General features: G+C 47.3%; 1 protein-coding gene across 2 annotated transcripts; it reads left to right on the top strand.

Moving 5' to 3' along the window:
* Window positions 1-50,259: 50,259 nt before the first annotated feature.
* Window positions 50,260-234,850, top strand: CIB2 (calcium and integrin binding family member 2). 2 transcript variants are annotated; one of them, XM_063926554.1, is made up of 6 exons: window positions 50,260-50,646; window positions 116,661-116,695; window positions 201,199-201,310; window positions 216,514-216,661; window positions 226,903-227,098; window positions 231,583-234,850. In XM_063926554.1, exons 1-6 carry the CDS (start codon window positions 50,596-50,598, stop codon window positions 231,602-231,604), a joined length of 564 nt encoding a protein of 187 aa, XP_063782624.1. In that variant the 5' UTR covers window positions 50,260-50,595; the 3' UTR covers window positions 231,605-234,850. The 2 variants fall into 2 exon arrangements, with proteins under 2 accessions (XP_063782624.1, XP_063782625.1); XM_063926555.1 differs by lacking the exons at window positions 50,260-50,646; window positions 116,661-116,695; window positions 201,199-201,310 and adding an exon at window positions 203,821-203,932.
* The last annotated feature ends 45,144 nt before the right edge of the window (window positions 234,851-279,994 follow it).

Raw genomic sequence — 279,994 nt, 5'->3', positions numbered from 1 at the left:
GTATTCTGTGGTTGAGGTCATGGAAGGTGGACCTAGACTCCAAAAAGACCTTGGAGGTACTCCTCGTTAAGGGGGACATTTTGTTTGGGGAAGACCTAAATAAAATTGTGTCTGAATTGGCAGCTGCTAAGACTGCCTTTCTCCCAAATACTAATTCTTCTGCACAGAAGGCTAAAGGTACCGCTTTTCATTCCTTTCGGCCTCAAGGAAAAGCAAAAGGTCAGGCATACCCAAGACAATCTCGTGCTCCCAAAACCACTAAGCCCAAGGCGACTACAGGGGGGGACTCCAGGGTGGGAGGCCGACATCTGCAGTTCACCCAGGTCTGGTTAAAGACCACTTCAGACACATGGGTGTGTGTCTCTCACGGGTACGCAGTCTCCTTCAAGAGACGTCCCCCTCACCAGTTTTGCACCACAGTTATCCCTTTAGATCTGTTATAGGTGCAAGCTCTGCAAAAGGTTGTGGGTTCCCTCCTTAATACAGGAGTGGTAGTGCCGGTTTCTCTTGCCCAGAGAGGCAGAGGTTACTACTCGACCCTGTGACTAGTTCTGAAAACCCAATGGGTCTTTCCGGCCTATACTCAACCTCAAATCACTGAACAAGTATGTAAGAGTGTCCAAGTTCCATATGGAAAAACTGCGCTCAATTGTACTGGCCAGTGCCGTAACTAGACATTTTAGCGCTGTGTGCAAGAAACGGCATCGGCGCCCCCACTTAATGTAAACTGGCGGCAGTGCGCGCAGTAGACGCGCGCAAAAAAATATAGGGGCGTGGCTTCACGGGAAGGGGAGTGGCCACAAAATAATACCAATTCATATAATGGTGCACAGTAGTCTCCATTATTCAAATTACGCCGCACAGTAGCGCCACTACACCAGGTAGAGCCCCTTTTTCACATTACGGCGGACAGATTCCCCTTTTTACACATTATGGCAGACAAAGTCCCCTTTTTCTCATACGTCCTAGAGGATGCTGGGGACGACATCAAGACCATGGGTATAGACGGGATCCGCAGGAGACATGGGCACTCTAAAGACTTTTCATTGGGTGTGAACTGGCTCCTCCCTCTATGCCCCTCCTCCAGACCTCAGTTTTAAAAATGTGCCCAGGTCGACTGGATGCACTCTGAGGAGCTCTACTGAGTTTCTCTGAAAAGACTTATGTTAGGTTTTTTATTTTCAGGGAGATCTGCTGGCATCAGACTCACTGCTTCGTGGGACTGAGGGGGCAGAAGCAGTAACCAACTTCCTCAGAGTTTCATGGCTCTGCTTCTGGCTGACAGGACACCATTAGCTCCTGAAGGGAACTGAACACTAGCCGTGTCTAGATGCTCACTCCCACAGCACGCCGTCACCCCCCTCACAGAGCCAGAAGTCAGAAGACAGGTGAGTATGAGAAGAATGATCTTCAATCAAGTAAGTGACGGCTGAGGTGCGGCGCGGCTGGTGGGAGCGCAGCGCACCAATGCTACCCACACACACAGGCACTGCAGGGTGCAGGGCGCGGGAGGGGCGCCCTGGGCAGCAAGAAAAATACCTCAAACTGGCTAAAAGGGGGCATAAGATGCCCAGGCACAGCCCTACCCCCGCCAGTATAAATATTATGAAAAGTTTCTGAGGTAAAAAGGGCGGAGCTTCTTCCTCAGGCAGCCAGCACACTACTCAGCACCATTTTCTCTCTCTTATCAGGCTGCAGAGAACACGCTGGCCCTCTCCTCCACTTCTGACAAGTACAGGGTGCTATAAAGGGGGGGGCACAAAGCGATTGTGGTGCATTTGATAGTGTATATTACTATTTAATATTTAAAAGCGCTTTTGGGCTGTGGACATACTGTGTTCACAGGCAATACTGGCGCTGGGTTTGTTAACTGGCTGTTCCTATCCTGTGTCCCTCTGACAGATTTTACTGTGGGTCTGTCCCCAAAATAAGTCCCAGTGTGTCTGTGTCTGTGAGTGTGGTGTACACGTGTGAGGCATGTCTGAGGCAGGGAGTTCCTCCCCGGAGGAAGCCATTTTAGGGACACAGAGTTGTAATGTGGTGGCGCTACCGGCACACCAAGAGCCTGCATGGGTGAAAGAGCTACGTGACAGTATGCATCTGATTAACCGTAGATTGGATAAGTCTGAATCTAAGGCTGGATGCTGGAGAAAATCTGTGGAAGATGTGATTTTTCGGGATGCTGTTATTCCTTATGCGGGCGGCGCCTCTGGGTCACATAAGAGACCATTTGCAAATGTTGTAAACACTGATACCAACACGGATTGATTCTTGTGTTGACAATAGTGAATCCAGAGAAATAGATCATAAATTGGCAAAAAGTATACAATATATGATTGTGGCTATAAGGGACGTGTTGGAGGTTACAGAAAGCACTCCTGTACCTCAGGAGAAAGCTTATTTATGTAAGGAAAAGAAATCCAAAGTCACGTTCCCTCCTTCACAGGAACTAAATGCTCTGTTTGAAGGGATGTGAGTGAATCCTGATAAAAAATTTCGTATTCCCAAAAGGATTCACATAGCTTGTCCTTTCCCGGTTGAAGACAGGAAAAAATGGGAGTCACCCCCTGTGTTAGACAGTGCACTTTCCAGGTTGACAAAGAAGGTAATTCTCCCTGCTCCTGGCACGGCTTCTCTTAAAGAGCTGGCAGACCGCAAAATAGAAACGACATTGAAATTTATTTATGTTACCAATGGTACACTGCTCAGGCCCACTATTGCCTGCTCATGGGTGAGTCGCGCTATTGAAAAATGGTCAGAAAGCGTGTAATCAGAAATTGACACAATTGATAAAGTTGACTTAAGTTAGGGAATATCAAGGATGCTGCCGCCTACATTCTGGAAGCAATGAAGGATATTGGACTCTTGAGTTCACGAGCCGCTACCATGGCAGTATCGGCTAGGCGGGCGTTATGGATTTGCCAGTGGAACGCGGATGCAGATTCCAAAAGAAACATGGAGGCTTTCCCATATAAAGGTGAGGCCTTATTTGGCGATGGCCTGGATGCGTTAGTCTCGGCGGCTACCGCAGGTAAGTCAACATTTTTGCCCTCTGCGCCTGCACCGGCAAAAAAGACTTATCACCCGCAAATGCAGTCTTTTCGGCCCAATAAATACCAAAAGACGAGAGGTTCCCCCTTCTTTGCAGGAAGGGGAAAGAAGCCTACACCGGCTCCAGGTTCCCAAGAGCAAAAGTCTACCCCTAATTCTGCCAAATCCCCAGCATGACGCTGGAACTCCCTTGCGGGAGGCCACTCGGGTGGGGGCACGTCTCAAACTATTCAGCCAGGATTGGATTCTGTCTGGCCTGGACCCCTGGGTGTTGCAAATAGTATCCCAGGGATACAAACTAGAGTTTCAAGCCGTTCCCCCATGCCGATTTTTCAAATCGACCGTGTCAGCTGCTCCACCAGAGAGAGAAGCAGTAACAGCGGCAATCTAAAAAATTATGTCAAGACCAGGTCATAGTCCTGGTACCGTTGTCACAACAATGGCAGGGTTTTTATTCAAGCCTGTTGTTCCGAAGCCGGACGGCTCATTCAGACTGATCCTAAATCTAAATAATCTGAATTTCTTCCTGAAAAGGTTCAAGTTCAAGATGGAATCACTTCGGGCGGTGATTGCCAGTCTGGAGGAGGGGGAGTACTTGGTGTCGGTGGACATAAAGGATGCTTACCTGCATGTTCCCATTTATCCTCCTCACCTGGCTTATCTGAGATTCGCGATTCAGGATTGCCATTACCAATTCCAGACGTTACCTTTTGGTCTCTCCACGGTGCCGAGGGTATTCACCAAGGTGATGGCGGAGATGATGGTCTTCCTTCGTCAGAAAGGAGTCAATATAATCCCTTATCTGGACGACCTCCTGATAAAGGCGAGATCCAGGGAGCAGTTATTACAAAACATATCCCTCTCCCTGTCAATACTCCAACAACACGAGTGGATCATAAATTACCCAAAGTCATAGTTGGAACCGACGACAAGGTTGTCTTTCCTCGGGATGATTCTGGACACAGAAGTTCAGAGAGTATTTCTTCCGCTCGAAAAGGCTCTGGAAATCCAGAAAATGGTAAAACAGATATTGAAACCATCAAGTGTCTCGATCCATCAGTGCATTCGGTTGTTGGGGAAGATGGTGGCGGCCTACGAGGCCATACAGTTTGGCAGGTTCCATGCCAGAGTATTCCAGTGGGACCTGTTGGACACCTACACATGCACAGAAAGATAATCCTGTCGTCAAAAACCAGGATTTCGCTCCTGTGGTGGTTGCACAGCTCTCACCTGCTAGAGGGACGCAGGTTCGGCATTCAGGACTGGGTCCTAGTAACCACGGATGCAAGTCTCCGAGGCTGGGGAGCAATCTCTCAGGGAGAAAACTTCCAGGGACGTTGGTCACATCAGGAAGCCTGCCTTCACATAAACGTGCTGGAGCTAAGAGCCATTTACAACGGCCTTCAACAAGTGGTACATCTTCTTCAAGACCGTCCCGTGCAGATCCAGGCGGACAATGTAACAGCAGTCGCATACATAAACAGGCAGGGCGGAACGAAAAGCAGAGCGGTAATGGCAGAGGCGACAAAAATCCTCCGCTGGGCAGAAAAACATCTACAAGCTCTGTCGGCAATATTCATTCCGGGAGTAGACAACTGGGAAGCAGACTTCCTCAGCAGACACGATCTCCATCCAGGAGAGTGGGGCCTCCACCAAGAAGTCTTCGCAGAGGTGACAAGTCTTTGGGGAGTTCCTCAAATAGACATGATGGCGTCTCGTCTCAACAAGAAGCTTCAGAGATACTGTTCCAGGTTGAGAGACCCTCAAGCAGTAGCAGTGGATGCACTGGTGACCCAGTGGGTGTTTCCGTCAGTGTATGTTTTCCCTCCACTTCCGCTGATCCCAAAAGTACTCAGGATCATAAGAAAGACAAGGGTTCAAGCAATCTTCATTGCCCCAGACTGGCCAAGAAGGGCTTGGTACCCAGATCTTCAGCAGTTACTCATAGGAGATCCTCGGCCTCTTCCTCCTCAGGAGGACCTGCTGCAGCAGGGGCCGTGTGTTTACCAAGACTTACTGTGGCTACGTTTGACGGCATGGCTGTTGAGCGCCGTATCCTAGCCAGGAAGGGTATTCCTAAGGAGGTCATCCCCACCCTTATTCAGGCCAGAAAGGGAGTAACGTCAAAACATTACCACCGTATTTCGAGAAAATATGTGTCTTGGTGTGAATCCAAGAAAGCTCCTACGGAAGAGTTTCACTTAGTTTTCTCCATTTTTTGCAGGATGGTGTGGAGACGGGCCTACGATTGGGATCAATCAAGGTCCAAATTTTGGCTTTGTCAGTGTTCTTTCAAAAACAATTGGCCTCTCTTCCAGAGGTTCAGACCTTTGTGAAAGGGGTTCTGCACATCCAGCCTCCATTCGTGCCTCCAGTGGCACCATGGGACCTTAACCTGGTATTGCAGTTCCTTCAATCAGATTGGTTTGAGCCTTTACAAAAGATAGAGTTGAAGTTTCTCACTTGGAAAGTGGTGATGCTTTTGGCATTGGTATCCGCAAGGCGGGTGTCTGAATTGGGGGCCTTGTATCACAAGAGCCCTTACCTGATTTTCCATGAAGATAGGGCAGAGTTGAGGACTCGCCAACATTTTCTCCCAAGGGTGGTTTCTGCTTTTCACATAAACCAACCTATTGTGGTGCCAGTAGTTACTGACACATTCACTGATTCAAAGTCTCTAGATGTGGTTAGAGCTTTGAAAATCTATGTTGCTAGAACAGCTCATATACGGAAAACAGAGGCTGTCTTTGTCCTGTATAACAAGATTGGCTGTCCTACTTCCAAGCAGACTATTGCACGTTGGATTAGAAATACGATTCAGCAAGCTCATACTACGGCTGGATTGCTGTTACCAACGTCGGTAAAGGCCCACTCCACTAGGAAGGTGGGCTCATCCTGGATGACTGCCCGGGGGGTCTCGGCATTACAGCGTTGCAGAGCAGCTACTTTGTCAGGGTCAAACACATTTGCTAAGTTCTACAAGTTTGACACCTTAGCCGATGAGGACCTAAAGTTTGGTCAATCGGTGCTGCAGGGTCATCTGCACTCTCCCGCCCGTACTGGAGCTTTGGTATAGACCCCATCATCTTGATGTCGTCAGAGCTGGATTAAGGCCTCGGGGGGCCTGGGGTACTTAAGACAGGGGGGCCCTAAGATTTAAAATTAAAATCATATATATATATATTATATACACACACACCTTTATATATACACATATATATATATATGTATATATATATATATATATATGCACACACAATATAAATATATATATCTGTCCATATATATATATATATATATATATATACACACACACACACACATATATATATATTAAAACCCATAACATACTGTAAATCAGCCTTACGTTCTGAGAGCTGGCTGAGAATGGGTGCTGGGCTGGCTGCTGCCTCCACGCGCGGCTGTCCTTTCTCCTCCTTCCCTGTAGCCTGCGCGCCCAGCGGCAGCCAATGTCTGAGCCGCAGGCTGCTGCTCCTCATGTTATTGGACAGCTGAGCCGTCGCTCAGCTGTCCCATCACACAGGCAGTGAAGTCAGTGGAGCCGCCGCCGGGAGCTAGAGCCGCCAGGGACAGCAATCGCTGAGCTGCCCTGCCGCTGCGTGTGGCGTCGGCTCCCGGGAGCGCAGCGCAATACCGCAGATCGGATCTCTGTTCCGATCTGCGACGGCAACGGGGGGCCCGGGGTACTTATCCCCGGGACCCCCCTCTTAATCCGGCTCTGGATGTCGTCCCCAGCATCCTCTAGGACGTATGAGAAAATAGGATTTTGATAACCTACCGGTAAATCCTTTTCTCCTAGTCCGTAGAGGATGCTGGGCGCCCGTCCCAGTGCGTACTTTACCTGCAGTTTAGTTATTAGAGTTACACAAGTTGTGTTATCTTGGTTTCAGCATGTTGCTGCAATTAGTTCATGCCTGTTGGCGTGTGTTATGTTGAATGCCATGTGTGCGGCATGGTTGAGGGTGTGAGTTGGTAGATATTTCACCACTAGTTAAGTAATTCCTTTCCTCGAAATGTCAGTCTCCCTGGGCACAGTTCCTACAACTGAGGTCTGGAGGAGGGGCATAGAGGGAGGAGCCAGTTCACACCCAATGAATAGTCTTTAGAGTGCCCATGTCTCCTGCGGATCCCGTCTATACCCCATGGTCTTGATGTCGTCCCCAGCATCCTCTACGGACTAGGAGAAAAGGATTTACCGGTAGGTTATGAAAATCCCCTTTTTACACATTACGGCAGACAGCGTCCCCTTTTTACACATTACGGCAGACGGCGTCCCCTTTTTTACACATTACGGCAACAGCGTGCCCTTTTTACACATTACGGCAGACAGCATGCCCTTTTTACACATTACGGCAGACAGTGTGCCCTTTTTACACATTACGGCAGACAGCGTGCCCTTTTTACACATTACGGCAGCAGAGTCCCCCTTTTTTACACATTACAGTAGCAGAGTCCCCCTTTTTTAACACTACGGCAGCAGAGTCCCCCTTTCTTACACATTAGGCAGGCAGAATCCCCCTTTTTACACATTACGGCAGACAGCGTGCCCTTTTTACACATTACGGCAGACAGCGTGCCCTTTTTACACATTACGGCAGACAGCGTGCCCTTTTTACACATTACGGCAGACAGCGTGCCCTTTTTACACATTACGGCAGACAGCGTGCCCTTTTTACACATTACGGCAGACAGCGTGCCCTTTTTACACATTACGGCAGACAGCGTGCCCTTTTTACACATTACGGCAGACAGCGTGCCCTTTTTACACATTACGGCAGACAGCGTGCCCTTTTTACACATTACGGCAGACAGCGTGCCCTTTTTACACATTACGGCAGACAGCGTGCCCTTTTTTACACTTTACGGCAGCAGTGTCCCCCTTTTTTACACTTTACGGCAGCAGTGTCCCCCTTTTTTACACATTACTGTAGTAGTGTCCCCCTTTTTTACACACTACGGCAGCAGAGTCCCCCTTTTTTACACATTAGGCAAGATCCCCCTTTTTTACACATTAGGCAGGCAGAATCCCCCTTTTTTACACATTAGGCAGGCAGAATCCCCCTTTTTTACACATTACAGTAGCAGAGTCCACGCATTCCCCCCTGTTTTGCACGAGGGAGAGGGAGGGAGAGTGAGTAAGAGTGTGTGTGTGTGCTCTGGAGTGTGTGTGTGTGTGTGTGTGTATGTGTGTGTTCTGTCAGTCACCTGGAGGTGGTTGCAGCATCGAGGCACAGAACCTCTCCTGGGGTCCGGGACACATGCTGCTACGAGTGGGTCTGGGAGCAACCTCCGACAGCGCTTCACACCCCCCACCAGCAGCAGACAGCCAGCAGGAGTCCCATTCTCCTGCACTCACAACGGGACTCCTGGCGGCAGCGGGACACGGGGCAGCTGTTAGCTGATAGATGCGGCTACAGCCGCGTTCCCGCTCACCTCACTTGCAGAGGCGGGAGGCAAGCGGCGGCGCCGGCCCGGGACTGTCACTACTGGCAGTAGTACTGGCCGTACGGGTAGGTGTGCTGCCAGAGGGTGCGCCTTGCCCACATTTGCGCTGTGGGCAAGGCCCCCTCGGCACACACCTAGTTACGGCACTGGTACTGGCTATGGAACACAGAGACTATATGGTATCCCTCGATATACAGGCTGCGTATCTGCATATACCTATTGCCATGTCACATCAGCAGTATTTGCGGTTTGCTATTGGCAACCTCCACTAACAGTTCCAGGCTCTACCATTTGGACTGGCTAAGGCTCCTCAGATCTTCACCAAGGTCATGGCCATAATGACAGCCCATCTCCATCACCAGGGAGTCAGGATCCTGTCGTATCTGGATGACTTTATGATTCTGGCAAACTCCCACGATACCCTTCTCAGTCATCTGCAACTGACGGTAAGCTTCCTGCAAGCCCATGGGTGGCTCATCAATTGGAAGAAATCCTCGCTCCCAACTCAGAGCATGGTGCACCTGGGGGCACTCCTAGACACACAGTCAATGACCCCAGAAAAAATCCTGAGACTTCAAGACCGGATAAGATGCTTCCTTTGTCGCCTCAGAGTGTCCATACACTCGGCGATGCAAGTACTTAGCCTGATTGTGTCGGCATTCGACATTGTAGAGTACGCTCAATTTTACGCTCGCGCTCTGCAGAGGTTAATTCTTTCTAAGTGGGACAGCCTACCTCATTGGATCAGATCTCAAATGATCACTTTGACTCCAGAGGTTCGTTTGTTGCTGACCTGGTGGCTACAGGACCAGCAACTGAGCACGGGCTGTCCCTTCTGGATCCCCGACTGGGTCCTGCTGACAATGGACGCCAGTCTGAGGGGATAGGGTGCGGTGTTGGAGCAACACTCTTTTCAGAGTCGCTGGACCAAGGAGAAGTCACTCCTCCCAATAAACATTCTGGAGGTGCGGGTAGTGTTCAATGCGCTCTCTCTCTCCCTGCCTCTGGTACAGAACAGGCCTGTTCAAGTACGGTCAGACAACGCCACCACGGTTGCATACATATACCATCAAGGCGGCACTCGAAGCTGCATGGCAATGATGGAAGTGTCAAAAATCCTTCATTGGGTGGAACGCCATCTGCCAGCAATATCGTCAGTGTTCATTCCGGGCGTCCTGAACTGAGAAGAGGACTTCCTCAGTCGCCAGGACGTGCACGCCAGAGAGTGGAGTCTTCATCCAGATGTCTTTCAACTCCTAGTGGACAAGTGGGCCTACCAGACGTAAACCTGATGGCATCTCCACACAAGCACAAGGTTTCGGCCTTCGGATCAGGGACCAGGGATCCTCAAGCAGCGTTCGTGGATGCACTGGCAATTCCATGGATCTTTCGTCTGCCTTACGTGTTCCCTCGAGAGTCATTCCTGCCCAGAGTCCTGCTGAAATTCAAACAAGAAAGAGGATTTCTACTTCTAGTCACTCCAGCGTGGCCCAGGCGGCATTGGTTCTCAGACCTGCAGGGTCTACCGACAGAGCGTCCTCTTCTACTTCCTCAGTGCCCAGACCTCCTCATATAGGGCCCTTGTCTTTATCTGGACCTGGCCAGGCTGGCTTTGACGGCGTGGCTCTTGAAGCATCACTCCTGAGAGCCAAAGGATTCTCTGAGGTGGTTATCCAAACTATGTTAAAATACCGTAAAACGGCTTCAGCTCGGATTTATTACAGGGTCTGGAATTCTTACTTCACCTGGTGTGCTGATAAGAATTATGATGCATACAGATTCAGAACTTCCAGAATTCTGGCTTTTCTGCAAAGATGCCTGGACTTAGGCCTTCATCTGGCCTCTCTCAAGTTTCACATATATGCCTTGTCTCTATGGTTTCAGAGAAAAATTGCTCCCATACAGAGGTGTCACTAGGGTTGGTGTCACCCGGTGTGGTAACTCATGGTGTCACCCTCCCCTCCCCCCCTATGGACCTCCTTCCGCTTCACACCCCACGGAATACTTAGTAGATATGTGCGCCTGGCCATTTTTCTTATTTTTTTTTTTTTTTCTTTTCATGTTTTGGTATTGGATTGGTTTTGCCAAAACTGCCCTTGTGTGTTTTGCTTTTGGTTCTAATTTTTTTTTTTTTAATCATAAAAACAGCTAAAATCAAAGAATTTGGACCTGTTTTTGTTCCTACAGTATTATTAACCTCAATAACATTAATTTCCACTCATTTCCAGACTATTTTGAACACCTCGCAGCTCACAATATTGTTTTTAACCAGTTTAGGCCAAAAGGTTGCACCGAGGTAGCTGGATGACTAAGCTAAGTGACAGAAGTGGGCGGCAAAAACACCTGGCACATCTAGGAGTGGCACTGCAGTGGCAGACAGGATGGCAGTTTTAGAAACTATGCCCAAAAATGCTCCAAAGAGCACTTAATGCAAAGAAATTAGGTGCAAGATGGAATTGCCCTGTTGTATATATTAAACAGGACATGCACAGTTTAACAAACCAATCATTTCAGTGACAGGGACCGTCACTTGTGGCTCAAATGATTGGTTTGTTTGGGCCCCCACAAAACAATTTTTTTAGAAGGACTTCCTCCTTTAAGTAAGTACTCTGAGGATGTTAATGATGAGGTGTTAATTGCATTATAATATTGTACAATAAATGTAATGTCTTCGCCGCAAATTATGTAACATGGAGGTGGTGCCTAGATGGCTAACGTTCCTACCTCTACTAAATTTGGCCTCACAAATGGAGCAGATGCTTTCATAAACATTGCCAGGATTGGAGTAAAAATAATCCCACACCCAAGAGGTGGCTTTTTTGGTCTCATGCCCTGGCATCCAATGTCTTTCTTTTTATCATGGTCAATAACTGCAGCCACTGGTGGTTGACTTACACAAACAATATCATCATCAACATCCTCACTATCCGATAGTACACACATATCACCCTCATCCTGTCCCACTTCCACACACGAATCCTCAATTTGTATTATGTCCTCTTCCATATACCCCTTATACACATTATGCACCACAATAGTAGGACCCCTTATACTATCTAGTACTGGTGCCCCTTATAAATTATGCCACACTGAATGAGCCAAAATTCACTTTACGCCACACAGAATGATCCAAAATTCACATTACCCCACACCGTATGATCCAAAATTCACATTACCCCACACCGTATGATCCAAAATTCACATTACCCCACACAGTATGATCCAAAATTCACATTACTCCACACAGTATGATCCAAAATTCACATTACCCCACACAGTATGATCCAAAATTCACATTACTCCACACAGTATGATCCAAAATCCACATTACCCCACACAGTATGATCCAAAATCCACATTACCCCAGACAGTATGATCCAAAATTTAGGGACAGGGAGAGTGACAGCACGGACATAGGGACAGGGAAAGTGACAGAAGGAACAGAGTAGTGACAGAAGGAACAGAGTGACAGGGAGAGTAACAGCAGTAACAGTGACAGAGTGACAGCAGGGAGAGTGACAGCAGGGAGAGTGACAGCAGGGAGAGTGACAGAGAAAGTGATAGCAGGGAGAGTGACAGAGACAGTGACAGCAGGGAGAGGGAGAGTGACAGCAGTGACAGAGGGACAGCACCTAATGAGCAGCGGACGAGGCTGCAGTCGGCGGTGGTGCAGAGGCTGAAGTCAGCGGCGGCGAGAAGGCCCTGGGCAGCGCCGGTGACCAGGAGAAGGCCCTGGGCAGCGGTGTGGAGGATGGCGTCGGCGGCAGGCATCAGCGGAGGACGTGGGCTGCAGCAGCGGAGGATGTGGGCAGCAGCGGCGAAGGGCAGAAAGCCCGGGGGAACAGCAGTGATGTGGAGATGGCCTTCGGTCCCTATGACCGTGGCGCCACCATTTGAAATCTCCCACAGATCGGTTCCAATGCTTGACAGCGCAGAATTTGAAAGGCGGCAGCGGGGGTCGGTGCTCGAAGTGCCGGTATGCCATACCGTTATATACTGGTTCACTTCGAGCACTGAGGGGGTTAAAAATATATTAAAATATGAATAGGAGCACTGAATAGATATGAAAGTGCTAAAACCTGTGATAAAAAAACGGTGGTTAGTAAAGCAATGTTTAACAGCCCTTTTAGATGCAGGTGTTTTGAGTTCGTCATTGATCCGTTTTTGTGTGTTTAAGGGTTCCGTATATTGCTGGGGGTCAGGACCGCATGTAGGTAGTATGCAGAGGTTAGCAAAGGGATCCTAACTTTCTGTCCCTATTACCTACATGCGGTCCTGACCCCCAGCAATAAACGGAACCCTTAAACACACAAAAACGGATCAATGACGGACTCAAAACACCTGCATCTAAAAGGGCTGTTAAACATTGCTTTACTAACCACCGTTTTTTTTTCACAGGTTTTAGCACTTTCATATCTATTCAGCGCTCCTATTGAAAATGTTATTATTGCTTTTATTTATTGGAGCCGCTTATATACAAAAATATATATTTAAATGACTTGATCAAATTTACCACACTGGCAGGTGAAACGACTGGCAGCCGCCAGGGTGTGACAGCAGCAGGAGACAATCGCCACTGCAGAACAGATCCTCCCCGTTAAAACAGCGGCAGCGCTACAGATTGCAGTGTCCTCCACTTCTCCCTCCCAGCATTGCAAGCGGCACTGAAGTTCATGGTGACGTCACAGCGCCCGGGATCCGGAGAGTTTATTGTGAAACAGCCCGGCTGTTCTACAGAGTCCGGACCCTCTTGCAGCGGTGTTCTGCTGCTTGTACAGGCGGGTGGGACTGACATGGGGTCGGCGGGTGTGCGGCACTTTGTGGAAAGGAGGAGGGGGTGTGCTCGCAGCCACGGTGCGCGGACCTTGTATGCGGCTCGTTTTGGTGTCACCCCATTGAAGGGTGACACCCGGGTGCGGGACGCACCCCCCGCACCTCCGTCGTGACGCCACTGCTCCCATACCTGACGTTCATACATTCACTCAGGGTGTCTTACGGATTCAGCCTCCCTATGTCCCTCCTGTGGCTCCATGTGATCTGTTGGTTGTCCTGAATGCCCTGCAAGACGCCCCATTTAAACCTCTTGAGACAGTGGGGGTCATTCCGAGTTGTTCGCTCGCTAGCAGATTTTAGCTGCATTGCACACGCTAGGCCGCCGCCCTTTGGGAGTGTATCTTAGCTTAGCAGAATAGCGAACGAAAGATTAGCAGAATTGCGAATAGAAATTTCTTAGCAGTTTCTGAGTAGCTCCAGACCTACTCACAGATTGCGATCAGCTCAGGCCGTTTCGTTCCTGGTTTGACGTCACAAACACGCCCTGCGTTCGGCCAGCCACTCCCCCGTTTCTCCAGACACTCCCGCGTTTTTCCCTGACACGCCTGCGTTTTTCCGCACACTCCCAGAAAACGGCCAGTTTCCGCCCAGAAACACCCTGTTCCTGTCAATCACACTCCGATCACTACAACGATGAAAATTCTTAGTTCGGACGTGAGTAAATCTACTAAGTTTTGTGTTAAAATACTTAGCGCATGCGCACTGCGTACCATGCGCATTTTAGCCTTAATCGCTCCGTTGCGAAAATCGGCAACGAGCGAACAACTCGGAATTACCCCCTGTGGACCTTGAATGGCTCACGGCCAAAGTCTTGTTTTTACTGGCTATTGCCTCTGCTAGGAGGATGTCGGACTTAGGCTCACTGTCCTGTCATCCACCCTTTCTAATATTTCATTGTGACTGGGCAGTTCTTAGGACTTATTTACCTAAGGTGGTGTCATCTTTTCACCTTAACCAAGAGATTGTGGTTCCGGCCTTTTTCTCTTCTGATTTGTCCTCCATAGAGCGGTCTTTGGATGTGTTACGGGATCACCATATATGTGGAGAGGACTGCCTCAATCAGGAGGTCAGACTCCCTTTTTGTCTTGTTTGGTTCACAAACGTGGCTGGCCTGCGATTAAGCAAACTTTGGCCAGATGGATTAGACTGATGATTGCACAAGCTTATGCGCAGGCTAGTCTTGACAGGCAGAGGTGGTCGCTGGGCAGGCCATCGGCTTTTGGCCGCCATTTTGGGGGGCAGGCTGCAGCGGCTGCGTGACGTCACACGCAGCCGCTGCAACCCAGGAAGCAACAAGTAGCTCCCTGCCAGAGCACAGGAGCTGCACTGGTAGAGAGCTACTCGTCAGGTACAAAAGCATTGCCACCGTGCGATGCTCTTGTACCTGTGCAGGGGGGGGGCAAAACCAGACATGCGGGGCGACCCCTCGCATGTCTGTGAAACTGATCATAGATGTGCTAAATTTAGCACATCTACGATCAGGTCTGAATTAGGCCCCTTGAGCCTAATTCAGACCTGATCGCTAGGCTGCATTTTCGTACAGCCTGTGATCAGGTCTAAACTGCGCATGCGCTTGTGTACGCCCGTCGCACGGGTACAAAGCGGGTCGCCGCTCAGCGATGGGTTTGTGTGAACAATCCATTCGTACGGGCGTTCGCAAAGAGATTGACAGGAAGAAGCCATTTGTGGGTGTCAACTGACCGTTTTCTGGGACTGTTTGGAAAAAATAAGATTTTACTCACCGGTAAATCTATTTCTCGTAGTCCGTAGTGGATGCTGGGAACTCCGTAAGGACCATGGGGAATAGCGGCTCCGCAGGAGACTGGGCACAACTAAAAGAAAGCTTTTAGACTACCTGGTGTGCACTGGCTCCTCCCTCTATGCCCCTACTCCAGACCTCAGTTAGGATACTGTGCCCGGAAGAGCTGACACAATAAGGAAGGATTTTGAATCCCGGGTAAGACTCATACCAGCCACACCAATCACACCGTATAACTCGTGATACTATACCCAGTTAACAGTATGAAATATAACTGAGCCTCTCAACAGATGGCTCAACAATAACCCTTAGTTAGGCAATAACTGCATACAAGTATTGCAGACAATCCGCACTTGGGATGGGCGCCCAGCATCCACTACGGACTACGAGAAATAGATTTACCGGTGAGTAAAATCTTATTTTCTCTGACGTCCTAGTGGATGCTGGGAACTCCGTAAGGACCATGGGGATTATACCAAAGCTCCCAAACGGGCGGGAGAGTGCGGATGACTCTGCAGCACCGAATGAGAGAACTCAAGGTCCTCCTCAGCCAGGGTATCAAATTTGTAGAATTTTGCAAACGTGTTTGCCCCTGACCAAGTTGCAGCTCGGCAAAGTTGTAAAGCCGAGACCCCTCGGGCAGCCGCCCAAGATGAGCCCACTTTCCTCGTGGAATGGGCTTTTACTGATTTAGGATGCGGCAATCCAGCCGCAGAATGCTCCAGCTGAATTGTGCTACAAATTCAGCGAGCAATAGTCTGCTTAGAAGCAGGAGCACCTATTTTGTTGGGTGCCTACAGGATAAAAAGCGAGTCAGTTTTCCTGACTCCAGCCGTCCTGGAAATATAAATTTTTAAGGCCCTGACTACGTCCAGTAACTTGGAATCTTCCAAGTCCCTAGTAGCCGCAGGCACTACAATAGGTTGGTTTAAGTGAAAAGCTGATACCACCTTAGGGAGAAACTGGGGACGAGTCCTCAATTCTGCCCTATCCATATGGAAAATCAGATAAGGGCTTTTACATGACAAAGCCGCCAATTCTGACACACGCCTGGCCGAAGCCAAGCCCAATAACATGACCACTTTCCACGTGAGATTTTTCAAATCCACAGTTTTAAGTGGCTCAAACCAATGTGATTTTAGGAAACTCAACACCACGTTGAGATCCCAAGGTGCCACAGGAGGCACAAAAGGGGGCTGAATATGTAGCACTCCCTTTACAAATGTCTGAACTTCAGGCAGTGAAGCCAGTTCTTTCTGGAAGAAAATCGACAGAGCCGAAATCTGGACCTTAATGGAACCCAAGTTTAGGCCCATAGTCACTCCTGACTGTAGGAAGTGCAGAAAACGACCCAGCTGAAATTCCTCTGTTGGGGCCTTCCTGGCCTCACACCACGCAACATATTTTCGCCAAATACGGTGATAATGGTTTGCGGTTACCTCTTTCCTGGATTTTATCAGCGTAGGAATGACTTCCTCCGGAATGCCTTTTTCCTTTAGGATCCGGACTTAAACCGCCATGCCGTCAAACGCAGCCGCGGTAAGTCTTGGAACAGACAGGGCCCCTGCTGTAGCAGATCCTGTCTGAGCGGTAGAGGCCATGGGTCCTCTGATATCATTTCTTGAAGTTCTGGGTACCAAGCTCTTCTTGGCCCATCCGGAACCACGAGTATCGTTCTTACTCCTCGTTTTCTTATTATTCTCAGTACCTTTGGTATGAGAAGCAGAGGAGGGAATACATAAACCGACTGGTACACCCACGGTGTCACTAGAGCGTCCACAGCTATTGCCTGAGAGTCCCTTGACCTGGCGCAATATCTAGTTTTTTGTTTAGGCGGGACGCCATCATGTCCACCTGTGGCCTTTCCCAACGGTTTACCAACAGTTGGAAAACTTCTGGATGAAGTCCCCACTCTCCCGGGTGTAGGTCGTGTCTGCTGAGGAAGTCTGCTTCCCAGTTGTCCACTCCCGGAATGAACACTGCTGACAGTGCTAAGACGTGATTCTCCGCCCATCGGAGAATCCTTGTGGCTTCTGCCATCGCCATCCTGCTTCTTGTGCCGCCTTGTCGGTTTACAAGGGCGACTGCCGTGATGTTGTCTGATTGGATCAGTACCGGCTGGTTTTGAAGCAGAGGCCTTGCCAGACTTAGGGCATTGTAAATGGCCCTCAGTTCCAGAATATTTATGTGTAGGGACGACTCCTGACTTGACCAAAGTCCTTGGAAATTTCTTCCCTGTGTGACTGCCCCCCAGCCTCGAAGGCTGGCATCCGTGGTTACCAGGACCCAGTCCTGTATGCCGAATCTGCGGCCCTCTAGTAGATGAGCACTCTGCAGCCACCACAGTAGAGATACCCTGGTCCTTGGAGACAGGGTTATCAGCCGATGCATCTGAAGATGCGATCCCGACCACTTGTCCAAGAGGTCCCACTGAAAAGTTCTTGCATGGAACCTGCCGAATGGAATTTTGCTTCGTAAGAAGCTACCATTTTTCCCAGGACTCGTGTGCAGTGATGCACCGATACCTGTTTTGGTTTCAGGAGGTCTCTGACTAGAGATGACAGCTCCTTGGCTTTCTCCTGCGGGAGAAACACTTTTTTCTGTTCTGTGTCCAGAACCATCCCCAGGAACAGTAGGCGTGTGGTAGGAACCAGCTGTGACTTTGGAATGTATAGAATCCATCCGTGCTGTTGTAGCGCTTCCCGAGATAGTGCTACTCCGACCAACAACTGCTCCTTGGACCTCGCCTTTATAAGGAGATCGTCCAAGTACGGGATAATTAAAACTCCCTTTTTTGAAGGAGTATCATCATTTCTGCCATTACCTTGGTAAAGAAGACCCTCGGTGCCGTGGACAGTCCAAACGGCAGTGTTTGGAATTGGTAATGGCAATCCTGTACCACAAATCTGAGGTACTCCTGGTGAGGATGGTAAATGAGGACATGTAGGTAAGCATCCTTGATGTCCAAGGATACCATGTAATCCCCCTCCTCCAGGCTTGCAATAACCGCCCTGAGCGATTCCATCTTGAACTTGAATTTTTTTTTTTTTTATGTATGTGTTCAAGGATTTCAAATTTAAAATGGGTCTCACCGAACCGTCCGGTTTCGGTACCACAAACAGTGTGGAATAGTAACCCCGTCCTTGTTGAAGTAGGGGCACCTTGACTATCACCTGCTGGGAATACAGCTTGTGAATTGCCTCTAGCACAGCCTCCCTGCCTGAGGGAGTTGTCGGCAAGGCAGATTTGAGGAAATGGCGGGGGGGAGACGCCTCGAATTCCAGCTTGTACCCCTGAGATACTACTTGAAGGATCCAGGGATCCACCTGTGAGCGAGCCCACTGATCGCTGAAATTTTTGAGGCGGCCCCCCACCGTACCTGGCTACGCCTGTGGAGCCCCCGCGTCATGCGGTGGACTCAGAGGAAGCGGGGGAAGAATTTTGATTCTGGGAACTGGCTGACTGGTGCAGCTTTTTCCCTCTTCCCTCGTCTCTGTGCAGAAAGGAAGCGCCTTTGACCCGCTTGCTTTTCTGAAGCCGAAAGGACTGTACCTGATAAAACAGTGCTTTCTTAGGCTGTGAGGAAACCTGAGGTAAAAAAATTTCTTCCCAGCTGTTGCTGTGGATACGAGGTCCCAGAGACCATCCCCAAACAATTCCTCACGCTTATAAGGCTCTATGTGCCTTTTAAAGTCAGCATCACCTGTCCAGTGTCGGGTGTCACGATCCGGGTATCTGGACGCCATTACTTACCCTTCAGATGCCTCCTAAGGCTGGCTCAGCGTTCCAGGACCGGATCCCGCTGTTCCTGAGTTTCCACATGCAGAATGTCAGAGTGGTGATTTCATCAGCCGCGGCCTCCGCTGTGCCCGCGTGGTTAAATGTGCGCTTGTCAGTCTGGCGTCTCCTGTCTCCTGTGGCCGGCGTCGCCATTACTGTTTCAATTCTCACATGGATTACAAACCAAACTTCCCTCCAAGTGTCTGCATGGGCGCAGCCATCTTGGATTTTGTCATCTGATTATTTCCACCAATCTGCTGTCTGTATTGTTGATTTGCATAATTGCCTAGCCAACCCCTTCCTTGCTGCAGGTATAAGTATGCTGTGCCTGAGCAAGGAAGGCGTCAGTGCTTTGGTTGTCTAACCTAGTTCCAGTTTGTCTCTCTCCTGTGGTTGTCTTCCAGGTTCCAGCTCCTGTCTCCAGACTTCTGCTATAGAGACCCGCACCAGCATTCCATCTGCGGTGTAGCCTGACTCTCCGATTCATTCTGGACTCACCTGTTTCCAGCTACAACAATCACCTGCTTCCAGCCCAGCTTCCAGCAGTGTACAGCTTCTCTTAAAGGGCCGGTGTCCTTTCTGCAGTTTACCACTCTCCACCGGTATTATTATTTCACCGCTCTCAAACAATCACCTGCTTCCAGCCCAGCTTCCAGCAGTGTATAGCTTCTCTTAAAGGGCCGGTGTCCTTTTCTGCAGTTTACCACTCTCCACCGGTATTATTATTTCACCGCTCTCAAACAATCACCTGCTTCCAGCCCAGCTTCCAGCAGTGTATAGCTTCTCTTAAAGGGCCGGTGTCCTTTTCTGCAGTTTACCACTCTCCACCGGTATTATTATTTCACCGCTCTCAAACTCCAAACTTCATTATTATTTCATCGCTCTCAAGTTCGTTTATTATTTAACTGGTTCCAGCCAGTGTCCACTCCGTACCAACAACAGTCTGGTTCCAGCCAGTATCCACAGCAGCCGTTTTACCTTCAGCAGCCCAGCCGTTCCTGGAACATCAGCTGGTACGATCCTGGGTTCTCTCCATTGCTACAGTCAGGCCTGGTAAGGACTTTCCAACTAGAAGATTATAAGAACTGTCTCACACTACCAGTGCCTGTGGCCCTTGCCACCCTGTAGTACCCAGGAATTGTATTTATCCTCTGTTGACTTTTATGTTTCCTTTTACTGCTGCTGTGTTACGGAGTTTGTCATAATAAACATCATTGACTTTTATCCTGGTTGTCGTGGTCACGCCTTCGGGCAGTTATTCTACATGTTACTTACATGTCTAAGGGTCTGATACAACCTCCCAGGTTCCGTTACATCTCAGCCCCTACAACTGAGGCTGCCTCCCGTCAGCTCAGGCCCTCAGTTGTGACAGTAAGCACTGACCTAATGAATCCAGCCGGAGACCAGGATCAAGCGGCCAGGCCGATGCAAGAACTGGCAGCCCGACTTGAACATCAGGAGGCTGCACAGGGCCACATCATCCGCTGTCTCCAGGATCTCTCTACACGGCTGGATGGGATTCAAACGACCCTCCGTGGACCTGACACGTCCGGTGCGTCCACTACAGTAACACCAGCTGTAACCCCACCCACCTTACCCATTTCCAGTCCACATCTTCATCTTCCAACGCCAGCAAAATTTGATGGATCTCCAAGGTTCTGCAGGGGATTTCTCAATCAATGTGAAATCCACTTTGAGCTTCTACCTGGCAATTTCTTCAGTGACCGTACCAAAATTGCCTATATCATCTCCCTTCTCAGTGGCTCAGCCCTTGACTGGGCATCACCTTTATGGGAGAAGTCTGATCCCCTGCTATCCTCCTATACTGACTTTGTAGCTACATTCAGGCGCATCTTCGACGAGCCAGGCCGGATAACATCTGCTTCATCTGAGATTCTCCGTTTACGCCAGGGAACACGTACTGTGGGACAGTATCTTATACAGTTTAAAATCCTGGCATCCGAACTGGCATGGAACGACGAGGCCCTGTATGCTGCATTCTGGCATGGCTTATCAGAACGCATCAAGGATGAGTTAGCTACCAGAGACTTGCCCTCTAAGTTGGATGAGCTAATTTCTCTTTGCACGAAGGTTGATCTACGTTTCAGAGAGAGAGCAACCGAGCGAGGAAGATCATCTACTCCTAAATCTTCTGCTCCTCCTCCTCGTCAACCATCTCCATCCAAGGATGAGCCTATGCAAATTAGTCGTTCCCGTCTATCTCCCGCTGAGCGCCGAAGACGTCTCTCTGAGTCTCTCTGTCTCTACTGTGCAGCTCCGTCGCACACTATCAATGCCTGTCCCAAACGTCCGGGAAACTCCAGATCCTAGCTCGCCAAGGAGAGGGCCGGCTAGGAGTAATGATCTCCTCTCCATCTCCTCATGACTGTAACCTCCCAGTGTCGCTCCAAATTGCTCAACGTTACAGGAACGTCATTGCCCTCCTTGATTCCGGAGCAGCTGGGAATTTCATAACCGAAGCTTATGTTAAACGGTGGTCCCTACCCACCGAGAGACTGTCCTCGTCCATCTCTTTGACTGCCGTGGATGGCAGCAAGATTTTTGACGCAGTCATTTCCTTAAGGACTCTTCCAGTTCGTCTGAGAGTGGGAGTTCTTCATTCTGAGTATATTTCTTTTTTAGTGATTCCAAGAGCCACACATCCAGTGGTTTTAGGCCTTCCATGGCTCCGTCTCCACAACCCATCAATTGACTGGACGACTACGCAAATACTGGCATGGGGTCCCTCCTGTGCTGAGACTTGTTTAGCCAAAGTTCTTCCTGTTTGTTCTTCCTTCCCCAGGTCATCTGATGTTCCGCCTCCTCCATATCAAGACTTCACGGACGTGTTCAGTAAAGCCTCTGCTGATATCCTTCCTCCTCATAGAGAATGGGACTGCCCAATCGACCTCATTCCAGGGAAGGTTCCACCGCGAGGCCGAACTTATCTGTTGTCTCTGCCTGAGACACACTCCATGGAAGAGTACATCAAAGAGAACCTGGCGAAGGGTTTCATCCGACCATCTTCTTCTCCAGCCGGCGCAGGCTTCTTCTTCGTTAAGAAGAAAGACGGTGGTCTGCGTCCGTGCATCGACTACAGAGGTCTGAACGACATTACCGTCAAGAACCGATACCCTTTACCCCTGATTACCGAGCTCTTTGATAGAGTTAGTGGTGCAACTATTTTCACAAAGCTGGACTTGAGGGGTGCCTACAATCTCATCCGAATCCGTGAGGGTGACGAGTGGAAGACCGCCTTTAACACCCGTGACGGACATTATGAGTACCTCGTCATGCCCTTCGGATTGAGCAACGCTCCAGCAGTCTTCCAGCACTTCGTGAATGAGATTTTCAGGGACATCTTGTACCGCCATGTCGTGGTTTATCTAGACGACATCCTCATCTTTGCTAATAATCTCGAAGATCATCGTTTCTGGGTAAAAGAGGTTCTTTCCCGTCTCCGTGTCAATCACCTCTATTGTAAATTGGAGAAGTGTGTGTTTGAAGTTAAAACCATTCCGTTTCTAGGTTACATTGTGTCCGGTTCCGGACTAGAGATGGATCCTGAGAAACTCCAAGCAATCCAGAATTGGCCTATACCCTTAAGCCTCAAAGGGGTCCAGAGGTTCTTAGGGTTCGCCAATTATTATAGAAAATTTATACGAGACTTTTCCACCATCGTGGCGCCTATCACTGCATTAACCAAGAAAGGTGCTAATCCGTCCAAGTGGTCCGAGGAAGCTACACAGGCCTTTCACCTTCTGAAGCAACGGTTCATCTCTGCACCAGTTCTGAAACAGCCCGACACCGACTCTCCTTTTATCTTAGAGGTAGATGCCTCCTCCGTTGGAGTAGGAGCAGTGTTATCCCAGAGGGCCAAAGATGGACATCTACATCCTTGCAGTTTCTTCTCCCGGAAGTTCTCCCCAGCTGAGCGCAACTATGCCATTGGCGATCAGGAGTTGCTAGCCATCAAGCTCGCTCTGGAGGAGTGGAGATACCTGTTGGAGGGAGCTTCCCACTCAATCACCATACTTACCGACCACAAAAATCTTTTATATCTCAAAGGCGCACAATGTCTGAATCCTCGTCAGGCCAGATGGGCACTTTTCTTCTCTAGGTTTGACTTTAAACTCCAGTTCTGTCCGGGTTCTCAGAATCGTAAGGCCGATGCCCTTTCCCGCTCATGGGAGCAAGAAAATGAGTCCGAGTCTGCAGACAAGCATCCTATTATTAATCCGTTGGCATTCTCCACGGTAGGGATGGACTCTACGCCTCCACCAGGGAAAAGTTTTGTTAAGCCAGTTCTAAGGAAGAAGCTCATGCATTGGGCCCATGCTTCCCGTTTTGCTGGACATACAGGCATTCAGAAAACCCTTGAATTTATTTCTAGGTCCTACTGGTGGCCAACTCTGAAGAAGGACGTTATGGAATTTATTGCCTCCTGCCCAAAGTGTGCCCAACACAAAGTCTCCCGCCAGTCGCCTGCGGGGCAACTGGTTCCATTATCTGTTCCCCGTCGACCTTGGACCCATTTGTCGATGGACTTTGTTTCCGATCTACCTATCTGCAACAAGTTTAATACCATCTGGGTGGTAGTTGACCGGTTCACCAAGATGGCACATTTCATCCCTCTCACCGGTCTTCCGTCAGCTTCCAAGTTGGCTCAAGTGTTTATACAAGAGATCTTCCGACTTCACGGTCTTCCTGAAGAGATCATCTCGGATCGTGGAGTACAATTTGTAGCCAAATTTTGGCGAAGTTTGTGTCAAGCCCTCCAAGTCAAGTTAAAGTTTTCCACGGCTTACCATCCTCAGACCAATGGTCAAACTGAGAGGGTGAATCAGGACTTGGAGGCCTTCCTCCGTATATATGTGTCTTCCTCTCAAGATGACTGGGTTCAACTCCTTCCTTGGGCCGAGTTCAGCCACAACAATCAATACCATTCCTCATCTTCTTCTACACCATTCTTCATTAATTATGGATTCCACCCTAAAGTCCCAGAATTCCAACCGCTTCCCGCAACTTCTGTTCCAGCAGTGGATGTCACCTTGCGTCAGTTTTCAAATAACTGGAGGAACGTCCGCGCAGCCCTGCTTAAAGCCTCATTCAGGTATAAGAAGTTTGCCGATAGGAAGCGTAGAGCGGTTCCTGCTCTCAAGGTGGGTGATCGTGTGTGGCTGTCCACGAAGAATTTGAGGTTGAGAGTTCCCAGCATGAAATTTGCACCTCGCTACATCGGACCCTTCAAGATTGAACAAGTCATCAATCCTGTTGCCTACAGGTTACAGTTACCATCCTTCTTGAAAATACCCAGGACATTTCATGTTTCTTTGTTGAAACCGCTGATCCTGAATCGGTTTCATTCCGCACTTCCTCCAGCTCCCAAAGTTCAGACTCAACGGGGAGTCGAGTACGAGGTGGCCAAGATTTTGGACTCACGTTTCCGTTACGGTCAGTTACAATACCTCATTGACTGGAAGGGCTATGGTCCTGAAGAACGCTCTTGGACCAATGCCTCAGACGTCCATGCTCCTGCCTTGGTCCGAAATTTCCACGCAAAGTTTCCTTTAAAGCCTAAGAAGTGTCCTGGGGCCACTCCTAAAGGGGGGGGTGCTGTCACGATCCGGGTATCTGGACGCCATTACTTACCCTTCAGATGCCTCCTAAGGCTGGCTCAGCGTTCCAGGACCGGATCCCGCTGTTCCTGAGCTTCCACATGCAGAATGTCAGAGTGGTGATTTCATCAGCCGCGGCCTCCGCTGTGCCCGCGTGGTTAAATGTGCGCTTGTCAGTCTGGCGTCTCCTGTCTCCTGTGGCCGGCGTCGCCATTACTGTTTCAATTCTCACATGGATTACAAACCAAACTTCCCTCCAAGTGTCTGCATGGGCGCAGCCATCTTGGATTTTGTCATCTGATTATTTCCACCAATCTGCTGTCTGTATTGTTGATTTGCATAATTGCCTAGCCAACCCCTTCCTTGCTGCAGGTATAAGTATGCTGTGCCTGAGCAAGGAAGGCGTCAGTGCTTTGGTTGTCTAACCTAGTTCCAGTTTGTCTCTCTCCTGTGGTTGTCTTCCAGGTTCCAGCTCCTGTCTCCAGACTTCTGCTATAGAGACCCGCACCAGCATTCCATCTGCGGTGTAGCCTGACTCTCCGATCCATTCTGGACTCACCTGTTTCCAGCTACAACAATCACCTGCTTCCAGCCCAGCTTCCAGCAGTGTACAGCTTCTCTTAAAGGGCCGGTGTCCTTTCTGCAGTTTACCACTCTCCACCGGTATTATTATTTCACCGCTCTCAAACAATCACCTGCTTCCAGCCCAGCTTCCAGCAGTGTATAGCTTCTCTTAAAGGGCCGGTGTCCTTTTCTGCAGTTTACCACTCTCCACCGGTATTATTATTTCACCGCTCTCAAACAATCACCTGCTTCCAGCCCAGCTTCCAGCAGTGTATAGCTTCTCTTAAAGGGCCGGTGTCCTTTTCTGCAGTTTACCACTCTCCACCGGTATTATTATTTCACCGCTCTCAAACTCCAAACTTCATTATTATTTCATCGCTCTCAAGTTCGTTTATTATTTAACTGGTTCCAGCCAGTGTCCACTCCGTACCAACAACAGTCTGATTCCAGCCAGTATCCACAGCAGCCGTTTTACCTTCAGCAGCCCAGCCGTTCCTGGAACATCAGCTGGTACGATCCTGGGTTCTCTCCATTGCTACAGTCAGGCCTGGTAAGGACTTTCCAACTAGAAGATTATAAGAACTGTCTCACACTACCAGTGCCTGTGGCCCTTGCCACCCTGTAGTACCCAGGAATTGTATTTATCCTCTGTTGACTTTTATGTTTCCTTTTACTGCTGCTGTGTTACGGAGTTTGTCATAATAAACATCATTGACTTTTATCCTGGTTGTCGTGGTCACGCCTTCGGGCAGTTATTCTACATGTTACTTACATGTCTAGGGGTCTGATACAACCTCCCAGGTTCCGTTACATCTCAGCCCCTACAACTGAGGCTGCCTCCCGTCAGCTCAGTTGTGACATCGGGTCTCTAATACCCTCCTGACAGAATGGACATTGCATTAATTCTGGATGCCAGCCGGCAAAATATCCCTCTGTGCATCCCTCATATATAAGACGACGTCTTATGTTCGCAAAATAGTATCCCTGTTTGACAGGGTTACAGACCACGCTGCAGCAGCACTATCTGCAGGTCTCAGTCTAGTACCTGAGTGTGTAAATACAGACTTCAGGATAGCCTCCTGCTTTTTATCAGCAGGTACCTTCAAAGTGGCCGTATCCTAAGACGGCAGTGCCACCTTTTTTGACAAACGTGTGAGCGCCTTATCCACCCTAGGGGATATCTCCCAGCGTAACTTATCCTCTGGCGGGAAAGGGTACGCCATCAGTAACTTTTTAGAAATTACCAGTTTCTTATCGGGGGAACCCACGCTTTTTCACACTTCATTCACTCATTTGATGGGGGAACAAAACACTGCCTGCTTTTTCTCCCCAAACATAAAACCCTTTTTTAGTGGTACTTGGGTTAATGTCAGAAATGTGTAACACATTTTTTATTGCCGGGATCATGTAACGGATGTTCCTAGTGGATTGTGTATATATCTCAACCTCGTCGACACTGGAGTCAGACTCCGTGTCGACATCTGTGTCTGCCATCTGAGGGAGCGGGCGTTTTTGAGCCCCTGATGGCCTTTGAGACGCCTGGGCAGGCGCGGGCTGAGAAGCCGGCTGTCCCATAGCTGTTACGTCATCCAGCCTTTTATGTAAGGAGTTGACACTGTCGGTTTATACCTTCCACCTATCCATCCACTCTGGTGTCGGCCCCACAGGGGGCGACATCACATTTATCGGCATCTGCTCTGCCATCACCTAAGCCTACTCATCAAACGTGTCGACACAGCCGTACCGACACACCGCACACACGCAGGGAATGCTCTGACTGAGGACAGGACCCCACACAGCCCTTTGGGGAGACAGAGAGAGAGTATGCCAGCACACACCAGAGCGCTATATAATTTAGGGATTAACACTATATTGAGTGAATTTTTCCCAATAGCTGCTTGTATATACAATATTGCGCCTAAATTTAGTGCCCCCCCTCTCTTTTTAACCCTTTGAGTCTGCAAACTACAGGGGAGAGTCTGGGGAGCTGTCTTCCAGCTGCACTGTGAAGAGAAAATGGCACCAGTGTGCTGAGGGAGATAGCTCCGCCCCTTTTTCGCGGACTTTTCTCCCGCTTTTTTATGGATTCTGGCAGGGGTATTTATCACATATATAGCCTCTGGGGCTATATATTGTGATATATTTGCCAGCCAAGGTGTTTTTATTGCTGCTCAGGGCAGCCCCCACCTCCCCAGCGCCCTGCACCCTCAGTGACCGGAGTGTGAAGTGTGCATGAGGAGCAATGGCGCACAGCTGCAGTGCTGTGCACTACCTTGGTGAAGACTGATGTCTTCTGCCGCCGATTTTCCGGACCTCTTCTTGCTTCTGGCTCTGTAAGGGGGACGGCGGCGCGGCTCCGGGAACGAACACCAAGGCCAGTTCCATGCGGTCGATCCCTCTGGAGCTAATGGTGTCCAGTAGCCTAAGAAGCCCAAGCTAGCTGCAAGCAGGTAGGTTCGCTTCTTCTCCCCTTAGTCCCTCGATGCAGTGAGCCTGTTGCCAGCAGGTCTCACTGTAAAATAAAAAACCTAAAATAAACTTTCTTTCTAGGAGCTCAGGAGAGCCCCTAGTGTGCATCCAGCTCGGCCGGGCACAGAAATCCAACTAAGGCTTGGAGGAGGGTCATAGTGGGAGGAGCCAGTGCACACCAGGTAGTCTAAAAGCTTTCTTTTAGTTGTGCCCAGTCTCCTGCGGAGCCGCTATTCCCCATGGTCCTTACGGAGTTCCCAGCATCCACTAGGACGTCAGAGAAACGCAGGTGTGTCCAAGCCTTTGCAGAGCGGGTGTCTGACGTAAATTCCGGTCCTGAACAGGCTGAAGCGATCACAGCGGCTGAGTAAGTCCTGGGCTACTCAGAGACTGCATAAAATCTGTTTGTATAGCTCTGCTACACATGCGTTTGCACACTTGCAAAGCGAAAATACACTCCCCTATGGTTGGCGACTATGTGAACACAGGACTGCAAAAAAAAACCGTAGCGAGTGATCAGGCCTGAATTAGGCCCATTGTTAGGCTGAGAGGCCGAGAACAGATGCAAATAAGTTTGTGAATGTGTAAATAGCTTTCTAATTGAAACACTGGAAGCTAATAAACCCTTTTTCTCTAACGTCCTAGTGGATGCTGGGGACTCCGAAAGGACCATGGGGAATAGCGGCTCCGCAGGAGACTGGGCACAAAAGTAAAAAGCTTTAGGACTACCTGGTGTGCACTGGCTCCTCCCCCTATGACCCTCCTCCAAGCCTCAGTTAGATTTAAACGCCCGTTACCTCAGGTCGATACAGACACTGACACGGACACTGACTCCAGTGTCGACGGTGAGGAAACAAACGTATTTTCCAGTAGGGCCACACGTTACATGATCACGGCAATGAAGGAGGTTTTGAACATTTCTGATACTACAAGTACCACAAAAAAGGGTATTATGTGGGGTGTGAAAAAACTACCCGTAGTTTTTCCTGAATCAGATGAATTAAATGAGGTGTGTGATGAAGCGTGGGTTTCCCCCGATAAAAAACTGCTAATTTCTAAAAAATTATTGGCATTATACCCTTTCCCGCCAGAGGTTAGGGCGCGTTGGGAAACACCCCCTAGAGTGGATAAGGCGCTCACACGCTTATCAAAACAAGTGGCGTTACCGTCTTCTGATACGGCCGCCCTCAAGGAACCAGCTGATAGGAAGCTGGAAAATATCCTAAAAAGTATATACACACATACTGGTATTATACTGCGACCAGCAATCGCCTCAGCCTGGATGTGCAGTGCTGGGGTGGCTTGGTCGGATTCCCTGACTGAAATTATTGATACCCTGGACAGGGACAATATATTATTGACTATAGAGCATTTAAAGGATGCATTTCTATATATGCGTGATGCACAGAGGGATATTTGCACTCTGGCATCAAGAGTAAGTGCGATGTCCATTTCTGCCAGAAGAGGGTTATGGACGCGACAGTGGTCAGGTGATGCGGATTCCAAACGGCATATGGAAGTATTGCCGTATAAAGGGGAGGAGTTATTTGGGGTCGGTCTATCGGACCTGGTGGCCACGGCAACGGCTGGGAAATCCACCTTTTTACCCCAAGTCACCTCGCAGCAGAAAAAGATACCGTCTTTTCAGGCTCAGTCCTTTCGTCCCCATAAGGGCAAGCGGGCAAAAGGCCACTCATATCTGCCCCGGGGCAGAGGAAGGGGAAAAAGACTGCAGCAGACAGCCTCTTCCCACGAACAGAAGCCCTCCCCCGCTTCTGCCAAGTCCTCAGCATGACGCTGGGGCCTTACAAGCGGACTCAGGCACGGTGGGGGCCCGTCTCAAGAATTTCAGCGCGCAGTGGGCTCACTCGCAAGTGGACCCCTGGATCCTGCAGGTAGTATCTCAGGGGTACAAATTGGAATTCGAGACGTCTCCCCCTCGCCGGTTCCTGAAGTCTGCTTTACCAACGTCTCCCCCCGACAGGGAGGCGGTATTGGAAGCCATTCACAAGCTGTATTCCCAGCAAGTGATAATCAAGGTACCCCTCCTACAACAGGGAAAGGGGTATTATTCCACGCTGTTTGTGGTACCGAAGCCGGACGGCTCGGTGAGACCCATTTTAAATCTGAAATCCTTGAACACTTACATAAAAAGGTTCAAGTTCAAGATGGAGTCACTCAGAGCAGTGATAGCGAACCTGGAAGAAGGGGACTATATGGTGTCTCTGGACATCAAGGATGCTTACCTCCATGTCCCAATTTGCCCTTCTCACCAAGGGTACCTCAGGTTTGTGGTACAGAACTGTCACTATCAGTTTCAGACGCTGCCGTTTGGATTGTCCACGGCACCCCGGGTCTTTACCAAGGTAATGGCCGAAATGATGATTCTTCTTCGAAGAAAAGGCGTCTTAATTATCCCTTACTTGGACGATCTCCTGATAAGGGCAAGGTCCAGAGAACAGTTAGAGGTCGGAGTAGCACTATCTCAAGTAGTACTACGACAGCACGGATGGATTCTAAATATTCCAAAATCGCAGCTGATTCCGACGACACGTCTGCTGTTCCTAGGAATGATTCTGGACACAGTACAGAAAAAGGTGTTTCTCCCGGAAGAGAAAGCCAGGGAGTTATCCGACCTAGTCAGGAACCTCCTAAGACCAGGCCAAGTGTCAGTACATCAATGCACAAGGGTCCTGGGAAAGATGGTGGCTTCTTACGAAGCGATTCCATTCGGCAGATTCCACGCAAGAACTTTTCAGTGGGATCTGCTGGACAAATGGTCCGGATCGCATCTTCAAATGCATCAGCGGATAACCCTGTCTCCAAGGACAAGGGTGTCTCTCCTGTGGTGGTTACAGAGTGCTCATCTCCTAGAGGGCCGCAGATTCGGCATTCAGGATTGGGTCCTGGTGACCACGGATGCCAGCCTGAGGGGCTGGGGAGCAGTCACACAGGGAAGAAATTTCCAGGACTTGTGGTCAAGCATGGAAACGTCACTTCACATAAATATCCTGGAACTCAGGGCCATTTACAATGCCCTAAGTCAGGCAAGACCTCTGCTTCAGGGTCAGCCGGTGTTGATCCAGTCGGACAACATCACGGCAGTCGCCCACGTAAACAGACAGGGCGGCACGAGAAGCAGGAGGGCAATGACGGAAGTGGCAAGGATTCTTCGCTGGGCGGAAAATCATGTGATAGCACTGTCAGCAGTGTTCATTCCGGGAGTGGACAACTGGGAAGCAGACTTCCTCAGCAGACACGATCTTCACCCGGGGGAGTGGGGACTTCACCCAGAAGTCTCCCACATGATTGTGAACCGTTGGGAAAAACCAAAGGTGGACATGATGGCGTCCCGCCTCAACAAAAAACTGGACAGATATTGCGCCAGGTCAAGGGACCCTCAGGCAATAGCTGTGGACGCTCTGGTAACACCGTGGGTGTACCAGTCAGTGTATGTGTTCCCTCCTCTTCCTCTCATACCAAAAGTACTGAGAATCATAAGAAGGAGAGGAGTAAAGACTATACTCGTGGCTCCGGATTGGCCAAGAAGGACTTGGTACCCGGAAATTCAAGAGATGCTCACGGAAGACCCGTGGCCTCTACCTCTAAGAAAGGACCTGCTCCAGCAGGGACCATGTCTGTTCCAAGACTTACCGCGGCTGCGTTTGACGGCATGGCGGTTGAACGCCGGATCCTGAAGGAAAAAGGCATTCCGGATGAAGTCATCCCTACCCTGATCAAAGCCAGGAAGGATGTGACCGTACAACATTATCACCGTATTTGGCGAAAATATGTTGCGTGGTGCGAGGCCAGGAAGGCCCCTACAGAGGAATTTCAACTGGGTCGATTCCTGCATTTCCTGCAAACAGGACTGTCTATGGGCCTAAAATTAGGGTCCATTAAGGTTCAAATTTCGGCCCTGTCAATATTCTTCCAAAAAGAACTAGCTTCTGTTCCTGAAGTTCAGACGTTTGTCAAGGGAGTACTGCATATACAGCCTCCTTTTGTGCCTCCAGTGGCACCTTGGGATCTCAATGTAGTTTTGGGGTTCCTAAAATCACATTGGTTTGAACCACTCACCACTGTGGACTTAAAATATCTCACATGGAAAGTGGTAATGCTGTTAGCCCTGGCTTCAGCCAGGCGTGTTTCAGAATTGGCGGCTTTATCTTATAAAAGCCCTTACCTAATTTTTCATACGGACAGGGCAGAATTGAGGACTCGTCCTCAATTTCTCCCTAAGGTGGTTTCAGCATTTCACTTAAACCAGCCTATTGTGGTGCCTGCGGCTACTAGGGACTTGGAGGATTCCAAGTTACTGGACGTAGTCAGGGCCCTGAAAATATATGTTTCCAGGACGGCTGGAGTCAGAAAATCTGACTCGCTGTTTATCCTGTATGCACCCAACAAGCTGGGTGCTCCTGCTTCTAAGCAGACTATTGCTCGTTGGATTTGTAGTACAATTCAGCTTGCACATTCTGTGGCAGGCCTGCCACAGCCAAAATCTGTAAAAGCCCATTCCACAAGGAAGGTGGGCTCATCTTGGGCGGCTGCCCGAGGGGTCTCGGCTTTACAACTTTGCCGAGCAGCTACTTGGTCAGGGGCAAACACGTTTGCTAAATTCTACAAATTTGATACCCTGGCTGAGGAGGACCTGGAGTTCTCTCATTCGGTGCTGCAGAGTCATCCGCACTCTCCCGCCCGTTTGGGAGCTTTGGTATAATCCCCATGGTCCTTTCGGAGTCCCCAGCATCCACTAGGACGTTAGAGAAAATAAGAATTTACTTACCGATAATTCTATTTCTCATAGTCCGTAGTGGATGCTGGGCGCCCATCCCAAGTGCGGATTGTCTGCATTACTTGTACATAGTTATTGTTACAAAAATCGGGTTATTGTTGTTGTGAGCCATCTTTTCAGAGGCTCCTTCTGTTATCATGCTGTTAACTGGGTTCAGATCACAAGTTGTACGGTGTGATTGGTGTGGCTGGTAAGAGTCTTACCCGGGATTCAAAATCCTTCCTTATTGTGTACGCTCGTCCGGGCACAGTATCCTAACTGAGGCTTGGAGGAGGGTCATAGGGGGAGGAGCCAGTGCACACCAGGTAGTCCTAAAGCTTTTTACCTTTGTGCCCAGTCTCCTGCGGAGCCGCTATTCCCCATGGTCCTTTCGGAGTCCCCAGCATCCACTACGGACTATGAGAAATAGAATTATCGGTAAGTAAATTCTTATTTTAATAGTGTAAATAACATAGCAAATACAATATACAGAAACTGCATAAAGAATGTTTCACATAGAGGTGTGTTTGTCACCTTATTATTATTATTATTATTTTTATTATTAATAATAATAAAATTATTATTAATAATAGTTACGTATATAGCGACAGCATTTTCTGTTGCACCTTACAATTTGGCTTCTAGCATCAGAATGATGGGGTATCTCCATCACTACCCTGCGCTGTTGGTATTGGTAGATTTTTGCAATGGCTAGTTGTTGCCTTGCTTAGCCTCTCCTTCTTCAGACTTGCTTAAATGTGGACATAGAGCAGATGGCTAAAATGAAATAATCTGCTGCTAATAATATTTTAAGTCGGCAATGAAATTCTTGCCGATGTGCCACTAGACACATTGCAATGTCTAGTTGCACACTGTAGAGAAGGGATCAGTACGTAATCCTGCTGGACGGGATCCCGGCGGTCGAAATACCGACGCCGGAATCCCGACCACACAATCCCGACAGGGGTGGCGAGCGGAACGCAGCCCCTAACTCTCTCTGCACATTTTATATCTTGCCACCCTGCAGTGCACATGGGCCCTCATTCCGAGTTGATCACTCGCTGACGTTTTTCGCAGCGCAGCGATCAGGTGAAAAAAACGGCATTTATGCGCATGGTACACAGCGCGCATGCGCTAAGTACTTTCACACAAAACTTTGTCGTTTTACACAAGCTCGAGCAATACTTTTCAGTCGCTCGAGTGTTCGTTGTTTGATTGACAGGAAGTGGGTGTTTCTGGGCGGCAACTCAGCGTTTTCAGGGAGTGTGCTAAAAAACGCAGGCGTGCCAGGTAAAAACGCAGGAGTGGCTGGAGAAACAGGGGAGTGGCTGGCCGAACGCAGGGCGTGTTTGTGATGTCAAACCAGGAACTAAACAGACTGCAGTCATCGCAAGCTAGGAGTAAGTCTTGAGCCACTGTGAAACTGCATGAAATTTTTTAGTAGCAGAACTACTAACCTTTCGTTCGCACTTCTGCTAAGCTAAGATACACTCCCAGAGGGCGGCGGCTTAGCGTTTGCACTGCTGCTAAAAGCAGCTAGCGAGCGATCAACTCGGAATGAGGGCCATGGTTTTGTTCAACTGCTAACAAATTTGCTACTACAATCAGGTCTGAATTACCCCCTGTGTGTATACTAAAGTCTCATTGTGGAAAAAAATAACATGTATGATATATAGTTAGATGTTGAAATTTATATTGTTCTGTAAGGTCTACGGCACTCTCATATAATATGACATGCTTGGACTGGGGAATCTGACATTACTGGCATGCTTAAAAGTATTAGTGTGCTGGTCTGGGTTTAAGTGCATGGGGTCTGCAGTGACCTCCACGAATGACACAATAGTGAAATTATCTGTGCATTATAAGTGTCCTTTGCGACATAATTTTAGGAGGTGGAATGCTTGCATAATTAGGGGATTATGTGATTTTTTCATCATTTAGCCTCTCCACCTCTACACGGAGCTGTGAATCCCGGTATTATCTCCGCATCCTACCCACTTCACTAGGAAGCAGGCAGGATGTTGGAGATCCATCTGCTCTTCTGGTGGTGTGGGGGGAAAATTGTGAGTCTCCCTCAGCTTCCCGGAGAGTAGGCAAGTATAATTGGGGGGCATTATTCTTAGTCCCTGTTTTGTACTGCACCCCATCCATTATAAACATATGTTATACAGAATTTCCTGAAGTCCAGTCAGTAAGTAAATACGAAAATAAGAAAACTTGACAGATGCCAAAGTCAACTGTGACATGTCCTGGGCCTTAGTTTATTACAAACACATACTGTCTATATACAGAGAGAGAGAAGGAGAGAAAGAGAGAGATGACAGGTGAAGTGAATAACATTGATTATCTCATTACAATGGCACCTGACAACAGATGGCAGCAAGTGAACAGTCAGTCAGTTATTGAAGTTGATTTGTTGAAAGCAGGAAAAATGGGCAAGCATAAGGATCTGAGTGACTTTGACAAGGGCCAAATTGTGATGGCTAGATGACTGGGTCACACCATTCCCAAAAATGGCAAGTTTTGTGTGGTGTTCCAATGGTATAATGGTTAGTACTTACCAAAAGTGGTCCAAGGAAGGACAACAGGTAAACTGGTTACAGGGTCATGGGCACCCAATACTCATTTATGTGGATGTGTAGAAACAAGTACATTTACAAAGGAAAAGGTCCATATAGAACTCTCAAAAATTAATGTGGATAAATCAATGCGGCCAGATGGGATAATCCAAGGATACTAAAAGATCTTAAAGGGGTGCTGATAGCACCATTAACAGAATTATTCAATCAGTCACTAGCTGCAGGAGTAATTCCAGTTTACTGAAATAGAGTGGACACAGTCCCACTGCACAAAAGTGGAAGCAAGGAAGAGGCAAGCAACTACCGACCAATGAGCATTACAGCAGTAGTAGGGAAATTGATAGAAACACTCTAAAAAGAGTTATAGAATATCTCAAATTCAACAACTTACAGGATCCCAACAGCATGGATTTACTGGGAGATCGAGATCATGTCAAACAAATCTATGTGACTTTTTTGACTGGGTGACTAAAATAATAGATCAAGGGGGACATAGATGTACTGTAGCTTACCTAGAGGCTTTTGACATTGTCCCACATTGCAGACTATTAAAAAACTTGGAAGCTTGGGATGGGATTCTACGATGGTTGCATGGATAAGTTCTTGGTTGTAGGATAGAAAACAGAGATTTATAGTAAATGGAGTGCATTAACAGGAGGCAAAGGTTACCAGTGTAGTACCCCAGGGATTTTAGCTTTGTCCAGTGCATTTTAATATCTTTATTAGTATGCCTTTTTGCAGATGACACAAAGGTATGCACCAGAGTAGTCACACCAAGAGGGGTAAAACAAATGATTGATGATCTAGGTAACTACAGTATAATGCCAAAAAATTCTAAATCACGCACTTGGGTTTCAAAAATCCAAAGTCTAAATATATTAATGGCACTATAGTGGAAACTGCTAAGGAGACTAAGGAGAAAGGGGATCTAGGTGTCACTATTTCAGAGGACTTAAAGACAGGTAAGCAATGTAACAAAACAATGAGGAAGGTAAAGGGGGGTACTCACGGGAGAGATGTGTGCTGAGCGATCTTAACACAGACCGCTCAGCACACATCTCTCTCCCCTCTCAGCACAGCGCGATGTGCTGAGCGAGGGGGAAAGCCGACGGGGGGCCGCTCACTTCACACAACGGTGAAGTGAGTGACCGGCTAGATTGAGCCTGCATGCAGGCTCAATCTAGCACCGGCGATGCGCGGGGCCGCGCATCGCTATCGCTGGGGGGCATAAACACGGCAGATCCGTGCTTAAAATCTAAGCAATCTAGCAAGATTGCTTAGATTTTAAGCACGGATCTCTCCGTGTGTACCACCCTTTAGTCAGATGCTTGGTTGCATAGGGAGAGGAATTAACAGCAGAAAGAAGTAATAATTCCACTGTGTATGTCATTAGTATGGCCTCATCTAGAATACTGTGTTTAATTCTAGAGGCCATTTCTCCAGAAGGATATTAATACATTAGAGCAGTGATTTTCAACCTTTTTTTACTCGCGGCACACCGAACAATATTTTAAAATTGCCAAGGCACACCATACTGTAAGTTCCCTACAGGAAAAAAACAACAACACACATTAGCCCTCACAGTAAAAAAAAATCCACACATACATTGGCCTGCACAGAAAAAACAATCCCATTGCTCTCCACATAAATCATGTTGCTCAATACATAAATCCTATTGCTCCCTACATAAATCTATTACATTGCTCCCCACATAAATCCTATTGCTCCCCACATGAATTATTCACATTGTTCCCCATAAATCCTTATTCTCCCCACATAAATCCTACTGCTCCCCACACGAATTATTCACATTGTTCCCCCCATAATTCCTTATTCTCCCCACATAAATCCTATTGTTCCCCACAAGAAAACTAAAATAACAAATATTAGCCCCTACCGGTCTGCTGTCCTCCTTCCTGTCCCTCAGTGGTGGGGGTTGTTCATAGCGGAGTGCTGTGAATACTGAGCAGCAGGCAGTCAGGCAGGTGTGGATGTGGGTGGGCAAGGAAAGCTGTGTATGTAGGCAGAAACTGGAAGATGTGTATCCAGGCAGGTGGGCTGCCTGGGTGGTGAGATGCGGTGACCGTGACCTATGATATCACACCGCCTCGTCTTGAAGGCATAGGTCATGGCCGGAGCATGACTAATCCTCTAAGAAGAGCCCGGGCCAACAGTTCATTCTGAAGGTGCAGGAAGCTGCTCTGGCTCCACGGCACACCTTGCAACTGATCGCGGCACACTAGTGTGCCACGGCACACTGGTTGAAAAAGCCTGCATTAGAGACTGTGCAAAAAAGGTAAACTAAAATTATGTATGCCATACATTACAAAACTTACCTGGAAAGATTAAAAGATTTTACTATGTATAGTTTGAAGTACAGAAGGAAAAGGGCGGACATGATGGAAGTTTTTTTCAATATATCAAGGGTATTAACAAGAAACAGGAGGGAAACAGCCTTCAGGATGGAAGAGAAGTATTAGAACACGAGGACATGCACTGAAACGGGAGGGATATAGGTTCAGAGGAAATGTCAGGATAAATTACTTCACAGAAAGAGTAGTGGACTAGTGAAATATCCGATAGAGACTAATACAGTAGAGCAATTTAAACATGCTTGGTATAGACATAAAGATACCCTCACAAAGAAGTAAGGATTAAATAGGGTTTGAGGTAACAATATGGTTAAAAAAGGCGCAGACTAGATGGGCCAAGCGGTTCTTATTTGCCGTCAAATTCTATGTTTCTATGGGGAGCGAAGGCTAGCCTGTCTTATACGATCCCACAGAAGAACTACTGTAGAGCACAAATTGCTGAAAAAGTGAATGCAGGCTATGATAGAAAGGTGTCAGAACACGCAGTGCATCACAGCTTGCTGAGTAAGGGTCAGCGTAGCGGCAGACCGGTCAGAGTGCCCATGCTTACCGCTGTCCACCGCCGAAAGGGCCCACAATGCACATATGAGCATCAGAAGTGGACTGTGGAGCAATGGAAGAAGGTGGCCTGGTCTGAGGAATCACAATTTGCTTTTACATAATGTGGATGTCCATGTGCATGTATGTCATTTACCTGGGGAAGAGATGGCACGAGGATACACTATAGCAAACCAGCAGATATTTTATACCACAGTAGAGCCCCTTATGCATGTTATACCACAGTAGAGCCTCTTATACATGTTATACCACAGTAGAGCACCTTATGAATTTTAAACCACAGTAGAGCTGCTTGTACATGTTATGCCACAGTAGAGCCCCTTTTACACATTATGCCATGGAAGAGCTCCTCCTCCTCATTCCTCCTCTTCATCGGAAAATGCTTGCAATAATTGCCTTTGTGGATCCTTATTAAAGCTAGTACCTTTATTTCACTTTGTTTAATTTTTATTCCCATTTCCATTCCTACTGTCCCTGTTTTGGATTTGTTATATGTTTAATCTAGGCACCTTCAGCACCTTCTTAGGTGTTTCAATAGCACATATTGTACATACTGTATATTCCGTACCAAAATTGCTGTTGAGCCTGTGCATCTAAATATGTCACCATAAAACGAGGCAGCCTCTGTTATTAGGTTATTTTTGAATGTTAAACATTCCTCTTTTATAAGTATTAACTAATATACCCTGGTGAATAATAGCAGCTGATAAAAATTACATATAACATGCATAAAAGGGAAAAATTGTGTAGTTTGGCAATATTTCATAATAAGTAAACTTACAGGGACTCAACTTTGTAATCACTAAGCATTAAAAACTGTGATGGTGAAAGGAAACTAAGGACAGCTGTCAATTTTGGCACCTCTACTAAACTCAAAGGCAGCAAAACAAAGTTACGAATGCTTACATATCCTAAGTTGATAACATACATGATTGGGTACAATAATAAATGTCACCAACACAGCCAATTTTAAGGTCTCTCAAAATGTTGACAAAATTAGTAATTGTTTATTTTAATATAAATGTGGTAATCTCATGTCTGCCCCTCTACCATATATTGGCCCTCATTCCGAGTTGATCGGTCGCAAGGCGAATTTAGCAGAGTTACACACGCTAAGCCGCCGCCTACTGGGAGTGAATCTTAGCTTCTTAAAATTGCGACCGATGTATTCGCAATATTGCGATTACTAACTACTTAGCAGTTTCAGAGTAGCTCCAGACTTACTCTGCCTGTGCGATCAGTTCAGTGCTTGTCGTTCCTGGTTGACGTCACAAACACACCCAGCGTTCGCCCAGGCACTCCCACCGTTTCTCCGGCCACTCCTGCGTTTTTTCCGGAAACGGTAGCGTTTTCAGCCACACGCCCCTGAAACGCCGTGTTTCCGCCCAGTAACACCCATTTCCTGTCAATCACATTACGATCGCCGGAGCGAAGAAAAAGCCGTGAGTAAAAATACTTCCTTCATAGTAAAGTTACTTGGCGCAGTCGCAGTGCGAACTTTGCGCATGCGTACTAAGCGGATTTTCACTGCGATGCGATGAAAAAGAACGAGCGAACAACTCGGAATGAGGGCCATTATTTCCAACTTCAACAACACTTGAACATAACAGCTATAGAATTTAAGTGCATTAGAGTCAACCCTGGAAAGCTATCTTTTCTTTCACATCTAATTATTGTACTTTAGGTGTATAATTTATTTATGTGTCCTGACCCTTGTAATCACTCCTAGGTTCATGTAATATAAGTGAATGCCATACATATAATATAGCAGAGTTGAATTACAATACACCAACAATCACCTGTACTGGTAGAAACTTTAGACACACAATATGTATATCTTCCATATAAAAGACAGCACGTAATTCAGATACACAACTTCCACACACTGTGTAGACACAATAATACACACATACATATTCTGCATACAGGACAAGTATAAAAAGTGTTCCCCAGCTAACTGTATAGAAACAATGCTGTAACAAATGAGACATTTGCTTCCATTTAGAATAAAAACTGTTTTGCAAATAAAAATAACACTAGTAGGCTAGCTAATAAGTGAAAACACCACCTTTTCTGCACACTTTTCTGTTTAAACAGTTTTGGTAAGTTTCCTCCTATATAGCAGAGGCGACCAAAGCCAGGAATCCGTCACTTGGCTTAGTCACATCACATGCGACCAGCTGTCCCCTAGCGTTTGCAACCCCTGGTGGTCTCCAGCCATGGCCGGTCCGCAGCCTCTTCAGTGCGCTGGATCCGTCAGTCTCAGACTGCCGACATCACTGCCGGAATCGTGCCCCAGAATGTTATATGGCCAGCATTCTGAAACGCATGTTCCAGAAGCACACTGCAGGGGGGTCTGGGACTCCAGGTCGACAACAAAAAGGTCGACACACCTTAGGTCGACGTCAATTAGTCGACACACCTTAGGTCGACATGGACAAAAGGTCGACAGGAACAAGGTCGGCATGGAAAAAGGTCGACATGAGTTTTTTTATGGTTTTTATATGTTTTTTTGTGTCGTTTTTTCGTAGAGTGACCGCTCGCCATGCTTCGGGCATGGTGCCTTCGCTCCGCTTCGCTCGGCACAGATTACCGTTCCAATCGTAGTCCACGTGGATCGTTAAGTATGAAAAGGTTCCAAAAAAGAAAAAAATTGTGAAAAACTCATGTCGACCTTTTTCCATGTCGACCTTGTTCCTGTCGACCTTTTGTCCATGTCGACCTTTTGTCAATGTCGACCTAAGGTGTGTCGACCAATTGGCGTCGACCTAAGGTGTGTCGACCTTTTTGGTGTCGACCTGGAGTCCGGATACCCTGCAGGGAAGGGAACGTTCCATCCCCCCCACCCATTTTGTGTGTGTGTGTGCGTGTGTCGTGTGTGGACCACTCACCATTGAAACTATGGAGCCGATATTTGCCCAAAGACTCTGTCACAATACCAGAGTGAGCCTTTGCTATCTTTTGCGTATTCATGCCATAGTTCTGGAAATCTTTTTTCAGAAATATGACGTTGGTGTCATATTACCTCCGTAATACCAGTCTGACCTTGTTCTGGGTGCAGGGTCTGCAGTGTGGGCCACACTTAACTCAGGAGGTCTGTGTGCACTTCACACCCAACAGGCATTATAGATACACCACTGATATACATCAACATCCAGTCACTATAAAGATTAATTTGTATGATCTGTTCTGTGTGAACACTGAACCACACTTACAGACTATCTGGCTGCCCCTGCCCCATGCAGGAGGGGGCAGCCAGTTTGGTAAAATAGGGGATGTGCCTCATCATGAGTGGGTGGTACAGGGGCATGGACATGTGGTTACACCAGCGTGTCCCTGCCCCTATGTATTCAATGCCCAGATTACCGACTTGTATAGCAGGGGGCGGGGCTACAATGAGACAATTATCGCTAATCACATCATCAGTCTCCCCGAACCGCCCACTTTCAATGATGGCTGAGGGGGGCTGCAAGGGGAGGGGAGATCAGGCCAGCTCCAGGAGACTTGCCTACCTTTGTGGGGGACCAGGAGTGCCACACGATTTTCGGGAGCCTCCTGACCAATCCGGGAGAGTAGGCAAGTATGCACTGAACACTTTTTTAAAACTATGCAAAGTAACTTTACAGCAAGCTTTCTGTATCTAATTAACCTATCTATATATTTTTGGATTGTGGGTAAAATCGGATTGCCCGGAGGAAGCCCACATAAGCATGGAGAGAATATGCAAACTCCACACAGGAATCGAACCCACAACCTCAGTGCTGTGAGGCAGTAATGTTAACCATTATACCATATTTCTTATCATACCCATTATTATTTTTTACGAGTTATTTATATAATGCCTACATAGTATGCAGTGCTTTACAGACCATAGTTAAACATTAACAGATCAGTCCCTGAGTGATATCTAATGATGGTGTGGGCGTGACACACCCACACACAACTATGGTTCTTTTAATCAGAAGCCAATTAACTTCTAGCAGTATGTCTTTGGAGTGTGGTAGGAAACCTGAACAACGTATGCACCCTCATTATCACAATTCACTTTTTTTTAATGTGGATGTAATAAAAAAATGTTTGCATAAATTCGCATAGCAAAAATTTCTATTTTTGCTGGAAATTATCATTGTGTACTTGCCAGGATATGGACTCTGGGGGTGATTTAGACCTGATCGCTGCTGTGCGTTTTCGCACAGCGGCGTTCAGCAATAGACTGCGCATGCGTATGCACCGCAGTGCGCACGCGTGTCTCCAAACAACTATAGAAATCGCCAAGAGCGACAGGCTGGTGCGAACATTCAGTCGCACAGCCATTTGCAAGGTGATTGACAGGAAGAGGCCGTTTGTGTTTGGTAACTGACCGTTTTCTGGGAGTGTAAGGGAAAACGCAGGCGTTCCCAAATTTTTTCATGGAGGGTGTGTGACGTCAGCTCCAGACCCGATCAGCCTGTTCTCATCGCACTGTAAGAGTAAGTCCTGGACTGCGCACAGACTGCACACAGTGGTAAAATCATTCAATGGTGAATGTAGTGCGAACGGATTTGCAGCTGTCCGCTGACTGAGGTTTTTTTTGTAGCTCAGCGTACACATTCGATCGCACACTCGCACAGCGAATATACAGTCCCCTTAGGCGGCGACTATCAGATTGCATGACAACAAAATTAGCAGCCCAGCGATCAGGTCTGAATCACCCCCTCTGAAAAGAGCCTGTCCCAGCAAAGAGCTGGAAGCAGAGGGATAACTTACACTATCACTCAGCTTCTTGGTTTATGTCCACTGTGGATATTGCCGATGCACGCCTACTGAATGGAGCATGTGTCGTCGGTACAGTGTGCGCTACAGTAGCCCCTAGAAGTTAGCAGCATATGAGAGCTTAATAAATCCAACAGCATAATAGCCTCCATAGAAACCTACAGTATGTGGACTGCTTTGCTGTTAGAAATGGAGGGACGCTGCAGATATCTGAGATACTGTATCTGCTGCCCTTAATTGCATTTTGAGGGGATCCCCGAAATCTAGTGCTTTAGTGGGATTTCCAGCAATTTCAACTTAATAAATATACCCCTATGTATTAATCAGGGCTGGCTCCAGGCCTACTAGTACCCTGAGCGAGAACATGTAAAAAGTAAAAACGCCCCCCCCCCAACCCCTATGCGCGCGCCAAAGGCGCGCACGCTCCAGGAAAAGTGGGCGTGGCCTCATAACTTCATATTATTAGACTATAACTAAATATATTTTCACACCCCCTCTGCGCACACAATTAGCAGCCTTACACATAACAGCCACAGTAGTGTTCCTTACACACAATGTCTCCAGTATAGTGTCAGATACACAATGTCTCCAGTATAGTGCCAGATACACATAATGTGCAGTGCCAGATAGACATGATATGCTCCCCAGCAGTGCCAGCTACACATGACATGCCCCGCAGCCGTGCCAGCTACACATGACATGCCCCCCAGCAGTGCCAGCTACACACAATATGCCCCCCAGCAGTGCCAGCTACACATGATAGTGTTCACTTTTTAGGGCAGGGTGCTGATCACAGGGAGGGCACATTTTTAAGTTAGGAGGGCAAAATGATGTACATACTGTAATGCTTGGTGCTCATCTGCCTACATGGTAAAGCATGGACAGTGCATGCCGAAGGCGCGCAGCAAAAATTTAGGGGCGTTGCTTCGTGAGGAAGGTGCGTGGCCACATAATAGTGGCAATTCGCATTACACCACACAGTAGTCCATTTAATACACATTGCACCAGGTAGAACCTCCTAGACACTTTGTGCCAGGCAGAGCACGTTAGACACTTTGCGCCAGGCAGAGCACGTTAGACACTTTGCGCCAGGCAGAGCACGTTAGACACTTTGCTCGAGGCAGAGCACGTTAGGCACTTTGCGCCAGGCAGAGCACTGAGACACATTGCCTAGCCACAGACGCCTAGCGGGAACTCTACATGATATGCTCCCCAGCCGTGCCAGCTACACGACATGCCCCCCAGCAGTGCCAGCAACACATGACATGCACCCCAGCAGTGCCAGATACATAAATGGCCACACAGTGCCAGATATGTCCCCACAGTTCCAGATACATAAATGCCCCTACAGTGCCAGATACAGAAATGCCGCCACAGTGCCAGATATGCCCCCACAGTGCCAGATACAGAAATGCCCCCACAGTGCCAGATATGCCCCCACAGTGCCAGATACGCCCCCACAGTGCCAGATACATAAATGCCCCCACAGTGCCAGATATGTCCCCACAGTTACAGATACATAAATGCCCCTACAGTGCCAGATACAGAAATGCCCCCACAGTGCCACATATGTCCCCACAGTTCCAGATACATAAATGCCCCTACAGTGCCAGATACAGAAATGCCCCCACAGTGCCAGATAAATGCCCCCACAGTGCCAGATATGTCCCCACAGTGCCAGATACATAAATGCCCCTACAGTGCCAGATACAGAAATGCCCCCACAGTGCCAGATATGCCCCCACAGTGCCAGATATGCCCCACAGTGCCAGATATGCCCCCACAGTGCCAAATACATAAATGCCCCCACAGTGCCAGATATGTCCCCACAGTTCCAGATACATAAATGCCCCTACAGTGCCAGATACAGAAATGCCCCCACAGTGCCAGATATGTCCCCACAGTTCCAGATACATAAATGCCCCTACAGTGCCAGATACAGAAATGCCCCCACAGTGCCAGATATGCCCCCACAGTGCCAGATATGTCCCCATAGTGCCAGATACATAAATGCCCCTACAGTGCCAGATACAGAAATGCCCCCACAGTGCCAGATATGCCCCCACAGTGCCAGATACAGAAATACCCCACAGTGCCAGATAAATGCCCCCACAGTTCCAGATACATAAATGCCCCTACAGTGCCAGATACAGAAATTCCCCCGCAGTGCCAGATATGCCCCCATAGTGCCAGATAAATGCCCCCACAGTGGCAGATAAATGCCCCCATAGTGCCAGATACATAAATGCCCCTACAGTGCCAGATACAGAAATGCCGCCACAGTGCCAGATATGCCCCCACAGTGCCAGATACAGAAATGCCCCCACAGTGCCAGATATGCCCCCACAGTGCCAGATACGCCCCCACAGTGCCAGATACATAAATGCCCCCACAGTGCCAGATATGTCCCCACAGTTCCAGATACATAAATGCCCCTACAGTGCCAGATACAGAAATGCCCCCACAGTGCCACATATGTCCCCACAGTTCCAGATACATAAATGCCCCTACAGTGCCAGATACAGAAATGCCCCCACGGTGCCAGATAAATGCCCCCACAGTGCCAGATATGTCCCCACAGTGCCAGATACATAAATGCCCCTACAGTGCCAGATACAGAAATGCCCCCACAGTGCCAGATATGCCCCCACAGTGCCAGATATGCCCCACAGTGCCAGATATGCCCCCACAGTGCCAAATACATAAATGCCCCCACAGTGCCAGATATGTCCCCACAGTTCCAGATACATAAATGCCCCTACAGTGCCAGATACAGAAATGCCCCCACAGTGCCAGATATGTCCCCACAGTTCCAGATACATAAATGCCCCTACAGTGCCAGATACAGAAATGCCCCCACAGTGCCAGATATGCCCCCACAGTGCCAGATAAATGTCCCCACAGTGCCAGATATGTCCCCATAGTGCCAGATACATAAATGCCCCTACAGTGCCAGATACAGAAATGCCCCCACAGTGCCAGATACAGAAATACCCCACAGTGCCAGATAAATGCCCCCACAGTTCCAGATACATAAATGCCCCTACAGTGCCAGATACAGAAATTCCCCCGCAGTGCCAGATATGCCCCCATAGTGCCAGATAAATGCCCCCACAGTGGCGGATAAATGCCCCCATAGTGCCAGATACATAAATGCCCCTACAGTGCCAGATACAGAAATGCCCCCACAGTGCCAGATATGCCACCAGAGTGCCAGAGCCCCCACAGTGCCAGATACATAAATGCCCCCACAGTGCCAGATATGTCCCCACAGTTCCAGATACATAAATGCCCCTACAGGGCCAGATACAGAAATGCCCCCACAGTGCCAGATATGTCCCCACAGTTCCAGATACATAAATGCCCCTACAGTGCTAGATACAGAAATGCCCCCACAGTGCCAGATATGCCCCCACAGTGCCAGATAAATGCCCCCACAGTGCAGGATATGTCCCCACAGTGCCAGATACATAAATGCCCCTACAGTGCCAGATACAGAAATGCCCCCACAGTGCCAGATATGCTCCCACAGTGCCAGATACATAAATGCCCCCACAGTGCCAGATATGTCCCCACAGTGCCAGATACGTAAATGCCCCTACAGTGCCAGATACATAAATGCCCCCACAGTGCCAGATACAGAAATGCCCCCACAGTGCCAGATAAATGCTCCACAGTGCCAGATAAATGCCCCCACAGTGCCAGATACAGAAATGCCTCCACAGTGCCAGATATTCCCCCACAGTGCCAGATACACCCCCACAGTGCCAGATACATAAATGCCCCCACAGTGCCAGATATGTCCCCACAGTTCCAGATACATAAATGCCCCTACAGTGCCAGATACAGAAATGCCCCCACAGTGCCAGATATGCCCCCACAGTGCCAGATAAATAAATGCCCCCACAGTGCAAGATACATAAATGCCCGACAGTGCCAGATACATAAATGCCCCCACAATGCCAGATAAATGCCCCCACAGTGCCAGATATGTCCCCACAGTTCCAGATACATAAATGCCTCTACAGTGCCAGATACAGAAATGCCCCCACAGTGCCAGATATGCCCCAACAGTGCCAGATAAATGCCCCCACAGTGCCAGATATGTCCCCACTGTGCCAGATACATAAATGCCCCTACAGTGCTAGATACAGAAATGCCCCCACAGTGCCAGATATGCCCCCACAGTGCCAGATAAATGCCCCCACAGTGGCAGATAAATGCCCCCACAGTGCCAGATACATAAATGCCCCTACAGTGCCAGATACAGAAATGCCCCCACAGTGCCAGATATGCCCCCACAGTGCCAGATATGCCACCAGAGTGCCAGATACGCCCCGACAGTGCCAGATACATAAATGCCCCCACAGTGCCAGATATGTCCCCACAGTTCCAGATACATAAATGCCCCTACAGTGCCAGATACAGAAATGCCCCCACAGTGCCAGATATGCCCCCACAGTGCCAGATAAATGCCCCCACAGTGCCAGATATGTCCCCACAGTGCCAGATACATAAATGCCCCTACAGTGCCAGATACAGAAATGCCCCCACAGTGCCAGATATGCCCCCACAGTGTCAGATACATAAATGCCCCCACAGTGCCAGATATGTCCCCACAGTTCCAGATACATAAATGCCCCTACAGTGCCAGATACAGAAATGCCCCCACAGTGCCAGATATGCCCCAACAGTTCCAGATACATAAATGCCCCTACAGTGCCAGATACAGAAATGCCCCCACAGTGCCAGATATGCCCCCACAGTGCCAGATACATAAATGCCCCTACAGTGCCAGATACAGAAATGCCCACACAGTGCCAGATATGCCCCCACAGTGCCAGATATGCCACACAGTGCCAGATACGCCCCCACAGTGCCAGATACATAAATGCCCCCACAGTGCCAGATACAGAAATGCCCCCACAGTGCCAGATATGCCCCCACAGTGCCAGATAAATGCCCCCACAGTGCCAGATATGTCCCCACAGTGCCAGATACATAAATGCCCCTACAGTGCCAGATACAGAAATGCCCCCACAGTGCCAGATATGCCCCCACAGTGCCAGATATGCCCCACAGTGCCAGATACGCCCCCACAGTGCCAGATACATAAATGCCCCCACAGTGCCAGATATGCCCCCACAGTGCCAGATAAGTGCCCCCACAGTGCCAGATATGTCCCCACAGTTCCAGATACATAAATGCCCCTACAGTGCCAGATACAGAAATGCCCTCACAGTGCCAGATATGTCCCCACAGTTCCAGATACATAAATGCCCCTACAGTGCCAGATACAGAAATGCCCCCAAAGTGCCAGATATGCCCCCAAAGTGCCAGATAAATGCCCCCACAGTGCCAGATATGTCCCCATAGTGCCAGATACATAAATGCCCCTACAGTGCCAGATACAGAAATGCCCCCACAGTGCCAGATATGCCCCCACAGTGCCCGATACAGAAATGCCCCCACAGTGCCAGATAAATGCCCCACAGTTCCAGATACATAAATGCCCCTACAGTGCCAGATACAGAAATGCCCCCCACAGTGCCAGATATGCCCCCACAGTGCCAGATAAATGCCCCCACAGTGGCAGATAAATGCCCCCACAGTGCCAGATACATAAATGTCCCTACAGTGCCAGATACAGAAATGCCCCCACAGTGCCAGATATGCCACCAGAGTGCCAGATACGCCCCCACAGTGCCAGATACATAAATGCCCCCACAGTCCCAGATATGTCCCCACAGTTCCAGATACATAAATGCCCCTACAGTGCCAGATACAGAAATGCCCCCACAGTGCCAGATATGTCCCCACAGTTCCAGATACATAAATGCCCCGACAGTGCCAGATACAGAAATGCCCCCACAGTGCCAGATAAGTGCCCCCACAGTGCCAGATACATAAATGCCCCTACAGTGCCAGATACAGAAATGCCCCCACAGTGCCAGATATGCCCCCACAGTGACAGATACATAAATGCCCCCACAGTGCCAGATATGTCCCCACAGTTCCAGATACAAAAATCTTCCTACAGTGCCAGATACAGAAATGCCCCCACAGTGTCAGATATGCCCCCACAGTGCCAGATAAATGCCCCCACAGTGTCAGATAAATGCCCCCACAGTGCCAGATACATAAATGCCCCTACAGTGCCAGATACAGAAATGCCCCCACAGTGCCAGATATGCCACCACAGTGCCAGATACGCCCCCACAGTGCCAGATACATAAATGCCCCCACAGTGCCAGATATGTCCCCACAGTTCCAGATACATAAATGCCCCTACAGTGCCAGATACAGAAATGCCCCCACAGTGCCAGATATGCCCCCACAGTGCCAGATAAATAAATGCCCCCACAGTGCAAGGTACATAAATGCCCCGACAGTGCCAGATACATAAATGCCCCCACAGTGCCAGATAAATGCCCCCACAGTGCCAGATAAATGCCCCCACAGTGCAGATATGACCCCACACAGTGCCATGCCCCCACAGTGCAGATATGATCCCACACAGTGCCATCCATAAATGACCCCCCCCCCCCCCCCCCCAAAAAAAAACACCTGCGGCGCTGGGAGGGGGAGGAGTGCTGCTGTCTGCAAGTGCAGAAGGGCGGGTCCGGGTGCGGGCGGGCAGGCGGGCGGACGGATGGGCGGCCTCCAAAGCGCTTGTGTGCGCTATGCGCGCTGCGCCGGCATCTGACGTTAGACACCGGCGCCGCTCAGCGTGCATAGCGCACACAAGAGTTCAAGGCCGGGTAATGCTGCACAGGGCCGGCTCCAGGTTCGAATATGGCAGCACTCATTAAGGGTGGCGCCCTGCGCGGTCGCTCTATTCGAACATGCCTGGAGCCGGCCCTGGTATTAATGCTTATCAACTATTCCATGGTAGTTAGCCTGTTAGGGTTTTTTTATTTAATTGTTCCTGGATTGTTTGATTTCAGGTTTATGTAAAAATAATAAATGTAATACAATAAAGAAATAATACATGGAAATGATTAGTTTAGCATGTTTGTCTTCCTGTTTTCCATTATATACTGTATAATAGCTCTCCATGTGTAAGTTTGACCATGTGCTGTGGTAGTGTAATAATACTGCAATCCAGTAAAATATTAGTGATTTACTAAGCAACAGCTTGTGCAGTGTTCCCCCAGTGATTCCATTAGATCTGCCACAGTGCTAGTTATTGTTAGAAGCTGGAAGATAACGGACTCCAGAAATATGTTGCTTAATGAATAATAGGGATCCAAGTTTGTGGATCAGCTACCACTTTACTGAGTATAACATGTACATCAATTACTGCAAACTGTAAACAATAAATGTCAGTCTTATTTTCTAATTCTCTTCAAATTAAATTCTAGCTATTGAGTAAGAACACGTAAAAATATTGCCAATTACATGTTGGTAATTGCTATAACAAACTTTCTATGTTACTTCAGAACGAAATAATTTTATGAAAGAGGAACCCTTTCCAGTCTGTATTATTTAATATATAGATAGATAGATAGATAGATAGATAGATAGATAGGTAGGATACGATATGAGAATGTCCCATCATATTTATATTTGTCAGCTGTCCTCATTGGGCAGCAGCTCTGTAAGCATACGATGGTGTGCGCCCCCTAGTGGCTCTTGGTACATATCTGAGATGTAACAATTTAGAGGGAGTGTCTTGTCCCTATTGATGATGCAGGAATAATAAGCCCATTAAACATGCACTGACTGCTGGAGACGGCAAGCTGCTCGCAGGAAATCCAGTGTTAGCCACAATCATTGCTTTTCGAGCATTTGCAGTGAATTTCAGACCTAGGACGATCTGTATTGCACCTAATGGATGCTTCTTGAAGTCCTTCTTTTAATCCCATCCCTGCACTGACCAAGCAAGGATCCTGATGCAGCCTCTTTCCCCTACTGCCCTAGCTGCCTCCGTGTAAATGCCAATGCATACACTAGATATCCATCCTGCTCCTCCCTGTGTGATGCATTTCAGGAGACCAAGGAACCCTCAGTTATCATGGGCAATAAGCAAACTATATTTACTGATGAACAGCTAGATGCTTATCAGGTAAGGATGAATGATTATGTACTGTATGATATCCCTTCTTTTAGTGTATAGCTGTAAATACAAAGTAACAATTGTAAATTCTATATTTATTTATTTATTTAGTGTGTGTGTGTGTGTGTGTGTGTTTTATTTTGATATACAGGATGTAAATAGCATATTTTAATGTTATATATGGTATGTACAGTATGTCTTAACACATTTAAATGTAATTTACTGATTATATTATATATGTACAAGTTATATACTGTATGTGCATGTAATTGTGCAGTATATTCAAGGCTATTCCTCTAACAATAACACGTAGGCAGTTGCCTCAGGCAGTAAAGTTTAGGGGGCAGCATTATGAAGTAAACTGAATTTGAAAATAAATTGTACAAATGTATAAATTGGTGGTATTTACATTTTTGGTAGAGATAATAATGATTACAATCAAATGATGTATTACATACAGTGCCCAATACAGAAATAAATGCTGATGGTCAGCATATGGAATAAGGAGAGTGCTGTGTTGCTTGGTAACAGAATGGCAAGGCACATCTCTTAATGTCTGTATTAGATATGTACAGTATAATTATACATTTTATTTATGTTCTGTTAAACGTAATATTTTATGTGTACGTGTATGGGGAAGTGTTTGGATAAACATTCATTTTATAATGTACACAGTGAACTATGCAGAAACTCCATTAAGTTGTTGTGATGCTGATGTAGCTTGGGCAGGAAATGAGACCTAGCTGTTCTGTGACTCACACGTAGGGACATTAGCTGATCTTAGTTCTTAGTATCCTCTGCTAAGTGGGTGGCAGCCTAGGAGCAGGAGAAACAGGGATATTGTGGGCCCTTTAGTTGTAGGTACCATAGGCCAAAGTGAGAGGAGAAGGACGATTGGTGCTTTATGTCAGCCAGATTTATGGATCATGCATGGAGAGATGAGTGCTTGTGGGCTTGGGCTACAGGATGTAAGACAAAGGTGGAGTGTGTTGATTGAGGGTATTTTACAGTTTTAAAGTGATTCACTTTCAAATTATTTGTCAGAAACCAGACATCTTTTAGATAACTTCCACTGTTATCCACCACACCTTTCCATGGTCACAAGCATGTATAACCCATAAAACCGCTTTATAATCCCTGTGTTTTCACATTGCCTTTGGGGTTATTTGGCACAAATGAGCGCTTACTCAGGATTTAGGCCCAAATGTATCAAGCCTTAAACAGTGACAGAGTAGAGAGTGATAAAGAGAGATAAAGTACCAGCCAATCAGCTCCTAACTCATTTTTCAAACACAGCCTGTAACACAGCAGTTAGGAAGCTGGTACTTTATCACTCTTTATCACTCTCTACTTTATCACTTTTTAAGGCTTAAGGCCCATATACACGGGAGAGATGTGTGCTGAGCGAACCGCTCAGCAGACATCTCTCCCGCCGCTCAGCACAGCGCGATGTGTGCTGGCTGAGCGATGCGGGGGAGGACTGGGGGCCGCTCATTTCGCCCAGCGGGTGAAATGAGCGACGTGCTAGATTGGCCTGCATGCAGGCTCAATCTAGCACCGGCGATAGCAATGTGTGCATCGCTATCGCTGTGGGGGCTACACACGGAGTGATCATGCTTAAAATCTAAGCAATCTAGTCAGATTGCTTAGATTTTAAGCATGGATCTCTCCGTGAGTACCCCCTTTAATACATTTGGGCTTTCATTACCAGGGAACACTAAGTGAGCAACATGAAAGTGCTAGAAGGTTCAGTGGAATGCTAAATTGCTGAAAATTAGGTTACTGGAAGTTGGGGTGGTGGTGGGGGGGTGTTAATCTCTACAACAGCTGGCAGGTAGTTGGTTGTGCCTGTGTACCAGGTGGCTGGCAGTAAGGGGATTTCTGTGCACTAGGTGGCTTTCAGTTTGTGGGAAAATTAATTGTGCAATATATGACTGCCAAATGGTATAATTCCAATGCAAAAGTTGTCTGGCAGTTAGGATTATTTCTGTGTAATATTTGGTTTGCGGGAAGGTTGGGGTATTTTGCAGTTGGGTTGTGGTGGGGTATTTCTATGTAATATGTGGTTTGCAGTAAGGTGGGGTATTTCTGTGTAATATGTGGTTTACAGTAGGGTGCAGTGGGGTATTTCTGTGTAATATGTGATTTGCAGTAGGGTGGGGGAGGGGTATTTTTGTCTAATATGTGGTTTGCAGTAGGGTGCAGTGGGGTATTTCTGTGTAATATGTGGTTTGCAGTGGGGTTGGGGTATTTCTGTGTAATATGTGGTTTGCAGTGGGGTGGGGTATTTCTGTGTAATATGTGGTTTGCGATGGGGTGGGGGAGGGTTCTTTCTGTGTAATATGTGGTTTGCAGTGGGGTGCGTTATTTCTGTGTAATATGTGGTTTGCAGTAGGGTGGGTGTGGGGTATTTCTGTGTAATATGTGGTTTGCAGTGGGTGGGGTATTTCTGTGTAATATGTGGTTTGCAGTAGGGGGGGGTATTTCTGTGTAATCAGGGGCGGAACTGTGGGAGGCAGTGGAGTCGGCTGCCGCCGGGCTCCTGGCCACAAGGGGGCGCATCTCCTCCACTGTCTCCCGCAGCCTGAGGACTGCGCTGCTATTGCAGATGGAGGAGCTGTGTCAGTGACACGGAAGCTGCCTCCTGTAGAGAGAGATGGCACTGGCTGCAGCTAGGGGGAGCTCCAGAGCACAGCTCCTCCCGGGCCCTTAGTAAGCCAGCCGAGGGAAGCTCAGAACTCTCTGCTCCTCCATGCTCTGGATGATAGCCAAAGGTAGGCACTGTGTGGGGGGTGGGGGAGAGGTGTATTTGGGGGGAAGTACTGTGTTTTGTGTGTGCTTGTTTTTAAGTGAGGTGTGTGTGTTTTTAAGGAAAGTTGTACATTCAAGTAAAAGAGGCATGTGTGTGTGTGATGTGTGTGAGAGTGGCATGTGTGTGAGAGGCATGTATGTGTATGTAAGTGGGAGGCATGTGTATGTAAGTGAGAGGCATGTGTGTGTGTGTGTGTGTGTGTGTGTGTGTGTGAGAGAGGCATGTGTATGTAAGTGGGAGGCATGTGTATGTAAGTGAGAGGCATGTGTGTGTGTGTGAGAGGCATGTGTATGTAAGGGGCCCTACACACTCGGCGATGCGCCGCCGAGGTGCCCGACGGCCGACGAGCGACCCAGCGGCGGGGGGGCAGTGACGGGGGGAGTGAAGTTTCTTCACTCCCCCCGTCACCCGGCTCCGTAGACTTGCAGGCAAATATGGACGATCTCGTCCATATTGGCCGGCATGCACAGCCGACATGGCCCCAGCGATGAACGAGCGCGGGGTCGCGCATCGTTCATCGCTGGGGACTCCACACTGCACGATATGAACGTTATCTCGTTCATTAATGAACAAGATCGTTCATATCGTGCAGTGAAATCGCTATGTGTGTAGGGCCTATAAGTGAGAGGCATGTGTATGTAAGTGAGAGGCATGTGTATATGAGAGGCACGTGTATGTGAGAGGCATGTGTATGTGAGAGGTGTGTGTAAGTGAGAGGCACGTGTGTGAGAGGTGTGTGTAAGTGAGAGGTGTATGTAAGTGAGAGGCGTGTGTGTTTAAGTGAGACGTGTGTTTAAGTGAATGAGGCGTTTGTCTTTTTTTTAATATATATCTAGTGTTCACGCTAGGTGTCTGCCCCTTTTTTAGACAGCTGAATCCCGCCCTGCCCGTTTTTGTGCGCCCTGCCGCCCCGCCGTTTGCTGCCTGCCGGACCCCGCCACGTCGCCGGATCCAGCCGTGCGCCGCCGGACCCGGTACGTACATGAGAGTCCCCCTGGGCTAAATTAACCTTGTAAGTATTTTGCAGCTGTAAACATTAATCTCAGTGCTTTCTACCTGGTGCAGTGTGCCTCAGTGCTCTCTACCTGGTGCAGTGTGCCTCAGTGCTCTACCTGGTGCAGTGTGCCTCAGTGCTCCCTACCTGGTGCAGTGTGCCATTAGTGCTCCCTACCTGGTGCAGTGTGCCTGAGTGCTCCCTACCTGGTGCAGTGTGCCTGAGTGCTCCCTACCTGGTGCAGTGTGCCTGAGTGCTCCCTACCTGGTGCAGTGTGCCTCAGTGCTCCCTACCTGGTGCAGTGTGCCTCAGTGCTCTCTACCTGGTGCAGTGTGCCTCAGTGCTCTCTACCTGGTGCAGTGTGCCTCAGTGCTCCCTACCTGGTGCAGTGTGCCTGAGTGCTCCCTACCTGGTGCAGTGTGCCTGAGTGCTCCCTACCTGGTGCAGTGTGCCTGAGTGCTCCCTACCTGGTGCAGTGTGCCTCAGTGCTCTCTACCTGGTGCAGTGTGCCTCAGTGCTCTCTACCTGGTGCAGTGTGCCTCAGTGCTCCCTACCTGGTGCAGTGTGCCTCAGTGCTCCCTACCTGGTGCAGTGTGCCTCAGTGCTCTCTACCTGGTGCAGTGTGCCTCAGTGCTCTCTACCTGGTGCAGTGTGCCTCAGTGCTCTCTACCTGGTGCAGTGTGCCTCAGTGCTCTCTACCTGGTGCAGTGTGCCTCAGTGCTCTCTACCTGGTGCAGTGTGCCTCAGTGCTCTCTACCTGGTGCAGTGTGCCTCAGTGCTCTCTACCTGGTGCAGTGTTCCTCAGTGCTCTCTACCTGGTGCAATGTGCTTCAGTGCTCCCTACCTGACGCAATGTGTATAATGTGCTCTATCTGGCGCAATATGTATAATGTGCTCTATCTGGCGCAATGTGTATAATGTGCTCTATCTGGCGCAATGTGTATAATGTGCTCTATCTGGCGCAATATGTATAACGTGCTCTAGCCTCTACCTGGCGCAGTGTGTATAGGAGGTTCTAACTGGTGCAATGTGTATTAGGGGCACTACCGTGTGGTGTAATGTGAATTTACACTATTATGTGGCCACGCCCCTTCCCCACGAAACAACGCCCCTAGATTTTTGCTGCGCACCTTCGGTGCGCACTGTCCATGTTTTGCCCATAGGAATGGGAGCACCAAGCATTATAGTATGTACCTAAGTTTGCCCATTTAACTTAAAAATTTACCCTCACGAATGAAAAATGTGCCCTCCCCGTGATCAGCACCCTGCCCTAAAAAAAAAATACTACAGTGAACACTAATTATATTGGCACACCGATGCGCCAAAGCATCTCCATGGAGACCTGGTGGGTGAGGGAGCACTGTAGGTGTACTATAATGGTATGCTGGTGTCTGTTTTATTGTAATGACTGACTTGGAGTGCGTCCACTTTCTATGTGTATCTATATTACTATTGGGAAAGGTACCTGAGCACCCTTCTACTGTTCACCCTGGGTGCGGGACAGCTACATATGGTATGTGTGTGTATGTGTAGGGGGGCACCAAAATGTATCATGCCTCCGGGCGACTGGGACGAACTTACGCCACTGTGTGTAATATGTGGTTTGCAGTAGGGTGGGGTATTTCTGTGTAATATGTGGTTTGCAGTGGGCTGGGGTATTCCTGTGCAATATGTAGTTTGTAGTGGTCTGGGTTATTTCTGTGTACTATGTGGTTTGCGGTGGGGTATTTCTGTGTAATATGTGGTTTGTAGTAGGGTGGGGGTTTTTTGTGCAATATGTGGTTTGCAGTAGGGTGGGGTATTTCAGTGTAACATGTGGTTTGCAATGCGGTATTTCTATATAATATGTGGTTTGCAGTGGGGTTGGGGTATTTCTGTGTAATATGTGGTATGCAGTGGGGTGGGGGTGGGGTATTTCTGTGTAATATGTGGTTTGCAGTGAGGTGGGGTATTTCTGTGTACTATGTGGCTTGCAGTGGGGTATTTCTGTGTAATATGTGGTTTGCAGTAGGGTGGGGTATTCCAGTGTGTTATGTGGTTTGGGGTGGGGTATTTTTATATAATATGTGGTTTGCAGTGGGGTGGGGTATTTCTGTGTAATATGTGGTTTGCAGTGGGGTGGGGTGGGGTATTTCTGTGTAATATGTGGTTTGCAGTGTGGTGGGGTATTTCTGTGAAATATGTGGTTTGCAGTAGGGTGGAGTATTTCTGTGTAATATGTGGTTTGCAGTAGGGTGGGGTGGGGTATTTCTGTGTAATATGTGGTTTGCAGTGGGGTGTGGTATTTCAGTGTAATATGTGGTTTGCAGTGGGGTATTTCTATATAATATGTGGTTTTCAGTAGGGTGGGGTGCAGTATTTCTGTGTAATATGTAGTTTGCAGTGGGGTGGGGGTGGGGTATTTCTGTTTAATATGTGGTTTGCAGTAGGGTGGGGTATTTCTGTGTAATATGTGATTTGCAGTGGGGTGGGGGAGGGGTATTTCTGTGTAATATGTGGTTTGCAGTGGGGTGGGGGTGGGTTATTTCTGTGTAATATGTGGTTTGCAGTAGGGTGGATGTGGGGTATTTCTGTGTAATATGTGGTTTGCAGTGGGTGGGGTATTTCTGTGTAATATGTGGTTTGCAGTAGAGTAGGGGTGGGGTATTTTTGTGCAATATGTGGTTTGCAGTAGGGTGGGGTATTTCAGTGTAACATATGGTTTGCAGTGGGGTATTTCTATATAATATGGGGTTTGCAGTGGGGTGGGGGTGGGGTATTTCTGTGTAATATGTGGTTTGCAGTGAGGTGGGGTATTTCGGTGTACTATGTGGCTTGCAGTGGGGTATTTCTGTGAAATATGTGGTTTGCAGTGGGGTGGGGTATTTCTGTTTAATATGTGGTTTGCAGTAGGGTGGAGTATTTCTGTGTAATATGTGGTTTGCAGTAGGGTGGGGTGGGGTATTTCTGTGTAATATGTGGTTTGCAGTGGGGTGTGGTATTTCAGTGTAATATGTAGTTTACAGTGGGGTATTTCTATATAATATGTGGTTTGCAGTAGGGTTGGGGTACAGTATTTCTGTGTAATATGTAGTTTGCAGTGGGGTGGGGGTGGGGTATTTCTGTTTAATATGTGGTTTGCAGTGGGGTGGAGTATTTCTGTGTAATATGTGATTTGCAGTGGGGTGGGGGAGGGGTATTTCTGTGTAATATGTGGTTTGCAGTGGGGTGGGGGTGGGTTATTTCTGTGTAATATGTGGTTTGCAGTGGGGTGGGGGTGGGTTATTTCTGTGTAATATGTGGTTTGCAGTAGGGTGGATGTGGGGTATTTCTGTGTAATATGTGGTTTGCAGTAGGGTGGGGTATTTCAGTGTAACATGTGGTTTGCAGTGGGGTATTTCTATATAATATGTGGTTTGCAGTGGGGTGGGGTATTTCTGTGTAATATGTGTTTTGCAGTGGGGTGGGGGTGGGGTATTTCTGTGTAATATGTGGTTTGCAGTAGGGTGGGGTATTCCAGTGTATTATGTGGTTTGCGGTGGGGTATTTTTATATAATATGTGGTTTGCAGTGGGGTGGGGTATTTCTTTGTAATATGTGGTTTGCAGTGTGGTGGGGTATTTCTGTGAAATATGTGGTTTGCAGTGGGGTGGGGTATTTCTGTTTAATATGTAGTTTGCAGTAGGGTGGAGTAATTCTGTGTAATATGTGGTTTGCAGTAGGGTGGGGTGTGGTATTTCTGTGTAATATGTGATTTGCAGTGGGGTGTGCACAGTATTTCAGTGTAATATGTGGTTTGCAGTGGGGTATTTCTATATAATATGTGGTTTGCAGTAGGGTAGGGTGCAGTATTTCTGTGTAATATGTGTTTTGCAGTGGGGTGGGGGTATTTCTGTGAAATATGTAGTTTGCAGTGGGGTGGGGGTGGGGTATTTCTGTGTAATATGTGTTTTGCAGTGGGGTGGGGTATTTCTGTGAAATATGTGGTTTGTAGTGGGGTGGGGTATTTCTGTTTAATAATAAGAATTTACTTACCGATAATTCTATTTCTCGGAGTCCGTAGTGGATGCTGGGGTTCCTGAAAGGACCATGGGGAATAGCGGCTCTGCAGGAGACAGGGCACAAAAAGTAAAGCTTTAGGATCAGGTGGTGTGCACTGGCTCCTCCCCCTATGACCCTCCTCCAAGCCTCAGTTAGGATACTGTGCCCGGACGAGCGTACACAATAAGGAAGGATTTATGAATCCCGGGTAAGACTCATACCAGCCACACCAATCACACTGTACAACCTGTGATCTGAACCCAGTTAACAGTATGATAACAGCGGAGCCTCTGAAAGATGGCTCACAACAATAATAACCCGATTTTTGTAACTATGTACAAGTATTGCAGATAATCCGCACTTGGGATGGGCGCCCAGCATCCACTACGGACTCCGAGAAATAGAATTATCGGTAAGTAAATTCTTATTTTCTCTATCGTCCTAGTGGATGCTGGGGTTCCTGAAAGGACCATGGGGATTATACCAAAGCTCCCAAACGGGCGGGAGAGTGCGGATGACTCTGCAGCACCGAATGAGAGAACTCCAGGTCCTCCTTAGCCAGGTTATCAAATTTGTAGGATTTTACAAACGTGTTTGCCCCTGACTAAATAGCCGCTCGGCAAAGTTGTAAAGCCGAGACCCCTCGGGCAGCCGCCCAAGATGAGCCCACCTTCCTTGTGGAATGGGCATTTACATATTTTGGCTGTGGCAGGCCTGCCACAGAATGTGCAAGCTGAATTGTATTACACATCCAACTAGCAAAAGTCTGCTTAGAAGCAAGAGCACCCAGTTTGTTGGGTGCATACAGGATAACAGCAAGTCAGTTTTCCTGACTCCAGCCGTCCTGGAACCTATATTTTCAGGGCCCTGACCACATCTAGCAACTTGGAGTCCTCCAAGTCCCTAGTAGGCGCAAGACACCACAATAAGCTGGTTCAGGTGAAACACTGACACCACCTTAGGGAGAGAACTGGGGACGAGTCCGCAGCTCTGCCCTGTCCGAATGGACAAACAGATATGGGCTTTTTTGAGAAAAAACCCACCAATTTGACACTCGCCTGGTCCAGGCCAGGTCCAAGAGCATGTTCACTTTTCATGTGAGATGCTTCAAATCCACAGATTTGACTGGTTTTAAACCAATGTGATTTGAGGAATCCCAGAACTACGTTGAGATCCCACAGTGCCACTGGAGGCACAAAAGGGGGTTGTATATGCAATACTCCCTTGACAAACTTCTGGACTTCAGGAACTGAAGCCAATTCTTTTTGGAAGAAAAATCGACAGGGCCGAAATTTGAACCTTAATGGACCCCAATTTGAGGCCCATAGACACTCCTGTTTGCAGGAAATGCAGGAATCGACCGAGTTGAAATTTCTTCGTGGGGCCTTCCTGGCCTCACACCACGCAACATATTTTCGCCACATGTGGTGATAATGTTGTGCGGTCACCTCCTTTCTGGCTTTGACCAGGGTAGGAATGACCTCTTCCTGAATGCCTTTTCCCTTAGGATCCGGCGTTCCACCGCCATGCCGTCAAACGCAGCTGCGGTAAGTCTTGGAACAGACATGGTACTTGCTGAAACAAGTCCCTTCTTAGCGGCAGAGGCCATAAGTCCTCTGTGAGCATCTCTTGAAGTTCCGGGTACCAAGTCCTTCTTGGCCAATCCGGAGCCATGAGTATAGTTCTTACTCCTCTACGTCTTATAATTCTCAGTACCTTAGGTATGAAAAGCAGAGGATGGAACACATACACCGACTGGTACACCCACGGTGTTACCAGAACGTCCACAGCTATTGCCTGAGGGTCTCTTAACCTGGCGCAATACCTGTCCCGTTTTTTGTTCAGACGGGACGCCATCATGTCCACCTTTGGTAATTCCCAACGGTTTACAATCATGTGGAAAACTTCCCCATGAAGTTCCCACTCTGCCGGGTGGAGGTCGTGCCTACTGAGGAAGTCTGCTTCCCAGTTTCCATTCCCGGAATGAAACACTGCTGACAGTGCTATCACATGATTTTCCGCCCAGCGAAAAGTCCTTGCAGTTTTTGCCACTGCCCTCCTGCTTCTTGTGCCGCCCTGTCTATTTACGTGGGCGACTGCCGTGATGTTTTATCCCACTGGATCAATACCGGCTGACCTTGAAGCAGAGGTCTTGCTAAGCTTAGAGCATTATAAATTTACCCTTAGCTATATTTATGTGGAGAAAAATCTCCAGACTTGATCACACTCCCTGGAAATTTTTTCCTTGTGTGACTGCTCCCCAGCCTCTCGGGCTGGCCTCCGTGGTCACCAACATCCAAAACTGAATGCCGAATCTGCGGCCCTCTAGAAGATGAGCACTCTGTAACCACCACAGGAGAGACACCCTTGTCCTTGGATATAGGGTTATCCGCTGATGCATCTGAAGATGCGATCCGGACCATTTGTCCAGCAGATCCCACTGAAAAGTTCTTGCATGAAATCTGCCGACTGGAATTGCTTCGAAGGAAGTCACCATTTTTTTACCATGGCCCTTGTGCAATGATGCACTGATTTTAGGAGGTTCCTGACTAGCTCGGATAACTCCCTGGCTTTCTCTTCCGGGAGAAACACCTTTTTCTGGACTGTGTCCAGAATCATCCCTAAGCACAGGAGACTTGTTGTCGGGATCATGCTACTCCGACCTCCAACTGTTCCCTGGACTTTGCCCTTATCAGGAGATCGTCCAAGTAAGGGATAATTAAGACGCCTTTTCTTCGAAGAAGAACAATCATTTCGGCCATTACCTTGGTAAAGACCCGGGGTGCCGTGGACAATCCAAACGGCAGCGTCTGAAACTGATAGTGACAGTTCTGTACCACGAACCTGAGGTACCCTTAGTGATAAGGGCAAATTTGGGACATGGAGGTAAGCATCCCTGATGTCTCGGGACACCATATAGTCCCCTTCTTCCCGGTTCGTTATCACTGCTCTGAGTGACTCCATCTTGATTTGAACCTTTGTAAGTGTTCAAATTTTTTTAGATTTAGAATAGGTCTCACCTAGCCTTCTGGCTTCAGTACCACAATATAGTGTGGAATAATACCCCTTTTCTTGTTGTAGGAGGGGTAATTTAATTATCACCTGCTGGGAATACAGCTCGTGAATTTTTTCCCATACTGCCTCCTTGTCGGAGGGAGACCTTGGTAAAGCAGACTTCAGGAGCCTGCGCAGGGGAAACGTCTCGACATTCCAATCTGTACCCCTGGGATACTACTTGTAGGATCCAGGGGTCCTGTACGGTCTCAGCGTCATGCTGAGAGCTTGTCAGAAGCGGTGGAACGCTTCTGTTCCTGGGAATGGGCTGCCTGCTGCAGTCTTCTTCCCTTTCCTCTATCCCTGGGCAGATATGACTCTTATAGGGACGAAAGGACTGAAGCTGAAAAGACGGTGTCTTTTTCTGCAGAGATGTGACTTAGGGTAAAAAACGGTGGATTTTCCAGCAGTTGCCGTGGCCACCAGGTCCGATGGACCGACCCCAAATAACTCCTCTTCCTTTATACGGCAATACACCTTTGTGCCGTTTGGAATCTGCATCACCTGACCACTGTCGTGTCCATAAACATCTTCTGGCAGATATGGACATCGCACTTACTCTTGATGCCAGAGTGCAAATATCCCTCTGTACATCTCGCATATATAGAAATGCATCCTTTAAATGCTCTATAGTCAATAAAATACTGTCCCTGTCAAGGGTATCAATATTTTCAGTCAGGGAATCCGACCAAGCCACCCCAGCGCTGCACATCCAGGCTGAGGCGATCGCTGGTCGCAGTATAACACCAGTATGTGTGTATATACTTTTTAGGATATTTTTCAGCCTCCTGTCAGCTGGCTCCTTGAGGACGGCCCTATCTATAGACGGTACCGCCACTTGTTCTGATAAGCGTGTGAGCGCCTTATCCACCCTAAGGGGTGTTTCCCAACGCGCCCTAACTTCTGGCGGGAAAGGGTATACCACCCATATTTTCTATCGGGGGGAACCCACGCATCATCACACACTTCATTTAATTTATCTGATTCAGGAAAAACTACGGTAGTTTTTTCACATCCCACATAATACCCTCTTTTGTGGTACTTGTAGTATCAGAAATATGTAACACCTCCTTCATTGCCCTTAACGTGTGGCCCTAATAAGGAATACGTTTGTTTATTCACCGTCGACACTGGATTCAGTGTCCCTGTCTGTGTCTGTGTCGACCGACTAAAGTAAACGGGCGTTTTAAAACCCCTGACGGTGTTTTTGAGACGTCTGGACCGGTACTATTGTTTGTCGGCCGTCTCATGTCGTCAACCGACCTTGCCGCGTGTTGACATTATCACGTAATTCCCTAAATAAGCCATCCATTCCGGTGTCGACTCCCTAGAGAGTGACATCACCATTACAGGCAATTGCTCCGCCTCCTCACCAACATCGTCCTCATACATGTCGACACACACGTACCGACACACAGCACACACACAGGGAATGCTCTGATAGAGGACAGGACCTACTAGCCCTTTGGAGAGACAGAGGGAGAGTTTGCCAGCACACACCAAAAACGCTATAATTATATAGGGACAACCTTATATAAGTGTTTTCCCTTATAGCATCTTTTTTATATATTTCTAACGCCAAATTAGTGCCCCCCCTCTCTGTTTTAACCCTGTTTCTGTAGTGCAGTGCAGGGGAGAGCCTGGGAGCCTTCCCTCCAGCCTTTCTGTGAGGGAAAATGGCGCTGTGTGCTGAGGAGATAGGCCCCGCCCCTTTTTCGGCGGCCTCGTCTCCCGCTCTTAACGGATTCTGGCAGGGGTTAAATATCTCCATATAGCCCCCGGAGGCTATATGTGAGGTATTTTTAGCCAAAAATAGGTTTTCATTGCCTCCCAGGGCGCCCCCCTTCCAGCGCCCTGCACCCTCAGTGACTGCCGTGTGAAGTGTGCTGAGAGGAAATGGCGCACAGCTGCAGTGCTGTGCGCTACCTTAAGAAGACTGAGGAGTCTTCATGCCGCCGATTCTGGACCTTCTTCTTGTTTCAGCATCTGCAAGGGGGCCGGCGGCGAGGCTCCGGTGACCATCCAGGCTGTACCTGTGATCGTCCCTCTGGAGCTAATGTCCAGTAGCCAAAGAAGCCAATCCATCCTGCACGCAGGTGAGTTCACTTCTTCTCCCCTAAGTCCCTCGTTGCAGTGATCCTGTTGCCAGCAGGACTCACTGTAAAATAAAAAACCTAAGCTAAACTTTTCTAAGCAGCTCTTTAGGAGAGCCACCTAGATTGCACCCTTCTCGGCCGGGCACAAAAATCTAACTGAGGCTTGGAGGAGGGTCATAGGGGGAGGAGCCAGTGCACACCACCTGATCCTAAAGCTTTACTTTTTGTGCCCTGTCTCCTGCGGAGCCGCTATTCCCCATGGTCCTTTCAGGAACCCCAGCATCCACTAGGACGATAGAGAAATGTGGTTTGCAGTAGGGTGGGGTATTTCAGTGTAATATGTGGTTTGCAGTGGGGTATTTCTATATAATATGTGGTTTGCAGTAGGGTGGGGTGCAGTATTTCTGTGTAATAAGGGGTTTGCAGTGGGGTGGGGTGGGGTGGGGTATTTCTGTGTAATATGTTGTTTGCAGTGGGGTGGGGGTGGGGTATTTCTGTGCAATATGTGGTTTGCGATGGGGTGGGGTATTTCTCTGACGTCCTAGTGGATGCTGGGTACTCCGTAAGGACCATGGGGTATAGACGGGCTCCGCAGGAGACTGGGCACTCTTAAAAGAAAGATTAGGTACTATATCTGGTGTGCACTGGCTCCTCCCTCTATGCCCCTCCTCCAGACCTCAGTTAGAATCTGTGCCCGGCCAGAGCTGGATGCACCCTAGGGGCTCTCCTGAGCTTCCTAGAAAAGAAAGTATTTGTTAGGTTTTATAATTTCAGTGAGATCTGCTGGCAACAGACTCACTGCTACGAGGGACTGAGGGGAGAGAAGCGACCCTACCTGCTTGCAGCTAGCTTGGGCTTCTAAGGCTACTGGACACCATTAGCTCCAGAGGGATCGAACACAGGCCCAGTCCTCGGTCGTCCGGTCCCGGAGCCGCGCCGCCGTCCCCCTTGCAGAGCCAGAAGAACGAAGAGAAGTTGGAAATCGGCGGCTGAAGACTCCGGTCTTCATTAAGGTAGCGCACAGCACTGCAGCTGTGCGCCATTGCTCCCTTAGCACACCACACACTCCGGTCACTGATGGGTGCAGGGCAGCAATTAGATTACCTTACTTGGCGTAAAGCACATAATACAGTCTGATAAACTGTATATGTGCATTAACCCCCGCCATTAAAGTACATAAAAGGACAGAAGCCCGCCGCTGAGGGGGCCGGGCCTTCTTCCTCAGCACACCGGCGCCATTTTCTCTTCACAGCTCAGCTGGAAGGAAGCTCCCCAGGCTCTCCCCTGCAGTATCCTGGTACACAAAGGGTAAAAAAGAGAGGGGGGGCACATAAATTTAGGCGCAAAACTGTGTATATAAGCTGCTATAGGGGAAAAATCACTCAGTATAGTGTACATCCCTGTATTATATAGCGCTGTGGTGTGTGCTGGCATACTCTCTCTCTGTCTCTCCAAAGGGCCTGGTGGGGGAACTGTCTTCAAATAGAGCATCCCCTGTGTGTGTGGTGTGTCGGTACGCGTGTGTCGACATGTCTGTGGTAGAATGCTCCTCTAAGGAGGTGATAGAGCGGATATGTGTGTGGGAGGGTGTCTCCGTCGACAACGCCGACACCTGTTTGGATATGTGTAAGTGCTGAGGTAAAATGATTGCACAAAAGGTTAGGGAACAGAAAGGAAATCTACCCTGGTCTGTCCCTATGTCACAGAGTCCTTCAGAGTCTCTCTATGTTCACTATCCAAAATAACAAAGTATCGACACGGAGTTTAACTCAACTGTCGACTACGATAATGCAAAGTTACAGCCAAGAGGGCTAAAAGATATTTAATATATGATTATTAGAATAAAAGATGATTTGCATATCACTGATGACTCATCTGTCCCTGACACGAGAGTACACATGTTAAGGGGAAGAATGCTGAGGTAAATTTCCCTCCTCTCATGAGGAAAAAGAGCGGGAATCTCCAGACAAGAGACGGCAGCTTCCCACAAGAGAATTCTCAGGCTGTATCCTTTCCCTACTAGGGCCAGGATGTGTTGGGAATCTTTCCCTTGGGTGTCCTGTTTGCACTAGCTATTCTCAGGGATCCTGCAGATAGTGTGCACATTCTAGTATACTACCCAGACCGGCGATTGTGTCGGCATGGGTTTATAGCGCTGTGGCAGCGTGGACAGGTACCTTATCAGCAGAGATTGAGACCCTAGTATGCATATAAATATTTTAAGATGCTGTCTTAAGTGATAGATATATAATTATAAAGCATGCCCAAAGGGACATGAGTATACTGGGTCCTAGAGACAAAAGCTATGTCGATTTCTGCTTGACGTGTCCTGTAGAATATACATTGGACAGATGATGCCGACTTAAGAGGCATATGGAAGGCTGAGGATTGTGTAGAGAAAGGTTCTCGGGCCTGGTCTCCACAGCTATAGCTGGTAATTCTGATATTTTGCCTTATATTCCTGCACAGCCTAGGAAAGCACGACATTATTAAATGCAGCTTTTCGAATAAAGAAACAAGAAAGTCTGAGGTGCGTCCTTTCTTGTCAGAGCCGGGGGCAGAGGAAAGAAGCTGTACAACACAGCTAGTCCCCAGGAACAGAAGTCCTCCCCGGCCTCTACAAAAATCCACCGCATGTCGCTAGGGCTTCACAGGCGGAGCTAGGCCCGGTGGGGACACGCCTTCATAAGTTCAGCCACAAGTGGGTTCACTCCCTGTTAGATCCCTGGGCAATAGAAATTGTATCGCAGGGATACAGGCTGGACTGTGAGATGCCCCCTCACCGAGGACCCGGCGGGCTTCCCCCCAAGAGAGGGAGCCAGTGTTAACTGCAATTCGTAAATTGTATCTTCAACAGGTGGTGGTCAAGGGTCCCCTCCTTCAACAAGAGGGTGTTATTATTCGACCATGTTATAATCCCGAAACCAGACGGTTCGGTTAGACCCATATTGTATTAAAATCCCTGAACATATACCTGAAAAGGTTCAGGTTCAAGATGGAATCGCTAAGAGCGGTCATTGCAAGCCTGAAATGAATCGGGACATAAGGGATGCATACCTTCGTGTCCCCATTTATCCACCTCATCAGGCGTACCTCAGAATTGCGGTACGGGATTGTCATTACCAATTTCACCAAGGTAATGGCGGATATGATGGTGCTCCTGCGTAAGCAAGGTGTCACTATTATCACATACTTGGATGATCTCCTCATAAAAGCGAGATCAAGAGAGCCATTGCTGGACTTCGTATCACCTTCTCTGGAAGTGAAACGTCAACACGACTGGATTCTATATATTCCGAAGTCGCAGTTGGTTCCTACAGCTCATCTGCCTCGCCTAGGCATGATCCTAGACACAGACCAGAAGAGGGTTTATCTCCCGATAGAGAGAGCTCAGGAGCTCATGACACTGGTCAGGAATCCATTGAAAACCAAAACAGGTGTCAGTGCATCACTGCACTCGAGTCCTAGGAAGGATGATGGCATCATACGAGGCCATCCCCTTTGGCTGGTTCCATGCAAGGACAATGGAACTTACTGGACAAGTGGTCCAGATCACATCTTCAGATGCATCGGTTAATCACCCTATCCCCCAGGGCCAGGGTGTCTCTCCTGTGGTGGCTGCGGAGTGCTCACCTTCTCGAGGGCCGCAGATTCGGCATTCAGGACTTGGTCCTGGTGACCACGGATGCAAGCCTCCGAGGGTGGGGGGGCAGTTACACAGGGAAGAAAATTCCAAGGTTTGTGGTCAAGCCAACAGACTTGCCTTCACATCAATATCCTGGAACTAAGGGCCATATACAACGCCCTAAGTCAAGCGGAGTTCCTGCTTCGCGACCAACCGGTTCTGATCGAGTCAGACCGCAGGGGCTCATGTAAACCGCCAGGGCGGCACAAGGAGCAGGGTGGCGAGGGTAGAAGCCACCAGAATTCTTCGCTGGGCGGAGAATCAAGTAAGCGCACTGTCAGCAGTGTTCATTCCGGGAGTGGACACGACCTCCACCCGGGAAAGTGGTGACTTCATCAGGAAGTCTTCACGCAGTTTTGCAAATTGATGGAAACTGCCTCAGGTGGACTACATGGCGTCCCACCTCAATAAAAAGATAAAAAAGGTTTTACGCTGGGTCAAGGGACTCTCAGGCGATAGCTGTGGTCGCACTAGTAACACCGTGGGTGTTCCAGTCGGTCTATATATTCCCTCCTCTTCCTCTCAGACCCAAGGGCTGAGAATTGTAATAAACGGAGGAGTGTGAACAATATTCTTTGCTTCGGATTGGCCAAGAAGGACTCGGTACCCGGAACTGCAAGAAATGCTCTCAGAGGACCCATGGCCTCTGCCTCTCAGTCAGGACATGTTGCAACAGGGACCCTGTCTGATCCAAGACTTACCGCGGCTGCGTTGGACGGCATGGCGGTTGAACGCCGGATCCTAGCGGAAAAGGGCATTCCGGATGCAGTTATTCCTACGCTGATAAAGGCTAGGAAAGACGTGACAGCAAGACTTTTTCACTGTATATGGCGAAAATAGGTTGCTTGGTGTGTGGCCGGGAAGGCCCTACAGAGGAATTCCAGGGGGGTCGATTCCTGCACTTCCTACAGTCAGGAGTGACTATGGGCCTAAAATTAGGATCCATAAAGGCCAAGATTTCGGCCCTATCCCTTTTTCTCTCAAAAAGAACTGGCTTCACTGCCTGAAGTTCGGATGTTGTTACAGGGGTGCTGCATATTCAGCCCCTTTTGTGCCTCCAGTGGCACCTTGGGATCTTAACGTGTGTTGGATTCCTAAAATCCCACTGGTTTGAGCCACTTAAGACCGTGGAGCTAAAATATCTCACGTGGAAAGTGGTCATGCTTTTGGCCTTAGCTTGGACTAGGCGTGTGTCAGAATTGGCGGCTTTGTCATGTAAAAGCCCATATCTGATCTTCCATATGGAAAGGGCAGAATGGAAGACTCGTCCCCAATTTCTCCCTAAGGTGGTATCATCGTTTCATTTGAACCAACCTATTGTGGTGCCTGCGGCTACTAGGGACTTGGAGGATTCCAAGTTGCTGGACGTAGTCCGGGCCCTGAAACTTTGTTTCCAGGACGGCTAGAGTCAGAAAAACTGACTCGCTCTTTATCCTGCATGCACCCAACAAGCTGGGTGCTCCTGCTTCAAAGCAGACTATTGCTCACTGGATCTGTAGCACGATTCAGCTTGCACATTCTGCGGCTGGACTGCCGCATCCTAAATTAGTAAAAGCCCATTCCACGAGGAAGGTGGGCTCTTCTTGGGCGGCTGCCCGAGGGGTCTCGGCTTTACAACTTTGCCGAGCTGCTACTTGGTCGGGTTCAAACACTTTTGCAAAATTCTACAAGTTTGATAACCTGGCTGAGGAGGACCTTGAGTTTGCTCATTCGGTGCTGCAGAGTCATCCGCACTCTCCCGCCCGTTTGGGAGCTTTGGTATAATCCCCATGGTCCTTACGGAGTACCCAGCATCCACTAGGACGTCAGAGAAAATAAGAATTTACTCACCGGTAATTCTATTTCTCGTAGTAAGTAGTGGATGCTGGGAGCCCGTCCCAAGTGCGGACTCTCTGCAATACATGTATATAGTTATTGCTTAACTAAAGGGTTATTGTATGAGCCATCTGTTGAGAGAGGCTCAGTTATTGTTCATACTGTTAACTGGGTATAGTTATCACGAGTTGTACGGTGTGATTGGTGTGGCTGGTATGAGTCTTACCCTGGATTCCAAATCCTTTCCTAGTAATGTCAGCTCTTCCGGGCACAGTTTCCCTAACTGAGGTCTGGAGGAGGGGCATAGAGGGAGGAGCCAGTGCACACCAGATATAGTACCTAATCTTTCTTTTAAGAGTGCCCAGTCTCCTGCGGAGCCCGTCTATACCCCATGGTCCTTACGGAGTACCCAGCATCCACTACGGACTACAAGAAATAGAATTACCGGTGAGTAAATTCTTATTTTCTGTGTAATATGTGTTTTGCAGTGGGGTGGGGTATTTCTGTGAAATATGTGGTTTTCAGTGGGGTGGGGTATTTCTGTGTACTATGTGGTTTGTGGTGGGGTATTTCTGTGTAATATGTGGCTTGCAGTAGGGTGGGGGTGGGGTATTTCTGTGTACTATGTGGTTTGCGGTGGGATAATTCTATGTAATATGTTGTTTCCAAGGCGGTGGGGGTGGGGTATTTCTGTGTACTGTAATTACACATACCACCCAACATGACCCTCTCTAGGAGGGACACAATATTCTGCATCTGGGCTTTTTTCTTAATGTATGATTGCCATCACCTGTGTTAAACAGGTTCATGGATAAGAAAGGTGTTTCAGCACAGGTAATGGCAATCATACATTAACAGGGAAGTCCAGGAGCAGAGCATTCTGTCCCTCCTGGAAAGGGTCATGTTGGGAAGTATGAATACACCCCATAGTTTGGCATGCCATGGGCCAGGGATGACGATCTGGATCATATAGTCCACCAAGAACCTCTGCAATCGACCTGGACTCATTTATATATGTGGCACTTATCCTCGTGCCTAATCCCTATTTCATTACAAATTGTAAACTTGCGGGCAGGGCCCTCTTACCTTTTTGTTATTACTCAGTCTTGTAATATCACTGTTTTGTTCCCAATTGTAAAGCACAACAGAATATGCTGATAAGTGCTGTATGTATTTCAAAGATGTGGTTAGTGAGCATAAATGTTACTTATGCACCGAGCTTTATTTAGTAAGTATTGCTTAGAATCTCTATTTCTCTGACGTCCTAGTGGATGCTGGGGACTCCGAAAGGACCATGGGGAATAGCGGCTCCGCAGGAGACTGGGCACAAAAGTAAAAGCTTTAAGACTACCTGGTGTGCACTGGCTCCTCCCCCTATGACCCTCCTCCAAGCCTCAGTTAGATTTTTGTGCCCGAACGAGAAGGGTGCAGTCTAGGTGGCTCTCCTGAGCTGCTTAGAAAAAAGTTTAGTTTTAGGTTTTTTATTTTCAGTGAGACCTGCTGGCAACAGGCTCACTGCATCGAGGGACTAAGGGGAGAAGAAGCGAACTCACCTGCGTGCAGAGTGGATTGGGCTTCTTAGGCTACTGGACATTAGCTCCAGAGGGACGATCACAGGCCCAGCCATGGATGGGTCCTAGAGCCGCGACGCCGTCCCCCTTACAGAGCCAGAAGAGCAGAAGAGGTCTGGAAAAATCGGCGGCAGAAGACGTCCTGTCTTCAATAAGGTAGCGCACAGCACCGCAGCTGTGCGCCATTGCTCTCAGCACACTTCACACTCCGGTCACTGAGGGTGCAGGGCGCTGGGTGGGGGCGCCCTGAGACGCAATATAAACACCTTAGGGGGCAAAAAATGCATCACATATAGCTCCTGGGCTATATGGATGCATTTAACTCATGCCTGTTTTTCCATAAAAAAGCGGGAGAACGGCCGCCGAGAAGGGGGCGGAGCCTATCTCCTCAGCACACTGGCGCCATTTTTCCTCACAGCTCCGTTGGAGGGAAGCTCCCTGACTCTCCCCTGCAGTCCTGCACTACAGAAACAGGGTAAAACAAGAGAGGGGGGGCACTAAATTGGCAGATGAATCTATACAGCAGCTATATAAGGGAAAAACACTTATATAAGGTTATCCCTGTATATATATAGCGCTCTGGTGTGTGCTGGCAAACTCTCCCTCTGTCTCCCCAAAGGGCTAGTGGGGTCCTGTCCTCTATCAGAGCATTCCCTGTGTGTGTGCTGTGTGTCGGTACGTTGTGTCGACATGTATGAGAAGGAAAATGGTATGGAGGCGGAGCAATTGCCTGTATTAGTGATGTCACCCCCTAGGGAGTCGACACCTGACTGGATGGTCTTATGGAAGGAATTACGTGATAGTGTCAGCACTTTACAAAAGACTGTTGACGACATGAGACAGCCGGCAAATCAGTTAATACCTGTACAGGCGTCTCAAACACCGTCAGGGGCTCTAAAGCGCCCGTTACCTCAGGTGGTCGACACAGACCCAGACACGGACACTGACTCCAGTGTCGACGGTGAGGAAACAAACGTATTTTCCAGTAGGGCCACACGTTACATGATCACGGCAATAAAGGAGGTTTTGAACATTTCTGATACTACAAGTACCACATAAAAGGGTATTATGTGGGGTGTGAAAAAACTACCCGTAGTTTTTCCTGAATCAGATGAATTAAATGAGGTGTGTGATGAAGCGTGGGTTTCCCCCGATAAAAAACTGCTAATTTCTAAAAAATTATTGGCATTATACCCTTTCCCGCCAGAGGTTAGGGCGCGTTGGGAAACACCCCCTAGGGTGGATAAGGCGCTCACACGCTTATCAAAACAAATGGCGTTACCGTCTCCTGATACGGCCGCCCTCAAGGAACCAGCTGATAGGAAGCTGGAAAATATCCTAAAAAGTATATACACACATACTGGTATTATACTGCGACCAGCAATCGCCTCAGCCTGGATGTGCAGTGCTGGGGTGGCTTGGTCGGATTCCCTGACTGAAAATATTGATACCCTGGACAGGGACAATATATTATTGACTATAGAGCATTTAAAGGATGCATTTCTATATATGAGAGATGCACAGAGGGATATTTGCACTCTGGCATCAAGAGTAAGTGCGCTGTCCATTTCTGCCAGAAGAGGGTTATGGACGCGACAGTGGTCAGGTGATGCGGATTCCAAACGGCATATGGAAGTATTGCCGTATAAAGGGGAGGAGTTATTTGGGGTCGGTCTATCGGACCTGGTGGCCACGGCAACGGCTGGGAAATCCACCTTTTTACCCCAGGTCACCTCTCAGCAAAAAAAAGACACCGTCTTTTCAGGCTCAGTCCTTTCGTCCCCATAAGGGCAAGCGGGCAAAAGGCCACTCGTATCTGCCCCGGGGCAGAGGAAGGGGAAAAAGACTGCAGCAGACAGCCTCTTCCCAGGAACAGAAGCCCTCCCCCGCTTCTGCCAAGTCCTCAGCATGACGCTGGGGCCTTACAAGCGGACTCAGGCACGGTGGGGGCCCGTCTCAAGAATTTCAGCGCGCAGTGGGCTCACTCGCAAGTGGACCCCTGGATCCTGCAGGTAGTATCTCAGGGGTACAAATTGGAATTCAAGACGTCTCCCCCTCGCCGGTTCCTGAAGTCTGCTTTACCAACGTCTCCCCCCGACAGGGAGGCGGTATTGGAAGCCATTCACAAGCTGTATTCCCAGCAGGTGATAATCAAGGTACCCCTCCTACAACAGGGAAAGGGGTATTATTCCACGCTGTTTGTGGTACCGAAGCCGGACGGCTCGGTGAGACCTATTTTAAATCTGAAATCCTTGAACACTTACATACAAAGGTTCAAATTCAAGATGGAATCACTCAGAGCAGTGATAGCGAACCTGGAAGAAGGGGACTATATGGTGTCTCTGGACATCAAGGATGCTTACCTCCATGTCCCAATTTGCCCTTCTCACCAAGGGTACCTCAGGTTTGTGGTACAGAACTGTCACTATCAGTTTCAGACGCTGCCGTTTGGATTGTCCACGGCACCCCGGGTCTTTACCAAGGTAATGGCCGAAATGATGATTCTTCTTCGAAGAAAAGGCGTCTTAATTATCCCTTACTTGGACGATCTCCTGATAAGGGCAAGGTCCAGAGAACAGTTAGAGGTCGGAGTAGCACTATCTCAAGTAGTACTACGACAGCACGGATGGATTCTAAATATTCCAAAATCGCAGCTGATTCCGACGACACGTCTGCTGTTCCTAGGGATGATTCTGAAGATTCCACGCAAGAACTTTTCAGTGGGATCTGCTGGACAAATGGTCCGGATCGCATCTTCAAATGCATCAGCGGATAACCCTGTCTCCAAGGACAAGGGTGTCTCTCCTGTGGTGGTTGCAGAGTGCTCATCTTCTAGAGGGCCGCAGATTCGGCATTCAGGACTGGGTCCTGGTGACCACGGATCCCAGCCTGAGAGGCTGGGGAGCAGTCACACAGGGAAGAAATTTCCAGGGCTTGTGGTCAAGCATGGAGACGTCACTTCACATAAATATCCTGGAACTAAGGGCCATTTACAATGCCCTAAGTCAGGCAAGGCCTCTGCTTCAGGGTCAGCCGGTGCTGATCCAGTCGGACAACATCACGGCAGTCGCCCACGTAAACAGACAGGGCGGCACAAGAAGCAGGAGGGCAATGACGGAAGTTGCAAGGATTCTTCGCTGGGCGGAAAATCATGTGATAGCACTGTCAGCAGTGTTCATTCCGGGAGTGGACAACTGGGAAGCAAACTTCCTCAGCAGACACGATCTCCACCCGGGGGAGTGGGGACTTCACCCAGAAGTCTTCCACATGATTGTGAACCGTTGGGAAAAACCAAAGGTGGACATGATGGCGTCCCGCCTCAACAAAAAACTGGACAGATATTGCGCCAGGTCAAGGGACCCTCAGGCAATAGCTGTGGACGCTCTGGTAACACCGTGGGTGTACCAGTCAGTGTATGTGTTCCCTCCTCTGCCTCTCATACCCAAGGTACTGAGAATCATAAGAAGAAGAGGAGTAAGGACTATACTCGTGGCTCCGGATTGGCCAAGAAGGACTTGGTACCCGGAACTTCAAGAGATGCTCACGGAAGACCCGTGGCCTCTACCTCTAAGAAAGGACCTGCTCCAGCAGGGACCATGTCTGTTCCAAGACTTACCGCGGCTGCGTTTGACGGCGTGGCGGTTGAACGCCGGATCCTGAAGGAAAAAGGCATTCCGGATGAAGTCATCCCTACCCTGATCAAAGCCAGGAAGGATGTAACTGTGCAACATTATCACCGTATTTGGCGTAAATATGTTGCGTGGTGTGAGGCCAGGAAGGCCCCTACAGAGGAATTTCAACTGGGTCGTTTCCTGCATTTCCTGCAAACAGGACTATCTATGGGCCTAAAATTAGGGTCCATTAAGGTTCAAATTTCGGCCCTGTCAATATTCTTCCAAAAAGAACTAGCTTCAGTTCCTGAAGTCCAGACGTTTGTCAAGGGAGTACTGCATATACAGCCTCCTTTTGTGCCTCCAGTGGCACCTTGGGATCTCAATGTAGTTTTGGGGTTCCTAAAATCACATTGGTTTGAACCACTCACCACTGTGGACTTAAAATATCTCACATGGAAAGTGGTAATGCTGTTAGCCCTGGCCTCAGCCAGGCGTGTCTCAGAATTGGCGGCTTTATCCTATAAAAGCCCTTACCTAATTTTTCATACGGACAGGGCAGAATTGAGGACTCGTCCTCAATTTCTCCCTAAGGTGGTTTCAGCATTTCACTTAAACCAGCCTATTGTGGTGCCTGCGGCTACTAGGGACTTGGAGGATTCCAAGTTGCTGGACGTAGTCAGGGCCCTGAAAATATATGTTTCCAGGACGGCTGGAGTCAGAAAATCTGACTCGCTGTTTATCCTGTATGCACCCAACAAGCTGGGTGCTCCTGCTTCTAAGCAGACTATTGCTCGTTGGATTTGTAGTACAATTCAGCTTGCACATTCTGTGGCAGGCCTGCCACAGCCAAAATCTGTAAAAGCCCATTCCACACGGAAAGTGGGCTCATCTTGGGCGGCTGCCCGAGGGGTCTCGGCTTTACAACTTTGCCGAGCAGCTACTTGGTCAGGGGCAAACACGTTTGCTAAATTCTACAAATTTGATACCCTGGCTGAGGAGGACCTGGAGTTCTCTCATTCGGCGCTGCAGAGTCATCCGCACTCTCCCGCCCGTTTGGGAGCTTTGGTATAATCCCCATGGTCCTTTCGGAGTCCCCAGCATCCACTAGGACGTCAGAGAAAATAAGAATTTACTTACCGATAATTCTATTTCTCATAGTCCGTAGTGGATGCTGGGCGCCCATCCCAAGTGCGGATTGTCTGCAATACTTGTACATAGTTATTGTTACAAAAAATCGGGTTATTATTGTTGTGAGCCATCTTTTCAGAGGCTCCTCTGTTATCATGCTGTTAACTGGGTTCAGATCACAAGTTGTACGGTGTGATTGGTGTGGCTGGTATGAGTCTTACCCGGGATTCAAAATCCTTCCTTATTGTGTACGCTCGTCCGGGCACAGTATCCTAACTGAGGCTTGGAGGAGGGTCATAGGGGGAGGAGCCAGTGCACACCAGGTAGTCTTAAAGCTTTTACTTTTGTGCCCAGTCTCCTGCGGAGCCGCTATTCCCCATGGTCCTTTCGGAGTCCCCAGCATCCACTACGGACTATGAGAAATAGAATTATCGGTAAGTAAATTCTTATTATTAAGTAAAGTTGTGCAGTGGCTATCAGCAATTTATCTATTGCTGACAGTAAAGCTGTGGATTCTGTATACACCAGTTATTTTCTACATAATATAACTGATCCAAATAGTTTGTGCACATGAGCTAAGATGATGGTCACTAATTATCTAGCGTTCTCACACAGGAGTATCTTTCGTAAATGACCTGAAGGGCGCACTTAATGGAAACAGTTTCTCAACTCATCCTTGTGTTTTCTTTGCAAATGTATCCATAGTTTTGTTTCTGTTTGTAATAAGTGTATTGGTATCTATTGATTTATTGATAGTGGAGTGTGTGAAAAGATAACTGAAAACAAAGTGATATCCATGAACAGAAGTACGTTATAATGAAAACTTAACTTGACTTTCATACTGTACATCAAGGGGGTAATTCCAAGTTGATCGCAGCAGGAATTTTGTTAGCAGTTGGGCAAAACCATGTGCACTGCAGGGGAGGCAGATATAACGTGCAGAGAAAGTTAGATTTGGGTGTGGTGTGTTCAATCTGCAATCTAAATTACAGTGTAAAAATAAAGCAGCCAGTATTTACCCTGCACAGAAACAAAATAACCCACCCAAATCTAACTCTCTCTGCAAATGTTATATCTGCCCCCCCCCCCCCCCCCCCCGCAGTGCACATGGTTTTGCCCAACTGCTAAAAAATTTCCTGCTGCGATCAACTTGGAATTACCCCCATTAAATTATTACAAATACTTGTAATAGGTACCACAAACTGTTTCTAGCAGTATTGGGAGATACGCACTCAATGTGATTCTAGCAGGGTGTAACCAAGTGTTGTGTGTGTGGGGTAAACAGCCACAATGCTATATACTGCGTGCCATCTTATCCTTAGCACATGACTGAATTATTAATTCCAAAGACTCTAGAGAACAAACCTGGAACTCTAGACAATGATAAGGTATCCTCCAGAACATTCTAACAGGCATTCCCCCTCCCCCACCAGTCATTAACCCTATGTCTGCTGGTAAAGTATGTTATGTCACTTCACACACAGCACTAGTAGCATCTGTCTCAGTAATGACTCCTTTGAAACATGCCTGACACTTTAATTTTGTGTTTATTATATTATGCATATACTCTCTGTCTAAAACTGTTAGAACACATTGGTTACATAAACTATAGGTTGAGTCTCTCATATCCAAAATTCAGAAATACAGAATATTTTGAAATAAAGCATTTTTTGAGTGCATCTGAGATAGTGACGCCTTGGCTTGCTGATGGTTCATTGTACACAAACTGTGATTAATGTACATTGTAAAAAAATTATCTTGAGGCTGTGTGTACAAGGTGTATATGAAACAAATGAATTTCATTTATGTACACAAACTTTGTTTAATACAAATAAATTATTCAAAAATATTGTCTAAAATTCACGCTTCGTGTATAAGGTGTACATATGTGTCCTCATACTTACTGCTCGATGCGCCAGTCAGCAGGAGATGCCTGGCGTGAGTGAGCTGACAGGTCCAGTGCAAGTCTGTTAACGTTGGGTGTCTTTTTTTGCAGAAAATTATTATTATCCTTTATTATTAATCTTTATTTATATGGCGCCAAAAGGGATCCACAGCGCCCAATTACAGAGTACATAAACAAATAATCAAAACAGGAAAACATTGACTTACAGTTGAAGACAATATAGGACAAGTAGCTGCATCAGCAGATGACACTGAGATAAGTATCAGGGTGGCAGAAACCCACTGGATTTGGTGCAGTTGAAGACCATTAAGGCCAGTACTCACCGGCAGATCTGGGGAGAGATGTGTGCTGAGCGAACCGCTCAGCACACATCTCTCCCCCCGCTCAGCGCAGTGCGATGTGTGCTGAGCATGCGGCGCGATGTGTTCTGAGCATGCGGGGGGAGACGGGGGTGGGGCGCTGATTTCACCCAGCGGGTGAAGTGAGCGACCTGCTAGGTTGAGCCTGCATGCAGGCCAATCTAGCACCAACGATAGCGATGTGCGGGGCTGCGTATTGCTATCGCTGTGAGGGGTACACACGGAGTGATCGCTGCTTAAAATCTAAGCAATCTAGTCAGATTGCTTAGATTTTAAGCAGCGATCTCTCCGTGAGTACCCCCCTTTAAAGTAAGAAAAAGATAAGCACATGAGGGAAGACGGCCCTGCTCGTGAGAGCTTACATTCTAAAGGGAAGGTACTTTAAAACAGATTCCCTTGGCAAAGGGACAACAACAAAAAACAGAAGATCCCTTTGTGGGGCACTCTTTTTAGTTATTAATTAGTTAAAACATAACTTTTATTTCTTTCCTGTAGAAAAATAAGAGAGAAGGGACTAATTTGTTGTATTTATCATTTGTCACATAATCACTTTCTTCACAAATTGCATAAATCTATTTTTTAAGGACACAGGAGTCCTTTGTGATGAAAAGATTACAGCAGCATATCAGTGTAAGCAGACAGCATAAATAATATTAAATGTAATTAGAAACATAACATGTTACTTTTTCACCCACATTCATGATAAAACAACTGCATATTTTGTTACCGGGTTCAGTATTTAGGAGCAGATGAAAAAAATTATGAATTGTCAAAGCTGATCAGCAGAGCAATGTGCTGCTTTTCAGCAAATAATTAATTCTCAAACTAATGTATATACTTCTGTTCTCACAACATAACAAATGACATTCAAGGCCCCTCAACTAATAGTAGTTACTTTGTAGAATAGTTTCATAACCACAGTCATGTATAATGATACATTGTGGCTGTTATGTGATAATACATTATAACAGTTGTACTGACAGTACTCCCAGCACGAGCTGCAGATTTAATCCAGGGAGGACCACATTAAAGACTTTTTTGACGTCTAAGCAAACAGCTGAATGTCATAAATATTATAAATCACATCAGCATATATCGTGTGATTCAGCAGCCTGTATTATATTTAACATGCCTGTTAGTACATAATGTTTGCGTGAAAAAAATCACGTTAATAAAAACGTTTTTCATAACCTTCAGATCTAGATGAGAGAGAAAGTACATTGCTGTTACAGACTAACCCCTTCTGCTATCCAGTGTCTTCTAAAGGAGAGGGGCAGGTAGACAGGGGTGACACAGATGGGGTAGACAGAGAGCATGGAACAGAGGGTTTGGATGAGATTTGGCTGGGTTTGGTGAAGAAGTGGGTCTTGAGAGGCAGAGAATTCCAGAGAAGTGATGCAGCAAGTGAAAAATATTGGAGGTAGGAGTTGGAGGAAATAATCAGTAGGCAGGAGAGGCGGTGTGCATTAGCAGAGCGAAGAGGACGGTTGGTAGTGTAAAGGGAGATAAGGTCAGAGCTGTAAATGGGAGATGAGTGTGAGAAGTTTGATAGACTTCTTGGAAAGCAGCCACTAACCCCTATTGCACACTGTAACTGAAGCCGCTGCGGCCGCTGTAATAAATCCTTTACCTACGTACTCTGTCCCCAGTTAGCGTACACAGTCCCGTACTGTGCACGCACTTTGCGTACACACGCCGGAATAGCCGTGCAGCTTACACTCAGTGCATACACACAGACCGACACGCTGAGAGCACGAGGCAGCTCTAGGTGTGGCAATTACACTATACAAACGCTCAACAGAAACTGAATGCGACACCAGTATTTGATTGTAAGTTGTGGTCCAAAGCAGCAACAAGTAATAATATATTTGAAAAAGGGGATTACAATAAGTTACAATATAAATGGTACAACGCCTTACAATTCAATCACAGAGAGAGAGTCACACCCAATGATACGTACGCTTTGTCGCTTGCGCCACCCGGATCCGGTCCCCAGTCGTCTGGCGAGACGACCTATGAGTCTTTAAAAAGCAGAGAGAGAGTGACCGGCCCAGGTGCAAGGTTTATATACCCTTGCCCAAAATACAATACAATGGGGTTGTATGCTCTCCACTGATTGGTTGGAGGGATGGTCGTTTACAGTACAGGAGAGGTCATTGGTCAGTTTGAAGAGATGGGCGATGCCTTGATCCAGGGGTGTGTACAGCTGGTCAGCTCTGGATTCCCACCGCATACCAAGTACATAATAAACACAAATATACCTTTAATCTGCCTTTGCGAATAACTATTGCAATGACATGCGATCTTCTCCAAACCAACACCGGATTATTACTCATAATTATCCGAACACGTAGATACCATGCATGATGCTCTGATCAGTTACTGTCCCCTCGCATACTGTAAAGGTGTATAATTCCCTTGTTGTGCCTTGTAAATAAGTAAAAGTTGCATGAGGGGAAAGGGGAGACTGTGTAATGTGTGTACTAAGTTTGGAAAATATGTAATGTGTGACAGATATTTCCATGTTCATTAGCTTACTTTGTTATGTTATCTCCAGGCAACATGATCCTACACATGAAATGACCAACCATTCTCAAGATACACACATATATATATATATATATATATATATATATATATATATGTGTTTCCCTGCTATCATATCTATCTTTCAAAGGTTTTCTAGACTGCAGGCTGCCTGTAGTTAATAATTTGAAAACGCAGGCTTGTGTGTATCTATTGGGATATTTGTCTCCCATTGTTCTGGCCCCTACCAAACGATGACTTGTTCGGTTTGTGTTTGTCCTTCTTCACAGACCAGGGGGTCTGTTCAAACATTGGAGTGAACAAGACATTGTGTTGGAAGGATGTGCATGTTTGGTTAGATTAGTGTGTGTGAACAGTGACTCGACACAGGCTGGGCACTGTGGCATGTGTCTGTGGATAATTTCCATTGCAAGTAAGAATCTTTCTGTAATTGCTCATACCACGCCCGTACGCGCACTCCCGTGGGAGGCGATTGTACGCAATTTGCGAGTATGCGCACGCACGGCAGACTGAGTACATGCATCGATGCCATCTGTGTGGTGTTTGCATGTGGTGTGTGTATTGCAATATTTTCTGACTTCGACAAGTGGGTCAGGACTTTCTAGGCAGTGTGAGAAGCTTGAATTGGATTCTGAAAGGGAAGGGGAGCCAATGAAGGGCTTGTTGGAGAGGACAGGTGGTTGTAGTGCATTTGGGGCAGCATTAGTGCAGCATTGAGGATAGATTGGAGTAGAGAGAGGCATTTGTCAGGGTTGCCAGTCAGGAGGAGATTACAGTAGTCTAGTCTTCAGATGACCAGTGAGTGGCTAAAGGTCTTAGTAGCATCCTGGGTCAGTATTGGTCTGATCCTGGAAATATTTTTGATATGAAAATGGCAGGTTTGTGAGAGGTGCTGAATTTGTGATTTGAAGCAGAGGGAGGCATCGTGGATAATGCCAAGACAGTGCACTTGAGGCTAGAGGAGATAGTTGTGCCATCAATAGATAATACAATTGTGGGAGGTGAGGATGTGCAAGAGGGTGGGAAGATGATCAGCTCAGTCTTAGACATGCTGAGTTTAAGAAAGCACTGGGACTCCCTTAAGCTTAGTTCAATTTCTTGTACAAACACTAAGATCTCACTACAATTATTCCTGGCAAGCCTCTTCCCTTCAGTATTTGGGAATCAGAATTCCCTTGCAATCCCAGGACATAATAACGTTTAACTATCTTCCTCTTCTTGCACAGTTTACGTAACTCACTAGGAACTAGATGAACTACGACATTTCTTGGGTAGGACGGTTATCCTCTGTTAAGATGATGCTCTTCCCTAAGATTCTCTATTTATTTAGAGCTATCCCATACTTAGTACCAATTACCTTACTTAATAAATTTTACTCAATAATCTCACTATTTTATGGAAAGGTAAAAAACCTTGGATAGCTAGAGCTCGCCTACAAAGGTCTAAAAGGATTGGGGGCCTAGCCTTTCCTAATCTCAAACTATACCAATATGCCTGTATACTGGACAAACTAAAAGATTGGTTTTCACCCGATCCTGTGAAACTTTGGGTCGATATTGAACGATATGTATGTTGAGGTTTCCCCTTGGCTGATCTGCAATTGACTAAAACCTTACATAGACCATCTTCTGCTATATCTTTAAAAAGTGTTTCTAGCACATTAGTAGTCTGGGACAAGTTGATTATCTCTCTCAGTGAATTTTCTCTTCCCTCTTCTAGTCTTTCTCTATTGGCGTTGTCTTATACCCCTTTTCCACTAGCTCAAAAAACACGGGTAAATGCACGGGGGCGCGCATTTACCCGTGTTTTTTGCAAGTGGAAAAGGGTAAACCCGGATCAAGTGATCCGGGAATCCTACCCTGGTAGCTAGCCGGGTTGAACACGTGTTGAACCCGGCTAGCTGTCTAGTGTGAACGGGAGCCGTGTCGAGGTGACACGGCTCCCGTTCACAGTGCATAGGGAAGGCGGCGCTGGGAGATCATGTGATCTCCCTGCGCCGCCCCTGCCGTGTCACTAGAAGTGTCACCAACCCGGCATTTGCCGGGTTGTGACTGCTAATGGGAAAGGGACCGAGCACGGGTCGCAGCAGGGGGCAGCTCCGGTGTCAGGCTCCCGGCTGCGACCCGTGCTCGTTAGTTGAAAAGGGGTATAAATTAATCCCGGATATCTCTCTTAAAAATTGGTGTGTGTTAATAATCTTTACAATTAAAGATCTTTCTGATAATTTGACTCTCAAATCTTTTCAACAACTACAAGTGCAATATTCTATCCCAACTTCTGATTTCTATAAGTATCTACTTATTAGACATTGGATCCTGAAAAATTCACCTGATTCACACTCTCTTCCCAGCCCCCCACCATATATCTTATCTAAATTGACTTCTCCGGGTCACAAAAAAAGGCATCTCTTTATGGTACTCTACACTCCTTTCACCTCATGATGAACCCAAACTTCAAATTCAAGCTATATGGGAATCAGAGCTGAATATTAACTTAACAAACGATGATTGGGAAAAGATTTTTCTAAATATTTTTAAATGTCTAGATGCATCAACCATTCAGAAATGATCTTTAAACCAATGCATAATTTATATTACACGCTGGCTAAACTACATAAAATTTGGTCTGAATCCTCCAATTTACGAGGGTGGATTTTGGAGGCACGCATGTGTCCCCTACCTGCTTACTTAATTAATTAACTATTTGCACCTATTTTTTCTCCCCCCTTTTTTTTTTGTTATTGTTGTTTCTGCAGCGGGGTACACTGGGATTCCACAGGGAATCCCATCGTGGTGTAGAGTTGGATCTTGATCCAAGGCACCAACAGGCTAAAGCTTTGACTGTTCCCAAGATACACTGCACCGCCTCCTCTAAATCCCCGCCTCCAGGCACTGGAGCTCAGTTTGTAAGTTGGTGCCTGCAGGGCTGGCAGCTAACAGGGAGGGCTGTATTACGCAGCCCTGAAAAAGAGCTTCAAGGGCTGCAGCACAGGCATTAGATGCTATATGCCATTCTGACATATCGTGCTGCGGCTCCATCACCTTCCCCAGCGACACTGTATACTCCCGCGCCCTGGTTGCCAGGTACTTACAGCGGAGGCGCTCCGGTCTCCTCATCAGGCACACATCACCGCTGCTGCTCTCCTGGATCGCGTGGCCACACTTACAGGGAGGAGGAACCCGCCGACATTACGATCTGGACGCGGTCCCAGGAGACGGACCGCGCCACTGGCGTGGACACTGTGGCCATGCAGGGACCCCACTATATCCACTAGGGCAAGGTGCACAGGTCAGATTTACTAAAATGCGTTTATTACAGGCTCCATAGTACCCGGTGGTGAAGCCCAGCAGAGGGGATATGGTGCTGACCTGTAGCCCCTCCCCCAGCCCCAGGCACCATCTACAGCAGATGTTCCCGCCCGGGAGATGCATCTCTCTCCCTCACTCCCTGTCAGCGTTTGGGCACCATTACACAGAGCTGCGCTGATTTCTCCTCTGTAAAGCCACCTGTCTCATCAGCGCTGTGCATTTACAGGACACTTAAGTATTCTACATGTCATTCAGACAGTGTTAGTTAAGAACAAGTGCATAACTACAGAAATATTTAGTACAAGTATTCTGTGATATACATCCAGTGTTTACTGTGCATTGTTATATCTGTATACATACATAGTTTTATGTATTATTATTACTAGTCCAGTGCAGTCTTATTGTTGTGTGTAATAATTTCTGCATTGTACATGTGACTGTGTGTGCCTATAGCTGGCGTGTGGTTTCCATTCCGTGTATCACGTCTTGCTATCACTATATTCTGTACACTGAAGGGGCTAAGCGTGTCAGGGCCATATATATAGTGTTCCTTCTAGGCTGTTTCAGCAGGGTGCTGCACCCTGTCCATTTTTCAAATGTGAAAAAGCACCCTGCCCTTTCTCAGTGCACCCTGCAGGATCAGAAATCACCCCCTTGTATACATAGTGCAACAGTCAGAGTGCATGTTACAATGCAGTGGTCTACTCCTTGCCCATCTCTGAAATTGGAACACAATTTCTGTCCTCTGCGAATGGGATAGCAGAGGACGAAATGACATCACTGCTGTGGCTGCCTGTATAACACAGCATTCTGATAAAGAAGGAAAGATCAGGGTAAGCAGTGGGCATGTACTGCTTACACTATTTCCCTAGTAGAAGAACAGACAAATTTCTCATACGTCCTAGAGGATGCTGGGGTCCACTTATTGACCATAGGGTATAGACGGTTCCGCAGGAGCCATGGGCACTCTTAAGACTTTTCAATGGGTGTGAACTGGCTCCTCCCTCTATGCCCCTCCTCCAGACTTCAGTTTTAGAAATGTGCCCAGGAGACTAGATGCATTCTGAGGAGCTCTACTGAGTTTTTCTGAAAAAGATTTATGTTAGGTTTTTTATTTTCAGGGAGAACTGCTGGCAACAGACTCCCTGCTTCGTGGGACTGAGGGGGCAGAAGCAGAACCAACTTCCTGAAGAGTTTCATGGTTCTGCTTCTGGCTGACAGGACACCATTAGCTCCTGAAGGGAATTGAACGCTAGCTGTGCCTAGATGCTCACTCCCACAGCACGCCGGTCCCCCCCCCCCCCCCATCCCTCAAAGAGCCAGAAGTCTGAAGACAGGTGAGTATGAGAAGATAGATCTTTTAGCAACTAAAGTGAAGGCTGAGGTACGGCGCGGCTGGCGGGAGAGCAGCGCGCCATTAATGCCCACACACACAGAGCACTGCAGGGTGCAGGGCGCGGGGGGAGGGGGGGGCGCCCTGGGCAGCAAAATATTACCTTAAACTGGCGCAAAGGAGGCGTAAGTTGCCGCTGGCACAGCCCTACCCCCGCCAGTATAAATATTAACAGACCTTGCTGAGTGAAAAATGCGCCATTTGCGGGGGCAGAGCTTCTTCCTCAGGCAGCCAGCACACTGCTCAGCGCCATTTCCTCTCTCTCCTCAGCTGCAGAGACAACGCTGGTCCTTTCCTCCACTTCTGGCAACAAGTACAGGGTGCAAATAAGGGGGGCACAAAGCGTTTGGTGGTGCATTACTAGTGTGAATTACTGTGTAAAAGCGCTGTTGTCTGTGGGCATTCTGTGTTCACAGACATTACATACTAGTCTTCTGCCACCTGATACTTATTCCAGTGTCATCTGCTGATGTAGCTATGTTTATTTACCCTGTACTTGTCCTATATTGTCGTCAACTGTAAGTTGCTGTTTTCCTGTTTGATTATTTGTTTATGTACTCTGTAATTGGGCGCTGCGGAACCCTTGTGGCGCCATATAAATAATGGATAATAATAATAATAATACTGGCGCTGGGGTTGTGAACTGGCTGCTACTATACTGTGTCCCTCTGACAGATTTTGCTGTGGGTCTGTCCCCTTATAAGTCCCAGTGTGTCTGTGAGTGTGTTCTGTACACGTGTAAGGCATGTGTGAGGCAGGGAGTTCCTCCCCGGAGGAAGGCATTTTAGGGACACAGAGTTGTAATGTGGTGGTGCTGCCGGCACACCAAGAGCCTGCATGGGTGAAAGAAATACGTGATAGTTAAGTCTGAATCTCAGGCTGAATGCTGGAGAATATCTGTGGAAGATGTGATTTTTCAGGACTCAGTTCTTCCTTCTGCAGGTGGCCCCTCTGGGTCACATAAGAGACCATTTGTGAATACTGATACCGACACAGACTCTGATTCTTGTGTCGACGATAGTGACTCTAGAGAAATAGATCATAAATTGGCAAAAAACATACAATATATGATTGTGGCTATAAGGAATGTGTTGGAAGTTACAGAAGCCTCGCCTGTACCTCAGGAGAAGGCTTATTTATGTAAGGAAAAGAAATCCAAAGTCACGTTCCCTCCTTCCCACGAGCTTAATGCTCTCTTTGCAGGGATGTGGGTGAATCCTAAAAACAAATTTCACATTCCTAAGCGGATTCAGGTAGCTTACCCTTTCCCAGCAGAGGCCAGAAAAAAATGGGAATCGGCCCCTGTGTTAGACAGTGCACTATCCAGGTTGACAAAGAAGGTTATTATCCCTGCACCTGGCACGGCTTCACTAAAAGAGTCAGCTGACCGTAAGATGGAAACTACATTGAAATCCATTTATGTTGCCAATGGTACACTGCTCAGACCCACTATTGCCTGCGCGTGGGTCAGTCGCGCTATTGAAAAATGGTCAGACAGCATGTCATCAGAAATTTACACGGTTGATAAAGATGAGATACTCCTTAAGTTAGGCTATATCAAAGACGCTGCCGCCTACATGCTAGAAGCGATGAAAGATATTGGACTCTTGAGTTCACAAGCCGCCACCATGGCGGTATCAGCTAGGCGGGCATTGTGGATTCGCCAGTGGAACGCGGATGCGGATTCCAAAAGAAACATGGAGGCTCTCCCATATAAAGGTGAGACCTTATTTGGCGATGGTCTGGATGTGTTAGTCTCAGCGGCTACCGCAGGTAAGTCAACGTTTTTGCCCTCTGCATCGGCAAAAAAGACCTATCACACACACATGCAGTCCTTTCAGCCCAATAAAAACAAAAGAGCGAGAGGTTCCCCCTTCTTTGCAGGAAGAGGAAGGGGAAAGAAGCCCACAGCGGCTACAGGAGCAGAAGTCTACCCCTACTTCTGACAAATCTTCAGCATGATGCTGGAACTCCCTTGCGGGAGGCCACTCGGGTGGGGGCATGTGTCAAACTGTTCAGCCAAGGTTGGATTCTGTCTGGCCTGGATCCCTGGGTATTGCAAATAGTATCCCAGGGATACAAGCTGGAGTTTCAAGACGTTGCCCCATGCCGATTTTTCAAATCAACCTTTCCAGCTTCTCTTCCAGAAAGAGAAGCAGTAACAGCGGCAATCCAAAAATTATGTCGGGACCAGGTCGTAGTCCTGGTGCCTTTGCCGCAACAAGGGGAGGGGTTTTATTCAAGCCTCTTTGTAGTTCCGAAGCCGGACGGCTCGGTCAGACCGATCCTGAACCTAAAAAATTTGAATCTCTACTTGAAACGGTTCAAGTTCAAGATGGAATCACTCCGGGCAGTGATTTCCAGTCTGGAGGAGGGGGATTACATGGTGTCGGTAGATATCAAGGATGCTTACCTGCATGCTCCCATGTATCCTCCTCACCAGGCCTATCTGAGATTTGCGGTTCAGGATTGCCATTACCAGTTCCAGACGTTACCTTTCGGTCTCTCGGTCTCTCCACGGAGTCAATATAATTCCTTATCTGGACGATCTCCTGATAAAGGCGAGATCCAGGGAGCAGCTGTTACAAAACATCACGCTCTCCCTGTCGATACTCCAACAACACGGTTGGATCATAAATTATCCAAAATCACAATTGGAACCGACAACAAGATTGTCTTTTCTCGGGATGATTCTGGACACGGAAGTTCAGAGAGTATTTCTTCCGGTGGAAAAGGCTCTGGAAATCCAGAAAATGGTAAAACAGTTATTTAAACCATCCAGTGTGTCGATACATCGGTGCATTCAGTTGATGGGGAAGATGGTGGCAGCCTACAAGGCCATACAGTTTGGCAGGTTCCAGTGGGACCTGTTGGACAAGTGGTTGGGATCCCACCTTCACATGCACCGAAAAATAGTCCTGTCGTCAAAAGCCAGGATTTCACTTTTGTGGTGGCTACACAGTCCGCACCTACTAGAGGGACGCAGATTCGGGATTCAGGAATGGGTCCTGGTAACCACGGATACAAGTCTCCGAGGCTGGGGAGCTGTCACTCAGGGGGAAAGCTTCCAAGGAAAATGGTCAAGTCAGGAAGCCTGCCTTCACATAAATGTGCTGGAATTGAGAGCCATTTACAACGGCCTCCGACAAGCGGTACATCTTCTTCAAGATCATCCCGTGCAGATCCAGTCGGACAATGTAACAGCAGTCGTGTACATAAACAGGCAGGGCGGAACGAAAAGCAGAGCTGCAATGGCAGAGGTGACAAAGATCCTCCTCTGGGCAGAAAGGCATGCAAAAGCTCTGTCAGCAATTTTCATTCTGGGAGTGGACAACTGGGAAGCAGACTTCCTCAGCAGACACGATCTCCATCCAGGAGAGGGGGCCTCCACCAAGAAGTCTTTGCAGAGGTGACAAGTCTTTGGGGAGTTCCTCAAGTAGACATGATGGCATCTCGTCTCAACAAGAAGCTTCAGAAATATTGTACCAGGTCGAGAGACCCTCAAGCAATAGCAGTGGATGCGTTAGTGACCCAGTGGGTATTCCAGTCAGTGTATGGCTTCCCTCCACTTCCGCTGATCCCAAAAGTTCTAAGGATCCTAAGAAGAACAATCTTCATTGCACCTGACTGGCCAAGGAGGGCTTGGTACCCAGATCTTCAGGAGTTGCTCATAGAAGATCCTCTGCCTCTTCCTCTTCATGAGGACCTGCTGCAGCAGGGGCCGTACCTGTATCAGGACTTACCGCGGCTACGTTTGATGGCATGGCTGTTGAGCTCCGGATCCTAGCCAGTAAGGGTATTCCGAAAGAAGTCATTACCACACTTATTCAGGCCAGGAAAGGAGTAACGTCGAAACATTACCACCGTATTTGGAGAAAGTATGTGTCTTGGTGTGAATCCAAGAAGGCTCCTACGGAAGAGTTTCACTTGGGACGTATTCTCCATTTTCTGCAGGCTGGTGTGAAGGCGGGCCTCCGATTGGGATCAATTAATGTCCAGATTTCGGCCTTGTCAGTGTTCTTCCAAAAACAATTGGCCTCTCTTCCAGAGGTTCAGACCTTCGTGAAAGGCGTTCTGCACATCCAGCCTCCTTTTGTGCCTCCAGTTGCACCATGGGACCTTAATGTGGTGTTGCAGTTCCTTAAATCGGATTGGTTTGAGCCTCTACGAGAGATAGAGTTGAAGCTTCTCACTTGGAAAGTGGTGATGCTTTTGGCATTGGCATTCGCACGGTGGGTGTTTGAATTGGGGGCCTTGTCTCACAAGAGCCCTTACCTGATTTTCCATGAAGATAGGGCAGAGTTGCAAGCTTGCCAACATTTTCTTCCAAAGGTGGTTTCTTCTTTCCACATAAACCAACCTATTGTGGTGCCAGTGGTTACTGACACGTTCACTGAGTCAAAGTCTATAGATGTGGTTAGAGCTTTGAAGATTTATGTCGCTAGAACAGCTCGAATTCGGAAAACAGAGTCTTTGTTTGTCCTGTATGCTCCGAACAAGATTGAGTGTCCTGCTTCCAAGCAGACTATTGCACGTTGGATCAGAAGTACGATTCAGCAAGCTCATACTACGGCTGGATTGCCGTTGCCAAAGTCGGTGAAGGCCCATTCCACTAGGAAGGTGGGCTCATCCTGGGCGGCTGACCGGGCGGTCTCGGCATTACAACTTTGCCGAGCAGCTACTTGGTCGGGGTCAAACACGTTTGCAAAATTCTACAAGTTTGATACCATGGCCGATGAAGACCTCAAGTTTGGTCAATCGGTGCTGCAGGGTCATCCGCACTCTCCCGCCCGTACTGGAGCTTTGGTATAAACCCCATGGTCAATAATTGGACCCCAGCATCCTCTAGAACGTATGAGAAAACAGGATTTTAATACCTACCAGGAAATCCTTTTCTCCTAGTTCGTAGCGGATGCTGGGCGCCCGTCCCAGTGCGTACTTTACCTGCAGTTTAGTTATACACAAGTTGTGTTATGTTAGTTTCAGCTTGTTGCTGCAATTGATTCGTGCCTGTTGACGTGTTGTTATGTTGATTGCCATGTGTGCGGCATGGTTGAGGTGTGAGCTGGTATGTATCTCATCACTAGTATTAAAGTAAATCCTTTCCTCGAAATGTCCGTCTCCCTGGGCACAGTTCCTATAACTGAAGTCTGGAGGAGGGGCATAGAGGGAGGAGCCAGTTCACACCCATTGAAAAGTCTTAAGAGTGCCCATGGCTCCTGCGGAACCGTCTATACCCCATGGTCAATAAGTGGACCCCAGCATCCTCTACGGAGTAGGAGAAAAGGATTTACCGGTAGGTATTAAAATCCTGTTTTTGTACCTATATATTTTAACCCTCTGCTTAACTTTTCTGTTTTATAACACATAAGGATTAGAACTACGTCAGTACTGGAAGAAACCTTCATTATCTACTTATTATTTATATGCTACAGCAGTTCTTTCAAGAAGACTGGACATATACAGTATTTTTCTTAGTACAGATGTTGGGTGTTACATGGGTCTCCTATATGTATGTATCGGTATATGATACACTAAGGGGAAAATATATGTATAACAACTATAGACATATGCGCTATGCTTTGTGCGCAAAGTGTCACACCAAAAATGTGCCCTTCACAATTAAAACGTGCCCTACTCAGTGATCAGCACCCTGCCCTAAAAAATCTTAAAGTGAACACTATATATATATCTATATATATATATAGTGTTTCACAGGATATACTATTTTGTATTTTTCTCTGTTTATTTCAGTCACCATATACAACTTAATCCTCTGTTTGTGTTCTGCATTTGCAGTCACACTCCACAGGGGGATTTTGTCAGGTAATGTGCCTGGCTATATTGTACTGTTACGCCCAAATAATGTCTGCTACACAGGGCGGGATATCTGTGGCTGATCCTGCATCAGGCAGTGCTTACGCCGCGGGTTTGTCTGAGGAAAATATTCCAGCTGAGGGTCCAGGTAAAGGGGGTTCTGTACCCCTCAGTCAGTCTACAGCATCGGTGGCACACCTAGACCCACCTTGGGATGCTTTTTCTAATTTACTGACTACACTGGTAACGAGACTTATGCCTCCTGTGGGACCTCCTGTGCCATTACAGTCACATATTGTCCCTATAGTTAATCCACCATGGGCGGATACTCTGTCTACTCAGTTACAGCAATTAAATCAGTCTTTGGTTAAACAAAAGCCTAACCATCGCCCTCCTAGGACCAAGGTGTCATCTAAGTGGGCCATTTCTTCCTCACAATCCACTCATGTTTCAGATACTTCATCCGATGAAGATGGGGTAAATACTGACCCATCAGACACTGATGCAGATGCTTCTGATGATGAGGAATCTACAACGCAGGTTGATGTTCCTGACCTATTGGAGGCTATCAAATATTCTTCAGATTGAGGATGAAACTGATCCTCCAGATACGTCTAAGAAACCTGATAAGTTTAAACGTCAGAAGGTTACTAAATTAGTTTTGCCACATTCTGACCATTTGGTTGACATACGTCAGGAATCCTGGGAGTCTCCAGGGAAGAAATTCTCCCTGTCTAAAAAGATGCTAGCTCGTTATCACCTCTCTGCAGAGTTAAGTAAGAATTGGGAAACACCATCGCCGGTGGACTCACATGTACAGGTAGCTCTTCTTGTGGTTTCTTCTACTCTGCCTGTCACTACCATCACCTCTCTGAAAGAACCGACGGATAAGCACGTGGAGGGTTGCTTGAAGTCTATTTACACTCTTGCGGGTGCTGTACATAGACCCATTATAGCTGCTTCTTTGGCTGCAAAAGGTATTGAAGCCTGGGTTCAAGCTGTTGAGGCAGAGCTACCTCTGAATTTTCTGATAATGCCAGTGTCTTTCATATAGTACCACAGCCTCTCATTACATTCAGGAGGCGGCCTCTGATGCCGGTGTTCTGGCGGCCAAAGCGTCTGCTACGTCCATTCTGGCTTGCCGGATTCTGTGGTTGCAGTCCTAGTCGGTAGACCTGGACTCTAAAAAGACCTTGGAGGTGATCCCTTTTAAGGGAGACATCCTATTCAGGGAAGATTTGAATAAGATTGTTGCTGATTTAGCGTCTGCTAAAACTGCATGTTTACCAAGTACTAATCCTTCGGCTCCGAAGGCTAAAAGTATCTCCTTTCGTTCCTTTCGACCTCCAAGGAAAGCAAAGGGTCAGGTGTACCCGAAACAGGCTCGCACTTCCAAAACCTCTAAGCCCAAGCCTAAACGTTCTTGGGCTGCCCGTCAGCCTGCTTCCAAACCAGACAAGCCTGCTGCATGACGGGGCGGGACTCCCCCTTGGGGATGCCAGGGTGGGAGGCCGACTTCTGCGGTTCACCCAGGTATGGTTACAGACCACTTCGGACGCCTGGATGAGGGAAGTCGTCACTCGTGGATACGCCATCTCTTTCAAGACACATCCCCCTCGCATGTTTTGCAAAAACTCTACATTTGGTGGTGCAATCACTCCTGGACACGGGAGTGATAGTGCCGCTACCTCTGTCTTAGAGGGGCAGGGGGTACTATTCAATGCTGTTCCTAGTCCTGAAGCCGAATGGATCCTCCCGGCCCATTCTCAACCTCATCTTTGAACAAATTTGTGAAGATATCCAAATTCCGTATGGAAACTCTTCGCTCTATTGATCTGGCTTTGGAGCCCAAGGATTATATGGTATCCCTGGACATACAGGATACTTACCCACACATACCTGTTACCGTATCGCATCAGCAGTATCTGCGGTTTGCTATTGGCAACCTACATTATCAATTCCAAGCCTTGCCCTTTGCACTGAGTACAGCTCCTCGGATCTTCACCAAGGTCATGGCAGTCATGACGGCCATTCTCCGTCAGCAAGGTGTCATGATCCTGCCATATCTGGACAACTTCAACAAATATTTTATACTCTGAGTTGCACAAAAAGGTATAAGGCCGCCCCCTTCACTCCAAAGACAACACCAATCTCTTCACTAACAATTTGAAAAACAATAGAGGACTGAAGATGTTGGCGCTCAAAACCATAAATGTTTCTATAATTAAACCCTTTTATATTGGTAAATCTTCTAATCATATAAAGTGCCAATGCATACACTTTTACGTGCAAAAAAACAATCTTTATTACAATAAAGTGTCCATGCAAAACACTTCTTTAGCACTCAAAAGGTTAAAAAACATATACATTACAAATACATCCAGAAAAGTTATCCATAAAGTGCAGGTGCAATTCATATGTATATTGTGTCTCACCATTCAATAGTGGTGCGGTGGGCTAAGATTAAATTGAAAGCAAAGATTGGGTCCCGGGCTGGTAAGCACGGCACCACCGCAGATCGTATACCCAATAGGTGAGTCCTCCCTGCAAGATCGAATCCTGGATCACAGCAAACAAACAGTCTCCGTACGACGCGTTTCGGTCTATACGACCTTCCTCAAGAACGGTTCTGTACACATTAATGTCACTGGGGACCCGACGGTTCCGGACAATCCACTTATGTGTTATATATGTTTATATATATATATATATATATATATATATAGGATATGTGTGATAAATTGTGTATTACATTATATCTATTCATCATATGATTTAAAACGAATGCTGCAGTAAAAGTATTCCTTCTCATGTGCTGGTCGCTCTGTTGATAAAGCTCTAGGTCGGCCGTGACGAGTTGGTCGCAGATCCTCTCAAGGAGTCCGAATGTTTATTCTGTTCCCGCCGCGGATAGAATACTGTGAAAGTCAATTCCTGGTCGGCACGGGGCCTTGTCACAAAGGATAGTACACAGGAAGCTAAGTGATATTTTATTTCTATGCTTTGGAGTTATTTGCATTACGTGCACATGGGGGAGTGTTTATATTCGGAAAGGCTTCCGATAGATTTACCCTAATGAGAGAGAGGAGGTTTCTTATGTTGGTTCTTCTCTATAACATTGCGGCAGGCTGCCGTGCGTATATAGGATGTGTTGCTGGGGGAATGCTGAGGCTGTCTCCGAGAGATACTTGAGTTTCTTCCTGGGACGGTGTACCGCTGTTTGGGGATGCCTCAGTTCAGTCAATCTTGGTGGATACTACTGGTAAATCTAACTTCGTCAGTTAAGGTGGGTACACACTAGTAGATATATCTGCAGATCAATTGATCTGCAGATATATCTATGTACGGATCGGGCAGTGTGCTGTGCATACACACTGCCCGATACGTCGGGGGACTGACGTCATGAACTGGGCGGGCGGGCGCCCGCCCAGTTCACCTGTCAATCACCGCCGGCCGCCGCAGCATGTGTACGGGCGGTCGGACGACCGCCCCGTACACACACAGCGACGCGCCAATATATCTTTAGATATATTGGCCGTCGGCTGTGCTGCGCAGCCGACGCGATACGTCTGTGAACGACAGAGTTCACAGACGTATCGCCCATACACACTGGCCGACGGTCCCGCTATGTATCGGCCGTTCAAGAGAACGGCCGATATATCGACCAGTGTGTATGGGCCTTTAGAATCCTTCACAACGGTTGGTGACGCATTCTTTTGTGGGATGCAGTCATTTTAACCGGTTCAATACCATTCTTTTTTCCTTTTCTGTGCAGATAGGGGAAGGTGAAGAGGTAAGAGTTCTGCAGCCTTGTTAGGTTCGCAGAAGCGGATGTCGGTTTTCTGTTCTACCACATCCACCACATGTCGCTGGGTCTATCTGGCTGGAGCCCACTCCGGTGGGAACTCGTCTACTACTTTTTAGTCAGTCCGGGATTAGACTAGGACCTGTGAGTTAATTATAGAATCAAAAGGGGGACATTCTGTAGTTTACAGATGATTCCCCTCACTGATTTTTCAAATAGATCTTGCAGTTTCCCCTCTGGAAGGGGAGGTAGTACGCGACGCCATACCAGAGTTGCGTCAGGTTCAGGGCATTGTCCTGCTGTCCCTGTTTAAAAAAGAAAACAAACAAAAAAAAACCTAAGGGGTTTAGATGCGTTGTTCTCCGCATTCAGGTTACCTGGGTAGATATCCAGGATTGTCTTTGCCATTTCACTTGAGTGATGGCAGTAGGATGGTATTCTTTCAATAGTAAGAACCATTGTTACTCTGTACTGTGGCACTCTCCGGATTAAGGCGAGGTCAAGACGCAAGTGGTGCAAATCGTTGTTTTCTCTCTGACTGTTCTTCAACACAGGCGAAGGCTGTTATTCCCTACGACGCAGACGTCGGAGGTGGGTATCAGAGTAGATACGGAACGGTTGAAGTTCTGTGTGTTCCTGTGGAAAGAGGTCTGAGGATCCGGAGTCGGATCAGATTTGCAGTGACAATCCATCAATATGTTCCGTTGATGAAGAAGATGGGTGCGGCCTAAGAGGCCTTTTTCGGTGAGCGGGTCAAATGCCAGAGTGGTTTTCACGGGGCCAGTTGGACATGTGGTCCGGGTCTCACCTGCACATGCACCGAAATATATTCCTAAGGGCCAGAATATCGCTCCTGTGTGGTCTGCTCCGTTCTCACCTCCTAGAGGGATGAAGGTTCGTAACCCAGGATGAGATCCTGGTGTCCATGCATCCAGATCTCTGAGACTGGGGAGTAGTCCTTGCAAGGGAAGTATTTCCAGAGGGAAAGGTCAAGCTGGGAAGCTTGTCTGCAATAAGCTTTCTTGAATTAAGAGCTATTTTTAATGTACATATGCTTCGTGATCTGCCCGTGTTAATTCTGTCGGACGACTTGACAGCAGTGGTGTAAGTAAGCCGCTAGGGCGAAACAAGGAGCAAAGCAGCAATGGCAGAAGCCGAAACAGGTTTTCCGCTGGGCGAAAAGACTGGTAAATGCTGTATTAGCAGTCTTCGTTCCGGATGTGAACGACGGAGAAATAGATTCCTCTGCAGACGCGTGCTACATCCGGGAGAAATTAAGTCGTCGTCGAAGTTTTCACTGAAGTGACAAGTCTTTGAGGAGTACCTCAAGTGGGCATGTTGGCGTCTCGCCTCAATGAGAGATCGCAGGGATGTTGTTCTGGGTCAGGGGACACTCAAGCTATAGCAGTGGACGTCCTCGGGACACCTTGGGTGTTTTCAGTCGGCCTGCGTGTCTCCTCTGTTTTCACTCTTTGGTAGGTGTTAAACGTAAGAAGAACAAAGGTTCAGGCGATCCTCATTGTTCCGGTCTAACCAAGGAGGGCTTGGTATCCAGTTTTTCAAGATTTACTCATAGAAGATCCATGACCTCTTCCGCTACGTGAGGAACTGTTACACCAAGATCAGGGCGTGTATCAGGACTTACCGCGGCTGCGTTTGGCGGCGTGGCGGTTGAGCGCCATATCCTAGCCAGAAAGGGTATTCCCAGTGTAATCATTTCCACACTTCTTCAGGCTAGAACAGAAATAACGGCAAAGCCTTACCACCGTGTTTGGAGAAAATATGTGTCTTGGTGTGAATCCAAGAAGGCTACTACGGAAGCTTCAGCTGGGTCGTTTTCTCCATTCTTTGCTAGCAGGTGTGGGTGCAGGCCTAAAGTTAGGCTCCATTCAAGTGCAGTTTTGGCCTTATAAATTTTCTTTCAAGAAAGAATTGGGGACCTTTCCGAAAGTTCAGACCTTCGTGGAAGGAGTACTGCACATCCAACCTCCATTGTGCCCCCATTGGCACCGTGGGACCTTGATGTGGTGTTGAGTTTTCTTGTGTCACAATGATTGGAACCTTTCTGAAAGGTTGTGTTAAATTTTCTCTCTTGGAGAGTGGTCATGCTTTTGGCTTTGGCGTCCGCAAGGCGGGTGTCGGAAGTGGCGGCTGGGTCTCACTAGAGCCCCTGTTTAATCTTCCAGGTGGATAGAGCGAAATTGAGAACTCGGATAATAGTTCTGCCAACAGTGGTTTAGGTGTTTCGCAGAAAAACCAGCCTATTTGATGCCTGTGTTACTTAAGCAGATTCAAGGTCTCTCGATGTAGTCAGAGCTTTCAATAATTATGTCGCCAATTGGGCTCAGATTGCGGAAACAGAGTCTCTGTTTGTCCGGTATGCTCCCAGCGTGATTGGGGCGCCTGCGTCTCTGCAGTCGGTTACACGCTAGATCTGGGATCCGATTCGGCGTGATCGTTCTACGGCTGGATTGCCGTTACCGAATTCGGTGGTGATCCATTCTTCTTGGAAAGGGGGCTTTTCTTGGGCAGATGCCCGAGGAGTCTCGGCGATTCAACTTTGCTGAGCGGATATTTGGTCGGGTTCAAACACTTTCTCTTACGTCCTAGAGGATGCTGGGGACTCCGTAAGGACCATGGGGAATAGACGGGCTCCACAGGAGACATGGGCACTAAAAAGAACTTTAGGTATGGGTGTGCACCAGCTCCTCCCTCTATGCCCCTCCTCCAGACCTCAGTTTAATACTGTGCCCAGAGGAGACTGGGTGCACTACAGGGAGCTCTCCTGAGCTTCCTGAAAAGAAAGTATTTTGTTAGGTTTTTTATTTTCAGGGAGACCTGCTGGCAACAGGCTCCCTGCATCGTGGGACTGAGGAGAGAGAAGCAGACCTACTTAAATGCTAGGCTCTGTTTCTTAGGCTACTGGACACCATTAGCTCCAGAGGGAGTCAGAACGCAGGTCTTCCCTAGCGGTTCGTCCCAGAGCCGCGCCGCCGTCCTCCTCGCAGAGCCGGAAGATAGAAGCCGGGTGAGTATAGGAAGGCAGAAGACTTCACAGGCGGCAGAAGACTTCAGAGCTTCGGAGAGGTAACGGGCAGTGGTAACGCTGCGCGCCATTGCTCCCACAACACACACAGCGCACACTGTGGGGTGCAGGGCGCGGGGTGGGGGCGGCGCCCTGGGCTGCAATGTAGACCTCAGCACTGGCTTTTAGGAAAATAATTAATCAGTTTGATATTATTTCAGAGCCCCCGCCAGTTTAAAGAAAGAGCGGGACCGAAGCCCGCCACTGAGGGGGCGGGGCTTCTCCCTCAGCACTCACCAGCGCCATTTTCTCCACAAGCACACGCTGAGAAGCTGGCTCCCCGGACTCTCCCCTGCTGATCACCGGTGATAGAGGGTTTTAAAGAAGGGGGGGGGGGCACATAATTGGGCGCAGTGAATAGCGCTGTATCTGGGTAATATTTTTCTTTTTCCCAAGTTTATTGGCGCTGGGTGTGTGCTGGCATACTCTCTCTCTGTCTCTCCAAAGGGCCTTGTGGGGGAACTGTCTCCAGATAGAGCTTTCCCTGAGTGTGTGGTGTGTCAGTACGTGCGTGTCGGCATGTCTGAAGCGGAAGGCTCTCCTAGGGAGGAGGTGGAGCGCATGAGTGTGGTGTCGCCGTCGGCAACGCCGACACATGACTGGATGGATATGTGGAATATTTTAAATGCAAATGTGAATTTATTGCACAAACGTTTGGACAAAGCAGAGTCCAGGGACAACACAGAGGGTCATACCCTGCCTTTCCCTATGTCACAGGGGCCTTCTGGGTCTCAAAAGCGGCCGCTTTCTCAGATAGTTGACACAGATACCGACACAGAGAATGACTCTAGTGTCGATTATGATGATGCGAGGTTGCAGCCAAAATTGGCAAAGAGTATTCATTATATGATTGTTGCTATTAAGGATGTGCTGCATATTATAGATGGCCCCGCGGTGCCTAATCCTAAGATCCACATGTTTAAAGAAAAGAAGCCTGAGGTTACTTTTCCACCTTCTTTTGAATTAAATGAGTTATTTGAAAGTGCTTCGGAAACTCCAGATAAGAAGCTGCAGATTCCCAAAAGGATTCTTATGGCATATCCTTTCCCTATCAAGGACAGGATACGGTGGGAATCCTCCCCAAGGGTGGACAAGGCGTTGACGCGCCTTTCCAAAAAGGTGGCGCTGCCGTCTCAGGATACAGCGGCCCTCAGGGATCCTGCTGACCGCAAGCAGGAAACTACCTTGAAGTCAATTTACACACATACCGGTACATTACTCAGACCGGCAATAGCGTCGGCTTGGGTTTGTAGCGCTGTACTAGCGTGGACCGATACCTTATCTGCTGATATGGATACGATGGATAAGGAAACTATTTTATTGACCCCGGGCCATATTAAGGATGCGGTCCTTTATATGAGAGAGGCTCAAAGGGATATAGGCATACTGGGGTCCAGAGCAAACGCTATGGCGATTTCTGCCAGGCGAGAACTGTGGACCCGACAGTGGTCGGGTGATGCCGACTCAAAACGGCATATGGAGGTTTTGCCGTACAAGGGTGAGGAATTGTTTGGGGAAGGTCTCGCGGACCTAGTTTCCACAGCTACTGCAGGTAAATCATCTTTTTTACCTTATGTTTCCTCACAGCCTAAGAAAGCGCCACATTATGAGATGCAGTCCTTTCGGCCGCATAAATCCAAGAGAGCTCGGGGATCTTCCTTTCTTGCCAGAGGTAAGGGCAAGGGGAAAAAGCTGCCAACTACAGCCAGTTCCCAGGAACAAAAGTCCTCCCCGGCCTCTACTAAATCCACCGCATGACGCTGGGGCTCCACGGGTGGAGTCCGCTCCGGTGGGGACACGTCTTCGTCTTTTCAGCCAGGTCTGGATTCATTCTCAGGTGGACCCCTGGGCAATAGACATTGTTTCCCGGGCGTACCAGCTGGAATTCGAAGAGGTGCCCCCTCGCCGGTTTTTCAAATCGGCACTGCCGACTTCTTCCCCAGAGAGGGAGGTAGTTTTGGCAGCAATTCAAAAATTGTGTCTCCAACAAGTGGTGGTCAAGGTTCCCCTGCTGCAGCAGGGGATGGGCTATTACACAACCCTGTTTGTGGTCCCGAAACCGGACGGTTCGGTCAGACCCATTCTAAATTTAAAATCCTTAAACCTATACTTAAAGAGGTTCAAGTTCAAGATGGAGTCGCTCAGGGCGGTCATTGCAAGTCTGGAAGAGGGAGATTATATGGTGTCTCTAGACATAAAGGATGCATACCTTCATGTTCCCATTTATCAACCTCATCAGGCGTTCCTGAGATTTGTGGTGGAGGATTGTCACTACCAATTTCAGACGTTGCCGTTTGGGCTGTCCACGGCCCCGAGAATTTTTACCAAATTAATGGCGGAGATGATGGTGCTCCTGCGCAAGCAGGGGGTCACAATTATCCCATACTTGGACGATCTCCTGATAAAAGCGAGATTGAGAGAACAATTGCTGGTCAAAGTATCACTCTCCCTGAGGGTGTTACAGCAACACGGTTGGATTCTAAACCTGCCAAAGTCACAGTTAGTTCCAACAACCAGATTGCCTTTCTTAGGCATGATTTTGGACACGGAACAAAAGAGGGTCTTTCTCCCGACGGAAATGGCCCAGGAACTGCAGTACTTGGTCAGGGACCTGTTGAAGCCAGACAGGGTGTCGGTACATCACTGCACGCGAGTGCTGGGAAAAATGGTGGCGTCTTACGAGGCCATTCCATTCGGCTGATTCCATGCCAGAACCTTTCAGTGGGACCTTCTGGACAAGTGGTCCGGGTCACATCTACAGATTCATCAGATGATCCGCCTGTCCCCCAGGGCCAGGGTATCTCTCCTGTGGTGGCTGCAGAGTGCTCACCTTCTTGAGGGTCGCAGGTTCGGAATCCAGGACTGAGTTCTGGTGACCACGGACGCGAGTCTCCGAGGATGGGGAGCAGTCACACAGGGAAGAAACTTCCAGGGTCTGTGGTCAAGCCAGGAAGCTTGTCTACTCATCAACATTCTGGAATTAAGGGCCATATACAACGGCCTTCGTCAGGCGCAGACCTTACTTCAAGGTCTGCCGGTTCTGATTCAGTCAGACAACATCACAGCAGTAGCTCATGTAAACCACCAGGGCGGCACAAGGAGCAGAGTGGCAATGGCAGAAACCTCAAAGATTCTTCGATGGGCGGAGAGTCATGTAAGCGCTCTGACAGCAGTCTTCATTCCGGGAGTAGACAACTGGGAAGCAGACTTCCTCAGCAGACACGATCTGCATCCAGGAGAGTGGGGACTTCATCAGGAAGTCTTCGCAGAGATTGCAAGTCAGTGGGGTCGGCCTCAAATAGACATGATGGCTTCACGCCTCAACAAGAAACTACCGAGATTTGCGCCAGGTTAAGGGGCCCTCAGGCGATTGCAGTGGACGCACTGGTGACACCGTGGGTGTTTCAGTCGGTCTATGCGTTCCCTCCTCTTCCTCTCATCTCAAAGATACTGAGAATCATAAGACGAAGAGGGGTTCAGGCGATTCTCATCGTTCCAGATTGGCCTCGAAGGGCCTGGTATCCGGATCTACAGGAAATGCTCTCAGAAGATCCGTGGCCTCTTCCTCTCAGGGAAGACCTGTTACAACAAGGGCCCTGTCTGTTCCAGGACTTACCGCGACTGCGTTTGACGGCATGGCGGTTGAACGCAGGATCCTAGCGGAGAAGGGAATTCCGGAGGAGGTCATTCCTACTCTGATAAAGGCTAGGAAGGAGGTGACATCGAAACATTATCACCGTATCTGGAGGAAGTATGTGTCTTGGTGCGAAGCCAAGACTGCTCCTCCGGAAGAGTTCCATCTGGGCCGTTTTCTCCACTTCCTGCAAACTGGAGTGAATTTGGGCCTAAAGTTAGGCTCCATTAAGGTTCAGATTTCGGCCCTATCCATTTTCTTTCAAACGGAATTGGCTTCTCTTCCGGAAGTCCAGACTTTCGTGAAAGGGGTGCTGCATATCCAGCCTCCTTTTGTGCCTCCAGTGGCACCATGGGACCTTAACGTGGTGTTACTGTTCCTTAAGTCTCACTGGTTTGAACCGCTTCAAACAGTTGAATTGAAGTATCTTACTTGGAAAGTGGTCATGTTATTGGCCTTGGCTTCGGCACGGCGAGTGTCAGAGTTGGCGGCTTTGTCTCACAAAAGCCCTTATCTGATTTTCCATGTGGATAGAGCTGAGTTGCGGACTCGCCCCCAATTTTTGCCTAAGGTGGTTTCTTCTTTTCATATGAACCAACCTATTGTGGTGCCTGTGGCTACAAGGGACGTGGAAGATTCAGAGTCCCTAGATGTGGTCAGGGCATTGAAAATTTATGTGGCCAGAACGGCTCGGGTTAGGAAAACAGAGGCTCTGTTTATCCTGTATGCAGCCAACAAGGTTGGTGCTCCTGCGTCTAAACAGACTATTGCTCGCTGGATCTGTAACACGATTCAGCAGGCTCATTCTACGGCTGGATTGCCGTTACCGAATTCGGTTAAGGCCCATTCCACTAGGAAGGTGGGCTCTTCTTGGGCGGCTGCCCGGGGCGTCTCGGCATTACAACTTTGCCGAGCCGCGACTTGGTCGGGTTCAAACACTTTTGCAAAATTCTACAAGTTTGATACCCTGGCCGATGAGGACCTAATGTTTGCTCATTCGGTGCTGCAGAGTCGTCCGCACTCTCCCGCCCGTTTTGGAGCTTTGGCATAATCCCCATGGTCCTTACGGAGTCCCCAGCATCCTCTAGGACGTTAGAGAAAATAAGATTTTAAACCTACTGGTAAATCTTTTTCTCGTAGTCCGTAGAGGATACTTGGCGCCCGTCCCTGTGCGGACAACATCCTGCAGGACTTGTATATAGTTGTTGCATACATAAGGGTTGTGTTTCAGTTGGATCAGTTTTGGACTGATACTGGTTTTGTTTCATACTGTTGACTGGTTCGTATATCCCATGTTATACGGTGTGTATGGTGTGGCTGGTATGAATCTTGCCCTTGGATTTACAAAATCCTTTCCTTGTACTGTCCGTCTCCTCTGGGCACAGTTTCTCTAACTGAGGTCTGGAGGAGGGGCATAGAGGGAGGAGCCAGTGCACACCCATACCTAAAGTTCTTTTTAGTGCCCATGTCTCCTGTGGAGCCCGTCTATTCCCCATGGTCCTTACGGAGTCCCCAGCATCCTCTACGGACTACGAGAAAAAGATTTACCGGTAGGTTTAAAATCTTATTTTTGCTAAATTCTACAAGTTTGATACCCTGGCTGATGGGGTCCTCATGTTGCTCAATCGGTGCTGCAGAGTCGTCCGCACTCTCCCGCCCGGTCTGGAGCTTTGGTATAAACCCCATGGTCCTTACGGAGTCCCCAGCATCCTCTAGGACGTAGGAGAAAATAGGATTTTAATACCTACCGGTAAATCCTTTTCTCTTAGTCCGTAGAGGATGCTGGGCGCCCGTCCCAGTGCGTACTGAGTCTGCAGTAATTGTTTATGGTTACACTCTTGTGGTGTTTCTTTTCTGTCAGGCTGTTGCTGGTGTTATGCATGCCATGGCAGGCGGTGTCTTCTTATTGGTTGGATTGACACACAGGTTGTGTTACATAATCTCTCAGCATGTGGCTGTGTAATTTTTCATGCCCTTGACTGGTGTTCTGTTGAATACCACTTTCTGCGGTATGTTTGAGGTGTGAGCTGGTATGACACTCACCGTGTTTAAACAATAAATTCTTTCCTCGAAATGTCCGTCTCCCTGGGCACAGTTTCTAACTGAGGTCTGGAGGAGGGGCATAGAGGGAGGAGCCAGTTCACACCCATTCAAAGTCTTATAGTGTGCCCATGTCTCCTGCGGATCCCGTCTATATCCCATGGTCCTTACGGAGTCCCCAGCATCCTCTACGGACTAAGAGAAAAGGATTTACCGGTAGGTATTAAAATCCTATTTTTTTTGCACGTAAAAGTGTATGCATTGGCACTTTATATGATTAGAAGATTTCCCAATATAAAGGATTTAATTATAGAAACATTTATGGTTTTGAGCGCCAACATCTTCAGTCCTCTATTGTTTTTCATATCTGGACAACTTGCTGATTCTGCCGAACTCCCCAGAGGTTCTTACCCGTCATCTGGAACTGACAGTCCAATTCCTACAAGCACACGGGTGGCTCATCAATTGGAAGAAATCCTCACTGGTCCCTACTCAGAGCATGGTGCATCTGGGGTCATTAATGGACACACACAACCAATGTTTGTTCTTGTCTCTAGAGAAGGTCCTGAAGCTACAGGACAGGATAAGATGCTTCGTCTCTCGCCCATGAATGTCGATACACTCGGCGATGCAAGTACTATGCATGGTGTCGGCATTCGACATGGTAGAGTACGCTCAATTTCACTCTTGCCGTCTGCAGAAGCTAGTCCTTGCCAGGTGGGACGGCCTGCCTCACCGGATCAAACCTCACATGATCTCCTTGACTCCGGAGGTTCGTCTGTCACTGAGCTGGTGGCTACAGGACCAACAATTGAGCAGGGGTCGTCCCTTCTGGATCTCCAACTGGGTCCTCCTAATGACGATTGCCAGTCTGCGGGGTTGGGGCGCGGTGTTGGAGCAACACTCTCTTCAGGGTCGGTGGACCAGGGAGGAATCTCTCCTCCCGATAAATATTCTGGAATTGCGGGCAGTGTTCAATGCTCTGAAACTAGCCCTGCCTCTGGTACAGAACAGGCCTGTTCAAGTACAGTCGGACAACGCCATCACGGTGGGAGTACATAAATCATCAAGGCGGCACGCGAAGCCGCATGGCAATGTTGGAAGTGTCAAAGATTCTTCAATGGGCGGAAGCCATCTACCAGCCATATCGGCAGTGTTCATTCCCGGGGTCCTCACCTGAGTAGCAGACTTCCTCAGTCGTCAGGACGTACACGCTGGAGAGTGTAGCCTTCATCCAGAAGTATTTCAACTCCTAGTGGACAAGTGGGGCCTACCAGATGTAGACCTGATGGTGTCTCAACACAATCACAAGGTTCCGGTCTTCGGAGCAAGGACAAGGGATCCTCAAGCAGCGTTCTTGGATGCACTGGCAATTCCATGGAACTTTTGGCTGCCGTACGTGTTCCCTCCGGTGTCACTCCTGCCCAGAGTAATAAGGAAATTCAAGCAAGAAGGAGGAATATTACTTCTACTCGCTCCATCTGTGCCCCAGATGGCATTGGTTCTCAGACCTGCAGGGTCTCTCAATAGAGCGTCCTCTTCTACTTCCGCAATGCCCAGACCTCCTCGTTCAGGGCCCTTGTGTCTACCAGGATCTGGCCCGACTGGCTTTGACGGCGTGGCTCTTGAAGCTTCACTCCTGAGGGTCAAAGGATTTTCTGAGGCGGTCATTCAAACTATGTTGAAAGCCCGTAAACCAGCTTTGACTCGGATTTATTATAGGGTCTGGAATTCTTACTTCACCTGGTGTGCGGCTAATAATTGTGGTGCATACAAGTTCAGTACTGCCAAACTTTTGGTTTTTCTGCAACAGGGCCTGGACTTAGGCCTTCGTCTGTCCTCCCTTAAGGTTCATATATCTGCCTTGTTGTCGGTGTGGTTTCAAAGAAAGATTTCGTCTCTTCCTGACGTTCACACTTTCACTCTGTGTTTTACGGATTCAACCTCCCTATGTCCCACCTGTGGCTCCATGGGATTTGTCTTTTGTTCTGAATGCCCTGCAAGAGTCTCCATTTGAGCCTCTTGAGTCTGTGGACCTTAAATGGCTTACGCTTAAGGTCTTATTTTTGCTGGCTATTGCCTCTGCTAGATGGGTTTCAGATTTGGGTGCCTTGTCTTGTCGGTCACCCTTTCTGATTTTTCACCGTGACCGTGCGGTTCTTAGAACTCGCCCTGGTTATCTACCTAAGGTGGTGTCATCTTTTCACCTTAACCAAGAGACTGTGGTTCCGGCCTTTATCTCTCCTGATTTGTTCTCCAAAGAGCGGTCTTTGGATGTGGTACGGGTTCTCTGTATCTATGTGAAGAGATTTGCCTCCCTTAGGAGATCTGATTCTCTCTTGTTCGTTTTGGTTTTCACAAACGTGGCTGGCCTGCGAATAGATGGATTAGAATAGTGCTTGCACAAGCTTATGCGCAGGCTGAACTTCCAGCTCCTGCTGCTATTAAGGCCCATTCTACTCGGTCTGTTGGACTTTCTTGGGCGGCACGCCGTGGCACGTCCCTTGAACAATTGTGCAAGGCGGCTCCTTGGTCCTCAGTGAACACGTTCATCAGGTTCTATGCCTTTGATACCTCCGACCTCCCAGGATGCTTCCTTTGGACGCCAGGTTCTTGTGCCCACTACAGTGCATCCCCTCCCATGAGGAACTGCTTTAGGACATCCCCGATGTTATTCCCTCTGGAATCCCAGTGTACCCCGCTGCAGAAAAGGAGATTTATGGTAAGACTTACCATGGTTAAATCTCTTTCTGTGAGGTACACTGGATTCCACAGGGCGTCCACCCTGACGCTCTTAGCTTCTTTGGGTTTGTATGGCATTAGCCACTGGTACCTTCTCCTGTCGTGAGAATGTGGTTCTATGTGGCTTACATCTACTGTCTCTTTTACCTGCTACTGCATTGGACTGGTTAACGAAACTGAGCTCCAGTGCCTGGAAGCGGGGATATAGAGGAGGCGGTGCAGTGCATCTTGGGAACAGTCAAAGCTTTAGCCTGTTGGTGCCTCGGATCAAGATCCAACTCTACACCCCAATGTTATTCCCTGTGGAATCTAGTGTACCTCGCATAAAGAGATTTAACCATGGTAAGTCTTACCATAAATTTCCTTTTCTTCTTGTTTGTTTATATGATATGATTTTATTCTATTTTATTACAGACTGATTAATATTGTAATGCCGTTTACTTTACCAGTGCTAGTTTATCTTCACATTTGTATGTATAATGCTCTGAGGTATCTGTACTGTGAATCTAAATTTATTTTTTCAATAAAAAATAAAATTTTCAGAAGAAAGCACTGGGACATCCAAGAAGAGATAGCAGAGAGACAGTTTGAAATACCAGTGAGGAATGCAGGAGAGAGGTCCGGGGAGGAAGATTTAAGCATCATCAGCATAGAGATTATATTGGAAGTCAAAAGAACTGAGTTCACCTAAAGAGGACCTATAGAGAGAGAAAAGGAGAGGACCGAGAACAGAACCTTGGGGGAAGCCCACAGTTAGTGGAAGTGTGTGTGTGTGTGTGTGTGGGGGCGGGGGGGGGGGGTTTGGTGGAGTCTTGAGAGGAGAAAGAGAAGGAACGGTCAGAGAGGTAGGAGGACAGCCAAGAGAGAGCAGTATGACACAGACCAATGGAGTGAAGTATTTGCAGAAGGAGAGGGTGGTCCACACTGTCAAAATGTGTCTTATTCTCATCGTTTTGCGAATAATACGCATTTTAAATAGAAAAAAATTGCACAAAAACACGCTCAGCGCTACCAAGTCACGTACTAGAAGGGCTGTTTAACGTGCAAACATGTAGGTGGACACGTGTATATGAAACATAAAGACATTCTGTATTTAGACTTGGATCTCATTCCGATATGTCATTATGGTATGCAATTTTTCCAAAATATGGAAAAACACAATATTCAAAATACTTCTTGTCCCAAGCATTTTGGATATGGGAGACTCAACCTGTAGTAGTATGCAGTGGTTTATACAGTACTGCTACTACATATGTTGTTTAATGAATGATCAATATACATTGAACAGCACTGGTATACTGTTGTTTTTTTTTTAAATGTAGTTATCCATATTAATTACTAAACAATAATAGTGTTCTCCCCAGAAAATTTTTATTGTTTTGCTAGGCAGCTTAATGAGGCAGCTGGGAGCTGGGTTGCGCGCGAACCAGGAAGGGCAGTGGGGACCAAACCCTATCCCAGCAGGTAAGAAACAGTCCATCGAGCCCCCTACCGTCTCCCATCCAGCTTCTCACTTATTGTTTGGCTGGCACTGGATAGTAGAGGGGCAGGCTGTGAGGTATGCAGTGCTTGCCTCCAGTTGCAAGGTGGGCTGGGGTTAAGGGGGAGGGCTTGCCGGCATTCCTCCTACCGACAGGGACGGCTCAGACAGGGCGGGCCAGGTTAAGGTGGAGGGGGCTGCTGGTATCCTTCTACTGGCAGTGGCAGCCCGAGCAGTGAGCTGCACTGTGACATAGCCAATAAGCTGCACTGTGCTGACGTTTCTGACAGTGCTGCGCAACTTTCAGCTGCATCACATTGCCGGGCAGCAGGGAAATTTTCCCAGGCAGACTATGGGGAGAACATAAACTAATTGGGGTGTATTCAATTAGAGTCGGAAACTGGCTTCTTGTCGGAAAGACGGCAGTTTCCGACTGGAATAGGTCGGAAGGGGTTCCGACCTATTCAGTCCGGGCTTAGTTTTTCCGACAAGTTGGGAAATCCGACTTCAGCCGCTGTGCCGCGCATAATGTTGGAAGCGGCGCCAAACCCGACAGGTTTTAGCCCTGTTTCCGACAATGTCAATCCGACTTTTTAAAAAGTCAGATTGACACTGTCGGGAATGGGCCAAACCTGTCGGGTTTGGCCCGGCATTGAATAGAGTGCTGTTGGGTCCTTTCCATTGGAAAGGAACCAACAGCAATTGAATAAGGCCCTATATGTGAATTAGCTGCACACAGTTTAATACTAATATCACAAGTAGTTTATGAAAAAAAATGCAAGGTAGGTTAAGTCTGGAACCCAGACCCTTTATTCCATTAGGATAGCGTACCATGCCTAAAATATTGCTCTCAGTGAAGAGCTTGCAGAAAGCAGGGTTGCATTAATAAATGGGCTAAGGAATATTTTCTTGCACCCATCATGAAAGTTCCAACTACTAACTTAATGAAGCATGGCTTTATATCAAACATACCACTAAGGATGGGTACACATAATGCCGATATCGGCATAATTTACGGTATCAGAGCGACAAATTATGCATATCGTCTGATGTGTTGTTACAACTGGACAATCTTCTTCCCAAAGAGTCTGTGATTTCCGAAAATCTTCTGGTAGTGACCCTTGTACACCCCGGATTAAGAACTCCGCAGCAGGTCTTCTAGCCTATAATAGCCGCTTTTCCCGTAAGGCGTGATGTGCCTAATGGTACTTGGATGTAACCAGTACTTTCGCAACTGGTGGTAGTATGAGCTTAATCCTGAGTGACCCATTTCAATGCCGGCAGAATGAAAGACCCAAGGAAGAGAGGCGTAACACAGAAACTGATGACAAGAGAAAGGGGAAAGACCAGAAGAACCAAAGGGAGAGAGTAAAGACTAGATAGAAGTTAGGTCTAGGATGCAATAAGGGTATGGGAGAACACAACAGGGATCAGCAGGCAGAATTACTGGGAATGGGAGCACAGGGAAAAGGGAACACAGAAAAGCACAGCACAATAACAAATAAATGAGAGATTGAAATAACTAAGGTTGCAGACAATAACGTGACAGATTATGCCACTGGCATGGGGCTGGACACAGGTTTTCTGCGGAAGATGTTCAAAGGGTAACCAGACAGTGGAATCCACAGGCTAATGCTAGAACCAACTAGGGCTCCCGCTGCCGCAAGGCACTATGACCAGCACAGAATGACAGGCAGCCAAGAAATATAAGTGCACACTAACCAATCAAAAACCGTCATGAAGCCAGACCCCCCTAAATAACAATCCTGTGCATCTGAGTGCTGCACGTCTGCACTCTCTCCAGCCCAGCATCCCCAACAGCAGGAAGCCGCAGAGCGGAAGCTCTTCAGTGTCCCAGTTGCCCAGCAACGACTGGGATGCCGGGGAGAGCGAGGCGGCGGCTTGAGATAGAAGCGAGCCGTTGGCTCGCAAACATTTTATGCTGAATTGCGTGGCCCCACAGGTCGCATGTGACATCTTTCGGCCGGCCATGGTGTATGGCCACCCGGACGATTTCGCATGCGGCACTATGCATATTAATGAAGCTTGGAACGACATATCGGTTCCGTTGTTTATTAAATCGTCTGATGTGTATAACCAATTGGGTATAGTGCGGGGTGAAGAGAAATCATCTCGACCATCAACCGAGAGATATTCTGATGTGTACCCACTGGTAACTGCTTCTAAAACTTAGTTTTAACTAAACATATTCCTTCCACAAGTATCCAAACTTAGATATGTTGTCTTTGTCTACGCTTTCACTCAGATACAAGTGCGGAATCGGTCATCAAAGAGCTTTCCATTTTCTGGGATATCAACCCAGCATCTCTGACCGTACAATTGTGTGGTTATTTGCCATGCCACCTGTTCATCAAAGCGTACTCTTCCACGTAACCTAGCTACTCTCCTTACCCCCTGCCTTATGCATTGGCCATCTATGCCCCGCTTACTTCCTTCCATCAGGCTGCCTTCCGGTTGCTCGCACCTCATGTCACCTGTCTGTCTCCCCCCCGCCCCATAGATTGTAAGTTTCTTGGAGCAGGGCCCTCTTCCCTCCTGTTCTCAAAACCCCCTTCTCTCACACTTCAATTACAGCTCCTTCCTACGTAGTGAATGTTTATACCTGCATCTCTTCTCGCTCGTTACTATTTATCTCTTCCAGTGGTTGCCTGCCCCTAGTAGTATGCCGACTACTCCTTTGCTTCCTTACATCTTAGCTGTAGTGTGTACTGAGAACTGTGGTTGTATTCTTGTAATGTCTGCTGTATGTACGGCGCTGTAAAACACTTGTGGCGCCTTATAAATAAAATGTAATAATAATAATAATAATGGACAGTGTCGGCTGCCTACACCTGGCAATTGTACTAGCTGCCATTTGGGCCAGTACTATTTTTTTTTTTAAATTCAATAATTTTTTATTGAAATTTTGTATTTAACAAAACCAACCAAACAAACAGTTGAGAAAAAAAAAAACCCAACATGGATACTTTGAATGCAGGTATCAGAGGCATATTATAGAGTGCGCAGCATTATATATAGAACAGGAAGTTACAGAATATATACGGATAATCATAAACAACGTATCTCCCAGTATCATAATACATAGAGGCCCACAGGCGCCATGTGGGCCCACGCATCATAAAGAAAGAGAGTAGTACCTGTATCGATAGAACTGTCAGAGTAAATACACACCGCAGTAAAATATAAGCCACTAAAATACAAGACAGCTGTCAAAGCATCCAAATATAATAAAACAAAACCCTCAAACACAAACCACCCCAATAACCCCCCATCCTGTATAACCTAACCCAAACCTAGGCATACCTGGATCCCCAATTCCCACTTCCCCTAAACTAAAACCTAACTACCCATCTTCCCTTCCCAATCCAGATAGGATAATATCAAACCAGCCAGTCCGTCCGCCCCCCCTCCTCCCATATATAAAAAAAACATCAATAAAAGGTGAGGTGCAGGGGCAATATACTAATGGCCAAATGCCATAAAAATACAGAGCTTCTCATTATAAAGATATATCAATGTCACAAAATATGTGTCTAACTAGCCAACCCCCCCACCCCACCCCCACCGATGGATATTAAGGTACAAGGACAGCAGACAGAGGGCAATATACCACCCCCCAAGTCCCCCCCCCCCCCCCCCCTGTAGAACCAAATCCCCAAACTATGGCCTACCTGGAGCCCCAAACATCCCATCCCAACTACACTATGAAAACTTGGGGGCAATCAATCCCATGAACCCCTCGGGCATGGCGTATAGAGCTCAGGATCGAAAGGGACAATTAACAGAATATTAAATACACAAGATACGGATATTATATCTGACTAAACAGAACTTATAAACAGAGAAAAAACAAAAATAAAAATACATATCAGCATTTAAGGAGGGTCATCCCATCCAAAGGCCCAGAAAACAGCCAAATGTAGCATAGTTCCCCCAGTCCCGGCAGGGCACAGAGAAGCAGAATTTGAAAAACCAAGATACTGTATCGTACAAGGTCCCAGAATACCGTCCAGTAGAGGAGAGTACGGAGACATGCAGCTGGTTCGACCACTTGAAAATAGAGAACGTGATGAACTGGGACCAAAATCACAAAGAAGGATGGCAATGTCATTAGGAGGAGTCCTCCAGCAAGGCTCCGAGGAAAACCGCCAGTTTTTTTAGTAGGAGTACTACTGTCCGCAAAAGTGGGAAAGACGTTATATAAAGCACCGTTGCCGGCAAATATAGGAGAAGAAATGTTACCGACCCCTCCAGCAGTAATGACAAATGGACTTAAATACACCCTTTCCCAAAAATTAAAGGAGGACAGTCCCGCAACATATGCCTTAGATCTCGCCACGGTGTCCGCAGGAGAAGTAGCCTGTAGTGGTGGCAAGTCACAGCCGGAGTGAGACAATGCAGCATGCAGGTTCGCCAATTGAACCACAAGCCTCTCTCCAGAATCAGCAATTGCTTTTAGTAGTTGATCCATAATAAACCAAAAAGATGCAAATCCAAATTGAAAATTGAGAAAACTCAGAATGTCACAGGAGATATACACCAGGCACAGTGCTTAGAGGCTATACCGTGTGACGCTGGAAAGCAGAGACCCCTCTCCATAGAACACCTTCCAAGAAGGAGAATATATCCACTCCTCCACTCCGGATATTCCACAGGTGTAAATGGCGTCCGGATAAGTCGTTCACGGATGAGCCGTAGCCCAGAGAGCCCGCCGGAGCCAGCAGCAGAAACCCCGAATGCTTTACCAATCAAGAACGGCAGCAAGGGACATCGTGAACACAGCGCTGTGGCCAGGAGCTATTACAGCCGAAATCCAAGATGGCGCCCGCCACCCGGAGACGCCACAGAAGCGGATAAACAACCTCTTACAAACCAGCAGCCACCAGTCGCAGGCAGGCCGAAGGACCACCAGAACCTGGAGAGGTAAGTAAGGAAGCAGTCACCGCAGCCGAGGACCGGGCAGGAAACACAGGATATGTAAAAACAGATAGATGGGCCTGGGAGCTAAGGAGTAAGCCTCCTACACTATGCCCGTCCAGGCCACGCCCCTAGGGCCAGTACTATTTAATGTCTTTGTTGGTGACATTGCTATCGGTATTGAAGGGAAAGTATGCCTTTTTGGAGATGACACAAACATATGCAACAGGTGCGGTAAAACAAATGATTGATGATCTAGGTAGACTTGAGTAGGTTGAGTAGGAGAAAGATCCTCTGACGTCACCAGGGCCGAACAGGGTACCCGAAATGTACACTTGCGGGCTCACTTTATTCACCACACTTTGGGCATGGTTACTAAAGGGAGTAGTTGGTGGCATGCATAGTGAAAGAACTATCCTGCCAGCCTTGCTCCTCCCCCTGACATCAGAGGTCCTTTAGCCCACTTGGTTCTAGCATCTACCATGCCCGCTACCGACACTGTCCCTGCATGTGATAAAGGACAGAGAGAGGCAGTGGGTGACAGGTAGAGGATGACAGCAGTGGGTGACAAGAAGAGGGTGATACCAGAGAGCTGGTGACAGGAAGAGAGTAATGCCAGGGAGAGGGTGACAGGAAGAAGGTGATGCCAGGGAAAGGATGACAGCAGTAGGTGAATGGGAGAGGGTGATGCCAGGGAGCTGGTGACAGGGAGAGGGTGACAGCAGTCGGTGCCAACTGCCGGAAACAGGGAGAGGGTGATGCCAAGGAGGGGGTGACAGCAGTGGGGGACAACGGAATTTGCTGCGCTATATAAGAAACTGTTAATAAATAAATATATACTATGGAGAACACATTACTGTCCCACTCTGTTGGCAGTATAGCATAGAATATAAGCAGTACAGCCCGGTCCCCAGTGAGCTCAGCCCATGTCAAACTAAAGTACCAGCCACTGTCCCACGCAAATCCTGGCCAGCCCCCACTGCAGCCGATAACAGAGAGAGGAAACAACAAACCTGCTCCCTGTGGTGGGGCTGCTCTTCCTTCAGCACTTCCTAGCTCCACAGGTACAGGGCCGTGGCTGGGAGCAGGGCCGGTGCATGGTGGCACTGCGCCCTAGGCTAAATTTTAGCCTACCACCCATCCTCCCTCAAAAACCCGCACAAGTGACTTTTGGGAAAAGCTGGTGAGTAAACTCTAGGACAGCACCAGAGTCTACTCATACCCCTTTCGGACTGCCACCTAAGAACACGGGTTATTGGCACATGAGCGAGCATAACCCGTGTTCAGATGCGGTCTGAAAGGTGCAAGGGATGAAATACTGAGTCGAGCGACCCGGTATTTTAACCCTGGTCACGAGTAGGGTTGAACTCGTGTTCAACCCGGCTCACTGTGCGGTGTGAACTGGAGCTGGGTTGATGCGACCTGTTTCCTGTTCACTTTGTGTGAACGGGCGGTGCTTGGAGATCATGTTTATTATTTATTTATTTATTACCAGTTATTTATACAGTGTACACAATGGGGGTCATTCCGAGTTGATTGCTGCTAGCAACGTTTTGCAGCGCTGCGATCAGGTTAAATCTCGTCAAAACTGCGTATGCAATGCAATGTGCAGGCACGTCGTACGGGTACAAGGAGGATCGTGATGGATTTAACGAAGAATCGATTCGCACAGCCGATCGCAAGGTGATTAACAGAAAGAGGGCGTTTGTGGGTGTCAACTGACCATTTTTTGAGAGTGTTTAGAAAAACGAAGGCGTGTCCAAGCATTTGCAGGGCGGGTGTCTGACGTCAATTCCGGGACCAAAAAGACTGAAGTGATCGCAGCGGCTGAGTAAGTCCAGAGCTACTCAGAAACTGCAAAAAACCTTTTTGTGCCATCAGCTGCAAAAGTGTTTGCACACTTGCAAAGTGAAAATATACTCACCCATAGGCGGTGACTATCTGATCGCAGCGCTGCAAAAAGTTGCTAGCGAGCGATCAACTCAGAATGACCCCCATATTCTGCAGCGCTTTACAGAGAATATTTGCCCATTCACATCAGTCCCTGCCCCAGTGGAGCTTACAATCTATATTCCCTATCACATGTACACACATTCACGCTAGTGTTCATTTTGTTGGGAGCCAATTAACCTACCAGTATATTTTTTGATTGTAGGAGGAAACCGGAGTACCCGGAGGAAACCCACGCAAGTACAGAGAGAATATACAAACTCCACACAGTTAGGGCCTGGTGGGAATTGAACCCATGACCTCAGTGCTGTGAGGCGGTAATGCTAGCCATTACACCATCCGTACTGCCCATGTGATCATCGGCGATGCTTTTGTACTTGAAGAGTAGCTCCCCACCAGTGCAGCTCTTGCGCGCTGGCAGGGAGGTTCTCATCGCTGTGAGGGTCGAAGCAGCTGCGTGTTACGTCACTCAGCTGCCACGGCCCGCCCCCCTTCCCCCTCCCAACGGTCCGGGCACACCTGCATTGCCTGGACCGTGCCCCCTAAACGGCGTCCAAACGCCGCCAGCCCACCCCCTCCCGCCCAGCCACCGCCTCTGCCTGTCAGTCTGGCAGAGGCAATCACAAGGCTAAGACAGCCGTCGGCTGTCTGGCATCTGCCGGCGCACTGCGGCGCCACTGCATGCGCAGTTCAGACCTGATCGCTGCTGTGCAAAAACTGCACAGCACCTATCAGGTCTGAAGAACCTACTCCCCTGAAGATAATACTAATACAAAACCCTATATAATATTAATATAAACCCCAACCCCCGTATATATATATATATATATATATATATAAAATTGTATATATATATATATATATATATATATATAAAAAACACCCATCCCCCCACAGAGCCTCACCTTTTGATTGTGGGAGATTGCAGTCTCTAGATATTCCCTCCATGGTTCATCCCACGATGCTGGCTGGGGAAAAATTATATCTTCCCAAGTAGCGCAGGAAAGGGGCGTGGCCTCCAGTGTGAGGGGCGGGGCCTCACGAGGGGAGGAAGAATGGATGTATTGTTGCAGTAGAGATTGGTGGCTGGTCCAGGGGGAGGTAGTAGCTATGCAAAGAGGGTAGGGGGAGCAGTCATTGGGCACTGCTGCTGCTCGCTGTGCTGCAGCAGACATGTCAGACTGTGACATGTCTGCATTCTCGGCGAGACAGCAGCTGAAAGGGGTGAGGGCAGTGGCCGCAGCTTATAGCATCCATTGCCGCTGCACATGTTCAGTAAGATAAGGGAGGAGGTAGGTGGAGCGTGCATATGTAAATAATAATTAAGATATAGAAATGGATGAAATTAACATATAAAAATCCATCCTTTATAATGGGATCCGACATTTTAGGTATTTCTTTAGGTGTTCTTCTGTTTAGAGACTTTGGGGTCTATTCATGAAGCAGTGAAAACAGTGGAGAAGTTGCCCATGGCAACCAGTCAGTGTTGAGGTAACATTTATAAAGTGCACTCTATAAAACACTGGCCCTCATTCCGAGTTGGTCGGTCGCAAGGCGAATTTAGCAGAGTTGCTCACGCTAAGCCGCCGCCTACTGGGAGTGAATCTTAGCTTCTTAAAATTGCGAACGATGTATTCGCAATATTGCGATTACTAACTACTTAGCAGTTTCAGAGTAGCTTCAGACTTACTCTGCCTGTGCGATCAGTTCAGTGCTTGTCGTTCCTGGTTGACGTCACAAACACACCCAGCGTTCGCCCAGGCACTCCCACCGTTTCTCCGGCCACTCCTGCGTTTTTTCCGGAAACGGTAGCGTTTTCAGCCACACGCCCCTGAAACGCCGTGTTTCCGCCCAGTAACACCCATTTCCTGTCAATCACATTACGATCGCCGGAGCGAAGAAAAAGCCGTGAGTAAAAATACTTTCTTCATAGTAAAGTTACTTGGCGCAGTCGCAGTGCGAACTTTGCGCATGCGTACTAAGCGGATTTTCACTGCGATGCGATGAAAAAGAACGAGCGAACAACTCGGAATGAGGGCCACTATACGTAGCAGCTGATTGGTTGCCATGGGCAACTTCTCCAGTGGCTCACTTCTCCACACTTTTCACTGCTTAATGAATAGACCTCATAGTATTAAGTTAATCTGAAATAATTATTCTGGTTGGTATGTTTTCTAACCATTTCCCTAATTTGTCATATTAACTGGTTTATACTTTTTCTTTTCTCTAGGATTGCACTTTCTTCACCCGAAAAGAAATCCTCCGGTAAGTGAGCATGTCAGTCTCAGGACTATCACAGGCTGGAATCATCTGCAGTCAGTAGTAACATGTGGCCTGATGCAGAGCTGGATGCACATTGGGTGGTAAATTTACTAAGATGGTGATGTTGCCCATAGCAACCAATTAGATTCTACTTAACATTTCTCTTGCTGCTTCTAGAAGATAATAGATATAGGGATAGATGCATCATCGCTTGGAAAGTGATAAAATGGAGAGAGGAAAAGTGCCAGCCAATCAGGTCCTACCTGCCATGTCACAGGCTATGTTTGAAAAATGGGAGCTGGTTGGCTGGTACTTTTTCCACTCTCCATTTTCTCACTTTCCAAGTGATGATGCATCTGGCCCATAGGGTGTCCTGGCTTATGCACAGCAGCTGATATACAGCGCCGCTGTCAATCCTAGACACACGCCAGCACATATAGTACATACATCTACACATGTATATTTGTATGTGCTTAGAGAACCATACCCCTTTCCCTGCATAAAGCAGTCGCCGCTGAACATTTCTAATACTGCAGGACAAAGCTCCAAATTAGGGTGATTTGCTCAGCACCATGGGTGCCGTAAGCCGCCCGAGGGTAAGTTAGCGATCCAGTGCTATGTCCTAGGACTCAGGTTGGATCACTACTGTAGCAGGAGGCGCCTGTTTGTAATAGACGCCTCCTGCTGCATCTCTGTACAGCGCTATCACTGCTGCTTCCAAGGTAGCAGCAGTGATAGCAACTCCAACCACATCTGAATCAGGCACAAAGTGTGCACCTGAATTTTCTCTTTTTTTTCTGTGTACTGCTAATACCTCTTCTTATACAACCAAAACTATTCTGCTAAAATATATGTATGTGACTAAGGGGTACATTTACTAAGCAGTGATAAGAGCGGAGAAGTGAGCCAGTGAAGAAGTTGCCCATGCCAACCAATCAGCACTGAAGTAACATCTATAATTTGCATACTATAAAATGATACAGAGCTGCTGATTGGTTGATGGGGAAATTTCTCCACTGGCTCACTTCTCCGCTCTTATCATTGCTTAGTAAATGTACCCCAAATTGTGCTAATTGCAACTAAAAATACCAAGTAGCTAATTATACACATAATTCTTGTTTAGAAGCAAAGTTTCACTTTTTATTTTCTTTTGTACTTTTGTATTTTAAGAAAATGATTTCTCACAAATAAAATATACAATTTAAATACAGTGGCCACATAATACTATAAAATATACTTAAAAGTATATAAATTCACATTTGTATAGCATCCAGTGTTATGAAAATATTTACTTTCCAATGCAGTTTGACAGTATGTCATACCCTCCAACTGTACCTTTTTGCCAGGTAAGTACCTTTTTCTGTGGTCTGTACCGATTTTTGACTCTCCAATTTTCCATTGAAAGTATAGGAAAAGGGGCGTTTCCTAATTTCACCCGATTTTATATGTAAAATGTTGGAGGGTATGGTATGTCAGTTCATATAGCAATGAAAGTTCATAGTTTAGATACTTAAAACAGGTATCTATGTCTATATGGCCACAGGTAAAATACAGATGATTAGGGAGGCTTACCAATCCACCATTTGGAAAGAATGAAGCACATGCAGGGTGGTCTAATTGTAAAATGAATCTCTCCCGCCAAAACAGGTCACTTCCCAACTGATAATCTCCGATGCCGGAGGCGCCTGTTTTCAGGTGTGTGCCTGTGCTCCCGTGACGTGCTTGTCAGCTGTAGTGCTGAGTGAGGATGTGTTTAGTAAGTGAGGCTGTTTCCTCAGAGTGCGAGCTGTTGCTGGTGTTATCTGACAGCAGCACTTCAGGTATAATCCGCGTCTCGTGCAAGACAGGAGAGATAAAGAAAATCCTTATAACTAACTATAGGATTCTACACAGTAGCGGCTCTTGCCACGGGCAAGCAGGCTTTTTGCCCGGGGTGCCGCTGTCCCGAGTGAGGCGCTGCCGCCATGGCCGCATCCTGATTCCCGCTCCCCACTCCCCGGATGCAGCAGGTGCCACTGACTGACGCTAGAGGAAACTTTCGCCCTGGTCACCACAAGATCTAGAACCGGCCCTGATTCTACAGCAAGATCATATTCTCCAAAAAGCATTAGACCCACAACTCAGAGTCATTTTTAAGAAAAATACGAACTTTAAATCACAATTCGCACCTAGTATGTTAAGAAAAGAAAGTGGAAAAGAGAAAGGAACATGGATTACCACCACCTTCATCCAAGGATGCTATAATTGTGGAAAATCCAGATGCATCACCTGTGGTTTTATGAATCGGAAAATCACTGAAATTATGTCACACAGTACCCAAGAGATTTTTCGAATTGGAGAGTTTATCACTTATGACACCACTTATTGTATATATGTTCTGCAATGCCCTTGTTGACTACAATACATTGGCATGACCACGCAGTCTTTAAAAACCAGGTTTTGGGAATGCAGGTTGAACATCTTGAAAAAATTTCCACTACATAGTGTCTCTAGATACTTTGCTGATGTCCATAATGGTAAAACTGAAGGTCTATTGGTAGTTGGGGCATAACATGTCCCTTCCACTAGAAGAGATAGTTCAAAAGAAGCGTTATGGATCTTTAAATTAAAAACTCTGCACCCCTGCAGGCTTAATGACAACATTTACTTTGTATCATTCGCCTGCGTGGGCGTGCACATTTTTAGCGAGAACAGGTCCCTGTTCGGCGAAAGGTGCACGCCAGATCACTCGGGAGGATCAATTACCCAGCCACATGGTTATCAGCACTTAGATTTAAGGACTGGGGGGTCATTCCAAGTTGAACACTCGCTAGCTAATTTTTGCAGCCGTGTTAACGCATAGTCGCCGCCCACTGGGGAGTGTATATTTGCTGTGCAAGGGTGGGATCGCATGTGCAGCCGAGTGGTACAAAAATAGTTAGTGCAGTTTCTGAGTAGCTCAGAATGTACTCAGCCGCTGCGATCACTTCAGCCTGTCCGGTCCCGGAATTGACATCAGACACCCGCCCTGCAAACGCTTGGACACGCCTGCATTTTTCCAAACACTCCCTGAAAACGGTCAGTTGCCACCCACAAATGCCCTCTTCCTGTCAATTTCCTTACGATCGGCTGTGTGAATGAATTCTTCGTTAAATCCATCGCACTGCAACGATCCGCTTTGTACCCATACAACGTGCCTGCGTGTTGCGGAACATGCGCAGTAGTGACCTGATCGCTGCACTACGAAAAACGGCAGCGTGCGATCGGGTCGGAATGACCCCCTGTGTGTCATGTGGAGAGGCACGAATTGCCAGAAAATTCATGTTGGTATTGCATATACATTTATATTGACTAGTGATATAACGTAAATGCTAAGAGATAGATCCACTGACTAGTAGCACCTAGTTGACGTCAGATAAGTGTCTTGTGAGGTCAGCAATGAATATGTTATGAATAAAATAAAATCATGCAGACTAGTGGTTAAATTGGCCACTAAATAATCTCGAGATCGGGTCCAACAATTATGTGAGGATACTATTTTTCCTTTAAGTTGAGGATTTGGGGGTAAACATCAACATTTCCATTCCATATATTTCTCTCTTTATACATATAGAATTGTTGAAAATGCAATATATTATGTATATTTTTATGTGTACGTGAATTAACAATTAAGCTTGTATTTAGCAGGTTACGAGTTAATATTATTAATTATGCAGATTGATATAAAGAAACATCAGATAACATTGAATTTGTCACGATCTGGGTAACTAAACACACTCACTTATCATCCAAGTGCCTCCTGAGACTGGCCCTGCGCTCCAAGCCTGGATTCCATCTGCGCTGTCTGCATGCAGCACGCTGCACGGCATCTCCACGGTCTCTCCTCAGCGATCCCGGCGATGCTGACATGACAGCTATCCAGCATGTTCCTCCTCTCCTAGTGGATGGCGTCTCCTGCTCTCCGCGGCCTCTGCACCGCCACCACTGCTACAAGCTTTCACATGCTGTTTACAAACAGACTTTTCCCTTCAGAGCCCTCAGCCAAACATGGGTGCAGCCATGTTTGGGTTAATCACATGACTCTCCACAGCCAATTCGCTGTACACAGAATCCTCTCTGATTCCTCAGCCAATCCCTGCTTCCCAGCAGGTATAAGTATCCTGAACCAAGGCTTCCTGTTGTCAGTGCTATGGATGTCTAACCCAGTGTTGGATGTCGCTACATTCTGTGGTTGTTCCTGCTTGCTGTCTCCAGGTATTCCAGCTCCTGTGACTTTGCTCCACTTAAAGACACCTGCACCAGTTTCCATTCTGTGGTGCTGCCTGACTCGAGCGGTGTTTCCACATTGCCTCCTGTTACCAGCAGTGTTCCTTCACCGTCTCCAGTTCTCAGCGGTGTTCCCACATCGTTTCCAGCTACCAGCGGTGTTTCCACATTGCCTCCTGTTACCAGCAGTGTTCCTTCACCGTCTCAAGTTCTCTGCGGTGTTCCTACATCGTTTCCAGTCACCAGCGGTGTTCCTACATCATTTCCAGTCACCAGCGAGGTTCTTACATCGTCTTCAGATAACCATTGGTGCCCCAACATCGAACTCTGCACTCATCAGTGTCTAAGCATCGAACTCCATCACCATCGGTGAGTTCGACTGTATTCTCACCATCTGTGCCAGTTCACCCAGCATCCTTGGTAGTCCTCCAGCTCTCAGCCTACCTCGGTGCTCTTCCATCGACTCCAGCTTCCAGTGTGTCCTCCTCTGGTCAGTACCAGTTCATCTCGTCATTACAGTGGTAAGCTGTTAACATCTATGGACAATACCATCTCAGTGTCTTCCAAGACTTTGCCATATTGATATTGTACTACATCAAACAGCATACTTGTTACTACCGTATCTGAGGAACTGTGCTGCTATTGTGAATTCTACTGCTGAACATTGGTTCTTTCACCTAACTGCTGTTGTGATTATTGAACTGTGCATAATAAAGAACTTGACTTTTACACCTCTGTCATCTTGGTTAGGCCTTCGGTCGTCTGTGCTAAGGGTACCCTGTATGTCCAGGATTCCCATACGGCCACCCAGGTTCACATACACATCAGCCCCTACGCCTGAGGCTTCCCCAGGTCGACCTCAACCCTCAGGCGTGACAGAATTATTGTGAATTTAATCCTGATAAAGGACACATATCGAACAGTGGTGTAGTAAAATAAATATTTGTAAAATAAGAATATACAGAGAGATCTACCATATCGGGTTAGAAGTATGAAATAACCTTTCTCTGACGTCCTAGTGGATGCTGGGAACTCCGTAAGGACCATGGGGAATAGCGGGCTCCGAAGGAGGCTGGGCACTCTAGAAAGATCTTAGACTACCTGGTGTGCACTGGCTCCTCCCACTATGACCCTCCTCCAAGCCTCTGTTAGATTTCGTGCCCGGCCGAGGTTGGATGCCCACTAGGGGCTCTCCTGAGCTCTTAGAAAGTTATAGTCTTAGAATTTGTTATTTTCAGTGAGACCTGCTGGCAACAGGCTCACTGCAGCGAGGGACTAAGGGGAGAAGAAGCGAACTCGCCTGCTTGCAGCCGGATTGGGCTTCTTAGGCTACTGGACACCATTAGCTCCAGAGGGATCGACCGCAGGCCCAGCCTTGATGTTCGGTCCCGGAGCCGCGCCGCCGTCCCCCTTACAGAGCCAGAAGCAAGAAGATGGTCCGGAAAATCGGCGGCATGAAGACATCCTGTCTTCACCAAGGTAGCGCACAGCACTGCAGCTGTGCGCCATTGCTCCTCATACACACTTCACACTCCGGTCACTGAGGGTGCAGGGCGCTGGGGGGGGGGCGCCCTGAGGCAGCAATAAAAACACCTTGGCTGGCTAAAATACCTCAATATATAGCCCCTGGGGCTATATATGAGGTAAATACCCCTGCCAGAATCCCATAAAAAGCGGGAGAATACGCTGTGAAAAAGGGGCGGAGCCTATCTCCTCAGCACACTGGCGCCATTTTTCCCTCACAGCTCGGCTGGAAGGAAGCTCCCTGGCTCTTCCCTGCAATTCTACAGTACAGTAAGAGGGAAAAGAGAGGGGGGGCATTAAAATTGGCACTGTATACAGTATTATATTGAAAAGCAGCTATTAGGGACATAACTCAGTTAGTCCCTGTATATATATATAGCGCTCTGGTGTGTGCTGGCATACTCTTACTCTGTCCCCCCAAAGGGCTTTTGTGGGTCCTGTCCTCTGTTGGAGCATTCCCTGTGTGTGTGGAGTGTGTCGGTACGGCTGTGTCGACATGTTTGAGGAGGATAATGATGTGGAGGGGGAGCAGATGCCTTTAGCAGGGATGTCACCCCCTGGGGGTCAGACACCTGAGTGGATGGTATTATGGCAGGAAATGAGTGCACGTATAGACTCCTTACATAAAAAATTTGACGACATGCCGACTGTGGGACAGCCGAGTCTTCAGCTCGTGCCTGTCCAGGTGTCTCAAAAGTCATCAGGGGCTCTGAAACGCCCGCTATCTCAGGTGGCACAAGTAGATGTCGACACGGATACTGACACCAGTGTCGACGACGATGAGTCAAATTTAATGCCCGTTAAGGCCATTCACTGCATGATTGAGGCAATGAAAGAGGTGTTAAATATTTCTGATTTACATCCAGGTACCACAAAAAAGGGTATTATGTTTGGGGAGAAAAAAACTACCTGTAGTTTTTCCCCCGTCAGATGAATTAAATGAAGTGTGTGAAGAAGCGTGGGCTTCCCCTGATAAGAAATTGGTAATTCCTAAGAAGCTACTAATGGCGTTCCCTTTCCCGCCAGAGGATAGGTTACGTTGGGAAACACCCCCGAAGGTGGATAAAGCGCTCACACGTTTGTCTAAAAAGGTGGCACTACCGTCCCAGGATACGGCCGCCCTTAAGGAACCTGTTGATAGAAAGCAGGAGGCGATCCTGAAGTCTGTATATACACACTCAGGCATTATACTCAGACCAGCTATTGCGTCAGCATGGATGTGCAGTGCTGCCGCTGCGTGGTCAGATAAACTGTCAGAAGATATTGACACGTTAGACAGAGACACGATCCTGCTAACAATTGACCATATCAAAGACTCAGTCTTATACATGAGAGATGCACAGAGGGAAATCTGCCGGCTGGCATCTAAAGTAAGTGCATTATCCATCTCTGCTAGGAGATGCTTATGGACTCGCCAGTGGACTGGAGATGCAGATTCCAAAAGGCACATGGAAGTTTTGCCTTATAAGGGGGAGGAATTATTTGGGGATCGTCTCTCCGACCTAGTTTCCACAGCAACGTCTGGGAAGTCAGCATTTTTACCCCATGTCCCCTCACAGCCTAAGAAGGCGCCATTTTATCAGGTTCAGTCCTTTCGGTCCCAGAAAAACAAGCGGGGAAAAGGAGGGTCTTTTCTGTCAAGAGGCAGAGGCAGGGGAAAAAGGCTGCAGCAAACAGCAGGTTCCCAGGAACAAAAGTCCTCCCCCGCTTCCTCTTCCAAGTCCGCCGCATGACGGTGGGGCTTCACAGGCGGAGCCAGGTACGGTGAGGGCCCGCCTCAGGAATTTCAGCGATCAGTGGGCTCGCTCACAGGTGGATCCCTGGATCCTTCAAATAGTATCTCAGGGATACAGGCTGGAATTCGAGGCGACTCCACCCCGCCGTTTCCTAAAATCCGCCTTGCCGATTGCTCCCTCAGACAGGGAGGCGGTGCTAGCAGCGATTCACAAGCTGTATTCCCAGCAGGTGATAATCAAGGTACCCCTACTTAAACAAGGCCGGGGTTACTATTCCACACTATTTGTGGTGCCGAAACCGGACGGTTCGGTGAGACCCATTTTAAATTTGAAATCCTTGAACACATACATAAAAAAATTCAAGTTCAAGATGGAATCGCTCAGGGCGGTTATTGCAAGCCTGGACGAGGGGGATTACATGGTATCCCTGGACATAAAGGATGCTTACCTGCATGTCCCCATTTACAATTCTCACCAGGAGTACCTCAGATTTGTGGTACAGGATTGCCATTACCAATTCCAGACGCTGCCGTTTGGACTCTCCACGGCACCGAGGGTATTTACCAAGGTTATGACGGAAATGATGATACTCCTTCGAAAAAGGGAGTTTTAATTATCCCATACTTGGACGATCTCCTAATAAAGGCACGATCCAAGGAACAGTTGTTAGTGGGAGTAGCACTATCTCAGGAAGTGCTGAGCCAGCACGGTTGGATTCTGAATATCCCAAAGTCACAGCTGGTCCCCACGACACGTCTAATGTTCCTGGGAATGATTCTGGACACGGCCCAGAAAAAAGTGTTTCTCCCGGAGGAGAAAGCCAGGGAGTTGTCTTCTCTAGTCAGAGACCTCCTAAAACCAAAACAGGTATCGGTGCATCACTGCACGCGGGTCCTGGGAAAGATGGTAGCTTCTTACGAAGCAATTCCATTCGGCAGGTTCCATGCCAGAATTTTTCAGTGGGACCTGTTGGACAAGTGGTCCGGATCGCATCTTCAGATGCATCGTTTAATAACCCTGTCTCCACGAACCAGGGTGTCTCTTCTGTGGTGGCTGCACAGTGCTCATCTTCTGGAGGGCCGCAGATTCGGCATACAGGACTGGGTCCTGGTGACCACGGATGCCAGCCTACGAGGCTGGGGGGCAGTCACAAAGGGAAGAAATTTCCAAGGACTATGGTCAAGTCAGGAGACTGCCCTTCACATAAATATTCTGGAACTAAGGGCCATTTACAATGCCCTAAGTCAAGCAAAATCCCTGCTCCTACACCAGCCGGTGCTGATCCAGTCAGACAACATCACGGCAGTCGCCCATGTGAATCGACAGGGCGGCACAAGAAGCAGGACGGCGATGGCAGAAGCCACAAAAATTCTCCGATGGGCGGAGAATCATGTACTAGCACTGTCAGCAGTGTTCATCCCGGGAGTGGACAACTGGGAAGCAGACTTTCTCAGCAGGCACGACCTCCACCCGGGAGAGTGGGGACTTCATCCAGAAGTCTTCCAAATGATTGTAAATCAATGGGGTCGTCCACAGGTGGACATGATGGCGTCCCGCCTAAACAAAAAACTAGAGAAGTATTGCGCCAGGTCAAGAGACCCTCAGGCGATAGCTGTGGACGCTCTAGTGACACCGTGGGTGTACCGGTCAGTTTATGTGTTCCCTCCTCTACCTCTCATACCAAAGGTATTGAGAATAATAAGAAAGCGAGGAGTAAACACAATTCTCGTGGTTCCGGATTGGCCGAGAAGAGCGTGGTACCCGGAACTTCAAGAGATGATCTCAGAGGACCCGTGGTCTCTGCCGCTCAGACAGGACCTGCTGCAGCAGGGCCCCTGTCTGTTCCAAGACTTACCGCGGCTGCGTTTGACGGCATGGCGGTTGAACGCTGGATCCTGAAGGAAAAGGGCATTCCGGAGGAAGTCATTCCTACGCTTATTAAAGCCAGGAAAGAGGTCACAGCAACTCATTATCACCGCATATGGCGGAGGTATGTTGCATGGTGTGAGGCCGAAAAGGCCCCAACGGAGGAATTTCAACTAGGTCGATTTCTGCATTTCCTGCAAGCAGGAGTGAATATGGGCCTAAAACTGGGCTCCATTAAGGTACAGATCTCGGCTCTGTCAATTTTCTTTCAAAAAGAACTAGCTTCAGTACCTGAAGTTCAGACATTTGTGAAAGGAGTGCTGCATATTCAGCCCCCATTTGTGCCTCCTGTGGCACCTTGGGATCTCAACGTGATGTTGAGTTTCTTAAAATCACATTGGTTTGAGCCACTAAAAACCGTGGATCTGAAATATCTCACGTGAAAAGTGGTCATGTTATTGGCCTTGGCTTCAGCCAGGCGAGTGTCAGAGTTGGCGGCTTTATCATGTAAAAGCCCTTATCTGATTTTCCATATGGATAGGGCAGAATTGAGGACTCGTCCCCAGTTTCTCCCTAAGGTGGTGTCAGCGTTTCACCTGAACCAGCCTATTGTGGTGCCTGCGGCTACTAAGGATTTGGAGGACTCCAAGTTGCTAGATGTTGTCAGGGCCCTGAAAATATATGTTTCCAGGACGGCTGGAGTCAGAAAATCTGACTCGCTGTTTATCCTGTATGCACCCAACAAGCTGGGTGCTCCTGCTTCTAAGCAGACTATTGCTCGTTGGATTTGTAGTACAATTCAGCTTGCACATACTGTGGCAGGCCTGCCACAGCCAAAATCTGTCAATGCCCATTCCACAAGGAAGGTGGGCTCATCTTGGTCGGCTGCCCGAGGGGTCTCGGCTTTACAACTTTGCCGAGCTGCTACTTGGTCAGGGGCAAACACGTTTGCAAAATTCTATAAATTTGATACCCTGGCTGAGGAGGACCTGGAGTTCTCTCATTCGGTGCTGCAGAGTCATCCGCACTCTCCCGCCCGTTTGGGAGCTTTGGTATAATCCCCATGGTCCTTACGGAGTTCCCAGCATCCACTAGGACGTCAGAGAAAATAAGAATTTACTCACCGGTAATTCTATTTCTCGTAGTCCGTAGTGGATGCTGGGCGCCCATCCCAAGTGCGGTTTATCTGCAATACTTGTACATAGTTATTGTTTTTTTGTGTAAACTGTTTTTATTAATTAAAGCAGCAGGCAAAACATTACATCAATACTTTTCCAAAAAGGGGGGACAAAATCATCACATATCATAAGTGTCAGTACAATACGCTTAAAGCGTCCCAAGTATGAAAATAAATTGTCTGCTTAGCTTACAACATCATAACTTATAAAGGGGGAACATTTTAACAAAACAGCATAAGAAAAAAGGAAAGAGGAGAAAGAGAGAGAAGAGAAGAAAGAAAAAGGAAAGGAAGGGGAAAATTAAAACAGGTAGAGTCAGGTGTGAGTGTCTGCGCAGAAAGGACTGGTTGTATGGGGGACAAAGGGGGGATCTTTACCAATTAAAGCTCTGAGGCATATTAGAAAGGCATCGTAATCGGGATATGAATATGAGGGGGGTTATGTCGCCATGTAGGACCGATACACAGGTGTGTCCTTAAAGTCGTACCAGGGAAACCAGATAGCTGTGAAGTTAACCGTTTTTCCGGATGAGAAGGAGACAAGGTCTTCCATATCTAAAAAGTGATCGATCTTTGTGAACCATAATTTAATCGAGGGTGGTGAGGTGGATCTCCAAAGAATTGGAACAACCGCTTTTGCTGCGTTGCTAAGATGTCTCAACAGGGAATGTTTGTAGGAGTGCGCCTCTGCGGAGGTATGATTGAGGAGCCAAAAACCCGGGTCTTTCGGGATCTCATCTCCCACTATCAGTTCGGAACACTTAAATACCTCTGCCCAAAATGGAGTTATAAGAGGGCAATCCCACCAAATATGTATAAAACTCCCTGGGGCAGTTTTGCATCTCCAGCACAGATTCGTAAGGGAGGGAAACATTTTATTGAGAACAAGAGGAGTCCTATACCACCTATATATAAGTTTATAGAGGGTCTCTAATGTCGATAAGCATAAAGAGCTCGCTTGGGTGTTACTAAATACGGAATCCCATTTGATCTGCGTAGGTAGCCCTGATAGTTCCTTCTCCCAGGAGGCCATGAAGGTAGGTGGCTGCGGGAAAAAGTCTTCCATGATAAGCGCATAAATTTGTGAGATAGTATGTGTGGGGGAACTAGGAGAAACGCATAGTTTTTCAAACCCAGTGAGATCCCTAGTTATGTCAGAGAGGTTCTTAGAAGATGATATAAAATGATGAACCTGCAGGAACCTCCAAAACTCAGCACTATGTAAGTTCCAAGAAGATTGAACATCTGAAAAGGAGCGCACCCTACTCGAGCTCACCAGCTGACCGACCCTAAAAATCCCGGCTTCCGCCCATGGAGCAAAGGCTGTCCCGTGGAGACCGGGAGCAAATTCGGAGTTATGGAGAAAGGAGGTTAGGGGGGACCATTTGAAGGATATATGGCTCTGATATCTCAGCGTGGCCCATAATTTAAGCGTGGGGGAGACCGTGGGGTGAGTAACCTTCGGTAGGGTAGGAAGCCAAGGTGCAATTTCGATATAATGTGGAAGACCGCCCTCCTCTAGTAGAACCCATTGTTTGCATTCTTTAGCACGCGTCCATTCCAGAATCCTATTCAAATGTACTGCGTGGTAGTAGTTAATAATATGTGGAAGTTGTTGCCCCCCTTGATGTTTTCTCCTAAATAAAATATCGTGTTTAAACCTGGGTGTCTTACATCCCCAAACAAATGCGCGAATAAGATTCTGGACGTCTCGGAGCCAAAGTAGGGGGATGTGTATTGGAAGGGTCTGGAAAAAGAATAATATCCTAGGGAGGGCGTTCATTTTGATAACGTTGATCCTGCCGAACCATGACAGTCTTAGTTTCCTCCATTTCTGGAAGTCTAGACGAAGCCTTGCCAACAAGGGGTTAAAATTTAGGGAGAATAATTTGGATAAATCGTTGGACAGTAATACCCCCAAATATTTTAATTTGTGATCGTGCCAAGTAAAGGGGAAGGCATGTTTCAGACCCTCTACTATATCAGGAGGAGTAGTTAAATTCATGGCAATAGATTTGGAATAATTTATTTTGAAATTAGAGAGGGCTCCAAACTTTTCAAATTCTACCATCAGGTTTGGTAAAGAAGTGACCGGTTTTGAGATTATAGCGAGTAGATCGTCGGCATATAAAGCCAATTTGTATTCAGTCCCTTTTACCAGCAAACCCGAGATATTCGGGTTAGCCCTAATGCTTCGAGCTAATGTTTCCATGCAAAGGACAAAGAGCAATGGAGATAGTGGGCAGCCCTGTCGCGTGCCATTGGAAATAGGAAAGGAATCAGAAAGGGAGCCATTAATCCTAATTTTGGCGGACGGGGAAGTATAAAGAGATAGGATTCTGTGAAGACAGGTGTTACCGAGCCCTAGATGCTTCAGTATGCCAGACAAAAAGTCCCAGTCCACTCTGTCAAATGCTTTTTCGGCATCAGTCGACAGTATGATTGATGGGGATGAAAGCTGGCCGGCATAGTGAATCATGTTGAGCACTTTAGAGGTGTTATCTCTAGCTTCTCGGCCTAAAACAAATCCAGCTTGATCTCCATGTATCAGACCAGGTAATAATAGTTTAAGGCGGTTTGCAATCAGTTTGGCGAAAAGTTTTATATCTATATTTAATAGTGAAATTGGCCGATAACTGGAACAAAGACTGGGGTCTTTACCCTCTTTGGGTAAAACTGCGATATGGGCTTCGAGAGATTGTGGGGAGAAAGGTGATTGTTCTGATATAGTATTAAAGGCTCTCGTGAGTAGAGGGACCAATTTCTCCTTGAAAGCTTTATAATAAGCAATGGTATATCCATCAGGGCCGGGACTCTTGCCGTTGGGAGAGGATTCTATAACTTTCCTAACCTCCTCAGTAGAAAAAGGGGCATCTAGATCTACTTCTTTTGTGGATAACGTGGGGAAGTCTAAGGTCCGTAAATAGTCAGTTATGGCTGTTTGATGGGACAGCTTGTCAGTCCTTCCGGTCGGACCAGAAAGGTTATACAGAGTGGAATAATATGCCCTAAAGGCCCTAGCGATGTGAGGTGTCTCATGTTGGGGCTGACCGTGGCTATTTTTAATTGTGTGAATAAAAGTAAGAGCACGTTGCTCTCTAAGGGCTTTAGCTAGTAATTTCCCAGGTTTGTTACCCCATTGATAGTATCTGCTACGGCACTTCCGATAAGAAAATTTGACTCTGTCAGAGAGTAGCTTATTCAGATCTGCCCTAGCAGCTTCAAGATCAGCGTAATATTGTGGGGTTTGGAATTTCTTGTGTAAAAGCTCGAGAGACCGAAGTTTCTCCCTCTGCTTTTTACGGAAAGATCCTATCTGGACACAAACCCCCCTAATGACACATTTGTGTGCTTCCCAGACTGAGACTTTAGAAATGTCATCTAGGTCATTGGTACAGATATAAGAATCTAAGGCGCTGTCGATTTGAGACCGACAGTCCGCGTCCTGTAAAAAAGTGTCGTTAAAACGCCAGGACCATTGGCGATGTGCACTGGGAGGCAAGCGTAAAGTGAGGTTAACTGGGGCATGATCTGACCACACAATTTGTCCTATAGAAGCATCAGAAAGGAGGTGTAGGTGCCGGTGGCTCAGAAACAGGTAATCGATTCTAGAATATGTCTGATGTGGGTGTGAGAAAAAGGAATAATCTATTTCGGCAGGATGTGTCAGTCTCCATGTGTCAATCAGCTGGTGGTCGAGCAGGGCGCGCCTCACTCCTCTATGCTCCCTCTCCGGCCTGCAGGAAATCTTTTTAGAATTGTCCTGGCGGGGATCTAAGGTCCAATTTAAGTCACCTCCCATCACCACCACCCCCTCCAAGAGAGGTTCCGCACTATCCAGAACTGAGGACAAAAAGGAGGGCTGCCTAGCGTTGGGCGCATATATGTTCAAAAAAGAAAAGCGTTGACCGTGTATGTCGCATTTCACCAGCAACCCTCTACCCTCAGCTATTCTACGGGAGGTAACATTAAGGACAGGCAAGTGGCGAGCCAATAATACAGCCACGCCCAATGTCTTACCGGCAGAATTATTAGACAGGAAAACATGAGGATAATAGTGACATTTTAGAGACGGCACATGTCCCATCTTAAAATGCGTTTCCTGAATAAAAGCGACGTCAACTCTCTCATCCCTAAGCCATTTAAGGAGTTTAGACCTTTTCTCAGGAACATTCAGCCCTTTTACATTAAGGGTAGTTACATGTAGATCGTTCACCCCCATTGTCACGGCAGACCTAAGGGCTTCACGATAGTCTTCCCTACGACAGACACTGGGGGAGGGAAAGGAAGAACAGCAAGGGAAGGAAATAGAAAGAGAGGGAAAGCAGAGAAAAGGAGAAAAGATGATGCAGCGTGGGAAACCATGCCGCAAAGTACTTTAGTTTTAAACAAAGATGACAGTACTAGAAAAAGGATTGCTGCAAAAAGGACAGGAGCGGAATCCTGCCGACTCCCAGTCCAAAGAAACGGGATGCAGCATAGAGGGGGTCCTACGGGGGGCCCAGGACAGCGACCGTCCACAAGATAGAAGATAAACAAATATATGGTATTTACCGAGGTGTGCACAAAGGCACAGGTGAAACAAAACTAAAAAAATAAAAATAAAATAAAATATGAAAGCGTATATAAAGATATACATGTAATCCTTAAACTATCAAACCAGGTTTCATAGAGGCTGAACAATTGTGTATATGAGTGTCGTCACCGAAATAATGAATGCAGTTAAAACAAAAAACAAAATAACATATCGACGACACCCCATCACTCATCTTTGAAACCATTACAACTGTACAATGTTACATAAACCGATCTCACGTGTGAGCAACATATAGCACTATTTAAGAGAGAGAACCTAGTGTATGACATGAGTAGCAGGAATATTCACGTCCGCATGGGACGAGACGTCTCCTTCAGGGAGGCTCAGAAGAACGTGAACTAGGAGTAGTTCCCCGCGTCCGAGGGGAACGCACTTGTTGCCATGCGTCGTCTGGAGGGAGCACAACAGGTAAGTCCGGTAGGTGGTGAAAAGCATCCCAATCTGGTAACGGTACCGGAGGTATTCCCAAGGTCGTGAAGAAGGCCTGTAAGTCCGAATGTCTAGAGAGACTCGCGATCTTGCCACCATGAGAAACCTGGAGGGAGAAAGGGAAGCCCCATCTATATTTCAGTTTGAGTTTCCTGAGAGAGTCTGTCAGAGGCTTCAAGGCTCGACGCTGTTGTAAGGTCGACCAGGCGAGATCAGGAAATATCTGAATCTTGTCCCCTTGAAAGACAATATTGTCCAGCTGACGGGCCGACCTCATTATTTCCTCTTTTTGGACATAATAGTGGAGCCTGCAAATCACGTCACGTGGCCTGTCAGAGGGCAAGCCGCGAGGACGGAGGGCTCGATGAGCTCTATCAAATATAATGTCCTTGTTCGGATCCAGGTCAATAAGTTCTCCAAATATTGTAGTTAAGGCAGCTGTCAGGTCAGCCTGTTGAATGCTCTCAGGTAGGCCCCTGACTCTGATATTATTTCGCCGGCCGCGATTATCCATATCCTCAATACGTGATTTTAGAAAAGAGATATCGTCCCTTTGATGAGATAGAACCTCCCGAAATTTAGTCAGAGACTCCAAACTAGACGATTCATGGCGTTCCAAGACATCGACACGGGTCGCAATTTGGGACATATCTTGTCGGAGCGCTGTCACTTCCTGAGTGATGGTGGAAAGCAAGCGAGTCTCCAAGGCCGAGAAATCTTGTTTCGTGGGGAGTGATTTTACATGAGATAAGATCTCGCTTATCTCCGCAGACAGAGAGGGGCCCTGTGGAGGCAGCGGAGTCCCCGGGGATGTCATGTCGTCTACCAGGCTGCGCAGATTCGGGGAGGCCGGGACAGCTGGAGAAATCGCGGGTAATGAGGTTGGAGTTGTTAAGAACTGACGTAGGTCTGACGAATGTCGGTTCGTAGGGGATGAGATCGCGACCGGCTTGGTCTTGGCCTTTTTTTTCTTTATCCCTCTCACCATGAGATCGGTCTTCAAATAAAGCAATGTAGTATTACACTTTCACATATCCTCGGCAGTATAAAACATGTGGACCGTCGCCGTGCAAAAGCCCCCACGTGGCTTTAGGGCAACATCAGGCAGGCAGGCGCATAGCTAGGGAGCCATACGTCAGCTCACAGTGGCAGGACGTCCGACTTGGTCCAATTGAGGTGCAATTACGGGACACTATTCGTCAGAGAATATGCGGCCGTGACACCGCTCCACAGTATTCTGGAGAAATGGCGACAGCGGGTGACGGGCCGTGTGGAGTCCGCTGAGCAGGTAACCCACTGATGCAAACAACTGAATGGGTGGATGGATGGATGAGGGGCACTTCTGCGGATGGCAAATGGCAAAAAAAAAAAAAAGGAACAAAAGGCTGTAGTGCCCAGCTTTATATTCCAGCTTTATATTCCCCCCTCCCCCTCCCCCTCCCCTCGCTGGGGCACCACGGACCACAGGTACGGGGGCCGCACCTACGTCCAGAGGCCCAGCGGGAGAGAGACAGACAGTACCTGCCTGGATATAAAGATGGCCGCCGGGCGCCCGTCGGCTCCGTCCCGCGCGGCGAGTCTCAAGGTCCCTGCTGTGCAGAAGCGTGCAGCGGACAGCCGGCAGCAGGGAGTCTCTCCTGGCCGCGGTCAGCGGCCAGCGGCCAGCGGCGGTATGCAGGAAAGAGCTCCGGAGGAGGTCTGTGGCCCGAACTGTGGGTCCCGGAGCCGCGTCCGGCTTGAGGAGAAAATTGAGGCCCCGGCTTCCGTGAGCCCCGTAGGCCGCAACCCGCAGGAGCAGTGAAAACTGCTCCCCGATTCCGCGGCACTTCGGGGGGGCACAGCAGGGGGAGCAGGAGGTACAGAGGAGGTACTGGGGCATTTAGAAGAGCTCAGGATAAGTATATATATATAATATACAGCTGTGGGTCCCAGGAGCTCTTTCAGAACACAGCTGCCTCCTTCAGCAGCCAGGCCACGCCCCCGTACATAGTTATTGTTAACTAAATCGGGTTATTGTTGAGCCATCTGTTGAGAGGCTCTATTGTTTCATACTGTTAACTGTGTTTCATATCACGAGTTGTACGGTGTGATTGGTGTGGCTGGTATGAGTCTTACCCGGGATTCAAAATCCTTCCTTATTGTGTACGCTCGTCCGGGCACAGTACCTAACTGAGGCTTGGAGGAGGGTCATAGTGGGAGGAGCCAGTGCACACCAGGTAGTCTAAGATCTTTCTAGAGTGCCCAGCCTCCTTCGGAGCCCGCTATTCCCCATGGTCCTTACGGAGTTCCCAGCATCCACTACGGACTACGAGAAATAGAATTACCGGTGAGTAAATTCTTATTTTTGTATCATGGATAAGTATTGATACAGCCTGTGAGATTGGAAATACATGACTGGCTGTGTAGGCCAGTTGTTAAGACTCTTGCCTAGCGAGGTTTAAGTGTAGGGTTAGAATCTTACCTTTTCCTGCTAAGAAAATAATTCCTGATTTTCCTATATTAATTTTTTAGATTTAGGAAGAATATATTTTAGTCTATCTCTCCTTGACAGATGGAATGTATTTAGTATGATTATATTATAGATTTGTTTAATTTCAAATAATCTGAGAACTAGTTACATAAAATAACTTTCAGTGTTTAATTACTTGCCACACTGAAGAATCTTGGTTGAAAACAAGTACGATAACCACTTTAAACACGAAAGAGCAAAGTTGTGCAAGTTTGTTTATTTTTTGTTACAAATTTTTGCTATGCTATTTTCTTTATTTGGTAAATGTTGCTGAAGAATACAGTATGTCGAATAGCATTCCACTATTTTCCTGCTGTGTAGTTGAATTATTTTTTTTTGTTTTGTATTTATGAATCAAGTATCAGCAGGGACAAGGCCACAGTAACCGCATCCAACATTTGTCTGAACCTTACTGCAATGTAGTGGTTCTCAAACTGTGTACCGTGGCACCCTGGGGAACCTCGGGACACTTGCAGGGGTGCCTTGGTTTGGTGGTCCAGGACTAATTCAAACTATTTATGGTCGATGTAATAGGCAAAACCAGTGCTGGTGGCTTCCAGTCATAATTATGGGGACAAACAAAAGCAAATCCTGTCCCTTACCACACAATTGAACCTAAGAATGATATATAAACACTATTTACTTCATTTTATATTTCTTTCTAAATTTCTCAATAATACCCCTTTCACACTGGCAATGCGGGATCCCACTCGGGAATTGAAAACGGGTCCTTCCCAGGAGGGATCCAGCATTGGACCCTAACAGGCGGCTTCCCGACCCAGTCATTATGCCGGGCGGGTTGCCATTGTGGTGGGGGGCGCCCCCTCTTCCATATGTAGTGAACAGGTCCCGGGTCGCATCGACTCGGGAGCCCGTTCACGCCGCCACTGACCCAGTATTCAACCCAGGAATAACACTGCTTTATTCCCGGTTTGAATTACTGAGTCAGGCGACTCGGGATATCGACCGTGGCCCTTTCACACCGCACACCAACCCGTGTCGACCCAGCATATTTGTGCGGTGTGGAAGGGGTAATAGAAACTCTTGAGCTAGGGGTGCTGTGGAAAAAATTCTGATACTCTAGGGCGTCGTGAAGTTTGGGAACCACTGCTGTAATATAAATTGAAAACTTATTAGATATTTACATATCTTATACTAGTTAACATTTGTTGAAGAAATTAATGTTTCTAAAGTCTTTATAACCTCTTAGCAGTCTAGACAAGGGGGTGGGGGGTGGGAAATGTATCAAGCGGCCATTTTGTCAAATTGTATTCGGCATTTTTTTTTTTTTTTTTTAAACAATGAGTTTTTATTGAAATTGACTAATAACCACGGTACTGGGAAGCAAAAAATCAATTATCGGAGATCAACAATAATGGTTAATGAGTGAGCAGTGGAATACTCAGACAGTAGAATGCGAAAATATAATAATCAGTGTTGCTTCAAATTATCCGCGGATAACAACATACAATATGTCCAAGCATTACCTACTGGGTAGTCAATTTCTATATTATTTTATTATCAATTCAGAAACAAAAAACAGAAATAGGAACACATAAGATAGGAAAAAGAAAGTAAGAAGAAAGAGAAAAAATTCAAGGGTGGGAAGGGGGAAATAAGAAATGAGCATATGATTAAATGGGAGAATGGACTTGGATATGGATAGGGATATCAGCAGAGCCCGGGTATGGGTAAGGGTAAGGAGCATGTGAGGTCCAATGGGGACCAGATATTTTGAAGCTGAGCCACTGGATTATTCTGTAAACTAGTGATATATTCCATGTCGGCAATAGTTAATCTTAGCCACAAGTGCTGACAGGGAAGGTGCTTTTTGGTCTTTCCAATGTTTAGCTTCCGGATTTAGCCGTTATACAGGAGTGCCTAATGAGCTTATTATGGGTTCTGGGTAGGACGGGGATAGGGGTGTGAAGAAAAGCTCTTGCGGGAGAAAGATCAATATATTGCCTAAAAGATTGAGCAATCAATGCACAAACTACGTTCCAGAAAGGGCGAACCAAGGCACAGGTCCACCATATGTGGAAAAATGTACCATCCTCTCCACAAAGTCTCCAACATTGATTCGAGGTTGTGGGGAAGATAGAGGGAAGTCTGGAGGGAACTAGGTACCACCGGGTATAGACTTTATAACAGGTTTCTCTAATCGCCACGCTAAGAGAAGCCTTTGCAATGCGCATTCTAATTTCCCCTATTGATCTTCCTCTAGGGGTTGAAATTGGTCTGTTTCCCAGGCTAATTCATGAAGTTCACGAGGAGGGGGGGAAGGGATCAGGAGCTAAAATGGAGTTGTAGATTGTTGAGATGTTCCCCTTCCTAGTAATTGAGAGTAGACACATGCGTTCAAAGGAAGTAGGCGGCCTCAAAGAAGATTTAAGTTGGGCATTGAGAAAACTAAGAATTTGAATATAGTGGTAATGACATGAGGATGGAACACCAAAGTGCTCTTGATATTCCCCAAAAGATTTCGGGATAAATTGACCTTTGATATGGATAAATCTTGTAATACCTTGAGAGTGCCATGGATCTGCCATGTGGTGGTTGTAACCTGGGGGAAAGGCTAGGTGGTCCCAAATCGGTGACAGAGGGGACGGATATGTTGAGAGATTATGGGTGGTGCAGAATTTATCCCACAGCCCGAGGGTGAATTTAATTGTGGGAATTAAATAAACAGAGGCTGGTCTGCATGACTTGGGGAGCCAGAGAAGGGAATAAAGTGGGCTACCCTGAAATAAAGAATTTTCAATGTCCACCCATTTCCTAATCCCCTGAGGTGACTGCCAGGATACAATGTGGTTAAATTGGCATGCTCGTAGATTAGGGTAACCCAATCCGCTTGATGTTACACTCTTAGTCAGAATTGTACGTCTTATACAAGGTTTACGATTAGCACAGACAAATTTGTGACACAGTTTCTGTAAGGAAGCTAAAGTTGCTCAGGACACTAAAATTGGGATAGTTTGGAACAAGTACAAAATGCGAGGGCGGACGTTCATTTTGAGGGCGTTAATCCTTCCTATCCAGGAAATATATAACCGATCCCATTTATCTAAATCTTGTATGAGTGTTTTAATAATAGGAATATAATTGGCCTGATAGAGAGTAGAATAGGATTTGGTAATATTTATGCCGAGATACTTGATAGCCGAAGGTCTCCATAGTAAAGAAAAGGCAGAGGTAAGTGTTGAATAAATGTGGGATGAAACCCTAAATGCCAGTGCCTCTGATTTGGTATGGTTGACTTCATAACCTGATAGAGAACCATATAAAAGAAGTTATTTTTGTAAATTAGGGAGAGATAGCAGAGGGTTAGAAATAGTCAAGAGTACATCATCTGCAAACAAAGATATTTTATACGAGTCGCGACCCACAGTAACACCCCCGATATCTACAGTGGATCGCATACAAGCTGGAAGAGGTTCAATACATAGAGCGAATATTATGGAAAAAAAAGGGATTAACAAGTAATACCTATGGCGCTATCAATGGGTTGCTTTAATTATAGCAGCTAAATATAAGGGGTTAGTTAGGCCCCACAACTAAATCGACAACAAACAAATTATTAGCGCTTGGAAACTGGATTAGAGATTTTATAATCACAAATGTAATAAATTGATTAAAAATAATAATATTGTTGCAACAATCAATTAAAACACAGTGTGTAGTATTAGATTTTGGGCATAGATTAGCACTGCAAGACCTTAAAAAGTTCCATATATTGGGATATGTGTTAGGGTCTCCTGCCCTGTGCTGCCACGTCGTCATGGCAACCGGGAGACAAGTGCTAGTGGAGTAACCTGAGCGCAGCTGATACTCCGGTTCGGGTCTTTTGCTGTGCAGTGGTTATAGGCTCTGTGCACGGCAGGGGATCCGGTGCTGGTTTTTGTGCTCACAGTCTGTGAGGTCTGAGTGGGGCGTGGACAGCACCTGCTTTATAAGGCCTCTTTTCAGGGTAAGCAGATGCTGCTGAATCTTTGTTGGTTAGTCAGTTCATGAAAGTTAGCCAGTACTGTGTAGCTTTGTATTTGTTTGTTGCTTACTGCAAATAGGCCTGGGGATTTGGTATTACACTCTGCCAATCCAGACCTAGCAGTAAGACTGGAGTCAGTCGTTTAGCTTGCTGGGGTTCTGTTACTACTCTGTGAACTTAGCAAGTTTGCGGCTGTATTCTAAGCCTTGCCTGTCTAATCCTGTCTCACTGTGCTAGGTGTCAGGGGTCAGTTTAGTGGCAGTAAGCTAAAACCTGTGCACTGCAAGTGAGAATTAGGATTGTGGAGATTCTCCTTGTGTCTATCATTCCATCTCTGACCAAGGAGTTTACTGCCACACCCGTTGGTAACCCTTTAGGGTTTTGCTGTTGCCCTTAGCAACAGCATTTCGGGTTCTCTACGTATTAAAACACAACATCTTGCTTTTCCATCTGAGCAGTTCTAATACAAGGGAGATACCCAGTTCCTTAGCCTCTGGGCTTCTCTGTTCACTTTGTGTGTATTTTGTTACCCTATCACCTTCTGTGTACGTTATGTCATATCCCCCAGTTTGTCTGTGAGTCCATCTGTTTTGCATAACAGTTCAAACACCAGTACATTCCTGCAGACACTGGAGTGCTTAACAGTTCTGACACCAGTACTTTCCTGCAGGCACTGGTGTGCATAACATATTCAGCAGCCTAATACTCCTGTTGAAATTTTGTGGGAATATGGAGCATACCCCTCAAAATACGTTGCAACAGGTGGTCGATCAGGTGCAGGTCCTGACTCGACAATTTAATGATTTGTCCATTAAAATGCACACCTCCCAGGCTGCTGGCGGAGCTCCCGCAGCAGCAGCACCTGCAGGGGTTAAGGAGCCGAAAGTAAATCTCCCGGATCGTTTTTCTGGAGATCGCTCGCAGTTCTTTTGTTTCAAGGAGAGCTGCAAGCTATACTTCCGGCTTAGGCCTCAGTCTTCTGGGTCGGAGATTCAGCGGGTGGGCATAGTGATTTCCTTGCTACAAGGAGACCCACAGGTCTGGGCATATGGGTTGCAGCCTGACTGTCCGTCGCTTAAAAGTGTTGATGCTTTTTTTACGGCACTGGGCATGTTGTATGATGACCCTGACAAGACGGCCTCAGCCGAGGCTCAGATTTCGATCCTTAAGCAAGGGCGAAGGCCAGTTGAGGTTTACTGTACGGAGTTTCGGAGGTTGGCCCATGATACCCAGTGGAATGACCCAGCCCTGAGACACCAGTACCGAAGAGGTCTTTCTAACCAGATAAAGGACCAACTGGTACAATATCCCTTGCCTGATAGCTTGGATCAGCTCATGCAGTTATCCATCCGGGTGGATAGACGGCTGAGAGAGCATAGGCTTGAAAGGGAGACTGAGATTTCCTTCCTTCCCAAGGGAACCTCAGACTCTGAGGAATTTTCTGAGGAGCCTATGCAGATTGGGGCTACCCGCCTCTCCTCGCGTGAGAAGACGCGGAGGAGACAGCAGGGGTTGTGTTTGTACTGTGGGAATAAAGGTCATGTGGTAGTATCATGCCCAGAAAAGCCGGAAAACTTCAGGGCCTGAGGGTGATGGGAAATATCCTGTCAGGCCAGAAGTCAGAATTTCCCAAGAAGACTTTTATCATTCCGGTGACCTTGAAGATCCTCGGTCAAACTGTCAAGACTGAGGCCTTTGTGGACAGTGGGGCCGACGGGGTTTTTATGGACCGCCAATTCGCCCTGAAACACTCTGTTCCCTTAGTACCCTTGGCATCGGAAATTGAGATTTGTGGGTTAAACGGGGAACCATTATCCCAAGGTAAAATTACCTCTTGCACTAGCCAGATTTCTTTGTTTATTGGAGCCACACACTCTGAAAAATTGTCCTTTTATGTGACTGTCTGTACTTTTGCCCCATTGGTGTTGGGGTTACCCTGGTTAAGGGCCCACAATCCTCAATTTGACTGGGTCTCTGGGGAGATTCTTAGTTGGGGTACTGATTGTTTCAGGAGTTGCTTGAGCCTTCCAGTCAGGCTCTCGCAGCTAAGTTTGCCAGGATTGCCAGGGTGTTATGCAGATTTTGCGGACGTGTTCTCCCAAAAAGTTGCAGAGGTACTACCTCCCCATCGCCCCTATGACTGTGCCATTGATTTGTTGCCAAATGCTAAGCTTCCCAAGAGCAGGTTGTACTCCCTGTCACGTCCTGAGACTCAGGCTATGGCAGAGTACATTCAGGAGAACTTGGCTAAGGGATTTATCAGACCTTCACAGTCTCCAGTTGGGTCGGGGTTCTTCTTCGTGGGTAAAAAGGACGGTTCGTTGCGACCCTGCATCGACTTCAGGGAATTGAACCGTATCACGATTAAAAACTCATACCCACTGCCTCTCATTTCGGTCTTGTTTGACCAGCTTCGTACTGCCACCATTTTTTCTAAGATTGACCTACGCGGTGCGTACAATCTAATCCGAATAAGAGAGGGGGATGAATGGAAGACTGCCTTTAATACCCACTCAGGGCATTATGAATATTTGGTGATGCCTTTTGGGCTCTGTAATGCCCCAGCAGTCTTCCAGGATTTCATGAATGATGTGCTCAGGGAATATTTGGATAGATTCTTAGTTGTATACTTAGATGACATCCTAATCTTCTCCCATTCCCTGGAGGAACATCAGAAGCATGTACGCTTAGTCCTCCAGAAACTCAGAGACCACCGGCTTGGGGCGAAGCTGGAGAAGTGCGAATTTGAAGTTCAGCAAATCGCATTTCTAGGATATATTATCTCCCCAGAAGGTTTCCAAATGGAGGGTTCCAAGGTACAGGCAGTCCTGGATTGGGTGCAGCCCACTAGTTTGAAGGCGCTTCAGCGTTTCCTGGGCTTTGCGAATTTTTATAGACGATTTATCGCTGGATTTTCGTCTATAGTGGCGCCCTTGGTGGCACTCACTAAGAAAGGGGCGGATGTTGCTCACTGGTCTTGTGAGGCTAAAGCGGCTTTTGCCCGTCTCAAAAGGGCATTTGTTTCGGCCAAGGTGCTGCGACACCCAGATCCAGAGCGTCCTTTTGTGGTGGAGGTGGATGCCTCTGAGATGGGTATTGGGGCAGTGCTTTCTCAGATGGGAGTGTCTGATAATCGCCTTCATCCCTGTGCTTACTTTTCCCGTAAATTTTCGCCTGCCGAAATGAATTATGACGTGGGTAACCGGGAATTGTTGGCTATTAAGGATGCACTCGAGGAGTGGAGACACTGGCTTGAGGGGGCTAAGTTTGTGGTCTCAATTCTCACTGACCATAAGAATCTGGCATATTTAGAGTCAGCGAAGCGTCTCAATGCCAGGCAGGCACGATGGGCTTTGTTTTTTGCTCGCTTTAATTTTTTGATAACATATCGCCCTGGGTCAAAAAACATCAAGGCTGATGCGCTCTCGCGGAGTTTTGCTCCAATCCAGGAGACCACCGAGGAGCCGTTGCCCATTGTTTCCCCATCATGTATTAAAGTGGGCATTACCCAGGACCTCTTATCATTAGTCCTTAGAGCACAGGAGCAGGCTCCTCCAGACCTTCCGGTAGGTCTTTTGTTTGTGCCTCCTAGGTTAAGACAGCGAGTGTTCCTGGAATTCCATGCCAAGAAGTCGGCAGGTCACCCGGGTATTGCCAGAACTCGGGAGTTGCTATCTAGGGCGGTGTGGTGGCCCTCGGTGGCTAAGGATGTGGATCAGTGGGTTCGGGCATGTGACATCTGTGCCCGAAATAAGACTCCTAGAGGGGTTCCTGTTGGCCCATTACATCCACTCTCTATCCCATCTAAGCCATGGACCCACATTTCAATGGATTTTGTGGTGGACTTGCCCAAATCCTCGGGGATGACAGCCATCTGGGTTGTCGTTGACAGGTTTTCGAAGATGGCGCACTTCGTTCCACTGGTTGGGCTGCCATCAGCCAGACGCCTGTCTGAATTATTTATGCTGCATGTTGTGCGTCTCCACGGGTTGCCACTTGATGTGGTCTCTGACCGCGGATCCCAGTTTGTGGCCAAATTCTGGAGGGCATTTTGTTCCGATCTCCAGATTTCTGTCAGCTTGTCGTCAGGCTACCATCCGCAGTCTAATGGGCAGACTGAAAGGGTGAACCAGTCCTTGGAGCAGTTCCTCAGGTGTTATGTCTCCAAGTGTCAGACTGACTGGGTTGCTCATCTGTCCATGGCGGAGTTTGCCTATAACAACGCGGCTCACTCTGCTACAGGGATCTCTCCCTTCCTTTGTGTGTATGGGCATCATCCTAAGGCCAATTCTTTTGACCCCCTGGACTCCACGCCTGGTGGTTCCTCTGTGGTTTCGGTCCTTAGAGGTATTTGGCGGAAAGTGAAGAAAGCCCTTGTGTCTGTGTCATTAGTGACCAAAAGGATTTTTGATAAGCGGAAAAGACCCTGCAGCTTCAAATTAGGAGACTTCGTCTGGTTGTCTACCAAGAATTTGAAGTTGAGACAGCCATCTCATAAGTTAGGGCCCCGGTTCATCGGCCCTTATAAGATCACCAGGGTTATCAATCCGGTGGCATTTCAGTTAGATCTGCCCCGTTCTTTGGGTATCAATAAAACATTTCATTGTTCCCTTTTAAAACGGGCGATTAGTAATCCTTCTTCCAGTGGAAGACCTTCCCCTCTTCTGATACGTGGCCAGAGGGAGTTTGTTGTTGAAAGGATTCTTGACTCCAAGGTGGTTCGGGGTCGGCTGTCATTTTTGGTGCACTGGAAGGGGTATGGCCCGGAGGAGCGGTCGTGGGTGCGCAGTTGTGATCTTCATGCCCCCAGACTGATACGCTCTTTCTTCTCGCAGTTCCCCGATAAACCCGGTGGTAGGGGTTCTTTGACCCCTCGTCAGAGGGGGGGTACTGTTAGGGTCTCCTGCCCTGTGCTGCCACGTCGTCATGGCAACCGGGAGACCAGTGCTAGTGGAGTAACCTGAGCGCAGCTGATACTCCGGTTCGGGTCTTTTGCTGTGCAGTGGTTATAGGCTCTGTGCACGGCAGGGGATCCGGTGCTGGTTTTTGTGCTCACAGTCTGTGAGGTCTGAGTGGGGCGTGGACAGCACCTGCTTTATAAGGCCTCTTTTCAGGGTAAGCAGATGCTGCTGAATCTTTGTTGGTTAGTCAGTTCATGAAAGTTAGCCAGTACTGTGTAGCTTTGTATTTGTTTGTTGCTTACTGCAAATAGGCCTGGGGATTTGGTATTACACTCTGCCAATCCAGACCTAGCAGTAAGACTGGAGTCAGTCGTTTAGCTTGCTGGGGTTCTGTTACTACTCTGTGAACTTAGCAAGTTTGCGGCTGTATTCTAAGACTTGCCTGTCTAATCCTGTCTCACTGTGCTAGGTGTCAGGGGTCAGTTTAGTGGCAGTAAGCTAAAACCTGTGCACTGCAAGTGAGAATTAGGATTGTGGAGATTCTCCTTGTGTCTATCATTCCATCTCTGACCAAGGAGTTTACTGCCACACCCGTTGGTAACCCTTTAGGGTTTTGCTGTTGCCCTTAGCAACAGCATTTCGGGTTCTCTACGTATTAAAACACAACATCTTGCTTTTCCATCTGAGCAGTTCTAATACAAGGGAGATACCCAGTTCCTTAGCCTCTGGGCTTCTCTGTTCACTTTGTGTGTATTTTGTTACCCTATCACCTTCTGTGTACGTTATGTCATATCCCCCAGTTTGTCTGTGAGTCCATCTGTTTTGCATAACAGTTCAAACACCAGTACATTCCTGCAGACACTGGAGTGCTTAACAGTTCTGACACCAGTACTTTCCTGCAGGCACTGGTGTGCATAACAATATGGTTTGTTTGCCGGTACTCAAATAAGCCAGTTTAGCCTCAAACGCAATTGCCACAGTACAGGAACAGTTCGCAAGCAAATGGAAATAATCAACTGCTGTTGGAATAGACCTTACATAGCTGGTTCAAGAATGATACTTGGTCCAATTGGTTTGCTCGGGTCCAATACTGCAGATATCCAATTTGCTGATGATGGTAGTTCCTATATCCGACTTCTAGGCTGTTAGAATGAGTTGAGGAAATAGAGTCCAGCTGTCCCAGCTGGACTCTATTTCCTCAACTCATTCTAACAGCCTAGAAGTCGGATATAGGAACTACCATCATCAGCAAATTGGATATCTGCAGTATTGGACCCGAGCAAACCAATTGGACCAAGTATCATTCTTGAACCAGCTATGTAAGGTCTATTCCAACAGCAGTTGATTATTTCCATTTGCTTGCGAACTGTTCCTGGACTGTGGCAATTGCGTTTGAGGCTAAACTGGCTTATTTGAGTACCGGCAAACAAACCATATCCCAATATATGGAACTTTTTAAGGTCTTGCAGTGCTAATCTATGCCCAAAATCTAATACTACACACTGTGTTTTAATTGATTGTTGCAACAATATTATTATTTTTAATCAATTTATTAAATTTGTGATTACAAAATCTCTAATCCAGTTTCCAAGCGCTAATAATTTGTTTGTTGTCGATATAGAGCGAATATTAGGGGTGAGAGAGGGCAACCTTGACGAGTGCCATTTTTTAAGTAAACCCGGGGCGAGCTTAGTCCATTAGTCATAACCATAGACGAGGGGCTAGAATAGAGGGCTTTAACAGCAGTGATAAAATGACCATGAAGGACAAATGAGGACAATGTAGAAAATAGAAAGGGCCAGGAGATGCAATCAAATGCCTTTTCGGCATCAATTTCCAAAGCGACCGCGGGTGTTTTAGATGAGTTTATATGATGAATCAGATTAATTATGCGTATTAATTATGGGGTTATCTGAGGCCTGTCGGCGCAGAATAAATCCTACTTGCTCAGGGTCTATCAGTGATGTCAGCACAGTATTCAGGTGAGTCGCTAAGATCTTAGCAAAAGAGCTTAAGATCAGTATTTATTAAAGAGATGGTTCTATAAATAGAGCAACAAGAGGGGTCTTTACCGGGTTTCAGAATGACAATAATACAGGAAACCGTGGAATTAGTGTGGAAAGGAGTGCCCTGCATAGTCATATTGAACAGAGAAACCATGTGTGGAATGAGTTGAGGAGTAAAAGTGTTATAGTACACCATCAGATAACCATCTGGACCAGGTGCTTCAGACGGTTTTTGAGTTTTTAATGCAGCTTCTAATTTCTCTGCAGAAATATCAGCATTTAAAATAGAGTTAGCTGTGTCATCCAATTGAGGGAGTACGCAAGAGTCAAGATATTGTTGGCCCTTACAGGCATGGACCGAGGTATCAGTTGGGGGGTCCAAATTGTACAGCGCCCTATAGTAATCAGAAAAGATGGCATTAATTTTTTTAGGATCATAGGTGACACCGCCTGAGGGATCCTTAATAGTGTAAATGGCTTCATTTGCTTTCTTGGCACGTAACTTATTAGCCAATAGAGTGTGAGCCTTATTGCTCTTGTCGTAAAACGAATTTTCTAACCTGATATGCTCCAAGAGGTATAATTACTAAGCAGCAATTTTTCCTTATAATCCATCGAGGGGATATATTTACTAAGGTCCCGATTTCATTCGGGTTGTTTTTTTTTTCTAAGTGTGATCTCGGGAATTTACTAAACACAAATCTCGGCAATGTTGGGGCTATTCGTATTGAGATACACTGCTGACCACACAAATACGACTGAACAGTACATAGGGGGGTCATTCCGAGTTGTTCGCTCGTTGCCGATTTTCGCAACGGAGCAATTAAGGCAAAAATGCGCATGCGCATGGTACGCAGTGCGCATGCGCTAAGTATTTTAGCACAAAACTTAGTAGATTTACTCACGTCCGAACAAAGAATTTTCATAGCTGAAGTGATCGGAGTGTGATTGACAGGAAGTGGGTGTTTCTGGGAGGAAACTGACTGTTTTCTGGGAGTGTGCGGAAAAACGCAGGCGTGCCAGAATAAAACGCAGGAGTGTCTGGAGAAACGGGGGAGTGGCTGACCGAACGCAGGGTGTGTTTGTGACGTCAAATCAGGAACGAAACGGGCTGACCTGATCGCAGTGTAGGAGTAAGTCTCGAGCTACTCAGAAACTGCTAAGAATTTTCTATTCGTAATTCTGCTAATCTTTCATTCGCAATTCTGCTATGCTAAGATACACTCCCAGAGGGCGGCGGCCTAGCGTGTGCAATGCTACTAAAATCTGCTAGCGAGCGAACAACTCGGAATGACCCCAATAGTTCAAATATGGCTATTATTTTATACAACTTGGGAATTTACCAAGAATTAGTATTCTCAATCACTGCCGACAATGGCCCTCATTCCGAGTTGTTCGCTCGCTAGCTACTTTTAGCAGAAATGCAAACACAAAGCCACCGCCCTCTGGGAGTGTATCTTAGCATAGCAGAATTGCTAACGAAAGATTAGCAATTCTGCTATTAAGTATTTCCTTGCAGTTTCTGAGTAGCTCCAGACCAACTCCTAGATTGCGATCACCTCAGTCCGTTTAGTTCCTGGTTTGACGTCACAAACACGCCCAGCGTCCGGGCAGCCACTCCTCCGTTTCTCCAGCCACTCCTGCGTTTTTACCTGGCACGCCTGCGTTTTTTAGCACACTCCCTGAAAACGGACAGTTTCCGCCCAGAAACACACACTTCCTGTCAATCACACTACGATCAGCAGAGGGATTGAAAAGCTTTGTTCGCCCGTGAGTAAAATAGCATAGTTTTGTGTAAAATTACTTAGCGCATGCGCCCTGCTGTGCATACGCTTGCGCAGAACTGCCGGATTTTAGCCTATTAGCAATTCTGCTAAAAATAGCAGCGAGCGAACAACTTGGAATGACCACCAATGGGGGTAATTCTGAGTTGATCGCAGCAGCAAGTTTGTTAGCAATTGGGCTAAACCATGTGCACTGCAGAGGGGGCAGATATAACATTTGCAGAGAGAGTAAAGGGGGGTACTCACTGAGCGATATTCTTAGCAATGTGACTAGATTGCTTAGAATTTCAGCATTATCGCTCCTTGTGTACCCCCTACAGCGATAGCGATGCGCAGCCCCGCGCATTGCTATCGCTGCTGCTAGGAATGACCGAACAACTCGGAATGGCCACCATGGTTTTGCCCAACTGCTAACAATTGCTGCTGCGATCAACTCAGAATTAGGCCCAATGGGGGTAATTCCAAGTTGATCGCAGCAGGAAATTTTTTAGCAGTTGGGCAAAACCATGTGCACTGCAGGGGGGGCAGATATAACATGTGCAGAGATAGTTAGATTTGGGTTGGGTGTGTTCAATCTGCAATCTAAATTGCAGTGTAAAAATAAAGCAGCCAGTATTTACCCTGCACAGAAACAAAATAACCCACCCAAAGCTAACTCTCTCTGCAAATGTTATATCTGCCCCCCCTGCAGTGCACATGGTTTTGCCCAACTGCTAAAAAATGTCCTGCTGCGATCAACTTGGAATTACCCCCAATAGCCAAACACTGGTGGTCATTCCGAGTTGTTCGTTCGCTGCTATTTTTAGCAGAATTGCTAATAGGCTAAAATCCGGCAGTTCTGCGCATGCGTATGCACAGCAGGGCGCACGCGCTAAGCAATTTTACACAAAACTATGCTATTTTACTCACGAGCGAACAAAGCTTTTCAATCGCTCTGCTGATCGTAGTGTGATTGACAGGAAGTGGGTGTTTCTGGGCGGAAACTGGCCGTTTTCAAGGAGTGTGCTAAAAAACACAGGCGTGCCAGGTAAAAACGCAGGAGTGGCTGGAGAAACGGGGGAGTGGCTGGTCGGACGCTGGGCGTGTTTGTGACGTCAAACCAGGAACTAAACGGACTGAGGTGATCGCAATTTAGGAGTAGGTCTGGAGCTACTCAGAAACTGCAAGGAAATACTTAATAGCAGAATTGCTAATCTTTCGTTAGCAATTCTGCTATGCTAAGATACACTCCCAGAGTGCGGTGGCTTTGTGTTTGCATTTCTGCTAAAAGTAGCTAGCGAGCGAACAACTCGGAATGAGGTCCACTGCCGGGAAAGAATAGAATTTGTAAAAATATGGAGCTTTCAAATAGACCTGCTTTTTGCTGGCGTGTTTGGGTAGTCATGCAAAGATCAGTGAGATCTGTGTGTGCTTATCTGTATAAAAGGGTCTGAAAGAGTTAAAAATCCCCCCCAAAAATTGTGTAGGGTACCCCCTCCTAAGCATAACCAGCCTCAGGCTCTTTGAGCCGGTCCTGGTTGTTTAAATATGGGGGGGGGGGGATTGACGTGTTCCCCAGTATTTACACAACCAGAACCGGGCTCTTGGGCCGGCCCTGGTTCCAAAAATACAGGGGACAAAATACGTCCCCGTATTTTTGAAACCAGCATCGGGCTCCACTAGTCAGGGAGATAATGCTACAGCCGGGGGACACTTTTATACTGGTCCCTGCGGCCATGGCATTACACCCCCCCTCCCCCAACTAGTCACCCCTGGGCGGTGGATGGGGGCTGATAGCCTTTTTTAGTGTAAAAAACAGAATATTGTCTTTTGTTGTGGAACTACAAGTCCTAGCAAGTCTCCCCCACTTGCTGGTACTTGGAGAACCACAAGTACCAGCATACGGGGAAATAACGGGCCCGCTGGTACCTGTAGTTCTACAACAAAAGAAATACCCAAATAAAAATATTCCATACACACACCGTGACAGTAAAACTTTAATAAACATACATGCATACTTACACACTCATAGATACTTATCTACATCTCACTCCGCCATTCACGTTCACTTCTCCATGTAGAATCCAATAGGAGTACCTGTAATAAAAAAAAATATACTTACAAACAATCCAGTGATGATCTGTCCTCTTCGTTCCTGAAGTAATCCACGGGAAAAAAATAAAATAAAGCGCAAGTCCCAATCCAACAAACTAAAGGGGTTCCATGTTTACACATGGAACCCCTTTCCGCGAATGCCAGGACCCCCCATGACTCCTGTCACTAGAGGACCCGGCAGCCAATCAGGGAGCGCCAAGTCATAGCGCTCTCCTGATTGGCTGTGCGCTCCTGGCCTGCCAATCAGGTGGAGCGCACTGGCTAGAATGGAGCATCTTGGTGCTCCATTCTACCCTATAATGCGGAAATTTTGGTCTGCGGCTAACCGCAAAGTAAATTGGAGGCCAGAAGCGCACCAGGAGCCGGGTCCTCTAGTTACAGGAGTCACGGGGGTCCCGGCATTGGGGGAAGGACACTGAGCTCCTGAGGGAGTCATTCACAAGCCCCACCACGGTGGTGAGTACAGCGCCAGCGTCCCGGTTAGCGGGTCGCGGGCGGGAATGGCAGCACAAGGGTAGGAGCGCAGCTCAGAGTGCAGGCTGCGCTCCAGGGGGCTCAGAGGACATACACAGACGTGTGTCCCGCTGTGAGGGGTGCGCTGAGCCACCAATGCATTCCCACACTGAATATTATACCTAACATGGGTTTTAACCCTCTGTTAGGCATAAAAATTACCTAAGGCCAGTATAAAAAAGCGGGAAGCCGAGCGCCATTACGGGGGCGGGGCTTCACTATGAGCGGATCCAGCAGCTCCCCAGCGCCATTTTCCCTCTGCAGATTACACTGACAGGAATCACAGGGAAGCGCAGCTCCTCCACAAAGACTCCACGTCTCCTCAGCGGTACCAGGGGGTCTTAGAAGAGGGGGAGTGTTGTAGTATACTAAGCCCTGTTACTTGGCTACAAGGGCACTGTGTGGCTGGCTCCAATTTCTGTGTCTCCCTGAGTGCTCTGTGTGGGTTAAACTGTGTTTTCACTTTCTGTCTGTGGGTGTGAGTGTCCCTTCACGTTACCATGTCCAGGGACTGTGTTTCCTGCACAGCTGAGTGTCTTTCCTCCCCCGGAGACTCACTACCCTGTACTCAGACTAGTGCACATTCTCAGGCTAGTGGGGCAGAACCCCCATGGTTAGCTTCCATTAAAGGGATGATATCTAATATTTCTAGTAAATTATCCCATAATGAGAAAGAGACGCAATTCTTAAGACAGTCTATGAATGACCTGATAAATAGAGATTCAGTTCCCATACCAGCGTCTCAAACCTCCGCCATTTGCCCTCAAAAGCGTACTCTGGCCCTGCTCATGCAGGATGATACTGATGATGATACATCAGATCCAGAGGAGGGTGAAGTGAATGTGAGTGGGGGGGATGCGGTCCTGTCACAAGGAATACAGGCCCTGATAGAGGCTATCAGAAATGTCCTGCACATTTCTGACAAGACGGCGGAGGTAAAGGAGGAATCTTATTTTAATGTAAAACAGAAATCCTCAGCTACTTTCCCTGCATCAAAGGAACTGAATGCCCTGTTTGAAGAAACTTGGGCTAACCCTGAAAAAACAATTCAGATCCCTAAAAGATTAATTACATCCTTCCTCTTTCCTCTGAAAGATAGAGAAAAATGGGAAAACCCACCGATTGTGGACGCATCGGTATCTAGGTTGTCACGTAAGATAGTCTTACCTGTTCCTGGGGCAGCATCCTTAAAGGACACAGCTGACCGCAAGATTGGGAACACGCTCAAATCGTTATACACTGCTGCTGCCAGTGGCGGAACTAGCGAGTGGTGGGCCCAGGTGCGACAAAATGCTTTGGGCCCCATCCCATCCAAGTCCACCCCCTCACTCCTGGAGAGGATCTGGTGAGGGGGACCTGCTCAGGGCCAGAGAAATGGATACCTAGCAACAGTGTCGTAACTAGACATTTTAGCACTCCATGTACAGGGGCAGTGCGCGCCTATGGCGCACGCAAAAAATATAGGGGCATGGCTTTGTGGGGAAGGGGTGTGGCCACAAAATAATACCAATTCATATAACGGTGCACGGTAGTCTCCATTATTCAAATTACACCGCACAGTAGCACCACTACATCAGGTAGAGCCCCTTTTACACCTTACAGGCAGACAGATTCCCCTTTTTACACCTTACGGCAGACAGCGTCCCCTTTTTACACATTACGGCAGACAGCGTCCCCCTTTTAACAGTACGGAAGAGAGCGTCCCCTTTTTACACCTTACGGCAGACAGCGTCCCCCTTTTTACACATTACAGCAGACAGCATCCCCCTTTTTACACATTACGGCAGACAGCGTCCCCTTTTTTACACATTACGGCAGACAGAGTCCCCTTTTTACATATTACTGCAGACAGTGTCCCCTTTTTACACACAGTGGCAGACAGCGTCCCCTTTTTACACATTAAGGCAGACAGAAAAGAAAGAAAGAAAGAAAGCGAATTATACTTACTGTCTCCGCTGGCTCAGGCTCCTTGTGCAGCTTCTGGCAGAGATCCCGGGCAGGAGAGGAGGAGGTAGGTGGAGGAGGGAGCCGCAGCAGCGCTGTGTAATTGGTGGAGGCGCTGCTGCTGTCTCTTTCCTTCCCCATTGGCTGTCCTCCGCCACTGTGAATGCTGGGATGCGCTTCCCAGCATTCACAGCGGCGGAGGACAGCCTATGGGGAAGGAAAGGGACAGCATCAGTAGTGCCTCCACCAATTACAGTGCGCTGCTGCAGCTCCCACCTCCACCCCTGTGGCCGCTGCGCTCCTCTCCTGTCCTCAGCGGCGGCTGTGTGCTGCGGGCGGCAGTTGCCCGTAGCACACAGCGGCATGTAATGAGTCAGTTTGACTCATTACATGCCGCGCTGCTTTGGACCCCTAGACAGTGGCGGGCCCCAGTGCAAGGCACTGCTTGCACTGGCGGTAGTTCCGCCACTGGCTGCTGGGGTGGCCCAGAGACCCACTATTGCTTGCGCATGGATCACTAAAGCCATTGCAAAGTGGTCAGGTAACCTAATTGACGGATTAGATTTCTTACCCAGGGGGGAGATAGTTTTTTACTCCTGCAGCATATTCAAGACTCTGCTAACTTTATGGTGGAGGCCAGAAAGGAAATTGGTTTGCTGAACCTACGCACCACTGCCATGGCAGTGTCAGCACGCAGGGGCTTGTGTCTACGCCAGTGGACTGCGGAAGCGGATTCCAGGAAAGGCGTGGAAAACCTACCATTCACAGGTGAGGCCCTTTTTGGAGATGAATTGGATAAGTGGATATCCAAGACTACGGCGGGAAAGTCTACGTACCTTCCTTCCGCAGCACCCCCAGCTAGGAAAACCTATTCTGCTCCAACTCTGCAGTCCTTTCGGACAGAGAAATTCAAAGGCAAATCCAAAGGTTCTTCTACTGCTTTCAAAGGTAATAGAGGTAAACCCAGAAAACCAGCCGCTGCAGGTTCTCAGGAACAGACCTCCGGGTCTGCTTCCTCAAAGCCTTCAGCATGACGGTGGAGCACACTGCCTGGAAGACAGGCAGGTGGGAGCCCGGTTACGTTATTTCAGTCACGTTTGGGCAACATCTTGCCGGGATCCCTAGGTCACAGACCTTATCACCCAGGGACACAGACTGGTGTTTCAGGAACTCACACCTCACAGATTCTTCAAATCAGGCTTATCAGCTTCTCTGGAAGCAAGTATGACTTTACAAGCAGCAATTCAAAAACTGGTACAGACTCAGGTCATTGTCCCAGTTCCACTTCAACTACAAAACAAGGGTTATTACTCCAACCTGTTTGTGGTACCGAAACTGGATGGTTCGGTAAGGCCCATTTTAAACCTCAAATCACTGAACCCGTATTTAAGGGTGTTCAAGTTCAAAATGGAGTCTCTGAGAGCAGTGATCTCAGGTCTGGAGGAGGGGGAATTCCTGGTGTCTCCAGACATCAAGGATGCGTACCTTCATACTCCGATTTGGCTGCCTCATCAGGCTTATCTAAGGTTTGCACTACAGGACTGTCACTACCAGTTTCAGGCCCTGCCATTTGGCCTCTCCACGGCACCGAGGGTATTCACCAAGGTAATGGCAGAGATGATGTTTCTCCTTCACACGCAGGGAGTGAACATAATACCGTACCTGGACGACCTGCTGATAAAAACGCCTTCCAGGGAGAGGTTGTTGGACAGCATTGCCCTATCTGTCACGATCCGGGTATCTGGACGCCATTTCTTACCCATCAGATGCCTCCTAAGGCTGGCTCAGCGCTCCAGGACCGGATCCCATCTGTTATCCTAATGTTCACATTCCTGCATCCTCTCCTGTCTCTCTGAGACGCTGTCACAGTAACGCCTTATTACATCTGGCATGGCGTCTCCCGCGGCCTCCGCCGCCGTCCCTGAGCTTCTGCATGCAGAGTGTCAGAGTGGCGATTACGTCAGCCGCGGCCTCCGCTGTGTCCGCGTGGTTGGATGTGCACTTGTCAGCCTGGCGTCTCCTGTCTCCAGTGGCCGGCGCCGCCATTACTGTTTTCATTACCACATGGATTACAAACCAAACTTCCCTCCAAGTGTCTGCATGGGCGCAGCCATCTTGGATTCTGTCAGCTGATCATTTCCTCCAATCTGTTGTCAGTATTGTTAATCTGCATAATGGCCTAGCCAATCCCTTCCTTGCTGCAGGTATAAATACACTGTGCCTGAGCAAGGAAGGCGTCAGTGCTTTGGTTGTCAAACCTAGTTCCTGTTTGTCTCTCTCCTGTGATTGTCTTCCAGGTTCCAGCTCCTGTCTCAAGACTTCCACCATAGAGACCCGCACCAGCATTCCACCTGCGGTGTAGCCTGACTCTCCAATCCATTGTGGATTCATCTGTTTCCAGCTACAACATTACCTGCTTCCAGCTCAGCTTCCAGCAGAGTACAGCTTCCCTTAAAGGGCCGGTGTCCTTTCTACACTTTACCACTCTCCACCGGTATTATTATTTCTCCGCTCTCAAGTTCTACATTTCAGTTCATATTTCATCGCTCCCAAGTTCATTTATTATTTAACTGGTTCCAGCCAGTATCCACTCCGTGCTAACAACAGTCTGGTTCCAGCCAGTATCCACAGCAGCTGTTTTATCTTCAGCAACCCAGCTTTTCCTGGAACACCAGCTGGCACAATCCTGGGTTATCTCCATTGCTACAGTCGGGCCTGGTAAGGACTTTCCATCTAGAAGATCATAAGAACTATCTCACACTACCAGTGCCCTGTGGCTCCTGCCATCCTGTAGTACCCAGGAACTGTATTTATTCTTTGCTGACTTTTACGTTTTCTTTTACTGCTGCTGTGTTGCGGAGTTGTCATAATAAACATCATTGACTTTTATCCAAGTTGTCGTGGTCACGCCTTCGGGCAGTTATTATTCATGTTACTTACATGTCCAGGGGTCTGATACAACCTCCCAGGTTCCGGTACATCTCAGCCCCTACAACTGAGGCTGCCTCCCGTCAGCTCAGGCCCTCAGTTGTGACAGTAAGCACTGACCTAATGAATCCAGCCGGAGACCAGGATCAAGCGGCCAGGCCGATGCAAGAACTGGCAGCCCGACTAGAACATCAGGAGGCTGCACAGGGCCACATCATCCGCTGTCTCCAGGATCTCTCTACTCGGCTGGATGGGATTCAGACAACTCTCCGTGGATCAGGCGCGTCTGGTGCGTCAACCACAGTGACTCCAGCTATAACCCCACCCACCTTACCCATTTCTGCTCCACGTCTTCATCTTCCAACGCCAGCAAAATTTGACGGATCTCCAAGATTCTGCAGGGGATTTCTCAACCAGTGTGAGATTCAGTTTGAGCTACAACCTGGCAATTTTCCCAGTGACCGTACAAAAATTGCCTACATTATTTCTCTTCTCAGTGGCTCAGCCCTTGATTGGGCATCACCGTTATGGGAGAGGTCCGACACCCTGCTATCTTCCTACACTGCCTTCGTGTCAACATTTAGGCGCATCTTCGACGAGCCAGGCCGGGTAACCTCAGCTTCATCCGAGATTCTCCGTTTACGCCAGGGGTCACGTACTGTAGGACAATATCTGATACAGTTCCAGATCCTGGCATCCGAACTGGCATGGAACGACGAGGCCCTGTATGCTGCATTCTGGCATGGCTTATCTGAGCGTATTAAAGATGAGTTAGCTACCAGAGACTTACCTTCTAAGTTAGATGAGCTAATCTCACTCTGCACGAAAGTTGATTTACGTTTCAGAGAGAGAGCAACTGAGCGTGGAAGATCATCTGCTCCAAAATCTTCTGCTCCTCCTCCTCAACTGTCACCATCTAAAGATGAGCCCATGCAACTTGGCCGTTCCCGTTTAACTCCTGCTGAGCGCCGAAGACGTCTCTCCGAGTTTCTCTGTCTCTATTGTGCAGCTCCGTCTCACACCATTAATGCCTGTCCCAAACGTCCGGGAAACTCCAAATCCTAGCTCGCCAAGGAGAGGGCCGGCTAGGAGTAATGATCTCCTCTCCATCTCCTCAAGATTGTAATCTCCCAGTCTCGCTTCAAGTTGCTCAACGTTATCGGAACGTCATTGCCCTCCTTGATTCCGGAGCAGCTGGGAACTTTATTACCGAAGCCTATGTTAAACGGTGGTCCCTACCCACCGAGAGACTTCCTTCATCCATTTCTTTAACTGCCGTGGATGGCAGCAAAATTTTTGATGCAGTTATTTCTTTAAGGACTCTACCAGTTCGTCTGAGAGTGGGAGTTCTTCATTCCGAACTTATTTCTTTTTTAGTGATTCCAAGAGCCACACATCCTGTGGTCCTGGGCCTTCCATGGCTCCGTCTTCACAATCCTACAATTGATTGGACGACTACGCAAATCCTGGCATGGGGTTCCTCCTGTGCTGAGACATGTTTGTTTAAAGTATTGCCTGTCTGTTCTTCCTCCCCCAGGTCGTCTGATGTTCCACCTCCTCCATATCAAGATTTCACGGATGTGTTCAGTAAAGCTTCTGCTGATATCCTTCCTCCTCATAGAGAATGGGACTGCCCGATTGATCTCGTTCCAGGGAAGGTTCCACCTCGAGGCCGAACTTATCCGTTGTCTCTGCCTGAGACGCATTCTATGGAGGAATACATTAAAGAGAACCTAGCAAAGGGGTTCATTCGACCTTCTTCTTCCCCAGCCGGCGCAGGCTTCTTTTTTGTAAAAAAGAAAGATGGTGGTCTGCGGCCGTGCATCGACTACAGAGGTTTGAACGACATTACCATCAAGAACCGTTATCCTTTACCCCTGATTACTGAGCTCTTTGACAGAGTTAGCGGAGCTACCATCTTTACAAAGCTGGACTTGAGAGGTGCATACAATCTCATCCGGATCCGTGAGGGTGACGAGTGGAAGACCGCCTTTAACACCCGTGACGGACATTATGAGTACCTCGTCATGCCCTTCGGATTGAGTAATGCTCCAGCTGTCTTCCAGCATTTTGTCAATGAGATCTTCAGAGACATTCTATACCGTCATGTCGTGGTCTATCTAGACGATATCCTCATTTTTGCTAACGATTTAGAGGAACATCGTTTTTGGGTTAAAGAGGTTCTGTCCCGTCTCCGTGTCAATCATCTCTATTGCAAATTAGAGAAATGCGTCTTTGAAGTCAAGTCCATTCCGTTTCTAGGGTACATTGTGTCCGGTTCCGGACTAGAAATGGATCCTGAGAAACTACAAGCAATCCAAAATTGGCCGATACCCTTAACCCTCAAAGGGGTCCAGAGGTTCTTGGGGTTCGCCAACTATTACCGAAAGTTTATACGAGACTTTTCCACCATTGTGGCGCGTATTACTGCTTTCACTAAGAAGGGTGCTAACCCGTCCAAGTGGTCTGAAGAAGCCATGCAAGCATTTCATCTTTTAAAACAAAGGTTCATCTCTGCGCCTGTTCTGAAACAGCCTGACATCGACTCTCCTTTCATCTTAGAGGTGGATGCCTCCTCCGTTGGAGTAGGAGCGGTGTTATCTCAGAGGGCTAAAGATGGCCATTTACACCCTTGCAGTTTCTTCTCCCGGAAGTTCTCCCCAGCTGAGCGCAACTATGCCATTGGCGACCAGGAGTTGCTAGCCATCAAGCTCGCTCTAGAAGAGTGGAGGTATCTGTTGGAGGGAGCTTCTCATTCAATCACCATACTTACAGACCACAAGAACCTTTTATATCTGAAAGGCGCACAATGTCTCAACCCTCGTCAGGCCAGATGGGCACTTTTCTTTTCCAGGTTCGACTTTAAACTCCAGTTCTGTCCGGGCTCTCAGAATCGCAAGGCTGATGCCCTTTCCCGCTCATGGGAGCAAGAAAATGAGTCAGAGTCTTCAGACAAGCATCCTATTATAAATCCGTTGGCATTCTCCACGGTAGGGATGGACTCTACGCCCCCATCAGGGAAAAGTTTTGTGAAACCGATGCTAAGGAAGAAGCTCATGCATTGGGCCCATGCTTCCCGTTTTGCCGGACATACAGGTATCCAAAAAACCCTGGAGTTTATCTCTAGGTCCTATTGGTGGCCAACTCTGAAAAAGGACGTCTTGGAGTTTATTGCATCTTGCCCAAAGTGTGCTCAACATAAGGTATCCCGCCAGTCGCCTGCGGGGCAACTGGTTCCACTATCTGTTCCCCGTCGACCTTGGACCCATTTGTCGATGGATTTTATTACAGAATTACCCATGTGCAACAAGTTCAATACCATCTGGGTGGTAGTTGACCGGTTCACCAAGATGGCACACTTCATTCCTCTCACCGGTCTTCCGTCAGCTTCCAAGTTGGCTCAAGTATTCATACAAGAGATCTTCCGACTCCACGGTCTTCCTGAAGAAATTATCTCAGATCGAGGAGTTCAATTCGCAGCCAAATTCTGGCGAAGTTTATGTCAAGTCCTTCAAGTCAAGCTAAAGTTTTCCACGGCTTACCATCCTCAGACCAATGGTCAAACCGAGAGGGTGAATCAGGACTTGGAGGCCTTCCTCCGCATCTATGTGTCCTCCTCTCAAGATGACTGGGTTCAATTACTTCCCTGGGCCGAGTTCTGTCATAACAACCAGTATCATTCTTCATCTGCTTCAACACCATTCTTCACTAACTTTGGATTCCACCCTAAAGTCCCTGAGTTCCAACCGCTTCCAGCAACTTCTGTTCCCGCAGTGGATATCACCTTGCATCAGTTTGCCAATATCTGGAAGAGCGTACGATCAGCTCTGCTCAAGGCATCGTTCAGGTACAAGAAGTTTGCGGATAAGAAACGTCGAGCAGTTCCTGCTCTCAAGGTGGGTGATCGGGTATGGTTATCCACGAAGAATTTGAGGTTAAGAGTTCCCAGTATGAAGTTTGCACCTCGCTATATCGGTCCTTTCAAGATTGAACAAGTCATCAATCCTGTTGCTTACAGACTTCAGTTGCCTCCCTTCTTAAAAATACCCAGGACATTCCATGTTTCCCTGTTGAAACCGCTGATCTTGAATCGGTTTCATTCCTCACTTCCTCCAACTCCGAAAGTCCAAACTCAACGAGGCGTTGAGTATGAAGTGGCCAAGATCCTGGACTCACGTCACCGTTACGGTCAACTACAGTATCTTATTGACTGGAAGGGTTACGGCCCTGAGGAACGTTCATGGACCAATGCTTCTGATGTCCATGCTCCTGCCTTGGTCCGGAGATTCCATTCCAAGTTTCCTCAAAAGCCAAAGAAGTGTCCTGGGGCCACTCCTAAAGGGGGGGGGTGCTGTCACGATCCGGGTATCTGGACGCCATTTCTTACCCATCAGATGCCTCCTAAGGCTGGCTCAGCGCTCCAGGACCGGATCCCATCTGTTATCCTAATGTTCACATTCCTGCATCCTCTCCTGTCTCTCTGAGACGCTGTCACAGTAACGCCTTATTACATCTGGCATGGCGTCTCCCGCGGCCTCCGCCGCCGTCCCTGAGCTTCTGCATGCAGAGTGTCAGAGTGGCGATTACGTCAGCCGCGGCCTCCGCTGTGTCCGCGTGGTTGGATGTGCACTTGTCAGCCTGGCGTCTCCTGTCTCCAGTGGCCGGCGCCGCCATTACTGTTTTCATTACCACATGGATTACAAACCAAACTTCCCTCCAAGTGTCTGCATGGGCGCAGCCATCTTGGATTCTGTCAGCTGATCATTTCCTCCAATCTGTTGTCAGTATTGTTAATCTGCATAATGGCCTAGCCAATCCCTTCCTTGCTGCAGGTATAAATACACTGTGCCTGAGCAAGGAAGGCGTCAGTGCTTTGGTTGTCAAACCTAGTTCCTGTTTGTCTCTCTCCTGTGATTGTCTTCCAGGTTCCAGCTCCTGTCTCAAGACTTCCACCATAGAGACCCGCACCAGCATTCCACCTGCGGTGTAGCCTGACTCTCCAATCCATTGTGGATTCATCTGTTTCCAGCTACAACATTACCTGCTTCCAGCTCAGCTTCCAGCAGAGTACAGCTTCCCTTAAAGGGCCAGTGTCCTTTCTACACTTTACCACTCTCCACCGGTATTATTATTTCTCCGCTCTCAAGTTCTACATTTCAGTTCATATTTCATCGCTCCCAAGTTCATTTATTATTTAACTGGTTCCAGCCAGTATCCACTCCGTGCTAACAACAGTCTGGTTCCAGCCAGTATCCACAGCAGCTGTTTTATCTTCAGCAACCCAGCTTTTCCTGGAACACCAGCTGGCACAATCCTGGGTTATCTCCATTGCTACAGTCGGGCCTGGTAAGGACTTTCCATCTAGAAGATCATAAGAACTATCACACTACCAGTGCCCTGTGGCTCCTGCCATCCTGTAGTACCCAGGAACTGTATTTATTCTTTGCTGACTTTTACGTTTTCTTTTACTGCTGCTGTGTTGCGGAGTTGTCATAATAAACATCATTGACTTTTATCCAAGTTGTCGTGGTCACGCCTTCGGGCAGTTATTATTCATGTTACTTACATGTCCAGGGGTCTGATACAACCTCCCAGGTTCCGGTACATCTCAGCCCCTACAACTGAGGCTGCCTCCCGTCAGCTCAGGCCCTCAGTTGTGACACTATCAACCCAACTACTTCAGGATCACGGATGGATTCTGAACCGAGGCTTCCATTTCTGGATATGCAGGAACAGAAAGTATTCCTTCCGTTGGTAAAGGCATTGGTAATCCAGTCGATGGTACAGGATGTCCTTAAACCAGCCCGAATATCAGTGCATCTATGCATTCGTCTTCTGGGGAAGATGGTCGCCTCTTACGCGGCTCTGCAGTATGGAAGGTTTCATGCGAGGCCCTTCTAGCTGGATCTTCTGGGCAAATGGTCCAGATCGCATCTTCACATGCAAAGGAGGATACGTCTGTCATCAAAAGCCAGGATTTCTCTTCTTTGGTGGCATCAGACTTCTCACCTGACTGAGGGTCGAAGGTTGGGGATTCAAAATTGGGTTCTTCTAACCACAGACATAAGCAGTCACCCAAAAGGAACAGTTCCAAGGAAAATGGTCAAGTCAGCAAACCATTCTTCTGATCAACATTCTGGAACTAAGGGCCATATACAACGCCCTGCTACTAGCATCGCATCTTCTTCAAAATCACGTCATTCGGGTTCAGTCGGACAATGTGACGGCAATAATGTACATAAACCGACAAGGCGGAACGAAGAGCAGAGCAGCAATGTCAGAGGCAGAAAGACATGCAGTGGCACTGTCGGCAATCTTCATTCCGGGAGTAGACAACTGGGAAGCGTACTTCCTCAGCAGACACGACCTCCACCCGGGAGAGTGGGGCTTTCACCCGCAGGTGTTCGAGTCCTTAACATGTCGGTGGGGAATTCTGCAAATAGACATGATGGCCTCTCGTCTCAACAAGCAGCTAAAGCAGTATTGTTCCAGGTCGAGGGACCCGCAATCAGTGGCAGTGGATGCTCTGGTGACTCCATGGGTCTACCAAACGGTTTACGTGTTTCCACCTCTTCCACTGATCCCAAGAATTCTCAAAAGAATAAAAAGGTTCAAGCAATTCTCATTGCTCCGGATTGGCCAAGAAGGGCATGGTACGCGGATCTACTGGAGTTGCTCCTAGAGAACCATTGGCCTCTACCTCTTCGAGAGGATCTTCTACAACAGGGGCCGTTTGTCTATCAAGACTTATCACGGCTACGTTTGACGGCATGGAAGTTGAGTGTCAAATTTTTGCCCGGAAATGCATTCCAAACAAGGTTATTCCAACCCTGATCCAAGCTAGGAAAGGGGTAACGTCTAAACATTACCACCGTATTTGGAAAAAATATATCTCATGGTGTGAAAACAGGAAATTTCCTGCAGTGGAATTTCAACTGGGATGTTTTCTCCTTTTTCTACAGTCGGGTGTGGATGTGGGACTACGTTTGGGTTCCTTGAAGGTTTCGGCCTTATCCATTTTCTTCCAGAAACAATTGGCTTCCCTCCCTGAGGTTCAGACGTTCTTGAAGGGGGTTCTGCACATCCATCCGCCGCTTGTGCCTCCCTCGGCACTTTCGGATCTGAACGTGGTGTTGCAGTTCCTACAATCGGAATGGTTTGAGCCTTTGCAGGAGGTTGACGTAAAGTTTCTTACATGGAAGTCTGTTTCATTGTTGGCCTTAGCTTCCACAAGGCGTGTGTCGGAACTGGGGGCGTTGTCTCACAAAAGCCCCTTATTGATTTTTCATGAAGATAGAGCTGAACTCAGAACTCATCAGCAATTCTTCCTAAAGTGGTGTCTGCGTTTCATATCAACCAACCTATTATGGTGTTATGAGCCACGGCTGTGGCTCATTCCTGTTTTGCAGTTTTGTTCTGTATTTCATGTTATACTTCTGTTTATGTTCCCCGTGGGTGTCATGGGGTGCTCGGAGCTCACCCTTAAGGAGGGGATACTGTTATGAACCACAGGTAGTGGTTCATTCCTATTTTATGTTTATAAAGTTGTCTTGCATGCCAGGATTTCCTGTTGCTCTGTTTTAGAATACTCTTGTCTGCTGCCGCTGGTGAGTCTGTGTAATTGCAGCTTGTTCCCTTGTGTTCAGCCTCACCTGGCTGCTAATTGCATCTGGTCAGTTTGGAATCTTGCAACAAGGCAGCTGCATGGGATTATTAATTAGGCCTCTCTGTTATATGCTGGCTGTTTGCAATTCACAGATGCTGGTGATATTTCTTGGTTTGCAGTCTGCTTGAGTTCTGAGCTTGTTTCCTGCTAGTTCCTGAGCTTCCTGTGTCGATTCCTGTGTCAGTCCCTGTGTCGATTCCTATGTCTGATCCCGTGTACTGCCGTGAGGCGTTCCTGTCCTGAGGTCCAGTACCGTTGCCTGTGCAAGTTTCTGGCTTCTTGGTGTCCACCGGTCTGCCGTTTGGGATTCTGCCTGTCCTCCAGTTCTGAGAGTCTGTGTCAGCAGCATTGGGAGTTCCTGTCCGTTTGCCAGTATTCGTACCGGTTCCGTGAGTAGCGGCACTACCGCGTCCGTCGGCCTAGGCTGCTGTATTCCCTTATTATTTCTGTCACTGGTGTTTTGCAGAGGGTTCTGCTTATGCTGTCACCGCCGGTACACAAGTATTGTCGGCGTGTGGTCAGCATTTCCTTTGTTGTTCTTTTCCTTTGGCGGCAAGCCGCACATACTTTGGTTTTAGGTTTGTTAGTAGCCCCTGGCCTTGTTGTTCAGTCAGAGGGCCCCTTGTTATCACCCTGTCTCGGTTCACTCTTTGTCTCTCATTAAGACCTGAGGGGGCATCGAAGTTGGGCAGACGTAATCCGCCCTTCAAACGCGGCTGCCATGGGCTCAAGCAACCATAGTCTCGCAAGAGTGTACTGACAGCACGGGTGAGACAACGGAGATAGGGCGCCAGGGGCTATTCCCTTTCCATTCCCCTTTCCCAGCATTCCGTCCTGGTGCTCTGGACTCGCTTCATAACATCTCCCTTGTTCTGAGCACCAGGAACCTAACATTATCACCAGCCATACCACAAAAAAGAAATAAAACTTTTTTCTTTTTTGGCCCAGTCCAGTGTCTAGTCTAGAATCCAGTCCTGTCTAGAATTCGGTGTTTAGAATCCAGTCCGGTGTTTAGAATCCAGTCCGGTGTTTAGAATCCAGTCCGGTGTTTAAAAAAAAAAAAAGTCTTGTTTTGTTTAGCAAAATTTAGTCTTGCCTTGCCTTGTCTTGTCTTGTCTTGTCTTGTCTAGTTTTAAATCCTCCTATGTCTACTATGCAAGCCCTGCAGGCATCTCTCGCAGCCCTGAACTCTGTATTCAGTGCTTTGAGACCAGAGCGACTAGAAGTTTTGCAGCAATCCCTAAAGCAACTGCAAAACCTACTGACTAAAATCTTGCTCATCTTGCCAGAAGTCGTTGAGAGTACATCTATCTCTAAAGAGACTCTTGTTCACAGTATGGTGACAAGAGAATCCTCTGGTTTAATTGAAGAGAAAAGATTTAAAAGTTTTCTGCGGCCCAGGCTCTCAGAAGAGGAGCGTCTGCGTCGCAGAAACTTAAACTTGTGCCTATATTGTGGGGGTTTAGGCCACTATCTGCAGACCTGTGAGTTGCGCAAGCCAAAGTGTGGTGACGAGTCTTGCCCTCTGGCCAAGTTGAGTCAGGATACAAGACCTACTCCTGTCTCTACTGTGGCAGAGGTACTTGTCACACAACCCACACTAAAAAGCTCTCTGTCCTATAATTGGGGTCCTTGGGCAAGGGAGCCCCATTATAGATTCAGGAATCAAAAAAGAATGTTTTTCTCCTCTCTTGAGGTTCCTGTGGAAGCAGAGTTGCAAGCCCCTGGAGTGGTGCCCGATGCCCAGGGTCCTGGAGTGGTGCCCGTAGCCCAGGGTCCTGGAGTGGTGCCCGTAGCCCAGGGTCCTGGAGTGGTGCCCATAGCCCAGGGTCCTGGAGTGGTGCCCGTAGCCCAGGGTCCTGGAGTGGTGCCCGTAGCCCAGGGTCCTGGAGTGGTGCCCGATGCTCAGGTTCTTGGTGCGGTACCCGATGCCCAGAGTGCTGGAGCGGTACCCGATGCCCAGAGTGCTGGAGCGGTACCCGATGCCCAGAGTGCTGGAGCGGTACCCGATGCCCAGAGTGCTGGAGCGGTACCCGATGCCCTAGCTTATAGAGGGACATCAAATATTATAGTTCAGGTGTCCATACCGGAAGGGGTCTCAGAAGCTGTCACCCCAGGTAGGGACTTGAAAAGCGCAACCCAAGAAAGGGTCTCTAAAACCATAGTTCTTGAAGGGAACTCGAGAAGCAAAACCCCAGAAGGGATCTTTGAAGTAATATCCCCAAGTGGGGTCTCGAGAGACGCAGCCCCAAAGAAGGGTCTAGAAGTCGCTTCCCCAGGAAAGAACTTAAGAAGCATAGCATTAGTGGAGGATCTGAACGTTATTGCTTCAGCAAAAGTCCCGGAAGTCATAGTCCCGGGAGAACTTTCGATAATTATCGACTCAGAGAGGGAGGCCGATGGCCCGATCCCAGTCAGGGAGGCCAACGGCCCGGTCCCAGTAAAAGAATCCGAGGTGCTGGCCCCAGCGGGGTTCCCGGAGGCCACTGCCCCAGCGGGGTTCCCGGAGGCCACTGCCCCAGCGGGGTTCCCGGAGGCCACTGCCCCGGCGGGGTTCCCGGAAGTCTCTGCCCCGGGTGGGGTTCAGGAAGTCTCTGCCCCGGGTGGGGTTCAGGAAGTCTCTGCCCCGGGTGGGGTTCAGGAAGTCACTGCCCCGGGTGGGGTTCAGAAAGTCACTGCCCCGGGTGGGGTTCAGAAAGTCACTGCCCCGGGTGGGGTTCAGAAAGTCACTGCCCCGGGTGGGGTTCAGAAAGTCACTGCCCCGGGTGGGGTTCAGAGAGTCTCAGCCTCGAGTAAGGTCAATAGTGACCAGGTCCTAGCAAAGCACTCCAGTCAGTCAGATGAGAAGGAAACAGATCCTGACTCTGATATCTCAACATCCATAATCTTTGATGGGGACTTAGCCCAATTTTTGACACTTTACAAACACTATTACATTATTATGTTGTCTAGACCATTTCTGGGCATCACTTCAGAGAACATTGTGCTTTATCTGATTTATTCTTTTAGAGGAGAGCCTTTTGAGTGGGCGACCAGCCTAATGAAAGCTGAAGATCCCATTCTTCAGGATCCCCTAGCATTCAGTGATGCAATTATTAAAAGATATGGTTCCAAAGAAATTGGTTCAGGTTCCTCTAGGTCACCCGTCTTATATACTGAGAGTCCACCAAATACTGTAAACTCAGCACAAGAGTCTCAGCCCGTTGTTTTGACTGCAGGATGTGCTTTTCTGACTTCTTCTTCTAATAATAGTACTTTACCAGAAAGTTCAGCTCCCAAGGGTAAGAGACCTGTCTCTGATTTGAACGCAGCCTTGCTGGGTGGTACCATCAGTTCAGACAATGTGTGGGGAATTACCTTGGTCAGACCTAAAGAGCTTTGTAAAAAGAAGAAGAAGAAAAAGAAATAATTTTTGACTCTTGCCTTGATAAAAAAAAAAGAGTTTTTTTTGTTTTTTCCCCTTGTCTTGTGTCCAGTGGCCACCATCAAGGGGAGGGCACTGTTACAAGTTGTTGCTACAGCTTGTTTTTGTTTTCTTGTCTGTTAGACCAGTGTGTCAGGTTTTTTTTTTTTGTATCCCTTGTTCTGGATAGTCTGAATTTTGGGGTCTTTTGACCCCTCCTCAAGGGGGGGGTAATGTTATGAGCCACGGCTGTGGCTCATTCCTGTTTTGCAGTTTTGTTCTGTATTTCATGTTATACTTCTGTTTATGTTCCCCGTGGGTGTCATGGGGTGCTCGGAGCTCACCCTTAAGGAGGGGATACTGTTATGAACCACAGGTAGTGGTTCATTCCTATTTTATGTTTATAAAGTTGTCTTGCATGCCAGGATTTCCTGTTGCTCTGTTTTAGAATACTCTTGTCTGCTGCCGCTGGTGAGTCTGTGTAATTGCAGCTTGTTCCCTTGTGTTCAGCCTCACCTGGCTGCTAATTGCATCTGGTCAGTTTGGAATCTTGCAACAAGGCAGCTGCATGGGATTATTAATTAGGCCTCTCTGTTATATGCTGGCTGTTTGCAATTCACAGATGCTGGTGATATTTCTTGGTTTGCAGTCTGCTTGAGTTCTGAGCTTGGTTCCTGCTAGTTCCTGAGCTTCCTGTGTCGATTCCTGTGTCAGTCCTTGTGTCGATTCCTATGTCTGATCCCGTGTACTGCCGTGAGGCGTTCCTGTCCTGAGGTCCAGTACCGTTGCCTGTGCAAGTTTCTGGCTTCTTGGTGTCCACCGGTCTGCCGTTTGGGATTCTGCCTGTCCTCCAGTTCTGAGAGTCTGTGTCAGCAGCATTGGGAGTTCCTGTCCGTTTGCCAGTATTCGTACCGGTTCCGTGAGTAGCGGCACTACCGCGTCCGTCGGCCTAGGATGCTGTATTCCCTTATTATTTCTGTCACTGGTGTTTTGCAGAGGGTTCTGCTTATGCTGTCACCGCCGGTACACAAGTATTGTCGGCGTGTGGTCAGCATTTCCTTTGTTGTTCTTTTCCTTTGGCGGCATGCCGCACATACTTTGGTTTTAGGTTTGTTAGTAGCCCCTGGCCTTGTTGTTCAGTCAGAGGGCCCCTTGTTATCACCCTGTCTCGGTTCACTCTTTGTCTCTCATTAAGACCTGAGGGGGCATCGAAGTTGGGCAGACGTAATCCGCCCTTCAAACGCGGCTGCCATGGGCTCAAGCAACCATAGTCTCGCAAGAGTGTACTGACAGCACGGGTGAGACAACGGAGATAGGGCGCCAGGGGCTATTCCCTTTCCATTCCCCTTTCCCAGCATTCCGTCCTGGTGCTCTGGACTCGCTTCATAACATCTCCCTTGTTCTGAGCACCAGGAACCTAACATATGGTTCCGTTGCTTACTGACACCTCTGCTACCTCAAAGTCCTTGGATGTTGTGAGGGCTTTGAAGATCTGCTCGTCACAGGAAATCTGACTCACTGGTTGTTCTCTATGATCCCAAGAAAAATGGGTGTCTTACTTCAAAGCAGTCTGTTGCTCGCTGGATCAGGCTTACTATCCAGCATGCTTATTCATCGGCAGGATTGCCGGTTCCTAAAATACAAGCCCACTCTACTAGGTCGGTGGGTTCTTCCTTTTGGGTGTCTCGGCTTTACAACTCTGCCGAGCAGCTACTTGGTCGGGTTCGAACACGTTTGCTAGGTTCTACAAGTTCGATACTTTGGTCTCTGAGGACCTTCAGTTTGGTCAATCAGTTCTGCGGGAGCCTCAGCACCTGGTTTGGGAGCTTTGGTACATCCCCATGGCACTGTTCTGTTATATCCTTCCTTAGGATATGTCCGTCTCCTCGGGCACAGTTTCTAGACTGAGTCCGGTAGGAGGGGCATAGAGGGAGGAGACAGCGCACACTATTGATTTCTTAAAGTGCCCAAGGCTCCTAGTGGACCCATCTATACCCCTATGGTACTAATGTGGACCCCAGTATCCTCTACGGACTACGAGAAAAGGATTTACCAGTAGGTAATTAAAATCCTATATTTTTTAAGTTATGCCACTTTTAAACATATGTTTTATTTTGCTACTTATTAGGTTCTGATAAATAGCTCAAACTGCAGGTAGTGGGCCTTAATCAGCTTTCAGCATTTTTTTCCGTCTGTATTTGCACTTTTTTTATCTTCTCACACTGCATTTCTTTTTATAGTCCTAACTTGTGTGTTTTATAAAAGGGACTGACTTGCAGCTGCTGACACCCTTCACAGCTTTGGTTATAGGCACAGCTGCTGTGCAAAAGCGCACTGAGGGCTGTAGAAATGTAACAAGAGAGAGGGGAGGAGTCTGAGCATGGGGGCGTGGCTTCACGGCACTGCGTCTTCAGTGCTGCATAGCAGCATGTGAGAGGAGGTAAGGAGGCGGGAAAGGAGCAGGTAGTGTGCCCACCCAGTGATGGTGGAGGAAGGCAAGAGAGAGGAAGGGCAACACTATGGTCCTCATTCCGGGTTGTTCGCTCGCTAGCTACTTTTAGCAGCATTGCACACGCTAGGCCGCCGCCCTCTGGGAGTGTATCTTAGCATAGCAGAATTGCGAACAAAAGATTAGCAGAATTGCAAATAAATAATTCTTAGCAGTTTCTGAGTAGCTCGAGACTTACTCCTACACTGCGATCAGCTCAGCCCGTTTCGTTCCTGGTTTGACGTCACAAACACGCCCTGCGTTCGGCCAGCCACTCCCCCGTTTCTCCAGACACTCCTACGTTTTATCCTGGCACGCCTGTGTTTTCCGCACACTCCCAGAAAACGGTCAGTTTCCGCCCAGAAACACCCACTTTCTGTCAGTCACACTCCGATCACTTCAACGATGAAAATTCTTCGTTCAGACGTGAGTAAATCTACTAAGTTTTGTGCTAAAATACTTAGCGCATGCGCACTGCGTACCATGCGCATGCGCATTTTTGCCTTAATCATTCCGTTGCGAAAATCAGCAACGAGCGAACAACTCGGAATGACCACCTATATGTATAAGTGTGTGACGTACTGTGTATGAGTGTGACTGTATGTAATTGTAAAAGTGTTTATGTGTAACAGTATTTATATATGTACATTAGTGTGTGACTATGTATGTGTGTGTCTGATTATGCATATAATAATAATAATAATAATAATAATAATGTTATTTTATTTAGCACTTTCTCCTAATAGGACTCAAAGTACTTTAAATTTGTGTTTACAGCACAAAATACAAAGCAAGCTTAACAAGAGACATTAGTGAAATGCTTGGGTGAACAAGAAAGTCTTGAGTCTATTTTTGAAGGATTCTAGAGTGGAGGCTTCTTGAACTGTGCAGTGACGTAAGTTCCATAGAGTCGGAGCCTCATGACTGTAGGTTCTACCCCCAGATGAATTCCAGGAGATTCTAGGTACTGTTATTTCCAGGAGATTCTAGGTACTGCATTTACAAATCATTGAGTGGGACAGTAAGGGATCAGAAGCTGTTTCCTTGGGCTCTGGTCATGTACAGCCTTGGAAGTCAGTAAGCTAATCGTGAAAACGATTCGCTATCTTACAGGCAGCCAGTGAAGGTAGTAGGGAATGGGTGCTATGTGGCTGGAACAGGGCTGGCTGGTATATAATCTGTCAGCTGCATTATGTACCATCTGCAAGCGGCGCAATTCTTTTGCTGGGAGACCAAAGTAGAGGGCATTGCAGTAGTGCAGGAGTAATGATACAAATGCATGAATTTAGGCAGACCTTCTGAAGGAATTAAATGCTTGATTCTAGCTATGTTCCTCAGACAAAAGAATGAGGATTTGATTGTGGCTGATAAATGATGCTTAAGTGTCAACCACTATCCAGGACAACACCAAGATTCCACACATGTTCAGTGTTTTGTAGTTCTGAACCCACAAACGTAAGTCCAGTTGGTAGGCTTTGCTGCAGTTTTGTCCTGTGACCTATCACGAGGATTCACGGTTCAGTTGCAGTCATAATTACGCCAGTACATTTTGAATGCAGCTGCGATGCTGATCTTCTTCGCTAACCGTCTATTGTCTGACAGTCCTTCCATTGGTTACCGATATTCTACCATATTCAATATAAAATAATTTGACTTACCTACAAGGTTATTAACTAAACTGCACCAACATACATCTCTTCGCTCATCTCAAAATATTTCCCTACTCTCTGCTCTACAGAAGATCTGCGTCTCTCAGCCACACGCTTTACTTGCGCCCACTCAAAGTTACAGGACTTTTTCTAATCTGCACCCACGCTGTTGTAGAATGCCCTTCCACGCACAATAATACTCACCTCTAGTCCCCAAACCTTCAAGCCTTCCCTGAAAACTCACCTCTTCAGAGCTTATCAAATTTCCATCCCACCCACATAATCTTCAGTGCCTCCCTATCTAATTGCATCCCCTCTGTACAGTCCACACATAACCTCACATATTTTTTTTCTTTGTTCACTTTCACATCCTCCTGACCCTTGGCCAACATTGCTGGATGAACATATCATACAGCCATTACCTTTGCACTCTGGCTGGACCATTATACAATAGGTCGTACCTATCCTTGTTTATAAATGCCTATTTTCATAAAGATTGTAAGCTTGTGAACAGGGCCTCCTACCTCTATGTCCTGGTTTTGTTCTGTTACTGTTGTTCCAATTGTAAAGTGCTACGGAATATGCTGCGCTGTTTAAGAAACTGTAAATAATAATAACAATATGTAGTTTTGAATGGGAAAGGGCCACGTAAAGTTGTCCATGAGAAAATCAGTCTCAGATTAAGTCAACTACAAGTCAAAGTCAAGTCACCTACAAGAATGTTAGTTAGGTTCTGGTGAAATTATGCCCTCTGTGAGCTTCTATCAATCTCTATAAGACTGATATAGATCTGTCACAACACTCCAGGCATGTGAATTCTGAAGAGTCACAGAGATACACTGATACATTTTTAGGATTTATTGAGAAATATCACTAGGGTTAAAGTACAAGGGAAAAACATGTAAATAACAAGACATACAATTGTGATATCCGCAGATGGATTTCAAGTAAATAAAAAGAAATAAAATCAGAAAAATGAACATAATCTTACGCTGGGGTTTCGGGTCATCTGTGTGGAGGCAGGCCACAGAAAGCAGGAAAATGGGATCACTCCATCATGACTCTACTCCCTTGAAAGTGAACACTTGATGCTGCTCTCAGCTCCTGCTTATTCCCTGGTAGCCACGCCAAGAAACAGCCCCCACACTTGGGTTTTAACTCTCTTGGTGCTGGATTAATGCATCAGTCACTCACTTCCGAGTAACTGTCTCCCAGTAGATAAGGGGGTTAGGACAGCCCAGATAGATACAAAAGTCTTATTAAGGGATTGTCAGGTTCGGTCTGGTTTGTGTCCCCGGAGGGGGCGCTAGTGGGTCAGTGGAGGTAGGATGGAAGAAGTGAGGATACTGGATTGGATTCCTGCGCATGTGCGCAATGTTGTTTATTAAGCAGAAAGATAAAACAATATGGCAGCAGGAATACTTGGAGAAATAAACAATAATAAATGCAATGGGTATGATGCAGCGTGGAAGCTGAGAGTCTATGGCAAAACAGTGAGAGTCTATGGCAATGCAGTGAGAGTCTATGGCAATACAGTGAGAGTCTATGGCAATATGCTGGTATGGGAACCAGAGATGATAAACACGTGGAGCCAGCAGAGGTGATGATAATGGTAGCAAACCTGGTAGCAGATGCAGAAGACTTGATGCAGGGTTCACAGTGCTATTGGAAAGCACAGGCAGCTTGCAAGCTGATTCACAGGTGAGGTGATGAGCTGCACCTGGAGATGGAGTCTCTACAGCTGAGGCTGAAGCACACTGTGTTGGAGATTGGTGTGAAGCCTGTAAATGAATGCAGGAATTGCTGATGCTTGTAGTTCCACGGAGATGCAGGAGGATAACCAGGAACACAGGGGATCTGGAGACTGGAACACAGGGAACCACTGGATGCAGCAGGAGAGCTGGAGTGGTTGCTGGAACTTGTAGTTCCACAGAGATGCAGGAGGATAACCAGGAACACAGGGGATCTGGAGACTGGAACACAGGGAACCACTGGATGCAGTAGGAGAGCTGGAGTGGTTGCTGGAACTTGTAGTTCCACAGGAACACAGGAACTTGCACACTGAATGTCGCAGGAGAGCTGGAGGGGTTGCTGGAACTTGTAGTTCCACAGGAACACAGGAACTTGCACACTGAATGTCGCAGGAGAGCTGGAGGGGTTGCTGGAACTTGTAGTTCCACAGGAACACAGGAACTTGCACACTGAATGTCGCAGGAGAGCTGGAGGGGTTGCTGGAACTTGTAGTTCCACAGGAACACAGGAACTTGCACACGGAATGTCGCAGGAGAGCTGGAGGGGTTTCTGGAACTTGTAGTTCCACGGGAACACAGGAACAACTGGGAACTGGAACAGCTGGGACCTGTTGTTCCACAGGTCTAATACACAAGGAAATCTCTGTAGACAGAGGATTGCAAACAGGAGCGGTCTGTTCACGGGATGTGACGTGTTGTCCAAGGCGATGTGAGAGAGCCACAAACTGGAAGTTATACCTCCTGCCCAGCAGTGATTGGACACAAACTGCAGGCAGAGATACTAGCTGGATTAGGTGTCCAGATCAGCTGTGAGTTGGCTGCAGCATTCCAGGCTGCAGAGGACTGAAAACCAGAACTGGAACAGAACTGAACTGGTTAGGTGGAGCACGGTGAGCTGTGGGCTGCAGGAGACTGTAGACTGGAACAGAACTGGAACTGCTGGGACCTGTAGTTCCACAGCAGTGATGCAATGGAAAATGCAGATTCCTGACAGTACCCCCCCTTTTATGGGTGGGCACCGAACACCCACGCTGGAACTTGGAGGAACCTTGAAAAAGAACTTAGGAAAACACAAAAGCAGAGGTCCTCAAAAGTCTTCCCAACTTTCATCTTCAGAAGACAGATTTTCCTCGTCAGAACAAGTAGACCATTCAGGGTCATTTGAGACAGAATTTACTTCCTGGGAAAAGGCATAGCTAGGAAGGATAGAACCTCCCATAATGTAACTTGAGTCTTCATCAACAAACTCACTTTCAGAGTCAGAGTCCAGGTCTAGTGTGGTCATGGGAGCCTTTTGTTCTGAGACAATCTGTGGACCAGTGAATTTGAAGCTATATGAGACACCAGGACTAGGGTTTACGGCAGCATAGCCAACACTTACGTCAACAGATGGTAGACTTTGAACTGGTTCTGGAGTTCTCCAATTCCTGTAATTCTTGAAATCTCTGATACGTTGATTCAACAGAACCTGTTCGTGTTTGGAAGGAGTTGAGTCGAAAAACTGAGAATTGGAAGACTGATCAGAAGACTGAGCAGATGTTGAATCTGGGGAGTCAATACTTTCAGAAGTGTTGCTGTAGGATGGAGGCACGGAAGTATATGCAACTTTCAAATCTAAAGTCTGAGAACGTTGTCTTGACTTTGCAGCTTGGAAATTTTTAATAGCTTGGTCTAATGTATCCTGATCTTGCACAGACAGAGATGTTGGAGAGGATTTAGCAGTAGACAAACTGTTGACAAATTGGCCGGAATGCCCAGATGACTTTGACTGCATAAACTTTGGAGCAAACTCCTGTTTTACGGCTTCGCAGAAAGCGGGAAGATCACTCAGTAGCGGATCTTTACATTCAATGAGAGGATTCGCCCAGTCCAGTGCTCTACCTTTGAAGAACAGGAGGAAGTATCTGATTGCATTGGCTGGAGAAATAGTCACTGAAGGTTCAGACTCAGTAAAAGCGAGGTATTGGCTCGCCACTGCACGAAACTGAGCATAGTCACCATCAAAGTAGACTGGAGCTTTTGTATCTGGTGGACACTTGGAAGGCTGAATGTCAGTTGAAGTCTCGGAAGACAATGTAGGACACTTGAGAGTTGAGGACTGGAATAAGCATTCAGAAGCAGGAGTAGAATCAACTTGAAATGCTCGAGGGTGGAGAGAGGACGTCATCTCCTGGATTGACTGACAGGAATTCTCTGCTGAGGTTGACAGAATGCTAGAAGCTTCACCTTGGGGTGAGATGCGTAGAACCTCCATCTGGGTTGAGGCAACTGCAATATCTGCAAGAACTGTAGACTCTGGAGATAGCGACAAGAGTTGTTTACTTGAAACACCGGAGAGAACCACACCGGGTTCAGAGGAACTGGAATCGGCAGGAACCGACGAAGGTAGCTTAGCATTGGAAACAGAGCTACTCAGGCTGGCTGGAACCAGAGGAGGCTGATCTGGACAGACGGATGGGACCGGATTGGGTCCAGATAAGCTTGAACCGGCTGGAACCGGATTTGATATGAAGAGACTGGAATCGGCTGGAACCGAAGGAGTCCTCGGAGTGACGGATAGGACCGGATTTGATCCAAGGATGCTGGAATCGGCTGGAACCGAAGGAGGTAGCTCAGCATTGGAAACAGAGCTACTCGGGCTGGCTGGAACCAGAGGAGGCTGATCCGGACAGACGGATGGGACCGGATTGGGTCCGGAAGAGCTTGAAGCGGTAGAAACCGGTGGAGTCCTCGGACTGACGGATAGGACCGGATTTGCTCCGAGGATTCTGGAATCGGCTGGAACCGAAGGAGGTAGCCCATTATTGGAGCCACTCAGGCTGGCTGGAACCAGTGGAGACTTTGGGCCGACGGCTGGAACCGGGCTAGGTCCATTGACACTTGATTCTGTATAGACAGAATCCGGATGTTCTAATGATCCCTCTTGGAGTGGTACTGAGCTGGTAGCACTCTCTGAAGTTGGCAAACAAAAGTTCATGTCTGTATCTGTGACTTTAAGAATTCCTCCTGGGATCTTGGCCCTGGATTCCTCACTTGAGGCTGAAACTCTAAAGACCCCTCCTGGGGTTAATAGATCAGACACACTTCTTTGAGTTGCATGCCCGGATGCCACTTCTGGAACCTGAACATCAGATACCCCTACTGGGGTCACAACATGAGATGCCCCACCTGGGGCTGTAATCACAGACGCCCCTTCTCGGGCTGTAGGCACGGACGCCCCTTCTCGGGCTGTAGGCACGGACGCCCCTTCTCGGGCTGTAGGCACAGATGCCCCTTCTCGGGCTGTAGGCACAGATGCCCCTTCTCGGGCTGTAGGCACAGATGCCCCTTCTCGGGCTGTAGGCACAGATGCCCCTTCTCGGGCTGTAGGCACAGATGCCCCCTCTCGGGCTGTGGGCACAGACGCCCCTTCTCGGGCTGTGGGCACAGACGCCCCTTCTCGGGCTGTGGGCACAGAAACTACTTTAGTTATGGGTAACATAGATAGTCTCTGTTGATTTCTGAACTTGGGATTGGGTCTATTTGTCACAGGACCCCAATCGTAGACTTTTTGGACACTCCTGTCCGGGGTAAAGGAACTTGAAACTGTAGAGGATACGTTGGAAGGTTTGCAGGTGAAAACACTGTGATGCTGGGACCTGTCACCAACTTTTGAGTTGCGGAAGGAACAGTCCTTAATAAGATGACTAGAACTCCCACAGTAAAAGCAGAGGTGAAGCTGCCTGCGATGGCGGCGTTCAGCTTCCGTGAGTTTGGAGCGCGGGTAGCTCTGGAATCTGCCCTCTCTCTGCATAGGAGGAGAGACTTGAGTTTGTAGGAAGCTTGACACTGAGGTCGCACTAGTCTCAATACATTGAGCAGGACTCTTCACTGTATTTAAAGCACCACCTAGGATTTCTGGTATGATTGGAATGATTCTTGATAGCAGACTTTGAAGTTGTTCCAATAAATAACAAAGAGTGTCTATAAGTTCAGGTTTTACAGCAGAAGACAGAGGAGTCCTGAAATTTGCAAAGGAGGAAGTCGCCCTCTCAGTAGAATCAGTTGTGAAGGGTGTACCATAGGGCTGACTTGAGCGAGGTCCACCTACAGGAACGAATTGTGCAGAGGAAGTTGGAATAACTGGAACAGGAGTGACTTGAACTGGAACAGGAAGATCAGCAGAACTTGGAAGGGATTGCTGCAAGGTATCCAAACGGGTAGACATTCCCTGTAGAAACAGGATCACTTGTTGTTGTGCTGCCTCATAGCCATCCAAACGGGAGAACAGATTTTGTAAGGCCCCTGACCCCACATTCTGACCACCATCCGAGTCCATGGCCTTGGACAAACTGTCAGGTTCGGTCTGGTTTGTGTCCCCGGAGGGGGCGCTAGTGGGTCAGTGGAGGTAGGATGGAAGAAGTGAGGATACTGGATTGGATTCCTGCGCATGTGCGCAATGTTGTTTATTAAGCAGAAAGATAAAACAATATGGCAGCAGGAATACTTGGAGAAATAAACAATAATAAATGCAATGGGTATGATGCAGCGTGGAAGCTGAGAGTCTATGGCAAAACAGTGAGAGTCTATGGCAATGCAGTGAGAGTCTATGGCAATACAGTGAGAGTCTATGGCAATATGCTGGTATGGGAACCAGAGATGATAAACACGTGGAGCCAGCAGAGGTGATGATAATGGTAGCAAACCTGGTAGCAGATGCAGAAGACTTGATGCAGGGTTCACAGTGCTATTGGAAAGCACAGGCAGCTTGCAAGCTGATTCACAGGTGAGGTGATGAGCTGCACCTGGAGATGGAGTCTCTACAGCTGAGGCTGAAGCACACTGTGTTGGAGATTGGTGTGAAGCCTGTAAATGAATGCAGGAATTGCTGATGCTTGTAGTTCCACGGAGATGCAGGAGGATAACCAGGAACACAGGGGATCTGGAGACTGGAACACAGGGAACCACTGGATGCAGCAGGAGAGCTGGAGTGGTTGCTGGAACTTGTAGTTCCACAGAGATGCAGGAGGATAACCAGGAACACAGGGGATCTGGAGACTGGAACACAGGGAACCACTGGATGCAGTAGGAGAGCTGGAGTGGTTGCTGGAACTTGTAGTTCCACAGGAACACAGGAACTTGCACACTGAATGTCGCAGGAGAGCTGGAGGGGTTGCTGGAACTTGTAGTTCCACAGGAACACAGGAACTTGCACACGGAATGTCGCAGGAGAGCTGGAGGGGTTTCTGGAACTTGTAGTTCTACGGGAACACAGGAACAACTGGGAACTGGAACAGCTGGGACCTGTTGTTCCACAGGTCTAATACACAAGGAAATCTCTGTAGACAGAGGATTGCAAACAGGAGCGGTCTGTTCACGGGATGTGACGTGTTGTCCAAGGCGATGTGAGAGAGCCACAAACTGGAAGTTATACCTCCTGCCCAGCAGTGATTGGACACAAACTGCAGGCAGAGATACTAGCTGGATTAGGTGTCCAGATCAGCTGTGAGTTGGCTGCAGCATTCCAGGCTGCAGAGGACTGAAAACCAGAACTGGAACAGAACTGAACTGGTTAGGTGGAGCACGGTGAGCTGTGGGCTGCAGGAGACTGTAGACTGGAACAGAACTGGAACTGCTGGGACCTGTAGTTCCACAGCAGTGATGCAATGGAAAATGCAGATTCCTGACAGGGATGTTCCCAAATCTCTTCTTGCCCTGGTCTGAAAGATCTAGTTACTTGGAGAGTGAAGCATGAAACTTTAGCACACAACCTTTTACGACTGGTACAAGATTGTTATCTATTCCCTGACTCTAAAGAAGAGCATGAACTATCTCTCCTCAGGTCACATTCAGGACACAGTATAGCAGCCATTTTGGTACACAAATCAAGTCACATCTAAGCCGGCATTTAGAAAATATACATTTTGGGAGCACTATAATATAATAATTCCCATATTAGTCATGGACAGGTTATTACTCATTGGACAGGGATCACCACTTACCCGGGGCACACAGTATGCATACAGTCATGATATGTGATTTTGAGGAATCACCGTAACCCATAGCAACATCTGATAAGTTGCAGTCATGTTGCTAAGCAACAAAGGGAGACCAATAGTTGGCCAGGCATTATGTCCCATAGGACATAACTATCACATGATCCCTATAGCAAATGGAAAGCTGTATTTATTCCAAACCTCAGTTTTAGATGATCACATGATGGTGAGTAAGGAAATCCAATGGCGCCAAGCCATTTTCCTGATGATTTGCGCATACGCAGTAGGAAAATCACTGGGGAAAATGCCGCCACGCCATTTTACTAGAGATCTGCACATGGACTCTAGACTCTGGGACATCGCTAGGGACTTACAGAAATTGTCACGCTTACTGAAATTGTCACTGCTCGGCTTCCTTTTGTCATAAATTAATGTTTCATACACCTAAATCTTCCTCTACAAATGCTCTATAAAACTGAAAACCGCTTCAAAATCCAACTGTGAATAAGGAAATCCAATCTGGGGAAAAACTGGACACTGCTACTGCAGTACCTCTCTTGGCCATTGTGTGCACTGTAGAGCACTACAGGTCTTCTTTTACAGAAATTATCACTCTTACTAAAATCTAATCTGCTTCCTTTTGTTATAAATTAATGTTTCATACACCTAAACCTTCCTCGACAAATGCCCTTTAAGACTGTGAAAATCGCATCAAAGGGCCTATTCAGACCCGATCGCTGCAACGGCAGTGATCGCAGGTCTGAAGCCCTTTGCCTAGAGCGCACTGTGAGTGCGCTCCCAGTAAGACCCAGTGAGATGCAAAGCATCACTGGTGCGATTGCCTCTGCCAGATTGACAGACAGAGTCGGTTGCGGGGTGGGAGGTGGCGTGCCAACGGCGGGTCGGACGACGCAGGCGTTTCCAGACATTTGCAGCCCCTGCAATCCAGAATGCGGCTGCACAGGTAGAGAGCTACTTGACGGGTGCAAAAGTATTTGCACCCGTGCGGGGGGGGCCTGGCATGTGGGGCGGACTAGCCCTGTGCTTGGCATCCCCCCGCATGTCAGAGAAACTGTTCGTAAATATAGCACATCTACAGTATCAGGTTTGAATCACCCCCAAAATCCGTTCAACGGTTGAGATTAGCCCGAATAGACCGACAGACGGACATTTACCAGGGACTTGATTCTATATATATATATATATATAGAAATACGGAAAATCCCGGCACTCCTCTTATATTCTGTTAATAATGCTGCGGTGCCCTCCCAGAGGCGAAGTCCTCAATAAATATAGTCCGTTAAGGCCCTGAGGACGGGGCTAGTCCCCGAAACATGTCGGTTCAATAAAAACTGATCATCTACACTTGCAACAGTCTGCTTGAGTGCCACCCTTATTCGCCACTATATATATATATATATATATATAAAATGACAAAATTTTGCACGGACCGCAGCTCCCCACCTGAAAATTCCAAAGTCCAGCCGGGACCAAATCTCTCAAAGAAAAAAGTAGACGGGGTGCTCCATAGTGCATTAAACGTTTTATTTTAAAAAGATGGGCATCGCTCCACATACTGTATATAAGCAGTATGTAACCGCCCATACTCTTAGAAACAACAGTGTGGGCTTGTTATATGGGCCCTCATTCCGAGTTGTTCGCTCGGTAATTTTCTTCGCATCGCAGCGATTTTCCGCTAATTGCGCATGCGCAATGTTCGCACTGCGACTGCGCCAAGTAAATTTGCTAAGAAGTTTGGAATTTTACTCACGGCATTACGAGGTTTTTTCATCGTTCTGGTGATCGGAGTGTGATTGACAGGAAGTGGGTGTTTCTGGGCGGAAACTGGCCGTTTTATGGGAGTGTGTGAAAAAACGCTGCCGTTTCTGGGAAAAACGCGGGAGTGGCTGGAGAAACGGGGGAGTGTCTGGGCGAACGCTGGGTGTGTTTGTGACGTCAAACCAGGAACGAAACTGACTGAACTGATCGCAGTGGCAGAGTAAGTATCGAGCTACTCAGAAACTGCAAAGAAATTTCTATTCGCAATTTAGAGAATCTTTCGTTCGCAATTTTGCTAAGCTAAGATTCACTCCCAGTAGGCGGCGGCTTAGCGTGTGCAATGCTGCTAAAAGCAGCTTGCGAGCGAACAACTCGGAATGAGGGCCATGGTGTGCAAGTCCCCAGCTTGAAGTGAAATCGGCACTGAACAAGCGTTTTACACAGGTTACTTGCCAGTTTTGGGGCTGCATTTCAGCAAATGGAGTTGGAAATTTGGTGAGGATTAATGGTGTCCTCAATGCTGAGAAATAAAGCCAGGTACTTACAGTATCCATCACGCAATACCATCAGGGAGGCATCTCATTGACTCCAAATTTATTCTGCAGCTGGACAATGACCCCAAATATGCAGCCAATATCATTAAGAACTATCTTCAGCATTAAGAATAACAAGGAGTCCTGGAAGTGATGCTATGTCCCCCACAGAGCCCTGAGCACAACATTATCGTGCCAGTCAGGGAGTACATGAAGAAACAGAAGTATTTTTGCAAGCCTGCATCCACAGAAGATCTGTGGAAGATTACCTGAAAGAATTAATGCTGTTTTAAAGGCAAAGGGTGGTCACACCAAATATTGATTTTATTTAGATTTCTCTTCTGTTTATTCACTTTGCATTTTGCTAATTGATGATAAACTATAAACACTTCTATTATTGAAAGCACTCTTACTTTGCACCATTTTTTCCCACACCTTCTTAATACTTTTGTAGAGTACTATATATAGATAGATATGATTTTTTTTCCTTCAATTGAAACAAATTTCCCAGAAGCACCATGAATTCTCTAATCTCCGTCTTCTTCTGAAACAAATCCCACACACCAAAAAACACCCAATAACAAATAAATGTCAAGAAGTGGTGCATTTATTTAAAAACCTGTTTAAAATATTTCAGAACATACTATTTGTTCTTATACAACGCATATTGATGATGCTGGTTTGGTCTCTCTTTGGGATAGTTGTTATCCCCTCAACTACCTTATACCCCTAACAGGGTCTGCACTCTTGGCAGGGTGGAACCTTGCAACTGGAGATCAGTTCAGCATAAAAACCCAACACAGTTTGTCTTTGTTGACTTCTTCAAGGGTATGTGGTGTTCTCAGTTGTGTGCTCCTACAGAGGTCCTGATTCCCTCTCTGGTTAAAACAGCAAAATATTGTTCTCAAATCTCTGTTCATTATTTTATCCTTCAAATTTTTCTGTAGTATTCGACTCCTGTCCTACACTCACTCTCTAATCATCCCTTTAGGCAGGGGCTGTTTAAAAGAGGAGGGGGCCCATGTTCAGGCGCTGTGTTGGCCCCCAACCTCTTCAGCAGCAGCACTATAGACTCTGGCAGCTGGCTTTCTGCCAGAATCTACTGCACATGTGCAGGACTCGGGGGACATGGCGCCCGTGCTTTTTTCCCCCGGGTCATCTCCACTGCTTATGTGCAGATCACTGGGAAAATGGCCAGCACACTGTTTTCACAGTGAAGTCTGTCTGCAGCACTAGCGCCTGACAAATGGCTCCGCTGTCAGCTGCCAAAGGACTCCTGAAGGGTAAATTTTAATATATGGGTAAGGCTGTGCGGTGTGGGTTCCCTGGACAAAGGAGCCTGTCTGCACTGCACTCATTATCCTAAAGGGCAGACTTGATGGGCCAAATGGTTCTTATTTGCTGTCAAATTCTATGTTTATGTTTATTATAGATACACAAATGCTTCCAGGTCTTAAACTCAACAGACATTTTCTGTAAACCAGTTGGATGATCATCTTGATACTATTGATACCAGACATTATATTCCACAGATGCTCAATCTAGTACATAATCCAGAAGTATACAATAGGGTTTACATATCTAGGCTGTTGCCTGGTATATGCTTGCTGTCTGTTACAGCCCCACTTAGAGCCAGGGAGCAAGAAACATGTAAGCAGAGCTACTGATGTGTACTGTACATCAGTTCCTCATAGTAATAGTATTCATGTTCTATTATAGAGCTAGATTAACAATGAGGTGGATGGAGCGAGTGCTCCATGCCCCCACATAAAAATTGGCCCATCATCAAGACAGCATGATGATTGATAACCAGCTGCCAGGTAGACCACACTGTCAGCTATAATTCATAAGTATTAAAAGTGTATTTATATTTCCCTCAAAAAAACTGCAATTTATTCTACTTTTACATATTTAGGGAGATATTGGGTTAGTTGATGGAGGGGGAGGGGGGGGGTATATAAAGTATATATAAATTCAAAGAATATATTAGAAATATTTTCTTTGTATTGTAATAATTTTTATAGTCAAAACCCTGGAGCAAAAATTATGTGACAGATGAGGCACTGCCTTCCTTGCCCAGGGCCATTTCTTGGGTCGGGTGAGCCGTGCAATCGCACAGGGCGCCTGCCGTGGCACTGATAATGTTGATTATCTTTACAGGAATAAAAGCTATACCTTAAACACACCGTCAATACACTTTAAACCTTTAGCCGCTGCGGCCGCTATACTTAATTCACACTACGCACCTTTTACGCTATTAGCGTAAAAGGGTTCCGTAATGTACGGACTTTGCGTACACACGCCGCGCTGATGGTACAAAGTACTCGCAGCGCATACACACCCAGAGATACACATAAAACCTTCTACAGCAATGCAATGCAATAATAATAATACACTTTAAACCTTCACAGTAATGCAATGCAATGATATTACACTCTAAACCTTATGCAGCAATGCAGTGTGATGCTATTACACTTTAAACCTTATGCAGCAATGCAGTGAGATGCTATTACACTTTAAACCTTAGCAGGGCAATGAGCACATGACACCAATTGTGATTTTACCGCTGGGTTCCGACACCACAGTGGATTAATTCTGAAAGGGGGTTTACAATACAAATTATACACTACAATACAAGACAATATATATAACAGAATAATGGCTACAGTCAATGTACATACGTGAGAATATTCGCGTGCGCTTCCTGGTCCAGTTCCCCGTAATCAAATAGATAACGTTGTGAGTCTTGTGTCTGGCCGGCATGCAGCAGGCTTTATTTATACAAGTCTTCCAAAAGCAATACAATGGATACTGTAATCCCTTTGTCCATTGGACACAGAGATGCACTTTTACAGTACAGGAGAGGTCATAGGTTGATTTGAAAAGGTGGGCGATGTCTTTCTCAACTGCTCTTGTGGGTGGTCTCCTCTGGATTCCCGCCGCATACATAATATACAGTAAATACAGTTTATATCTATATTCTGCTTCTGCACATAGCTATCCGCAGGAACATGCGGTCTTCCGCAGACCAACACCGGAATGTTTCCCTTAAAATACCCTACAGCTGGATACCAAATATCACCTTATAACCTTAGTCTGTCCCCTCTTATCCTGTAAAGGTGAATCCCTTTGTTCTGCAACCATTTAAACAGCTATAACTTTCTGATGTGGTGCAAGGAGACTATGTGTACATTGTGCACTATTTGGATTAAATATGTAATGTGTACTGATGGCTCTCCATGCGTACACAAACTCCGCCGTAAATACCCATACCACGCGCCGATGCGCAGATCGCGCGGGAGCGACCATACGCAAATTGCGGATATGTGCACTCATGGCAGAACAAGTGCACGCGCAGTGGGCATGTGTGTGCAGTTTATATGTGCTGTGTGTTCTGCAATATTTTTCGACTTTGACAGCACTGACTGTGGTTCCCTGGCTTCCCCCTCCTCCCTCTCCCCGAGTAACCAGCTCAGGGGGTGGAGTTTCATGGAATGACGTGGTTGCGTCATGAACGTAACCGCGTCATCCCGCGAAACTCCACCCCCCCACCCCACCCCACCGAGCGGAGTACTGAGGAGGAGGGGGAGCCAAGCTAAGAAGAGGGAGAGGTTATTTTTTTGTTTTGGTTTGTTTTTTAAACTAATGGGAGGGGGGCGCATTTTTATCTTAATGTCATGGAGGGGGGGGCGCATTTTTAAATCTCGTACTGGGAGCCAAATTGGCTAGAAACAGCCCTGCTCCTGCCTGCCTTTTCTGCACATCTCTGATCAAAACTAACCAAATTTCCAGCAGTACAAATACAAATTTATTGTCCTGAGAAAAAAACAGACAAATTTGAGATGAAATTACATTGTACAAACACAGCAAGTAGAATGAGCAGCAGATCACAAAAAAAAGAAAAATATTTAACTTAAATTAGAAAAAAAAAAAAACAACAGCACCCTGGCACTCAAGTTAAGAGAGTACTGCTGTATACTACTGGTACACCTTTGTATAATGTCCACATCAGTGACGTGCGGTGGGGTGAGGCAGAGCCTTTGCTGTAATACTAACGTTTGTGCCAGCGTTCTGACTGTATAAAGTATATGAAGAATACAAAGAATATGTTAGAAATATCTTCTTTGCATTATTATAATATTTTTTATAGCCAAAACTGTGGCGTAAATTCTATGGTAGCTTTTCTTTTCCACACATCTCTGATCAAAACTAACCAAATACTGCTTCACCTGTGTACAGAGGCGGATTGGCCATAGGGTTTACAGGGAAGATTCCCGGTGGGCCGGCGCACCCGTGGGGCCTGTTTTGTTTGAGGACATGTGGTCCTTTTTATAGACATAATGAATAAGATGCAAAATAATTTGCATATATGAAAATGACTTTGCCACTTAGCCTGTGATTGCAGATGATCTAGTGTATGCTCTGTCTGCCTGGTTGGCTGACATATAAGATTGAGTGAATAGTGATTGGGATACGGTTGGTGTAATAAGCAAGAAAATATATCTTTCTAAAGAATGCTATAGTTTCCTAAATTCTGAAGGTGTATCATACAATGTGCTCATAATATTTAATTTTATTTCTTTTTAACTTCCCCCTTGATGCTGGACATGCCCACTATCTGGAAAGTCTTGGGGGGAGGGTGCTGCTGCCATGGCCCATGGCTAGATCTTACACCTCTGGTGCTGCCCATGTGGGGCCACTAGTACCAATTTTTCCAGGGACGCTTTTTGTTCCCAATCCGTCCCTGCCTGTGTATAATGCCCAGATGTACCATTTGGCTCATATATTGCGTGTAAATCTGGCTCTGGTGCTAGACATTGCCTCCTGAGCCAATTAGCTCACCGCACGTCCCTGGCCCACATGAACCCTTGGGCTAGTTATACATTGTGAGTAAATCTGACTGTGGTACCAGCCAATGCCTCCCCAGCCATTTACCTCATCGCACATCCCTGGGGTATACATATACACATGGCTCTGGCCACACCCATACAGCACCTGTCACATCTCTTCCTTTTTTCACAATAGGCCCTTAATCATTTGTAGCTTCAGGCCTATGTAGCCATTAATTAAGCAAGCAATGTACAGGGCAAAGAATTAAACTAATTCAGGAAAAAAACAATAACATAACTGTAATTTTCTGTATGTATAGTACTTGATAAATCTATTGAATGTCAAAACATTGGTGACTGACCACATGTTGTTATTTTCCAAAGATGAGTCCCAGTGTGTGAGATTAATGGGCAAGTTACTTGTTATTACGGGTGAGCGCCGGGACGTTTTTCGGGTTTTGTGCTTTGGTTTTGCCAAAACCGCCCTTGCGGGATTTATTTTTTTATCTTTATTTATTTTTTCAATCATAAAACAGCTAAAATAATAGAATTTGGGAGTGTTTTTGTTCCTACAGTACAATATTATTAACCTCAATAACATTCATTTCCACTCATTTCCAGTAAAGTTTGACCACCTTAAAGCTTACAATATTGTTTTCATCCAGTTTAGGCCAAAAGGTTGCAACGAGGTAGCTGGATGACTAAGCTAAGCGACAGCAGCGGGCGGAACAAACACGTGGCACATCCAGGATGGGCACTTCAATGGCAGACAGGATATCTGTTTACAAACTAAGCCAAAAAAATGCTCCAAAGAGCCTGTAATGCAAAGAAAAGAGATGCAAGATGGAATTGTCCTTGGGCCCTTCCACCCACCCTTATGTTGTATATATTAAACAGGACATGCACAGTTTGACAAACCAATCAGTTCAGCGACAGGGACCGTCACTTGAGACTGAAATTATTGGTTTGTTTGGACCCCCACAAAATAAGCTGGCAAAGGGCAGTGCACAAACTGGCTTTAGTACTTTATATAGGCATGATGTCGTCATCAGCATCTATTTCTCTGACGTCCTAGTGGATGCTGGGGACTCCGTAAGGACCATGGGGAATAGCGGCTCCGCAGGAGACTGGGCACAAAAGTAAAGCTTTAGAACTACCTGGTGTGCACTGGCTCCTCCCCCTATGACCCTCCTCCAAGCCTCAGTTAGATTTTTGTGCCCGAACGAGAAGGGTGCACACTAGGTGGCTCTCCTGAGCTGCTTAGTGAAAAGTTTAGTTAGGTTTTCTATGTTCAGTGAGACCTGCTGGCAACAGGCTCACTGCATCGAGGGACTAAGGGGAGAAGAAGCGAACTCACCTGCGTGCAGAGTGGATTGGGCTTCTTAGGCTACTGGACATTAGCTCCAGAGGGACCGATCACAGGCCCAGCCATGGATAGGTCCCAGAGCCGCGCCGCCGGCCCCCTTACAGAGCCAGAAGACAGAAGAGGTCCGGAAAATCGGCGGCAGAAGACGTCCTGTCTTCAACAAGGTAGCGCACAGCACTGCAGCTGTGCGCCATTGCTCTCAGCACACTTCACACTCCGGTCACTGAGGGTGCAGGGCGCTGGGGGGGGGCGCCCTGAGACGCAATAAAAACACCTTGGATGGCAAAAAAATGCATCACATATAGCTCCTGGGCTATATGGATGAATTTAACCCCTGCCAGAATACACAGAAAAACGGGAGATAAGGCCGCCGAGAAGGGGGCGGAGCCTATCTCCTCAGCACACTGGCGCCATTTTCCCTCACAGCTCCGTTGGAGGGAAGCTCCCTGGCTCTCCCCTGCAGTCACTACACTACAGAAAGGGTTAAAAAAGAGAGGGGGGCACTAATTACGCGCAGTATTAAAAATACAGCAGCTATAAGGGGAAAAACACTTATATAAGGTTATCCCTGTATATATATAGCGCTCTGGTGTGTGCTGGCAAACTCTCCCTCTGTCTCCCCAAAGGGCTAGTGGGGTCCTGTCCTCTATCAGAGCATTCCCTGTGTGTGTGCTGTGTGTCGGTACGTTTGTGTCGACATGTATGAGGAGAAAAATGATGTGGAGACGGAGCAGATTGCCTGTAATAGTGATGTCACCCCCTAGGGGGTCGACACCTGAGTGGATGAACTGTTGGAAGGAATTACGTGACAGTGTCAGCTCTGTATAAAAGACAGTGGTTGACATGAGACAGCCGGCTACTCAGCTTGTGCCTGTCCAGACGTCTCATAGGCCGTCAGGGGCTCTAAAGCGCCCGTTACCTCAGATGGCAGATATAGACGCCGACACGGATACTGACTCCAGTGTCGACGGTGAAGAGACAAATGTGACTTCCAGTAGGGCCACATGTTACATGATTGAGGCAATGAAAAATGTTTTACACATTTCTGATAATACGAGTACCACCAAAAAGGGGTATTATGTTCGGTGAGGAAAAACTACCTGTAGTTTTCCTGAATCTGAGAAATTAAATGAGGTGTGTGATGATGCGTGGGTTTCCCCCGATAACAACTGATAATTTCTAAAATGTTATTGGCATTATATCCTTTCCCGCCAGAGGTTAGGGTGCGTTGGGAAACACCCCCTAGGGTGGATAAAGCGCTCACACGCTTGTAAGAACAAGGGCTCTACCCTCTCCTGAGATGGCCGCCCTTAAGGATCCTGCTGATAGAAAGCAGGAGGGTATCCTAAAATGTATTTACACACATACTGGTGTTATACTGCGACCAGCAATCGCCTCAGCCTGGATGTGCAGTGCTGGGTTGGCGTGGTCGGATTCCCTGACTGAAAATATTGATACCCTAGATAGGGACAGTATATTATTGCCTATAGAGCATTTAAAAGATGCATTTCTATATATGCGTGATGCACAGCGGAATATTTGCCGACTGGCATCAAGTCTAAGTGCGTTGTCCATTTCTGCCAGTAGAGGGTTATGGACACGACAGTGGTCAGGTGATGCGGATTCCAAACGGCATTTGGAAGTATTGCCTTATTAAGGGGAGGAGTTATTTGGGGTCGGTCTTTCAGACCTGGTGGCCATGGCAACAGCTGGGAAATCCACGTTTGTACCCCAGGTCGCCTCTCAACATAAGAAGACGCCGTATTATCAGGCGCAGTCCTTTCGTGGGCAAGCGGGCAAAAGGTTCCTCATTTCTGCCCCGTGACAGAGGGAGAGGAAAAAGGCTGCAGAAATCAGCCAGTTCCCAGGAACAGAAGCCCTCTCCCGCCTCTGCCAAGCCCTTAGTATGACGCTGGGGCTTTACAAGCAGAATCAGGCACGGTGGGGGCCCGTCTCAATGAATTTCAGCGCGCAGTGGGCTCACTCGCAATTAGACCCCTGGATCCTTCAGGTGATATCTCAGGGGTACAAATTGGAATTCGAGACGTCTCCCCCTCGCCGTTTCCTAAAGTCGGCTTTACCGATGTCTCCCTCTGACAGGGAGGCAGTTTTGGAAGCCATTCACAAGCTGTATTCCCAGCAGGTGATAATCAAGGTACCCCTCCTGCAACAGGGAACGGGGTATTATTCCACACTGTTGTGGTACCAAAGCCGGACGGCTCGGTGAGACCGATTCTAAATCTAAAATCTTGAACACTTACATACGGAGGTTCAAATTCAAGATTGAGTCACTCAGAGCAGTGACTGCGAACCTGGAAGAAGGGGACTACATGATGTCTCGGGACATCAAGGATGCTTACCTTCATGTCCCAATTTACCCTTCTCACCAAGGGTACCTCAGGTTTGTGGTACAGAACTGTCACTATCAGTTTCAGACGCTGCCGTATGGATGGTCCACGGCACCCCGGGTCTTTACCAAGAAATGATGGCCGAAATGATGATACTCTTTCGAAGGAAGGGAATTTTAGTTATCCCTTACTTGGACGATTCCCTGATAAGGGTAAGATCCAGGGAACAGTTGGAGGTCGGTGAAGCACTATCTCAGGTAGTGTTGTGGCAGCACGATTGGATTCTCAATATTCCAAAATCGCAGCTGATTCCGACGACTCGTCTTCTGTTCCTAGGGATGATCCTGGACACAGTCCAGAAAAAGGTGTTTCTCCCGGAGGAGAAAGTCAGGGAGTTATCCGAGCTAGTCGGGAACCTCCTATAACCGAGCCAAGTCTCAGTACATCAATGAAAGGGTTCTGGGAAAAATGGTGGCTTCCTACGAAGCAATCCAATTCGGCAGATTCCACGCAAGAACTTTCCAGTGGGACCTGCTGGACAAATGGTCCGGGTCGCATCTTCAGATGCATCAGCGGATAACCCTGTCACCAAGCACAAGGGTGTCTCTCCTGTGGTGGTTGCAGAGTGCTCATCTTCTAGAGGGCCGCAGATTCGACATTCAGGACTGGGTCCTGGTGACCACGGATGCCAGCCTGCGAGGCTGGGGAGCAGTCACACAGGGAAGGAATTTCCAGAGCTTATGGTCAAGCCTGGAGACATCACTTCACATAAATATCCTGAAGCTAAGGGCCATTTACAATGCTCTAAGCTCAGCAAGACCTCTGCTTCAAGGTCACCCGGAGTTGATCCATTCGGACAACATCACGGCAGTCACCCACGTAAACAGACAGGGTGACACAAGAAGCAGGAGGGCAAGGCAGAAGCTGCAAGGATTCTTCGCTGGGCGGAAAATCATGTGATAGCACTGTCAGCAGTATTCATTCCGGGAGTGGACAACTGGGAAGCAGACTTCCTCAGCAGACACGACCCCCAGAAGTCTGCCACATGTTTATAAAATTCGACAAGTATTGCGCCAGGTCAAGGGACCCTCAGGCAATAGCTGTAGACGCTGGTAACACAGTGGGTGTACCAGTCAGTGTATGTGTTCCCTCCTCTGCCTCTCATACCCAAGGTACTGAGAATTATAAGATGGAGAGGACTAAGCACTATATTCGTGGCTCCGGATTGGCCAAGAAGGACTTGGTAACCGGAACTTCAAGAGATGCTCACGGAGGATCCGTGGCCTCTACCTCTAAGAAGGGACCTGCTCCAGCAAGGACCCTGTCTGTTCCAAGACTTACCGCGGCTGCGTTTGACGGCATGGCGGTTGAACGCCGGATCCTGAAGGAGAAAGGCATTCCGGATGAAGTCATTCCTATCCTGATCAAAGCTAGGAAAGATATAACCGCAAAACATTATCACCGCATTTGGCGAAAATATGTTGCGTGGTGCGAGGCCAGTAAGGCCCCGACGGAGGAATTTTCAACTAGGTCGATTCCTACATTTCCTGCAAACAGGAGTGTCTATGGGCCTGAAATGGGGGTCCATTAAGGTTCAAATTTCGGCCCTGTCAATTTTCTTCCAAAAAGAACTAGCTTCAGTCCCTGAAGTTCAGACGTTTGTGAAAGGGGTACTGTATATACAGCCTCCTTTTGTGCCTCCAGTGGCACCTTGGGATCTAAATGTAGTTTTTGGGTTCCAAAAGTCACATTGGTTTGAACCACTTAAATATGTGGAGTTAAAATATCTCACATGGAAAGTGGTCATGCTGTTGGCCCTGGCCTGGGCCAGGTGCGTGTCAGAATTGGCGGCTTTATCCTGTAAAAGCCCTCATCTGATTTTCCATTCGGACAGGGCGGAATTGAGGACTTGTCCTCAGTTTCTCCCTAAGGTGGTTTTCAGCGTTTCACCTGAATCAACCTATTGTGGTGCCTGCGGCTACTAGGGACTTGGAGGACTCCAAGTTGCTAGACGTTGTCAGGGCCCTGGAAATATAGGTTTCCAGGACGGCTGGAGTCAGAAAATCTGACTCGTTGTTTATTCTGTATGCACCCAACAAGCTGGGTGCTCCTGCTTCTAAGCAGACTATTGCTCGTTGGATTTGTAGTACAATTCAGCTTGCACATTCTGTGGCAGGCCTGCCACAGCCAAAATCTGTAAAAGCCCATCCACAAGGAAGGTGGGCTCATCTTGGGCGGCTGCCCGAGGGGTCTCGGCTTTACAACTTTGCCGAGCAGCTACTTGGTCAGGAGCAAATACGTTTGTAAAATTCTACAAATTTGATACCCTGGCTGAGGAGGACCTGGAGTTCTCTCATTTGGTGCTGCAGAGTCATCCGCACTCTCCCGCCCGTTTGGGAGCTTTGGTATAATCCCCATGGTCCTTACGGAGTCCCCAGCATCCACTAGGACGTCAGAGAAAATAAGAATTTACTTACCGATAATTCTATTTCTCGTAGTCCGTAGTGGATGCTGGGCGCCCATCCCAAGTGCGGATTGTCTGCAATACTGGTACATAGTTATTGTTACCAAAAAATCGGGTTATTGCTGTAGTGAGCCATCTTTTCTAGAGGCTCCTCTGTTATCATGCTGTTAACTGGGTTTAGATCACAAGTTATATGGTGTGATTGGTGTGGCTGGTATGAGTCTTACCCGGGATTCAAAATCCTTCCTTATTGTGTACGCTCGTCCGGGCACAGTATCCTAACTGAGGCTTGGAGGAGGGTCATAGGGGGAGGAGCCAGTGCACACCAGGTAGTTCTAAAGCTTTACTTTTGTGCCCAGTCTCCTGCGGAGCCGCTATTCCCCATGGTCCTTACGGAGTCCCCAGCATCCACTACGGACTACGAGAAATAGAATTATCGGTAAGTAAATTCTTATTTTCCTCAACCCCATCAGTGTGTAAATCCTCTTCTTCACAGACTATTAATTTGTCACCACTGGATTCCACTATCACAGCAAGTCCCTCTGTAATTTTTAAAGGTAATTGTTGGTAAAGGTCTTCCTCGTGGAATTTATCATTAATTTTGATGAACATCATCTTTTTCACATTTTGGGGAAGTAACCTCCTACGCCAATCGCTGACAAGGTTCCCGGCTGCGCAAAAAAATCTTTCTGAGTACATACTGGAGGGTAGGCAACTTAAGTAAAACATAGCCAGTTTGTGCAAGGGCTTCCAAATTGCCTATTTCTCTGACGTCCTAGTGGATGCTGGGAACTCCGTAAGGACCATGGGAATAGACGGGCTCCGAAGGAGACTGGGCACTCTAAAAGAAAGATTAGGTACTATCTGGTGTGCACTGGCTCCTCCCTCTATGCCCCTCCTCCAGACCTCAGTTAGAATCTGTGCCCGGCCAGAGCTGGGTGCTCCTAGTGGGCACTCCTGAGCTTGCTAGAAAGAAAGTATTTGTTAGGTTTTTTATTTTCAGTGAGATCTGCTGGCAACAGACTCACTGCTACGAGGGACTGAGGGGAGAGAAGCAAACCTACCTGCTTGCAGCTAGCTTGTGCTTCTTAGGCTACTGGACACCATTAGCTCCAGAGGGTTCGAACACAGGGCCCGACCTCGATCGTCCGTTCCCGGAGCTGCGCCACCGTCCCCCTTGCAGAGCCAGAAGACAGAAGAAGCGACGAAATCGGCGGCTGAAGACTCCGGTCTTCATTAAGGTAGCGCACAGCACTGCAGCTGTGCGCCATTGCTCCCACAGCACACCACACACTCCGGTCACTGTTGGGTGCAGGGCGCTGGGGGGGGGGGGGGCGCCCTGGGCAGCAATTAAATTACCTTTTGGCAAAATCTGCACATAATACAGTTTATAAAACTGTATATGTGCAAAAAAAACCGCCATTAACATTATACAAAAGAGAAGCCCGCCGCTGAGGGGGCGGGGCCTTCTTCCTCAGCACACCAGCGCCAATTTCTCTTCACAGCTCCGCTGGAAGGATGCTCCCCAGGCTCTCCCCTGCAGTATCCAATACAACAAGGGTAAAAAAGAGAGGGGGGGCACATAAATTTAGGCGCAATTGTGTTAATAAGCAGCTATTGGGAAAAATCACTCTTTTTAGTGTAAATCCCTGTGTTATATAGCGCTGTGGTGTGTGCTGGCATACTCTCTCTCTGTCTCCCCAAAGGACTTTTGTGGGGTCCTGTCCTCAGTCAGAGCATTCCCTGTGTTTGTGTGGTGTGTCGGTACGGCTGTGTCGACATGTTTGAGGAGGAAGGTTACGTGGAGGCGGAGCAGGAGCCGATAAGTGTGGTGTCGCCCCCGACGGGGCCGACACCGGAGTGGATGGATATGTGGAAGGTATTAACCGACAGTGTCAACTCCTTACATAAAAGGTTTGATGACGCAGCAGCCTTGGGACAGCCGGCATCTCAGCCCGCGCCTGCCCAGGCGTCTCAGAGGCCATCAGGGGCTCATAAACGCCCGCTAGCTCAGATGGCAGACACAGATGTCGACACGGAGTCTGACTCCAGTGTAGATGAGGATGAGACAAAGGCACAGTCCACAAGGGCCATCCGATGCATGATTACTGCAATGAAAAATGTATTGCACATTTCTGACATTAACCCGGTTACCACCAAAAAGGGTATTATGTTTGGGGGGAAAAAGCTGCCAGTGACTTTTCCCCCATCTGATGAGTTAAATGAATTGTGTGAAGAAGCGTGGTGTTCCCCTGATAAGAAACTAGTGATTTCTAAGAGGTTACTGATGGCGTACCCTTTCCTGGCAACGGATAGGCTACATTGGGAAACATCCCCTAGGGTGGACAAGGCGCTCACACGCTTATCAAAAAAGGTGGCACTGCCGTCTCAGGATATGGCCGCCCTAAAGGAGCCTGCAGATAGAAAGCAGGAGGCTATCCTGAAGTCTGTATATACACACTCAGGTACTATACTGAGACCTGCAATTGCTTCAGCATGGATGTGTAGTGCTGCAGCAGCATGGTCTGATACCCTGTCAGACAACATTGATTCCCTCGACAGGGATACTATTTTGCTAACCATAGAGCACATAAAAGACGTCGTCTTATATATGAGGGATGCACAGAGGGACATTTGCCGGCTGGCATCTAGAATTAATGCAATGTCCATTTCTGCCAGGAGAGTATTATGGACTCGGCAGTGGACAGGTGATGCTGATTCTAAAAGGCACATGGAGGTTTTGCCTTATAAGGGTGAGGAATTGTTTGGGGACGGTCTCTCGGACCTCGTATCCACAGCAACAGCTGGGAAGTCGACTTTTTTACCTCAGGTTCCCTCACAGCCTAAGAAAGCACCGTATTATCAAGTACAGTCCTTTCGGCCTCAGAAAGGCAAGCGGGTCAGAGGCGCATCCTTTCTGCCCAGAGGCAGGGGTAGAGGAAAGAAGCTGCATCAGGCAGCCAGTTCCCAGGAACAAAAATCCTCCCCTGCTTCCACTAAGTCCACCGCATGACGCTGGGGCTCCACAGGTGGAGCCAGGTGCGGTGGGGGCGCGTCTCCGGAACTTCAGCGACCAGTGGGTTCGCTCACAGGTGGATCTCTGGGTTATACAAGTGGTATCTCAGGGATACAAGCTGGAGTTCGAGGGGACTCCCCCTCGCCGTTACCTCAAATCAGCCTTGCCAGCTGCTCCCAGGAAAAGGGAGATAGTACTGGCGGCTATTCACAAACTGTACCTCCAGCAGGTGATAATCAAGGTTCCCCTCCTTCAACAGGGACGGGGTTACTATTCCACAATGTTTGTGGTACCGAAACCAGACGGTTCGGTGAGACCCATTCTAAATTTGAAATCCTTGAACACTTATATAAGGAAGTTCAAGTTCAAAATGGAATCGTCAGGGCGGTTATTGCAAGTCTGGAAGAGGGGGATTTTATGGTGTCGCTGGACATCAAGGATGCTTACCTGCATGTCCCCATTTACCCACCTCACCAGAAGTACCTCAGGTTTGTGGTACAGGACAGCGTAGCACTATCTCGGGAAGTGTTGCAACAGCACAGCTGGATTCTGAATATCCCGAAGTCGCAGCTGATTCCTGCGACGCGTCTGCTGTTCTTGGGCATGATTCTGGACAATTCCTGGGCCGGGGAGAAGGCCCAGGAATTGTCATCTCTGGTCAGGGACCTCCTGAAACCAAAACAGGTGTCGGTGCATCAGTGCACGCGGGTCCTGGGAAAGATGGTGGCTTCTTACGAAGCAATTCCCTTCGGCAGATTCCATGCAAGGATCTTTCAGTGGGATCTGTTAGACAAATGGTCCGGATCGCATCTTCAGATGCATCAGTTGATCACCCTGTCCCCGAGGGCCAGGGTGTCTCTGCTGTGGTGGCTGCAGAGTGCTCATCTTCTCGAGGGCCGCAGATTCGGCATACAGGACTGGGTCCTGGTGACCACGGATGCAAGCCTCCGAGGATGGGGGGCAGTCACTCAGGGAAGGAACTTCCAAGGACAGTGGTCAAGTCAGGAGACTTCCCTACACATAAATATACTGGAACTAAGGGCCATTTACAACGCCCTGAGTCAAGCAGAGCCCCTGCTTCAAAACCAACCGGTGCTGATTCAGTCAGACAACACCACGGCGGTCGCCCATGTAAACCACCAGGGCGGCACAAGAAGCAGGATGGCGATGGCAGAAGCCACAAGGATTCTTCGATGGGCGGAGAATCACGTCCTAGCACTGTCAGCAGTGTTCATTCCGGGAGTGGACAACTGGGAAGCAGACTTCCTCAGCAGGCACGTCCTCCACCCGGGAGAGTGGGGACTTCATCCAGAAGTCTTCAAACTGATTGTAAATCGTTGGGAACGGCCACAGGTGGACATGATGGCGTCCCGACTCAACAAAAAGCTAAAAAGATATTGCGCCAGGTCAAGGGACCCTCAGGCGATAGCTGTGGACGCCCTAGTGACACCGTGGGTGTACCAGTCGGTTTATGTGTTCCCTCCTCTTCCTCTCATACCCAAGGTACTGAGGATAATAAGAAAGAGAGGAGTAAAAACTATACTAATCGTTCCGGATTGGTCAAGAAGAACTTGGTACTCAGAACTACAAGAAATGATCTCAGAGGACCCATGGCCTCTGCCTCTCCGACAGGACCTGCTACAGCAGGGGCCCTGTCTGTTCCAAGACTTACCGCGGCTGCGTTTGACGGCATGGCGGTTGAACGCCGGATCCTGACGGAAAAGGGCATTCCAGATGAAGTCATTCCTACGCTGATAAAAGCTAGGAAGGATGTGACAGCAAAACATTATCACCGCATATGGCGGAAATATGTTGCTTGGTGTGAGGCCAGGAAGGCCCCAACAGAGGAATTTCAGCTGGGTCGATTTCTGCACTTCCTACAGTCAGGGGTGACTATGGGCCTAAAATTGGGGTCCATAAAGGTCCAGATTTCGGCCCTATCTATTTTCTTTCAAAAAGAACTGGCTTCACTGCCTGAAGTTCAGACGTTTGTTAAGGGAGTGCTGCATATTCAGCCCCCTTTTGTGCCTCCAGTGGCACCTTGGGATCTCAACGTTGTGTTGGATTTCCTGAAATCACATTGGTTTGAGCCACTTAAGACCGTGGAGTTAAAGTATCTCACGTGGAAGGTGGTCATGCTGTTGGCCTTGGCTTCAGCTAGGCGTGTGTCAGAGTTGGCGGCTTTGTCATGTAAAAGCCCATATCTGATTTTCCATATGGACAGGGCGGAATTGAGGACTCGTCCCCAATTTCTCCCAAAGGTGGTATCAGCGTTTCATTTGAACCAACCTATTGTGGTGCCTGTGGCTACTCGGAACTTGGAGGACTCCAAGTTGCTGGACGTAGTCCGGGCCCTGAAAATTTATGTTTCCAGGACGGCTAGAGTCATAAAAACTGACTCGCTATTTATCCTGCATGCACCCAACAAGCTGGGTGCTCCTGCTTCAAAGCAGACTATTGCTCGCTGGATCTGTAGCACGATTCAGCTGGCACATTCTGCGGCTGGACTGCCGCATCCTAAATCAGTAAAAGCCCATTCCACAAGGAAGGTGGGCTCTTCTTGGGCGGCTGCCCGAGGGGTCTCGGCTTTACAGCTTTGCCGAGCTGCTACCTGGTCGAGTTCAAACACATTTGCAAAATTCTACAAGTTTGATACCCTGGCTGAGGAGGACCTTGAGTTTGCTCATTCGGTGCTGCAGAGTCATCTGCACTCTCCCGCCCGTTTGGGAGCTTTGGTATAATCCCCATGGTCCTTACCGAGTTCCCAGCATCCACTAGGACGTCAGAGAAAGTGAGAATTTACTCACCGGTAATTCTATTTCTCGTAGTACGTAGTGGATGCTGGGCGCCCGTCCCGAGTGCGGACTCTCTGCAATACCTGTATATAGTTATTGCTTAACTTAAGGGTTATTGTTATGAGCCATCTTTGAATGAGGCTCAGTTTTTTTGTTCATACTGTTGACTGGGTATAGTTATCACGAGTTGTACGGTGTGATTGGTGTGGCTGGTATGAGTCTTACCCTGGATTCCAAATCCTTTCCTTGTAATGTCAGCTCTTCCGGGCACAGTTTCCTTAACTGAGGTCTGGAGGAGGGGCATAGAGGGAGGAGCCAGTGCACACCAGATAGTACCTAATCTTTCTTTTAGAGTGCCCAGTCTCCTTCGGAGCCCGTCTATTCCCATGGTCCTTACGGAGTTGCCAGCATCCACTACGGACTGCGAGAAATAGAATTACCGGTGAGTAAATTCTCACTTTTTTCCTGCCAGTATTGAAATGGACTGTCTGACATGCCTATTTGGATGCTAACACTGAAATAATCATCGACTATTCTTTCAATGGGGACAGCATCATATGCAGTGACAGTAGACATGTCAGTAATTGTAGGCAGCTCCTTCAGTCCGCACCAGATGCCAAAACTTGTTCCTGACTGGTCTGCACCACCGCCAGCAGGTCGTTTAGGAAAATCTAGTTTTTTCCTTGCAGCCGCAGTTGCCGGAGAAAATGAAAGAGGAGATGTTGCCATGTCACGTTCCGCTTGAGCTGACAATTTTCTCACCGACTCTTTGCATCTCTGCAGATTTGTGTCCATCGGAAACAAAGATACAATGTAGGTTTTAAACCTAGGATCAAGTATGGTCGCCAAAATATAGTGATCTGATTTCAAGAGATTGACGACCCTTGAATCCTCGCAAAGCGAATGAAGAGCTTCATCTACAAGTCCGACATACTTGGCTAAATCGCTCCATTTCAGCTCCTCCTTCACTCTCTCCAGCTGCTTTTTGAATGACCTGACTCAAGCTGTCAGTGTCTAAACTAACTTCACATGTGGCAACTTCGAAAGGTTTAAGAACCTTGCACAACACGGAAATTATTCTTTACTGCGCTTGAGTCAGGTGCTTTCCCACTCCTTTACCTATGTCATAGGTGGATGTGTTGGCTTGAATGGCCTTTTGCTGCTCCTTCATCCTCTGAAGCATATAAAGGGTAGACTTCCACCTCATTACTACCTCTTGCTTCAGGTGATGGCAGGGCAAGTTCAAGAGTGTTTCCTGGAAACCGGAGATACAAAGTGTAGCCTGCCTAGGAATGAGTTGACATTTGTGAGATGCTGCGGGTGCTGCTACTGTTGGTGCTGCAGAAGGCAATACATCTATCCAGTGGGCTGTCACAGTCATGTAGTCTTTAGTTTGCCCTCTTCCACTTTCCCACATGTCCATGGTTAAGTGAACAGTGGGTACACCGGCATTTCTGAGGACACTAATGACACTTTTTTTAATGTACTTGTACAATCTGGTACAATTGCTTGTCTAGTGAAGTGGAATCTAGATGGGATTTGGTACCGAGGACATAGTATGTCAACCAACTATCTAAGTCCCACTGCACTAATGGCTGATACTGGATGTACGTCTAACACCAGCATAGTTGTTATGGCCTCTGTAATGTACTTTGCAACTGGGTGACTGCTTCATCTTCCTTGAGAAGGATTGTTGAACAGTCAATTGTTTTGTTAAACTACAAGTGGTCTTCCTGGTCCCCTTCTGGGATGAAGATTGACTCCCAGCAGCAGCAGAGGTAGGTGTAGTTCTCAAGCATCCTCCGGAGAAATCCTGGAGAGGAGTCAGTCATGCCTATGAAATTGCATACAGGATTACTTCCGATCCTGATTGAGGAGGAAATTGACGATGAGGGTGTTGGTGGTGTGGTTGGCTGGTGCTTGGATCCAACAAAGAAAAGGGAGCTAGGTGTTGCTGGGCTAGTTACATTCTTAGCCAAAGTTTCTGAACTTGACAATGACTTTTGATAAATGCGCTGCATGTGACATATAAGAGAGGATGTTCCTAGGTGGTTAACATCCTTACCCCTACTTACTATGGCTTTACAAGGGATACAGATGGCTTGACACTTGTTCGGATTTGGGTAGAAATAATTCCACACAAAAGAGGTGGATTTTTTTGTCTTTTTCCCCAGGCATGACAGTGGGATTTTCATACCATGGGCAACAACTGTCTGCACTGGTGCCTTATTTTAAAAAAATGCATCCCCATCATCAGAATCCTCATCATCAAAATTCTAATTAGTGCCAGCTACACCAATATCCTCCTCATCCTGGTGTACTTCTACAGTGACATCCTCACTCTTAATGTCAGCACGTTGACTGCATCTCTCTACACTTGAAGAGGGTGTACAAATGGTGGGAGGAGCCTTCTCTTCCCGCATAGTATTGGTAGGTTCAGGCTTATACATCGCAACACACTTGGACTCTCCTTGAGGATTGGTGAAATTTCTGAATGCACAGTTGTTTTTTTTATTGTGCCTTAAAAAGTTTCATTTTTTTTAACTCTTCTACAGGGAGGAGGGCTTACATCATCATTATGAAATGCAGAATCACCAGTCATAAATACAGGCCAAGGCCTTAGCCTTTCCTAGCTACTTCATGTAGTGAATGGCATATTGCCAATTTTACATTTCTCGTCAGCTCACTTTACTGTTTTTTTTAATCACCGTAAAATATGGCTTCTTCGATTTTTACACGCCCTCTACTCTACTGGGCATTGGTCTTAGCAGATGACGTTGATGGACTTGCACTGTCAATGTCATGACTAGTGGCAGCAGCTTCAGCACTAGTATGAAGTGATGCCTGATCTTTCAATTGTTTGTCTTCCATTTCTATCAACAGGAAGTGGGGTACAGCAACAGTGTCACACAAATGAGTCAGAAATATGTATAATAATTACACACTGCGGTTTACTTCATTGACAGCTTTGCACAAATGAGTCAGAAATGTATATAGTAATTACACACTGTGGTTGACTTCAAAGACAGCGTTGCACAAGTGAGTCAGAAATATATATATAATAATTACACACTGCGGTCACACAAATGAGTCAAAAATATGTAGAAGTATTTTTTATATCACACACCGGCAGTTACAATGTCGCACAAATGAATAAGAACTATAAATAATAATTACATAGTGTGGTTGACATCACCGACAGCGTCGCACAATGCGTTTATGAGTAGGAAATAACATACTGCAGTCTGACCAGCACTGTCATAGTACTTATGAAAATCAAATACAAAAAGTATAGTACACTGGGGTACAGTACTATTAAAAAATAAATAAATATTTTTTTATAATTATAATTTCAGGCTTTTTGTTTTTAGCTTTTATTATTTTCATTTTACACTGGGGCGGAGCCCCTGGATGGACAGACAGATCACGCCTTTCAGATACAGTAGGCAGCGAGAGCACCACTTTTTCAGATACAGCAGACAGAGCACCCCTTTTTCAGATGCAGCAGAGAAAGCACCCATTTTTAAGATACAGCAGAAAGAGCACCCCTTTTCAGATACAGCAGAGAGCACCCCTTTTTCAGATACAGCAGAGAGAGCAACCCTTTTTCAGATACAGCAGACAGATAGCACCCCTTTTTCAGATACAGCAGAGAGCACCCCTTTTTCAGATACAGCAGACAGAGAGAGCACCCCTTTTAGATATAGCAGACCGAGCACCCACCCTACGCCACCTACTACTGAGACGGACATGTCCGTCCAATACACTCTCCAAAGCCGGAGTGAAGATGGCGCAGATCGACTGGGACTTATAAAGAGTCCAAAACCCGTGAGAATCCAACAATGGGATGATGATATTTTGCCTCATTTTGGGGTCTGAATAAGGCGGGAAGTCCCAAGCCGGACTCGGATCACGGCTCAGATGGCAAAGTTCGGGGAACCAAACCGACTCATCCCACTTTTTATTGACATCTCCCAGATTGGTGGCTGGTTAAGTAGACATCTGATGTTCTATTGTTTAAAATGAACAACGCTCTAGGGGTCTTGTTTAGGGGACATACCTTATGGTGTCTGTCTTCACTATTTATAACCTACTGACAATACTAGTTACCAGCTAGTATTCAGTGTATACCTGCATTACAATGACTAATCAGTGATGACTGAAAGAATTCAGATTTTATAGCTGATGTTTATGGTTTTCTTACAGGTTACACGCACGGTTTTATGAGTTGGCTCCTAACATGGTGCCGATGGATTATACAGATGACCCAGATGTGAAACTGCCCATGCAGCTTATCATTAATATGCCTGAACTGATGGTGAGATATATTATACAATCCCATATAAGGCAAAAAATGTTTTAATGTTTCCTAAGTGTTCTACTTTATATGACTGTTAATAAATAATATTTGCATGTTGCTAGAGAAAGTATCTGGTTGCTACCCATTGTGAATTTAACTGGGCCCCACAAATCTGTACACTTCCGCCCATCCAAAGCACGGTATGAGCTAGATCAGAGGTCCTCAAACTCAGTCCTCGGGGGCCCACACAGTGCATGTTTTGCAGGTAACCCAGCAGGTGCACAGGTGTATTAATTACTCACTGACACATTTTAAAAGGTCCACAGGTGGAGCTAATTATTTCACTTGTGATTCTGTGAGGAGACCTGCAAAACATGCACTGTGTGGGCCCCCGAGGACCGAGTTTGAGGACCTCTGAGCTAGATTATGGTCATGGGAAAGGGATTTGCAGACTAGTAGTCTACTATTGTGAGCTACTGTAGGTTTTCTAAGTAGCACCTGCTATTGCCGAGGCTTACTGGTAGTTTAGAAGATAATAGATCTATAATATGTCAATAGAATGCTTTCAATAATTAAGATGCTCTTTGTATTGTTTATTGGTTATTGTTCCCTGTATTATATATGTGGGTTACCAAAATGCTCCTTGCATTGTAAAATAATTTCTAGATTTCTGCTAACATTGTACAGAGATCAAGCTCTGTTCCATTTGATATTGGTAACTAGAATGCTCTGTGTATTTATTGGTCACTAGAATGTTTTCTGTATTGTATAGCTTTCACTAAATTGAATGATATTTTGGTTTTGGTCTGACATATTTTATAAAAGTTTTCTAAAATAGAAGTATTTAATTTCAGTGTGTGAAGCCATGCCAACAGTAGACAAACTGGGCGGGATTCAAATCTTTTATTGCCCCCGATCTACCGTCTTATGTGACGGGAGATCACGGGGTGATATTCTAAGGCCCTCTGTTATCGCGCTGATCGCGCCCATAAGAGACAGGTTTAGCCGCGTAAAGCAGCTAAACCCGACTAAAGTCATGGGAGCGATTGCGAAAAGTCCCGTTTTGGCGTCCAAATGGGTCACTTTAAATGCATTTCAGCTCACCATCCCAGGGGGTGGCGAGCTGAAATGCTGATATTGCGCCCATCGACAGCAACATTTGAATACTGCCGGCAGGCGCGATGGTGGCGGGAGGGGGGTGGGCCAGAAGATTTGAATCCCGCCCACTACATTTATAGCCACACATTTTTAAATTTTGTATTATGTGGGCACTGATTCAGACAAATGTGTATTTAGCACAGTTCTGCATAATGGGGGTCATTCCGAGTTGTTCGCTCTGTATTTTTTTCTCGCAACGGAGCGATTAGTCGCTAATGCGCATGCGCAATGTCCGCAGTGCGACTGTGCCAAGTAAATTTGCTATGCAGTTAGGAATTTTACTCACGGCATTACGAGGTTTTTTTCTTCGTTCTGGTGATCGTAATGTGATTGACAGGAAGTGGGTGTTTCTGGGCGGAAACAGGCCGTTTTATGGGAGTGTGCGAAAAAACGCTACCGTTTCCGGGAAAAATGCGGGAGTGGCTGGAGAAACGGGGGAGTGTCTGGGCGAACGCTGGGTGTGTTTGTGACGTCAAACCAGGAACGACAAGCACTGAACTGATCGCAGATGCCGAGTAAGTTTGAAGCTACTCAGAAACTGCTAACAAGTGTCTATTCGCAATTCTGCTAATCTTTCGTTCGCCATTTTGATATGCTAAGATTCACTCCCAGTAGGCGGCGGCTTAGCGTATGCAAAGCTGCTAAAAGCAGCTTGCGAGCGAACAACTCGGAATGACCCCCAATATGTATTTGGGCATTGCTGGATACAGTGAGTGTCCTTTATTAAGTGCCTTTATTTTGTACCCAGTGTGCCTCAAGTTCCTCATAAGAGGTCTCCACAAACTACAAGTACAAAAGTGGAAATGTGGAAATGTTCACTGTGTATACATGAAGTCAGTGTGCTCACTGCTTACCCCTAATATTAATTAAACCTTTTAAGCTATTCTTTTAAAATACTGCTTGATTTTGTTTCATTTATAACTTAACTAAGGGGTCTATTTACTAAGCCTTGGATGGAGATAAAGTGCTTGGAGATAAAGTACCAGCCAATCAGCAACTACCCGGCATGTCACAGGCTGTGTTTGAAAAATTACAGTTAGGAGCTGGTTGGCTGGTACTTTACCTCCGTGCACTTTATCTCCAGCTATCCCCTAGATCTTAAAAGTAAGCACTAGTTTTTACATCTATTGAGAGGCAAGCGCAGAATTTGTAAGGGGGTGGGATTCCATATATGTTATATGTGCATTATACAACCCCCACCCCTCTTTTCAGGGCTTTAGGGCCGGACACATTATTAAAAAAAAATTGTTATTGTGTTGCTGCAGCCTCTCACCTGCTGGCACCGAGCCAAGAATGTGTAGTAAGCCGCTGGAAGGAGCTGCTGTACATGACAACTGCAACAGCTACCCCCTCATTCATCTTGTGCGTATTGGATGAGATTCTGCTATGCAAGCGCTGCAGTTCCCATTTCTGGCTGTTCGGAGTGGCTGGCCAGATAAAGAGTGTAGATGGAGACAAAGATCTGCGTCCCTAAAAAAAAAAGTCAGTGCTATCGCAGCGGGGTATCAGTCTAGCGATGGGTACTTCTCGGTGTGGGCCAGTGGTGTTATTTATTACTCTGAGTGCACCTAAACGTGTTTCTCTGCAGAAGTACAATATAGAGAAATATAAATTCTGTCTCATTAAAAGTATAGGGTGATATTTGAAACACTGCTAGCTCTGAGCTGGTGCACAATTCAAATCCTTGTGCAGTCTGAAAATGGATTTGCATCCCTCAGCACACCAGGGAGAGCTCCTAAATATGCGCCCTCATTCTAATAATTATACACTGCAACTTTAAAACTTTCCTACTCCATACTTCACAACAAACACCCTTACCCATAGTTCTTTGTGAGGGGTTTGTGTGACATGGCTACACCTTCCGACACAAACTACTCACCTCCATCTTCCTATAAATCTGCCAATGACAGGGCACTGCTGATTGAAGTGAATGCCAACATCACTAACCCATCCCCAGGTAGACGTCCAGAATTTGTGTCAGCCTATCCCAGTGATTGCAGTCAGTTCAGAGTCTGCACTGACGTGATGTGGTTGTCTCAGGGGTGTGCGTGCACAAACCTTGCAGCGCAACCACTTTGACATGGGGCATTGCATAGGTGGGGGTGGGGCTGCGATGATGCAATCGTGCCTCCACGCCCACGGCCCGCCATCCTGTTGCACAGCCCTGCCTCCTGGTGAGCCGACATGGCTGTTCTAGGGATGCCCATCGGTGGGTTTTCAGTGGATAACTTCGAAGGTGGGAAATCATCTGACTGGGAACCATCAATGTTTTTGCCCATTGATGGTCACCATTAAGTTAGTATTGAACTAGATGTGGGCCAATCAGAGCCCAGGGACATTGCTTCGTGGGTGTCAGGGGGTGGAGCTATGCTCCGTGTCCCTGACACCCTAGATCAAAAAAATAAAAAAAAATATTTGATAGCTCTTTATCATCGTTGGTGGGAAACCATCCAATTCTCCCCCATCGATGGTAAAAGTAGTTACCATCGGTTATAGACTATTGATGATTTTGAATCATCGATGGTCGATGGCCATCCCTAGGCTGCTCCCTCGATTGCGGCGTGTATACTACCTGTTGAGTCTGATGACTCAACGTACTGATGGAAAGAAAAACCTTGCCCAGTGATGGATTGTGCATTTTAAGAATCACTTTCTCCACACCTGAAAAACAGCAACTTAAAACAAACACCAGTTTCTACCTATTGCCTTTTATGCTGAAACAATTAATAAAATGTACGAAGCTTTTGCAGTGAGCAGTCGGGGTTGAGCATAGTAAATAATAAAAAGTAAAAGAAATTATAAATGAGTGACACCATTTACAAACATATCCACCAATTTTTAAAATAATATGAGATCTTTTCTACATTGTGGGCACCATTACACAATTCAAGCCCACTCACTCTGCGGAGCAGTGAAGCATGGGGGCAATTCCAAGTTGATCGCAGCAGGAATTCTGTTAGCAACTGGGCAAAACCATGTGCACTGCAGGGGAGGCAGATATAACATGTGCAGAGAGAGTTAGATTTGGGTGTGGTATGTTCAATCTGCAATCTAATTTGCAGTGTAAAAATAAAGCAGCCAGTATTTACCCTGCACAGAAATAAAATAACCCACCCAAATCTAACTCTCTCTGCAAATGTTATATCTGCCACACCTGCAGTGCACATGGTTTTGCCCAACTGCTAAAAAAATTCCTGCTGCAATCAACTTGGAATTACCCCCCAAGTTAGGGAGTCTTGCTGGAGTGACGGAAGACCCATGAACTGGCTGTAGATATAGTGAATATGTACACATTTGCTGTTCTTATACACTGGGTAGTGTATGTAATACACAATTGGCTATTAACAGACATAGCAATGTTTAGCAAACTCACTCATAGGAAGGACTGGCTACTTTGTACTGGGGCTTAAACAAAATATAGAGGCCTAGGCTATTCTAGAAATGCAATAGCAACAGAAATATGAGCCTTGTGGTTTTCTCATTTGGATGTGCTTTCATATAGGGGGTCATTCCGAGTTTATCGTAGCTGTGCTAAATTTAGCACAGCTACGATCATCTTCCCAGACATGCGAGGGGATGCCCATCACAGGGCTAGTACGCCCCTCATGTCAGTCAGGCCCCCCCGCACAAGTACAAAAGCATCGCACAGCGGCGATGCTTTTGTACTTGAAGGGTAACTCTGGGTTGCAGCGGCTGCATGTGACGTCACGCAGCCGCTGCGGCCCGCCTCCCTGCACAGTCCGGCCACGCCTGCGTTGGCCGGACTGCGCACCGAAAACGGCGGCTAAACGCCCCACATCCCCCCAACGAACGCCTCGGCCTGTCAATCAGGCAGAGGCGAATGCTAGGTAACGACGGCCTTCGGCTGTCTGGCATGCGCCGGCGCATGTGCAGTTGCGACCCGATTGCTGCGCTGCGAACAACTGCAGCGTGCGATCAGGTCGGAATGACCCCCATAGTCAATATACTAAATAATATATTAATTGATATACAACAGAGCTATAATCAAATATACCATCTATCGAGAGCACACCACACAATACAAAGAGCATCCTTGTGACACCATAGAACACTGGGGGTAATTCAGAGTTGATCGCAGCAGAAAATTTGTTAGCAGTTGGGCAAAACCATGGGGGTCATTCCGAGTTTATCGTAGCTGTGCTAAATTTAGCACAGCTACGATCATCTTCCCTGACATGCGGGGGGACGCCCAGCACAGGCCTAGTCCGCCCCGCATGTCTGTCCGCCCCCCGCACAAATACAAAAGCATCGCACAGCGGCGATGCTTTTGTACTTGTGGCGTAACTCCCGGCCAGCGCAGCTCCTGCGGTTGGCCGGGAGTTGATCGTACCTGTCCCTGGTCGCAGCGGCTGCATGTGACGTCACGCAGCCATTGCGGCCCGCTCCCCACACGGTCCGGCCACGCCTGCCTTGGGCGGACCATGCCCCCATATCGGCGAACAAACGCCGCCGTGCCGCCCCACCCCCACCCCCCCTGTCCAGCGACTGCCTCTGCCTGTCAATTAGGCAGAGGTGATCGCAGGGAAATGACGGCCTTCGTCCGGCCGGCATGCGCAATTCCGACCCGATCAATGCGTTGCGATAAACTGCAGCGAGCGATCGGGTCAGAATTACCCCTTGTGCACTGCGGGGGGGGGGGAGATATAACATGTGCATAGAGAGTTAGATTTGGGTGGGTTATATTGTTTCTGTGCAGGGTAAATACTGGCTGCTTTATTTTTACACTGCAATTTAGATTTCAGTTTGAACACACCCCACCCAAATCTAACTCTCTCTGCACATGTTATATCTGCCCCCCCTGCAGTGCACATTCTGACCTGATCGCTCGCTGCCGTTCATCGCAGCTCAGCGATCAGGTCAGAAGTGCGCATGCATCGGCGCCGTAGTGCGCCGGTGCAAGCGAGACAGCCGACGACTGTCGTTGCCTAGCGATCGCCTCTGCCTGATTGATAGGCAGAGGCGGTCGCTTGGCAGGAGGGGGCGGCATTTGGCTGCCATTTTGTGGGTGCAGTCCAGCCAACGCAGGCGTGGCCGGACCGTGCAGGGGGCAGGCCGCAGCGGCTGCGTGACGTCATACGCAGCCGTTGTGACCTGGGCAGCGACGAGTAACTCCCAGCCAGCCGCAGGAGCTGCGCTGGCCGGGAGTTACTCTTCAAGTACAAAAGCATCGCCGCTGTGCGATGCTTTTGTACTTGTGGGGGGGGGGGCAGCCTGACATGTGGGCGGACTAGGCCTGTGCTGGGCGTCCCCCCGCATGTCAGTGGAAGTGATCGTAGCTGTGCTAAATTTAGCACAGCTAAGATCAGGTCGGAGAGTGACCCCCATGGTTTTGCCCAACTGCTAACAAATTTGCTGCTGCGATCAACTCTGAATTACCCCCACAGTGCGCAAAATTGCAAACAACGTGCAGGCAAGTTATGAGCACAGCTCTGGTCCGTCTCCTCTCTGATACAGCTGTCACTGCTGCTGAGTGGAATAAAGAGATGTTACCAGCTGTGGGCCCCGGAGTCTGCATCACCCCCTCAATTCGGCCTGCGGTGGGGCCAGATCATGGGTTAACAGGCCAAAAGCGTTCAAAACACGGGTGAGATCCAAATGCATACCTCACAACTGTCCCGATTTTCGCGGGACAGCCCCATTTTTTTAAGACTGTCCAGCTGACCCACCCGTGGAGCCTTTCAACTCACAGAAGTAGGTCTGCTTCTCTCCACTCAGTCCCTAACAAAAGTCTTTTTAGAGAAACTCAGTAGAGCTCCCCTAGTGTGTGACCAGTCTCCTCTGTGCACAGAATCTAACTGGAGTCTGGAGGAGGGGCATAGAGGGAGGAGCCAGTTCACACCCATTTAAAGTCTTAAAGTGCCCATGTCTCCTGCAGAGCCCGTCTATACTCCATGGTCCTTTTGGAGTTCCCAGCATCCTCTAGGACGTATGGGGTCCACATTAGTGCCATGGAGTATAGACGGGTCCCTTGGGAGCCATGGGCACTTTAAGAGTTTAGTAGTGTGGGCTGGCTCCTCCCTCTATGCCCCTCCTACCAGACCCAGTTTAGAAAATGTGCTGGTGGAGCCGGTCACAGCTAGGGGAGCTCCTAGGGGCTTTTCTAGTTTTATTATTTTTTAAGAGATGTGAGGTACAGGGAGGCTGCTGGCAACAGCCTCCCTGCTTCGTGGGACTTAGGTGGGGAGTAGGATCCAACCCTAGAGATTAATGGCTCCTATATCCGCTGACATGACACTGAGCTCCTGAGGGTGATGATCGCAAGCCCCCGAAGCGACCGCTCGCTCCCTCAGCACTGCCGTCACCCCCTAACAGAGCCAGAAGGTGCGGTGGTGAGTATGACGCCGGCGCCCAAGTAAGCGGGGCGCCGGCGGGATTCGCAGCACAAGGGTGGGAGTGCAGCTCTGAGGCTGCGCTCCAGAGGGCTCAGAGGTACATGTTGTGCGGCGCTATGAGGGGCGCTCTGGGCCAGCACAATACCCTAACACTGGTCAACTAAGCTAACAGGGGCTAATCCTACTGTTAGCAGAAGCACACCTCAGGATAGTATAAAATAATAAATGTGGGAAGACGCGCCATTACAGTCTCCTCAGAGCGGATCCAGCACTCACCAGCGCCATTTTCTCCCTGCAGATCACACTACTGAGACGCTGACAGGGAGCGCTGCCCTCCACTTAACTCCAGTTTTGCTCTGCGGTACCAGAGTGTAATAGAAAGGGGGGGGAGTGTTATTAACTGTTTAATTTATTAAGGTTACTCAGTCAGCGCCAGGCATTTATTAAAATAACTGCCTACTGGGGCGCTGTGTGTGCTGGCTCCTTATACGCTGTCTCTCTCTGAAGGTACTTGGGGGAAACTGTGTCTGACATTTTCCTGTGTGTGTGTGTGTGTGTGTGTGTGTGTGTGTGTGTGTGTGTGTGTGTATATATATCTCACATTACCATGTCTAGGGACTCTGTATCTTGTGCTGCAGAGTGTGTGTCTTTTCCAGAGGAGTCTATTCCATGTACTCAGGAATGCAATGTACTGTCTCAGCCTTCTAAATCCGAACCCCCATGGGGGGCTTCTATTAAGGGAATGATATCCCAGATTTCATCTAGGATAGCTCATAATGAGACTGAAACACAGGTTTTGAAAAGATCTGTAGAGGTTTTGTCGTATTCTGCTCCTGCTACCTCATCCAAGACCCCTGATATATATCCTAAAAAGCGTGCTCTTGCCCAGATATTGCAAGTCGACACGGATACCGACTCTGATACAGGAGACAGTGAGGGGTATATACTGGGGGGTGAGGCATCCCTTGCTAAGAGGGTGAAACTCATGATTGAGGCCATTAGGGACATTTTACATATATCGGAGAAGGTACCTGAGCAGGTTGTCTACGAAAGTGGTTTTACCTGTCCCTGGGTCTACTGCTTTAAAAGAGCCGGCCAACGGCAAGATTGAGACTACACACATCTTTCTACACAGCAAATGGCGTAGCTTTAAGACCCACTATTGCTTGTGCATGGATTTCTAAAGCCATAGTAAAGTGGTCAGGCACTTTACTAGAGGAGTTAGATTCTATGGATAGAAGTGACATTGAATTGTTTTTACGTCACATACAGGATTCTGCAGGTTTCATGGTGGAAGCCATGAAAGACCTAGGACATCTGAATGCGAGGGCTTCTTCCATGGCTGTCTAGGCACACAGAGGACTCTGGCTGTACCAATGAGCGGAATCCAAGAAGAGTGTGGAGAACCTACCCTTCACAGGTCAGGCTCTGTTTATGGAAGCGTTAGATGCATGGATCTCCACGGCAACTGTGGGAAGTTCAGAGGGTGTTTCCGCCGGAAGAGAAGGCGTTGGTGATACAAGCAATGGTCCGGGATGTCTTGAAGCCAACCCGGGTATCGGTTCATCAGTGCATTCGCCTTCTGCAAACCTCTCACCTACTAGAGGGCCGCAGGTTCGGGATTCAGAATTGGATCCTCCTAACCACGGATGCAAGTCTCAGAGGTTGGGGGGCAGTCACCCAAGAGTAAAACTTCCAAGGAAGGTGGTCAAATCTGGAATCCATCCTTCCGATAAACATTCTGGAACTAAGACCCGTGTACAACGATCTTCTACAAGCGGCACATCTTCTGAAAGATCAGGTCATTCAGGTTCAGTTGGACAATGTAACGACAGTGGCCTACATAAACTGACAAGGCGGAACGAAGAGCAGAGCTGCAATGTCAGCGATCTTCATTCCAGGAGTGGACAACTGGGAAGCGGACTTCCTCAGCAGACACGACCTCCATCCGGGAGAGTGAGGCCTCCACTCAGAGGTGTTCGCAGAAGTGACAATTCTTTGGGGCGTACCTCAAATAGACATGATGTTCCAGGTCGAGGGATCCACAGGCAGTGGCAGTGGACGCCCTGGTAACTCCGTGGTTGTTCAAGTCAGTGTATGTGTTTATGTGTTCCCTCCACTTCCACTCATCCCAAGGATTCTCAAAATAATCAAATGAACAAGAGATCAGGTGATCCTCATTGCTCCGGACTGGTAAAGAAGGGCTTGGTACGCGGATCTTCTGGAGTTACTGCTGGAATATCCGAGGCCTCATCCTCTTCGAGAGGACCTTCTACAACAGGGGCCGTTCACTTATCAAAACTTACCACGGCTACGTTTGACGGCATGGAGGTTGAACGCCAGATCTTAGCTCAGAAGGGCATTCCGAACACAGTTATTCCTACCCTGATACAGGCTAAGAAAGGAGTAACGTCAAAACATTACCATCGGATTTGGAAAAAGTATGTGTCTTGGTGTGAATCCAAGAAGTTTCCTACGGTGGAGTTTCAACTTGGACAGTTTCTCCTCCTGCAAGCAGGTGTGGATGTGGGCCTGCGTCTGGGCTCCATAATAGTCCAGATTTCGTCCTTGTCCATTTTCTTCTGGAAACAATTGGCTGCCCTCGCTGAGGTTCAGACTTTCTTGAAAGGGGTTCTGCACCTTGGGATCTTAACGTGGTACTGCAGTTCCTCAAATTGGATTGGTTCGAGCCTTTACAGGAGGTTGAAGTCAAGTTTCTTACTTGGAAAACTGTCACACTGTTGGCATTGACATCTGCTAGACGTGTGTCAGAATTGGGGGCATTGTACTACAAGAGCCCCTACTTGATTTTCCATGAAGATAAAGCTGAGCTCAGGACGCGTCAGCAATTTCTTCCGAAGGTTGTGTCTGCTTTTCATATCAACCAACCTATTGTGATGCCAGTGGCTACTGACTCCTCAATTTCCCCAAAGTCCTTGGATGTTGTACGGGCTTTGAAGATTTATGTGAAGAGAACTTCTCGTCACAGAAAGTTGGACGCTCTGTTTGTCCTTTATGATCCCAACAAGGTTGGGTGGCCTGCTTCTAAGCAGAATATTTCTCGCTGGATCAGGTTTACTATCCAGCATGCTTATTCTACGGCAGGATTGTCGTGTCTGAAATCCGTTAAGGCCCACTCTACTCGTAAAGTGGGTCCTTCCTGGGCGGCTGCTTGGCGTGTCTCGGCTTTACAGCTTTGCCGAGCAGCAACTTAGTCAGGGTCGAGCACGTTTTCTAAGTTCTACAAGTTCGATACTTTGGCCTCTGAGGACCTAAAGTTTGGTCGATCGGTTCTGCAGCAGCCTCCGCGATCTCCCTCCCGTACTGGGAGCTTTGGTACATCCCCATGGTACTAATGTGGAATCCAAAAGACGCCATTTTTTGTTTTCTGTTCTTTTGAAAGTGTAAATGATGGAAATAAAATCAAACTTTTTTTGACATGTTATAAGAATGTCTAATCTGTAATTTGATGCCTTTTGGAAATTTTTCCATCTTTCTTTGGCTTCTTTTTGCACATTAAAATGAATTTTTGCCTGGGGTGCCCAAACTTTCAATCCCCACTGTATATATATATATATATATACATACACGTGTGACTGCTCCTGACATACGCAATCATGGGTGGTTCCTCCATCCTCTCTCCGGGTGCCATCTCCTCCTTTTTTGCCCACACCTTCCCCTAGAGTGCATGGTGCACTCCACAGCATTAAACAGTTCCATGTGTTTTTGATCCTACCTACAAACAGGAAGGCAATATAAAAACTGCACAAACACAGCAGCAAACTACAACAATACAAGAAACAAAGCAAATACAATGGCAAACTGAGTAATAGCATCCATACACTGTACTGTACTGTTGTATTGTTTCCCATGCAACAGTACAGTTGCATGGGAAACAATTCAGGCAGAAAACTTCAGTAGGTTGTTGGTGGCAGAAACCAAGCTACTTATTATGACTAGATGCAGTTGGCCAGTCAGTCTGAAGAAAGCAGGGGGCAGAGTTCAAAGCTAGGAGGTTAGCATGCACCTGGAAAGAGGGTATATTTCAGTCCTGATTGAAGAGCGGTTGAAACAGCCAGGCATGACATATGTGGTGGGGTTTGGTGGCATATCATGTTTGTGTGGAAAGGACAAATTCTGTGTTTCTATGTCTCTAGGCATACAAATGGCATTTGAAGGGGTCTGATCGTGTGAAAGGGGCATGTGTTTATATTTCTCCTTATTTCAATTCTGTACCTAAAGAGATCTGTCAAGGGGGAGTCATTGCTCCGCACAACGTAATGCAGCTAAGTGCAGTTTACATTATTCCACAGACATGTATATTTCACTTTGTTTTATAGTCTGCAAAAGTAAATTTTATTGCAAATTAGCTTTTTATTTAAAAAATTATTTTTTTGCATAGCAAGGTAAATACATATAACAACGATACTTAGTACTATCGTCAGAAACATTAATCATGTCAGAGGCTTGCTTATCAGTGGCGTGCGATGAGGTCAGTGGCTGGGGAGGCACTACAGCCATAATGTCCACCGAATCCCGCCGATAATCAATACCGCCGCCGAGCCAATGCTCACTACTTTCCCTGATGCCCACTACCCCCGCCACTAATGGCCGACACCCCTGCCAATGGATTACAAAATCATCCACCATCAAATGCCCCGGCCCCCGCCACTAATTTGCATACAGTACCAGTCCGATGCCACCGCCGCCAATGCCCGCAGCCTGCCTGCTCATCAAACTTGTGATGAGCAGGTGGCTAATATATTGTCAATTTTTACAAAATAAAATAAAAACTAGTTTTTGGGACTAAGGAGGGAGTGGAAGTCATGAATGCAATTTTGTTGTACAGGGCTTCCATGGAGTCTGGCAGAGTAGGCCAGAGACGGACAGTGAAAATGAGGTGGGCGCAAGGTACGGGACTGGGCAGAGTAGGCCCCGACTATTTTGATGCCCTAGGCAATATTCTTGCTGGTGACAGGGAGATAGTGGGTGATGGAGATAGTGGGTGACATGGTCAGGGTGACAGTGAGTGACATGGTTAGGGTGACAGGGAGATAGAGGGTGACATGGTGAGGGTGACAGGGAGATGGTGGGTGATGGAGGTAGTGGCTGACATGGTCAGGGTGACAGGGAGAAAGAGGGTGACAGTGGGTGACATGGTTAGGGTGACAGGGAGATAGAGGGTGACAGGGAGATAGCGGGTGACATGGTTAGGGTGACAGGGAGATAGTGGGTGATGGAGGTAGTGGGTGACAGGGAGATAGAGAGTGACAGGGAGATAGCGGGTGACATGGTTAGGGTGACAGGGAGATAGTGGGTGATGGAGGTAGTGGGTGACAGGGAGATAGAGGGTGACAGGGAGATAGAGGGTGACATGGTTAGGGTGACAGGGAGACATTGGGTGACAGGAAGATAGCGGGTGACATGGTTAGGGTGACAGGGAGATAGTGGGTCATGGAGGTAGTGGGTGACATGGTCAGGGTGACAGGAAGATAGTGGGTGACACAGTGGGTTATGGAGGTAGTGGGTGACAGGGTACACTACAGCCAGGCTCTTCAAACAACCCCCCCATCTCATCACAGGGGGCATCCCTGCTGCACAGGTAGCCTACTGCCCCCACAAGTCCCAGGGGATGCTTCACACTACTCAGGCAGTTTCCTCCTCCTCCTCCTCCCCCCCCCCCCCCCCGCCGCAGTCAGAGAAGAGGACTCCGTCTCAGCGGCATAGGCAGCCCCCTCTCCTTCCCCCTCCCATCGCAGGGGTATCAGGGCACAGCCGGTCTCCTCCCCGTCCCCTTCCCTGCTCACCTCTCACCTTTCTGAAGGGTCCGCATACCGGCATAGTGGCCGGCCCGCTTCTGGGACTGGATGCGCTAAGGCTGTACGCAGGGAGAGATTTCTCTGCAGCTACTTGTCTGGCTGGGGCACCCTCCTCTAACCACGGTGCACGGGCCGGGCTGCGGAATGGACTGGATGGCTGTCGGGCGGGCGGGGACGGCTCTTCCATAGGGTAAGAAAAAAAACTCAAGATGACAGGGCGGACACCTGCCTTGGTGTCGTCCCCCCCCCCCTCCCCCAAAGCTGCCACTGCCCTCTCGGTGCCTCCAAAACACTATTTAAACTTTTTTTTCAAAGATAAAAATTATTCAAATACTATAGAGACTAAAACAGATACTTATGACACAGAATGTGTGTCATAAGTATCTTCTTGGTATTATTTTAATCATGATGAACCAAATTCTCAAATAGTACTAGTAGTACAAGTAGAACAAAAAGAAATTGAGAAGAGGAGAGGGGGGAAATAAAGGCCCTCATCCGAAACTTGAAAAAAAAAAAATCTGTGAAATTCAATCTTATACAAGAAATGCCAAGTAGGGGTATGCTTAGGGGGACTGATGATGGCTATTAGTAAGGATCTCCCTAAATGTAGAAGAATCTTTAACGCCATCTAAACCAAGTATCTCTAAAATGTGTATAGCCATTGTCTACAGAGGACATTATATCGTCCATTTCCATGTAAAGATCAATCCTATGGAACCAGTCTAACACCGCTGGAGGAGAGGGAGAGCGCCAGCGAACAGGAATAACCACTTTTGCCGCATTGTCTAGGTGACATAATAATGATTTTTTTTTTGTAGCTTGAAACGGACCCAGAGGAAAAATAAAAAAGCCAAAACAGCGGGTTTGTAGGGACATCTTCCCCCATTATTGTAGCAGAGAGTGAAAGAACCTCCTTCCAATAGGGTTGAATGACAGGACAGAGCCACCAAATATGGAATGGGTTACCCAGTCCATTGGAGCATCACCAACAAACATTAGGGACTCCCAGTCCCATTTTGGAAAATTAATTTATATTGGGACTCAATGATTAACGTGGTAGCAGGCACCAGGAAAGTTTAAAATCAGTTGTTGATGTATTTCTATTAGTGTGTTCCTGTATTATAAATCATTTTAGTGATAATCGCTGTAGGATTAGCATATATGACATATACAGAAGGATGGTGCCTAGATTTATGTAAAATACTGTCAGATATTGGATCTCATATCTGAAACCTGGTAGCCTGACATTCAGAAATGTCAATTATTGCTGCTGTTCTATGATTTTGTCATGCACTCAGACTGATTGTATGCTCCCAGGAGCAGGACCTTTTCCCCCTTCTGTGCTTTTCTTTCTCTCACTTATTCCATAATCTACTCCCTACTGCCCACAATGGCACAATAGCTTTGGGTTTTGCCACTCTACTTCTGCTTTGGGTATTATGACTGCTGATGCAGCTACTGTTTGTTTATAAACCTTCCTGCAATTTTCTGCATTGCGTCACTTTTCTTGGTTTGTTCATGGGGTTTCTGTTTGTGTACTTTTTAAGTTGCCATTTAAAGGATAATAATAATAATAATAATAATAAAAAATACTTTTTTTCAATCTAATAAAAGGATGTCTTCAGTATTGAAGTATGCTTAGGCTTGCTGATCTTGTATTTTGAGGTCATTTAACCTGCACTGGTGGCTGTTTTAGGCAAAAGATGAAGAATAAAAAGAGGCAAGGAATTCATTATAAAAATGACGCTGCTATTTGCTTTGCCATATAGATATATATTTGGTGAGGAACAGATTGAGCAAAACCTGTGTGTGTGGTGCAAACGGGTCTCTGCTTCACTGGCTCTGTCATACATCATAGTGACACATCTAAAATGACTTCTTTCTTTTCCAGGAAAATCCTTTCAAGGAGAGAATCGTGCAATCTTTCTCTGAAGATGGGGAAGGGAACCTTAGTTTCAATGACTTTGTGGATATGTTCTCTGTGATGAGCGAGATGGCTCCCCGTGAGCTAAAAGCAATCTACGCCTTTAAGATCTATGGTAATTTATATGTTGTTCAGTCCCATATAACCAAATGTTTGGATGCTAACAATTATAGATGAATTTTCTATGCCATATAGATATATATTTGGTGAGGCATTAGCATTCTGCTAATTTCTTTTATGAAGCTGAAAACAAATTCATTACAAAGTTAAAAGAGCAAAAGGCTTGAATGAAAATGTGTATCAACATTTATTTCTCATACGTCCTAGAGGATGCTGGGGATGCTTCAAGAACCATGGGATATAGACGGGATCCGCAGGAGACATGGGCACACTATAAGACTTTGAATGGGTGTGAACTGGCTCCTCCCTCTATGCCCCTCCTCCAGACCCCAGTTAGATTCTGTGCCCAGTGAGACTGGATGCACACTGAGTCCAGAGTTTCTCAGAAAAAGACTTTTATTAGGTTTGTTATTTCCAGGGAGACCTGTTGGCTACAGGCTCCCTGCAGCGTGGGAGTGAGGGGAGAGAAGCAGACCTACTTCTTCAGAGTTCAAGGGCTCTGCTTCTTAGGCTACTGGACACCATTAGCTCCAGAGGGTTCGATCACTTGGTACACCTAGCTGCTTGTTCCCGTAGCCACGCCGTCACCCCCCTCACAGAGCCAGAAGAAAGAAGCCGGGTGAGTATGAGAAGATCAAAAGACTTCAGTGACGGCAGAAGATGGCGTTTGTGGTACCGCGCAGCGGCCATGTTCCCACACATAACACGGCACTGCAGGGTGCAGGACGCAGGGGGGGCTCCCTGGGCAGCATGGGGGACCTCAAACAGCACTGGCAATAAGATATAACAGTGCCCAGGCACTAGTTAAGGGACCCCCGCCAGTATAAAGAATTTTTAAGCGGGACTGAAGTGCGCCATGTAGTGGGCGTGGCTTAGCCCACACAGCTCTGACCAGCGCCATTTTCTCTTCACAGAAGCTGCAGAGACGCTGGCCCTGACCTCCACACTGCTGTACAAGTAACAGGGTGCAAAACGGGGGGGGGGCACAAGTCATTTGGTGCTAAAATTATATATATATAAAAAGCGCTAGCAGGTCTGGGCAGTCTTATTACTGGCTTCAGTACCGGGATAGGCGCTGGGTGTGAGCTGGCTGAACTTTCTCTGTGTCTCTCTGGCAGGCTTTATTGTGGGTCTGTCTCCTATAGCCCCAGTGTGTTTGGGAGTGTCGGTACGTGTGTGTCGACATGTCTGAGGCTGAATGCTCTTCCCAGGAGGATGCTGGAGTGGGGACAGAAAATAATGTGAGATTGACCGTGTCGGCACTGCCGACGGATGATTGGGTGAATATGTTGAGTGTTTTAAACGCAAATGTGACTAAGTTGACTAAGAGGTTTGATAAATCTGAGTCTAAGAACCAGACATGGAGGAAATCCATGGAAGATGCTTTGTCACAGGCCCAGACCCCTACGGGGTCACAGAAACATGCATTTACCCAGATAGCAGATACAGATACCGTCACAAACTCTGATTCCAGTGTCGACTATAGTGATGCCAGATTACATCCAAAACTGGCTAAGAGTATTCAGTATATGATTGTGGCGATAAAAGATGTATTACATATCACTGAGGACCCTGCTGTTCCTGATACAAGGGTCTGTATGTTTAAAGGAAAGAAGCCTGAGGTAACGTTTCCTCCCTCTCATGAACTGAACGCACTTTTTGAAAAAGCTTGGGAAAATCCTGACAAAAAGATACATGTTCCCAAAAGAATTCCAGTGGCATATCCGTTCCCCTCTGGGGACAGGGAAAGGTGGGAGTCAATCCCCACGGTAGACAAAGCTTTATCGCGTCTATCCAAAAAGGTAGCGCTTCCGTCCCCTGACACGGCAGCCCTAAAGGATCCTGCGGATCGTAAGCAGGAAAATACACTAAAATCCATTTATGTCACTACAGGGTCGCTACTCAGGCCTGCCGTTGCTGCGGCATGGGTGAGTAGCGCTATTGAAAGGTGGGCAGATAACTTGTCATCTGAGGTAGATACCCTAGACAGGGATAGTGTGCTTTTGACTCTGGGTCACATCAGGGACGCTGCAGCATATTTAAAAGAAACTGTAAGGGATATTGGCCTTTTGGGTTCAAGGGCCAATGCCATGGCGGTCTCAGCAAGGAGAGCGTTGTGGATACATCAATGGAATGCTGATGCTGACTCTAAGAAGGCGATGGAGTCTCTTCCGTTTAACGGTAGAGTCTTGTTTGGCGACGGCCTCACTGACCTGGTGTCTACAGCTACCGCGGGAAAGTCTTCATTTTTATCTTATGTCCCTGCACAGCAGAAGAAATCGCCTCACTATCAGATGCAGTCCTTTCGGCCCAATAAATGAAAAAAAGGACGTGGGTCCTCTTTCCTTGCTGCGAGGGGGAGAGGACGGGGAAAAAGGTCACAGGCTGTGGCAAGTTCCCAGGAGCAGAAGTCCTCTCCGGCTTCTACCAAATCCACCGCATGACGCTGGGGCTCCTCTGCGGGAGTCCGCTCCAGTGGGGGCACGTCTCAAACTCTTCAGTCAGGTCTGGGTGCACTCGGACCTGGATCCTTGGATAGTAGACATAGTAACCCAGGGGTACAAGTTAGAGTTTCAAGACGTGCCCCCTCACCGATTTTTCAAATCGGCCTTGCCAGCTTCTCTTCCAGAAAGGTAGATAGTAAGCGCTGCGATACTAAAGTTGTGTTAAAATCAAGTGATTGTCATGGTACCCCCGTCTCAACAGGGGGAAGGTTTTTATTCGAGCCTGTTCGTGGTCCCGAAGCCGGATGGCTCAGTCAGACCGATTCTAAACCTAAAATCCCTCAATTTCTTTCTGAAAAAATTCAAGTTCAAGATGGAGTCTCTACGAGCAGTGATCTCCAGTCTGGAGGAGGGGGATTTTATGGTGTCGGTCGACATAAAAGATGCCTACTTCCATGTCCCCATATATCCTCCACATCATTACCAATTTCAGACGTTGCCGTTTGGTCTGTCCACGGCTCCGAGGATTTTCACCAAAGTAATGGCGGAAATGATGGTTCTCCTGCGCAAGCAGGGAATCACAATTATCCCGTACTTGGCCGATCTCCTCATAAAGGCGAGGTCCAAGGAGCAATTGTTGAAGAATGTTGCCCTTACACTGACGATTCTGCAACAACACGGTTGGCTCCTAAATTTGCCAAAATCACAGTTGGATCCAACGACATGGCTGTCGTTCCTGGGTATGATTCTGGATACAGAATTGCAGAAAGTTTTTCTTTCAGAACATGGTAAAACAGATTCTGAAACCGGCAAAGGTGTCAGTTCTTCACTGCACTCGGTTGCTGGGGAAGATGGTGGTGGCCTACGAGGCCATTCCGTATGGCAGGTTCCATGCCAGGGTGTTTCAGTGGAACCTGCTGGACCAGTGGTCCGGGTCTCACCTGGACATGCACCGGAAAATAATTCTATCTCCCAGGACCAGAATTTCCCTTCTGTGGTGGCTGCACATTTCTCACCTTCTGGAGGGACGCAGGTTCGGGATTCAGGATTGGATCCTGGTGACCACAGATGCAAGCCTCCGAGGCTGGGGAGCAGTCACACAGGGAAGACACTTTCAGGGAAAGTGGTCAAGCCAGGAAGCTTGTCTACACATAAACATTCTGGAATTAAGAGCCATCTACAACGGAATACTGCAAGCAGAACATCTTCTTCGAGGTCTGCCGGTCTTGATTCAGTCAGACAACGTGACAGCAGTGGCGTACATAAACCGCCAAGGCGGAACAAAGAGCAGAGCGGCGATGGTCGAGGCCACGAAGATTCTTCGCTGGGCGGAAAGACATGCCAACGCTCTGTCAACGGTCTTCATTCCAGAAGTGGACAACTGGGAAGCAGACTTCCTCAGCAGAAACGATCTCCATCCAGGAGAGTGGGGTCTTCATCAAGAGGTCTTTGTAGAAGTGACAAGTCGTTGGGGAGTTCCTCAAGTGGACATGATGGCGTCCCGCCTCAACAAGAAACTTCAGAAATATTGTTCCAGGTCAAGGGACCCTCAAGCGATAGCGGTGAACGCCCTAGTGACACCGTGGGTGTTTCAGTCAGTCTATGTGTTCCCTCCACTTCCACTCATTCCAAAGGTGATAAAAATTATAAGAAGAACAAGGGTTCAGGTGATCCTCATTGTTCCGGATTGGCCAAATAGGCCTGGTATCCAGATCTTCAGGAGTTGCTCATAGAAGATCCCTGGCCTCTTCCGGAGGACCTGTTACAACAGGGACCGTGCGTGTATCAGGACTTACTGCGGCTGCATTTGACGGCGTGGCGGTTGAACGCCAAATGCTAGCCCAAAAGGGTATTCCCAGTGTAGTCATTCCTACACTTCTTCAGGCTAGAAAAGAAGTAACGGCAAAGCATTACCACCGTATTTGGAGAAAATATGTTTCTTGGTGTGAATCCAAGAAGGCTCCTACGGAAGAATTTCACCTGGGGAGTTTGCTCCATTTCCTACAAGCAGGTGTGGATGCGGGCCTAAAGTTAGGCTCTATCTATTAAAGTACAGTTTTCGGCCTTGTCGATTTTTTTCCCAAAAGAATTGGTCTCCCTTTCAGAAGGTCAGACCTTCGTAAAAGGCGTGCTGCACATCCAACCTCTCTTTGTGCCCCCAGTGGCACCATAATGTGGTGTTGCAATTCTTGCAATCACATTGGTTTGAACCTTTGCGCAAGGTTGAGTTAAAATTCCTTACTTGGAAAGTGGTCATGTTGTTGGCCTTGGTGTCTGCAAAGCGAGTGTCTGAGTTGGCGGCTTTGTCTCACAAAGCCCCTATTTGATTTTCCATGCAGATAGAGCGGAGTTGAGAACTCGTCAGCAATTTCTGCCAAAAGTGGTTTCATCATTTCATGTTAACCAGCCAATTATGGTCCCAGTGGCTACTGACGCCTTGGCGGAGTCAAAGTCTCTAGATGTGGTCAGAGCTTTGAAGATCTATGTCACCAGAACGGCGCAGATTAGGAAAACAGTGGCTCTGTTTGTCCTGTGGGCTCTCAACAAGATTGGGGCTCCTGCTTCTAAGCAGACTATTGCGCGCTGGATTTGTAATACGATTCAGCAGGCTTATTCTACGGCAGGATTGCCGTTGCCGAAATCGGTGAAAGCCCATTCTTCTAGAAAGGTGGGCTCATCCTGGGCGGCTGCCCGGGGAGTCTCGGCGTTACAACTTTGCCGAGCTGCTACTTGGTCGGGGTCAAATACCTTTGCGAAGTTTTACAAGTTTAATACCCTGGCTGAGGAGGACCTCTTGTTTGGTCAATCGGTGCTGCAGAGTCATCCGCACTTTCCCGCCCGTTCTAGAGCTTTGGTATAAACCCCATGGTTCTTGAAGCATCCCCAGCATCCTCTAGGACGTATGAGAAAATAGGATTTTAATACCTACCGGTAAATCCTTTTCTCTTAGTCCGTAGAGGATGCTGGGCGCCCGTCCCAGTGCGGGCTTTATCTGCAGTTTGGTTATAGTTACGCTCATGTTGCGTTGAGTTCAGTCAATCTGTGACTGTTGTTGGTCATGCCGTTGCATGCGTTGTTACTGAATGCCATGTTGTACGGCGTGTTAGTGGTGTGAGCTGGTATGTATCTCACCTTAGTTTAAAATAATTAAAAAATCCTTTTCCACGAAATGTCCGTCTCCCTGGGCACAGTTCCTATAACTGGGGTCTGGAGGAGGGGCATAGAGGGAGGAGCCAGTTCACACCCATTCAAAGTCTTATAGTGTGCCCATGTCTCCTGCGGATCCCGTCTATACCCCATGGTTCTTGAAGCATCCCCAGCATCCTCTACAGACTAAGAGAAAAGGATTTACCGGTAGGTATTAAAATGCTATTTTTTTCCTTAGTTATTCATTGACGTAAAACTGATCCATGTAATTTCAGAATATACAAGATAATGACAGCTATTATAGGGCCACACCACTAGCAGACAAACAAAAGACAGATATGATGCAGAGGACATGTAAAAAGACATGGGTGGTCATTCCGAGTTGATCGCTAGCTGCATTTGTTCGCAGCGCAGCGATCAGGCTAAAAATCGGCAGTTCTGTGCATGCATATGCGGCGCAATGCGCATGTGCGACGTACGGCCACAACGAACGATGTCGTTTTACACAGGGTCTAGCGATGCATTTCAGTCGCACTGCTTGCCGCAGAGTGATTGGCATGAAGTGGGCGTTTCTGGGTGGCAACTGACCGTTTTCAGGGAGTGTGCGGAAAAACGCAGGCGTGCCAGGAAAAACGCAGGCGTGCTGGGTGAACGCTGGGCGGGTTTGTGACGTCAAATCTGGAACTGAATAGTCTGAAGTGATCGCAAGCGCTGAGTAGGTTTTGAGCTACTCTGAAACGACACCAAAAAAAATTGTAGCCGATCTGCGATACAACCATTCGCACTTCTGCTTAGCTAAAATACACTCCCAGTGGGCGGCGGCATAGCGTTTGCACGGCTGCTAAAAACTGCTAGCGAGCTATCAACTCGGAACGACCCCCTTGGTACTGTGCACCAGCGAGCTAGTCAGATTATCAGCATGGCCAAAAATAAGGACAAACAATTTAGACAGCCATCAAAAGATATAGTAATGGAATTGGGAACGGGGGGCAGGAAGAGGTAGGAATGGACATTAGAAACCTGACATTGAAAAGTTGCAACATCAACAATAGTTCCAACGTCAAATCATGTGATGTGATGACTACTATCAATGATTTTAGTGTGCACATGTGCAGAAGCATAGGGACCATCCCTAGGTCTAGGTTGGGTCAGCAAATGTAAGTTGCAGAGTGTAGAGAACACCCAGTAGAAATGAATAGTATGAACAAAATTTAAGTGAGGGGTGTGAGATGTGGCAACGGCAACTCGCAGCCATCCCTACTAAATGGATTGACCTTTATGTCTGATGATTTTTCTACCAGTAATGGTGCTTCTTCATCTCTAGGGACACTGGGTCATCCTGCAACTACTGGGTATAGAGGAGAGCTGTAATATGCAACAGGATACTGCTTATTATGCTGCCTCTCTGTTAGTACCCATGAGCTATGTGTGTAATGATAATGATTTTGTGTAGTCAGGTAGACCCAAATAATTGTCCCGTGTGCTGATTAGTTGAAAAGATTCAGGGAATGTTTCAGAGGTGGACGCCATTTGCAAACGCAGCAGCGATGCAAAAAAAATATGCTAATGTCGCAGGAGGTGTCTGAAGAAAAAAGATGCCTTCTGCCGCATCAAATATCCGAGATCTGCAACTGAAGACGCAACATTGGATCACCATCACGACCATTGATTGTGAGGGTCACAGTCAAGTCCATCTGAGTAATTCTAAGCTTACTCGGAATGGGCTACGGAACTCCTCTGCCAGGACCAGAAAATCGTGTACAACTCTGAATCAGGCCCTCCGTTACCTCCATTACAAGGAATTTGTGTGAGTTTATGTGACATTGACAGCACTGAACAATTAGCAAGCCATTTTCTGCAATAAATGGGCCAGTATTTAGGTGCTTTGTTGTCTGTGAGGGATTCTATTGTATACTGGACACTCTGGAGTCTAAAAGGTGGACTTTAGGGATATGCAATGACTAATGTATTCAATGCAACTTGTCTTTGGCACTTTATAATGATTGCCCCAATTTAAATTGTCTACATATTGTATTAGTGTTGAGTCTGTTAGGCATACAGTAGTTCAGGAGTTGGCTAAAGATTCCCCAAGTAGCCTTCTGGAAAATGTGTCAGCTCAATCACTTTAATTCTTCCTTTGGCAAGTGGTTAACTGTTCTAAAAACACAATATAGTCAACACTCAAAAAAAAACAACACGTCTCTAATACCCAATAATATAGAACACACATTTTCTGTTGATTATTTGATTTATTTTTAATAAATGAATGCTTATATTGTTATATCAACCAATTCTTATTCGTGCTCAGTTAATTGTAAGATTCACCATCAAAACTACTTTCTTGCTGTAGTTTTTATGTGTACTTGAAAGGGCTGTTGTTCCATTTAAGTGATAGTGTTCTCTTATAATATTGTTTGGTTATTCTCTCAAAGCACCTAGTGTTCTTTATTATTATTAAAACTATTGGAGACTCTGGGGCAGATTTATTAAGCTCGGTGAAGTGATGAAGTGGAAGGTGATAACGCACCAGCCAGTCAGCTCCTAACTGTCATTTTTCAAACCCAGCCTGTGACATGGTAGTTAGGATCTGATTGGCTGGTCCTTTATCACCTTCCACTTTATCACTTCACCGAGCTTAATAAATCTGCCCTTCTATTACTGTCAAATTGCACTTGGCAGAAAAGGGAAGAGTGGCAGACAAGATACAAGGTGTGATAAAGTAGGATCAAGTAGAATTTATCAACTGAGAAAAATGGAGATGCAAACAATGGAGGCATGAAGCTAACGTGGAAACAGGGAAGGTCAATGGATCAACCACACAATTAACAAAACAGCTACTTTGTGAAAAATAGTTAAGGACAAGGCAGGTATAAGGGGGTAGTCAATGCTTGTCGGATCTTTTCTGACGGAAAGGAACCGACAATGCAGTATTCAATGAGCAGTCAAATCCAACAGGATTTGGCCGTTCCCGACAATGCCAATCCAACTTTTTTTAAAGTCAGATTGACTTTGTCAGAAACGGGGCTAAAACCTGTTGGATTTGGCTGTGTTTCCAACAAAACATGTGGATTCGTGGCTATTCCGCCGATCCACGTGTTTTCCGACTTGTCGGCAAGGATTGAATAGGTCGGAACAGTTTCCAACTTAAAAAAGTTGGAAACTGCTGTCTTTCTGACAAGACGGCAGTTCCGACTGCAATTGAATACCCCCCATGGTGTATATTTGCTGAGTGTAAGGGATGAGCAATTAAGGGATGTTGGCTTTTCAAAGTGCCCAGGTCTGTCTTCCAGGTACCACAGCCATGCCACAAAATAGTGGGAGCATCCCTTTCAGTAACAGTGGGGGAATTCAATTAAACGTGCTATTTAATAGCGGTGAGAATGAATGGACAGAACTATTTAATTAGCTACACTGTAATCTCTCGACTAGAGGATTTGTGCTCGCACCCTACTGAGGTGGAAGCAGAAATCCAATTAAAACTAGTACGCTATGTGAATTGCAGGCTTACCACCAATACTGACAGCATCGTGTCTGGCAGTTAAGTCGGAGAATGCAGCTTACCACAACTAAACAGAGTTCTTTAGACGCGGCAGCCTGTATTTCCTGACTTACGTGCCGGGCACAATTAGGCTAATTGAATAGCTTTGGGCGCTTATTCCCAGTGCTATTCTTTATCGCATTTAAATGACTTCCCCACAGTGTTAACCATGTGTAATTTGTAATGAAAAAAAAATTGGCAAAATATGTTTTTCAGCCCTGCCTTGGATATTATGTATTGGACTATAAGTGTCTATTAGTAAGAGAACCACTTACACCAGTGGCTAAAACTATACATACTTATCCTAGTTTAAACAGACAATAACTTCATACAACATGCAATTGAAATTATTTTTCAACTAATCCATATCAATGTATGATAGATTCTTCATTTATTGAAATTAGCAGTCCTGTTGAGCCCATAACATATAGCAATGTACCAGCAAATTAATCTTAAATTACCCATAGTAATTGAGGTGCAGTACCTTTAGGCTGGTATCCTATTTACTGCTACTAATAGGTTTGCAGGGGGCTACCCAATTATCAATTATCAGGGATTATGCTGAGGCACCTGAAGCATAATCTGCAATAAACAGACCCAGGTGCTACGATAACACGTGGGATCAGGAGCGTATCTAGGTGTTATCACATGATCACCGTTCCTTTTTTGGCCGATAAAAACGGCCTATTATTGAATAACGCGATGATGACCAGCAGACCATTTTTAATCGCACTTAATAAAATACCCCCCTGAGTTTATTGACTTTAGCTGTGCTATTATCTGAGAGACTTTTACTCATTAAGTTTACCATACCTCCCAACATGACCCTCTCCAGGAGGGACACAATGCTCTGCTTCTGGACTTTCCTCTTACTGTATGATTGCTGGCACCTGTGCTGAACAGGCTAATGGATTAGAAAGGTGTTTCACCACAGGTGATGGTAATCAAAAATTAAGAGAAAAGTCCAGAAGCAGAGCATTCTGTCCCTCCTGGAGAGGGTCATGTTGGGAGGTGTGAGTTTACTCTGCAGTGTATTATATCACCAGCCTAGCAATCACTGGTAAAGAAAGCGTGCTTAGAATTGTTCTTTTATACTCTTTTGTTAAGATTTTAACACAGACAACTTTATATGTAAATCTGATCTGGAGAAAACTCTGAACAAAGTAACACGAGAAGAACTGGAGGAGGAAGAGGTGACACTGGTATGTGAGAAGGTTATTGAAGAGGCAGACATGGACGGTGATGGAAAACTGGCATTCGCAGACTTTGAGAATATGATATCCAAAGCTCCAGATTTTCTGAGGTAATTGCATTACTGATTAAAAGAAAAACTACTGATGGAGCCTCGCTCATCTATATCATCTATGGCGTTTGTCCCGATCACGGAGTCGCAGTGTTTCTGGTCGCAAGGTAGCATGTTTTGTCGTAGGGTGGCACATAAACCTTAGAGAGGCGTATGGTGTTACCAGTGAGTGTAATACCAGATATCATCCACCAGATGTTGCTTTTGAAAATCACCATTGTGCATGCGTGAGGTTAGCATAGCTGCCCAGCAAATGACGGGTCACTCACACTAGGCATCTCTCGATCTCTTGGTGCATGCTTTACAAATGAATGTGGCTTCTGGGTGTGCCATCATTTGCCGGGGGGCAGCTCTGCTAATGTCGGGCGTCTTTTCATACTGTTAATGCATCTTACAGATGTGTCCTCTTACATCCTTGCTGCAGTCACGCTAAACAGCCTTTGAAGTCACACCATGCTGCAGTGAGACTCTGTAGCGCTATTCGTGGTTTTCTGTGCCTTTTTCCCGCAAAAATACGTCTTAGATGCAAAATCATGTAATAGGATGCACAAACAGCTTTTGCTGATTAAAATGATATGCAGCATGCCTATATTCTGTGTGTGACTGCGACTGTATTATCATACAGAATGCTCTGCTGGAAAACACTGTAACCGAGTCCCATCGCCGGCATGGTGTGACTTCAAGGGCTGTGTAGCGTGACTGCAGAAAGGATGTAAGAGGACACATCTGTAGATTGGCTCAGCGTCTCCAATGCACACAAAGAAAAGTACAGTTCTGAGTTCTACACAGCTGTATAAAAGAAAAAAAAATCACTTCAATCAGCTATAGAATTGGGACACACAGCACTATAACAAATAAAAATACAATGAGCAGCATCACTATGTCACTGCAGGTGTCAGTCATCTGTCTCCATATCTCTCTTGGCATAGTGGTATCACCGATGCTTGCCATGCCTGTGAGCTAGGGTTCGATTCCTGCAAAGAACACACTTGTATTGTATATCTGTGTAAAGATTAGCATCCACAGTTTTTTTCTAATTTTGCCAAAACAAGTCCTGTCATACTTTGTATACAGTCTCAGACATGCACACAGATATACAGTCAAAATTATAAAAAAAACGTAGGTGCTACTTAGTACACAAATATACAATTGTGACTTTTCAAATTACGAGAGTCTTATCTTTGAGACTGAGTTTACTGTACTTCTTCCTGGGCCTCCCCATTGCTTTATTAGGCAGCCTCCCCCACCTCCAATCCCACCCCTGTGAGACTTGTGATTTCACAGACTGTGTGTACTGCTTTGTAAATGAAAAATACAACACGGCCGATACACTACTGTATGTAAATGAATGGCTCCTGTTGGCTTTGATTGGTGGAAGGAAACACCGAAGGCACGTTCCTTTGTAAGGCATATTAGCATTGTGCATGCACCGAGACATTGAGATGAGTGGCATGAGTGAGCCGTCAGTTGCCAGGCAGCACTGCTAACGTTGGGCATCTTTTTTTGCCATAAATGTATCTTATATGCATCGCTATGTGAATAGGATGCACACGCAGCTTCTGTTGATTAAAATGATATACAGCATGCCTATATTCACAGTCACACACATAATATAGGTATGCTGCATATCATTTTAATCAGCAGAAGCTGCTTGTGCGTCATATTACATTACTTTGCGTCTAAGATGCATTTTCGCGGAAAGGAACTGCAAACAAAGACAATCAGTGCTACTGAGTCCCGCCGCCGTATGGGCTGTTTAGAATGAGGGCTGTTTAGAGTGACTGCAGCAAGGATGTAAGAGGACACGTCTGTAGATTGGCTCAGCATCTCCAATACACACAAATAAAAGCACATTTCAAAGTTCTACCCAGCTTGGCATAGTGGTATCACCAATGTTTGCCATGCCTGTGAGCTAGGGTTTGATTCCCGCAAATGACATACTTTTGTTTATCTGTATATCTTGATGATACTGAGCAATGGTTCATTGCTTTAACACATAAGTTAGTGCCTGTATACACTATTTTTATTCATTAATTTATTGATTTATTGTTTTGGTCCTCACAGAGGATAAATATTTTCTACAGCGTCCTTTTATTTACAGTACTCTATACACTTCAAGTGCCTGATTGACTCTCCCCGTGTTACTGTTGGTCTGTGTGTATAACAGTACAGTTGTCACTGGCCATTTGCCAGAGCTTGCTAAGAGTACACTATTACAGTACAATTACTGTACTATACTATACTGTGTATCCATCGGTATCCGTTCAGATGGTCGACCATGTTATGGTCGACAGTCATTAGGTCGACCACTATTGGTCGACATTGACATGGTCGACATGGACACATGGTCGACACATGAAAATGGTCGACACATGAAAAAGTCGACATGAATTTTTCAAAAAAAATTTCTTTTGTGAAACTTTTCCATACTTTACGATCCACGTGGACTACGATTGGAACGGTAATCTGTGCCGAGCGCAGCGGTAGCGGAGCGAGGCACCTTGCCCGAAGCATGGCGAGCGAAGCAAAAAACGACATCAAAAAAAGTAAAAAAACTCAGGTCGACCTTTTCATGTGTCGACCTTTCATGTGTCGACCATTCATACCGGAACCGTATCCATCCACCGCTATTCGCTCTATAGTACTGGTTTAGTGGTGCATTAGCCACCCAGTGGTGAATACTTGTATTGCATGCTGTGTATGTTGTTGCACCTCAATGAGCATCCCCACACAACAACTCAACAACCTGAGCTATAGCTAAGGTGCGACAAATACTCAATTTAGGCGGAGAAACTGCAACAATCAGGAAGGCTCCATCTGCAAAAGTATGCTACATACATTCCAGCTTAAGTCATATAATCATTTTGTTTTTTATAACATTTTCTAAGAACCGTAAATTCAATCTGCCATTGTCACGTTAGTCTCCTTTTAAAGTGGCTACAGTTTTGCGATGCACTTCTTCTCGTGCTGGAATCGGTTTAATGCTGCATATACACTTACCAAACGTCCACCCAATGTGTCGTCCCTGACATCACAACTGAGCGGGCATTTAAATGTTCCCGCCCAGTTGAGATGTCCATCACCGGCGGTCCCTGCAGCATGTGGGCTGATCACCCGTAAACTCTGCCAAACAGCTGATGCGAAATGTCTGTGAACTATGTACACACCCACCGATGGGCTCACAATATATCGGACGTTCGATTAAGCGGCTGATATATTGTGAGCCCATTGGCTATATGTATATATATATATATATATATATATATATATATATTATAGACAAGACAGCACTCCTTGTTATAATAAATACAGGTGCAGTGCCAGGTTCCTATGACAAATAAACACCGTCACCTTAAGGAAAATAAGCAAGGAACCAGCACTCACGTTTATGCAGCTTTTAGTTTGAAAAACTCACATGGAGTCCATAAAAAGTTCAGGGATCAGCGGCAACAGCCAACAACCATTTAAAGTCAAGTGAGTCCTGCCACCCTACCTGTGACTGTGTCTCCCTACAGGTTGGCAGCCTATCTGTCCAAATCATAACACCTGTGGAAGCCTCTCTTTTAAAGACATGGAGGGATTGCCTGTCAGTCTGGGAAGGGGAGGAGGAATCTGGGGTATTTTAAGACAGCTGCATGCCATTTGTCAGTATGACTGTTGATAGATAGTCGCTGGCGACTTGTGAGTAGGGAGACGGCAAGTTTTCTCAATATCAGTCCCACAACGGTCAACAAGATGTCTATATATATATATATATATATATGAGGATGGTTTTAAATATGATTTTATGTGGGGGGGGGGGGTTTAAAACAATGGTATATCAAAATGAAAGAAGGGTATTAGTTGTATTTGGGGGAACTCGGGTATAAAAGGTCTCATAGTAGGCCGAATACTATATAGGAATATAATATAATAGGGACCAAAAAACTATATTATAAGAAAAGGGAAATGGATCCCATACAGAGTTGTATAATCTAGTTTAGGCGCTACCAAAAACAAACATTACCTGTATATGTGTTGCCAGAATGATGTGTTGCCAGCCAATCAACTGCTTATGGGATCCTTCATCCGCAAGCGCATACACAATTGCCGATGCAGGGTGGCGACGGAGGATGCCATCCTGTATGGTTAGCAACGTATTCTAGTTGACCCTGCAGCAGGGCTAACTAGAAGACATTGCCAATGACCGCGGGAGTGCGCAGATCGGGCACACACACTGATCCAGTGCTGATTTGGGCAGAAACAACATATTGGCCTGAGAGCGTTCCAGTGTGTACCCAACGAGTGCTTGCTAAAACAGCCTTTTATTAATATACCATGATATAGATTTTAATCCTGGGGTGTCTACCTAGACCATATCACACATGAGGTGCTGAGATACACTTGGAAAGCATTTTAATTTGTTGGCAAGTAAACTACTATTTTGTATTTTGATTGGGCTTGTGTCTTGCTTTACCGATTTATTTCACTTCTATTTTTTTCAGTACCTTCCATATAAGAATATGAAGATGTGTTCAATGTTTTCACTGGTTCAGAACTACTGGATCTCAGGCATCCACAGGACCCAACCTGCAAAAAAAACCTGGCCACCTTTATACAGGAAGCCTAATTTACAAAAGGAAATTCAGTATTCTCTAGTATTCATAGATGAATCTGACTGCATTTTTTTAAAATACTAAAACTTTTCTTATAGTTAAAGCAAAAAAAAATAAGAGGAATTTTGTATAGACTACCACTCCTGAAGAGGAATAAAGATGAATATGCGGGGCCTTATGTGAGAAAATATGGATCTTCAATATAATGCTAAACCATTTGGCTGTTTAACACAATTTTTTTTAAGTGTATTAATCACAATACATTATCACTCCAGCTGTAAACGCCTAGTATCACTATCATGGAATATAAATTATATATTATATTTTTAAAGGGCTTATATCTGCTTGAGAAAAGGACATAAGTGATTGAGGTGCCATTCTGGACTGTCAGCATGCGTTATTCAAGATGACTCAGGAACAAGTGGATAAGATCACACTTTTACACTATGTGCCAGGGCTAAGTAATGAAAACAAAAATATAAATAAATATAAGCTTTTTGCCTTTGAGACCTGGGTATATATGGTGTTGTAAGCCAGTGTGAATAGCTGAAGACATCATTTGAGACTTATAAACATCAGTTATCCTACTTCCAACAGAGGGCACTGAGTTAATGGTTATTTTAGCAGGTGGTCTCTTTACCTTGAATAGACTTCAGCTTTGCAGTGTGGTGATTGTCAAGGGACATGACTTGGTATCGTGGAAGACAGGACGATCTCAAGGGCTAGCTTGGAAGCACGAACACTCATTCTAATCCATGGACTAAAGGCCGCACAAGCAGAGGCCTCAACCAGAACAAATCAGTGAACTTCTAAAGGGCATTGCTTATAAGGGAGATGTTCTGAAATATTAATGCCTCTCCCATAACTAACATGGTGCCTTTCATAGTCATTGTGAGTTTCTGTACATGTCATTGGATAAATCTGTCATTTTTTCTGTAAGTGATCACAATTAATCACTTACACATGGGTAATATGTCTGTAAGTAAAAGGAATATGTTGCACAGCTCTCGTTTTTTGTTTCCTAGAGATTGCTACTTAAAATTTACTTTTGAGTCCTGGGAAAGATATCTTCTTTATTGATTGTTTATTTGAATGATTCCAAAACTCATTAGCAGCTATCAAAATAAATCATGCCAAGAAACAAAAATAGTAAATGAAAACAGAAAATGTACATATGACATGGAAGACGTTGATGGTGTTAGAGAGAGGGTAGAGAGTACCCTGCTTGTGAATAATTATAGTCAAGAGAGGAATGGCTGTGCTGAGACTGTAGGAACTATTGGGACTAGGAGTGCTCATTAGGACTGTAACTGCCAGTATGAGTCTGGTATATTTTGTTGAAAATGTTGAATGATTAGAATGTCAACAAAATGTCCTGGTGGCTCTAGTGGTGACTTACCTGATCCGGCGGCTCCAGTGTTGTCTTCCGAGTCTGCTATGACATCAGGGTGTATCCTGGGGATCCTGCAATGCTTCCAGCTGTAATTATGATTAACCCTAACCCTTAACCCTAACCTTCCCCCTAGTGCCTAACCCTAATCTTTCACGTATCGTAGGTTTTATTGAAGGTGTTGATTTAGAGAGAAAAAGAGTCTGATGAGGTGGTATTAGACAGTTTCATGACTGAGCAGAAGCATGGAAGAAACCTTGGAGGCAGGAGTAAGAAGTGGTCATCAGAGAAGAGATGAGGCAAAGTTCTGTGGCACATGGGCTGGAATGGAAAGTATCTTGTGACAATGTCAGAAATGTCTGAACAGGTGAAGGTGTTGGTGAGTAGTTTGAGTTGGATGATGGAGGTTATGGAGAGCCAGTGTAGGGATTTGCAGGATGGGGCAGCAGATGTGGAGAGGAAGATCAGTGTCACTATGAGATTAAGGACAGATTGTAGTATAGATAGGTGGGTGCGGGGAAGGCTAGACGTAGCAGTGTGTTAACAGGGCATCCATACATTTGCTAAATTTGGTGAGGGTGTGCAGAGGGAATTGCAGGCTATGCTGAGTGTGGCCCAAAACTAGAGCATTGAAGGACTTCAACAGATATAGGAAGTGGAGACACGAAAGAATGGTGGGAAAAACAGAGTAGTTCATGCCTAGGTAGTAAAGGGTATGCAGGAGAAGAGTGTGTCCAACTTTATTAAAAGAAGCAGAGAGCTAAAAGAAGATGAGTAGGGAGAAGTGGCTCTAGACCTTATCCATGAATTGATCATTTATCACTTTAAGAATAGTAAATCAATTTAGTGTAGAGGGCAGAAACTCAATCACACAGGGTTGAGGAGGAAGTGGAGAGAAAATAGGATAGGTGGTTTGGATTCCTTCCGAACATATTTATATTATGCAGCAGGACGCTTATTGGGCCTACTGGGGCGTGGCCTTGTGTCCACTAGATCACAAACCTGGTATGATGTTATACAGGTGTGTCTGCATGTCACTCCCTCATTCAAGCAACTGACACATGGCCGTGCCCCTCTCTAGGGAGGCCATCCCGGGCCATTTTTTCAATCACGGGTATCGGGATTGAAAAATGGACATTCCCGGGATACCCATGGTTGGCTTTACCCTATGTATCCACCCCCCTCGCCCCACCCCACACACATAACTAACTAACCATACAACGAGGGTAGGCAGGTAGGGAACATCCATCTCTCTCGGCGGCGGGTGAACTGTAACGCTGCGCTGGGGAGCTGGGAGGAGGCAGCCAGCCAGCCAGCGTCTGAGCGTCCTGAGGATGCTCAACGCTGATCCCTCAGTCCCCGGGATTGGAGCTTCCAATCCCGGGATTGAATCCCAGCCATTTTTGGCCCTAAATACCGGGATCACACCGATCCTGATCCCAGGATTGGCCTCCCTACCCCTCTCTGAAATGGGCTACACTGCATTATCAGAAATGTACAGTATATAGCAAAACATTTTCTACTGTAATTTTGTTTGGTGTAATCGCTAAATTACCCAATTTACCCAGCTAAATTGGTTTTAATATCAGCCTCAGATCCGGATACAAATAAGCCTCTTAGGTTTTTTGGTTGTAATATTAATGTGGAAATAAGTAGTACTGTTTTTATTTTCTAATGCTGCAGCATGTATTGTATATGATGAAATTCTTTTTATTTGTGCTTATTTAGAGTACTATTTTTTATGAATAAAAAAGATTGAATATAAAACCGGTTGTGAAATTATATAACAGTATAGAAATTAGGGTGGAAGCAGCGCTCTTGGTATACTCCCGAGATTGTATCCCGGGGGCTATGTTTATATATCTCAGTATAAAAGAAGGATTATACCCGGGTTGAATGCCGGGTCAGGCGCAGTGTGAATGGGAGCCGCATCGATGCGACACGGTTCCCATTCACAGCATACTGAGAGGCGGCGCAGGAGATGAGCTCATCTCCCAGCGCCGCCCCTGCTGCTGCTGCGCCCACCGCTGCTATGGCAACCGACCCGGTATATTGCCGGGTCGGAAAGCCATCAAAGTAGACCAAATGCCGGATCCCACCCGGTAAGGACACGTTTCTCTTACCGGGTGGGATCCGGCATTTGCGATCTGAAAGTGGTATAAGAAACGTTTGGCCAAGGGGTTCTGTGAAAAAAAAATCTGCTACACTAGGTTGCCGTGATTCAAAAAAGTTAGGGAACTACTCTGTTAGTGGTTGATATTGCTGCCTCCACTAGGGCGATGATATTGCACACATAGAAGCAGCAGCTACTGATCCGAGCTGCATTATTGGATGCAGTATCAGATAATCTCTAACATCATCGGCCAACTGCATGATGCATTTGCTACACAGAGGCCAGGAAATGTCTGTCCTCTGACGGAGATCGTGGCCTCTTCCTTCCCGTAATGCCGGCAGCATGCCTCTGTTTTAAGAGACTGATGCCGTCGTTGCCCACTCTCCGCCCCAAATGGCATCAGACAGTCAGTCACTGACAGCTTGATGCCATACTGAGCCCATCAAAGCAGAACCATACTGCGCATGCATAGTATGGGTCCGGAGCATGTGCAAAGTACCAAACATTGTGCCTCAGATCCTTCGGGTCCAAAAATGGAGAGATTGAATTCCCACCACCTCTGGAGAGTAACCCGCACCAAGATAAATTAGATAGATTAGTCCCCATCAGGGGTTAAAGTGAGGGGGAACGAGGTGGAACTGAGTTCCACCACCTGGAATTGTAGGTGGAACTAGTTCCACCTCCTCGACGGCCTTGCACAGTAATTCCATATCGTTTTATAAGCAGTACCACTATGTATCATGAAGTGAATAAAGGGTACTACTGAGCGACGTAATGTGAATAAGGGGCATTGCTGTGTGTCGTAACGTGAATAAGAGGCACTACTATGTGGTGTAATATGAATCAGGGCACTACATGCGGTGTAATGGGAATAAGACTGTGGTATACTGTGTGGTGTAATTAGATTTGTGGGTACTATTGTGTGACCACTGTCCCTATATAAAGTATAAGAGGTAATACACAAATTTATAGTTTGCAGGGGGATGCTAAATACCCTGGCTCCGCCTAATGGGAAGTGTGGGGGGCGAGGTGACGGGGTAAATGAGTTCCAGCACCTCTCCAGGACCACTTTAAGCCCTGGTCCCTATATGACAAAAATGTAAAATGTATCTATACTTCTAGATGTATGTGGGCATTTAAGCCTCCATTGGACAATATTAATACAGTGGAGCTTCAATAAACCCGTAATAAAACATTACATATATTATAAGTTGGGTTGTGTGCACCCTAGTCATAACTGGTTTCCTTTTCTTGTCCCCTCACTATGGGGATTTGACAATATATTCACAGTAATGTGCTGCATAATATGACGGCACTATATAAATAAATGGTAATAACATAAATGCTATTGATGTTAAATAACTTTTATAGCCATTTACTTCTATGCTTGCAAGAAAAATGGATCCATGTTTTGGATGAAGAATTTTGGTACAACTTGTACACATTTTATCTCCCTGAAAAAGTGAGTATACTCTTATGCTTACAAATACAGACGTCATCTATCTAATGACAGTTTTTACCCTATTCATTAGCTACAGACCTTAAGACGTTATTACCTTTTCTCTGACGTCCTAGTGGATGCTGGGAACTCCGTAAGGACCATGGGGAATAGCGGCTCCGCAGGAGACTGGGCACAAAAGTAAAAGCTTTAGGACTACCTGGTGTGCACTGGCTCCTCCCCCTATGACCCTCCTCCAAGCCTCAGTTAGATTTTTGTGCCCGAACGAGAAGGGTGCACACTAGGGGCTCTCCTGAGCTTCTTAGTGAAAAGTTTAGTTTTAGGTTTTTTATTTTCAGTGAGACCTGCTGGCAACAGGCTCACTGCATCGAGGGACTAAGGGGAGAAGAAGCGAACTCACCTGCGTGCAGAGTGGATTGGGCTTCTTAGGCTACTGGACACCATTAGCTCCAGAGGGACCGAACACAGGCCCAGCCTCGGAGCTCGGTCCCGGAGCCGCGCCGCCGGCCCCCTTACAGAGCCAGAAGCAAGAAAAGGTCCGGAAAAATCGGCGGCAGAAGACATCAGTCTTCAACAAGGTAGCGCACAGCACTGCAGCTGTGCGCCATTGTTACTCAGCACACTTCACACTCCGGTCACTGAGGGTGCAGGGCGCTGGGGGGGGCGCCCTGAGCAGCAATGTAAAACACCTTGGCTGGCATAAATACACCACATATAACCCCCAGGGCTATATGGGTGTATTTTAACCCCTGCCAGAATTACCAAAAAAGCGGGAGAAAAGGCAGCCGAGAAGGGGGCGGAGCCTATCTCCTCAGCACACGGGCGCCATTTTCCATCACAACTCCCTGACTCTCCCCTGCAGTCCTGCACTACAGAAAAGGGTAAAAAAGAGAGGGGGGGGGCACTTATTTGGCGCAGTTTTATATTAACAGCAGCTATAAAGGAAAAACACACTTGATAGTGGTATTCCTGTATATATATAGCGCTCTGGTGTGTGCTGGCATACTCTCCCTCTGTCTCCCCAAAGGGCTAGTGGGGTCCTGTCCTCTATCAGAGCATTCCTTGTGTGTGTGCGGTGTGTCGGTACGATTGTGTCGACATGTTTGAGGAGGAAAATGAGATGGAAGCAGAGCAATTGCCTATTATACAGTTGTCACCCCCTAGGGAGTCGACACCTGAGTGGATGAGCTTGTGGAAGGAACTGCGTGACAGTGTCAGCTCCTTAAGACAGACAGTTGACGACATGAGACAGCCGGCTAATCAGCTTGTGCCTGTCCAGGGGTCTCAAACGCCATCAGGGGCTTTAAAACGCCCGTTACCTCAGATGGCAGACACAGACACGGATACTGACTCCAGTGTCGATGATGAGGAGACAAACGTGACTTCCACTAGGGCCACACGTTACATGATTGAAGCAATGAAAAATGTATTGCATATATCTGATAATACAAGTACCACTAAGAAGGGTATTATGTTTGGTGAGAAAAAACTGCCTGTAGTTTTTCCTGTTTCCGAGGAATTAAATGAAGTGTGTGATGAGGCGTGGGTTTCCCCCGATAAAAAACTGATAATTCCTAAAAGGTTATTGGCATCGTACCCTTTCCCGCCAGAGGATAGGGCACGTTGGGAAACACCCCCTAGGGTGGATAAAGCGCTCACACGCTTGTCAAAACAGGTAGCACTACCCTCTCCTGATACGGCCGCCCTAAAGGAACCTGCCGATAGAAAGCTGGAGAATATTCTAAAATGTATATACTCTCACACGGGTGTTATACTGCGACCAGCAATAGCCTCAGCCTGGATGTGCAGTGCGGGCCTGGCGTGGTCGGATTCCCTGACTGAAAATATTGATTCCCTGGATAGGGACAGTATATTATTGACTATAGAGCATTTGAAGGATGCATTTCTATATATGCGTGATGCACAGAGGGATATTTGCCGACTGGCATCAAGAGTTAGCGCGCTGTCCATTTCTGCAAGAAGAGGTTTATGGACGCGGCAGTGGTCAGGTGATGCGGATTCTAAAAGGCACATGGAAGTATTGCCTTATAAGGGGGAGGAGTTATTTGGAATAGGTCTATCTGACCTGGTAGCCACGGCAACTGCTGGAAAATCCACATTTTTACCCCAGGTAGCTTCTCAACCTAAGAAGACGCCATATTATCAGGCGCAGTCCTTTCGGCCCCATAAGGGCAAGCGGGCAAAAGGCGCCTCATTTCTGCCCCGTGGCAGAGGGAGAGGAAAAAGGCTGCAACAAACAGCCAGTTCCCAGGAACAAAAGCCCTCTCCCGCCTCCGCAAAGTCCTCAGCATGACGCTGGGGCTTTACAAGCGGACTCAGGCACGGTGGGGGCCCGTCTCAAGAAGTTCAGTGCGCAGTGGGCCCACTCGCAAGTGGACCCCTGGATCCTTCAGGTGGTATCTCAGGGGTACAAATTGGAATTCGAGACGTCTCCCCCTCGCCGTTTTCTAAAGTCTGCTTTACCGACGTCTCCCTCAGACAGGGAGGCAGTATTGGAAGCCATTCACAAGCTGTATTCCCAGCAGGTGATAATCAAGGTACCCCTCCTACAACAGGGAAAGGGGTACTATTCCACACTATTTGTGGTACCGAAGCCGGACGGCTCGGTGAGACCAATTTTAAACCTGAAATCCTTGAACACTTACATACAAAGGTTCAAATTCAAGATGGAGTCACTCAGAGCAGTGATTGCAAACCTGGAAGAAGGGGACTATATGGTGTCTCTGGACATCAAAGATGCTTACCTACATGTCCCAATTTACCCTTCTCACCAAGGGTACCTCAGGTTTGTGGTACAGAACTGTCACTATCAGTTTCAGACGCTGCCGTTTGGATTGTCCACGGCACCCCGGGTCTTTACCAAGGTAATGGCCGAAATGATGATACTCCTTCGAAGGAAGGGAGTTTTAGTTATCCCTTACTTGGACGATCTCCTGATAAGGGCAAGATCCAGGGAACAGTTGGAAGTCGGGGTAGCACTATCTCAGATAGTGCTGCGCCAGCACGGTTGGATTCTCAATATTCCAATATCGCAGCTGATCCCGACGACACGACTTCTATTCCTAGGGATGATCCTGGACACAGTCCAGAAAAAGGTGTTTCTCCCGGAGGAGAAAGCCAGGGAGTTATCCGAACTAGTCAGAAAGCTCCTAAAACCAGGCCAAGTCTCAGTGCATCAATGCACAAGGGTTCTGGGAAAAATGGTGGCTTCTTACGAAGCAATCCCATTCGGCAGATTCCACGCAAGAACCTTCCAGTGGGATCTGCTAGACAAATGGTCCGGGTCGCATCTTCAGATGCATCAGTGGATAATCTTGTCTCCAAGGACAAGAGTGTCTCTCCTGTGGTGGTTGCAGAGTGCTCATCTTCTAGAGGGCCGCAGATTCGGCATTCAGGACTGGGTCCTGGTAACCACGGATGCCAGCCTGAGAGGCTGGGGAGCAGTCACACAGGGAAAAAATTTCCAGGGCTTGTGGTCAAGCCTGGAGACTTCACTTCACATAAATATCCTGGAGCTAAGAGCCATCTACAATGCTCTGAGCCTAGCAAGACCTCTGCTTCAAGGTCAGCCGGTGCTGATCCAGTCGGACAACATCACGGCAGTCGCCCACGTAAACAGACAGGGCGGCACAAGAAGCAGGAGGGCAATGACAGAAGTTGCAAGGATTCTTCGCTGGGCAGAAAATCATGTGATAGCACTGTCAGCAGTGTTCATTCCGGGAGTGGACAACTGGGAAGCAGACTTCCTCAGCAGACACGACCTCCACCCGGGGGAGTGGGGACTTCACCCAGAAGTCTTCCACATGATTGTGAACCGTTGGGAAAAACCAAAGATGGACATGATGGCGTCCCGCCTCAACAAAAAACTAGACAGGTATTGCGCCAGGTCAAGGGACCCTCAGGCAATAGCTGTGGACGCTCTGGTAACACCATGGGTGTACCAGTCAGTGTATGTGTTCCCTCCTCTGCCTCTCATACCCAAGGTACTGAGGATCATAAGAATGAGAGGAGTAAGGACTATACTCGTGGCTCCGGATTGGCCAAGAAGGACTTGGTACCCGGAACTTCAAGAGATGCTCACAGAGGACCCGTGGCCTCTACCTCTAAGAAAGGACCTGCTCCAGCAGGGACCCTGTCTGTTCCAAGACTTACCGCGGCTGCGTTTGACGGCATGGCGGTTGAACGCCGGATCCTGAAGGAAAAAGGCATTCCGGATGAAGTCATCCCTACCCTGATCAAAGCCAGGAAGGATGTAACCGTACAACATTATCACCGTATTTGGCGTAAATATGTTGCGTGGTGCGAGGCCATGAAGGCCCCTACAGAGGAATTTCAACTGGGTCGTTTCCTGCATTTCCTGCAAACAGGACTGTCTATGGGCCTAAAATTGAGGTCCATTAAGGTTCAAATTTCGGCCCTGTCGATTTTCTTCCAAAAAGAACTGGCTTCAGTTCCTGAAGTACAGACGTTTGTCAAGGGGGTACTGCATATACAACCTCCTTTTGTGCCTCCAGTGGCACCTTGGGATCTCAATGTAGTTTTGGGATTCCTAAAATCACATTGGTTTGAACCACTTTCCACTGTGGACTTAAAATATCTCACATGGAAGGTGGTAATGCTGTTAGCCCTGGCTTCAGCCAGGCGTGTCTCAGAATTGGCGGCTTTATCCTATAAAAGCCCTTACCTAATTTTTCATTCGGACAGGGCAGAATTGAGGACTCGTCCTCAATTTCTCCCTAAGGTGGTTTCAGCATTTCACTTGAACCAGCCTATTGTGGTGCCTGCGGCTACTAGGGACTTGGAGGACTCCAAGTTGCTGGACGTAGTCAGGGCCCTGAAAATATATGTTTCCAGGACGGCTGGAGTCAGAAAATCTGACTCGCTGTTTATCCTGTATGCACCCAACAAGCTGGGTGCTCCTGCTTCTAAGCAGACTATTGCTCGTTGGATTTGTAGTACAATTCAGCTTGCACATTCTGTGGCAGGCCTGCCACAGCCAAAATCTGTAAAAGCCCATTCCACAAGGAAAGTGGGCTTATCTTGGGCGGCTGCCCGAGGGGTCTCGGCTTTACAACTTTGCCGAGCAGCTACTTGGTCAGGGGCAAACACGTTTGCTAAATTCTATAAATTTGATACCCTGGCTGAGGAGGACCTGGAGTTCTCTCATTTGGTGCTGCAGAGTCATCCGCACTCTCCCGCCCGTTTGGGAGCTTTGGTATAATCCCCATGGTCCTTACGGAGTTCCCAGCATCCACTAGGACGTCAGAGAAAATAAGAATTTACTTACCGATAATTCTATTTCTCGTAGTCCGTAGTGGATGCTGGGCGCCCATCCCAAGTGCGGATTGTCTGCAATACTTGTACATAGTTATTGTTACAAAAATCGGGTTGTTATTGTTGTGAGCCATCTTTTCAGAGGCTCCTCTGTTATCATGCTGTTAACTGGGTTCAGATCACAGGTTGTACGGTGTGATTGGTGTGGCTGGTATGAGTCTTACCCGGGATTCAATATCCTTCCTTATTGTGTACGCTCGTCCGGGCACAGTATCCTAACTGAGGCTTGGAGGAGGGTCATAGGGGGAGGAGCCAGTGCACACCAGGTAGTCCTAAAGCTTTTACTTTTGTGCCCAGTCTCCTGCGGAGCCGCTATTCCCCATGGTCCTTACGGAGTTCCCAGCATCCACTACGGACTACGAGAAATAGAATTATCGGTAAGTAAATTCTTATTTTATATACACAGGTGCACTAATGCAGTATGTGTAAAATTATCTTCTTAATATTTGGAAAGTAGTGCCGTCCCTCCTATAAAATATGTCCAGGGACAAATTGGCTATAGACCTCACCGGGACTTTCCCTGCTGGGCTGGGGGTGTAATGGGACCACCTGGAGCAGTGACATTCTGTGCATGCACACTGACCTGAAGCAGATACTGCTCCGCAGACTTTTAGGTCTTATAATGAATTTACAGTATTTTCCTCCAAACAGAGATGTATTTTTTTTTATGGGAAGAATCGGGCGCAATAAACCAAAGTTTAATAATAAAGCACCTAGTATAGATATGTTAATTTATATCTGCTCCTAAACAGCAATCTGCATGCCAACAGAGATATAGAATGTTGTAGCTATAGTATAAAACTATACACAAGGATGTGTGTATACATATCGTAAGTGTTATGGATTGCTTTCCTACCTGTATGTCATCCCAGGAGGCCTATATCCTCTGCTGTCAGCCTTCTCGGACGGGATGCATTTAAAATGATGGCTGTCGGGATCCCGGTGTTCAGGATATTGACACTGGAATGCCCGCAGCCGGCATTATATTGGCGCATGGAATCCCGACACCCGCCTAGATTTCCCACGCCATCAACGAGCGAAGTGCCGCTGTCGCTATACTGACAGCCAGCATCTTGTCTGCCGGTATTTCATACCGTATACTTCCCGGGCAAGTGTGAGAGAGCAGTCACATGCCAGAGGGCTAGTTACTAATGTTATCCAATAATCACTGCATTGCGCATAACATTTCTCTAACGTCCTAGTGGATGCTGGGGACTCCGTCAGGACCATGGGGATTAGCGGCTCCGCAGGAGACAGGGCACAAAAAGTAAGCTTTTAGGATCACATGGTGTGTACTGGCTCCTCCCCCTATGACCCTCCTCCAAGCCCCAGTTAGGTTTTTGTGCCCGTCCGAGCAGGGTGCAATCTAGGTGGCTCTCTTAAAGAGTTGCTTAGAAAAGGTTTTTAGGTTCTTTATTTTCAGTGAGTCCTGCTGGCAACAGGCTCACTGCTACGAGGGACTTAGGGGAGAGAAGTGAACTCACCTGCATGCAGGATGGATTGGCTTCTTAGGCTACTGGACACCATTAGCTCCAGAGGGAGTCGGAACACAGGTCTCGCCCTGGGGTTCGTCCCGGAGCCGCGCCGCCGACCCCCCTTGCAGATGCTGAAGATTGAAGAGGTCCGGAACCAGGCGGCAGAAGACTTTCAGTCTTCATCAGGTAGCGCACAGCACTGCAGCTGTGCGCCATTGTTGTCAGCACACTTCACACAGCGGTCACGGAGGGTGCAGGGCGCGGGGGGGGGCGCCCTGGGCAGCAATGTATAATACCTGTATGGCGAAAAATACATCACATATAGCCCTTGAGGCTATATGGATGTATTTAACCCCTGCCAGATATCACAAACTCCGGAGAAAAAGCCCGCCGAAAAGGGGGCGGGGCCTATTCTCCTCAGCACACAGCGCCATTTTCCCTCACAGAAATGCTGGTGGGAAGGCTCCCATGCTCTCCCCTGCACTGCACTACAGAAACAGGGTTAAAACAGAGAGGGGGGGCACTGATTTGGCGATATGAATATATATTAAATGCTATAAGGGAGGAACACTTATATAAAGGTTGTCCCTGTATAATTATAGCGTTTTGGTGTGTGCTGGCAAACTCTCCCTCTGTCTCCCCAAAGGGCTAGTGGGTCCTGTCCTCTATCAGAGCATTCCCTATATGTGTGCTGTATGTCGGTACGTGTGTGTCGACATGTATGAGGAAAATGTTGGTGAGGAGGCGGAGCAAATTGCCTGTAATGGTGATGTCACTCTCTAGGGAGTCGACACCGGAATGGATGGCTTATTTATGGAATTACGTGATAATGTCAACACGCTGCAAGCCGGTTGACGACATGAGACGGCCGGCGATCAAATTAGTACCTGTCCAGGCGTCTCAAACACCGTCAGGGGCTGTAAAACGCCCATTTACCTCAGTCGGTCGACACAGACCCAGACACGGACACTGATTTCAGTGTCGACGGTGAAGAAACAAACGTATTTTCCTTTAGGGCCACACGTTAAGGGCAATGAAGGAGGTGTTACATATTTCTGATACTACAAGTACCACAAAAAAGGGTATTATGTGGGATGTGAAAAAACTACCTGTAGTTTTTCCTGAATCAGATAAATTAAATGAAGTGTGTGATGATGCGTGGGTTTCCCCCGATAGAAAATTATTGGCGGTATACCCTTTCCCGCCAGAAGTTAGGGCGCGTTGGGAAACACCCCTTAGGGTGGATAAGGCGCTCACATGCTTATCAGAACAAGTGGCGGTACCATCTACAGATAGGGCCGTACTTAAGGAGCCAGCTGATAGGAGGCTGGAAAATATCCTAAAAAGTATACACACACATGCTGGTGTTATACTGCGACCAGCGATCGCCTCAGCCTGGATGTGCAGAGCTGAGGTGGCTTGGTCGGATTCCCTGACTAAAAATATTGATACCCTTGACAGGGACAGTATTTTATTGACTATAGAGCATTTAAAGGATGCATTTCTATATATGCGAGATGCGCAGAGGGATATTTGCACTCTGGCATCAAGAGTAAATGCGATGTCCATATCTGCAAGAAGATGTTTATGGACACGACAGTGGTCAGGTGATGCAGATTCCAAACGGCACAAAGATGTATTGCCGTATAAAGGGGAGGAGTTATTTGGGGTCGGTCCATGGGACCTGGTGGCCACGGCAACTGCTGGAAAATCCACCGGTTTTTACCCTAAGTCACATCTCTGCAGAAAAAGACACCGTCTTTTCAGCCTCAGTCCTTTCGTCCCTATAAGAGTCATATCTGCCCAGGGATAGAGGAAAGGGAAGAAGACTGCAGCAGGCAGCCCATTCCCAGGAACAGAAGCCCTCCACCGCTTCTACCAAGTTCTCAGCATGACGCTAGGACCGTACAGGACCCCTGGATCCTACAAGTAGTATCCAAGGGGTACAGATTGGAATGTCGAGACGTTTCCCCCTCGCAGGTTCCTGTAGTCTGCTGTACCAATGTCTCCCTCCGACAGGGAGGCAGTATTGAAAACAATTCACAAGCTGTATTCCCAGCAGGTGATAATAAAATTACCCCTCCTACAACAGGGAAAGGGGTATTATTCCACACTATATTGTGGTACTGAAGCCAGAAGGCTAGGTGAGACCTATTCTAAATCTGAAATATTTGAACACTTACAAAGGTTCAAATCCAGATGGAGTCACTCAGAGCAGTGATAGCGAACCGGGAAGAAGGGGACTATATGGTGTCCCGGGACATCAGGGATGCTTACCTCCATGTCCCAAAATTTGCCTTTCTCACCAAGGGTATCTCAGGTTCGTGGTACAGAACTGTCACTATCAGTTTCAGACGATGCCGTTGGATTGTCCAAGGCACCCCGGGTCCTTACCAAGGTAATGACCGAAATGAGGATTCGTCTTCAAAGAAAAAGGACGACCTCCTGATAAGAACAAGGTCCAGAGAACAGTTGGAGGTCGGAGTAGCACTATCTCAAGTAGTTCTACGACAACACGGGTGGATTCTAAATATTCCAAAACCGCAGTTGTTCCGACGACACGTCTGCTGGTCCTAGGGATGATTCTGGACACAGTCCAGAAAAAGGTGTTTCTCCCAGAGGAGAAAGCCAGGGAGTTATCCGAGCTAATCGGGATCCTCCTAAAACCAGAAAAAGTGTCAGTGCATCATTGCACAAGAGTCCTGGTAAAAATGGTGGCTTATTACGAAGCGATTCCATTCGGCAGATTTCACGCAAGAACTCTTCAGTGGGATCTGCTGGACAAATGGTCCGGATCGCATCTTCAGATGCATCAGCGGATAACCCTATATCCAAGGACAAGGGTGTCTCTCCTGTGGTGATTACAGAGTGCTCATCTTCTAGAGGGCCGTAGATTCGGCATTCAGGATTGGATGCTGGTGACCACGGAGGCCAGCCTGAGAGGCTGGGGAGCAGTCACACAGGGAAAAAATTTCCAGGGAGTGTGATCAAGTCTGGAGAATTCTCTCCACATAAATATACTGGAGCTAAGAGCAAATTTATAATGCTCTAAACTTAGCAAGACCTCTGCTTCAAGGTCAGCCGGTATTGATCCAGTGGGATAACATCACGGCAGTCGCCCACGTAAACAGAAAGGGCGGCACAAAAAGCAGGAGGGCAGTGGCAAAACTGCAAGGATTTTTCGCTAGGCGGAAAATCATGTGATAGCACTGTCAGCAGTGTTCATTCCGGGAGTGGACGACTGGGAAGCAGACTTCCTCAGCAGGCACGACCTCCACCCGGGAGAGTGGGAACTTCATAGGGAAGTTTTCCGCATGATTGTGAACCGTTGGGAAAGACCAAAGGTGGACATGATGGCGTCCCGCCCGAACAAAAAACGGGACAGGTATTGCGCCAGGTCACGAGACCTTCAGGCGATAGCTGTGGATGTCCTGGTAACACCGTGGGTGTAACAGTCGGTGTATGTGTTCCCTCCTCTGCTTCTCATAACCAAGGTATTGAGAATTATAAGACGTAGAGGAGTAAGAACTATACTCGTGGCTCCGGATTGGCCAAGAGGGACTTGGTACCCGGAACTTCAAGAGATGCTCATAGAGGACTAATGGCCTCAGGAGCTAAGAAGGGACTTGCTTCAGCAAGTACCATGTCTGTTCCAAGACTTACCGCGGCTGCGTTTGACGGCATGGCGGTTGAACGCCGGATTCTAAGGGAAAAGGCATTCCGGAAGAGGTCATACCTACCCTGGTCAAAGCCAGGAAGGAGGTGACCGCACAACGTTATCACCACATGTGGTGAAAATATGTTGCGTGGGTGAGGCCAGGAAGGCCCCACGAAGAAATTTCAACTAGGTCGATTTCTGCACTTCCTGAAAACAGGAGTGTCTATGAGCCTCAAATTGGGGTCCATTAAGGTTCAAGTTTCGGCCCTGTAGATTTTCTTCCAGAAAGAATTGGCTTCAGTTCCTGAAGTCCAGACATTTGTCAAGGGAGTATTGCATATACAGCCCCTTTTGTGCCTCCAGTGGCACCGTGGGATCTCAAAGTAGTGTTGGGATTCCTCAAATCATATTGGTTTGAACCGCTCAAATCTGTGGATTTGAAATATCTCACATGGAAAGTGACCATGCTGTTGGCCCTGGCCTCGGCCAGGCGATTGTCAGAATTGGCGGCTTTGTCTTACAAAAGCCCATATTTGATTTTCCATTCGGACGGGGCAGAACTGGGACTTGTCCCCAGTTTCTTCCTAAGGTGGTGTCAGCGTTTCACCTGAAACAACCTATTGTGGTGCCTGTGGCTACTAGGGACTTGGAGGCCTCCAAGTTGCTAGACGTTGTCAGGGCCCTGAAAATATATATATATATATATATATATATATATATAATTCCAGGACGGCTGGAGTCAGAAAGTCTGACTTGCTGTTTATATTGTATGCACCCAAAAAGCTGGGTGCTCCTGCTTCTAAGCAGACTATTGCTCGTTGGATTTGTAGTACAATTCAACTTGCACATTCTGTGGCAGGCCTGCCACAGCCAAAATCTGTAAATGCCCATTCCACAAGGAAGGTGGGCTCATCTTGGGCGGCTGCCCGAGGGGTCTCGGCTTTACAACTTTGCCGAGCAGCTACGTGGTCAGGCGGGAACACGTTTGTAAAATTCTACAAATTTGATACCCTGGCTGAGGAGGACCTGGAGTTCTCTCATTCGGTGCTGCAGAGTCATCCGCACTCTCCCGCCCGTTTGGGAGCTTTGGTATAATCCCCATGGTCCTGACGGAGTCCCCAGCATCCACTAGGACGTTAGAGAAAATAAGATTTTACTTACCGATAAATCTATTTCTCATAGTCCGTAGTGGATGCTGGGCGCCCATCCCAAGTGCGGATTGTCTGCATTACTTGTACATAATTATTGTTACAAAAATCGGGTTATTATTGTTGTGGGCCATCTTTTCAGAGGCTCCTTCGTTGTTATCATACTGTTAACTGGGTTCAAATCACAGGTTGTACGGTGTGATTGGTGTGGCTGGTATGAGTCTTACCCGGGATTCAAGATCCTTCCTTATTGTGTACGCTCGTCCGGGCACAGTACCTAACTGAGGCTTGGAGGAGGGTCATAGGGGGAGGAGCCAGTACACACCATGTGATCCTAAAAGCTTACTTTTTGTGCCCTGTCTCCTGCGGAGCCGCTAATCCCCATGGTCCTGACGGAGTCCCCAGCATCCACTACGGACTATGAGAAATAGATTTATCGGTAAGTAAAATCTTATTTTTAGGCCTAATGCTTCAAATGGGCCAAATGCAATATACATTTATTGATGTCAGCATATGTGCTGTGTGTCATTTCAGGTATTCAGGATATGGGAGTCACTCCTGGTTTATGACACCTCTGTTCAATCCACAGACTCATATATAATGAGCTGCACTAATCACAAAGGGCCTAATACAGGGGTGGGCAGACTTTTGGAGTCGGCGATCTACTTTGAAAGCTAAAAAGCTTTTGTGATCTACCTAGGAGTAATAATAGCACGCGCTGCAGCCGTGTGCGCACAAAAGGGGTGTGGTATAACACAAAAGTGGGCGTGGTATAACAAAAAGTGGGCGTGGTATAACAAAAAAAGGGACGTAGCCTTGCTGCACAGAGTGTAATGACTGTCTCGCACGAAATAACACATTGGCCGCCACAGGTAAAAACCTCAAACACATATGCCCCCACAGTGCCAGATACACATATGTCTCCACAGTGCCAGATATGCCCCCACAGTGCCAGATACAGATATGCCCCCACAGTGCCAGATACACATATGTCCCCACAGTGCCAGATATGCCCCCACAGTGCCAGATACAGATATGACCCCACAGTGCCAGATATGCCCCCACAGTGCCAGATACAGATATGCCCCCACAGTGCCAGATACATATATGCCTCCACAGTGCCATGTGCCCACACTGCTAGATATGCCCCCACGGTGCCAGATTACAGATATGCCCCCACAGTGCCATGTGCCCGTAGTGCCAGATATGCCCCCATTGTGCCAGATATGCCCCCACAGTGCCAGATTACAGATATACCCCCACAGTGCCATGTGGCCGCAGTTCCAGATATGCCCCCAGTGCCAGACATGCACCCACAGAGCCAGATATGCCCCCACAGTGCCAGATTACAGATATGCCCCCACAGTGCCATGTGCCCGCAGTTCCAGATATGCCCCCAGTGCCAGATATGCCCCCACAGTGCCAGATATGCCCCCACAGTGCCACATATGCCCCACATTGCCACATAGGCCGCCACTGTGCCATGTGCCCGCAGTGCCAGATATGCCCCCACAGTGCCAGATATGACCCCACTGCCACATATGCCCCACATTGCCACATATGCCGCCACTGTGCCATGTGCCCACAGTGCCAGATATGCCCCCACAGTGCCAGATATGACCCCACAGTGCCACATATACCCCACATTGCCACATATGCCGCCACTGTGCCATGTGCCCGCAGTGCCAGATATGCCCCCACAGTGCCAGATATGCCCCCAGTGCCAGATTACAGATATGCCCCACAGTGCCATGTGCCCGCAGTGCCAGATATGCCCCCACAGTGCCAGATATGCCCCCACAGTGCCACATATGAACCCACAGTGCCACATATGCCCCACATTGCCAGATATGCCCCCACAGTGCTCACCGTGCTGTGTGGAGAGCGCAGCGCGCGCTTCTCCTGCCTGCCGTCCTGCCTCTCAGTCTGGTCTCCGGCGGTGACGGCAGCGTGTATAGCTCAAATCAGGCGCCGGATCGCGAGCTCTGATTGGCTAACGAACTGGCGCCTGATTTGAGCTATACACTCCGCCGTCACTGCCGGAGACCAGACTGAGGGGCAGGGCGGTAGGCAGGAGAGGCGCGGCTTCGGGTGGATGGGCAGCGGATCGCGATCGACTGGTCGATCGCGATCGACTGTTTGGCCACCCCTGGCCTAATAGAATGTACCTTTGGATTATTGAAGGCAAGATTAGTTTATAACTGGGGTGCTCTTCTATGTCCCTGCAAAGGTGGGGTATAATGCACAATAAAACTTCACCTCAAGATGTTCCTTTTTTCTACAGCGGGGTACACTGTGTTTCACAGGGAAAATATCGGGGTGTAGAAATGGATCTTGATCCAGAGACACCAACAGGCTAAAGCTTTAGACTGTCCCAGGATGCATTGTGGGGCCTCCTATATATAACCCCACCTCCAGGCACTGTGAGCTCAGTTTTAGAGTTGGTGCCTGCATAAGCAGGTCACTTAACAGGGGGGGCTGCACAGGCAGCCCTGAAAAAAGCTATTTAGAAGACTTCAAGGGCTGCAGCACTTCATATGTCAGTGTGACATACTGTGCTGCGGCTCCATCACCTCCCCGTGGCGTCGCATACTCCCGCTGGCTCTGTTCCTGGGTAATTGCGGCGGAGGCACTCCGGTTCCTAGGCACACCACCGCAGATGCTCTCCTGGATCGCGTGGCTGCTACTAAGGGAAGAGGTAAGCGGGTCCCCCAGGTGGGACCTGCCATTAAATTGCAATCCGGTTGTGGTCTCCGAAGATGGACCGCGACACTGGCGTGGACACTGTGGCCGTACCGGGACCCCACTATATCCACCAGGGCAGGGGAGCACAGGTTGGATTATCTATGTTTAATAAGGCTCCATAGTACCAGGTGGTGAGGACCAGCATAGGGAATAAAGCGCTTGACCTGTAGCCCCTCCCCCAGCTCCTACTGCTGGTGTTCCCATCCTGGAGCTGCCTCACACTCTTCCTCACTCCCTGACTGAGATGCTGGGTGCCATCATCTCACATTAGCTGCGACTGGTCTCCGGGACTGCAGGGCAAGGTCTCCTCTGTAAATCCACCTGATTTATCAGCGCTGTGATTCTACAGATACTTAAGTATTCTACATGTCATTTTAAGACAGCGTTAGTTAAGAACAAGTGTACATCTACCAGAATATATTGTACGAGTATTCTGATATATACATCCGGTCTCAGACCGTGCATTGTTATATATATCTAGTACAGTGCAGTTTTATTGTCTGACTAAAATAATTATCTGCATTGTCACTGTGACTGTGTGTGCCTGTATCTGCCGTGTGGATTTCACTTTCAGTGTATCCCAGCTGTATCTATCACTGTATTCTGTACCCTAGAACTAGGTGCGTCAGGGTCTCCTATATAGTCCTGCACAGTATTTACCATTAAGTGTATTCTACTGTGTGCTCAGTCACATCATACCGGATTTATTCGCTGGTGTTGTGTACTGTGTATGCAGTCACATAGTACCGGATTTAGACGCTGGTGTTGTATACTGTGTACGCTGTCACATACTAGAGGATTTATTCGCAGGTATTGTACTCTGTCTGGCTGTATCGTACTTATACGCTCTGTGGTTACATTCACTGAAATGTCTAACACAAATTGAGGAAAATCCGCGGACGCCCCTGTATCATGCAGCGCATGCGCCAGGGATTTGCCTGAGGGGGAAGCTTTGAATGATGGTTTGTGTAATATGTGCCATACATCTACCAGTCAGTCCGCAGCTCCTGTAGCCAATCAGGAGCCATCTTGGGCGGCGTTCTCAAATATGCTTAATACGCTTGTGACACGCCTTACGCCCCCTATGGGACCTCCTGTGCCATTGCAGCCACATATTGTCCCTATGGTTACTCCGCCCTGGGCGGATACCCTGTCTACCCAGATACAACAATTGAATCAATCTTTGGTTAGACAAAAACCTACCCCACGTCCCTCTGTGGTCAAGGGGTCATCAAAGCGGGCCGCCTCCTCACAATCCACTAATATCTCAGATGATACTTCTGATGAGGATGGGGAATATACTGATCCATCAGACACTGATACAGTCGCTTCTGACAAGCAAAGTACAATGCAAGTTGATGTCCCTGACCTAGTGGAGGCTACTAAACTGATTCTACAAATCGATGATCACGTCAGAATGTCAGAAGGTAACTAAAGTAGTCTTACCACATTCTGACCGTTTGGTTGACATACGTCAGGAACCCTAGTCTTCTCCAGGAAGGAAATTCTCTCTGTCTAAAAAGATGCTAGCTCATTATCCTCTCTCCGCTGAGTTGTGTAACAAGTGGGAAAATCCACCGCCGGTGGATTCCCATGTCACCCGTCTTGTGGTGTCATCTACTCTGTCTGTCACCACTGTCACCTCACTGAAGGAACCGACAGATAAGCGTGTCGAAGGATGCCTGAAGTCTATTTACTCCCTTACAGGTGCTGTACATAGACCCACTATAGCAGCCTCCTGGGCCGCAAAAGGAATTGAAGCATGGGTTCAGGCAATAGAGGAGGAGCTGGCTCAGGATATATCTGACACTGCCAGACAATATCTGTCTCATATTGCCACCGCCTCTCACTACAATCAGGAGGTGTCCTCTGAGGCAGGTGTAATGGCGGCCAAGGCGTCAACTACGTCCATCCTGGATCGCCAAATTCTGTGGTTGAGGTCATGGAAGGTGGACCTGGACTCCAAAAAGACCTTGGAGGTACTCCCTTTTAAGGGAGACATCCTGCTTGGGGAAGATCTGAATAAGATTGTAACTGACTTAGCGACTGCTAAGACTGCATCTCTCCCAAATACTAATCCTTTTGCACAGAAGGAAAAGAGTACCACTTTTCGTTCCTTTCGACCTCATGGGAAAGCAAAAGGTCAGGCATACCCGAGACAAACTCGTGCTCCCAAAACCACTAAGCCCAAAGCAAAACAATCCTTGGCTGCCCGTCAGCCTGCTTCCAAACAAGAAAAGCCTGCTGCATGATGGGGCCGACTTCTGCAATTCACCCAGGTCTGGTTAAAGACCACTTCAGATGCATGGGTGCGAGAAGTCATCTCTCACGGGTACGCAGTCAAGAGACGTCCCCCTCGCCAGTTCCGAACGACGGTTATCCCTTCGGACCCGTTGAAGGTGCAAGTTCTACACCTGTTTGTTTATTCCCTCCTGGATACAGGAGTGGTAGAGCCGGTACCCCTGTCCCAGAGAAGTGGAGGATACTACTCGACGCTGTTTCTTGTCCCGAAACCCAATGGGTCTTTCCGGCCTATACTCAACCTCAAATCACTGGACAAATTTGTGAAAGTGTCCAAGGTCCATATGGAAACGCTGCACTCGATTTTACTGGCCATGGAACCCGGAGATTATATGGTATCCCTGGATATACAAAATGCCTATCTGCAAATACCTATTGCCATATCACATCAGCAATATATGCAGTTTGCTATTGGCAACCTTCATTATCAGTTCCAGGCTCTGCCGTTTGCACTGGCCACGGCCCCTCGGATCTTCACCAAGGTTCGGGCCGTGATGACGGCTCATCTGCGTCATCAGGGAATCAGGATCCTGCCATATCTGGACGACTTGCTGATCCTGGCGAACTCCCAAGATGTCCTCCTCAGTCATCTACAATTGACGGTAAACTTCCTACAAGCCCACAGGTGGCTTGTCAACTGGAAGAAGTCCTCACTGGTTCCTGCTTGGAGCATGGTGCACCTGGGGGCACTGCTGGACACACACAGTCAAAGACTGTTTCTGTCTCCAGAGAAAGTCATGAAACTTCAGGACAGCATAATATGCTTCCTCTTTCGCCAAGAGTGTCGATACACTCGGCGATGCAAGTACTAGGCCTCATGGTGTCGGCGTTTGACATGGTAGAGTATGCTCATTTTCATTCCCGCCCTCTACAGAGGTAAATCCTTTCCAAGTGGGATGGCGAGCCTCATCGGATAAGGTCTCAAATGATCTCCTTGACTCCGGAGGTTCGTCTGCCACTGACCTGGTGGCTACAGGACCAGCAGTTGAGCATGGGCCATCGCTTCTAGATTCCTGACTGGGTCCTCCTGACTACGGATGCCAGTTGGGGTACGGTGCTGGAGCAACACTCTCTCCAGGGCCGGTGGACCAGGGAGGAATCTCTCCTCCCGATAAACATTCTGGAATTGTGGGCAGTGTTCAATGCTTTGACTCTTGCCCTACCTCTGATACGGAACAGGCCTGTTCAAATGCAATCAGACAATGCCGCCACAGTGGCTTACATAAATCATCAAGGCGGCACTCGAAGCCGCATGGCAATGCTGGAAGTGTCAAAAATCCTTTGTTGGGTGGAATGCCATCTGCCAGCGATATCGGCAGTGTTCAACCTCAACTGGGAAGCGGACTTCCTCAGTCGTCAGGACATGCATGCCGGAGAGTGGAGTCTTCATCCAGAAGTCTTTCAACTCCTAGTGGACAAGTGGGGCCTACCAGATGTAGACCTGATGGCGTCTCGACACAATCACAAAGTTCCGGTCTTCGGATCAAGAACAGAAGAGCAGCGTTCGTGGATGCACTGGCAATTCCATGAAACTTTCGGCTGCCCTACGTGTTCCCTCCAGTGTCACTCCTGCCCAGGGTACTACGGAAGTTCACGCAAGAAGGAGGAATACTACTTCTGGCATGGCCCAGACGGCATTGGTTCTTAGACCTGCAGGGTCTATCGATAGAGCGTCCTCTTCTACTTTCTCAACGCCCAGACCTCCTCGTTCAGAGCCCTTGTGTCTACCTGGACCTGGCCAGACTGGCTTTGACAGTGTGGCTCTTGAAGCTTCGCTCCTGAGGGCCAAAGGTTTCTCCGAGGCAGTTATCCAAACTATGCTAAAGGCCAAAACAACTTCTGCACAGATTTATTATAGGGTCTGGAATTCTTACTTCACCTGGTGTGCTGCTAAGAATCACAATGCTTACAAGTTTAGTACTTCCAGACTTCTGGCTTTTCTGCAACAAGTCCTGGATTTAGGACTTCGTCTGGCCCCCCTCAAGGTTCACATATCTGCCTTGTCGGTGTGGTTTTAGAGAAAAATTGTGTCTATACCTGACGTTCATACATTCACTCAGGCTGTATTGCAGATTCAGCCTCCCTATGTCCCTCCTGTGGCTCCATGGGATCTGTCTGTTGTCCTGACTGCCCTGCAAGAGTCTCCGTTTGAACCTCTTGAGTCAGTGGACCTTAAATGGCTTACGGCCAAGGTCCTTTTCTTATTGGCGATTGCCTCTGCCAGAAGGGTTTCGGACTTGGGCGCTTTGTCCTGTCGTCCGCCCTTTTTGATATTTCATTGTGACCGCGCAGTTCTCAGAACTCGTCCCGGTTATTTGCCTAAGGTGGTGTCATCTTTTCACCTAAACCAAGAGATTGTGGTTCCGGCATTCATCTCTTCTGACTTGTCCTCCAAAAAAAGGTGGAGAGGACTGCCTCTATCAGGAGGTCAGATACAGTTTTTGTACTTTTTGGTTTCCACAAACGTGGCTGGCCTGCGAATAAGCAAACCTTGGCCAGATGAATTAGAATGGTGATTGCACAACTTATACGCAGGCTGGGCTCCCGGCTCCTGCTGCTATTAAGGCCCATTGTACTCGGTCTGTTGGACCTTCTTGGGCGGCCCGCCATGGTGTGTCTGCAGAACAATTGTGCAAGGCGGCTACGTGGTCCTCACTGAACACGTTCATTAGGTTCTATGCCTTTGATACTTCCACCTCCCAGGATGCTTCCTTTGGACGCCGGGTTCTCATACCCGCTAAGGTGCACCCCTTGCCTTGAGGAACTGCTTTAGGACATCCCCAATGTTTTCCCTGTGTAAAATAGTGTACCCCGCTGCAGAAAATAAGATTTATGGTAGACTTACGATGGTTAAATCTTTCTGCGAGGTACACTGGGTTTGTATGGCATTAGCCGCTAGTCCCTTATCCTATCGTGAGAACATGGGCCCTCATTCCGAGTTGATCGCTCGCTAGCTGCTTTTAGCAGCAGTGCAAATGCTAGGCCGCCGCCCTCTGGGAGTGTATCTTAGCATAGCAGAAGTGCGAACGAAAGGTTAGCAGAACTGCTCTTAAAAATTTTCATGCAGTTTCTTAGCAGCTCAAAACCTACTCCTACCTTGCGATCACTTCATTTAGTTTAGTTCCTGCTTTGACGTCAGAAACACGCCCTGCGTTTGGCCAGCCACTCCCCCGTTTCCCCAGGCACGCCTGCGTTTTTACCTGACACGCCTGTCTTTTTTAGCACACTCCTGGAAAACGGCCAGTTACCACCCAGAAACACCCACTTCCTGTCAATCACTCAACGATCAACAGAGCGACAGAAAAGCGTTGCTCGCCCTTGTGTAAAACTGCATAGTTTTGTGTGAAAGTACTTCGCGCGTGCGTATTGCAGCCCGTACGCATGCGCAGAAGTGCCGATTTTTAGCATGATCACTGTGCTGCGAACAACGGCAGCTAGCGATCAACTCGGAATGAGGGCCTTGGTTCTATGTGACTAACATCTGCCTTCTCTTTTACCTGCTTCTGCATTGGACTGGTTAAAACTGAGCTTACAGTGCCTGGAGGCGAGGTTATATAGAGGAGGCCCCGCAATGCATCCTGGGACAGTCTACAGCTTTAGCCTGTTGGTGCCTCTGGATCAAGATCCATCTCTACACCCGATGTTATTCCCTGTGGAACCCAGTGTACCTCGCAGAAAGAGATTTAACCATGGTAAGTCTACCATAAATCTCCTTTTTTGTATTATTTATTTATAAGTAAGTGTCTATCAGAAATCTCATTAAGCCTACCCATGTTGTTTCCCCATCTATATATATAAATGCGAAATCCCTCCCTCACTCACTCACTCACTCACTCACTCACTCACTCACTCTCTCACTCATCACTAATTTCTTACTACCCTATATGTAAGAAAGCTGAAATTTAACATTGGTATTCTTTAGGTGGGAAATAGGAAAACTACGTAATCAGAATTTTAATAAACCTCCCCTAAGGGGATGAAATGGGGGTTGACATATTGACGTCATTACCGATGTGTGGCTTGCATTGCATGAACGATAATGGACAATCAAATAAAAATTTGGATTGCACCTCCAGTGGGTAGTATTTAATAAACTACAAAAATGTTCCTGTCACTTTTTACCGTATCTGCTATGGGTGCTCCTTGGGTAACACTAAGAACCATAGATTCATATTTACTTACATTAAGACGTCTCAAATGTACATCTCTATAGATTTACCAAATTTTTAACACTCATTTATATGTACAACCGTGAAAATCAGAAACACCCATGTGTAGAAAAGGTAAAACAGCTAGTTATAGTATATTTGAATGCGTGATGGTTTTTTTTTTTTTCATTTTCCAATATTATTATTGTCGATGTTAGATATCAACCAGGGGCGTGCAGTCAGACTGTTACAAGCCACTAGCAGCGTGTCTGTGTTACTACACTCCAGCAGCTAGATTTCTACGTGTCCCTGTGTTCAGCCCCAGCTGCTGTATAATTAGTAGTTTGCCTCTGTGTGTCTAGCTGTTCAGCTGCATTGTATTTCCTCATCAGGAGGCTTGGTTTATCTGGCTGTTCTGATTGGGAGTGTCTCCCTTTATATGCCCTTCCTGTTTCCTCTCCTGTGCTGGTTATAGTTCTTGCTACATGTGAGAACCTGTCAGCTCAGTGTGTTCCTGAAATCGGTTACCTAGTCTTGATCATGTTCCTGATCAGATCAAGTCCACCTAGACATCAGGTTTTTGTGCAGGCCTTCCACACAGATTATTACCTTTTGCTCTTTTTGTTTACCATCTTGTGCATTGTTGCATTTACATACAGTTATACTCAGTTGCTTATTCCACCTTGTGCATTGTTGCATATATATACATTTATACTCAGTCGCTTATTGCACCTTGTGCATTGTTGCATTTATATACAGTTATACTCAGTCGCTTATTCCACCTTGTGCATTATTGCATTCACATACAGTTTGTTTAGTCGCTGATTCCATCCTGTGCGTTGTTGCACTCACATACACTCTTATAAATATCAGTTTAGAATTGGGCAGTCAATCTTGGTTGCATCCGGTGCCTCCAATAGCTGCCTTGTCCATCTATAAGACCTGGGGGCATCTGAGTACGGGGTGGACCTAATTCACCCTGGAAAGGCGGCGCTAAAGGTGAAGCCTTGCTTAGCAGGAGGCTAACGGACTGCTGGGCAAGCGTAATTGTATGAGCACCACTGGGTGCCACCTGGTAGCCCTCAAAACAAAGTAGTTCCCGTAACACATACTTCCTGTTTAACTCCTGAGATTTATATAAAAAACAATTAGAATAATACAAAGAAGATATTTATAACAAACATCTTCTTGACTTCCGGTGGGTGGCGCATCCAAGATGGCCACATTTTAGAAGAGCTCCACTCAGCCAGGCCCTATCCATTGCCATCTGCCCGTTTCTGTACTGCCTGACTTGTCATCTTGCTTGGTACTTGCTCCCTGAAGGCTGTCTGGACCCAACGGTACCCTGCTTGGACGGTTGGCGTGGCTGGGAGCCCTATTCCCCAGAGTCCGGCCCGTGACCGGGCCACCGCATGGCGGGTGCCGGCGCTGCCTCCCCTTCTGCCTGGCTGGATCTACCCCCGACACTGTCTTACCTTGGAGGTCGCTGCCTTCCTCCGCTGCCTTGGCACTGCTTGCTGTGCCTCCCTTGCCCTGGCTCGTTGTGACTGCTCGCCCGCCTTGTTGGGAGCCGGGACTGTCGTGCCTTGTTCCAGAGCCGCTGTGCGGTGAAGCTTCCTGGCGTCTCGACCTGCCTGATCCCCTTCTGACGCTGCAGTGTGGGGTCATCTTCACTGGGACGGCGGTGCTGCTCTCTCCGTCTCCCTCCGGCTCGCAGCCGCTGTACTTCCGCCTGCCTGCTGTACTGCCATGGGGGGACTTCCTGGTGCAGTGCGCTGGCCGCTCGGTGACCCGTGCTGCAGCTGTGCCTGGATCAGCGGGCTGGGTGATCTGGCGCCCTTGCCTGAGTGGAATCCTCCCGGCCGCTAGCCCGTGTGAGTGTTCACCCTCTCCCCCGCTCCCCCCAACGGCTGACTGTCCACTGCACTGTTATAAAGACTGCCTTGTGTGATGTGCTGGTTGTCCAGAGGTGTGCTGTGAGAACTGCAGAGCCCTCACTCCTGCTGTGCTTGCGCGCTATTTGGGGGGACCTGGCTAGTGAGGTTACTGCGAGGGGATCAGGCTGGAGACCCCTGTACTCACACCACAAGCTTGAGGGTCCTGCATGACACCTACTCTCCCCGCTGCTGACTAGCAGTTGAGCCTGCTCTCTGACCCGTGGCTGCATTCCCCCTGAGGGGACCCATTGATCCTGCAGCCTCCCTGATCTCCCACCTGTACAGTGCTACCCCCACACCTGCTGTGCTGTAACGAGGGCTGGCCTGTGAAGAGAGCTGTACCTGGCTAATTCTGCAACCCATGACTCTTACTGTGCCTCTACGCTACTTGGGGGGACCTGGCTGACGGGGCGATTGCTACTGGAGACCCTTATACTCCCACCATACACATGTGGGTCATATATGGCTCCTATTATCCCCGCTGCTGATATCCCTATGTGCCTGCTGTCTGACCTGAGGCTGCATTCCTCCTGAGAAGTCTTAATGACCCTGCAACTTCCCTAGTCTTCTGCCCTTACTGGGTTACCTCCGCATCACCTACAGCCGTGTTGTACTTTTGGGTGGCCGACCGTACTACGTCTCTGGCTCTGCTGTGGTGCCCTGGACCTGTGGTGGTGCCGTTTGGGTGCTGTGATCTTGGACCCCCTGCGGCTGCTGCTGTTGATCTTGGACACTGCTGGGATCTCAGGACATTGCTGAATTGCTCTCCACTGGGGTCCTGCTTGGTACCATTGACGTGCACCCCTCTGTTGATTATATATTATTTTCTTTTTCTTTTTTTTTTCTTTCTTCCTCTTCCCCTTTTCTTTTTTCTGTTTCCCTCTATTGCGTTGCCCTCTCCCCTCCTGTAGCTCTATCTCCATTCAATTATTCTCACCTGTTCTCATCTGTTTCTCCATACTGCCTCTACATAGGCTGTAATCGTACATCTTCATATACCGGTAGTGCCTATATATTTTTTATTTATATCTTTATATATAATTTTTTTTTATTTTATTTCTTTTTATTTATTGTTTTTTCCTTAGTTACTTTGGCCATTATTATCCCTTTGTTTGTGATATTCACCACTTCCGTGTCAACAACACATCCCCTATACTGTCTGAGTCTGTTACTCATAGGTCAGTTACTCTGTAGGTCGGGGGTATGATACTCATATTTTGTAATGTGAAATTTTACTTATCCCTTTGGGGCATTATACTTTACGATTTCAGATGTATCTCATCTGATACTTCTATTTACTGGTGAACCGTGTCTGATCCTTCTGGATCTTCCATCCTAAGCACTTAATAATTGATGGAGAGGTTTCTAAATAGGACTGTTTCTGACAATATGGTCAAAAAGAAGTCACAAAAGACCGGTGGTTTTTCTCCTTCTCATGTGCAACCCATAACGAATATGGCTGGGAATCTTGACCCCACACCCCAACCTGACACGATCCCCCCGGTGTCTGAAACTGCTAAAGAGATTCTTTCGGTACTCATGCCCCATATTGATAGGAAATTAGATGAATTTAGAGATTTGTTTCAGTCCACCCTACGAGAAGTGGCCTCAAATACTTCAAGAATATCGGAGGTGGAGCAGAGAGTTAGTGACTTAGAGGACACGGTCCACAATGTGGAGTCCTCGGCTGACTCGTCCATTGGCATGATTCAGGAGCTCCAACAAGAACTAGATGATCTAGAAAATAGGAACCTGAGGATTAACCTCCGTTTTATTGGTATCCCGGAACATGTCAAACCCTCCCTCCTGGGAGACTACCTGGCATCTCAATTGATTCCTGCTCTTTGTATCTCTGACAAGATGGAGTTTCCCCAGGTTGAGAGAGTCCATAGAGTGTGGATTGAGAGGGATGGTCCTAATCCTACTCCTAGACCGGTGGTAGCCCGCTACTTTGATTATAGGACGAAGGAAATAATATTATGAGCATATAAGAAATTGGACAAATTGGTCATTGACGGTAACCGCATTTTGATTTTTCAGGATTTTTCAGTGGTGGTTACCCAAAAACGCAGGGCATTCTCACCAGTCTGCAAATTCCTAGTGGAATCGCAAAAACGTTTTGCCCTTCTTTACCCTGCTAAGTTGAGGGTCACTGATAATGGCCGTACCTTATTTTTTGATGACCCAGACGAGGCCCGTAGACACTTTTTTGCCCTCTCCCTCCCTACTGAGTTCACCAGTAGCATCATCCCTGAGGTCTCCCAATCGCTGAATGTTTGCGCTGAAATATGTGATGTTCTTCTTCCTTAGTTCTATTATCCATTTGGCGGTGGGGGTTGGGGTTTTGCTTTACATACGCCCCTCCTGGGACAATGGTTATTATGTTATCATTTAGGAAACTGGCTTTCCTTTTTCTATTCACTGTTTATTTTTTGTTGATTCTAATGGTCGGTCGCAGTGCCGTTACTGTGACCCTCCAAGACAATTTTTGGTTTGAGAAAATTCAGAAAAGGTTATTGAAGCATGATTCTATGTTCTTTGGTAATTGTGATATGTTGAAACTGCTATATTTTAAATTTTTTGTGTTACGCTTTGGTGCGATGGGGTGGAGAGATGGGAACACGTAGCAGTGACTGTGTTTTGTGGGTTGCCCCCTGCTCGCTGGGATAGGGGACCCCACCATATATCAATGAGATTGTACTGCAGACCTTGCGCAGCGAAGATTGGAATTGGTTGATGGCAAATAATACCTACACTCTAAGCTTATCCTTTTATGATATATTTTTTATAAGAATTTTTTAATTATATGTGGGGAAAAATATATCATAATATTTTTTCAAGATTAGTTTGCTTAGTTTTCCCAACAAAAACATACCAGATACCAATTGCATTTGCAATTTTAATATAAACTCTAAGAATTGGTACTATATAGTTTGGAACGTTTGTCATATGTGTTGTATTGTCCTTTGTGTATAAAGAATCAAATGGTAATACCTGCTAAAAAGAAAACTGAATTGGGTATACAATTTTTAAGAATAAGTATATCACTATTGGAACGTTAACTAAAGGAAAAACCCTATGTCCGTGCATTATACACGATACCGGAAGTCGAATACCGGCACTGGAACGCAAATCCAGGAAATAGAACGACTGTGGAACGCACATCATACCGGAAGTTCGACACAATCTCATCATGTGTAACCTCCTTAAATAGACGGGAAGATGCCGGGTGGATTTATCTGCTATCCTGAGGAAGCCTTACCATAGGCGAAACGCGTCGATCTCAGATCAAATCGATCCTGCACACTGCCGCTCAGCGCTGAGAACGGCTCACGCAGGATCTCCGCCGGCAGACTCCGGACTCACCCGTCATAGGGGGACAACACGCCATTGGACCCCAACTCCATCGGCAAAGGACTCTAGCCACAAGGAGTGTCGAGGTATTTCATTTCACTGATGCTCGTAATGCACGCAGCTTTTCGGATTACAACTGGACACACATGCACTAATAGACTGGCTGAGTTAAGCATGAACTTGTGATCACCTTTCTCATCCTTCATCCAATCACTGCTATTTGGGAGTTGCTTTTACAAAAACTTTATGTTACAAAGACAGAGAGGATAAGCCGCTAAACAGTGCACCTCCTGTGACTGCCCATACGTTCCACCAGCCTTTTATACGTTTGGTATACGATAATGGACGGTGCACTTATGGGCTCCATGCACCTTATGTGTTCTATGTAGTCTGTCTTTTTTTTACCGGTAATAGGTGTCTTATTTATTATTACAACTTTTTAGAATAAACAGAGTATTTCTTATATATGGTTTTTTGTTGAACATTGCCTACATACAACTATAGGGAAAAAAATTTCATGTAATTAATCATATGATATACCTTTTATGAATTTTTTTTCTTCCAGATTAAAGTAATTAACTTAAAAAAAAAAAAAATAATACCTACACTCTACCGTACTCACCTCCCCACGACTCAATCAAATGTCTTTCATGTTGGAGGGCTCAATTCTCCCATTAAGCGTCAAAGGGTTTTAACCCACCTTAAGAAATTTAGCCCAGACATAATTTTTCTGCAAGAGACCCACTGGAGGGAAGGTGATGGTTCTTCCCTTCGAGCTGGTTGGTTGGGTGATTGCTTTTCGGCCCTGTATGCCAATAAGATTAGAGGGGTGGCTATCCTCTTTGCACGACACCTCCCATACACCATTTTAAACACTGTCTCGGACCCTAATGGTCAATATTTACTGATAGATGTTAAGATTAGAGACGCTACATATACACTTTTAAACATATACGCTCCCAATACTCAGGTATTGGAGGTTTTGACACAGATGACTTTCTTGATACAACAGCAGGAGGCTTTTCCACTGATAATTGGAGGTGATTTCAATACGGTGCATGACCCAACCTTGGATAAAACTCCAATTCCGTCCAATCGACATTCCACAATCTGGTCTACACTTGTGAAATTTATGTTAGGACTCCAAGTGACTGATGTCTGGAGACTTTTTAATTCATCAGATAAATCTTTTACCTTCCATTCGGGGATTCACCACACGGTCTCCCGCATAGACTATTTTTCAGTAACGGACTCCTTGGTATCCGAGGTGACCTCCGCAAATATTGCTGACATATTGGTCTCGGATCATGCACCTATTGAATTCTCGTTTAGACTACCACATACAGGTCCCACACACCGCACTTGGAAGTTTCCAGCATATTTATTCCAATCAGAAAAATTCCGGGACTACTTAAAACGTAACTGGCTGGACTATGTAGATAATAACATTGCCCACTGGGACGACCCGGTTCTTTTCTGGGAAGCATCATAGTCTGTGATGCGAGGAAGTATCATCTCATATGTGTCCGGTCATAATAAAATTCAAAAAGACCAGTATCGTTCTCTCTCCCATACACTGCAGACCACGTTTGCTGAATATGTGGCAGACCCCTTGGAAGAAAAATTCACTATATATAATCAAGCTAAATCGGTATTGGAAAATTTCCTACTTTCCCAAGCACAATCGTGTTTAGACTTCACGAAAAATAGATACTATAGGTTGGCTGACAGGACGGGACGTTTATTGGCCTCCTTAACTAAAGGATATAAATGGAGAAACCATATCGTCTCTATTAAAGAGACTGGAACTTCCTCTTGTCTGACAAGAACGTCTGACATATCAAGGGCCTTTCATGACTATTATTGTAATTTATACTCCGCTAGACCATTGACCCCAGAGTCTTTAGACGATATCATCAGTGAGGCCAATTTACCTAGTTTGGACCCAGACCAAATAGACCTTTTAGACCCGGAAATTACTGATGAGGAAATAAGATCAGCAATCTTTTCCCTACATACCTGTAAAGCCCCGGGACCGGATGGTTTTTCAGGAGAATAATTTAAAATCCTATCTACTGACATTGTCCCATCTTTATTAGAGCTTTATCGCACTATACATAAAAAAAATGCCTGTCCTATCCCTCTTTTAATGCTGCCTTTACTACCCTTATTCCAAAGCGCGACCGCGACCCTACACTGTTGAGTTCCTATTGTCCCATTACTTTGCTAAACGTGGACTTTAAAATTCTGTCCAAAATCATGTCCTCTCGGCTACAAATATTCTCCTCCTCTCTTTGCTCATCTCACCAACTAGGTTTCACCCGGGGCAGACAATTGGTTAAAGGTATTCGCACAGCCTTTGCTTCTATAATTGCTTCCAACAACAATCCCACCGTTCCCAATATGCTTCTGAGCCTTGACGCTCAGAAAGCTTTTGATACGGTATCCTGGCCCTTTTTATTTAAAGTTTTATTAACTCGAAATTTCGGTCCAGATTTCATTAATCTTATAAAGTTCTTCTATAGCTCTCCCACGACTTTCCTTTTAGTCAACGGCACAAGAAGTGATCCCATCATTATGTCAGAGGCACCCGCCAAGGTTGCCCTTTATCTCCCCTACTTTTTAATTTGTCCCTTGACCCCTTACTTCGCATAAATGTCTCCTGGCCGACCTTGAAAGGTATATCGATTGGTACGATGGAAGTGAAACTCTCTGCATTTGCGGATGATGTTTTGATATACATGTCCAATCCTAAACACTCCCTTAAACCGCTGCTAGAATTGCTTGATAGGGTGGGGTCTCTTTCTGGCTTTTTATTAATTTTGAAAAATCTAGTGCACTTTATCTGAAACAAGGCTTTTATAGGCGAGAAAGAAACTCCCATATTTGGGTATTCTCCTTCCCAAAAATATCGCAAATCTCTATGATATTAATATCAAGACAACGCTCTCTAAAATTACGGGGGATCTTGGGGCGATGGTCCATTTACAACTTTCCTTTTTAGGAAGGACAAATATAATTAAAATTATATATTTTCCAAAACTCCTTTACCCATTACAAGTTCTCCCCCTTTTGCTCTCTAGATATGACCTCTTACAGATAACATCGGCCTATAGGAAATTTATCTGGAACAATAATCGCGCGAGAATTGGTCTATTTAAATTGGGTCAACCTAAAACAAACGGGGGAGTTAATTTTCCAGACATTATGACGTATAGCTATGCTTCCCATATTCGCTATATCAAGGACTGGTTATCTAGTACCCAAACTTACACTGACTCACTGCTCGAACAAAATTTCATTCCTCATGTGTCCCTGATAGCTTTTCTACACTTAACCGATGCTGAGATCTCTACAGATTTAATTAACAACCCCCTTCTAATAACTACGAGGAAAGTTTGGCTATCCCTGAGACATAAATATGTTACACAAACACCTATCTATTCATTTGCCTTTCTTACAGAATCCGGGTTTCCAAAATGGAGAGGCCACCTATCCTTTCACTGAATGGAAATCATTGGGAATTTGCAGTATAGGCCAGCTAATCAATCTTGAATCCCATAAACCATTATCTTACGCGGAGGCCTTATCTAAATACCCATATATTGGCCCCCAGAACTTTGCTTTTTTTCAAGCCCAACATTATGTTAGCACGGTTTCCAGACTATTACCTGCGACTGATTGGGATAATCAACTGGATCGAGAATTATTGCAACCGGAACTATCCAAAGGTGCTATTTCCTTTTACTATAAACACCTTCACACTATAATAGACCATTCTACATATAAAACTGGGATAGCCCAATGCTTGGAAAATTTTCCTAATTTGGATGTTGATGGGTTACTGCACATGCTACATTTTTCAATAGCTATGTACCCCGCTGCTAAATACACGGAAATGTATCTTAATATCTTTCACAGATCTTATATTTCTCCCCATAGAGGTTTCTTAATAGGCCTTTTAAGCGATCCTTCTTGTCCCAAATGTGGCCATCAATCGGCAGTCCTTTATCATTGTTTGTGAGCCTGTCCACTATTAAGATGGTTTTGGTTAGCAGTTTGGCGTTTTGCCTCCCTACATTTAGTGAAGTACATCCCCTTTACGCCGGAATGGGCTATATTTGGCATCATACCCCCTGGTACCAGAGCTACCAAAGCTGTTAAAAAATTACTCTTAGCAATCTCATCGGCAGCTAGAAAAGCTGTTTTGCACATGTGGGTTCATAGTTCCGTCCCGACTCTAGAAATGTTCAAGGAAAAACTATTTTTTATTTGTCATATGGATTGGTTGGAGGCCTCCCTCCAAAAAGAATCTCGCACCGAATCCTTTTTCGCAACATGGGAAAGTTTTATTGAAACATTACCTACCCATACTAGAGAGGCCATTAGCTTATGTTTTCGTAGCACACTCTGGTATGAAACTAGAACTTTTCTTAGATACCTTCCCATCACTCTTGTTAGCGCTGGCTAGCGGTCATGACGTGTTCCCGTCTCTCTGAAGGTCTAGAATGCACCTGTGGGTGTCGCTTGTTATTCCATGATATTGTACATGTTACCCTTTTTTGTACTCCTCCCTACATCATGCATTATGCTTTGTATCTATTACAGTATGTTTTTTCCATTATTCCCCACAATGTTCCTGTAACTACTGCTAATTTCTTTGCAGAAATGCTTCAATAAAGAAAGAAATGTTTAAAAAAAAATCTTCTTTGTTTATTGTAATCCTTTTTATAGCTAACACTCTCCAGCTTCCTGGAGCTGCAGAGAGAGGAGAGATGAGGCAACAACAGCTCTGCCTCAGTTCTACAGTCAGACACTGCTTTGCATAGCTGGGGGCGTGGCCACACCATGGGCAGTAAAGCTGCACAGAAAAGGGAGCTAACAGAGGCATGCCTCAGTGTGGAGGCAGGCCTTGTGCACTAATGGACACTTGGATGTGTCATGTGACCAGGAAGGGCACTGCAGTTGGAGCTCATTCAGCAGCAGTGAGAGAAGACACAGGGATACAGGGAGGAGTCTCAGTGGACACTGTAGCTAAGTGTAGTGAGGTGAGAGTTACAGTGAGGTGGGGGTGAGACAGGCTCCCAGCATTCAGACCCATCCCCATTTGTGCCTCCCCAGCCATTCACCTCACCCTATGTCAGTGATATCAACTGTAGGTATCAAATATGCAGAAACAGTGCTCTGCTTTTGGCAAGTCCCTCATCTGATACCTTAGTGAGTTCTCTTCTGCAACTTTCCCTGGTATCACTGCACATATGCCTAGTTTTTGTCACCGATCAGTGGCGTAACTAGGGGTCCGCAGCCACTGCGATCGCTTGGAGGCACGCAGGGCTGCAGGGGGCCTAGCCACCGCCACTGATTCTGTTTTGGGAAGGAGGGACATGGAGGGCACAGAACGCGCCTCTCGTTTGTGTCCCTCCTGGGGCTCCGGCGGCAGCAGCGTGTCTGTTAAATGAAGTGCCCGTTCGTGAGCTCTGATTGGCTCACGAACCGGCACTTCATTTGATAGACACGCTGCTGCCGCCAGAGATGCAGGAAGGACACACAGGAGAGGCGCGTTCTGTGCCCTCCATGTCCCTCCTTCCTAAAACAGCACAGCAGCGAGGGAGCCCGGGGGGGAGGGGGTGTACCTGGCACTGGGGGAGCATATTTGGCACTTGGGGGAGCATATTTGGCACTTGGGGGAACATATTTGGCACTTGGGGGAGCATATTTGGCACTGGGGGAACATATTTGGCACTGGGGGAACATATTTGGCACTTCGGGGAGCATATTTGGCACTGGGGGCATATTTGGCACTGGGGGGAACATATTTGGCACTTGGGGGGCATGTTTGGCACTGGGGGGCATATTTGGCACTGGGGGAGCATATTTGGCATGGGGGGGCATATATGGCACTGGGGGAACATATTTGGCACTTGGGGGAGCATGTTTGGCACTGGGGGGCATATTTGGCACTGGGAGAACATATTTGGCACTTGGGGGGCATGTTTGGCTCTGGGGGAGCATATTTGGCACTGGGGGGCATGTTTGGCACTGGGTGAGCATATTTGGCACTGGGGGGCATGTTTGGCACTGGGGGAGCATATTTGGCACTTGGGTGGGCATATTTGGCACTGGGGGAGCATATTTGGCACTGGGGGGTCATATTTGGCACTGGGGGCATATGTGTACCTGACACTGTGGGGGAATATCTGGCACTGAGGGCATATGTGACACTGGGAGCACAGCCCTAGCAACAAGCATTACCCCCTGGTTACAAGCACAACACCCAGCTCATGAAATCCCTGGCAACAAGCATTACCCCCTAGCAACGAGCATGACACCCAGTGCATGAAACCCCTGGCAACGAATATTACAACCTGGCAACAAGCTTGAAAGCCAGCACATGACACCTCTGGCAACAAGCATAACACCTACCGCATGAAACCCCTGGCAACGAGCATGACACCCTGAGCATGAAAACCCCTGGCACTGTGCATGGAACCAAGAGCATGAAACCCCTGGCAACGAGCAGGTAATTTAAAAGTAATTAGAAGCCTTACTGTAGGACTTAATGTGTAATGGGCATTGCGGTGTGTGGCACAATGTATCACGGACATTGCAGTGTGTGTCATAATGTGTCACAGGCACTGTATGTGCTATAATGTATCAGGGGCATTGCAGTGTGTAGCATAATGAATAACGGGCATTGTGATGCCTGTCATAATGTGTCACAGGCATTACGGTGTGTGGCATAATGTGTCGGGGGCATTATGGTGTGTGGCATATTGTGTCATGGGCATTATTGTGTGTGGCATAATGTCTAAAGGCCATTGCAGCAGGGCCGTAACTACGTGTGTGCCAAGTGGGCTTGGCACACAGCGCAGTTGCCCTGAGGGCGCACGGCCAGCGGCATGTAATGAGTCAAATTGACTCATTACATGCCGCCTCTAAAGTCTGCGCCGTGCGCCGCCGCCGCACTGAGGAAGGAGAGCAGCGCTGGGCAGCGGAGAAGGAGGAGGAGGGACGGGGACTGGAGCCGCAGCAGCGCTATTTCATTGGTAGTAAGCGCCGCTGCAGCATCCCCCTCACCTTCCTTATTGGCTGCCACGGCCCTTTATGCAAAGCCACGCCCATTTCAGCAAGACCATGCCCCTTTGAATCATCGCTTTACTAGTGCCAATTATGGGGGGGGGGCACCAGAGAATGTTTTGGCTTGGGGGAGAAAAAATTCTAGTTACGCCACTGTCACCAATGTAGTTGATTTACTTGTTTGGCGGGTCCTGGTGACGCAGATGCATCAGGTAAACGTGACATCAGTATATGTGCAATTGTCCCATAGATAAGTCTTTATTTGAAGACAGCTCTATGTCCGCACCCATTAATGTATTAAGCTGGGCATGCATGCTACGATTACCTGGCTGATTCCCCCGTTATCGGCAGTTTGGCCAGATAATTGCAGTGTGTATGCGGCGACCGATCCGGTAATATAGATCGGTCGGATTTGCCAGATCATCCAGCAGGTCCATCCGATTCGATGTTTTGTGTCATGTTGGCCGCATCGGCAGTGTATGCCCTACCGCAGCTGACCGACGGACATTTCCCGTTTCTTCACATGGAAAGCAATGGGGAAATTTCTCCTCCCTGGGAGTGGAGCACCGATATCACAGCCAATACACTGTGAGAGGTCTCACAGTGTATGTCCCTGATATCTGCAGTGTTAGATAAAATGCTTGTTAGTCTGACAGGTTATTTTATCTGCCTGTGTATGCCCGGCATTACAGGCAGTGGTCATTTGTATTAGACTGGTGTCAATGAGGACTAAAGATTTTGCAATCATATTTTGTGCATGCTGAGAGGATGCCATCTATTTCAAGCCCTTCTGCATGTGCTGGATGTTGGCTTCTTAGCTGTTTTCTCATCCATGAAGTTCTTTTGCAGTGTGCAGTCACATCAGGAACAGATACAGCTTGAGCAGGCAGAGTAGTAGTGTGTTGCTGAGGTCACCTTTCTTGTTGGTAGGTGCCACATACAAAAAGTAAAATGTTTTCTGTAACTTCCTGTCTCGTTAATTGGGAAGGAGAGTTTGCATACCCAATTTATGCATTAATAATAATTTAATACTATAGGCTCTCTATAAGAGTTTGTAGCATCGAAGAGAAAAAGAAAGAACATATTTTTTTTTTTCATTGTGCCCTCACATTGTCAGCAAGAAAACATATATAACATTTTTTATTGTTGATTAAAAACTGTAAATTAGAAAACCCTTGGTGATATGACATATAGGTATGTGAACTAAATTGGTGACTATTAAAAGACTGGTATGATTGAACATAAAAAAATACATATGTGAAAGTTTCTTAAATCCTTTCACTGCAGCTGAGATACTGCAATTTTGTTGTGGGTCTAGAAAAAAAATCAGAATTTCTTTCTCCCCTCTCCTGCCTTTTATGTTCCCATGTATTGCGTAATATCATTAGTTCCTGTGATAGATAATAGGAAACTTTGTTATTCATTTAGCTTCAGACAATTGCCCTTAGAAACCTGAACAATATAATGCATACAAGGGTCAGACAAAATGAATAACAAAGAGGTGCCTATTATCACAAGCACTACTACTGAATGCCTGAAAGGGTCTGATGGCATATAAGGGTTTTTTTGTGGGGTCTTATGGAATATGAGGTGCACGTGGAGAAATCTGGTGACATGAAAGGGGTATATGAAGGAGTCTGATGGCATTAAAAGGGCATGTGGAGGGGTCTGATGGCTTATCAGATGCAAAGGAGTCTGTGTCTTTTTCCGGTCATACATCTGCAACGTTATGCAAATACGAGGTGCGGCTAATAAATAACCATACTATACCTGTAAAAATAAAGCATGCTGTGTGAGTTAAAAGGGAGTGGGGGAACACTGACCTTGGACAAGCCCAAAACAGTTTTGTACAGATAGTTTGCTCTCACACAGCTTTCGAAGGAGTTGTGTTTTTTCTATGCATTGTAAAAATGAGTAAATTCAAAAGTAGAGACAAGACACCCACCTTATCTTTCCATATGATAACCTAGGCTTATACAGTATGTCACATACACTTGTGTTTGAGTGGCACAAAAGATCATCGAAGGTGCGGGATGCTGACCGATCTCGGATGTTTTTTAAAGGGGCAATCACAAAGCATCGTTTGTGTTTATCCCTTTAAAAAAAGTCAAAGATCGGCCGGGATCCTGCAATCTCGGACTCCATTACATCTCGCCGTTAGTGTTAGTTGCGAGTATGTCAAAGATGATTAACGTGACGGAATGCCTTGTACATCAAAAACAAACTAAAATATGGAAAAAGAGAAAATGCAGGTGCATACTCTCAGTAATAAGAACACTGGTAATCAGAACAATTATAATACACTCTGCAATTTAACATGGAGTAAAATTGAAGTTCTTAGCATCATTTTGGCATAAAATATGTCTACATCTACCATGACCAGGTGACCTCATCAGGTAGGTCTCTAATATTCCTAAGGTTCAAGTCCAGAGCGCAGGACCCGCAGGCCAGCACAAGCTACATGCCCCAAAGCATCACACAAGTAAGAAGTAGCAATTTATGTGTTAGAAAGTGTAACAAGAAGTAGTAACTGAGTGCTACATAGGTGACAAGTGTTAATTAATGTGTTAAAAAGTGTTACAAGTCCTTGCCAGGTGTGCATTCATGCATCTACATATTCAAGGACTGAGACACCCACTTTGAGCACCTTTAGACAAATAATGCTTTGCACAACTTTCTACATCAGCATCGTTCAACATCGAAAAACTGCCACACTCCCATAACACATGGTCCATCTCCATGTGTCTGAACAGGCAATTTCCTATCACCACTCCGTATAATGCCCATTACTTTTTCATTACACTTCTCCATGCATGCGTCTCAAGTTGCTACTGTGTCTCTGTATGGGGTGTGTTCAAACTGAAATCTAAATTGCAGTGTATAAATAAAGCAGCCAGTATTTACCCTGCACAAAAACAATATAACCCACCCAAATCTAACTCTCTCTGCAGTGCAACATAGGGGGTAATTCAGACCTGATCGTAGCAGCAAGTTTGTTAGCAGTTGGGCAAAACCATGGGCCTAAGTCACACCTGATCGCTAGGGTGCGTTTTTTGCATCCCTGCGATCAGGTAGTTGCTGCATACAGGGGGAATGAGAAATCGCTGTGCAGGGGTGCGATCGCATGTGCAGGAGAGCTGCACAAACAGCAGTTTGTGCAGTCTCTGCACAGACCAGGACTTACTTTTCCAGTGCGATTATCGGGGCCGGAGCTGACGTCAGACACCGTCCCTCCAAACGCCTGGTCCCTCCTACGTTTCTGTGGACACTCCTTCAAAACGGTCAGTTGCCACCCACAAATGGCCTCTTCCTGTCAGTCACCTTGCGATCGCCCATGCAATCGCTTTTCTCGCACCATCCCGTCACTGCCCGGCGATCCCCATTGCTGCAGACCGATGTGCCTGCGTATTGCGGTGCATGTGCAGTTCAGACCTGATCGCAGGCTGTACGAAAACACAGCCTAGCAATCAGGTCTGAATTTGGCCCCATGTGCACTGCAGGTGGGGCAGATATAACATGTGCAGAGAGAGTTAGATTTGGGTGGGTTATTTTGTTTCTGTGCAGAGTAAATACTGGCTGCTTTATTTTTACACTGCAATTTAGATTTCAGTTTGAACACACCACACCCAAATCTATCTCTGCACATGTTATATCTGCCCCCCTGCAGTGCACATGGTTTTGCCCAACTGCTAACAAATTTGCTGCTACGCTCAGGTCTGAATTACCCCCATGGTTTTGCCCAATTGCTAACTTTTTTAAATGGACTTTTATTATGTCAACTAAAATCATGATCACCGTAATGCGATGATAAAGAGGTGCAAATGAACCACAGACAACAGCTAAACAGAAATTGGAATGTGGAGACTTGTGTGAAAGAAATGTGGTGTGTGGGAACTGTCCCACAAAATGCAGGTGAAATATGTAGACACAAGATAAAGACATGGAAATCACAAAGATTAATTAAAAAAAAACCGTACATCCAAGTATATTTACTAGGGTGGGAGGTTTTTTTTTAGAACTGGGGCTGTTGCTCAGATTTATCTAACTGCTTCTAGAAGATAATAGATTGGTTGCTATGGGCAACATCAACAGTTCTAAAAAAAAATCCCACATTAGTAAATTTACCCGAATATGTAAGGAATCATACAGATGTTACATCTGCTGTTGGGGCGCAACCTTACTAGGCTTAAGCCCTGATGGAATCAGAGCATTAGCCAAGTGATTCCCAGTCAATGAGAGTGCTATAAACATAAGTATGGGAAGTAATAGTTCACCTTTCAGTAGTAGTCCATGGTGTAGGCAAGTCCCCTTTTGTGTACAACATGGGTACCCCAGAGGCAACAGGACATGCATTTCACCTGGAGGATTTATCATATATCAGCCATTTTTAGAGCTGCTCATGCCAAGCACATGCATCTATGGGTAGTAGTATATATAAGTGGGTGACTATAGCCTATAGGGTGCAATAGGATGTACGCATGTAGGCTAGGTCTAGTGCAGCAGTGTCAAAGGCGTGCAGTCAGAATTGCACCATTTATAAGGATGGTGCAATGTGGCCAAAAATCCATATTTAGTTCTCCAGTGTGAATGTATTTGCGGTCGAATGGTAAACGGCATGCACCTCTGGGTCAGCTCCAGAATCTCCAACCAGTCTGGGTATCCTAATAATATAAGTTACAGTAAAAGTACTGTAACTTATATTATTAGGGCCAAGGTCATTGTTTAAACACTGTCATGTTCACTGTGTACGCTGACAGCTACTCCCAATAATGAGGAGCTGACCCTCACACCAGTGGGACACAGATGAACATAAAAAAAGAAGCGCAGATTGGTTACAAATGATTTTACTTATAATAACACAATTGAAGGTTAATTAATGAATGAAGATTAATAAATGAAATAATTACTCAGCTAATTATAATCAAGTAGGTTACATTTTTATACTTCACTAGTGATTAATGAGACAATAATGTTGCAATACATAGAACACACAGCCAATGGATTAACAATAAACAAATGTGTATTTGAGCCTTGATAGGGAGGCACATTGTTGGATTGAAACAACTGCTGAAATAATTGTTGTCAGCATTTTGATATTGTTTTTTCCAGTAGGCTGAAATAAAGTGTTTTTGCATAAACAGTGCGCTAACATTGAGATTAATGTCATATTTCATCTGTGTTAAAATGAAACAGGAATCGTTCAAAAAAATGCCCTAGTGCAGAGCAATGTGTGTTACAGTGATTTTTATTTTGACAACTGGTTACACATAATAAAGAAGTCTACTATAAGTAATTATATATATACACGAGGGGGGGGGGGGTGCAAGACATTGTATTGAATGAGCACTAAAAGGGACCTTCATGCTGGGAATGAACAGAGTCCAACTACTCCAGAGGAATTTAGCAGAAGCCGAGGCAAGGGAGCAGGAAGACTGTGGTTGCCCAGATACAGAATGAGATTCTGTGTCAGTCATAAAAACATTCTGTATTCTATAGCTGTCTCAAAAATTATCTCTCTGGTGTATGGCTGTCTCAAAAATGCTCTCTATGTTGAATGACAGTTTTTAAAAAACGCTTTCTGTGTTTTATGGCTTTATCCAAAAAAGCTCTATGTGTTGTATGGCAGTCTCTAAAATGCTTTCTGTGTTGTATGGCAGACTCAAAACTGCTCTCCGTATTGTATGGCAGTCACAGAAATGTGTTCTGTATTGCATGATGATCACTAAAATGCTCTTTTGTATGGTTGTTTAACTAGAATGCAGTCAGTATTGTATAGTAATAAATTGGGTGTTTCTGTATAGTATGGTTGTCATTAGAATGCTCTCCATATGTCATCACCAGGTAGCAGTCTGTATTGTGTAATTTCCCTTTTCTGTATATGATGCTTATATACAGAAAATTTTCAAAAACTGTACATTTCTCAACCTGCTTAATCAATTGGATTTTGTGTGTAATTGGAGACAATTCTTTGAACACAACCTTCTGCCATATAAATGAAAAAAGTATAAGTTATGCCATACAAACACAAATTCCTATTTCCCCAGCACTGGTAGTCCCTCCCATAAATTCCATAACAATAAAAGCACACATTTCATATTGTATTAGATGAGGGTGCTTGGTGCAAGAGTTTCCTAGGGCTGATTCAGAGGTAGACAGGGTGTGACAAGCAGCATTTTTGAAAACAGCCATTTTGGTGTATATAACACACCTTTCGCAAAGGTCTGCTCCGATCCTTAAGATAAGTTTGTTATACATATTGAAAGTTGGGCTGCTTCTGATAAGTATCTTCGGCAGGATGTAATGTAGTCCAAGATCACCGGATGTGCGAGATGCCGACTGATCTTGACATTTCTTTAAAAGGGCAGTCACTTACAATGCAAAACCATGCCTTGTAATGGATTGTCCCTTTAAAAAAAGTCAGAGATCGGTCGCATCCCGCACCTCTGACGATCTCAGACCCCCTTACATCCCGACTACTCTGCTCTGTGCTTTGTTTAAATAACTGGATTGAGATATTTTTTTTTTTTGCATTTACATTGGTGTGCTGGCCTCTGTTAGCCCTTATGGAGCTGCAGATACAATGTGCTATTGGGTTCAGTATGATTTAACGGGGGCCGGAATGCCGACCACCAGTATACCGACAGCGGCATCCCGGCCGCCAGTATGTCAGCAGCGGGGCGAGCACAGAGTCCCCTTGCGGGTTTGCTGGGCTTGCCACACTGCGGGCTCGGTGGCTCACTGCACTCGCCACAGGTACTATTCCAACTCTATGGGTGTCTTGGACAACCACAAGTAGGAATAGTGTGACACTCTGACATGGATATCTTATTAACTTGGATTTATGGCGCTATATGTGGCTATATAAGTGCCATCACCCATATACTGGAGACAACCTGGGTGAGACACCTAAACTTTCCCTAAAAGGAACCCTCACTTCTCACTAGCCAGCACAGTGCAGCTGAAAGGCTTCCCCTTTGTCAGGTTGCTAGTCAACGCCAGCAACCAAAGGACATCAACTTGTGGAGCACTAGGACCCAGGTGCAGACCTGCAGAGCAGGAGGAACGAAGCTGCTGATTGGGTGGTGCAGAGCGGGAAGAGCAGAAGGCGGAGTTACCTTCCAGTGTGTGCTCTGAGGTAACAGCACAGAGAGTGATGCTGCCCTGAGGTGATGCTGAGGAGAGACAGGGAGCTGAAGCTGCGTACCACCACCAGCCTGCCTAACGCTAATGAAAGCCACCACAGGGGACAGAGAGCCGCAGAGGCAGTGGGAGCTTGAGCCACCAGCCACTGCTGTGACGGGAGCCGGACGCCATATGCCGCCTCCAGCCTATTCAACAGGAGAGCCAGAGCTGTGAGTAAAACACTGAGTGAGAGCGGAACACCTGGTGAGTCCCAGTTACCACAGATCTGTCACTAGGTACTTAGCCCACATTAACTGTCAGCCTCTTCCTCTGCTGCTGTCACACTGCTTGGGAACCCAGCATCCAGTTAAAGCAGCCAGGGATTTCGCCTACTCAAGGAGGGGGGCACTGCCTGGCAATCAGGGGGGTATCCCAAAGAAGAAGGAGAGACTGTTGCCCTCTAAATAGCCCTATCTTCGACCTGTCAGCTAGGAAGTACACACATGGGAAAATAACTGGGCTACACCTATCATCCCCTGCTTCTAGCTGCTCTTCACCTCATGCTACTGACTGATGAAAGGAGTGATAGTGCTGGGAAGTAGTGCCTTCCCTACCAGCGGTCACCTGTATAGCAGCCTGCCCACAGACTGTACACTTGCTCAGGGATGTCGTGTCCCAGGGGAGATAAGAAGAGACTCACCTTATAATAAAAAGGGGGAGCCTCAGTCAGATTAAGAGAAGTCACCTTGTCAGAAGGGGAAAGGTTGTGACACAGAAACCATATTACTTCCTCCAATACCACCTAACTCTGTTTCATCCTCTATCCCTTGAATTCTGTCACTCGGCTACTGCAGGTATAACTTTACTGTACTTTAAAAAAACAACTAAAACATAGACAGTGGTTGCATGGTATTATCCTGAGATATATCTGGCTACCAGCTTACACTTGCATGCCGCCTCTTACCTTGCTAAACTGCCTGACTTTCCGTACTCGGGGTAATTCAGAGTTGATCACAGCAGAAAATTTGTTAGCAGTTGGGCAATACCATGGGGATCATTCCGAGTTGATCGCTCGCTAGCTAGTTTTAGCAGCCATGCAAACGCTATGCCCCGCCCACTGGGGAGTGTATTTTAGCTTAGCAGAAGTGCGAACGCGTGTGCAGCCGAGCTCTGCAAAAACAGTTTGTGCAGTTTCTGAGTAGCTCTAAACCTACTCAGCGCTTGCGATCACTTCAGCCTATTTGTGTCCGGATTTGACGTCATACACCCGCCCAGCGAACCCCCAGCCACGCCTGCGTTTTCTCAGACACGCCTGCGTTTTTGCAAACACTCCCTGAAAACGGTCAGTTGACACCCAGAAACCCCCGCTTCCTGTCAATCTTCTTGCGGCCATCAGTGCAACTAAAAACTTCGCTAGAACCTGAGCACAACCACAAAGAGCTTTGTACCCGTACATCGTGCGTGCGCATTGCGGGCCATACTCATGAGCATAAATGCCGTTTTTTCACTGTCGCTGTGCTGCGAAAATTGCTAGCGAGTGATTAACTCGGAATGACCCCCCCATGTGCACTGCAGGGGGGGCAGATATAACATTTGCAGAGAGAGTCAGATTTGGGTTGGTTATATTGTTTCTGTGCAGGGTAAATGCTGGCTGCTTTATTTTTACATTGCAATTTAGATTTCAGTTTGAACCCACCCTCCCAAATCTAACTCTCTTTGCACATGTTATATCTTCCCCCCCTGCAGTGCACATGGGCCCTCATTCCGAGTTGATCGCTCGCAAGGCGATTTTAGCAGAGTTACACACGCTAAGCCGCCGCCTACTGGGAGTGAATCTTAGCTTCTTAAAATTGCGACCGATGTATTCGCAATATTGCAATTACTAACTACTTAGCAGTTTCAGAGTAGCTTCAGACTTACTCTGCCTGTGCGATCAGTTCAGTGCTTGTCGTTCCTGTTTTGACGTCACAAACACACCCAGCGTTCGCCCAGACACTCCCCCGTTTCCCCGGCCACTCCTGCGTTTTTTCCGGAAACGGTAGCGTTTTTTCCCGCACGCCCATAAAACGGCCTGTTTCCGCCCAGTAACACCCATTTCCTGTCAATCACATTACGATCGCCGGAGCGATGAAAAAGCCGTGAGTAAAAATACTATCTCCATTGTAAAATTACTTGGCGCAGTCGCAGTGCGAATATTGCGCATGCGTACTAAGCGGAATTTCACTGCGATGCGATGAAAAATACCGAGCGATCAACTCGGAATGAGGGCCATGGTTTTGCCCAACTGCTAACAAATTTGCTGCTGCGATCAACTCTGAATTAGGCCCTCGATGCTTATTAACCCTTGTTAGGAATGGCAGCATAATATTAACTGGTTCATATTAGAAATCTGCTGCAATTATGCGCCTGCACTGAACGGCTTGCTCTATACTACGTATCTGCTACAACTAATCTGCACTACGGTACTGTGCTTCATATATATTGTGCTATTGATGTCACGATCCGGGTTACTGGACACCATTATCTAGCTTTCAGGTGTCTCCTGAGGCTGGCTCAGCGTTCCAGGGCCGGGTCCCAGTCATGCTGCTGACATCCCCACTCCACATCCACTCCCTGTCATTCCGCAGGCGCTGTCACAGTGAGCTCATAAAGTTAAGAATGGCGTTTCCAGCCCTCCGCGGCCTCCGCTGCCATTTCTGCACTTCCAGTATTCAAATAAATCTGCATGGCGTCTCCTGCCTGCTGCGGCCTCTGCCGCCATCTCTGTGATTCAAATGCGCAAACAAGTCTGCATGGCGTCTCCTGCCAGCTGCGGCCTCTGCCGCCATCTCTGTGAATCAAGTGTGCAAGTTGGCGTCTACTGCCCTCCGTGGCCTCCGCCGCCATTACTGTTATTCCTCACATGGTTCCACAAACTAACTTTCCCTCCAAATGCTAGTATGGGCGCAGTCATGTTGGTTTCAGTCACATGACACTACTTCCACCAATCCGCTGTACCGCTGAACTCTGCCTGATTGAT

The sequence above is a fragment of the Pseudophryne corroboree genome, chromosome 6 (assembly GCF_028390025.1).
Source record: "Pseudophryne corroboree isolate aPseCor3 chromosome 6, aPseCor3.hap2, whole genome shotgun sequence".
NCBI lineage: Eukaryota > Metazoa > Chordata > Amphibia > Anura > Myobatrachidae > Pseudophryne > Pseudophryne corroboree.
Note: the sequence above shows the minus strand (reverse complement) of the source record. Positions and strands in the feature narration are given on the sequence as shown.

Coding starts and splice junctions, on each gene's coding strand:
- CIB2 (XM_063926554.1), top strand. CDS start 50,596: ATGGGCAATAAGCAAACTATATTTACTGATGAACAGCTAGATGCTTAT. Junction 50,647..116,660: donor AACAGCTAGATGCTTATCAG/GTAAGGATGAAT, acceptor TCTTTTCTCTAG/GATTGCACTTTCTTCACCCG. Junction 116,696..201,198: donor ACCCGAAAAGAAATCCTCCG/GTAAGTGAGCAT, acceptor GTTTTCTTACAG/GTTACACGCACGGTTTTATG.